Below are 228,307 nucleotides of genomic sequence, written 5' to 3' on the forward strand. Positions count from 1 at the left end.
GTAGGTAGGTACTAGATTAGGACCTAGGAGGTACAAGTTCTCTGCAGAGTCCTGTTAGCCCACAGCCACGCCTGTGGCTAGTTGTTTTACCTGTTTGCTTGTCTGTAAAGTGAAGATAACTTTACCCTCCTACGTAAGTCCTGGAGTGGGGAGGAAGTCAGGTGCTATAGTTAGGCCCTATACAATGAAAACACAGAATTAAAGGAATGCATACATCAGTATACAGACACACTGGTAAGTTGTGATATACTGTACAGGTTTTAAGGATTAGACATTATAGCTGAAGTCCCATGAAGTCATCTTGAAATCCACATCTTGCTGGCCAGACTAGGGGTTTTAATTATGCCATTTAGTGTCAGATCGTGATTTCAGAATTAGAAGCAGAGGGACTGAACTATGAACCAATGAACCCAGTTTCACAAGCCCTATGAAGGAAGAAAAAAACCTACCCGAACCCACAAACCTATCTAGAAGGATTGCATTGCCATGCATCAGTCAATCATCCCAGCACTTATCAATCACAGCCAAGTGGCATATAAGGCAGTGCCTGAAATTCTAGCTGTTGCTTGGCTATTAAAGGAATTATCACACATCCCATATGATTAAAATACAGTAAAGCAAAAAACCACCCTGATCTTAAGGTGGGGGGGAAGAAGAAGGGAGAGCAGGGTGCCACTGATGATGGCCACCTGAAAAGCCGTGAGCAGATGTCAGCACTCTCCCCTCCAGCACTGCCTCAGCTGCTTGCGCTTTCCTGGGCTGCCTTTGGGGTTGATGGATCACTGGTCACTTAAGGCAGACAAGCCAGAGCACAAGGAAGTGGGTTATATTAATTAACTTTCGCCAGCTGACCCTTCTGGCAAAAGCAGGCTTGAGAAATTAGTCTGGACACCAACTGTATGGCCCAGGTTTCTGCAGCTTTCCTGCAGAGCTGGGTGTCCTGGAGGGTTTATAACCTACATATCCAAGTCTCAGCAAAACAGAAAATGCTGCTGTCCTGCACTCCGGATAACCCAAAACTCCACTGGATACATAATTCTTAAAATTTTCACAGACATTGAACTCTAATGTTCTTTAGTCAAAGACAAGTATAATCAGGTTCTCTTAAGTGAACCAACTAAATTTACAGTCTTACTAAAGAAAATAGAGAAGAAGAAGGGGAGGCTTTCTTAGTTGTTCTGGGAGTTCTCATATCGTGCAGACATCTCAGTTCAAGCGTTACTTGCAGCACTGCAGAACTTTTCTTACTTTCCCTACTTTCCCACCATCTGTTTTCCCTTCTTCATGTCAAAACCTGAACTGAAGCCTTACAACAGTTCCGATGTTTTTTTTCCTTTGACAGTGTCCCAAATGCTGTAATGTTAGGAAAACTGAGAGCAGAAATCCATTGCCTTTCCCCCATTATTCCTGAAAAATGTACATGTAACGCATACCACCAAACACACAAAGCAATCTAGGTGGAATCACAGTGATGTTATTTTTATGAACATACATATTTTAGTCCAAGAGAAACTTAATTACAAGTACTGAATGGGAGTTAAGTGACGAATAATGTGTTTATAACTTTCTTGAAGTAAAACTGATTCTTGCTATAAATGATTAATAGGCATTTTATGATTTTTTTTTGGCAACTTCTCATGCAAGTGTTACATAAAGTAAATGGATGCTTCCCCAGACACTCGCTATGTAGCTGTTCTGTGACAATGACTCCAGAGACGCTTCTTCCAATTTAACCTGAAACAGATTACCAACAGAGCAAGATAGTCACTGCAGCTCCTGACCACCTTAACAAGACCAGTTTCACCTGAGCCTGGATTTTGGACATATGCATTCTTCTAGCGTTTTTGGAACTGCAAAGAAGGCTCTTGAGCAGGTCATTTGGTTCAGGCTCAATACTACAGTATTAATTTAACATCAACAGTTCAAGAGACATCTCACCATCAGGTAGCAATGCTGCTAAGTGACGTCGAAAAAGTAACTCACTGAGCAAAGACTCAAGCCCAACCAGTTCTCTGCCCTCATCAGCTACTTTACTGACTAGCATCTAGTCCATTGGCAAGTCAGACACTGACTCAAGTAGACTTCACCAAAAGAAGCAGAACCAAAATTGCCATTATATATTTAGCCTCTGCCTAAACCGGCCAGTATTTTCCAGAGACAGTTCTTCCGTTTGTAACCACATCCCATCTTAGAGTTAGCACGATGTCTCTGTCTGGTAGAGCTGAACCCAACCCAAGTCTCCAGATCAATCCCTGAGTAACTGCAAGCAGGTTTGTTAGATCAGACCCCTGTAACTAAACACCTGAACCCAAGCATATCTGGTGAAGGGAGGACAGCCAAATGGGAAAGAGTAGTATGTTAAAAAAAATCCCTCATCTTTGGTTTCTTCCCTCGTTGGTACCCAGGCCTTACTCATCCCTAAAGTACTCCCACATCATGGTAATGCAGTTCCAAGTTTAAAATTTATTACGGAATTCACAGCCAGCCCAGTTTTGAATCTTGATACCAGATGAGAGAGACACCTGGATTCCCAGCCTACAGGTCAGGCACAAAACCCCTCTCTGGGAAAGGGGAATAATCATGACTGTCTGGAGGCAAGTCCAAACCACAACTCTGAATCCTTGGCACAGAGAAGGATCAAACTTGGGCCCTTGTCAGGATAGTGGGACAAACCAACCCCTGCCCCAAACACTGAGCTAGTCATTGCCAAAGCACTCTGAATCCACACTGGAATCAATATAGGAGTCTTGAACCCAAAGCACGTCCAGCTCCACTTCCTCTCCTGTTTTTAGGACAAGCATGACTGGTTTTAATGAGGCACAGCCAATAGGCCTGGAAGAGAGAGTTTTGAATATATCATTTTGATTTTGGCCAGGACAAGGGGTGCCAGGAGGGCTAGAAATCACACCTGGAACATTTAACAGAGTGTTTTACTCTCTTTTCACCACGTCATTAGAAAGAGTGAGAGCAGCGCCCACTGTCACAACACTTCTCATATGCCACCTGCTTCAAGCACACCACTATTCTAAGACCGTCGGCGTCACTGGGTGCCAGCCGAGTTTTCTGACAGCACCTTCCTTCTCAGCAAACAAGGTATACCTGCAATTGCAGCTGAGCAGGATCCCGTTCTCCAACTTTTTGCTAAACTGGAAACCAGTTTCTCCAGTTCAAACCCACAAGGAACTGAAGCAGTTTAACTCTTTCACAGATATTTTCCTGTTTATACTGTAGTGAAAAATATATTTTACCAGCTTCCTTAAAGAGAGGTCAACTTAATTCCTTTTGAGCAGTCAGGGTCCCTCACATCCACAACCACCAGAGCTTGCAAGTGCAGGGACTCCCTACCAAAAGCTGTGTGCAGCGCAGCCATTCTGAATCTGGCCATAAGAGGGAGATAAACCATTGCTTCATTTCTCAGTCTTGATGCCTCCTTACAAAACCCGAGCAGATACAGGACTCCAAAGCCTTTGCTGACTCCTGAGTCAATCAACTCAGCAAGGTGTGGAGAAAGCTCTCACAAAGTGTTTCCATGAACTCTGACTACACTTGTCTAATGCAAATCACACACCAGATACTGTGATTTCTCAAGAGGTTTAATAGTGGGAAACAACTATCAGTTAGGATTAGGGAGAGTTTGGGGAGAAAAGTTAACAGCCCAAGCCATCAGGGACAAAAACACAGATTTAGGATGTGAAACTGTAAATTCTGACCTACCCAAAGCTGTAATTCACTGATCTGGTCTGGTGTGAACAAGGTTGAGGCTAAAACACTAGCACTAGTGTCTGGGGCCCCAGATGGTAGTGCCACAAGATTGTATCAGAACCATAGCTTCAGTTCTTGCATTTTTGTGATTCAAGTGCCGAGCCCACATCAGTGCCAAGTCAGCCTCGGAAACATGACTGGGCAGTAACCAGCCCAGCAATAACTGCCCTCGTCTAGACGCTGTCAGAAGCCACGGTGCAGAGAAATGCGCTACCTCAGCCATCAGACTGGGAGCTGGCTCCACCGAAAATTCCCTCCAGCACTGGGACAAGCCCAAGGAAAGGCACCGTAGCAGAACGTAACAAGTCCAACCCACCTGTTCAGGCTAAAGGAGTGTGAGGACCTCGCGTTTCACCGATTTCATCTTGCTGACTCTCATATGAGGAAATCGGTGCCTTTTGCACTAGTGTCTTTATAACAGATACCTGTTCATTTGGAAAAATAGAAAAGAAAATCCCCAAACCAGTTCAGGTCTCGGCCTTACAAAGAATTCACGTAAGGACAAATAGCTGCAGTTCGCTTTGCAGGGTTGGGGCCTTTTGGAAGTCCAAGCAACTTCATACAGTAAATGCATCCATTTTGGAAGGGATTTGTAGCAGAAATAGAAAACCATGACATCTGTGAGTTTCATATTTCATTGCAACTCTGCAAAAGGGAGATAAAACAATCCTGCTTCAGAGAACACTCATAAAAGTTCACGTTTTCTACAAGGGGGCAGCACAACTGTAGCAAAAAAAGAAAATCCAGCCATAACGCTTCCCCCACAGCACTCCCTGTGAGACACCAACGCATTAATCAACCCCTTCCATCTCCTCACATAACAGCATTCACCTCCAACAACTCCTCCTGCTAAGACTTAGTCCTCCAGGTAGTTACCTCCAACTTCTACCATCAAAACACAGCAAAACAAGGATTGCCTCAACTAAGACAACCAGCCTCAGAGGTCACCAACACCAGCTCCTAAGCTGGTGTCCTCCAACACCAGCCTGAGCTCCATACCTTCCACTTGCTGGCTTGCCAACCAGCAAAAACCATGCTACGAATGCAAGACCTTGCAAAAAGCACCCTGCCAACATAAGACCTCCTAAGGAAACCCAAATAAAGTCCAGTTCAACCTTACCTTGCTCTGGAGAGCCATCCACTCTACTCACTCCGGGCTCTAGCACACTCTCTGCTCCCCATCTGGCTCAGCCCCAGCTGCAGGGGCTCTGCCAAGCAATTGAGCTCACCTGCACCCAGGGCACACCTGAGCCATTGCCTTCCCTCCCCACCTCAACTTCCTCCCAAGGGAAAAGCTACACTGCTTCGCCTGCAAAATGTGGTAACTAGGTATCTCCAACCCTGCCTGAATTTCTGCTTCCTACAGGGGAGCCTGGATGTAGCCATAATCCAATGCAAAAGCCCACCTTTCCCTTAACAGCGTGGAAAAGTGGGATTTGGCAGCTGCTGACCCCACAGGTGATACCTGACAGTTCCAGCTCACCACCAGCTTGAGCACACAGAATTGGCAGGTCCTCAAGGCTGATACTGCTCTCCAAAATATCCCACCCTCTTCCTCCAGGGATGTCGTGAAGGTGCAAGGGGTGGGGGGTGTCTGGCAGCCACCCTCAGCAGATTATTATAGGGACAGATTTCTTTCCCCTTTTTAAACAAGACTAAGCTCAGCACCATTCCTCTGGGGTACCAGGAGGGTACCAGGGCAGCCAGGATGTCGCTCCATCTTGAACAGATTTACATCAGCCTCCCCGACCCCCATCGCTGTTGGGAGAGCTGCAGGGGTCCGACACCTGCCCCAGGTCCAAAGTGCACAGGGAGGGGGTTGCTGAGGCAACAGCACGCCTTATTTAACCATTATTTAACCCATCTCGCCCTCCCCCCCGCCCGCCACTGCCGACGTGCACGACCGAGGGTACAGCTTTTATTAGAGTGGGATTTTGTAGCCACTGGATTTATGGAACGTCCCCGACCGCCTGCCCTTGCCAGCAGCCCCGGGACAGCGGGTTTGCAAAGCTTGGCTCCGGGGCAGACAGCAGCTTCCCCAGCCCACAGGTTACCCTCTGCAAAGGGCAGGGCAAACAGGTGAAAAAGAGTTTTATGAAAAAGACAACCCTGAGGCATCAATCACGATGTGAGATTTTTTTTGTTTTTTTTTCAGAGGGCCATAAAATCACAGTTTTTCAGACGTAAACCAAACTCTGTCCCCAAGACCCTGCTATTTGCCATTTGGCACCACCCTCACTGCGGCGCTGCTGAGGACAACGAGGGGCTGAAACGCAGTCGGTCACCCCAGAACACAGCTCTCCCAAAAGCCGCAGTGCTTTTTGGGTGGAAAGTAAAACATTTATCTGACTCTCAAATCAAATTTTCTCACAAATCATGTGTTTTGGGAAGCCGGTCTCCTCCGCAGAAAACAGAAGAAAAAGTGGAGGCTTGGTGGGTAAACCGTGAGGTCCCTGTCAGTTAAGCCAGGTTTTTATAGGTTTTGTATCAACGCAGGTTTTGCTGTCAGGGTTTCATGGGCGGCACTGGGGCTGGCATGCAGACCCCGGGGGGGGTGTCACACGTCCCTACCAAAGCCTCACTGCCCTGCAGAGCTGCCTGAAGTAAGTTATAGTGGGAATTTGTGCGTGAAAACCAAGGAAGCATGTGAATGAGGTTCTGCCACATGTGGAAGAACCATCTTCATGCCATGGTATCCTTAGGGGCAAGAGCTAGCAAGTCGGCACCACCGCAGAGAGCACATCAAAGCCTATATGAAGCCCCTGAAGGCACCCGTATAAAGAGGCAATTGATTTCTTGGCCAATACTGCAGACACAGGAAATTCAGGGAAGCATGCATTTGGGTATGTTTTCAATGAAATATTAGGTCCCTCTGCAGTTTGTCAATCCCTAGTGAACAGCCATTTGAGAGAAGTGCTCACTATCCCAAAGTCAGGGAAATCTTCCAAGCTCGTAATAAAGAAACGTGGCTCTGTAGGATTTCCCGAACAGGATTATTCCAAGTCTAAGGACAAATCTTGGGTTTGCTTTGACTATCTGTCATCTCACCATTAGAAGCATTCATGAGATGATTAGCTGCCTTGAAATTTGGTCTTACCAGGACAGATAAAACCCCCCCAGTCTGCCCCTCTCAAGCTCAGCGCCTCATCTGTTATGCCCAGATGAAAAACGTCTCCCAGCCAGAAGGACAGCTTTACTCTGGAGGCTTCAGGATCTGGAAGAGAGCAGCTCTGAGAAGCAGTAGAAGGACAGATGACAGAACTGCCATTATGGGTTTGAATCTAGCTGTGATTAATAATTTGTAATTTTTGCAGATGTAATATGTATGTCATCCTTTACCTCTGTGAGAGCTTTCTACTTGACTGCAAAGAGTGAAATCAAAGGGATACTAATGAAACTGGACTGAAGCGAAGGCAGAGCTCAGATACCAGCCTGCAGGACACCGAGTCACTGGGAGTTATTGGAAGGTGATCAATGGAGAATATTCCCAGCCAAACCAGCAGTTCAAACTTCTGCAAGCGTTAACCCAGGGCAGTTGCAATGCGAGAGCCCATCCAAGAGAAATAAAGGCATGGAAATAATGTTCTTGGGGACTGGAAAAGGGTTCCAAAAGAAACAAGTTTACAAGATACTGGCTCATAATAGTAATTAAATCGCTCTCACTGAAAAGCAGCAAAGTGATATATAGCAAAGAATTGGTCAAAACCCCAGGACTTTAATCAGAAATAACTGGAGAGCCTTTTACCAGTTTCAGTGGAGGGAAGAGAGCCTGAATGGGCAACAGATAGTCCCAAACAGGGTTCTTCAGAAAAAAGTCTGAGGAACATGAGGAGGAGGAGACTCAAAAGGAGAAGGTTGGAACTGCTCACGCTGCAGCAGCACCTCGCCTGTGACCGGTCTGTTCACATCCAGCACATTCCACCAGCACTTGTCTCACTCTGCAAAATAACACATATTAATACTGCTGACACCATATCATCCTGAAGATCTGAATTTTATTTATACACAAATCAGAGGCGAGCCTAAGTGACAATAAAGTTTCAGAAGGTCTTAAAAGTTCTAGGAGTTCTGAGCATTTTATTAGGTGAATTAGCAATTCTGCAGTAAAAGTAGCTTTGGGTTTCGCCGTTCAATCTTACTTTTCCATACTGCTTTCAGTTTTCAAGATGTTAAAGAGTTCAGCCTGCAATGCGCTTTGGGCTGCAGGCAAGGAATAAGTTTGTAAAACATTATGTGCCACTTCTGCAGAATATGGGAGTCCTTCCCATCAGCACACTCTCTCATTTCTAGCAGAAGATGGTAATAAGCATAAAAGAAGAACAAAATCTTACTAATGGGACTTTAAACAATCAGAAAGCAAATTATGACAGCAATTATGACAGCTCAGTGCTTGGCAACACCTTCACCTTTCCCAGATGTCAGAGGATAAGCCACTTTTACTGAAAAAAAGATGATAGAAACTGGGGCTTATTTGGACATCTGCAGCAGAAATTGATTTAAAGGGATTTGAGCTTTGAAAATGGGGTTTGGAGGCAACTCATTGGGCTTTGTTTTTCTGGAAGAGGGGACAGGCCACTTCACATCCTTGGTGCAGGATCAGTCTCTTCACTGGAATGCCTGTCAGTCACATTTAAATACGTACAATGTTTACTTTTTACACTCTCTGGACCTAGACGTTTAATAGGCTTTAATTTTAGACTTTGGTATTGGACAAGATGAAAGTGGTACTTTCCCCTTTTGGGCACATCAGGGCTTCCATTTTTTTTTCAAGCTTTTTTTCTTGCTCCATATAGAGCAGAGAAAACTATTCCCCAAACCACAACATTATTTCCCTGTTCCCCTTCCATCCCAGCCAAGCCATAGTTTCATCTGCCACCGCCACTGTCCTTCTATTTGCAGTTGGTGACCACCAGTGCTAACCTAAATCCGGCTCAGGTTTATTCATCCATCGGCTCCATCATTCCCACTCGAGCCCCATGCTCAGCCATGGCCGAATCCTCCATTCTCCCTGAGCATCTGCTGAGCGCACCAAGTCCGTTAGGGCAGGAGCACGTCAGCTCCATGTGGCAGGAGCACTTGATCCATTGAAGTATTGAGTTTCATCATGCAGCCTTCAGTTATGCGACCCGGAATATTTGACCTGATGTCAGAGGGGGCCTCGGGCTATTGAGATATTTCCCCGGGGCACCCTGCCCTCTTTCTACCAAAGGAATCCGATCCAGCAGCAGGAAAGAGTGAGACTTTTCAGCTGTCCCCATCCCCTGTGAAACAGCCTGAGCTACATGTGCCTAATATAAGGTGTCCCTTATCTACTTGCTTTCTCCTCTTTTCCTCTCTAGGTACTAATCCTGTGCTAATTTCCACTAATAGCCACATAAGATACTGTGATAAATTAAGTTCTTGCAAACACAATGTATTTTTCCTTTTTCATAGGATCTTTTCATAGCCCCACGTGGGCTCCAGACTTGCAAGGTGCTAAACAGCTGATAACCTTGTTCTCCACCGAAATCAAGGCTGGCCAAAGGCGTGCAGTATTTTGCAGAATCAGACTGCATTTGTAGAATTTGTTTTATCCTTTACTGAAATCCAGGGAGAAAACCTCTGGAAGCAGAAAAGAGCAGGCATTTAACACAAATAAACCATAACGCTTTAGGAGGGAATGTAAACAAAAACTACTCAGCACGGATTTAAAAGGAAGAAGAAAAAAAAAAGAGCAATAGCCCAATGTATGCAAAATGTGGGATCTTCATTGTTTCATCAGGTTAGTACCTCAGTTGTAAATCCCATTAGAAAAGCAGGGTCTCCCACAGTAAACCATGGCCGGTGTTAGCTCACAGACATTACTAACTAGCCCTAAGACTTGCTAACTTCAGCAGCTGAAGGCTGGTAACCTCTCCTAAGCCACTCAGCCATTCACTGCCACAAGAGCCATCACTCAGTCACATCGCTTCCTAGAGCAGCAAGTTTTCCACAGGAGACTCCTGTGTAAGCATTGCTATGCCTGTGCCCCCTTCACATCCACTTCAGTGTCATGCAAAGAACTATATATGAAACAGGGAGATTATTCCTGATATCAAAACTCCCAGCAGTCGGGAGTTGATCCCCCCACTCCCCTCTCTGTTACCCTTGTGTTTTCTAACTCTGCTGACTACAAAAGGTGAAGTCCAGAACTCCACTGGCTTTAGGAGAGGCAACAAACCTCTTGCATAGGAAAAAGCCTTTCAAGTTTATTTTCTTGCCACCTACTGTTTTCAAGCAGGGGGGTATTATTAATGACCGAAGAGTCTTGAAAATAAAGAAAGGTATCTGGGTATAGAGTTTTTACTGCTATTATTTAAACATCAGCATAGAAAAAAAGACTAGTCTTTTCAGGCTTTAGCAACTCAGAGGTGAAAAACTCTCTCAAGAGTTTTTGCAGATGCCAAAATAGGCCTGGCTTCTGCAAGGAGCCATCCTTGAATGGGCTTTTGCCCTTAAATGACACACATTTCACGGATGCCTGGTCTCTCTCCCCAGAGTCCACTGTGAAGGAACACGTCTTGGTTGAAGTGGCTGCTGCTGGGCTGTAGATGATCCAAACACTCACATGTTGCTGCTGGAAAAGTAATTTTTTGGCCTTTGCAATAGTGTGGGTGAGAGTGTCAGCTAGTAATTGTTTGAACTGGCTCACTTGTCCACATAGCATCTAGAAACTGTGCTTCATTAGGCTAGAATATACAAAAGAGAAGCACAGCCTCAACACTGAGGATGGATGGAGTCAGGATCTCCTCTGTTCCGATTCCAGCTGGGACGCTACACTTGACTCGGGGTAACACTTTTAACCTCTCTGCATCTATTACCCCAACTTATAAAACAGGAAAACAGTAACAACCTTCCCCCCGAATTGGCTTTGTGAGAATTAAGGTTTGAAGAATGTTCTGAAGATTAAATCCCACCCCAACACACACCCAAAAACATCACAGTTGTTTAAAACTGAATGGCATAATGGAGATAAGTACAGCCGCAGAGTCATTTGGAAAGTCCAGACAATGAGCACATCAATCAAGGCTGCTTCCTAAGGCAGACATCTAAATAAATGCTAATGAAGTCATTTCTACAACACCCCCAACCAATGGGGGCTGCAGTACTTAAAAGTAATAACAGCAGCGAGAACAGACTGTCCGTTAAAAAACAAAATAGAACATTGAAAAACCAAAAAAGAAAGCAACAGTTTGTGCATTTCAGAGCTCTGAGAAACATTGTACCTTTGAGCCAGGCTTTTGTTCATGTGAAGGCTTTTTTTCTTTCAGCCCTCCCTTACTTTCACTGCCTGCTTTATCATTCGTGCTTTCGCTTGCCACGTACCCAGATGCTACAAGAATGGGCAGACTGTGGGCCTAACTGAAGTCTATTGACATCAAAAGGCTCCCATTGACTTTAACGGACATTTAACTAACCCTCTATAAATCACTGAAAGTCAGTGATTAAACAGACAGCCCCTTCTGAATAGTGGAGAGACTAACATAACGCCCCTGAAAGTTAGTTCCTATATTAGCTCCAACGCTGCATGCTTAGGGGCAAGCCTATGTCTGCTTTATCTCATAACCTCCATGCTGAGAGTATTTCAAAGAGAAGGAGAGATAGTTTCTCTCCAAGCCAGGGGAGAAGTTCCATAATAGTGCCCCTATTTGGGGAGCTGTATCAGCTTCGCTATATTTTCTGAGAGTCGAGAGCGTCCCACAGCAGTGCCAACCAGCTGATCCTCAGATCCTGACGTGGACCACGTTTTGCGCGAGAGGGGCTATCTGGAAGCTGTTGGATGACTTTGGGCAACGAATGGTGGAGGTTCATTTGAGGTCCATGACACACCCTCTGAATCCTGAACCTACTTCGTTAACAGAAGTAACTGACTGACCGGCTGGGTCTTTGCAGTTGCTCCAGGTGCACTGGTGCGCCAGCTCACAGAGCCTTTCCAGAACGCGGCTCGCTCATCTGCCTCAGTTAGTTACACGGAAATTTTTTGTGGCTGCATAAAGAACAGCACTGACGCACACCTCATCTCTGTGGGGTTGAAATGTGACTAAAGTCGTATTTTGCGGCGCACATTGCGTGCATATTTGACCATGTCATCTGCCTGAGAAGTCACCGCCCTCCTGAAGTCCCCCCTCTGCGCAGGCTGGGACAACCATCTTTCACTCATCTGTTAACACCTCCCAGCCAGTCACCAGTTCCTTCTGCACAAAGCAGCACTGGGCTGACAGGTTTGATGATCTGCAGATGATGTTCAGCCTTGACTCATAAGCCAGCTATCTCCAGGAAATTTTATATCACTGGAAAGGCGAAATGCTCAGCTGAGTAATGGGACACACAACTACTCCTGACCCCAGGCCATTCCTGAGTTATCTTTTTTTATACTTACAGCTAAATCATTTTTAAACAAAGTAAAAAAATTGTGAATGCTGAAAAATACATAATATCTCAAAGATCTTTTCTGAAGGAAAAAATCCCCCAAATGATTAAAAAAGGGGAAAAAAGCTACTGACCCATGTTACAGTGGCTCAGTGTACCTGCCCCTCAGCATTCCCCCACTGCCAGATCACTCCCCTGAGTCCCCTGGCACTTGGAAGAACTGGCAGCAACCCCAGTGTACTCTTGGGACTACACCAGTGCCAGGACAGTCCTGAGATTGAGGTGGCTCCACTCTACATGAGGTACTAGAAGACCCTTGGTCTGACTGGACTTGTCAGCCCTAATTTGGTCCTTCAGATGGATGACAATAATTCCTAGGGTTTGCACTACTCTTTTACACTTCCCAAACATCTTTGGTTTGCAAAGAGCAAAGGGGAAAAGCCAGGCTCTACCATCAGGGTCAGATTCTGGGATGAATCAGTGAAGTTCCTATCAAGGAAGAAGAGCCAAAGCCTGGTAGAGACTAGGTGAGGACCAGGACTCACCATCCAGAGTAAGTTTTCTTTTCTTGAAAGCATTTCTGCCAGCTTTAAATTTTGCAAAATGTCCCACATACGTTCTCCTACCTTTCTTCAAGACCTGAAATTTTGGCCTTAGCTTTTAAATGTATTATTAGCCCAGCCATAGTCTTCTGAGGTCTAACTCACCACACTTGGCATCTGCCTAAGGAAAAGACACATCCTAAAAGCAGCACCAGCTCTACCCAGGAACTACTTTTGTACCTCAGTCAGGCCAGTTCTTGGCCCTATAACTCTGAAGAGCCACAGTCTATGCCTCAGACCAGTTTTGGTCTTCCCTGTGTTGACACTTTTGTTAAGAATTTCACCACTGGCAGCGGATGCTCCTGTGCCACTAGCAGGTTCCTTGCTCAGTAATGTATCCTGATGCTCCCAAGGTCCCTTCCTGCCCTCACTCCGTCCTGCACCACATCTGAGCAACCCAAAACGCTTCCCCTTTCCCAGCACAGCCATACCTCTAGATGGCTGTCCAGCACGGCGCACGGCAGCAAGAGCCAGCCCAGACACTGTGACGGGGATGTAAGAGATTAGGCCAGTATTAGATTTCGGTCTTCCAGACATTCATATGAAGCAGCTTCTTCCGCTTTAACTACTTTCCTTTCAAATTTTTCAGCCAAGGGCTGTGTCCAGACTGTGACCAATACACTGCTGCATATATTGAATGCAGTGGCTTAGAAAGAAGCCGCATTCATAGCTGAGGTTCATGGACAGAGCTGCACAGCCATGTCTTTCATGTCATCCACAAGTGTAGCCCACAGCTAGTTTTCTTTTGTACAAGATTTCATGCCTGTGTCATCAGCCAAAAACTGTAGAGCAAGTTCACACTGTCACTCCTAGTCCTCTTCATGCTTTCTAAGTAGTTCTGACTACCAGAGCCATAAGTTTTGAAGTTAGGATGACTCTTTCCCTTCCCCCCCCCCCCCCCAGTATTTCCATTTTTTTAAAATTCACTTTACATTTCCTGCTCATGCAGTTTGATTTCGTTAAGTCTTATCCTACCATGTCTCTCTCCTCACCACCCTTCGCAGTGCCTCCCCTAGTTTAGTACTGGCTGGAAATTCAGTTATTGTGCTGTTTGCCCATCTCTTCCGCATCACTAATAGAGACGGCAAACAAAATTAGGTCCAATGTTTTAGAATCAAAACATGAAGAAAACTGACCTCCCCACTCAAATCCCATGATTTGCCTTGTTTCTGAAGCTGCTAAAACCAAAACCAACAAAACAACTTTTGTTATTCTCCATTAAAAGTTCTCAAAGAAACAAATATTTCCCAGTTGTATTTGTATCTTTCATCAAAATTGGGGAACTTTTATAAAAAGGAACAACATTTGGAAGGGTGACAAAAATTTCTTCAAAAATTTCCCTTTTTTTTTTTTTTTTTGTCAAAAAGCCGTTTTCCCAATTTAAAAAGAAAGCCAGTAAAACAGTCCTCCAGTGAGTGAGATGCCATCTTTATCAGTCAAAGAGGGACAGCAGCCTGGCAAAGATTACAAGCAGATTCATCTGTGAAGCGGGGGGGAGAAGATGAAAGGAGGTCTATCTCACCTGTGCTACACCATCCTACTCCTATGAACCATAAAACCCTGCTCCTGTTCCTAGCCCAGCCCAGCATGTGCCAGTGCTGCTGCCACCCCATTGCTGCTCACCAGTAATGGCAGAGTTTGGTGGGCTTCTGAGGGAAGAGGGGCAATGCAATCAAGACCCCAGGAGCATCATGCCTGGTGGAGGATCCCATCGTCCCCTTGAGCTGCCAACCAGCGGGGTGACCTCCTCCAAGGACGGTGAAACCCAGCAGCTCCCTGACAGAGATGTGCTGCCTGCAGGGACCCTGAGCTCCACTCTCCTCCACCAGCCTGAAAATCTTCTAGGTAAATCCTGACATCTTTCCCCCGGGTGCGGGGAATGGCCAGAGACCACACTCATGCCAGCAGGGCGGAGCACAAGTTTGTCAGCCACAGCCATCGATTTAATACCCATTTCGTCTGCCAACCTTTCTGTGCTGCAGAAAGGAAGCCACCTCACCAGAAAAGATTTTTGTACAACGAGGCTGAATTCCTCCCTCAGCTGTACCCAAGCAGCTTTATCGCTTTAGGATTCAGGTGGTAAAACTAGGAGGGAGAACTTGGTTCAGGTGTTGCCTATGTGATAGCCTCCAAACCTTTCCCTTGCTTGCCCAACCAATGCAATTTGTTCTGTGTAATCAAGGCAAAAAATATGCAAGTGTGAAGCAGTGAGCCCTCCCCGGAAGGCATCTTTAAAAGCTCAGCTATCTTTAACATCATTATGTCTAGGATTCGGGAATAGCAAATCTGATGACTCTCTGCAACAGCCCCTGTACTCTACACAGACACTGCTGCTGCTGCTCCCATCCAGCGCTCAGCTATTCTTGGTGAGCGCCCGCAGAGCACAGCTGGCTTCACTCCTTTCCTTCCAAGACTGCAGCTCTGTAGTGTTCAGGAAACACAATACAAGGGACTTCTCTTGCAACTTCTCTTGATATTTTTCACAGCGGGTGAAAAACAGGCCCAGCTGCTCTGAAGTCCATGCAAGCTCAGCCCAGTTCTGGATAATACAGTCTAGTCCCACAAAAGCATGGCACAACCCTCATTTCAGGAGCACTGCAGATCATCAGATGAAGAATACATGCTGTACTTTTCCAGTGCCAAGGGGAAGTGGTTACATCGTGATTATCTGATGATGAAAAAGAAATGCTTGGAAAAGTCCCCGAGCGAAGTCCTTCCATTTGAGCAGTGTCCCAGCTTCACCATCCCACCGTCTGTTTTGAACAAACACAGCTCGAGCAAGCGGCAGCGCAAGGTGCCGTGCCATGCCATCAGCCTCTATGTTTGTATACCTTTGGCAAATTTTAAATTGGGAGCAGCTGCTAGCAAACTAGTGGGGATGTTTTATAGCTTGCTGACAACACCAGATTCTGCAGATATTACAGTCCGTACTCAGTGGCATCTCTGGAGTATTCCGTTTTTACAAGCATTTCCCAACACACCACCAGGAATGCACAAGAACTGCTCACATCTACGCCATCGGGGATCAGGGCTGGTTCATCCCCTTCCACAGTTGGCCCAGACATGCTCCCCGCACTGCAACCAGCCCATCGGCATGAGCTCGTTGGGGAAGTGCTGGTGTCTGTCCTCACTGGGGGTTTTACAGAGATGAAGTGATGGTATCTGTTGGTTCAGGGCACCGGCAGTGCATCTGTTATCAGACCTGGTTCTCCCTCACTTGAGAAGTTATTTGTCTCACCAACGGACAGTTTGCTTGTTTAGAAAGGGAGATTATAATATTTATTTCCCAGCAGAGATGGGAAGCCTCATCAACCGTTACTTAAGCAACCGAAGGGTTTTATTTGGATGAAGCTAAATAAGTGTAAAATTATAGAGGGAATGAAGACAGATTAAGGGGTGCTGTTACTCAGAAATGACTCCTGGTGGGCTGGGAATTTTTCCAAGAGGATAAACATAACTTGACTTGCAACACCACAAAGCAAGTATCTTGTGCTACCATATCACCTTGTCCTTGGAGTCAGCAGCTCCAGCAGCAGCTTAGAAATATGCCGCCCGACCTGCTGTCTGCAGGTCCGCATCTGATGACAGCTTCAGCGACAACACTCAGCTGTCTCTGGAAGTGAGACCTCATCAGTCCTTGCACCTGGCTGAAGGGCTTCACCCAGAAGCAAGTGGAGACGTGCCTCAAACCCTGCTCACTATCAGGTCTGGTACTGCTGTGAACTATCACTTTCAGCAGCTTCACTGCCCACGGGTCCTTATCATGGATCCACCACCTCCGGGACAGCATTTTTTTTTTTTTTTTTTAAACAAAAGTTATCATCACTTTGAAAAAAGTATCGCATCCCTTCCCTGCGTGCTGTCACAATGGCATTGCTACATCCCTTTAAAGGAATGGTGCACAAGTGCGTAAGTACACTTTATCAATACACTTTGTCATTCTTTATCATTTGAACTCATCTTAGCAGGTTTGGACAGGTGTCTCAAGACTGTCCTTTCCTTAGGAATAAGATAACGCCACCTTTTACCCATCACAAAGCCCCGATTTCTTGGACCTCACGTCTCAAGGGTAGCAGCAAATCAGAAAGTGCAAAGACTAAGCACACTGCCAGGGAATAATATTTCTTTTAAAAAAATAATCTCAGCATTTTATTTCCTTTCCCTCAATTTGATTGAAAATTGTGCAACAGACAACTATGTAAGACCAGGTAACATATAACCTGCAGTTTCAACTTGCAAGACAGCACTGGATGACCTCTGGATTGGATGTTAAAAAGGAGACCTTGCTTATTTTTTGAAAGAATAGGGAAAAATATTATGCTTTAGAGTATTTTGGAGGTCCTGGGCTTCTGGTTGTGTAGCAACCAAAACATCTCTTGAGGCATTATACTCTCCTCTTGTTAAATTCTCATTTGTTTTCACACATACGACATACTAGCTTCCTACATCAGTGGATAGGAAGATCGTACCTGCTTTATAATCCTTTATAATGTTGCTTCTCCTTCCCTCAAATAATTTCTTCCAAAGAAAACTTTTCAGGTAATCAGAGTCTGCTCACGGAACTAAAGAGAATCGCTGTCTCCTGACAATGACATATTGCCTGTATTTTAGGAATGCTAAAAAAATCAGGGAGTATATTTACTGAACTGAACAGGTCTATACCTGGAATTCTCCTCTTGATAACGGCAAAGGCACATAGTGCCTGTGTTGAACAGAAACCTAATGATACAAAGCGAGATTCAGAATAAAGGGCAAATTTTTTCCGATTTTTAGGAGAAACCAAATTATGACACTCAAGGACTACTCCTCCCACCCAAAACCTCTTTATGTAGCTTTGCCCATGGAAAAGCTGTTTGCCTTCAGGATGGGATTCAGAACCTAGGATGGATGCAGCATGTTCCATGTGAAAGAAAGAGTCCACAGCACATGGGAACTGCTGACGAGAGAAGCAAACAGCAGGAGGAGATCCCAAAGGCACAAGAGCCTGAACAGCAGCAGCCATGAATATCTGCCCTCCTCCTCTCCTCACCTCTGCTGTTCTTGAATAAAAACATAAGGGGTTTTTTTTGGTCAGTCTCAGAAAGAAACAGGTTAGCACTTGGTTCTCAGGAGGCAGAGATGACTGCAGCTTAGCTGCTCTGAATGGCCACAAACCCATGCAAAGGCTTGTGACCTCCTCCTCCTCCCCTCAATTGCTTCACATTGCACAGTCATTGTCCTTGGTAGGGTGTATCACAGGCTGGCATTCAAGACATAGTTAGTTGTGTGTTTTTCAGTCTTAACACTTAAAATGTAATCCTTGAATCTCCTTAATGCAACAGCCATGTTTCTGTCCAGAATTAGGGAACTGGGACGGAAGTGATGGGATGGGCAAGAGGACGGGGCACAGTTGGCCGTGCTTTCTCATGGTCTCCGGGAGAGCTCTTCTTCCCAGGCCATCTCTCAGAAACACGCTGGCCTGAAATGGTTGGAGCAACCCGGGAGCTGGATGCTGCCCTATGGTTCTCCCTTTCTGAGCTATAAAACAGCCACAGGTTGACTGTCCACCCCATCCAAAAGCAGGGCAAAACCAAGCGCTTCCTTGCTCCGTTACACGATCTGCTGGCAGGGAGGGAAAACCCCATCTTGCAGGTGGGCACTCAACAGGCTCAGGAGCCCTTTCAGCTCCCAACGACTGTGTCCTGAGGCTTTGCTCGGTGCCAGCACAACTCATGACAAAGGTTTATCTGGGACAACCAAGAACTTGTGCCAACAGAAATCGGACCCAGCTCAGAAAGGAGGGGTCCCCCGTGTCTGTAACACAACCCCCAGCACAGCCAGGGATGTTTTCTCTGTAACGAGATCCTCTGACTGCAGCAAAAGGGGACTCTGTTAGCAGTAACCAGACTCGCCTCCCTCCAGCTTCCCCTTCTCCCTTTCCGATACAAGGAATCCCTTCTTGCCCTAAAGAAGCCCAGCAGTACACAGTCCTATTCTCAGTACCACAACCCCAGCCATTCCCACCCAGAAAGGGCTACTGCTTTCAAGATAAGGAATGCCAGCCCCTTCTTCTCTCACAGCTCCGTAGCTCGCTTTCAGCTCCCTAAGGACTCTCCTGAATTTATCCAGCAGAGAACATGAGTTTAAGTGAGAGCTCACAGCCAAAACCTGTATTTTTTGACATAGAAGAACAGGTACTAAAAGAAAACTCTCCTAGCTGTTGTATGGGTCAATACTCCTCAAGAAACCAGATAATCAGGCCATGTTCCTCATTAAATAACCCACAGTACAAGCACCAATATATTCTATTAGCTTGGTGCTGCTAGAGGATGCTCCCCACCCCTTTTCTTATCCTGGAAATAGCCTATGACTGCGATTGCAAATTTGAAGAGAAGTGTTAGAAGTGGTGATGTTGACACAGGGGCTGATAGGCCAGTACAGAAATTGATGGGAAAATAAAAGAAGAGCTTAAAACTACTGCTGTATCTCTCCCACAACTGGAAGTTTGCATACCTGCAAGATGAAGCAGTTGAGGTCAGAAACAGCCATCTGATGAGAGTTTCATTTGATCCTTTTTCTTACCTGTTTGGATGGATTCCCAGAATTTCTCTGTCTCATATACACTACTTTTTTCCTCTGATAATCCCCTCAGGCTAGTCCAGAAGCATCCATTTAGATGTCCCTTGAAATAAGCACAATTGACTGACCCCCACCTGTTACGTGCATCAGGGTCACACACAAAGATATATTTACAACATTAACCCTTTTTGCCAAGCACAGCACTCCTTTCAGGATAGGAGAGCACATTTACAGATGTTTGCCTTTCCTTCAGCTGTGTTAAAACCTGTTGTTTGTGCTTCCCAAGCAAACCAGACTACTCTGTGCTGCAGCCCTGGCCTCATGGTTGCCAATCCTCCTGCAAATTTTAGAGTCACCATATTACATCAGTAAGAATTAATGCTGGTGGCCCAAATCTTTGCAAGTCTTGGAGCAGACTCATCTTCCCCTCCCTGTTCTCCTTACCCCCAGATCAAAAGGTAGTTAGAAAAAAGGAAAGTGCAAGCCTCATGCTTAAGCTTTGATAAATTTGCTGTGCAAAACCTGTGGAGCAAGATCCCAGCATCCTCATAGGTCTCATCCTGACACCAAAAGCATTTAAGTGGCAGGAGGAGGAGCCCACAGAGCACTGGGGGTGTGTCTGGAGCACCACAGTCAGCTGCCGCTTCCTCTCTGCCTTGGCGAGACAGACCAGCACGTCCCATTGTCTGCTGGGACCATGAAAATATTCATCCTGCCAGGCAGCACATCCCAACTGGATTCCTGAGGCGCTTCTCCCACTCCATGCTGGCTTTGGAAGTTGCCAGTATAATAGAGAAAACCCATACTAAAAACCAAACTGATGCCACCCAGTAAGAGAAAATTAACAATTTCCCCAAGGAGATGGCTCAGAGGGGACCTGGCATTGTATAGATAATAGGGAGGAACAAATGGCAAACCATAGTTTAGCCCATAACATCCATTCCAAGATAGACCAAGCATTTACACTGGGTCACATCAACCCCTCTTTGGCACTTGGCAGAAAATAAGAAGCAATAGCAATAGCCCTGTGCCTGTTTGAATGTAGAGCTAGATCACTATGTACGAAGGAAACTGTGCCATCCATTGCTAGTTAATCCTGCTTTAAGGGCCCTACAAGGAAGAACCCCTACAAAGTAATGAGAAACTTATACTAAGCTGGAGGCTCTTTTCTAAAGGGGCAGTTATACTCTGAAGGGAAGCAGGAAAACACACATGGGACCGCTAGAAGCTTCATGCTGCCTGCTCAGTACGTTGAGTCCTATTTTCACATTTTTATAATTATCACATAATGCATAATGTCATACAAACCAGGAGACGTCAGCTCTGTGCAGAGCCAAACCGAACATGGGCAGGCACTGCACGCTCCCCGCGGGGCCAGCCCAGCCCCGGGCTGCCCTTCCTGGCCCCATCCCATAAACACCAGCCATGTTCCCCTGCCCCCCACGCCACCCCCCCGGAGGCAGCACAGCTCTGCCTAGTGCAAAGCTGTTCCTGCCCTCATGATTGTGCTCATCTGCAGAGGATAAACCCCTCACATTGCATCTAGTGGGTTTAAATGAGGTGTCGGAGCCTTAGGTGGGTCACAGCCTCTCTTGGACGCTCACCAGCCTGCAGAGTCAGGTTTCCAAGCCAGGCACGTGTGCTCTGAGCTTTCTGAATTGAGGGAGTCCAAACACAGCCACCCTCGAGGCGCCCCACAGGGTCTGGCCAGCACCCTGTCCTCAGGGCACACGCGCATCCTGGCAGGACACCCATACCCTGCTTTTATGCCCGTCTCCAGGGCCGACGCGTGCCCCTTCCCAGGACACCAGCCTTGTGAAATCCGCAAGATGACAATTCTCCTTCTCAGGGATATGGGATAACTGAAGCTTGTCACACAAACACTTTGCAAAAGGTTAATTAAAAAAAAAAATACCCTCTATTTTTTTCTCCCCTAGCTATCATAAGAATGCATTGCCATGCAGATCAGCTAGATGCTGCCTGTCATGCCTGCCTCGCTTTCCTCCCCACTCCCAATGGCTGTGTCCTTTTGAGGCTCCATGCTCCCTCTCCTGAGGGTCTCTCCCCAGGGCACCCCTCTGGCACTATGTTCCCCCATTCAGGGATCTTCTGTTCCCCGGTCCCTCTCCCCACTTCAGACACCTTCCTCGGCATCTCCTTTGCTCTGCCGCAGCACAGGCCAGCAGCTCCCTCAGTGATCAGTGGCTTCTTGGGATAGGGAAGATAACATGGGACTGGGACTTCATAAATCCTGGGAGATTTGCTCTGGGCTCACGGCAGAGGATGGAGGCTCCAACTCCATGGAATACCTGTGGTCTGGTCCTCCCCAGTCTGATGAGGCATCCCACACGCACTGCTTTGGCTCCAGCATCCTAACACAGGCACGTTCCTAGCATCAGGTTCATTCACACAACAGTCACAGCTACGTTTTTCCATATTAAAAGGGCATACATATGCTTTTCATCCTCACACTTGATCCCAACAAATCAACCTTTGCTCTGCTATCAGAACTTGTTGGCTGAAAGTCACTCTGTATAAGCAAAGCCTGCAGCAGCATGCAATCGTTTTAGCCATGACTGGCAAAAGGCAGTAACATTGAGAGATTTTTGCAGCAGATCCTGTTGAGAAGAATAGAAATTATCCTGAAGAGAGAGCTTTCTCCACAACTGCAGGAAAATATCTTTCTTCAGAACCAAAAGGTTTTGTTCTTTCCCCCCCTGCCCCGACCTGCAAGATACTTTGCCAAGCCAGACAAAATTACAGTTCCCTGGTGCTGTGGGGCAAGGATGAACAAGAGGGAGGAATAAAGCATCTTTCTTCCCTCCTGTAGGAAAGTATTATACAAGTAACCAGCTGCACTGGCAGGGGGGGCTCTTCCAGAAGTACTGGCATGCTCTGCTGTTACTAGACTAAATAGATTGTTGGGCTTCTCCATCCGAAGCTTCTTTACAGAAAAGCTGTACAAAGTAAATATATTTCTTCCAAGGCCAAAACCCTTTTAGTGCCAACTCTCAGCTCAGAGCAGATGTCCGCGGTTGGGCTGCAAAGCCTCCGAGGAGCAGGGGGTTTGCACTGACCAGGTGTCCCCGTCTGTGCGGCGCAGCCCCTGCAGCAGCGCGGGCTGGAGGCAGCTGGTGGAGGCTGGTGGTGTCAGACAGCAGCACACTAATGAACTGAGAAGCACCAGAGGAAATTCCGCGCCGCAGAGATGGGAATACAGCCACCACGCAATCAGGGGCATTTCAGTCACTTAGTGTGATGCCAAAGAGTTGCTGCGTAACCTTGGGTAAGTGGCTTAAATTTTTAAAAGGCAGGGTTGAGCAGCACAGCAGAAATCTGCTCTACTACTGGCTCCGGGAAGGAGTGTCCTTTGTCAGACAGACAAAGAAAATAGGATTTATTATTAGAAATATGTTAGAGAAAGAAATGGCATTCAGCACTGCTAAGGTTGCTTCTAAGTCTGAAGCAGGAAAAAGCTTGAGGCTGAGTTAGCACCCCTCCTTCTGCACCATGTGTGAACTGATGAAGATTGACTTAGGAACTTCTCTTCTTCCTGTTCCTCTGACACAGCGATCATCACTGCTCGCAAAGCGCTGTGCGCTATCCAGAGATGCAGTACAAACACCAAAGCACCCGTCCCTCACTTCAGGGAACCCAAGATTTCACGTGATCCCAAGTGGGGAGTGAATTCTAAGGAAATCCATCTTGATGCAGATAAAACAAGAGGCCAGTTCATTCACAGGACACATACAATGGGAAAAAGCCAGCAGTCTGTACACCAATCTCTTTTTCGCTGCTTTTAAGAAACTTGCAGCGTCAGGCAAAATTGGAGCTTTAACCCAACAGCAATGAAATCGCCTTTCACAAAAAACCTCTGCCTGCATCTGAACTCTGCCTGCATCTGGCGGCTGAGAACATTGCCAAGGCTTTAACCCTCTGATATTAACATAAAGAGATATTGATGAGTGTCCCTCCGGCGAAGGAAACCAAATGGTGTGTTTAACTTCAGTGGATTCTTTACAGATTTTCAATTCCTTAGCAAGGCTGTTGCTCCAGACTGGGGTGTAATTGAGATGCATTAGCCACTCACTCAAAAACTTTCCCAGGAACACATGTGCACCCACACAGACTATGCATTCAGTTATAAATACATACCGTACCTGCACATGTATTAATCTGCTGTTCATGGGCTGTCTGGACATTTCCGCTGCCAGCTCGGCTGCTCAGTCAATCGCAGCACTCAACGCTGCCAGCTCAACATGACAAATAAAGCAAACGTAGAAAAATGCTCATCACTGCTGGATATCTGGCCACAGCCACGAAAAGCAGAAGAGGGTCTCTTAATGACCAGTCCTCATGAAAGACAAGGACACTGGGTGTTTTCACCCCAAGAGGGACGTTGAACCTCTTAAAACCAGGCCACACTCTTCTACAAACGAGTGCAGCAACTTGCTGATGAACCGCCCACCCCGCCTCTTCTTCCTGTACTGTCTCCTCACTGGAACAAGCCACCATCTGTGCTCAGCACCGTGGAAAATCTCCCTCCAAAATATTCAGCCTCCTTTATTCTATTAATGTTGACAAAAGGCCAAATTCCATCAGTATAGACTGATCCTATTCATAGCGTAGCATCTATTGGGATGAAGAAAGTGTATCCTTGAAGGTTTTTCAGTTGCAGAAGGACCTGAAGCCACACCATTGATCTGAGCACACCTTAGCTCTGAAAGGCTGGGATGCTATCCAGATGCAGCTTCTGAAACACTGATTAATTGTGGGTTTCAAAGCATGTAGATCTCACTCAAAAAATGGCTGTTCCATGCAAGCAGTGTTTTTTTACGGACTAGAGGAGTCTAGGGTCAGCTATACTGGAAAACTTTTAACGTAATATTCAAGACCAACTCTAGTCTTTCTTTTAGCCTAGGTAGTGTAAATGGGTTACATTATAGGTCTCTAGTAGAGGCAGAGTGGGGTGTAAACCCACCTTTTTATAGTCCTATATCAAGGTAAGAAAAAGTATATCCTCCTCTTATGAAAAAGAGAATAACACAAGATGTGCCAAGGATTACTTCCATCTTGGAAGGAATGATCCATCAATGAATCCTAAAGCACGTTATGAGAGCTAAGCATCTACACCACGCAGCATCCACCTCTGTCCATCTGCAGCAGGGAGAACTAATACACAGAAAAGGAAACAGAGGCACAAAAATTTTATGATTAGTGTCTGAAAGCATAATCCTGTAACCAAACCAGTATGACAACCTAATCACTTATGTGCAAGGAAGGTCTCTTCAGCAGGAGAAATTACACCCTTTCCTGGAGAAAAGGCCAAAGACTTATTCTTAAAGGAACCAGAGCTTTTTGGACATGGTAATAAACACTTTACAACTTACCATTGACAAAACCTCACAAATCTAAACAGAAAAGTTGATTAAGAGATTGTAGAAACAGTAAAACTGATTAAAAGAGATAAAATTATCAGCTTTGTACAACAGTCAGTGGCCAAAATGTTAATTCAAACTTTTAAATGTTTATTTGAAACATCCTTTAGAGGTCCTCAAAATTTTGCTGTCTATCAGTTTGAGGTCCATTATTTTATTTCATTCACGTTGTCCTCCCCACACACACACCCCTTTTAATGAATTGCTAGAGTTGCTTTGACTTTGGCACATGATGAAGTCTTACACAGCCAAATGTCTTCAGAACTCTACGCCCAACTTAATTTGAAGGTGTTTTATCTGGACATTCAGCCACCAACCCACTTGCTCTTCAAAGAGGAGAGAAACTGAAGGTCAAACTGGCTTACTCAGCTTATTCTGAAGCAGCCAGTGAAGTGACCACTTTGATTACCTTGATGTAAAATAACAGGATTTGGCCCAGCCATTATTTTTCCACCAAGCAATTCACAGAAGCCAAGGAAAGCAGTAGTTATATCAGCTTGAGACAACTATCAGGTCACCAGGCATCTTTCCCTTCCAGGTCTCCAAAGCACTGCAGGCTTGGAAGAGCCCTGGTGCAGGCAGGGCAGCTGCAGGCATCTGATGCGCATGTGCTGTACTAGCCTCAGTTCAGGCATTTGCACAGGGGAAGGAAGAAACTTGTCTTTCATAGGAAATATCAGGGGAACCAAGAAAGAGGTTGAAAAACTGCAAAAGTCATCTCTCAGTGTTCAGGGGCTTTACTTCAGCTGCTAACTGCTGTTTCCCTGCACAATGCACCTGCTCCCTATGTGTCTTCAAGTCATAGATACAGAATTTTCTAACAAAATGCAAACCTGCAGTTTGTTAATTCCCCCCAGAGCCAATATAACTTCAGAGAGGTCTGGATGCTGTTTTCCTTCCTGCATTTCCAACAGGATCCCCACTCTTACCTGGGATCAGGACACAACAGCTACTCTGAATTTCACAGCAGTTGCTCACCAAGAACTCAGGTCTGCCTGCTCTGAAAACACACACCTGCCCCACTCACCACATGGCTGATTTCCCTCAGCCTCGAGCACGACTGAGCCTGCAGGACACAGCTGAGAAATTTGGACCATATCCCACAGAGAGCAATAATACTTCTACCCATTAATTAGGTGCATTTGTTACTGGAGATGATGGTAAAGTGATTAAAGTTGATGAAACAACAAAAGAAAACCTCTGAAATCAAGAGTCGCTTGCCCAACCCTGACTTCTGCAGTTTGAGCACTGCAGACGCCGTTCCCAGCGGTCTAGCAGAGGTCAGCTCTGCAGTGAAATGCCCCCTCCCATACAAAAGCCAAATCTCATCATCACACTCTGAAGGGAGGAGGAGTACGGACAGTCTGACTTTAACTAAGCTTTGGAAACCTGAGAAGATTGCACAGCATTAGTCAGTGGGTAACACAAAACCCAAAAGCCACAATTACCAGCCAAGCAGCAGCCACTCTGCCCAAATTGCTCTCAGCCATCCCAGATGCTGTATTTGTGGGAAAAAAGGAGCAGAGAACACCTGATGCCTCCAGCTACCCCAGAAGGCAGCTCCTGGCCGGCTCTGCCCAGGGAAAGGAATACACAGGGTTTCAGGACTGGCATCTCTTGAAATACATGAAACCCATGGGGCGGGCAGTGGAGCAAGGTGGGAGACGGGTCTGACATACACAGTTAAAAACCCTCAGCGAAGGGGAAGGGAAACCAGCCCACGTATGTGCCTATTCCTGGATATTAAAGAGCCTTTTAGGCATCTGAGATATTAGGGATCACACTTGCTTGATGCACAAGAGATGTTTGAAACAGCTACAGCCTTTTTATTCACATAAACTCCCTCTGAGTTGCCTTTTCTTCTCTTTGGGCAGAAGTTTGCACCAAGGTTTTATTTGGCTTCAGGGCAAACATGATGCTTTGCAGGAAAGCACTGTCAAACAGACCCCTCTCCTAGACAAGTAATTATGAGAACAAATAGCTCCTTCTTAACCCACAGGGGAGTCTGCCAACCCCTCTCTGCTATTCTCGGCTTCCCAGCTTATAAAGGGTTACGTGCAATCTAAATGAATGGCTTGTCCTTCCCCGGCTGGTTGGGAAGCTGAACAGATTTCAGCTGGTAGCAGGGCAGAGCTGTGCTGCGGATACTCACTGCAGATTACCCTGTAATGGTAACAAGAGACATCCTATGCCCTCCCAAACAGGACTCGGGCAAGTGCATAGTAGTGTTGCAGCATCTGCAGAGCAGGTTTAGATATGTCAGGTGCTCCACAAAACAACAAACAAGGCAGTTCCTGCCCTGAAGACCCTACAGACTAAATGCAAGATGATGCTACAGGCAAAGATAAATGTGCAGACATATTTTTAAGTAGTAGAATGAACATCTGGATAGGATGCTGTGAGCTAGAGGGTCATTACGATGCCAGACCTGGGTGCAGTGGTCAGAACACGGGGGAAGTCCTGGAAGCAGGAATGGCAGTGCCCCAGGGCTCTGTGGTAGTCTGTCTCTGAGTGCAGTTAAAGAAAGTAATTTCCAGCTGCAATCTCTAAGCCCAACTCTTAACTTTAGTTTTCACTAAGCAGTGCAATGTTTTAGATTTGCTGTGAAATCTCTGTATTTTCTGCTTGTTTTCATAAATCCATATGGAACGTCCCTAATACTTCAGTTTTAACTACAGTCCTACTATTGTCTTTGTCAAACAGGCCTCACCTTTATCTCACTTACCTGAGAACAGACGGTGTAGGTCAAAATCCACTGGATTTGTGAGGCCTCAGTGCCAGCTCCACAGATCCATAGAAGGACAGCCAAAACCAGCACACAAGATGTTGTATCCTTACACTTAAGACTGAATAGAACTTCACAAAGCAAGAGGATTTCAAAAAAGATCTATGACCTGCAGTGAGATTAGATAACCCACTTCAGTGAAATGAGCAGAACAGGGAGAACTGGTCCTTCATACTACAAGTTGCATCCAGTGTTGTGAGGCCCCTTCTATCAGGCATGAATTTAGGATGTACACTGCTTTATAGATGGGTGGCACCCTGAATCCAAAATCCCTACCCGCACTGAGCACTAGTTATGAGTGGTGTCAGTGAAGTGAAGGGCAGTTCTTAAGAAATAATGTGCAATCTAATGGCAGTAAAACTATCAAAAGCCTGGCCTTTTGCTTTTATTGGCCAGCAAGTACAAAAAAGAGGTGCTGATGTTCAAAGAGGGCATTCTAGATTCAGTAAGGAAAAGAATAAATCACACAGCAGCCATTCATTAAAGGAGTTAAAAGTCTTCCCCAGAGCTCTATGACTCCTCAGAGAGCAAAAGGGAATGATCACATGTTTTCAGAGGCATCTGACGAGTTCTCTATTTTTGTGCACTTTCTTTCTAACTGTGCTACCTGGAATGCCCTTTTTCCCCCACAAGCAAAACTACAGCCACAAGGCTGGACACTGAGAGGAAACTGATGAAGAGAGGGGTCATTTCAGGGAAGCATCTCACAGTTCAGCTGTTCCTCATAACGCACCTCAACTATCACGACTTCATCTAACCCTACCTCTATGCATGCCTGGAGCATTCCTCACAGGAGCACCAGGATACATGTTCCTGTTCCAGCAATGAGTCACAGTAGTTCATCCTCAAATAGCCATCAGCTTCGTATGTTTTAAACCTGATGCACGTGCAGGAGACTCTTCTGGGATTTCCAGCTGGTCTTATTTGCAAAACATCTCGAGATTCTCTCTTCCCATGACATCTGAGGCTTCTCACAGAGCATCCCTGTCTGCGGCCTCTGGTGCAGAACAGCACAAGTAGAAAAGATGTGAGCAGAGACAGGACCATCTTCAAATTAAAGGCATAACGGAGAGATAACAGGATGAATGGGAGCAAGGGAAGTGAGAGAGAGGAGTTGTGTCTTACGTTATACTCGATGGCTTGCCAAACAACATGAACGCTTAGCAAGACATGCCTTATGATCCTGCTCTGGATCAGAACAAAACTCATATCCAGCCTTAGAAACAGGACAGTATCCAAAAACATAAAACTAGGCTCTTGTCATTCACATTTGCTTACTGAACTTTACTCAGAAATTTACAGGCCCTATTCCTAGAAAAAAGGGGAGATCTCTCCTCTTTCTTTGCATAAAGGTAGCGTGAGAATGGGGGAAAAATCCTCCGACCTTTCAAGATGTAGTTTGCAAATCACCTCTCCATCTGAGAAGCTCTGGATGAGTAAATATTAGTAATAATCTCTCTGCCTTGGCCAGAAGAAAATGAAGAGATGGGAGGACAAAATGAACCCTTGTGTTGAAATCATGGAACAGTTTTGCCTCTGCCTTGCAGTCCAACACACACATCTTGGCATGCACACAGCACCCAGACAAGCACTCTTGCTCCCCATTTTCTTCCTGATGAGACCACCCATGGGCAGCGGAGCAGGACGGATTCAGGAGGAGGATGGAGGGGTACGCTGGCCATACACCCCATCGCCATCACTGGAAAGAGCTCATCACATGGAAAAAACAAGAACACATTCCACTGGTGCAATCAAAAAAACATTGACCTCATTGGGACCTAACATTGGTGTTATTATGATGTTGGGGCGAGAAGTGTCTATTTATCCTCCTTTCATTTCTTGTTAAAAAGCATAGCCCATGTCAGAGCTGAGGAGAGCTGCAACACAGAGGAGACATTATTCTCAGCTTTGGATTAAGATCAGTATTTTAATGAAAGCACTTATTAGCCCCAGCTGGGGCTCAATTTTCCAGTGAGTTGGGAAAAAAAAATATATTGCCCTGGCCATTCTTCCCTGGGGATTGTGCAGAGACATCTGAGAGTATCAATTACTGATCATAATACTCTATTGGAAACGAACAGCTGGGGAAAAGCCGCTGGCTAGAAATGACTAGATTATTTTACATTTTAAAGTATAGTTCTTGGCTATATAGTGTCCATTTTTTTCCCACTCTGGGATCCCAACTGTCTCAACAGGCTGCAGTAACCCTGCCCTTGCCACCCTCTTACGCCAGTGCCACCTCGCCAACCATCAGAGGAGGATCAGCTCTCTGCAGAGACCACAGTTGGCCTTGGGCTGCCTGACATATGGAGCTGAGCACAGCCTCAGGGGATGTCCTACAGGCTGTGCATATCGATCAGAGCCACCCAAACCCCCCGCCTTAGGGAGGGAGACGCTCCGTGTACTCTGTCTCCCAAAAGCCACAGCAACCCAAATGGCCTCTGGGCCATTCATGTGCCAACACAGGTTACTACCCATGGAAGTGGGAGATGTGCCAGCGTAATTCCTGACTTCAGACCCCTCCCAGAGCCTTAACTCTGAATTCGCATGCACCCTCTACTGCCCTGGGGGAGGAGGGAGGGTTGCCCAGGGATTAAAAGCAACCTCATGCTGCCCAGGTCTGCCGCAGCATCACAGCAATCCCAGCACTCTGATGAGAGGGTGTCCTGTCACCCAGGCAGGGCAAGGGTGACAAAGGGAACTCACTGCCACATCAATAACTTGGTTTTGACAAAATTACTGTGTGGGAAGAGAAACATTATTCAGCCAGCTGAGCATATGGGTTTCCTCCTTCCTCCTGCAGTTATGGGGTGGAGGAACGCCTACACGGACACAAGGTTATTCCTGGAGAACACAGGTGCTAATGTGCCCTCTTTGAATGTTTGTACCATCCGGTGACTTAGGCACCCAGGCCCCATCAAAACAGGCTTAGGAAGATTTGTAACATAACGCAGTGACAAAAGGAAGGTGAGTGAGCAATGATGCAGGGGGCAATTGTGCAGAGGTGTCCACATATCCTTGTGTGTATAGAGAGCTTTGCACTGGACGTATGGAGGAAGACAGACCCCAAGCTGGGAGCTTGCAGTGTGAACGAAAAGTTGATGCCATCTCAACACCTTATACAATAGCTGATCTAGAAATGGATGAAATCAGAGCAGAGCTGGGGGAAGCTGTTATTTCAAAGTTAAACATCATAGAGTGCACAAGAGGTGCATAATGAGGAGCAGATCTCTGCCTTGTTCAGCAAGTAGGGTATGGAGATGTGTGTGCGCAATGTTACATTTACAAAAGAACTGGCACAAGGGCGAAGTGGCCAACAGCAGCAGGCGTGTGGGTGGGATGTGTGCAGAGCCACCAGCTTTTCCCTTGTGGCCCCCAAGGGTGGAGGGGGTGGCAGCACTTCACTTGTGCCCCGAGGGATCGAGCAAGGGGGGGAGGGAAAGACATCCACAGATGTGTGCCAGCAATTTCTGGAAGAGTTTAAAGCTGTCTTCACGTGAACAGCTGCACTGAACCATAATGGATGGTCACTCTCAAAAGCAAACTGTAAATTCCCCAACAGAACAGGCTCTGTGTGTGTGTGTCTGTGTGTGTGTGAACCACATGTTTCCCTGGGGCTGGGGGCTGCAGGAGGGACGGGAGGGAAGCCCACTCCAGCAGTTGCCAGGTTGAAGGTTTCACATTCTTTCAGTTGTAGTGGCTGGAGTTATTTTTCTCCACTTGGAATTTCAGATCTGGGTGGATTTTATCCGAATATCAAATCAATAAAATGCTCTATCTGGGAACCTGTTCTCTAAATGCCTTGGAAAAAAAACCTCAGACTCCAGGAGCAGGTCCCCAGCTAGCCTGGGACCAGGTAGCTCAGGAGTTTCACAAGGAAACAAAGGAAATCACAGGCATGTTGGCTTTGAGAACTGTGCTACTGCTTGAGATTTGATTAACTTTTTTATTCCCCTCATCATCCCCACAACCAGTTCATTCTAGCTGAACTGGGAGCCTAATTCTTTGCAGGGAACCGAAGAGAATATGCATGAAAGCTAAACCTGGAAGGCCTTTTCCACCTTTTAAAAGAGCAAAAAATCCTCACTGCTGGCCCTACACTATTTTCACAGCCCTGTGATAACACAGGGACTGAAGAGGCCCCTCTTCAGACCCAAACCCCAGCCAGTCTAACATGACAAGTTATATCTCCCACAAGCATCCTCCAGCCAGGGACTCAGCACAGTGCCCACAGCTGCTCTAAGCCCAAAGGCAGATGCTAATCGTCATCTCGTGGAAACAAGCAATGAGCACCTGAAAAGAAACGGAGTCCGAGCATCACACAGACCAGCCATTCAGCTCAGGCCAGTCCCATTAGATTTGGTTGACAAAAGAATCCAACGTGCACATTTATAATTTGGGGTGGGGGTGGGGGGTGGGGGAGAGAAAGGAAAAGAAAATAGGAAGAAAAGCTTTCCCTTCTGAATGGAGAGTTTCTGTGGCCCAGCCTCCCTCCTCGTCAGCAGACAGGGTGGAATTCCCAGCCTACGGGGGAGATCTCCTGGGGCTGATCATGTTCTTAAAGGCATGTTCCTAATCAAGAAGGCTGGGATGAGGCATAATAATTGCATAGGCTTCCTGAGAACTGGCTTAATATCCCTCAAGACTGATTTAACCTAGTTTTTCATTCTGCTTTCACATCAAAAAATAAAGATCTGTCTATATCTTGATATACTGCAAATCAGGAAATGGAGGCGTATGGTATATCTCATCCTCCCCTGCCTGGAGTTCTCTGAGGCATGCTGCCAAGGCAGAGCCGCCTTTGCTTTTGCAGACACTTCCATTGTGTCAGCAAAGCTGTGCCGATTAACACTGGTGAGAAAGAGAAACTAGTGGCCTGTTAAAGGTCTGAGAGTCAGGAGCTATCTAATCCTGTGCTGGCACAGGCTTTTACGTCCTTGAAATTCATGGATAATAATTAGTATCATTACTAGCCTACATTACACACCTATTGGTCTGTGAAGACAAATGAGGATGCAAAGCTTTATAGGCTCTGGGCCATAGCTGACTATAATTATCATTAACACAAGGATACTGGAAAATGTGCCTATATTATTGGACAAGTGCCAATCTTGTACTTACCTTTGGAGTCTCTGGAGCACCTTGAGGCAGTCCCGAGATCCAGAGGCGCACGCTGGCATTTCCCTCCCCAGCTGAGCTCAGGCTGTCGAATTTCTGGCAGGCAATCCCAAGAGGCGCTGGGAAAGACCCCAGACCACTGCGTCTACCTGATGCTGTACATGTGCTGTCACTGCAAGTCCAGATGGGAGAGACAGAGGTTATCAGCTCCAAGTCAGCCAGAGAACCTGCCTGCAGCAGATATCCACACTGCTAAGGGCACTTAAAAGCAGAGGGCAGACCCACGGCTCCATCCCGGGAGACCAGCTGGGTAAATCCCAGGGAGCACCCAGAGATAAATAATGCAGTCTGGCCACAAAGCTGCACAGCAGCGTAGATGCAGACACGCTAGTCTGGCTTGCTTGCAGAAACACTGAGCTTTTCTGTTCCACAAGAATAGGGTAAGACTTTTCTGGAAGGACAGCCATCAGCCCCCGCTTTGACATTAGTACAGACCATGCTGGACTGGTGTCAGAAGATGTGAGCTGGTTGCTGTAAAGTTATCTTTAGACTGTGCTACACATGATTATAGGGAGACTGTAATCATAACTGGCCTTCTTCATTACAAGTGCTTTTAATCCTGTAATAAATTAATGTTCTACAGACCAAGACACAATTATTTTACACTGAATGCTGCCAGTTTGGACTCCCAATTCCAGCTTTAAAAATACAGATCTCTAACAGCGGAGTAAAAAGCTAGCTCTGAGGTCTGTAATAATACATACCTTATAACCAGACTGCAAACGTACCCCCAAACACTACACAACATCGTCACGGTACAATATATTTGGTAGGTTGCCTTCCATTGCTAAGCTGGCTCAGCATGGCAGACGGCTGTGTGACAATTGGGCAAGTCATGTTTGATGCCACATGTTTGTGACACAACAGGGCATTTGCAAAGCCAAAAGTGTAAATTTTGTCAAGAGAAAAAAAAAAAAAAAGAGGAGCAGATGAATTAAGTTACGGGACTTAGGGTCATGAATTGCGCCTCTGAGCCATCCTGCTGAATACTAATGCTCCTTAGTCAAGCACGATCCCATATAAAGCCGCACCTTGTCTGGCTCAAGCAGCTGTGCAAGCCCCGAACTCCCCTTGGCTCCCTTAGAGCCAAGGTGGGAGGAAACAGTAGTCCCTTAAAACACTTGGGACCAATTCCCAGGTTTCTTACTCATTCTGAGCTCAGTCCTTATTCCCGCTGCAGGCAGTGGCAGCTTTACCTGAGCTTATAGCACCAGCATCCAGACTTTGACTGCTCTAGAGGTCACTGTCTCCAGCAAGAAATCGGCTCCGAGTCCAACGGCTTCACTTAATTTTGCTGGAATCATTCTCCGCTCTTTGATGCAGGGCTGCATCCCACTGCCCACGACAGCTCACGCAAAGATAGGGCAATGTAAGATGAAACAGGCAGTTTCCATCAGTCTCTTAAGCAGATGTGGGTAAGCGCAGGCTTCACTACAGAAACTCTACAGGCCACATTTTTGGCAGATCCTGGGCTATATAAACAAACAGGCAACATGACCTGAGCTCCCATAAATTTCCTGAAAATCCTTAATGACTCTAAAGACTTAATAAAGTGTTTCACAGCAGAGGCAGCAGCCAGTAATTATGGTTTTGGAATCTGTGAAGTAGCAAGCCGAAGTCCAGCTCTGTGATTGGAAATGCAAGCAGTAATAATAGCTCTTTCAGAACACAACACACTTCTTTTGCCATCATATACCCTGCTCTGTGAGCTGGTGCGTCCCTAGCCAAGTGTGCTGTCAGCAAAAGTTTTAATCAAAGGGCAAAATACATTAAATATAGAGACAAATTCTTGCGGACAGAGTTGCAAAGCATTGTGAAAGTGTAAACTGTATGTTGGAAGACCATGATTTAGCAAAAATTATAAGGGGGCAGCTACAGGCTCTAAATGCCAGTCTTCTACTGGAAGCAGGACGTGCAGGAAAGGTTTGGGACTTGCCATCGTGTGAGAGGGTTGTCACTGCTGCACCCTGCTCCCAGGATCCATACACCAGGGCACCAACACCACGTCTGCATGCAGGTAGATGCACATCAGCTGAAGCAGGGTTAAAAGAGGGGACCAAGAGAGAGGGGTCGCAGCTCCTGCAGACACCCCTCCAGATTCAAGGGGAGCCATTCTCTCTCTCACTGGACATTCAGATCATGACGACTCTGGGAAAGGCACTCCCAATAATTGCCGTTAGCAAAGCCCCTCTTTAAAGCCTACTGAAGGATTTTGAAAGAAAGCAAGGCTGTTAGTTTTTCCTTTTGCCTGTCATTACACAAGTAGTGCTTGAGATCCAAGTTTCTATTAAAAAAGAGGACTGAGTTAAGCTCTTGCATGATGTCTCTAGAGATGCATCAGTCAGTGCTTTCTTACACATTCCTTGTACAGCAACAAGAAAGTTTGTATACCAACCCATCTACAGCTATTCAACTGTAAAATCCCTTAGAACGACACCTATCCACAAAACAGCAACCAAACTCCTTTGAAACTTTTAGGCGGTAGAGAAGAATTTTATGTTTAATGCCTTGATCACAGAGTTGGAGGCCTCCACTGATCAGTATTACTGATGGCAGCAGGAGAGCCCACACCACGTATGGGTGAAGAGTCAAGATAAAGGGAATTTCAAGGAAACAGAACTGAAATGCACAGTGAGCCCTATACTCCCAGCCATTGTGTTAGCCTACTTCTGGCAAGTGTCCTATTTCATAGATCATTGCAGAATTTGTTAGTTGTTTCTACAAATTTAGAAAAAAATTATCTCATACGCCTACTGCAATCAGTAATGCGCTAAAGCAAGTAAATACCACATTTGTTAATGTTTCCAGAGATCTTTCCATTCCATTGGTTCAATCTGTAGAACAAGAATGTAAATAGCTTAGATTACTTATCACATTTAAAAAAAAAGACCTCTCAAGTTTGCAGCTATGCAGCCCGCAATCCGTACAGACAGCCCTGGGATACTAGTGAATAATACAACCTTCAGTTCTTCTTTAGCAAAACAGATGAAGTTTTTACTTGTTCTTCTCTTACTGGTGTTTTTGGAAAATACAGAAAGGAAAAAATTGTCAGACAAAAATAGTCTACGTGTCACTTCAAACCAGTCACCTGGGACCTGGACTCAAAGACCATTGAAGTCAGTGGAAAGATTCCTCCCGACTTCCATGGGGTTTGGCTCAGACCCACACAAATGCACTTCTTGCAGGTGTAAGTTTACACGTTTCTTTTTAAACTGCCTGAACAAAGACTGCCCTCAAGAACCACCTTAACCACAGCTGCATTTGTCTGTAACAGGGAGCTTCCACCCTGCCTTCAGCAATGTTCCTGGTCCGGGGCCAAATCTCCAAGCCAGCACATCCCTCTGTCTTCTTCTCCAAACCTGTCATTTTTGTATGGCCCACATTTCTAAGTGTCCAGACACATAGGTCTGGCCTGTCTCTCCCCCACATTTTTTTGCCTACATGGCTAACACCACTGCCACCCAAGCGCCTGTGTAACCATCAGACGTTACCCAGGAACTGCAGAATTAACCTCCCACCCCCCCCGGGAGCTCCCCTTGGCAGATGGGTCTGCTCTCTGCTGCTGGCTGGCAGGACAGGGCAGGGCAGGGGAAGAGCAGTATGTGGCAAAAGTCTCATCATGGTTTTCATATACATTTCTATACATTAGAGATTATATATATTAATAACAGCACTCCTTTCATTCTATCCTTTTAGATAGTCCCAAGCAAATTGTCTTCTGAATTTGTCACTTCATATTCCAGAATATTGAATGAGGAACTGGGGAATTTTATCCTGGCTGGAGGTAAAAAAGCCAATTATTTTCACTTATTAGCTTATTGTAGCTGGAACCTAACTCCAAATGTATCAGGCTCAGTGCCTAGAAGGCTTCACCACATAACAAAGAGATCCCTAACAACCAAGAAGTAAGATAACCTCCTGCCGGCAGTTCTGGAGTTTGGTGCAGAAGGAAGAGGTGCCCATGTTAGCGGTAGTTATGCAAACCAAACAGAAAGCGAAATCAATGTGAACCTTGCCTAAATAGATCACTCATCTGCTTGGGCTTCCCCCTCTGCCCCCCTGATCCCCAAATGGTCTTTGAACATTCGGAGTTCAAGTCACTGAAGGGACAATTGCACACTCCACTAAGTTCAAAAACAAAACTTGCATAATATAGTGCTGAACTCAGAGGGTTAAAGGACGCCCCTGGGAGCAGCAGCAGCGACCAATGAGCATGTTGAATGTTCCTTCACCTTTCTGATCGCTCATTAAGCTTTGGCATGGTTCCATGTATGAACTCATTGCACCAAAACAGGCTTACTCCCCGCTATTGGGTTTAAACGTACAATACAAACAGGTCCTGGGATGGGCAAGCGCAGAGGATCCAAATGTGCAAAAGGTAAGCCAGACTCTGAAATTCACTGTACTGCAGAAGGCTATCTGTGGCTCTTCACAAGCTCAAAATGAGTATGAAATGTGCCAGGGACAACACATGCAAGGATTTATTAATTTTGCCAGAAATGAAATGGCATCCATCTCTAACGCTTGAGCACAGGTCGAGGAATCAGGAGAGATTGGCTTTCTGCCTGGTTCTGCTGCTCATTCCCACACTGACACCGTGCCACTTTCAGCACTGTACCTTTCCCCGTGCCTCAGTTTCCCCATCTGCATTCTGCAGGTCTGTGGTTCAAAGCTGCTGCATGTATTTTTTAAAGAAAGGAGCGCTGAAAAGAAAGCCAAAAGAGGGAAGGAGGGAATGGAAAGGCAAATCCTTCCAACACTAGTCAGCCCTCACTTTGCCTGAGTAAGAACCACAGGAGAGGTGGAAGGAAAAGGAACCATGAAGGCTGGAAGCACTAGGTTTCAGACAAGTCCACCGTGACAACTGTGCCCCTCTATTAGAGGGGTCGGTTCAAATCAGCAGCCATAAGCTTGGTCCTCCTGGGCTTTGCTCCCTGCCAACAGTATTCAATGTACTGCTTTGTCTGTCAGAAAGAACATGTAATTGCTGTCGTTCATTATTTACAGATGTGCAGATATCTGAATCTACTCAACAACCATACTGAGCTGCTGTCCAGAGCCAAGAAGTTAGGTTCACAAGAGGCTTAAGACGACTATCCTGAGAGATGAGAATTGGGTTTCTGGTGTTCAATTCAAGCCGTTTGCCCCTTGAAAACACCTGCTGGTTTCTTCCCTTGCACTCACAGGGAAGCAAAAGACAATTTCATGCTATTCCTTATCTGCCTCCTCTGTATCCTTTTGTCAGTTCCCACCAGTGGCTTCCCTATCAGGTGTCACATCTGGGAGGGATGTAAAGCTGACAGGCAGAGAGATGCCTGCCCAACCATCTCAAATTAACCACTTCCATGCTTTTCCCTGTGTAAACATGGGTTCACTCACTGGGTCAGCGGTAGGTAAATAACTGTTCTCCCCCAGCTTGGGACAGTATCAATTGATATGAACCTGGCCCTGCCAAAGCTAACATCAAACATGTGTTGACTTCAACACTCTTGCAAAATGATAACAACACAATGCTGTGATATTCCCCAGAATGGCTCCCTTCAAGACTGAGACAGTGGGAAGATGAAGAAACATCCATCTCTACAGAGGCTCACCAAGCATGCTTGGGAGGAAGGGAGCAGGAACCCAGCAGCCCACAAACAAGGGTGTAGCACAGTGAGAGGAGCTGATACAAGGTGAGCATCTCACTTTTACTTTGAAGGATTAAAGTCTTTAGAGGATGGGCTCACAATCGTGCAGCACTGCTCCATCAGCCCATTTTGGAGAAGAGGGTGGGGGATCACTATGCACAAGGACAAATAATTTCCTAGTGAAGACTGGACCATTCGATGGCAAAGAAACCCAGAGCAGGTCCTAGATGGCTGGCAGTGGACTGGCAAGGACCAGTCATAAGTGATGGATGGCATCTGCAAATCACTAAGGTTAAAAAACCCTGATAATAAAAACCACAAGCTAAGAAATTTGGGGCATCTCCAAATTTCTGTGCATTTATCTAACACTTGTCAGACAAGTTGAGACTCCTGTTTTACATGTGAGCACCTAAAGACACAGAAGTAAAGTGACTTTCAGGGGATCTCTAAAAACAATGGGGACTTGGAAATTAAAAAAAATTCCCAGCCCCTGGGCTAATGCCTCAACAACTAGCCATTTTCTTAAAGCACAAGGCAGCTAAAATACTGGCTAAGTTACAATAGTATGGGGTAGAAGGTAACAGGATTTACAGGGTTAGATTTAACAGGATTGAAGGTTAACAGGATTTTAAGGTTAGGGTTTAAAATAACACCGCAAAAATGGAAATCCACAGTTACGAAGAACGATCTGTATTATTCATTTCTTTCTCCCTCAATCTGCACAGGCTGTAAATCAACCCAGATCAGGAGACGTCACCAGCCAGTGCTGTCCTCTCCAGCACAGAGCACTGGACTGGCAGACAGGATACACAGGGATTTTATTTTCAGGGCTCTGACACTGAGCTGTTATGCGACACCTGGAAAGTCACATCACATTTCTGCTTCTTCTCCCGCCAGCTGTTGGTTTAGGTTATTATCATTGTTATTATTATTACTATTATTTCTACCACTGCTGCTATAGGCACTACCACAGGAACCCCCCTCAGATATCAGGATCTCATGTGCAAATCACTGTGTGCACAGAATTCTGTAAAAAACCCTCAAACCTCTTCTCCCAGGAGGAATTTATGCCCTAAACCAAAAGAAAACAGGTGGAAACAGGCAGATAGGAGAGTGCTGGCACCGGGGAGGCAGGGCTGCCCAGCACTGTGCACCAGAGCGAACACCCCTCGCTCTGGGTTCACAGAGCGTCCTGGCCGACAGGGCTGGTCTCTTTTGGGGTTACTAATCATCACCATGGTATCAGCAATACACAGTTTATATGTGCAAAGCTCCTGGGATGTACACAAGGGATTAAAGCACAGGGAAACAGATCCTGAACGACCAGAAGAAAATGTTCAATTCACGCCTTTAGTCTTTTCTAACAACTGCGCTTCTGCGTATTTGAGCCTCTCTCCAAATATCGCTGGTTACAAGTATTTGACACAAAGCAATGCCAGGAAGCACTTTTGCTCGGTTTTGTTTTTCTGTGGATGCAGAACCCTGCCTAAATAATCACAAGCTAGAAATACTGGACTGTCGTGGCTGCATGGCCTGGATTTTTCTTCCAGCACCATGAGATTTCAGACGGGTGTGCTTCTTGGTGTGCTATGCTTGGTATGTACTGGATTTGATTATAGGTTTTCTTGCACTTCTATCTTCATTAGTTCTACATCACAGAGAGCGTGGAATGCACGCATTGGCAGCCCAAGAAAATTAAGATGTGACATTGTTTTTCAAGGGCATATGCTTGGGGCATATGTTTCTCCCTACTTCTCCTCTATCAATGCATAAATCCCAAATGGAGCTATCAACAAAAATAAAAAGAACCATGCTGACCCAGTTTAAGGGTTGGTTTGGGTTGGGTTTTTTTTTTTCCTTTCATTCTTTTGCTTCTCAAGGCCAGAGACAGAACAGAGGCCACAAGCAGAGCTGCCAAAACACATGTGCATGTTGGACATTTTTGTCCAAAGACACTATGAAGTGCTAAAATATTAAATATGTCAAGCAAAAAGGTTTCCTCTGGCCTTCGGAGGAGTTCTGCAAATGGCAATAAAAATGTAAAAGAAGAATGCTGAATAATCAAATGTGGTTTCTTTTTTTAAATGTAAATAGTAAAGGCTGAGTGTTAGTGAGTTGAGGCTGAGTCCTGGAGACTCCACGCTTAAGAGCAGAGACAGCCCTGGGCAGAGGCAGGACAAGGCTCCTCAGACCCCCTCCCTCCCCTGCCCTGGAGGGATCATTTCTAGGGGTAAGAGACATATAGGGTCCCACTAGCAAACATCCTGAATTGTGAGCTTCAGGACCAGACATACGGGATCAGAGGGGGTTTTGCACCATCCAATCCAGGCTTGGAAATTCAGAATAAGCTTGGCTTTTCAGTCCCCCTGTCCCACTCCGAGTTGTTCAGAACCAGACTTTGGATTCGGGGCTGTTTTCCAGCCCTAACAATCTCCTCAGATCTTGACTTCTCCGGCAGGACTGCCAGTAAGGAGAGGATGCAGAGAAGAGGATATTTGAAAAAGCAAACGCTCGCCTTAGATGAACTCAGCAGTGACCCCTGAATTCAACCCCCAAAGGTCAGTAAACAGCCACTGAATGGCAGCGACAAACACTGCTGACAAGTTCGAGGACAAGCCAGGACATAAAGTCCACTCTCACTCCCCAAGCATGCCATACTACTTATGGTCACTGCTATTATTTAGCTGTTTGGACCATGCTTCCCCCCTCCATCGTGCGGTACCAGAGACGGGGTGCTCCGAGACAGCAAAGGTCTGGGATCGTAACAGAGTCCCTAAGCTGTGTTGGTGGCACTTTTTTTTATTATTATTATTATTTTTGTCTGCAAAACCCACTTAAGTAAATAGCAAGTAATTATGGTGTTCTGAAGTGACCTTATGGAGCATGTGCTCGAGTCCATGGACCTCGGCCAAAGCTACTATTGTGGATTTCATGCCAAGGCTTGGGAGAACCCTGGCTCCCTCCCATTGTTTTCTTTGGCCGGGCTCTATGGATTCTCAGCCTGGCAAGAAAGCCCCATTTTAAAAGTACTGGCAAACGTCGTGCAGTTTGTCACACCACGGCTTATGATTTAGGACCTTGATTTAGGCTCAACACTGGGCTCTTTTGTTTAGCTGTGTTGGTACATCATTTGCAACTTTGTATTAGTTAATAAACGTCAGTCGGCTAAGAGCGTGGCATGTCCAGTATTGCGGTGAGGATTTTCCCTTGAATATACAATCCGTAGTGGGAATGACTGAGGGAAATTGAAACAGCTCTATCCGTCAGCCGGGGGCTTAAGCTCGTGTAAACAAGGCTTTCTAATACAGTGGATGCCTCAGTGATAAAACGATATTGCTGCATACCTGGGTAAACCCAGAGCTGGAGGATAAGGATTTGCACTTCTCTTTTTTGTTTAATAGAAACTCTTTGTTTATGATTCGACCTCAGAAATACAGGTGAAATTTGAGGAGGTTAAAAAAAAAAAAAAAGAACAAAACCAAAACAACCCCACACACACAAAACCACCTATCTGGCTCCACAAATCCAACTTACAGTTCCCTCAGGCTTTGCTAGTACGTAGTTATAAGCAAAAAATGACTCTGCAAAAAGCAGCCTTTTGGTAAAAACCAGCTCTTGCGCACTTTGTGTATTTTGGAAGCCATATTCAATCATTTTACTGGCTAAGGATAGCAAAAACCAGATGCTGAGATTCAGACTCCTCCAAATCCTCTGTGTATGGGGAGGAGGGGGAAGAGGGCAGGCTTAATATTTAAAATCAAACTAGTGTGAAGGAGAAAAGTGGTCTTTTAGAAATAGAGTCAAATAGCTCTAAATCCCTGTACCTTTGTGACTGGCCCTGCTGAAACTCAAAAGAAAAAAACCAGCCCTCTCTGCTTCTTATTGATTAGAAATGAATAAGCCAGCCAGCTTCCCCCCAAAATAACTGTCACTTTTTTGCTGTCGAACTAATCAAGAATAATAGAACACAATTATTAAATCATGGATACAAATGCAAATGAGCTAGTAAACCAGCTAATTAATGACCGTACTGGATCAAATCACCAGTGACTGAGTTGGCCCATAACAAAGCAGAGATGAAGCTTATACTAGGGTCGGTTCCTACTAATACTGAGCCTAAAAAATCAAGGATGTGGTTGGTGCTACCTCCTGGCCCCTGTAGCCATTACAGATTCCTCTAGGGTCCAAATAGACAAGGAAAGGCTTTATTTCCTCCATCTTTAAGTCCAGTGTACCTACCTTTGATATATAACACTTGGCAATTCCTATTTTCTCACTAGAGAGCTTTTTTGGTAGTATTTTACAGTCTGTGTGATTCGAGGGAGGATTGCTCAGAATTTGGGTTAAGAAGTGACAAATGGTGCCATTCTAATACATAGATCTATACAAAAGGCTATCAATTCCAACTCCTACTGTCTCTTTAACACCTCAAAAGTATAAGTGAAAAACATCAGAAGGAACTGCCTACCAGTGTACTTTCTATATGGACAAAATAGGGAAAAAAGGGAGTAATATTATTTCATGACAAACAAAACAGACACGCATGACACGACACACTCTCCGGAGTCTTATGGCACCAAGGTTTGGTGATGTCACCTCTAGTCTGTATCTCACACCAACAGGTTTCTCTGAGCTCCTGGCTCATCAGGTTGACCCGGCACAGACATGTTTTTCTCCTTTTATACGCCTTGTCTTGGAAAGCACAGAAGTCATCCTCGCTTTGTGGTGTAACATTGGAATTACGGCAGTATGACCGTATTCTGCTCATACCTAACCGTGGTTGTAACTCCATCTTCCTCCAGTCTCTGGCACTTCTCCAGAGCATTTCTAACCAAACCAGGTTAGCAAAAGCCAACCCTGATCAACACAGAGCAAACTGAATCCCTGAACAGCTTGGAAAGTCCCTCTCTTTGCATTGGTCGGTCTTTCACAATATCTGTCAGAACAGCCACAAGCAATGAAAGGTCCAAAAAGCACGGGATAAACCAGAGCCAACTGCATGAAAGGCATCTCAGCACCCGTCTCTGGTGAGCTGTGGAGGGCTCCCACATGGCTCAGCCTCAACGTATTCATGGACATAACTTATGACCTGATGAGCTGCTGCAGTTTCTGACTCACAGTCTCAAAAATTCTCACGGCTTTTCTGAAAATACACCTTGAGGTTCCTCTGCAACCAACTGGAAGTTGATAAAACAACCACTCTTGGATTAACAGGGTAAAGGGTCAACCTCCAGTCACAGGACCCAATGTCAGACTTGTGCTACAGCTCATTGGTACAAATCCCATTTAAGCTAAAGAAAACTAAAATGTGTGTACACCCAAGCCCACTCTTATGTCTATGTACACTTCGCACCAGCCCCTGTGATTTCTGGTCCCAAGTTCACACCCATACAGGAAAGGGACTATTTTTTGCTTCAGGTGTGACTGAAATCTCACTCAACTCACCATGCTCATGAGAATTCAATGCTGGATCTCACTAAACAGCTGACCTGACTTAAGGCTTGCCATATGAGGCCAAATCCTAACAGAAACCACCTGTGGTATTTCAATAATATTAAATCCAAGCTGAATTCAGCCTTGTACCTGACTCACATCCAGCATCAATTTCCTTGGCCCACTTCTAGTCCCTTGCTGTCAGCACTCCAGGACTGAGAGTCATGGAAGAATAAGCTGCATTCTGTTAAACCTCATGGCCAACGCTGCCAGCTGAAGTGTTATCCCTGCTATCCATACTGGGGATGGTGATGGGGTATGAAACAGAACAGTTTGTTTTCCAGATCTGATGCAAGGTTTCAGTTATTCAGCTTGCAGTTTTGACTACAAGGGGGGTTAGCCAGCTCTGACAACATATGGATGTGGTTCATGGTACTAGCTGTTTCCTATAGGATCTGGAAAGGTCTGAGGCATGACTGTCTTACTGCAGCACTTGGAATTGGCTGCGATGCACAGGAGGCGAAGGAATTCCTGGGAAAGGCCGGGGCCTCTCCAGGGATGGTCCCCAGTCCTGGCACTCACTCCCTTTGTAGTACACCAGCTCAAGAGGTTGCAAGGTTTGTTCGTTTAGCCAGCATCTGGCTGGCTGCAAGACATATCGCTCTACTCGCTAGCGACCGAGTAGGAAAGCTCATTTATTGTTATCTCTTTTGGCCATATTTATATAACTATTTCTAATATCTCAGCTGCTCTGTACAGACAGCAACAGACCTTGTGCTACGTTAGCATGTCAAACATGCACCATGTATCTGTGCAGAGGGGAAACCGTATGAATGGAAGACATGTCAGGTCATTTCAACCACAGTATATAACTGAAGCCCTATCAGGCCATACTGATTATGGAATTTAAACAGTAAACAGCCCACCGATTTGCTCTTTTAAATACATCATTTTTCAGCCCCATCTTCCCCAGATCCTGCAGAAGCTTGCAGATTTATCCTTGAGGCAAAATGACATCTAAGATGCTTTTGCATCTCCAGTCTTCTCTTCTCCTTCCCATACTCTCTCTCCTATGAACCTGAATTGTTCCCAGAGGCCATGCCCACACAACAGGGCAGGCATAGCTCTTCCATGCACCCCACAGCTCAAAAGCCCAGGTGCCCACATGTCCTCCCCAAATATCAAGATAAAACCTCTCTCCGTGGCTTTGTTTCTTTTAGAAAGACACCCAAATGCACAGGGAGGGAAGGAGCTGGGATGAGTTCAAACAGCTTCTCCTGGTTGCAAGACCAGAGGATCAGGGATACAGGGTGCCTCCGCTCACAGCACAGGCCCAGGCAATAGCTCCAGATATTTCCCTTCCACTTGTCAACGCCACAGGGCAAGGGCAGAAGAAGGTCTCCACCGAGAGCCGATACTACTGTCTCCTCAACGGGAAGACAAACGTCCTAGCATGTAGCCCAGTGAGCAGCGCCAGATTCTGGTCCTATTGCTGCCAACACCATGAGGGAAAGGTGATGTCGGCGACCAGAAAATGTGAATTTGGATGTGTGGTGCAGGTTCATCTCACCAATTAAGGTATAAACAAGCAGAAATGCAAACAACATTAGCCAGAATTGTTTATGATATGAACAGTGACCTGGCATCTGCCACTTCATCACCCATTTCTGTTAGAAGAGGTATCCTTGTCTCTGTCTGCCATCAGCACAGAGGAAGTTGCTTCAACTACTTGTATATATGTGCCAAAAAAGATAACTGAAGTTATGCTCACATGTATCAAAACGAGGGAGTGCCACCAGAGGTTCTGAGGACGGGACAGCAACTTCATCCTTGTACAGAAAAGTTTCACTGAAATGAAAATAACAAGAGCAAGAAGGTGAATAGAAGATCAAAGGAGATCATACTGCCTTTTTCCCTCAAGGGCCTGATACCGCAACCAATAAATCAATGTCAAAACTCCCACTGCATTTAGAAAAGAATTTAAATATTTTTGGAAAAAAATATATTTTGTACAAAATGTCATTTGTGTGGAAAGAATGTTTGGACAAGAAAATAGTAACTATTATTATTGGCATTATCACAGAAATAAGGCCCCAGTTGTCCTTTCTTAGAAGAGTTAAATTTCTCCTGTTATGAAACAGGAAAACAATCTCTGTAAGGAAAAATTTTCCAGCCAATGCCCATCCAAAACTCCAGGTCACCAGCAAATATATCCAAATACACAATAAGGTCACACAAAGAAATACAGAGAACAGCCCTCTTTGTCTAGAATATTAAGTACTGGAACAAATAACAGCAACGTCCTTACGAGTTGTTCACATTTTTCCCAGCATGCTGAGGGTTGCTCCCCCCCCACTGCACTGTATGGATTTGTCTGTCTCATCATCCATCTCCCCTCCATTCCAAGTAAAGCAAGTAGTATGTCTTCTTCTGGAGTGACCTATTAGACTACAGATCTCCGGAGCTTGCAGATACAGCTAGTCCAACTAGAAGCCTTTGTTTTGGTTTGTTTTTTTTAAGTGAAAGAGAACACTTAACAAATAACCCTTCAACTCATTCCTGTCCTCCTCTGTTCTCTGTTTCCTACAACCCTCATGCTACCCAGTCCCATCTCCTTACTGCTTTCATCTTCTCTGCTGTTCCTTGGTCCTTTTTCCCTTGCATTTTTTTTTTTGTGCCAGAAGTGACTGTGCTTTCTTTAACTATAAGCCTTATCAAGGAAGCCAACAGTTGACATAGGTCTGACCACAAGTCTGTCATACCAGCCTTTAGAGGGGAAAATACAGGTTTGATCAGTTCAGAGACTAGAGCTCCTTCACCAACCATTCTAGTCAAAACCAGAAAATATGCATCTAGATTATAGTTCACTCAGTTCTTACAGGTACAGTATAAATGCATCTTAACGGTTACTTAGAATACCCCACTACCTTTCACATCCTTCTCAGCACATTTCTTACCCCAAGATTTTCAACAATGACTACTACAGTTTCTTACCCAACCCTAATCCCATACTTCTCCTTATACTATATAATTATTTCTCATCCTGCAGTACTACCTTGATGTTATTTTTTTAATAAATCACGTTTGGTGTTGGCACGTGTGGGCCCAGTTATGGAGAGTGAAGCTTCAGCCGCTAACACTCACAGGTTTGAGGTAAATTGGATCCTCCCCCAGGGATCAACTTTTTGGGAGATATGCACACATGGAAAAGACAGATTTAAAAATAAATAGTGTCTCCAGGTTAGGTGTTACAGATGGGTGTAGCTCTCAATACTGCAAGCCTTCTTTTTGCAATAGTAATTTTAGCCAGAGGGCTCCTAATAGCTTCATAGGCTTTTAGCAAATGTTTTATAGTTTAATGACTGTTGTGGCAAGATAAGCAAAAAAAAAAAAAGAGGAACTCAAAAAGTTTGCGTGCACAGAATTTCTTAGTTGTACTTCTCTAATCCTCCAATAAGTGGTATAAAGGAGAGTCAGAACCTATTGAACCAAGGTCTGTTTGCTCAGTCCAAACATTATTAATGATGTGAGCTCCAAATAATTTGTTCTTTTCTCTCTTCTCTTAGATTCTGCATTTTGGACAACTTTTCAACAAAAAGATCAAGCACTATCTCCTTTCAAAGTGCCTCTAATTGGGTTATTACTGGGAGCATAAAATACACACATTTATTGTTATTGGACCTACCATAGGCTGACGCTAGCCAATGCTCACTTCCACTGGCAGCAGATAGTTATTTTGCCCCATTCAAATCTTTTTTATGTAAAGGAGTAAGATGCCTCCAGTGTCCATCAGGATGGAGTTACACGACTGACCCCTTCTTGAACAAACTTTGCAAACCACGAGCATCCACATCTGAGCAGAAACCGAGATTAAATACAGTTGTTTGCAGAACTTTTTCCTGCAGAATTTCTCAAAGTTCTTGTCCAAAAAAATCTCCCTCCCATCCCACAGGCATCCTGTACTGGGTCAATAGCTCACCGCCCGGCCATATCTCAATCCACGCCAGGGACAGAAGGAACTTTGTTCCATTAGCAGCTCCTGTAAGCCAGAACTCCTATTGCTGCAGTGGCTCCCCGGCAGTGACCACAATCCGCCCCGTATAGCCCTGCCCAAACCAGCCATTTCTGGGGGTCATTCCTCTAAATCTGAGCGGCTCTCCAGGGTCTTCATTTATGTGTCTTAGTCAAGTGAGATTATCCAGCCCTTGGTACCAGGGTAACAAAGTGCTCTTCTCAGAGCTGCCCAGCATCAGCCCACGATGGTGAGGGTCTCTGCCACTGCCTGGGGGACAGGTTTGGAGATAGAACTGGGCAAAATCCCTCGGCTGAAGGAAAACAAAACAGGCAGTGGTAGCTTGGCTGGATGTATACTGATTCTAGCAAACTGTTTCCATTGAAAGACATACATCCTGGGGGGGGAGGGGGGGGGAGGAGGCGGCAGGGATAAAAAAATTTAGATTTTCTAAATCAGTCATATTGGTAATTTTCAAAAATTACGTCACTGTGTTTTTGAAACATTCTAAAGTTCGAACAAAGTACATCTGAGTTAAAAAACATCTTTTGTTTGACCTGAAGTGAAGTCATTTCAATTCTGCAGTTAGTTTGGGGTTTTTTTTATCCTGCCCGCTTAACTCAAAATCAAGACCTTTTTCTTCTGAATTTTCAGATCAGCTAAGCAAAATCTGAAAAATTTATTAGTAGCACAAGTCTAGTTGTGAATTATCTGAGATCCCTGCATGAAAGACTCTCTCAATTATTTGGACATTTTATTTTCACCTAGAGATTCTGTACGCAAAGGAAGGGAAAGCTGGGATTTACAGTTCATTCATGTCCCTAGAAAACAACCTAGAGCTGTGAAAGCAAGTGTTCTCAGGTTATTTCTTCCTATTATATAGTCACCATTAACTCAGATTGTATTGTCAACTTCTGCTTGGGCTTAGCTTCAAGACTAATATTAAACTGTGCTGCTGCATAATTCTGTGGCTGTTTCCTTAGCCATAATGCAGGCTAATAGGTCAACCTTGGCTTTTGGTAAGTCATAAAATGGAAAAAACTCAGTTATAGGAGCTTTAGAATTCTTACTAGACAGCACGCAGTAATTCTTGTTCCTGAGTCATACTGCAAAAGCTTTTTATAATATCTTGCGTTTGCTCTCAGAGCAAATGATTACACTTCTGTGCTCTTCCTCAGCCATCCAAAAAGATATTTGAGATTCTCTGTGCAGTGAGGGATGAATGTGCTGCAGGGAACACTCTCTCAGGCAGCATGCGCTGTGGCTGCATATCCTGAAGTGCAGGAGCACTATTTGCATCAACATGTGCTGTGTCCAGGGCAGGAATGCCATTACGTGCTTCATTCACTGTGGATGTAGGAATATATTTTGTTACCTTTTAGGGTACATATACGATTGACATCAGGGATATGTTTCAAAAAGCATCCGCAGAGCTTCCGTGTTCACAGCACAGGCTGCCAGGGCAAGCAGAAGCAACTGTTGTAGCTGACCATTGAAGAGGACCTGTCAAAGCAATCTCCTCACAGATACATCCAAAATGTACCATGCTGTTACTAGTAAAGATTCAGTTTAAATGTGACCCAGCTCATAACCGGAAGAACTTGCCTTCCTATGGCATCTGGCTGGTACTAAAGTGATCCAGGGATGTCAAGTCTGACATGACTGCAGAAAGAGCCCACCTAACAGTGTTTGCACTGTAGATTGTTGATACAGGAACTCAAAGCACACTGCACGTACTACATCTTTCTATAGTACGCAAGGCAAAAAAGCATCACAGACTTTTCCAGTCATTTTATGTTCAGAGACCTAAAATCGAAGCTAGATCTCACAACTCCTGGTCCTTTATGATAGCCGCAAGAACATCTGCCCCAGACATTTCACCTCACCGGACACTTCTACACCAGAAATCTGACACAGCAACTGAATAGCACCTTCCCATAGCTTTCCAAAAGCAACTAGGTGTAGACCTTAATTATTAGGAGCAGAGAACAGACCTTTTCTTGAGTCATTTTCTGTCCCCTTTCAATATGAATTGAGAAGATGAATTATTTTCAGAGAGAATATAAAAAAGACTTAGCAGAAAGCCAGACCCTTACATGCTAGCAAGACTGGTAAAACACATCCTGTTGCTTTGGAAGGCATCAGCACGATGCTGCTCATTCAGCCTTTTCCTGGTGACCGCTCTAGAAAAGAAGGAGTCACACAAAGGCAGGGAGATTCACTGCTCCCCATGGTGCACATCACACAACAAGTCTGGCAATCACCTGTCCTGAGGAGGAAGAATCAAAGCAATGTCTTGCAGAGAAGGATGATCCAATGTTGAACATATTGAGCACTATCCAAATTCCAGACATGTCCGTGCTCCCTGTTATCCTGCTGTTCATGAACATTCACTCTAACGGGTGTTTCACAGGGTAATTGCCATCCTTCTTACCAGTAACTTGATCTGCGGGTGAGGAAGGGAGCTGATAGTTGAACCAGATTCCCCATTATTCAGTATTTCCTATTCTCCCACTAAAAAAAAAAAAAAAAAAAAAAAGTCAGTCATCTTATCTTGGAGCAGAAACAATGACTAGCAAATTTTCAAGGGGACAACTCCTGAACAATTCCAGGGCTGAAATCTGTTCGTATTAACCATCTGTCTAATAACAGCTCCATGATACTCAAAGGGAAAACACGTAAAATCTGTGTTCCTATTTTGGCACCTCAGTAACACAGCTTGCTTTTCAGAAGCACTCAATATCCAAACAGCCCTCATGGAAGTCAGCATGGGCAGAAGATAGCAACACTGGTTTGGACAGATAATAAGCATGGGAAAGAGGTGACCTTTGCTACATCTGCCTTCATCAAGCTGAACATTGATTTGCTCCCTCACATACACACCATAGGAAAGGCAGAGCCAGCAGGAGGGAAACAGCCAGGACACAGCATCCTCAAAAAAATCCCTCAAGATTACTCTGACATATTCCTGGGGGCAAAGGTGGATGCAAAGACCTAAGGTGTGCATAAAACTTCCTCATTTCCCCACAGCTGGAGTTTATTATCAGCTTTGTATATCTGTATTGCTCTAAACCTTGCATTTAACAGACATATTTCTAGTAACCATTTCTAAATTAACAGCATTTAAATGCTGAATATGGGCAGCCTGCAGCTACGCGTGCTGTAGAAGCAGATCTTGCAAGCCTTACTCACAGCAATAATGGCTTCGGTATCAGCTTCTTAATTATGATGGAAATTACTGGAGCAAATTACCATAAAGGTTTAGGAACATTCAGTCCATTCTGACCCTTCCGGGTCTGTGGCAATATGTATTTGATTTTTCTTCATAAATGTTAAAATGCCTTCCTTTTTTACCAGCCTTCCCTTCCTCTTGGGAACATGGAAAGAAACTTCTTTTCACCATGGCAAGGTACCAAGAAGACAGGTGGCTTCATGCATAAACAATGATAATTGGGAAAGAGGTGACAGAAATTCCACCCTGCACACTTCCAAGTCTAGCACACAAGTTCTCCACAGTGTATGAGGTTGCTTGAGGCAGAAAGGGGTTACCCGCTCCACTAAATCCTAACTCAAAATCAGTAACAACCCACCTATGGACCTTCGTCAACTCCAATTTTAGAGCAATTACTCTACGAATCCAGGGTCACATACTCACACTTAGAGGAAAAAAGTGAGAACAACACTAGTTGAAGAAATGAATCTTTTGCACCAACGTCGCCTTTACAGCCTGACCAAGGGAGGCAAAACCTTATACTGATGTACTTGTTTGCAACTGACAACTTTTGGGAAAGATAACAGCCTGCATAATGCATAGCAATTCTCTGGGAAAGAACTAAAGCACTATCAGTTTAACTTGATGTCTTTGTTTCTGTAAATATAGTTTTTAAAGGAGTCTGAGTGTTGAAAATCATCATTTTGCCACTTTTAGAGAACTAATGTTGCACGGTAAGTCAGAACAAATTCAAGGCATTAGTCCATTTTCAGTAGGGAATTCCTTCAGGTTGGATTAACCAAGATTTACTCGGTTTGCTTATGTTCTGTCTGCTTGTGTTGTCTTTGTACAAGTTCCAGTGAGCTCCGCTGGAATTAGTGTACTGATAGGGTCGTGCCAGGGGAGCCTCATCTGAGATGAACCAGATTGCCACTGGCACTTACTGGATCTTAATAGCACATTTGAACTTGCATGTACTTACATATATAGGCTGAGAAAGGGGGGCTGTAGGACCAGCAAACCGGCCTTCAGCTTCTCACATGAACTTGTATGGCGTGATCAGTCACCATGGCTTTTTGTTGTCCCAGAAACAAGCACTTCCCCCTGTGTTCTCATACCTCCGTGGATTCAGAACAGAGTGTTCCCTCCCATGCTCCGACCAGGAGGACGACGAGGGGCTGGCCCCGAGGGGTGATAATGAAAATGCCTTGGTAATGAACCCATCTGGTGATGTCCTCATTGGCCTGGCTTTCAGTGCCAAGAAACTCAGCAGGGGGCACCCGCTCTTTAAGGCAAGCATATGTACAATATGTATGGATTTTACTTTCCCTGCAATTTCCACCCCACCCCCCACTGCTAATGTTTTAAATACTTTCCCTGAAAATACTTCTCTGCAGGAATGGCTGCTAAGCAGATCTCCAACTTCGTGCTATGCAATCTAGTGGCCTGACCTTTTCAAGGGAAGAGTATCCCAAATGAAGCCAAGCACTTGGCGTGACAGGGCCCACGCTTCCAAACCAACACAAGTTAATGGATATCAAGGCAACCCCCATATTGCTGATCCAAAAAGGCCCGGATCTGCTTTCTGGCACTGGGGCTGAGTGACATGGCACCACTCACGTCCACAGAGACAGATGTTCTTCCTTACCAAAAGAGTGCATCTTGGCAATACTGCCTATTGAAAACAGTCTTTGGCCATGCTATCTCTAGACATGCTTGGACATCATCTAGCAGAGCGGTAACTGGCCCAGGCCATAAGCTTGCCACCAGGGTGCTAACACTGAAATAGTCTATTGTGTGGCAGCCTTCAAGCTTGTGTCCTGTTTAGCTCACTAGCACAGAAGTATCCCAGGACATCAGGTAGCCCAGCCATCTCCTGCAGGAGAAGCTCGCAGCACCCAGAGCCTGGAAGTGAGGCACCAGCACCTTCATCCACACCCAAACTCTGCAGCAGATGTCCATCAGCTTCCATAGACAAAGACTGGCTCTTGTCACCTCCTAACAGACATAACCACAACTGGCAAGTCAACAGAATGAAAGGTCTGAAAGGGAAAGGAGCCCACCGTCGCCTGTGCCACGGTACAGACACTGAACCAAGCCTACTGCTGGAGGATTTTAAGGAAGTGTCCAGCAAATAAAACTAATGGGACAAGCAGCACCTTCAGCCCTACTGGCCAGGAGGTCTCCCATAGCTCAAAAGTGCCCTCCTCTGGCTGATTTTGACAGACTCATCTATAATTGCTGGGATAACACTTTCTGTGGGAAGGAAAAATCAGCTGCAAAGTGATCACTGAAGAGCAAATTATCCTGCAGGAGGAGGTTTTGCAAAATGGTATGAGATGGGCCAGCTGCACCATGGCTCCCGTCACAGTCAACGTGCAGGAAGCAGCTCAGACCTGCAGGGAACAGCTACCCTCTGACGAAGTCCTCAGCCAGGGATTTCAGTTCAGGTCAGCTCGTGGTTCAGTTCATGGTCAGCCTCATGTTTTACGGTTCTCAACGTAGGTACTGAAAAAACTTAGTTTTCAGAACTGAGTTCGGAATTACAGAACACAATTTTCTGGTTCACAAATTTCCATACTGCTAAGTCATCTTTGGACTTTTGTCTCCAAGCAGTTGCCTGACATATCCCAGATGACTATTTTAGGAGAAAGCAAATCATGCCCTAGAAATGCCTGTTTTCTCTTTGCTGACTATAATGGCAGTCTAGACACTGAGCACAGATGGAGATCTCTGTATTTGGTCAGGTGAATCACACCCCCACAGACTCCGAGTTTCAAAACTTCACCCTTCATCCAAGCTTAAAAGTTGCTTTACTGGCTAAAGTTGTTCATGATGGAAACTATCCGCGGATATCTTAGGAATCTCCAACTTACCTATCTGTCACTGCATGCGTATTCCATCTAGGTATGTCATAGCTTTTTTTTTTCATTTCATTTTAATATCATGGGGAAGTTCCCTACTTTCCTTAGAAGATAATTCCACAGACTAGCAAGTCTTGGATTTATTCTTTCTCATCCTCCCTTATGATATATCTTGCGTATTTCCTAGAGATGATGTGTTTGCATTTAAGGATATTTGATATATAATCAACATTTATGTTTATATACCTTATCCACTTTTTATTTAAATAAATGTATATGTTTAAATAAATCAATCTAGAATCTCATTACTCAGTTCAGTCTTCTTGTGCCGTATGTTTCAGCTGAGCCTCCTTGATTAGCTGATGTCAGTAAGGAGCTGACTAGAACTACAACTTATAAGCCATTCTCCATGTATTTAAGAATGTTCACAACAGTTTAAGGAAAGAAGAATAAAAACACAGTTTTGTAAATCAATGGGAGTATATGTGCAAGCAAACCTAAGGCAGCTCTCAACGGGCTTCTTTACATGCCATTCACCTGATCTGCATGATACTTAGACAAAGACATCACTAATTGCTTTTGTACTGAAACAGCAGTCAATGGAAAAGGACAAAGGACGTATTTTCAGAAATGAACCAATGAAAGACAATTAGCAGTAACATTGAGACTCCTACAGTAAGCGAGGTTCATGGGGCAGAGGTTCATTGTGGAAAGCCCTAGAATGCTCTTACGGTGTTTCTATAACACTATTATGATTTGAAAAGACACCCTATGTCACAACATATGAGTAGGGGTAACACCACCTTTTTCCAGGGTGTATTTTTGCCAGCATGCCCAAGGCTCCTCTGTATTTAGCCCTATGTCCCTCATCACACGTTTGGGATTTGCCTTCCTAAGGTCCCCTCCAGTTTGACAACAGCATCATTCTGGCTAAAAAGACCTTCCAAAATACCTGATTACAGATTTTTTTTCCCCTGATAATTTGCCTCTCCACGTGGCAGGGAGTAGTCCTGTTTTCAGTTGGTAGGTCTGTCTGGCATGACATGCAAACCACCTAAGATGTTTGCTTCAATTCCCAGCAGTCAGGACAGAGTGTATTTGAACTTCTTGGAACATGCCAGACTTTGGGGTTTCTTGCATGTAATGGTAAGTGAGCTTCCTTGCTTTGATTTCTGCACCGAGTCATGGGTGACAGAAATACTCTTCATTTTTCACTTACGTAGGTAGCTCCACTCTTAGATATAATTGCATAAGTCTATTTGGCCGACTCAGACAGCCACTTTGTTCTGTTAACATCTCTGCCCACACCCGTCCTCATAAGTTTGTGACTTGGCTTGGACTTTTCTAAACAGACCATTAAGGATTTATTAAATCTAGTCTCTCAATAAAAAGAATATATATGGTATTATAAAAATCAACTGCCTGGCTTTGTTTTTTTCCAGTTTGGTGATATTAGAGCTACATCACCCAGTCTACTGTCCCTTACAGTCTGAAGGCTGTCTGGGTATAACTGATGCTACAACTTGGCGCAGGGTCTCTGTTACCACTGGCTACTACAGAGGAGTATGCAAGCCAATTACAGTCTAGAAGCATCAAGTCTTCTTGCCTTACCATTAACACTGGAAGCTTTATTATTGTGAAACATTTTTAATACGGCACCACCAAAAAGCCAAGAATGGAGCTCTTTGGGCACTATACATCCACAGGGAGGTAGACAGTCACTGTCCAGCTTGTAATAAAAAATAAATAAATAAATAAAAAAGAGATAAACAGGGCAGGAGAAGGGGTGTTCTGGGTCTAATTCTGAGATTATGTGAACTATTTGTGAACTCCTCTTCCCCCTGAATGTCTCTTGAATACCTTCTATGGGAGATATCTAATGCTGTACTTCTGACAGTCTGTAGTGGGTAGTAATAATTAAAGCACATCTTAAATAGAAGATAAGAGTGTATTTCTCAGAATCCCTACCAGGAAATAGGGTGGTTTGGCTTGGCAGAGTGCAAAAAAGTCTGGGATATTGTGTCAATATCACAGGATCTGCCTTTCTTTAAATATATAAAATCTCTCATGGTTACAGTTTAACATACAACCATTCTCTTTCAAATTCTGCTTTCAATAGTTTCTCAACATTGAGATGCAGCTTCTTCTATTCCAGTCCTTTTCACAGCAGCCAAGTCTACAAAAAGATTTTAACACTTCACATGTTCATAATTACTTTAATCAGAGAACTTCAGAGAGCTCTGCAAACATATTATTAACACTTGCAACAGCTCCACAGGTCTGTAGTAGGGGGTTCTCATTTTATCCCCAATGTATAGACAGAGTAACTAAGGTAACAGCAGGCAAAAAGTATTTGACTTCCCACTTCCAAGCTGTAGTGTGTTAACTATTAGATAATTATTCTTCCACTGAGAACAGCTTAATGCTGTAATGTACAAACATTGACTGCTTGTGCTCAAGTGCTGCTCTCCATCTCCTTCAGAGGTAGCTGCATCAATCTAGTTTCATGTAGAAATTACGGTCTATTTGCAAAGTTCGTACAGGGATTTTGGCTGCCAGACTGTGGAAGTCCAAATTGAAAGCGTCAGTTCAGACCCTGTACAAAAGCAGTCCTTCGCTTTGAGGTCTGAGCAGTAGACCTCCCTCACTAAAAACCAGGGACCCTACAATCCACACTCCCTCTGAGATACTACTGTGAACCAGGGCATGGAGGGGTGTCACTTGGTCACTGTCCCCCTCTCCGCTGTCACCAAACACCTGTAGCTAAGGCCTTTCCTTGGCAGGAGGTGTCCGGAGGGGCAGCCCCAGCCTCACCCCAGTGCCTGCCCCTGCCCTCTCTGCTGCACTTGGAGACACATTTTTCCAGCAATGGAGAGAGCTGCAAAAACCAAAACTGTTCACCTTTTCCAGGCTGGGAAAACATCCTGAACTGTTGCCTCCCTTCTACCCCATTACTAATCACTGGAAACAGCTGTTCCCTCTTTTTCTTTTTTCTTCTTTTTTTTGTTACTGTTTAATACCATTCTGATCAACTGTTTCTGGCAAAGACAGAATAGGAGAAAGAAAATTCTATGTAACACTCCACACAGCTGAAAAAGGTAAAGGCAGCTAATTGATATGATTCTTCAGCTCCCTAGAAATTGAACTGAAACACCTTAAACTCATCTCTCATAATCTGCCGATATTCAGGCTGTCCTGTATTCAAATTCACACCAGTACCCAAGAAAGGAAAAAACTATTTTTCATTTCCAGTCTTCCAACCCATCCAGGTCTCATGAACAACAGCTAATGAAGTAATAGGTTCAGATTTTGCCAGTACCTACTAGGGTAGGTCAACCTAGAACAGCTTGAAGCTATTAAAATGGTTCTATATATTTGTGAACACATGTATCAAAGTCAAAATGATGAAGTGCCTGGTACAGATAGATTTTGAAAACAGTCAAGAACTGTTTGTTCCCAGCCCTGGAGGAGTTATGGATCCCCGAGATGGACCATAGCTGCCAAATGAATCTAGAGATGAGAGCCTTCATCCCCTTCAAGATTCAGGGGGGGATGAAAGTCCATTTTGGTGCATCAGTAAAACCTTCAAAGCTGAAGGTGATGCGACTCGTGGACTGTTTAAAAAAAAAATCACCACACAGATGGCAAAATAAATGCAGAAAGGAAGAGCCAACTGTGAATCTGCGTGTATACAGGCCAGCTCCTCAGCTGTTAGGAGCGAGCCCAGTTTATACTAGCTGACAGCCTGACTCCATGGTTGGGGTTGGGGTTTTTTGTCTGGTTGGGGATTTTGGAGTTGTTGTTTGGTTGGTTTTTTTAAAGATGGTGATAAAGCTATTTAGGGGTAATATTTTTTCCCTTACACCCATTCTCTTCCTCCCCAGATCCAGCGCCCATAAAGCTCAACAGACCCCCATAGCCTCAGTGGGAGTAGACGTGGGGCTTTATGCCTGATGGTGGCAGCTGAATTCTGTGGTGAGGAGCAGGGTAGGTTGGCAGTAACATATGTCTGCCCCTCCATAGTCTTCAGCAGCCTCATCACCATGGCAATGGAGAAGGAACATCGGTTGGAGGAAAGCCCGGGGCAATAACGTAGTTATTCAACCTGGGAACGCTGCCTGGTTAGCGCATATCCAACCCAAATCCTCCTTCGCAGGTAATCCTCAAGCTGTTTCTAATCAGCCTCCTGTACCCAGTTTCTGGGATGACACAGGAGATGTGCCTCTGCTATCGGCCACCGCCAGCCCCAGCGCTGTGTGCCCAAGACGACCAGTCAGGCTGCACCAAGCAGAGCACTGTACAGATGAGATACTTCCAACTGTTTGAGGCATCTTCAGGTTTTTTGAAGCATCTCCCCTATTGCTTTTTTCACTGCTAGGAGGACAGTGAAAGGGCTAAGGTCCCCTAGTAAGTGTTGCCACACCAAAATCAGAATGAGTTTGACTACATCAATCCATGCACCTGAGTGGACTCTTCGATCAGTTTTGTCCCCGTTAATACTAACAGTACCTGGGAATAGCTACTACAGCTGAACTCATCCTGAGAGCACTCTTCAGTCAGCCAATATTGGCTTATGGTGACTTGATATTTCAGCATAACTACAGAAACAAATGGAATGAAGCAAAATCACATGACAGGACCACACTGCTTTAAATCTATTTCTGAATTACTTGGTCGGGTCAGCGCATTGGCCCAGAAAAGGAAGAAATTTGTTCAAAGAAGGAACTGTGAGACCTGATAGAAAAAACATGACCTCCAGCCCTCCTGCATGAATACATCTACCAGCACAGCACCATTGGTGGCAGCAGTGATGAAAAACTTTGCAAAAAAAGCCTTCTACAAGCAAGTAACAAATATATTTAAGCAATAAATATAGCCCAGTTCTTAGTTTTGATTAGGCAGGACTCACGCGATTACAGGTCAGCATTAGAACATAAAAACCCTCATGTTACCACACCAAACAGCCTTCCAAATATCACTCCTCCTCCCACCGCCTTCTGGGTTTTGCAGGAATTGTTTCTTGATGGTCAACCCTCGATTCCATCTGTTGTTTCATGACAGCCCTTTGCACGCAAGAACAGAAGAGCAGGGTTTGTTTCTGAGCTGATAAAGGAATGTGGCGATTTTTGCAAGACTGGCATAAAAAAAAAAAGAAATCTCTGAGTTTCAACAGCAGGCCTTGCAGTCAGGGGGCACTCAGAAATTAAAAAGGGAGCAGAGCTCCTGAGGGTCTTTTTTTTTTTTTTTTTTTTTTTTTGCACTGAGCAAGGAACAGGTGTTCATCTATTTCATAGCCAGGAGCATCATTCCAGTCAGAGATGCCTCTCCAGCGTCAAGGGTTTTCCAGGAACACATTTGCACTCATTAGCAGTTATTGCCACAATGGTACAAGTCAGCACAAGCTTGGGGTGCTGGCACAAATATAAACTTGGTTGCTGTCCAGAAGAGCATATTGTTTGTTTGAATGAGGTGAAGGGAGCTATAGTGGAACAAAGCATCCCCTAGGTACCTTTAGCTAACCATAAAAAAATTAGAGGAAAAGGGAAACAAGTCATTGTGTGTTGACTTGCATGTTCAAATATCGTCATTAAAAATACTTTGCCACGCCTAATGCTCACACTGACACATCAGACTTGCCTATTCAAGCACTGGGACTATGGGTATATACCAGGTACCACTCAGGAAAATGCACCTAATTAACCTTTTGCACATATCTTCTTATTATGTATTCAGACTTATAGCCCTTGTGCTCGAAAATAATCCTCCCAGATGTGCACCCCAGACTATTTCACTATCTGGGCCTGTATTTTCACTGATTTTGACGTTTATTCAATAACCCAGTATCTTGTACTCAGCCAGCAGTTCACATTTTCATATCCTTCAGACAGAAATCAGTTTTCAATGCATATCTGAAGGCATCAGCTTATATCACTCCTCAGACACAGCGTGCTATTTTAACTAGGTTCTAACTAATTTTATTTAGGTATTAACTCATTACATCAGCAAATCTGATCCATGACAGTAATTGCTCTCTAATGGCTACTGTCTGGCCACCCTCAGCTCTGCATCTCCTCAGCAGCAGCCTCATGGGAGAGGCTCTGGTCCTGATGGACATCAGAACCAAATCTTCCTTTCCTGCCAAGAGGAAGCTTTTGTCCACATCTGCCAGCTAGAAGCTAGGCCAGGAACTACAGCGTAGAGTGAAACACCAGAAGCAACCAGATTTTCTGGAACAACTTTCAAAGAAGAGGTTGCAAAGCCTGTGTTTTGGATAAATGAATAAACCACTTCCACACAAGCCACTGGTCAAGAGCATTAACTCCACATTATCTGCAGCAAACACTCCCGTTTTCAGTCTACCTCCTGCCTCTGAGCTTTACCTCAGTGACGGAAACGACAGCCGCATCTTTCACCTTCCTCAACCTTTGGGGAGATAGCTTGCTTTTCCCGTTCCCTCTAGGAGCTCAGGAATCCCAAATCCTGACAGCAGGAAACAGGACAGATTTGTCCCAAAAGCTTGTGTCCAAACAAGCACCTTGTTTGCCAGTCTGCTTGCTGTTTCAATGGCACATCTAAAGGTCTTGTACAGTCTCTGTGAGAAGCCAAGCAGGGTGTAGCAAAGCGTCCATGCTCTTAATTATGTTTTTGATGACACAGGAGGCATGGAACAGCACTAACTTCAAACGGTGCTAAGGATACATGGGGACCATGAAGGTGGGAAGGAAATATCTCACTCAGGAGCTCAACAGCTTCCTGCAAAGAGCTGTGATGGGGGAAGAAGAGCGAGACCTCCATGCCATGGTTTGACAATATACTGAGTCCAGTTTGTATCCTGACCAAAAATGCTGCAGCCACACAGGGCAAAATAGGGCACAGGTAGAAACTCTGCTGGTTCAAATTTGTTCAAAACGTTTCAACATGTCAACTTTGTACCAGCAGGCTTTATGCCAGATCAAATATCACTTGCCTGCACCACTCTAACTTTATGCTGGATCAAGTATTCTCCATCCTCCTGCCACCAGCATAAAACTGAAATAAAACAGCAAAGCCAGTATGGATTCTGCATGTTGTGGTCAATGGAAAGGCAACTGTGTTCCCATCCCTGACCTACATCAATTTACTACCTCTGGATGCACAGATCTGGTAGTGTACAACCACAACCTGAAGATGGAATTACACAACCACTTTTCCAGGAAAAAATGGAGTCTGAGAAGTTCCCGCTCTCCTGCCTGACCCAGATCTCCTGTTCCCATCCCTACACCTCAAATTACCTCCTGTTTACTTGTGCTGATGCAACTGGTTGTGGGGCTACATGGTAAACTGGGTCAGGGAAACTTCCTTTGGATAGCAGTTGGGTTGTTTTTTTTAATTTTGGATTATTTCATGTCTCCACAAAGAGCTGCCTCAGCACAACTGAGGGGGCAATGAACTGTGTAGTACAGTGCCAAGAGCAAGTGGCCAAAGGTGGGGGCAAAACTTCTAAATTGTCTCTGCTGCTGGGGAAAACAGTCACGTAACTACACCCAGAGTAACGCTGGCTGCCAACCTCCTGAGCAAGCTATCAGCATAGCATTTGCATTTGAATTGAGAGAAAAATCCCCAAGGAGCATGTCTAGGCAGGTGGCTAGTCTAGAGTTGGTCAGAGGTGGGATAGAAGGAGGGCATTTTTCACGAAAATTGGGTAAACAGTTCCCCAGGCTGCTACACACTACAAGGATTTTAGGTTGTTTCCAAAACTTTTACCTATCTATCTGTACCTTTGCCTTAAGCTTTAATAAATAAATCTTCCCTTTGCTTTGCAACGAAACCTGTCTAGGGTCATGGGACCAGACTCTGCACAATGGAAAAGCTCATCTAGCTAATTAATTACTGCTCCTGCCTCCCTCAGCATCAGAGAACGAATCCAGGTCCTTTGGCTCCAGCTACATGAACTAATAGGAAGGCACTTTTAATTACAGCTAGGGACTGCATCCTCCGTAGTTTGCAGTCATCGAGCTTGGTCCACAGCGGGGAATTTTCCCTGTTGTAGCTCGTGGAAAATCGATCGGAGCCACAAGCATGGGCCAGGCTCCTGAATGGATTCTGAAACTTGCCCAGGGTGGTAAACGCACGTACCTGCTGCCAGCCAAGTCTGCCTAACACCGCCTTTGATACTGTCTGCTGCTGGATTTTTATTTGCTTGCCTATTTCAGGGGGAAAAGGGGTGAGAGAGGAAGGGGGAGGTGAGGGTGGTAGCAGGATTACCACATATAGTCATTATAGTCATTAACCACAGCGCGCTAAATGAATCATTAGGCATCACAACAGATCCACACATGCTTTACTTCTTAAAGCTTCCTGACTTGAATCTCTGTTTTCTGTACAAATGCCCAGTGATTGTTTCAGGCAACCAAGCACATTTCCAATGTTACTGCTGCAACTTCTTCCAAAAAAATAACTAAACAGATGAAGCTCTGCTGAAGGAACAGATCTGTTTATAGAACATACTTTTCTTTCACTAGACCAAATATATTCAGCCCTCTCAAATAAATATGTACATTAAAGACTTGATAACTGGCTAAATCAGAAAAAGAAAGAAATAGCAAGTGGGAAATTATGTAATGAAGAGCTACTTCAATAAGAACGTGCATTTTAAAATACTTTATGCATGCTCTTTCGAGGCTAGATACTGGAACAATTTTCTTAAAATTCAAATATCTGAGACTGAATAAATGGTTCCATTAGAGACAGAGAGGAACAAAAATGTGAAGGAAAGGGATTATTTTAAAAAAATAAATGTCTTCAATCTATAGTATTACAACCTACATGTTGTCTTAGTCTAGAATATAAAGCTCTGAAAGCAAATTTAACTAGGCAAATAAAGCAATACTGACTTGTTTAGTTTTATTATCCAAGCTAAAATTAAAAAAAGAGAAGTAATCTAAATCATATTTTTTTCAAATTCTATTGTTCTTATTACTCAAGCAGCTATTTCCACAGTCATATGCTTGCAACAGTACCTGGCAGCAGTTTCAATAAGTTATCTGAGTATTACAAAACAGCTTTACAACAGCAGACAAAACCGCTCCATTCAGCCCTCCTAAACTGATCCCCTTTTGGCTTCCATTCCAAAATAGCCCCTCTGGAACAGCCCTCCCCATATCACAAGGCTGCTGAGATCACGCCAACTGAATCAAAACCCCAGGAAATCACAATAGGATTAAAAAATCCTGAGGAAAGAAGCCAACCAGCAGTTTTTCCATGGACATTAATAAATGCAGGATCGGGCCATAAACACAACACTGTAGTCTCCCAACCTTTACGCAGGTGTAGAGGTCTGGACTGTGGCTTCACATGTGTTTGCACAGTACTTAGCAAGCTGAAAGACGCAAGTAATGATAATTATACAAGGAACAGTTGGCTTCCCTGATTCAGCTCCCTTGAATAAAGGTTGCAGGAGCAGACTCAAGATTATATATCATATCTTTCTAATCCTTCAGTTTATTCTGATTTAATAGAGAGGATGCGTGCAACATTCATCAGCAGAGCCCTGAGTGCACAGGTAAGCCAGCAATAATCACCACAGCTATATCGGTCCAGATAATATCATCTTATCTATCAGCTGTCTCTGCAGTTTATATGAGCTGCTTATCTCAAAGAGCTATTAGATCTGAACTTTAGTTCAGTCTCTTGTTTGATCTTCTTTTCTTCTGCATTCATTTGAAGCTCCACATATCGTGCTTTTAATTTCTCATCGAAACGCATCAGGGCCTTTAATTTTATTCCTGCTACTGATGCAATATGGTCTTAGCAACAATGAGAACAGTGAGCAAGTCATGAAAATAATAAACCATGCTAGGTCTGGAGGCTATGAAATCAGTTCAAACATACTGCGGGGAGCTGTACTGCCTGCACTGAGACACATGGCTTTCCATGGGCACCAGCCCATTTATGAGTCATGAAACATAATGGAGTATTGTTGAAAGCTTTGGGACCATGAGAAATTATCTACTGCCCGGCATGGGGAATGGTATAAACTGGCAAGGAACTGGAGTTACATTCTTTTACAGAAATGAAATCAGACAGCCTTGGCCTGCTTTCCAGTATACAAAACCACAAATCATGAGGACAACTCCTTAATTAGGACTAATTTTTTTTTTTTTTTTTTTTTTTTTTTTTTTTAAAAAACAGAGTTGCCACTGCACTAACCAACCAGGGAAGCCAACGTTTTCTCTGTCCCTAGCAGTTATAATAATGCAGGGGACATGGAGAAGACAAAAAGGAGGGGGGGGTAAATGAGACTAGTGTCCCAGCATGAGCTACAAAAGCAAATGCACCTTTCTCTCTCCCACACCAGGTGACATTCCCTCATGCCAAGGATTTGGTACACATGGGCAAGTAGAACAAAAGCTATTTGCTTAATATTATGGTGTGATAACAACACGGTGCCATAGGTATGCATATCTCTATGCAGAGGAGAGCTGTCAGTGTGGGAGGCAGCGTGTTCTGTAGGAGAGAGGACAGGGCTGGACGTCATTTCTAATCCAAACCCCACCTTCCTCCTGGTTCCTGTACCTTTAGAGTAAAAATGTTAAATGGCCCTCCGACTGGGAAAGCAAAAATCCTATTTTTAAATGAACAGTGAGGTGCTTAGGAAATTGCATAACTGCAGGGATACAGAGCTTAGTGGGTAAATACCTGATTGAGGGAGAAAAGACAAAGTCAGAATCTCCTCAGTGGTATCCAGTGAAAGCACAAGGGGCAATGGGCACATTTGAAATACAGGAAACTCCATTTAAACACAAGAAAAAGTCACTTTACTGTGAGGGTGATTTGAACAATGGAACAAGTTGCCCTGAGAGGTTGTGGAGTCTCCATCCTTGGAGACATTCAACGTGGCCCTGAGGAACCTGCTTTAGCCATCCTTGCTTGCGGGGGTAGAACTGGACTAGATGATCTTCAGAGGCCCCTGCCAACCTTAACAACATTGTGATTGCAGAAGACAGATCCAGTGTCCCCAGAAAAGCATGCTAGAACTGGAAATGCAGCACTACGTGGGATGACCCACTGTGTCAGTATGACTTGCCCAAGTCAGCTGTCTCCATGAAAGCGTGTAAGGGTAAAGCCAGACTATAATGGGCATCTAAACCAGAGGTTTTGCACAGACTAAATGCCTTACCAATCAAAAGAAATGCAGAAGTCCAGGAGAGCTAAATGAAGAGTTAACAATGTGAATGTTCATTTGAATATTATATAGATTTGCTCCTCCCATGCTCGCACATCTTTTGTGCTAGCTTGCCACGAGCTTTGGAAAGATCAGATTTTACTGGCAGAAATGCTCATGGAAAGCACATTTGCATTTACTTTGGAGATGCTTACACACTCATCCAGTCAAGGAGACAATAACAATATTATATTTGTTTGAACTGAATTTGTATGAAACAAATTTCAGTTAACTGATGCAATCTGGATATTGAGTTTTTATTAGGTATTCAGTGAGCCCAGAAAGGTGAATAAAATCCCAAAGATTAACAGCTTTTAACAAATCAGTTGCTGCTAGAATTAAAATATGCTAGAGGAAATTATGGTCTGTGTACCAGTGATGAATGAGCAGAAGAGGACAAAACTGAATGGATATTCAACTAGGAATCATTCAGTCTACAAACGCAGCCTCATCTTCCATTGTGTAGCAGTTGCATCATGTTACACGTTGCCAATAATAAATCAGGAGCTCACTTCCCTCCCTCTGCTATGGATTATCTGAGATGGGATGAGGAACGGATGGACTCCATTCTCTTCCCTTCCCCAAGGAAATCTCAAATTGATCAAAGCATAAATGCTGCCTGAAGCATGTGATTGCATTTGACATTGATGACATTTTTTCCAAGTTCAAGAAGGTATCAGTGGCCCTTAGGGACCGCAGTTTGGCTCCAAATTTACAAGTCCCCATGAGCTGTATAGGCACAGTATGTCTACTAGGCTTCAAAATAGAGCACAGGGCTTGCAGAGGGAGTGGGTAGGTGCAACCCTGGAAGCTGAGGACAGACATCACTTCTGAAAGCGGCACTTCTTAATATGACAAAATATAAATGGATGCATCTCACTTCTGGCACCCAGGTTTAAAAAGTTGGGTTTGAACTACAGTTTCAGCAGAATGTTGTTCTTCTGGAAGATCATGAAGTCCTTTACCTTCCTCTAGAAGTAGAGAGAGAACTTCATTGGTATTCAAGAGACATGGACTCAATTCCTAGTTCAACCCCAGCTGCCTGTGAGTTCCTGAGCAAGTTGTTTCAGCCAGCCTGTTTTTTTGGTTCACCCTGTAAAGCACAGACTGCAAGCCCTGTGTCAAAAAGTATCAGGACAATATGCCTAAAATAGAGAGTAAGGCATTCAGAGGTCATGGTCCCAGGCAAGTGGGCAGGAGGGGAGATACGATCTAGTGCAACACCTGAAAAGAGTCTAAAGAAAGATGGAATGGAAACCCCTATGAAAGGCTTCAGTTTAAAGCTGAGGCACTGGCATTTCATCTGAATCAAGAAAAAACACCTCTCTGGGAGGACATGTACAATCTTTGTGGAAGGGACCACACATTTTCCATACTTACCTATTACTCAAAGCAGTACAGCTTTGATCCTAGCTGCAGGAGCTTCTGAAGATGCATTTACAGTGCAATTGAAAGTACTAGCACTGCTCTTTTAGACATGCCCCAAGGTAGTGTTATCGATACCTGATCTAGTTAGCATAGAAGTATGGCTGACAGCAGTGGGAGTTTCAGCTCAGGCTCAGTACGCTTGCCCAAGACTTTGCGAATAGATTTGGCAACTAAGCATCTGCCAGTGCCGTTACACCGCTATTGGTATGGGTACGAGGTGGAGCAATCACACCTTCAGTTGGACGGCAGACATACTCTGCGAGACAGAATAAATGCTGGAGACCCAGCAATCAGGCAACTATGAAAGACAAAAAAGAAGAGTGCGAGTTTGGGGAGGCCTTAGGCAAACTCTTTGGACAGGTGAATGTCTGAGTTTCACACCAAGGGTGAGATATCTTTCCTTTTATTGGAAACCATCACTACATAGAATTTTATATTCTCCTCATACTTAATGAGAACTGAGAACTCTTGCACATTACTGTTGTCCTGGATAACCAAAATGTCACCTTCATACCTACTTGTGGGTTGCAGTTCCACCTCATACTCTCTAAAAGTGCAGCTGGTCCATTAAAAAAAAATTAAAAGCCTCAATGTTTGTGACAATCACATCTACCTTAATGTCTTCCAGGTTCTTGGCTGGGATGACGCATCCCAATAACGCAGCAAAAGAAAATGCCCTCTTTCATACAAACTAGACTTTTGTTTTCCACAAAGCTTTTCCAAGTCCTGGACACATGGTCATAGTAAATTCAACCTCTCTGACTTTACCTCTCTGATCCAGCAATAATTGGGAGGCTAGATTGAACCAGAGCTTAAAACCACATCACCACCAACCATCTTTGGAGAAAGACTGAGAGAGGATCCAGAAAGGATTTGATCTCTAACCTACAAGTAGGGTTGCAGAAGTAAAATCTGAAGTCCTAGAACTTTGTGAATTTGAATAAGTGGTGAGCCTTGGCCAAGGAAAGCAACGAAGGTGAAAGTAGGACTTCAAAACAAATATTTTCCTGCATTCCTAAAAGGCCTTTAGTTTAAAAAAAGCATTTGTAATAAAACCTAAAACAAGTTTTAAAAACTTCAGAAGCCAAGGGCACAAACAAGTTCCAAGACAGTCAGAAGAGCTGTATCATTGCATAAATTGTGGGGAGAGAAAAAAAAAAAAAACTTAATGACATTGGTCAAAAAGTAAAGTATGAAATCAGAGTGGGTTTTGTTTGTTTATTTTTTTAAAAGGGCACACACATTCTAAAGTGGGTTTTGGTTGTGGATTTTGGGGGGGGGGGGGGAGGGGAGGGGTCCTCTCTTTTTAATGGCTGCCTTCTTTTCCTCTAGCTATTTTATGCCACTGATTATTCTGGAACAAAATCTTACCTCACTGAATTATAGCATTTTTACAAGTTATGCAACATAGGAAGTAATAGCTCAGTAATTGTCAATATTCAGCCCATCTTGTGGGAAACCAAAGAAAATGATAAAAGTGAGAGGCAATTTATGAAAAGAATGTCCGTTGCATCAGCCAGTTTTGTTCATTATGTAGATTATACCACTGACATATGGAAGAGACATTTCACTGTTGTAGTCTAGATGGAAGAAGTTAGAAGTGTTTTATTTCTCAACTAGAAAATCATATGGAGAGCCTCACAAGTTTATAGGGACTCCTAATATGTTTTGCCTTTGTCCTTTTGTATACCTTTCTTTTTTTTTTCCCCTCAATATGTAGACTAATTAGAGTGATAAAACAACTCTCGTAAGATGTGACTCACACAGCCCTTAAGAGAACAATACAGTACTACCCTCAGACAGGGAAGCAACCCAGCTCACAACAGGCAGTAACTTCAGGCCTGGGGATCATTCCCATGGATGCTTAGATATCGAGCTTAATTGCAAGGTCAGGTTAGGCAAGTCTAAAATTAGACTTATTTCCTACCCACATGTCCAGGTCCAAGCCTTTTGTACTTGGAAACTGCAAATAAAAACGGCTAGCTTTGTGTTTTGCATTTGCATGTATAGCGTTGGAAAAAAACAGCCCCTGGTGTTTTTGACAAAATTCTGGCCCTGGGTGTGGCTGCCCGATGCCTTCTGCATGGAATTTGCCCAGAGATATCAACCAGACAAGATGCAACTCATTCAGTTCTTAGAAGAGGAACACGAACTATAGGTGCATTGCATATGATTAAGATATAGCAACTTGGTCTTGTTGAAATGAAGATCAACAGGCTAACAACTTAATGAGCGATAAAACCCAACTGCAAGCATTAACAGCAATACTAAGAAGGTCTCAAGTCTGCTTATCCAAGCCATGTTCCTGTCATGTCATGGCAGGATGACTGTTGCAGTGCATTGAGCCATCTCCCACTTCAGGACCATGCCGGGCCACCCAGTGACAAATCTTGTGATCATTCCCCATAACATCTGAGGAAGGGAGTGTACAACTACCTCAGACCTTGACATACTCCTTTTGTGTGCATCCAGCTTCCCACCTTTTGGCTGCTACTCCAGCACTAGTATTGCAGCCCACTCATTTGCGTGTGATGTGCCAAGTGCACTGCTGATTGCTTTTCTTGATGATAAATCCATAGGGAAGTCTCCGTCTGTGTATGATGGCGAAAGGACAAGCATGCAATTGTACTGGGGAATAGAAGATGAAGAAAAAGCAAGAGAGGTGGAGTTTATGTACACTTAATATACTACAAAGCAAATCACGCTAAGTTACAGACAGTATTCCAAAGCCTCTCATTCCCTTTGCTATAGCCATCAGATGACAGCTCACTGCCGTTCCCCCCCCATTCCCATCCCAGCTGTCCTTATGTTCTGTGACATGCAGAGCAGATGCCAACAGCCCCACATCACAAAAGACTTCAACCTATGCAGGGCCTGAGCCTTCCCTGCTCAGCTGTCACAGCCATAGTTCGTTGTGAGACGAACTATAGATTTCTTTTACAGAAATGCTGTATTTCACCCAGTTTCTGAAAGAGCATTCATCACTCTCTCAGGAAGGAGCAACTGGGTTAAGATGACAAACCCAACTTCTCTGCACATGTGTTTACCTAACTAATGAAAAATGAGGAATGTCTGACTGTATGCAAAGTCAAATTCCTCCAGAGATCAAGTATGCTTAGATCTGGCCATGAGAGTAACTAATAATATGCAAGTGTTATGAACTATTTACAGGCTTAACCCAACTGCAGTGAAGTCAATGGTTTAACTCTCTCTGCCTTCAAAGGGAAAGGGATCTGGGCCTCAGCACATACTTGCGGCACAGCTCACTGCTAGGCTGGCTCATCTCCCCGCGATGAGTTTAGTAGCTGTAGCCTGTATGGGATAAATCCCCAAATTATACCTACTTCCCACTACAGCAAATTCTGATGATTCTGTGCCTTTCCCCTCTATAAATGCCTTTATTTGAAATAGAGGTACTAAATTATATAATTAGATACACATATACACTTCAGGATGAACAGAAGGACTGAAAATCATTAATCCTTTCTGGACCAACAGATGGACGTTCTGTCTCAATCATATTGTTAACCAAGCAGAAGTCATACTAAAGCATCCTGCGAGCTCCTGCTCTCTCTAGACGTTGCCGTAAAGAACAGCAAGCAAGAAATACCACTGCAGCACTGTACTCTGAGAAGACGCAATTAAGATGCCTTTGCACCTCTACTGCGTGCTTACCAGCATGAGCTCTTTCTATACGAGAATGAATTTAATTCGGCAGTCAGAGCACAGGAATGGCATCCAGAGCTCCTGAGCCTTGCCAGCCATTTGTCCCATTTGTTCAACCATCTTGCACAAGCCACTTAATCCAATTTTATTTTTTTCAAGCTGGTTACCTGAAATAGGGACTGATCCAATCCCCAAAAAGGCAAATGGGAAATTTCCAGTCCACTTCAATGGTACCCATGGGCTCACAGGCCTCTACATCTATATTTAGACACTTAAATATAGTAGTCTGGGCTTCAGAGATTACTGAGTGCCCACAGCTGCCACTGATCTCAGAGAGGGAAAAGAAGAACAAATCTCTGGTTCAAAAAGTTTCTCAGTTGCAGACTACTGCAGGCTAGGAAGGTATAATCAAGGGAAGTATCATTGTATTCTTGCTGTGTTATAGATTTCTCCTTACACAGCTGCTATGATCCAAATCAGACCCAAGCTAGAGGACTACTTGCACTCCTGGCATGACAGAGTACAGCTCTTTCTCTGTTCCTTCCCACAGACTCAAGTACTAAAGATTGCAAGTCATTACAAAAACACTACTTAAATTCTCCAATATATGGTCACACTGTCATTGTGAAGGTTTAGAAAACTTCACACAGACAAACTGAGCAAATTCTCAGAGAAATAAAAGAAACCCCATTCTCCAAAGACCATCCAGCCCAGTTCTGTCCAGTTAGACTGGTATTCTGCACAATGTCCCCATTTTGACAAAGCTGCAGAAATCCATTGAACTGATACTCCACAGTAGTAAAAGCACACCCCCAGCACCAGGACCTTAGGTAGGCAGAGTTAGGGGGAAAAGCAATGGGCACATGGCTGGAATCACTCCATTGCCATGAGAACCAGCACAGCAGAAGAGAAATATGCAGAGGTAAGGAAAGAGACAGGGCTCAAGCTTGTTTAATTTGTCCTATTCTTCAAGGCAGAAATAATGTGACTTCTTTGCATATGTCCTTTCCTTTATGACATTGGGAATTTCACTATAAATGGTTTTAGTTATGGAGTTTTCATTTGGGTTCATCACAGTCTTCAAGTTCACATTCAGACTTGTTCCTCATTTCTGAGCCTACTGCCCAACTTCAGCAGCAAAAAAGAATCCTGAATGTCTGGTAGTCTTCAAGAGCTGCTTGTCAGACGGTTTAACTACCATGAATCTCTCCTTGAATCCTCATGCTTACATTTTCAGACATACATTTACAACAGTTTACAGGCATCATTCCTGGAGAAGACCGTGGAATTGTGATTATGGCAGGTAAAAATCACCAGTAAGGTATGTAAGTGTAACACAGAGCGTACAATCCCAAAACTTGACACAGAATCAGATGCACAAATAATGCCAGAATAAGTCTATAAACACAGGAGTAAATTGTAACCTGTTTTTGTTCTCCTTCACCTGCATGCCTCAAGTTCAGTCAAAGGACACTCCAGTTTCAGTACACTACAAATCAGACACCAACACAGAACACGTATCAACTGAAATCTATCTCAAATAGGAATAGGCTGCATTTTGCAAATAATGCATGAAATACAAATATGGTGTAGTAGTACTAATGATGCCAATTTTAAAACTATATTTGTCCTACGTACAGTGCAATTCTGTAGACATTTCTGTCTATGCATCTAGTTATGTCTTTCTTCAGGATGACACTGGACGCAGCAAATTCTCTTTCCAACTGCGTAACATAACACATTTTACTTCTGCCATTTTAGGGAAAAGAGGAAGACAACAAGAATCTTATTAGAAATAAAATAGTAACACATTCCCTCCTGAAAGGGAATTTGGAAGTTGATGGACCTGGAAAACCAAAGTTTAGCAGCTTTTTCTAAACTGTATCTGTTCTACCCCGTGTCATTTCCATGGCCATTGCATCCACAACAGCTAAACCACAGCAGTCCCTGGGATATGGCATGACTTCTGGAGAGAGCTCCAAGGGGCCAAGAAACCTAAAGCAGCTCCTGCCTGGGTCTAATGGAAACTGGCAGAGCATGACAGTAGTTATCTTCAACCAACCACATTAAAAAGGCAGGAGGCGAACTGCCTCCTGACCGGGTTCACAACATAACCGAGCCATCCCATTTTCTGCTAGTAGGGGCAGAGCCTGCAAATCTGCTCCCTGGCTCAAGAGAAGAGGATGCTGCCACAGGGAAAGGAGGGCAGGGAGGCAAATCAAACCACATGCCCATCTGGAACATGACCTCTGGGTGGTGGTGGATAGACTTCAGCAATTTCACCTTGTCTGATGTAACCCTGCCTCACAGCAGTGATGAAAGGAGTGGCCTTGTGATAGGATTGGCTTTGATGGGCAGATTAGATTTCATGCCAACACAGCTCTACTGGGGCAGGCGAAAAAAAAATAATCATGAATGAAACAGTGACTGATGTTCCCTCTCTATTGTACAAGAACTTTGATTGTCAGCTGGTCTGTCCTTTGGTTAAACATACCTTGGACATTAGGCCAAGGTGAGCACCTGATTTTTTCATTTACAAATAATAACAAATTATCATATGTATTAAGATCCTTTAAGCTCTTCTTGTGCATTTCTCCCTCCCCCAAAAGCCAGGCTAGGGAGAGACATATATAAACAAAACCCTGAGGAAAAAACCCTAGCAGCTCTCAAGGGCAGAGTGAAAGTCTGGACTTGTAAAAATACTTGGGCAACAGTCCAAGCGAAAGGCCCAATCTTTAGAACAACTAAACAAAGGAGAGCACATCAGTCTTTAGAGGACAGTGAGAATATGCAGAACTGTGGTCCCAAAGCATTCAACATCAGAGGGTGTGAAGAATGGCCTCCTCCAAGAAATTTGGGAGTGCTGCCCAAGAACCCACTGCCAACTTAAAGGAGATGGAAGGAGAAAGGCAACCCAGATACAGACCAGTGAACGTCAACTTATTTTTAAATCTGCTCTACAATAACTGAAAGCTGAAATGCACCAAGCAGGAATGGGTGGCGCTGGGGCTTGTGTCACTTGGCTGTGATTGCCTTAGTGCATTGTTTCATTCCCTCAGACAAGCTAGAAGATACTTTCTTAGCAAAAAGGTTGAGATCAAGTCAGGCATAATCAGTACAACCCACCAAATCCAACCTAAACTCAACCACTTTCTAGTGAAGGGACAAAGGCATACTGTTCCACTCCACAAAAACCCCATTGGCCATGACTGACAGATGTTCTAAACCCTGAGCTGCACAACAGAGAGGAGGGCCATACACAGCCAGGTCTGTTAAATTCTCATTTGCTGGTAACCTGTGTGCTCAAAATACTGACCCATTCACTTCCTTGGGAGTTTATTTTTCCCTTAGGAGAATTATCTGTTTCTGTGAATCCTATTCATTTTCCACTCAAGTTCCAGATTGTGCAACTTCCCCGATACACCTCCTTTTATAAACTAAAAAGGACCAAAATTACTAGCAAAAGTACAGACATTCGTTTCCTCATCTGCCCCTTGCAATCTCTTCAGTTGTTGCTGATGTTGAGCTCTTATGACTGATTTAATTGATGCTCTTTGCTAACTGTTTTTATACAACCAAATCAAGATAGATCTGTAAAATGTTCACAAGCAGGTGACAGGACTGTTAGTGCTGCAGGGCCAGCTGCAGCCAAGTGCTAGACAATACTAGACAATGTCTGAACTTCACCACCACCTGGAGTCTTTCTTCACCTCCCCGCTAATCCCTCTGGCACTACCAATGGGTGCAAAGGTCTCAGTGGCCATTCCAAATGGCACGTCAATGCAAAGACTCAGTTTGAAAGGATTTGGTGTTCTTGAAGCATGGCAACACTCAACTCCCCTGCACCATGAGCTCTCAAGATCCTGGCCAGTCTCAAGGTTTTACCCACCCACCCACTGCGTCAGGCAGTTTTCTCCACCAGGAGGAGTACGCAGAGCAACACTGTCCCTTGCAGTGGCTCTAACACAAGTTGGAAAAGACCTTGGGTGAGGGTCCTGGGAATGTCCTTTGCCCCTACTCTGACCTACACCCAGCCCACTGACACGTTGCCCTTCCTGACAAAAGGAGAAAAAAAAAAGAAAAAGTAAATGGCAGGGAATATCAATTGGGAGTGGAGAACTTCTTCAGGGAAGAGTGTTTTTTTGTGAGCAGAGGGTCTCCATGTGGACACAAGTGGAAAGTTACTGGGAGCCTTTTCAGCTCCAGCATTCTGCCATGGTGCAGGCCTGCAGTGTCCCAAGAAGATTTAGATCTGACTCTACCCTGGTGCCACTGATGTCAGAACTCGGCTGGCACGTACAAATAAATATGAAGTATTTTGTTGCTATGTCACAATGGCAGCAGCCTCTTTTCCATATTTATGCCTGAAAAATGTTGCTCCGCAGGATCAGAGAGAACTTCTGTGCAATCCAGGCACCGGTGACAAGCCTCCTTTAATTGCACTCAGAAATATATTTTTAGGAATAAGACCAAGAAGTCAACACAGCTTCCTCCTTGTTAAAAACTAAAATAAAAATGTAAAAATGTCTGATGGGCTGGGAGTGAAGAAAAATGAAAGTGTTGATCAGCTCAACAGCTGGAAAAATGACTACTGGTACAAATAAAATTTAAAAAACCCTGTTAAAGACTATGTGGCTGGAAAAAAGCAATTTTTTTTTTGTTACTGTTAGGTTTTTAGGGAAACCTGATTCTCCAGCGGCTGTAAATCCCTATCTACTGTTTAATGCCACTAAAAGCCTGGTAAATTAACTTCTTAAATATTTAACATTTATAGATACTTACTCATTGGAAACCCAAACCAAGCTACAAAGGAGATGTGATAGCTACCTCAGGGATTTTATTAATTTCAACATCAGATATGTTAAGGGGGCTTGGGAGGAACAACTTGTTTTCTTTTTAAAGAGAAAAGCACTTTTGTCCTTGACCCCAGATAGCCTTCTGTTCCAACCACCTACCAACAGGGAAGAGCAGGCTACAAGATAGGAGACCTGGGAAACTGGGTTATTGCTGCTGTTCCAGCTCTGACTGCCCTCATAACATGAGGGAGTAGGTCAGATAGGGCTCTTAAATGGGGCTCCTCATTCTGAATGTCCAGCCTAAGGGACAAAGCAGGCCTGGTTTTCCCAGATACCCACCTTCCTTTTCCAGCAAGAGCCAAGGGAAGCTGCAGATGCTCTGAATCTCAGCTCAAGTACTTCAGGTCAAGCATTTAAGAGGGGAGGTCCACCAAATCAGAGGCCACTTCTCAAAAGGACTTCTATTTCTGTGCAGGTTCTCAGAGCAGCATATAAGATTTCCAGAGCATTTGTTTTTAGAATTTTAAGTCACCTTAAGCAAAGCTAAATGTCAGCTTTAATAGATTACAAAACCTCCTCTCAATTCCAGTGCCAGCAGTCAGAAAAACTGTGAAGCAAAACTGCTATTGCCAGCACAACTCATCCCTCATTTCTTCAGATCAGTGCAGCAAAGTTCTAACTTTACTATCAAGTACAGTTTTGGCTGCTTTCTTTAGAAATGATGAACAGCTGATCCATTTGTCTCAAAGTCAATAATAGTAAAAAAAAAATCATAAACACAGCCTAGTGATTTTGAACTCCCACTTTCTTCATTTCTTAAAGAAATCAAAGATAATTACTACAAACAAATAACACATTCTCTCTCAAATACCTCAACCTGCAGTAGAGTGCTATCTACTACTTTTCCTGGCTAGCGTTTTACTCCAGTCAGAGAATCCAAGCAAAAGAGCCATCAGAAAATAACACAGGGGTTTTTTTCTGTGCCATTTGTGCACAATTTGTATTGATGATGATCATGCTAAAGCAATGAACAAGGCAGACTGACATTCAGAAACCACATTTGCATCACTTGCATTTATAAAAATTAATTTTCTTCACTTTTCAACTGAGCATATTTACTCTGCACTCCACATAGCAAAAATGAATGAAAAAAAGATGGAAGACTGATGCCAACTTCACATGGATCATTTCCAGATTCCAGCCTCCATTTAACATTGCTTTGTCTTTGATCCTCATGTAAGTTCAAAAGTACATGTTTACATCAAGGTCATTACAGCTGACTCAATAATTTGGCAAGACAAAATGTTTGAAAGAAAATAAGTGGTTAAAGTAACTATTGAGGGTTTTGTTATCAGTTTATGTCATGCCATAAAGCAGAAAATGACCTTAAATATTGAAGGAAAAGACACGCATGAGAGATAAACCATAGGCAGCCAAAAGCACTGGGATTCTCGATAACAATTTACAGCAGCAAATACTCTTGAACTGTTTAACTTTTACATGGTTTCAGAGCAGGAGAAAGTCTAACTCTGCAGCATGCAGACTTTAACCCTAGAAAAAAACCTGTTCAAAACCATGAGGCTCTTTCATCAACCCTCACTTGATCCCCCCCCCCCCCCCCCCCCCAGTTCTTTTCTATGTGAATTATGAAAAGTTTGAGGGTTGCTTTTTCCACTCCCCTTCATTTGAACTTTACAGGCTCTCTCATGGGCATAGATCTTCCAGTTTTGCTTGAAAATGACTTAACAGGTAAAAATGACAAACATCCTGTAACGGTGCTTCCTTTCCACAGGGTTATTACACTCCATGAGCTAGAATAGAAACACATAACTTGTCCCCCACTCCCACTGAGGTTTAAGTGACCTGCGCTCAAAGGCAGCATTAAACTCTGACAAGGAACAGTGACTGTCTCTAACTCATATTTGCTGACAGAGCTTCTGAGCATCCCTTGCACAAAAACAATGACAGGGATAGCAATAGCAAGAGTAATTAAGCGTACATTGTCCTGGAGGAGGGAAACAGGCTAACACTCTCTGCGTATCCACTGTGGGGCTGTGGGGTGTTGATAGCTTGATATGCCACAGCCACAACATAAGGCAACCCAGAGCTCAGACTGCCATAGCTCCATCATCCCTGAAGCTCAGACACCAAGGTCTTGGCAGGAAGGACCTTAGAGCCATCTCCTCTGCTTGGCATCAACCACGCAGTCTCCAGGCAAGAGCAAATGGATGCATGATGGTAGCAGTCCTTTTGGCAGGTAACTTCAAACACAAGAACATCACAGACAGTAGTGTAGGTATGCATTTATCCAGTTTCAAAGTATTTCACAGCTCTGGAGACTAAAGAGATGAGCTCTCTTCCATAACAGTGTACTCACCTTGTGGGACACTTGCTTCTGTGGCTATGTGGGGAGAATATGACTCTCATTTCAGTAAAATACAGTGCTTGCATTGCGCTGGCAATCTGTGTGTGGTGTCACCTGTGTGCACACGTGCCCCTCTGTCATGGGAAGAAAAGAATACAAAACCACTCTGTTTCAATCCTGATCAGATTTCCAAGAGATGGGGAAAGGGAAAATAGTGGGCAGGTTTGAGAGCTGGCAGAACAATTCAGTGATTCATCAGAAATTACACAGGTGTCACAAGACAGGAGTTTTCTCCAGTAAGAATGACCGTTTTGCCAAAAACCCAGCCACGTACTAAAAACTCCTCCAGCCCCAGGTTTAACCCAGGCTTTTCAACACACCATGGTACAGCCTAACCTTTTCCCCATCTCTCATCCTCCAAGGCATATCCCTTCCACAGTGCCCATCTCTCCACTGGTTTTAACATATCCCTAAAGCCAGACTTACCCCCATACTCCATACCTGAACCCAGTCCCAAATGTCTCCCCAGTACAGTGGGTGACTTGGCTCCCACTAATGCTCTGAGCTGAACCTCACTGCCTTGGATGAGATCCTTCCTCTTACTACAGCCCCTGATCAGCCCAGCTTTAACCTCTAGAGATCCACCATGCAGATGTCTTCCCTCTTTCACCGTGTAGTTGTCACTGAAAGAATGGCATTATCATGGTGAAGTTACTCTTCTGGCTTTGGAGCTTTCTAGAGTTGATGAAGAGCTTGACTGCATCAAGCTCCCAAAGACTTGCTGTTATCTATATCAGTACTTAAATACAACAGGGAACCAGCAACTACAATTACCAAAACACCTTTATATCAACTCTTGAAATGCTGCTGAGAAAAGTTACATTACAGCCTAATCCAGCGGGAATATTACCTTAGGTCACACTCACCTCCCGTCTCAAGTAGAGTCACATTTGGCCACCTGATTTACCATCAACTCCCCTGTGCTGATACCTATCCATCTTTTTGATAGACAGGCACCAACAATATAAGTTACCTCCACCTAATTCTATTAAACCTATTGGACAGGAGTTTATCTCCTCAAGTGACTTTGCAGGTCACATTCCTGCAGTCCACCCCTATCTCTGCATGCACACAAATGCCAATGCTCTGATGGAGAACAGCAATTACCAGAACATGTGGCAGGAGGCAGGGGAGCAGCTTGCAAAGAGCGTGGCCACCCTGGCAGCACCTACAGAGACTCCTATTAGGTGGAGATTTAAAGTCAGCCAGGTCTTGTGTCATCTTTCATCAGTCTTCTTGGCTTTCCCTCTCTGTGAGCGAATGATGAATATGACCTTCTTTGTTTGAGTTCTTGCGATGAAGCACTGTTTGCATAAGGCTCTTTTTTATTTATTTTTTTCCTGCGGCTTGTTGACTTTTATAAGACATTCATAAATTTGTTCTGAGTGCCAGTGAGATGCTTAATGGTGCTAAAGGGAAGGTATTAAGGATAGACTCATGTTAGAACAAGCCACTTGAAAGTAGCTATAAATATTTGTCTGGATTTCATTTTGCTAACAAACAGCTTCTTTTCTTTTTCTCCCCCCACCACCCCCCTTAAAGAGTTGATTTCATAAACAGAAGAATTTTTACATTAATATGAAAATGCTTGTGTGGGTTTGTTTTTTTTAATAGAAACTTTCCTATTGGGGACATTCGAGTCCTTGTATTCTGTCTGCATGAAATCAGCTCCCTTTTCAGGAAAACCTTGGCAGCTTAAGACCTCCATGGTGAGCTCATGTTCTTTTGCGCTCCCTTAAACTCATCTCTGCTCTTTCATTGCTCTGGCAATGAGTTTAGGCTAGACTTAGGGACTGCAGTGTCCTAGAACGAAGCCAGTAGGTACACATTCCTCCTCATTTTGTTCATAGGTACACTGGACGTTTTTGGATTCCTTCAGGACTGTAGCCACTGGCCACATAATTTGGAAACTCCACCCTCTGGTCCTATTGCTCTAAGGTCACATTGACACAGAGATGCAGAATATTCTGATCTTATTGTCTTTGGTACCAAAGTCCCTCTCATTGAGAACTATGACTGGTAATTGGGGGCTACCACTCACGTGTGGTCACCCTCCAGATCCCCATCGGCCCCAGGGCAGCAGAGACAGCTTTTTGCACAAGAATAGTCCAAAGCTACTTCTTGGAATCAGCAGGCATCAATGATGAGGACTTGTCTCTGCCTCTGGCTTTGGACAGACAGAGCCCTTTCCTTCCCAGAACAGTCTCTGCATGCATTTCAGCCCTGAAAGACCCAAAATTGTGTTGGGATGCAGCGGTCTGAGAACCTCCAAATAACTACTGCTGGGACAGATGAGCAGATAGCTCAGTGCTCAGCCAGCAGGAGAGGGAAGGACAAGGGGGTGCCCAGAGGAGCCAGGTGGGGAGGAGAGGAAGCCCCCCTCTTAGAACAGGAATTAGGGGACCAAAAGGAGTGGGAGAGCAGGGTTTGGTAGGGTCTTTTGTTTGTTTAACTGTGTGGCAAGAATGAGTTGTCAATGCAATTTTTTTTTTTTTTTAATTCATTTCCTTGGTGCTTTCACCAACCATAGCTCATTACAGCAGTCCAGAAAGTACCAGCAAGGAAATCTTGAACACTGTCATCTCAGAAAACTCTCGTAAGGGTCAGGGTGAGTTTTACCCCAAGAAGGACTGTCAGCTTTGGTCCAAGCTAGCAAACCAACTAACACTTTCAGCTTAAAGTCTCTTCTAAAAATATTCAAAACTAACATCCCCCCAGAGAACTTCCCCAGACAGCAGGAGAAACATAGGGGAAAATAAACTTTCTAATACAGATCTCTAAACTGCCTCCATTGTTTTTTCTGGATAGGTTTGGATTTTCTGGATACGTCCACAGCTACATCCCAGTACTCTCCATTATCACACATCATTATGTCACAAACAAACCCCATGCCTCCAGCACAGTAATGGCAAAGATCTGACAGATGGTCCAAATCAGCAGAGATAAGAGTAAACTACCACATAGCTAAGGTACCTGACCAAGGGAAGGATGCAGTTACCTGCCAACATGCAGCTCACTGCTTCTGTTGTTCTCCCTCCCTCCTTTTTTTTTTTGAAAATGCACGTATATCATTCAACCAGGTTTTCCAGTCAATGCAAATGCTAATTGCCATGGTTTGAAACATTCTGTACCCCAATAGAATTAAATGGCAAATCAGCAGTTCTGATGATATCATGGTGAATGATTTATCTGGTGATATACTACATTCCTGCAGCGTGCTTAAGCAATAAGTGAGTGATTAGTTTGCCTCTAGTGTGGGCTACAAAGGTTAATGAACTTGAGCTCCCAAGAAGTTCAATTAATGCCTTGAAATGGACTACCTAGAAGGCCTGAGGGCTATTACTGAATGGAACATAAACACAAGGAACACTATTTCATGCCTTTGCAAGGCTTTGTAAACATGGGTTGAGTACTTCTCACATCCGAAGCACTCTAGCTATGTTTCTAAATTAGCAAGCACCTGAAGAACTCATTGTTGAGAGATGGGCCTCAACTGCATTATGGATGCACACTTCCACCATCACCACAAATCTGGGCTGTTTAGAGAGCAGTGTTTGGGTCAAAAGACTTGGAAGCAGCTGTGGTTTCCAGTGCTATCAGGATGCAGGCAACGTGCAGTTCTATACCACCTCCTCTATTTCTTCAGCCTCCACTGCCACCAAAATGCCCAAAAGCCTGAAACAAGCAGAGTGAAGAAGAACATATCCTTCAGAGTCCTCCTGGGGAAGACAAAGGAGTGCTGGCACTCCTTGAAGTAACTTGCCAACTTCAGCATTACTAATGACTATGGGGACAGACCTGTCCCATCCACCACAAAGCTTCTGCCACATGGACTCATTGCTCTGCTGCATCCTTGTCACACTGTTTGTGAGGGGAAGAAATGTACACTGGCAAGAACCAAGAACTAGTTCAGCAGATGATTTATTAAAATGCTCTGTAGAAAGGCTCTCTTTAAATCTATCTAAGCAACCCATCAATACTTCCAACTGATGCCACCAACAGTCATATTCCTCCACTCCCTCAGAGGAGTGCAGGGAGAAGCAGCCAGCTCATTTAGGGGCCAGAAGAAGCCCTCTTAAGAGATGGCACTAGCAAGAGTGGAGCTAGGAAGAAACCTCCAAGGACAATGACTTGCACAGGAACCACCCACTCCCTCAGTGCCCTTGAAGTCATACACACATTGCTCTGCCTCTAATTGCCCAGTTCTAGCTTCTTCCTCTGCTGAAGACTGATGCAAGGCCCTTTCTCTACAGGCTATCCATCCACTTTTAGTTCATTTAAAGACCTTATCCTACAACACCTTCTCAGCCAGGACCAAGCCAGTTGCAATGCAACAAGGCAGGAGTGTGCTACAGTACAGCCAGTCCAGGTTTGCTCTTCTGAGGCTGCCCATCCCAGCTATAAAACTCCCTGCTAAAACAAAGTGGATTAAGCTCAGGTCAGATTATGTGAGAGCTGGGCTGCAGGGACTTTTCACTCTAGCCTTTCTTCAGTAAAAAGAACTCCACAGGCTCAGCATGGCAACAAGAAAAGAGAGAAAGGAGAGAGACTGAAGAGAGAACTGGACTCCTGGGGAGAGGAGAACAAAGAGAGGTAAGATGCAAGGTAAATAAAAAGGCACAAGGGCTTAGTTGTGACTTCAGAGAGAGAAAGTGGGGGGCAAGGGGTCAAACTTTACACTAATTAACCTCATGTCAGCAAACTCAAAGTCTGCAACCGCCCCAAAGTCTGCGGCATGGGTGGTCAAGTCTGGCCCATCTTCATCTTTTAAACTAAGGATGAAGAAAGTGACAGTTCCACCTTCAGATCCCAGGCAGTTTGGTATGCTACAGGTGTGACCTGAAAACAGGAGTTTGCTCTGGAATCTCCCCACAGCGTCATTTTCACTTTGTAAGAAACAGCATTGTGAAAATGTGCACCTGCTCCCTGATCCACCAACGCATAGACATATGAGCTAGCCTTTAAATAAAGGAGCCTCTGTTAACCAAGTGTGACTATTCACAATCTGAAATTATTAAGCATTTACTTAAATACTTTCCTGGATCAGGAAAAGTATTGTCATGCATGTCCTCTAGCTGCACAATTAATTGAGGCAGTACCTGATTCTGTCAGTGCTATTGACAGAATGTAAAAATCACGCAGCAAGTAACAAATGTAGAAACTATGAAGACTAATATATAAAATAAATTGAACGTCCATGTCTTGTATAGTGTGTGTATATATATAGCATACAGAAAGAGTGGTTTATATCTCTGTCCTCAATGGCTAATAGAAAATAGTAAGCCTGGTTTGGGTGTCCTGGCAAGTATGGCAACCTGATCGCCATTTAATGCATTTATTTGTTGGCTTGGAAAGAGAATTCAGATTCTTGGTGTATTAACATACATATGAAAAAGCATCATAGAAAAAGGTGCTTTCTTCAAACACTGAACAACGAGTTTTATTCTGATAAAGAAAACCGATCTCCACAGCACAAGTCCATCTTCCTTACTGCATCCCTCTGGAGCTGGGGATCCCCCAAAACACTGGGAGATCCACTCAGAGCTTCTGCATACAGCCTACAGAGATTTTTTTTTTTCATTATTGGTGTAGTACTGCATTACAGTCACATATACCTAGAGTTACTGCAATACAAATTAATTTTGTCATACAGTTACCAGGAAGATCTGCTGCCACTGAACAACCCCATGAACAAAACTGTGGGAGCCCCTCTTTTTCAAGCTTCTGTCTAGAAATTTTGCACACCTTTTTCCTCCTGCTACAGAATTTAAATACAAATTTTGCAGGATTTGGGGAAGGCAAGGTCAGCTCTGCCCAATCCCTAGCACACAACAAACTAATTAATAATCACAGCAGAAGACAGACCATAGCTGCGTTCCCGTTCTCTCAGTATGAGAGATCAGTGATTGAGAACTCCTGCCTCCTGAAAAGTCTCTTTTGCTTCCCAGTCCAGTTTGTATTTGTTTAAGCCTGAGGCAGGGAAACAGGACACAAGCCTCCAGGAATCCATAACCACCCTGATGCTTCTGGGTTGCAAAGCATCTCCACCACCATCTGTTTTCAGTCACTCCGAAATGAGTTCTGAAGAGTCAATTGTTTTCTTCTAGGAAAAACAAACATGCAAGCTGCTATTCTCCTGATTTCCAGCAATTTTCTGCTGTGGGTAAATGTAGCTTCAGATTTTAGAACTAAGTCTCATTCTCATCCAAAGAATTTTGCAATATAATTACCTCATTTTTACTGACTTGGATAACTGCTGCCCGTTAAAAAAAGTGTGTAAAGTCTGCAAGAGTAATTCCTCCTCCTGCCCCTTTATTACAAAATCTTGGAACAACTGATAGTGATTAACCTCACCTGATATTTCTTTGGTTCTCTATTTGTTGATTTAAAGGCATTTTATGACTGATTGTTTTCAGTTGCTTGGACAGCTGTTAGATCCGTACTGTGGTTTGATTTGGCTTCCAGGGAGTAAAATTATTTTTTATTATTTTCACAGCTCTAACACATAGTGGCTGATGGAGGCGGCCCTTCGAAAGCCATATATGTGAAACCAAAACTACCTCCAGATTGAAAGAAGATTGCCTAGAGATTCTGCAGGCAGATTACACAAGCAAGATGTGAAAGGCAATAATACAGGTGTTGGGTTTTTTTAGTTTTATTACTAGTTTTTAAGATGCCCAGCTTGCACATTGAATGCACATACTCTCAAACACAGTGGCAAAATCCATCCCTAGGTGTAACATCAGTGGCTTTACAGGAATGGCTCTGGCCTTTGGAGCAGTACTGGCAGAGCTGGTAGGGTCTGCATTTTTTGCTTGTTTGTGCTCCAGCCCAAGCAGTGTCCCCATCCCTGCGTGCCTGGGAAAGGCTGTGCTCAGTGGAAGGAACGTGAAACAGGGTCCAAAACTCTGGACCACAAAATGAGACATAAGAGTTAGCAGAACTCAAGAAAGAAGGGTGTTAATACTGAACTGCTCAATATCCATCAGCTTCACCTCCCATCTTCAACCTCCTGACTGTCTCTAACAGTGACCTACACCCTTTGAGTCTGAACCTTACCTACCCTCAACTTTAGCATATTTTCATCTCTGCTTCCTCCTTTTACCTGCATCTCACAGGTGTGTCCTCCATGTGTCCACCCTCTCTTTCCTGGCTCTTCACTTTTCTCATGGTCCATCTACAAACATGACCAACACCACTTGTATGTCAGCCCTGGCTCACCCTCATGTCTCTTTCCGATTCCAAGCTAAAACCTCACCAGCCACTATCTCAAATTATGGAGAAAGACCAATCATCTGTCAAAGTTCCTCCTCAAAAACACGCAGAATAAAGTTTCACTAAAGCAGAAGTCTTTGATATTAGACAGTGCTTTCATTGCTTTCACATACAATACTCACAAGTTTTCCTTGTTTACCGAAAGTATATGAAAATCAGGTTTTATTCTGGAACTTCAGGGCTCTGCATGATCACAATTGCCTTTTCTCTATGGCATGCTGTGCTCATTTATACACAATATCAGTGCTAATAACTTGACTTAAAGTAGAACCTACATGTGAGCTTAAGTGGATGGAGAGAGTAACTGACTGCTATTGACTACAGTTTGCTAAAATTTAAGCACTTTTGCACAAAAGAAAGAATGTGCTTACTGCCATGGTATCTTACTGGACAGATTATGTGATCTACTTAACATATCTTCATGTTTGTCCCTGTCCAGTTAATAAACACTAGGATGAAACTGCTTTAAGCCAAGCACTAGATGGTGGTGGCTTAGGGACACAGTCACAGCCCAGGGGCCACACTTACTTCCTCCTCCTTTTTTGTAATCTGTTGCTTCCACTGCCCAAAGTTAGCAGCACATAAAAACAGAACAAGTGCTCAGAAATACAGTGGAATGAGGTATGGGAATCATTATTTTGCATGCCCCCACTGCCTACAAAGGGAGGTGCCTCCAGTTCTCTCCACCACCCTGAGACACCCTCTCCCTTCCACTGCCCACGTTACTTCTTAGCCTGCCTCCACTGCCATTCCTAGTTGGCTGCATTGCTATCAGCTCTCAAAAAAAAAAACCAACCCACATAACTTTTTCAGTTGCCAGATCATTATTCACCCTTTCAGCCCATTCTGAAGCATCTTAAATTATTTAGATGAGATGCCTCTCTGGTTCTCTTCTTGAGCCTACAGGCCTGCTTTTCAAGCTTCACACTTAAATTTTTCTTGGATTTTTACTTTTCTTCTTCTAGTCCCCTCCTCCACAACACACTGCAAGCAGTGGAAGCAAACCCCATATTATGCCCTGAGAGACTGTTTATAACAGTAGACTTGAGCTTGGTTTTACTAAATCACTCATGCTGACATTTTCACTTCTTTGCTTTCTAAACCATGGCCATAAATTGTTGGGAAAACAGCACAACAGTTGTATCTTCACATCTGTGCCCTCATCAGCTTCTCTAATATACTGCAAATATGGCTCACCAAATCCACCAGGCCACATTCAACCATGCACAACACACAGATGTAGCACTACAGACTATGGGTGAAGTTTCCCCCACCCTTGCTCACATACAGATCTTTCCACCCCATTGAAAGATCTGGGAATTCCTCTCCCAGTTCCACAAATCCCAGTGTGGTCCTTTCCCCTCCATTCCTCGTCATCTTCTTAGGGTACCGTCTTCTGCAGATGTGTATCACTGCTGCAGCAGTGCTGTCTTCTTCCAAGCCACTTGGATGCAGGATGGATTGAGACCATCCTTGAACAAATCACCATAGTGTTCCCATCTCTTCAGCTTTCCACCACTCTGGTCTCATTTCTATCATCTGATTCCTCTTTATCCACATTGCCTGCTCTCATACCCATTCACGTCACACATTTAAGAAGGTGACAAAGAATGTCAAATGTTTTTATAATCCAACTAAACCACATTTGCTGCTTCAACCACCAGCTTAGTTCACTGTTCTGCTTTTAAACAAACACAAACAACTCCAGAAGATCTAGTAACAACAGAAACAGGCGGGTAGCAGAGCAGTACACGCTGAAACTCAGCATGGTCCCCCATTAGGGGGAAAATTTCGAGTGCTTTAGTCATGACAAACAGCACCACAATGAGTCAGTGGAGATGACGGGTCAGCCTCTTGGCTAATGCAGCGCCAACAGCTTCCACAGGGGTTCATCAGACATGAATTGGCCCCATATGTGAAAACCCACTACAGTTTGTCCAGTTTCTCCCATACCTGTGGAGCAAAGTCTCCATATGTGAGATCCCACAGAGCTGTTGGCCAATGTCACATTTCAATAACAGCAAAAACAACCAGGGCTGCATAAACCAGCAAAGCAATCCCATTGCTCATAAACTGGCAAGTGACCTAGGTTGGCAATGTTTTTGTTGATCACAACCCTTTCTATGGAACAAAACACAGGAACTATCATGCCAGAACAGACTCAGTGATCCATCTTCTTCTTGTCTCCTGTCTCCAGCAGAGGCCAACACTGATGCTTTAATGGAAGATTAAAAAAGGATATACGAAGCCTGCAAGGCACCCGGGTCAGTTGTGCAATATTTTGCCCTTGACCCAGGGCAAAACTCCACTACTGTTATATACAACTGTGCAATATTATACTATGTTATCCCAGATATGAAAGACTGTCAGGTGCTGTCATAAAGAAATATATGTCAAAGTCAGAGGATTGTTCTTTCTTCTTCTCTCTTCCTTTTTATTTTAGCTTGATTAATATAACTGCACATCCTCTTCCTAACATCAAGTCTTCGACTTCTCAATAGACTGGACTTTACAAATAAACTCAACTTTGTCTCAAAAAGTGATATTATTCTTACTTATGTTAATGTCTTCTCTTACAGAAGAAGTAGTTTCATAGGATTCTTTCTTGAACCTTTCCTTGTTTCACAGAGCTCTAATCCCTTTCCTTGCCTTATTCAACACCAAATCAATGTTGGTCTATTCGATCTCTTTTTAGAGAGATTCTCTCACCCAAAACTTTATAAAGTTTTATTCTTTTCTACCTTTATTCCACATTGTCTTGGACAAGCTTTATATAGTTCAGCTACAAAAATATCTAGCTCTACCCTAAACCAAGATTGCATTCTCAGTTCCTACAATGCAAACCAATAGATTAGGTGAAAAATAAAAAATAAAAAAACCTGAAACAGTATCTTCTGTCCTGTTGTATCTGAAGTAGAGTTTAGAGAAGTTGGCTCCGATGATACTGATGGCTATACAATGAATCATATTCTTTCTAAACCGCTGATATTTAAGTACAAATGGTGCTTTACTTCCCAAGTGGAGATTGTGACCAGGGGACTGTTTTATTTGTATGTCTTTTTGTCACAAAATGAATGATTTTGCAAATATTAAATCAAAAGAAAATACAATCTGATCTATTATTTCTTCTATTTTTCCTACCTCTGAAACAAGTACTTTTTAAATGCTGTGCCTGTGAGCCTGGTAGAGCATGCCAACATGAAGAACTTCTAGATCAATTAAATAAAAAGTATAGACAATTTTGTTTTAAGCTACTAAAAATAAAAAAATTTGCCTCACTCAATTTATATATTATTAATACTCATAGCATCTTCCAATTACGGAGCCTGAATTATAGAGGGAAAACGCATCCATCCCCAAGCTAAATATTTTCTTAAGTACCAACTGCCAATTCTGGCAGCCCCACCACCCTTGTTAGGTGAGAAATTAATGCTCGCACTCCCATTGCGCACCTTGCCAAGCCAGGCGGAGTTCAGCCAGCCAAAGCCTCGCTTTGTCCAAACTGCACCCACCCTCTAGTGGGATGAGGAAAAAGTGCTGCTCCGGGCTGCTTGTACAGCCCCGCTCTCACGGGCTGCGATTCTCTCCTATTCGTGCTTTATCCCGCAGCGCGGGACAATTTGCTCTAACATTGAACGAACATTCACATAGGATAAGCACGCTAAGGTTTTTCTTTCTTTGCTTCTCGCTACCCTCCACGCACCTGCTAGATACATGTTAATAAGGCACGTTAGCTCTAAAAAGATGATTACAGCCCTGATGAGTTTCACCGAGAACTTTAGGGGCAATCTTTTCTTTCCAGCCTTGCCTTGCACTCTTCAGAGTCGGTGCCATTTTAACTGCAGCTTCACAGGTGACTAAGCAGTGATTAGTCCAGTGAATTAGTAGCTGTAACTATCATTATACCTTTCTTTTGCTATAAAGAAAAAACAAACAAAAATACTTAGGAAAAAAAAATAAATCCAGCCCATTTGCCTCTAGGTATTAGATAGACCAAGACAATTGACTGTAAAAAGTAGAAAAGTGGAATATTGTTGCTAGACACCAAGCACTGCAGTTGCGGTACGATCTGTGAAAAAACAGCAGAGCTATAAACAAGTTTGAAACTACAACCTAGGTCAGCTATACAGAATATAACAAGTGAGCAGCCCTTAGGGCAAACCACTCTTGGAAGTGTTTACAGCAACTGAAGGCCAGATCCTGCTTCCCATAGCCAGGGAAGAGACAGCAGGATGCTTTGCAAGGGACAGGCAAGCCGGACCAAGGATGAGAGCAGGGCAGCAGCCCCAGCTAGAGATACAGCCCCCCCGTACCTGGGTAAGAGCTGAGTGGATCCAGTGGCCACAGCCAGGGTCCGCCACAATCCAGAGCCCCAGGCATACCCAAATCAAGGCACAAGACTAAGCACAACAGCCCCACAACACCAGGAGCTGAACCTAAATGCAGATCAGGACCAGCAGGCACAGGGGGTAGGAGCCCAGGTGGAGCTGCTCAGGGCACTCAGAACCTGCTGATACCCTCTGAGGTCTGGCAAACCTCTTTATAAACCCAGATTAACGATCCCCAGTGAATTTAGGTGAGTCAAATTAGGTCCAAGAGAAATAAATAAAGATTTACAGCAAAGATGCAAAGTGAAAAGAAATATATTCTGTTCTCAAATACAAAGATGGAGCTTGCAAATAAATCCACTGCCTTTAGCAGTAAACTTCAGTGAAAGCTGGAGATAAAGAATTGAGTCTACAAACAGCGATGCCTTTTACTAGCCTGACTATTTTGTCCACTGCATGCATGACAGCAAGGTGAAGGACAGAAATAAAGCAGCCAAGGCCATTAAAAGCAAGATGGGACCTGAAACAACTGAACAGGACTGAAGGGTGTATGATCTCTTCCTCGACGTGGTGCAATCAGCAGTCTCCAGCAGCCTGCAAGGCAGACTCAGGTCTAGAATGGAAAGAGCGTAAAGTGAAGCGGGGGGGGAATAAAAATAAAACTATCTTTCATAGATCACATGGTCCCACCAGGAAATACGGAAACCTCTGACTTTTCTGGCTCTCTGTCTCTCCCTCCCTATGTGTCTTCTACAGAAAGCATAGCCTGTGTGCCCAGGAGGTGATGAAATCCCTAATGCTGTATGGCACATGGGGAATTTGGGGGATTGCAAAACAGGATGTTTCTTGGAGGAAATACAGTCTCAGCAAGCAAACGGTTCACGTACGGTACATCTCACAATGATGTAAGAGCTTGATTATGCATCTCGCTTAAAGCCCAGCTTAGGGTTTTAGTTCTAGTAGAACTAATAGGCAACACCTGCTGCGATGAAAACAATTTCCGTCCCTGAACTCTAGCAGAAGTGTTTATCTTTTGAGTTAGAAAATGTTTCTCTAATGTCTGAACAAGACTCCAGGGACAGGAACATATGCCCAGAACTGACGTTTCTGTGCATTAGATAGCTTATAAAAATGAGAATTAGAAAAACCTGGTATCATCAGATGTCTCATCCAATAAAGTCATTAAATGGAAAGTACAGAAAGGTTCCTCTAACGTTTCCTCTCCCTGCCACTGTAGTCCTAGCTGCTCTTTGTAGAGCAGAAACAGAGGCTACTGAAAAAGCTTGCTGGGATAAATTCTGAGTTCAAAATTCAGGGCTTTTCCAGACCTGTCCCTGGCAAAACTACCATTGGCTTCAATGGAAACTTTACCCAAATATGGGCCTCAGGACTTGGGCCTCTTGGTTTTAGTTACTAATTTTATTATTAAAGGTTAAACAGAGCTGTTGACAGTACAAACGATTTTCTTATGTAAGCAGTGAAAGGGAGAGTGTCAGATATACAAGATAAAACAATACTGCCAAGTCAAGGCAATATAGGTTATGGGTGAACGTCCTTTCACAGAACATACTGCACCAAATCCCGAGTTTCACCCTTTTCCTCAAGCAAAACTCCCATTTAAATCAACTGGAGCTCAGTGTGATCAAGAGGCAGGGTCAAGCCTAAGAAAGGACCTTGAGGTTCAGCCATGGTCACTACAAGGGCTTTAAGAGACTGTAGCTGTTGAAAACAAAAAAGCTCTACCTTTACAGAACAAAACGAGTGAGCAGTGAAAGTTCATCAAAAACCACATGCTTTGCTTTGCACTGAGAAAGGAAAAGGCACAGGTCCCAGGCTCGATCAACAAAGCTGAAGGGTGAAGCATTGCTTCATTTTGAACTTACGGGGACTGTTTGTCCTAATAACGTCCTAGAATGATAAGACAGACCTGCCCTGCAGATGTAACTGCTGTACAGATTCATTATTTAATACCCATTAAATACTACAACTGCAAATTAAGTGCTTCAGCCGTTCAGTTATACACACACAACCCTTAACAATAAACCCCTTGATGATACGAGTGTCAGGGAGGGCACGTAGGGCCTTCCTCCCATACTTTCTGCTATGATATTCTTTATCTAAAGCTTGGACATAAACCAGAGACTTGTTTTTAATTCTGGACCAAAAATAATAACAGCAAATGATGTGATGCTTAAAAATAATAACCATCCAGTCAAAGGCAAACTGTTCTCCGTTCAGTCTAACAACACTTCATTGGTTTGGTGATTAAGTGGCAACCCAAAAGTTAACTTCCTGGAAAATCTACTGTCGTTATAATGAAATTGCATTGTCAGAGCCATATGATAGTTCTGTCTTTAATAACAATGCAACAGACATTGAGGGAAATGCCTGTGGTTGTCTGTCCTATTCAGATACAGTTATCATCCAATAGATCATCAGCTGTACAATAGTCAATGGTGTCGCAAAGTTTTTGACACAGTTAACGCATTAACACATTAGACAAATGTAGGATTTGAGCCAATTCTCACCAAAGCCAATGGAAAAACTCCAACAGAGTTGTACTGGGCACAGGGATGGTGTCACACATATTGTCAATCATGTAGGAAACAAGACAATCACAGCAGCTCTCTTCTGACATCAGCGTCTGCCTCTACTTGAGGCTTTGGCAGAGCCTCATAAAAGACTGGCTTTTTTTCTCCTGTTTCTTTTAAACACTCTGAGAATCACTGGGGTTTGTTTTTTGGCATAGGCCACTCAAAAGGACATTGTCAAGGTTCACAGAACTGAAAGCTAAATAATTTTTGTCTTTTCTTCTTCAGTTTCATATACTTTTTAAATTATGATTTGATTTTTATCCTTTTGCTTTACCCAATGCTTCTTAAAATAAAGAAGCAAGAAACCCTTGCTTTACAATCAACCCCGCTATCATAAAACACAGACCAGCTCCAATCGTGTACTATTGAAGCGTGGCCGTATCAGCAAACATGCCAGTATATCTAACCACAGAATGTATTTTCTGAGCAAATGTTTAGTAAAACTCACATCATTTGCTGAGTAAGAGTTCATTGAGATTGATCCGCTCAGGAAAGGAACATCACGGATGAAAACATACTGTTCCTTTACAGTCACAATACTAACACAGCAATAAATGCTATCTCAACTGACAAATCAAGCTTAAAACAACAAAATCCTTGTGCAAATGGTGGACAGAAATACCAGAACTCCTAGTTTAAACTAAAAAGCTAAAAAATAATGAAAGAGAGAGAAAGACTGTATATTAATCATTATGGCACTGATTCCTGCTGGGTTGAAGATCCAAATGAATGAGTGGGCAAGAGAACCTGATCCTGGAAATATGCTCACAGAGACATAAGTAGGAGCCTAAATCCAAGATAATTTTCCCTTTTTGTAAAATCAAGGCTTCAACAGCAGAAGGAAACTTTTTCCTATTAATACGGAAAAATATTAGCCCAAGGCTGAAGAGGCAGAGACAGAACAGATAATAGGTGTCAATGAGGTTTGAACGAAGCCTCTCTCTCTCCCCCTTCCTCGCTCTTCTTCCCCATCCCTACCTCCACCCAAATTTGCTGCTATCCATGAGTTTGTACTTTAGCACACCTGCACCAGCCCCTGCTGCAGGGACAAGGCTGCTACGTGGCACCCCAGCAGGGAGTTTCTTGCTCTCCATCCCCCTGCCCAAGAGCTTGGCAGAGGCAGGAGCTGTGTAGATGGAGCAGCAGGTCGGCAGCTGAGTTGTCTGTGTTTCCCGTTGCTGTGCTGCTCTCGCAGATGCTGCACCAGAGTCAGCCCCGCTCCCAGGGAGGCTGTGGCATGTCCTCTTCTGCACTGGCCGGATTTCAGGGGACTGTCCTAGCAGCGGGTGTAGGAAGCAGGAACATGCTTCCTCTCTCCAGTACGCTTTCCTCAGCAGATGCTTGCTGTGTTGCATCTGTTTCTGACAGAGATCTTAGCTTTTGGCCTAATGCAGTACTTCAACAGCACTTGATTAAGTTGTCCTGAGAATACAGCCTGTGCAAGCACTAACTAAAGGAGGTTTCCAGTCTCCTGTCTCAGAGCCTTCAAAGGAAAATGGTTGAAAAAGATGATAAGCAGGTAAATGGCTACTTAGTTGGTGATGATCCACCAGGATCAGCCACGTAACACCAGCACCCATTATCAAACTTTGCCCATCATAATACCATTATCCCCAAAATTTAAATCACTACAAAAATAATCTCTTTTAATAAGGTGGAAATGTGTTGTGAGGGACTTCTTTTTATTTCACTGCAAAGAACACAATCAACACTTTTTTTTTAGCTGAAATTCATAGAAGACTGACTGGTTTACATGAGGAAATGGGGAATGAACATTCACTGCAGTGTGCCTGCAGAGGGAAAGAAATTTCTTCTCAGAAAGGGCCAAGTTCAGGATTTCAGCCTGCACTTTAAGCAGGAGCTAAGAGTAAAGTCCTGCCTGCTGGAATTGTGAAATCTCTGTAAGCAAGTTTAGAAGCAAGTATTAGCACAGCTGGCAAAGGCTTTCAGCTAGGAAAAAGCTACTCTACTGGTGAAGACGTGCAGGACGGTGCAGATGAACCGGAGTCTGCAAAAGCACATCAGATGGGGGGCTGTGTGGACTGGAGGGCTGTTGAGAAGCCACTGCAGTATTCATGAAGGATTTTAGGTCCTTATACCAAAGCGCTTTACCCATAGCTATTAGTAAAATATCTTTTTCTCTGTTCTCTGCATGGACTCTAGTTTTGCAGACAGCTACAATGAAAACCTTTTGAAATGCCAGACAGAGGGAGGAGATGGACCTGACACATAACATGCCATGAGGAGACTGGTTTGGTAGGTCCTGATGGAGCACTTCAGCCCAGTGATGGATTTGGGAAGCAGCTTGTACTACGTTGAATGCAAAACTCATAATGGGAAAAGATGCCTGTTCTTACAAGGGCTCCATTAAAAAAGCTTTTGTGAAACATCAGCTCATAAATAACTGAACGAAGGAACTTCAAAATCTACATTGGTGAAGAAAAAGAAGGTACGGAATGAACCTAAATTAGACAGAATCCCCCAGGGAAGCAGAAATAGGGGTCTTGTGAAAGCACCAGCTGTTAATTCCCATCTGTATGTAATTTCCATTCCTATCGTCTGTGTAGAATAAAACCCTTCCAAAAAGGATCGTTAGTGAACTGGCTGAAAACTGGAGGAGGCCCAAGTGCAAGCTTGTGGTAGGTGTCCCACAGCTTGGAGGAGACCGTCTGTTTCCCATGTGGGTTTGAGGCCAGATGACATTTCTAGGCAGTATAGAGGCAAAGGTCGCCAGTGACAGGATTGCCCAAGTGTAGGGAAACCACATTGGGGAAAATTAGAAGTTGCTGAAGCAGCAGAGTCACCATTAGCAGCTCTTCCCAAGGCCCACGCAAAACACTGGCCACTCAGCTGCCATTGAAGGTATGACACTGACAGCTTGAAAGCCACATTGCTGATCAGAAATAACTCTGACCCATGGAAAACGTGCACAGCTGAAGTACATGGGAACTGCAAGAAGTAAATAAACTACAGTTATCAGCTATATCAGGAGAAATCCAGCTCTTAGTGAAGTTCATGTCTATATAAGGGGTGGACTTTTAATAAAATGATCACTATCTCTAGTGCTGTTTGGTTTTGAGTGACCTCCACTTCAGCTACCCATTGTTTTACCACTGTGAACTGTAGCTGAGTTAACTGAGTGTAAGGTGCTGGTTTGGAGTGAGGTCATCTGTCTGTTAACTGTGCTAATACATTTTCCCCTGGACATTTTTCAGACATCTCCAGTGGATGGGAATAAGAACAAGTGCTGACTCTGGGGGCAACTCATGGTTTCTCCACCGTTCCTCCAGGGTGACAGAGATGAACTGCTTCCCATGTGGACTCTGAGTAAAATTGTGGCAAAACTCGTTCATGACGCAAAGGATTCTCCATGCGCTGATGCCATTTCAACTGGCTGGTGGGAATCAGCTGTTCACTGCTGGACCGGTTCATGCTGGACCGAAGACCATATTCTGCAGGAGAATTACATGACCAAGTAGCAGGTGCGGCTGGTGGAAGGTCACGTCACAGGGACAGAGTTCAGTGTACCTGGTGTAACAAGAGAAGAGGTTGGCTCTGAAATAGCTCAGTGAGTTAAAGGCTGGCAGATGTGACAGCAGAAGGAAGAGAAGGATGTAACAAGAAGAGCAGCTCTCATGAAATGCTAGTCCCTTCTCCAGAAATGAAGTTAGGACCTAGCCCTCATCCAACATTAGGCTGCACTTAAACCAGACGGAGCTCTCCAGAAGCTCTGTCATCATCGCACTGGTTATATGGCAATGAAAGAAAAACAAAATCACATCCTGGAGCACAGCCAGAGGCAACTACCTAAATTGCCCCCAACAGACCCAATTGCAGCAGTAAGAAATGCCAAGAGATACTTAGGCATATGCATTGACTATTGAAACCTTCATTTACAAACAGATCTACTGTTACCCCCGTGCAGCAGACACCCAGGATAAAACACCAACAGTGAAATATGTTCGTAAATTAGATATGATGCCTGTAACACCATCAGACTAAAGCAATACCCAAATATCAAGGCAAAACGAGTGATGCCCTGGTCTACTGAATGTCATTCAAACCCATAAATGTTCAAGAGAGATGTCAGAGAATGATACATGATCTAACCCAAGATTTGAGAAGTGAAAACATCTTTACTTAGATTATGTCATTTGTGTCCTCAAAATACAGAGGCAACTTTTGGTAGGAGAGTAACAGACTCCAAATCATTTTAATGAGATAAAGTTTTAATTTGCAGGGACCAGACACCAATTTGAGAGAAATTATATCCTCCTGGTGGGATGTTTAATCATCTGGTTATTTCAGGAGACACGCTTTGGCACTCTAAGGTGATGGAGCTGTTTGTCGGCTCCAGGAAATTGTACAGGTTTGCTCAAAACTTCACTGAAGAGGCACAGAACTATGATGTCAGCTAATTAACTGAGATTTTTGACTGGAAAAAGGAATACTCAATCTATTTTAGACAGTTAAAATTGCTTAAAATCAATCCCTTCTCATTTATCTGAATTCAAAGGACTTCAAGCTGATCTCAAATCACCAATCCATCTCATCTCCCCCAAAATACCCTCAAGATGCTGTCAATCTGCATTTGAGGTGATTGGTAAGCAGTGATTGTGTCACCTAAGGAATCTATAAAGGTTTTGAGAGCAAAATCAGTATTCCACTGCTAAACTGGAGCCTATGGAGAGCAAAGATGTCATACATGAGGAGCAGGAGTAAGTTTGGCGTTCCCTGGGATGTGCTCTCTACTCCCCTTGTTTTTGCAGGGTGGATAACACGCACAAACTCAGCTGCGTTGAGCCACCCGAGTCTGGCTCTCTTCTGTTAGGTCTGTTGATGCACAAAATGTAACTCAGGCTCCCTGACTTGTTCTTGCGTAACACTGTCACAAGACCCGTTTGAATCTATTCTCACTGCTCTTTAGCCAGCTGAGGACATCTGCAGTGAATGCTGCTTTCCAGGCACATGCTGAGGAATGTATATGCACACAGTACACACAGACATGTGTACCCACACATCTGCAAGGGTGCCCTGGATTGTACTGTGCAAGGAGTGCTCTGATGGGGGTACACTGGGGTTTCTGTACCTAACAAATCTTACCCAGCAATGAAGGAACTGAAGAGCCTATTTTCTGCAAATGCAAAACCAACGATTTTGGCCTGCTTAGTACATCAAGACTGCCACACATGTTCATTGAAAGAAAGGCAAATGCTGAGGGAATTCCGTAGCCCCCCCAGACAGATGCAGAAAAGAATTTGGAAATACCCCAGTGTTCCAGCAGCCTATAATGGGAGACTGGCTGTGGAAGAAGAATTGCTGGTATGATATCAGGACTCAACCCACTGTAGTCAGACAGTCTGCCCACAATGATGGGCCCAGCCAAGACAATACGAGCTCTATATTCACTGATAATCTAGACCCAAATACAAACAACATCCCCATGCCTGACTATGCTACTCAAGCAGGCAGATGAACATGGAAACATAGGCTACCTGGTCTCCTAGTTTCAACACCAGTGAAATTTCTTTGCTGCTTTCCAAAACTCCTAATGGGGCCAGCTGAAATGATGGATGTAAACAGCTCCTCCAGCCACAGGCAGTGCTGGATATTCCTATGAGTACTAAGCTCCTGTGTGTATTACACGGCTGCCTCTATTCAGGAGGCTAAAAAGAAGTTCAGTCCTGCTTGTATATGCTGGAATCATTACATACAGTGTTCCCATAAATCATATAAATGAGTATTACTATGTCACTGGTTAGGATGGTTGCTGTTATTATTGAAAAACCTTCTGGCAATCCATCCTAGTGCCATCCAAGCTGAGGTTGGCCTCAGTGCAATTTATACCAGTTTCAAGTCTGTGCCCTGCAAAGAGTTTCCCAAAAAGACTCTGGCAGCTAGACAGTCGGTGTTAGGGCTGCTGTGCCCATTCTCCATCATATTCCCCAGCCCAAGGGTGAGACAGGTTGATACGGAGCCATGTCACCAGCCATGCACCACCGGGACCTGCATCCTCCTCCAGGCTGCTAGTGCTCTGCACCCCTGGAGCAGGGTCCGCTCCACGGCCACTACACATCTGAGCCAGAGACAGCCTGTTTTCCACTGGGGATGAAACACCTCATGTGTCACAGGAGACTGGGGAGAACCAACCCCAACCTTCCTGCTGGGGACATTACACACACAGATGAATCTCAGCAGACACCTTCAGGGCGCCCAGCAAAGCTGCTGGTGAAAGAAGACACAAAAGCATAGGCAGCATTTACCTCGTCCAATGTGCCATCAATTATCAGAATAGAAACTTGACTAAACGTGGAGATTTGGAAAGGCAGAGAGAAGAGGAGTCCCAGGAGGCAGCAGAAGACCATGGACACCCTGTCTGTGGTCTCGTTCTGCACATTCCATCCTCCAGTCAGCTCTGTCTGAACCGCTTACCCAGAGTCCAATTTATTCCTGTGGATTTTCAAGAAATATGAATCCTAAAACAAGATGTACTGAAAGTTCAGTACTTGCTATTAAAGCTAGTATCCGTCATGTCAGTTCTGTCTCTCCAATGTATTCATTCTGCTTGTTATTATCATCTGACTATAATCTACTCATAAACAATACCCTTATGATTTTTTCCATGCCTATTTATTTCCTCAGTCATTGACTTGGTTTCCTGAGGCTATCAATAAATAAATAAATAAATATTTATATAAACACATCTCTGTTTTGAAATGGTCCCTAACTACTTATAAATGCAATATGACATCAACCGAAAAGCAAAGCATATTTTGCACATGGGACCCACTACTGGCTATGAAAATGGGTGTAGCTGAAATAGCCCCAGGAAAGGATCCACCCAACCCATATACAGAGTCCATTTAAATAAATATAAGGTCCAGCCTTGGTCCATAGACAGGCAAAACTCTTAAGCAGGTGGGAGAAGAGCCACCTGAACACCAGCACAAGGGGACATCCGTGCACCAGCCAGACATGCAGATATAGTTGTACAGTACTGCAGCACCACAGCTTATTTATAGTTGGACGGGTGAAAGAGTGGAAGAATTGAATTCCATTCATGGACACATTTCCAGAACAAAATCTGATTATGCTAGAACAGAGAAGACAGAAAATATTATCTCTGAGGGCTTTTCTCACAGAAAACAGCATCCAGCAATTCTTCCATTTTGGGTTATAGATTCAAAGTAATTTAGAATAAGGAGAAAAAAAACCTTCTGAAATAATCCCTTTGCAGACATGAGAAACTACCATGTACGGTCCCATGCTGATGACTCCAGCTATAATCCAATCTTTGCTTTCTGCTGACTAGCTGAGCTCTCGTGGTTTATTATGTCAGTGGAACCCCTCAAAAGAATTATAGCCTTTTATTCAGCTCCGAACCATGTATTATTATGAATACTAAACTGGTTCAAATAGTCTATTGGTCCTGCTATAACATTAGACAAAGTCTTAAGTAATTACCTATCTCTTCAAAGAATGTGTTTTCATTGGCATCAGATCCCACTGAAAGCAGGCGTGCATGCTTGTGGATACACTGTGCACAATGTCCCCGGAGCAAGCACGTGGCAATGCATAAACAAAAGGACAGAGCTCCCACCGCCACAGCACTACAAAATAAAAGGCTTCCACAGCAAGCAAAAACCTAATCTTAATAAATCATAATAAAAACACATTAAATGATGCTCAGAATAAATACAGATACGGATGATGCAGGCAACATGCACGCCACAGTGGCAAACTGCAAGTTACTTTGTGATAAATAATAATTAAAGGTATTAATAAAGCTACTTTGAAAATAGATGTTAGCATCAGCCCTGCAAAAAGATGGGCTCAGACAGGTTCCTGCATCTAAGTGATCCCACTGGAATCAGTAGACCCCGTGACAGCAGCAGGACTTCAATTTGTATTTTAAAAGTTGCCTGTTCCATTATTGGTAACGGCTCATCTAACACCCACAAAGCGGCAAGACCGCGGCTCTACGACTCTGCTCACTACATTGTGCCCTGGTTTTTCTACACAGTCTACAAGTCCTGCTCATAACTGATAAGATTTGGGGAATCTTTTTAGCCTCAATGGCCTGGGCTTGACAATTAACTATTCACTGAAAAGTTTTTTTTTTCCCATGTGAATTTCAATTCACAGCAGTCGTTATTTCACAGGGAGAATACAAACCCATAAATTGTGTCATGTAGGTCACAAATGGATCAGCACATGCAAGTATCTCTAAGCCAACGTGGTTTACAGGCTGTGCTGTGTGTCAGAGCATCTGCCGAGATCCCATATAAGTGAAATGCGAGGTCGCACCAAGAAATTGTAGTTAGGCCATGGGAACAGTTAGAGCTATGGGTTCGTTCTTGTCTGATCTACACTGAGAAGTCCCAAAGCAGTGGGAAGACCGTCTACACGTACAAAGTGAGATGTGGTTATGAAAAGCCAATGAGAGCCCAAGATGGGACTCTAGAGGTGCTTTTCTGTCCCGTTGCTCTTACCCGCTCTGCAGAATTGCATTGAATTTGTTGGGTCCAACATGAAAACAAAAACTGACCCTTAATTTCAGCATCAGCTGTTGGCTGACGTGAATCAGTGGAGAAAAAGCATAGGAGAGGCAGGCAAGACATCCATTCAATTTGTGTTTGCTGGCATCTGCACGGCCATTCACAGGAGAGGCAGATTCACTTTCAATCTGAGGTCAATCCAACTGAGAGCCAGGACCGGCGGGTAGGAAAATTGAAGAGCATTACATTGTTTGGACTCTGATTCTGGAATCATTGTACTCTGCAGAGAGTCGTACTTTGTGGGCGGTGACTACGGTGCTATAATTACCACTATAATTACACTGGCATGTTTCCTTCTTGGCGAGCCCCATGGAATTACAGTCCCGTTACCTGAGCTGGGTTTCTGATAGTCCTAGCACGATGGGTGATAGCATTTTTTTTGGCCTGGCCACAAGGTGGTAGGGTTAGTATGAATTGGAAGGCCAGGAATGCCAAGACAGTTTCTTCCAGAGCAAAAAAAAAAAATGTCGTTAATGTCCACTTTGACTGCAACTATCACTTGTGACTCCTTCAGGAGGTGAGGTGGAGGAGGAACCAAGGAACCAAGGAACCAGAACATCCGAAGAATCTGGCACTGCAAAGGAGAAGGACACTCTGGGACTAGCAAATCTCACCCATCTTTAACTTCTGCCTCACGTAACTGCATCATAAACACACATAAGCTGGGTGTGTCCGATAAATATGTCAGCCGTGACACTTAAACTTAATTAAATTATTTGCATTGGGCTTTGGCATTAATAGCGTAATGGTAATTCTCATCTCTCCTACAGCTATTGCTTCAGGATTTGGTGGGTTCAAAAAGGCAAAAACATCTTGTGTTGCAGGTGGAACCTAGTTCATCTCTGGGTTTTGCTCCTGCCCATAATGAAGCATGTGTTAACCTTGAATTGTGTAAAACCAAGAGGACACCATATATACCAGGTGGTCTTCTGACAGGGGGACCCAGATAACACTTTTTTGCCTTATATGAAAGCATGTTTTTCCCCAAATCAAAGAGGATTTCTGCAGAAGAGCTGTGACGAGTTTCCATGCTCCTCTGAGCAGGATCTGACACGGCAGCCCTCGGTCGGGAGACGGAGCTCGCTGTGTCCCAGCAGGCTGTTGTCTGGATGAAACCAGAGGCTCCACTGCAAATCTTTTGCAGATTCTTCTTTTCTTTATAACACACAGGGGGATTCGGTTTTGGTGACTTCGCTGAACAATTCTCTGAACCAAAGCTTCTTCTCAAAACTCTTTTCTCTAGTTTCTGATGTATTTTTCTCCCTGCTGATTTGGAGTCCGACCTGGGACTATGAGTGTTACACGGTGTTCAGCACTTCCCTGCGTCAAGCCGCAGCTGACTGAGGTAGCCACTTCACTCAAGGAAATTATTTGAGGTTTTCTGAGAGCCTCTTGACAGTAGGTAAAGATTGTTTCAGCTTGTGGGAGTGCCAGCTAGAACCCTTTATAACCTGAATGACATGTAATGTCATAAAAACTCCTGCTAAAACTCACTCTGTCCTCTCAAGACGGCAATTTTGACGTCAATGTCTGTCTTTTCAACCATCACATAGCAGCTCATCTGGATAAGAACCGGCAAGTCAGAGATTGCCTACAAGTATCTCCTAGCAAGAGTCCCTTCCATGTATTGTTTTAGTTAAGAATGTAACTCAGCATGTCTTGCAGATCTCCTCCCCGTTCTCTCAGGGGGAAAAAAAATGCACTACTGTGAGAAAAGGGGCAAAATAGATGCTTTTGGCCAATGCTCTTATCTGGTGACTAAGCAGACTGCAGTCTGATACGTCTCAATCTGAACAGCCACATTTTGACGACCCTTTCACACATAATTACCAACAGAGCTTCCATTTTTCTTTAGCTAGTGCAGTAGTCACAGAAATCATGACTGTTCGGCATTATCTGCCTTATATTAGTTGTAATCACATCACATTTTTGTTTATATCCACAAGTAATAAAAACCATGCATATCTTTAGTTTGACTTAAAGAATAAAGTAAATACATAATTCTGGCAAATTGTTTGGAATTATAGTTTAACGGCATCTGGTTCAGATATTCTGTAGTAAATTGTTGGCACCGACATTGCCACTTTTTTTTTTTTATTTGAACCAAAATGTTCTCAGAAACATGTGTTTTTCGTCCAACTTCCATGTAATCCATTTTATGAAGGCCACAAAGCTTACGAAGTTTGAAACTTAAACTACCTGGGCAGAAGGGATTGTTTCTGGACACTCATTACACAGCTGATTAACTGAGGAATAAACAATTCTGGCATGCAACCTAGCGTGTCTGTTGTTTTGGCTTTTTGTCTCAAGGAGTTGTCTTTCTCGAAATACCTCCCCAGGTACAATGTGTACATTCCACCCTGTTTTGCTCACAAATTACATACCTCTCTTTTATGTCAAGTCCAATATAGCTGCACCAGGTTTTCTTATTCCACATAAAAAGTAACCAATTACTTGAGTAAATACCTGTTTTAAAAATATCACAGAGTGGTTTCCTGCTGCTCTAAATACTAAAACGTTCGGCAGGATTTCTGAGCCTTATAAATCTTTCAAATAGTTCATATTTTATCAAAGAAGCCAGACCGTCTTTAAATCTGGTGCATAACTCATTGAGACCATTTCTCAAACACTTGATTTTTACACAAGCAATCAGGAAAAAAATGGGTGTATAATTTTTAATATAATTAGCTCTGACTTTTCTTGCATTTCATTCTCTGTGGCTTTATTGTCAACTTCTGCTCGTTCATCATAAAAACTACAGTTACCAGAGATTCAAAAATACTAAATCGATGATAGATGGGGGAAAAGTGGCTTAAAATACAACCCTTTGAAGCTTCCCAACAGACCTACGTTTACTGAGCCTAACAGGTTCTCCAGTGTCAAATCCCATTTCAGTCACTGTCAGCAGCTTTATTCGCACCATCCGAGAACCAGCTTGTGGGAATTAAATCAACACGTTCCCAGAGCAGGTCCCACACCAGGAGGAACCAAGTCCAAGAGGCAGCTTCCCTCCGCTCTGCCCGACCACTTTCCCAGCAATGCTTTGCAGCTCTGGGCTGGCTTCGTAATGATGTGTCATTTGCAAGTCAGCACCTTGCACTAAGCCCCGAGGTGGGGAAATTACCTAGGAGAAGAGGCAACAATAAATTCCCCTGTCTTTCTTATTTTCTCAAGTCTGATGAAATCCCATTGCGCTGCTGGGGCTGCACAGCACAGCTTACTCTAACTCTACTGTGAAATGCGTTTAGTCACAGATAAAAAACCCAGAATCCAGACCTTGGCACACCTTCCCCACGGCATCCTCTCCCCTTTTGAAGTCATCGGCCTCTCCGTCCTTCGTAACTGGGTGTGCTCGCTCTCCCCCTGTGCACCGGACCCTCTTGCACAGCATTCCTCAGCCTTCGCCTGCCTGAAACGGCCTTGCAGGGACACAGCCCCGTTAATAATCATGAAAGTAGCACTTCTCCCTAAAAACCCCAAACAATTAAATGCTTCCTATTTAAAGATAGTTGCAAAATGCTCATGCTACTGCTTGATCGTATAAAGTTTTAATCAAATTATGAAACACTCCTAAAAAGTAAAACCTACGTTAGCTAAAGGGAACTCAGAAGTGTATTCCTAAAAGCCAACAGTCGTGCAAAACTGCTGGAAGTAGTTGTGATCCTCTCCAAAGTGTTACTCCTCAAACACGTCATCAAACACGTCGCAACCGGACACCATCCTGCAATCAGGCGCCTGCGTCCACGCAAGCTCCCTGCTGCTGGAGCAAAGCTGCAGGCTCGGTGCCTCAGTGCCTCGGGATTCAGGCATCCCAAGTCTCCTGGAAACCAGCCTCTAAATCACTGGAATTGGTAACTATTCTGTAAAATTACCTGGCGCTCAAACTGGCAGTCGATCGTGCTGCCAGGGAGCAAGTTACACCGCGCTCCAAAAGATGCCAAATTTGCTAGAGCATGACTTGTGTATCATGCGCATTTCTCCTGACAGCGCTCACCTTTAAAATGCAGGCGCAGCTTCTTGCCTGGCTAAGGAAGGGCTGAGTGGGACCAGATCCTCTAATCCCAGGGGCACCCTGACAAGTGACCTCGAGAGAGAAAAGCAGGGAAAAATCCTACAGCCCTGAGTGCCACCCGCCACCCAGCAATGTCTGCTGAGCAGGAAGAGATGGGAAATGCTCAACGTGCTGACAGCCGGCAGATTTCTTCACCAAATAGTGACACGAGGGGGTGCTATTTTAGGCACGGTTTTGGTAAGGAAAAGAGCCGCGAAAATAACCTTGGATGGAGCAATTAATGCAGTATGGGCTGAAGGGGAGGACGAGCCGCACTAGGGCAGCCAGGGCTGTGTGGTTCGAAGGACACGCTCTGAGAAATGATGAGACCTGACTGGAGAAGTCAACCAGAGGGAGGAACCCGGGGTCTGGCGCATGGAGGATGCGCGGAATTCCTTTAAGTCAAAAGGGCAAAACCCATCCGAAAAGTGTAACTTTAAAAAGAGGCAGAAAGATTGATGAGGAATGGCTGCCGGAGGGCATCAGACCTAAAGCAGCAGGGAAAAGGCATTAGGAGAAAGCACAACTTGTGAGGCACAAGAAAAAAATTAAAATATATATTATATGTATGATACGAACTTGCTGGTTAGGAACAGTACATTGGTTGTTACCTCCTCTGACAGAGAAAAACTGCTGTCCCTTAAATTCTCCTGCCCGGATTCCCTCTGTGCTGCTCCCGAGTTCATTCAGCCCCTGGTCTTTGAACACTGGAGATGAGAATTGTTAAAGTCGATCTAGTTAGACGTAGCAAAGGCAATTAAATAGCAAAACTCTTCAGCAGTATAAATAGTAAGAGAACAAGGACAAAAGAAGGGCCACCAGGCACTCAGGGTGAGGTAAAAATGAAGAAGAAAAACCTATTCCTTTAATAGCCCTGTTGTCAAAAAGGGCAGAGCCCATCCCAGGGGCACAGGGGCTTTGCAGACATCCACACTGGCACAGCGAGTTCCTTAGAGGAAAGCTGCAAGTTGCAGTTTACAAGGCAGCAGCGTATTGATAAAAGGGAATTTCCACAGGAGCTTGGCACCACCGTTAAGAATTTCAATCTTAAAAAGATGTTTCGAAGTCAAACCCTAAAGAACAATAAATAAACTTTGCACCGCTCAGACCCAGCAAACAAACCTGGCCTGGGACAAAACCAGGGAAGGGCCAGGCGAGCGGAGCCGGCCGGGATGTCTCGGGGGCTGCAAGGGGGGTGTCAAAACGTGCCTGCTGGTGCATAGCCGTGGAGCCATGGTCCTGCGGCGCGGTGTCACGTCCCGCCGAGGAGACCCTTGCTCGGGGAGGTGTGAGTGGATTTCCTCAAGTGCATTTTGACAGCTGTGAGGAAGCGGGCGGCGGCAGCAGCTGGAGACATTCCTGGCTGCGCCCCCCCCGGCGGGACCCCCGCCCCCGGCACGGCACAGCGCGCCCCGGCAGCGCCGGGGGCTCGGGGGCTGCTGGGGGAGGCAGGAGCCGCATGGGGCCTGCGGGATCTGATGAAACATCTGATGTGCATTACGGCAGGGCAAGGGGAGACACGCACGCCCCCTCCCCAGCGAGCGCGGCACTTCTCATCACCTGCTAGAGATTTTCCGACGTCCCCCCCCCCTCCACCCCGCTCCAGCTACCGGACAAAAGGGAGCAGCCAGAGCTGGCTGTGGGGTTGCTCCGGGGGGGCTTGCAAGGGTGATCCTCTCCCCCCGGTGGCAGCGGCGGGGGGGTGGCGGCGGCAAGGAAGGCAGCGCCCGGCCTCGCTCACCCGGCCGGGACCGCACTCAGGTACCACGTCCCCCCTCCCAGCCCCCCCCCCCAGGTGATGGATTTGACCCAAATCTCCTCGGAACTCGCAGGGTACAAAATCCCAGGGGGAAAAAAGAAGGGGGGGGGAGGAAGTGGAGGATTTCCAAGAAAGTCAGTGCAATAGCTGCTTCGGAGAGGGATTTTTTTTTTTCTTTTTCATCAAGTCTTGCAATGAGGCGTCAGTGCCGCAGGACGGCCGGCGCGGGCAGCCGGCTCCGGGCACGGGCACCCCCGCTGCCCCCGCGCTGCCCCGCTGCTCCCCGCGCTAGGGCAGCGGCGGCGCCTGGAGCGGCCCGAAGTTGCCTTCCCGGCCCCGCGGCTGCGGCGGGGACCAGCCGCTGGGTGCTGCCTCCCTCCCTCCAAAGCAGTGCGCCTGTCAAAATCCCGCTTTTTCACCTTTTTTTCTTTTTTTCACCCCCTCCGCCCATACCGCCGGGGGGAGGCACCTTCGCACCCCCCCTCCCCGCCGCCGGGGGTGCAGTCCCTGCCCGCTGCCCCCCGCACGCCCATCCCCCGCGGCGCGGGGGTGGGGGGGGTGGGGGGAGCGGCCGGGGGAGGCGGGAGGCTGCAACCTGCCGGCGGGGCAGGGCCGGCCCCCGGCGGGCGGTCGGAGCGGGGCGGCGGCTGCCATTGGCCGCGGCGCGGAGCGACACCTGCTCGGCTCCCTCATGCGAGTGACACCGGGGCTCGGCGGGGATATTTGAGGCACCCTCCGGCGCCGCCGCCGCCACTCCGCGCTCGCCGCCGCGCCGGGCACATGCGGTTCGCGGGGCCGCGGCGAGGAGCGCGCTGGGCCCGGGTGCGGCACCCCGCGGGGGAGGACGCGGCGGCGGCGGCGGCGGCGGGGGGAAGGCGCGACCATGTGCGCGGAGCTCCGCGGCAAGCTGCTGGCCCTGGCCCTGCTGCTCGCCAGCGCCCGGGCGGCGGCGGGCACTGAGGCCACCCACCCGCCGGAGGGGCCGCAGGACAGGACCCCGCAGCAGAAGGGGCGCCTGTCCCTGCAGAACACAGGTACAGCGGGGCGGGGGGGGGTGTGTGTGCAAAGGTGGTGTGTGTCGTGTCGTGTGTGTCCCCGTCCCGTCCCCCCCCCCGCTGCTTCTGGAGCGTCGGGGAAATAGCCGCGTTGAGTTATGACAGGCGTTTTATTTCGGTGTCCGACTGTCAGGCATAAATCATCAGAGGAAATAAGAGCTCGCTCCTAATTACCTTTAAAGCCCGGCTTTGCCAAGCACGTGTTGCCCTTGCAACAGCCGCGGCAGCACTCCGGGCGAAGCGCCTCTGCGGCCGCGCCGGACACAAAGTCGGTGCCGAACGACCCCGCGCCGGCGGGAGCGGGGCCGGGGTCGGCGGGGAGCCCAGCGGAGCGGCGCCCGGCCCGGCCCGGGGGATGCTGCCTGCCGCGGGGATGCTGGGCTGGAGCTGGGGAGGAGAAAGTTTCTTGGCGCAGCGTTTGAAACCGGGTCGACGGGGGGGGGGGGAGGGACGGGACGGGAGGGAAGGGGAAGCGGCTGGAAATGACTGGTGCTTTGCCTCCTCCATAGGGAGCCGTGCAATGATGCAACGGACCGGGGGTTTCTCTCCTCCTCTCCCGCCCCCTGCGCTCCCTCCCCCGGGTATTATCTGCCTAGAAAGAGAGAGCTGAGGCGTGCACTTTGCTGGATCGCTTCCCAGCCGTGCAAAGAGAGAGCGCGGGATCCAGACGCTTCCCTTCCCCCCCCTCCCCCCCCCTTTCTCCTTTTTTCCCTTTTTTTTTTTTTCTTTTAAACACTCTCAGTGCTGCGAGACGTGTTTAAACACACACGAGCAGGAATGCACGAATGCCCATTAGGGACTGCCACATGTGAATCACGGCACTGTGCAGTTCTCAGCACGCTGGAGCCAGGACATGTGATCCGGCAAAGGGTTTGCATCCGGATGCCAACACAAGCACTACAGCTGAGCTCCCGGCCCCAAAAAAGCCCAGCTCCGCGCTCTGCAGCGCTCCACAAAGAGCTCCATTCCCCCCGCCCCCCCCCCCCCCCCCCCCGCCCGGTGCCTGTGTATTTGCACAGCTTTTCGCGTGTGGCTGAGACAACCCCAGGAGCCGACCCCGGGGGCTCCCGTGTCCCACCCCCAGATGCACTTCGGGGCAGGTAGAAGGGGCGGCGGGGGGGGGGGGGGCGGCGCGGGAAGGCAGCGGCAGTGATTTGGTTTTGAGCTGGGGGGGGGGGGGGTGTTCATGTGAACTCCGTCAGGCTCCGCATTTACATCCGCGGCTCCTCTCTCTGCCTTGCAGCGGGTTGAAATTAGACCGAAAGTTGCTGTAAAGACTTGCAAATGGACCGCACGGCAAAGGGGGGGGCTGGGGATGTCTGAAACATGCTGCGGTTCGGAGGGGGATTAGGCTGGCTCCCAAGGGCGAGCTTTAATTAAAGGTACCAGTAGGGCACAGAGTACAGGAATTCTTAGCATCCTCAGTTCTGGTCTAAAAGCTGCCCCTGTTTAACTTTATCCCCAGGCTTTTTCAGCAACCACCTTCCCTCTGGCAGTACTACTACATCCTTTTTTTTTTTTTTTTTTTTTTTTTTTAAAGGACCAGAAGCTGTCTTGTTAAGAATTAGATTTTTGGGGTTTTTTTGGTAAGTGAGTATTAGACAGCATTTTTCTACAGTATTGCATAACACCTGAAAGGGCAGAACAAATACGTATGTAACGGCTAGCTCCAGTAGATCTATTTTATGTACTGCATATATAAATACATATATTTTCAATTGATTTCTGTATAGGTGAGGACATAGTTGCAGCTTTATGCAACACAGTGCAAAAGACTTTATTTATCAGTGGGAGTTTTGCCATTAACTTCGTAGACGTCATGAGGGGAAACCCAGTGGTCTGTAAAAAACCATTGTGCTAAATCACCAGAAACTAGCTCAAAGTACCAGAAATGAGAAATTTTAGCTGGCTGGGTCCTGGGCTTCTCGTTTTGGTACTTGAATTTGATGGGGGACTTTGTATAAGCCAGACAGCAAAAATCATGCCTGTCCTTTGCTCCTGAGGAATGCAAAAGTATTAGACAGTTCTCAAGTGAAATAGCTTGACGTAAGCATAGTGGATTTGGCATTTACTTCTTGGATATCACTTTCATAACATAATACACCCAAGTTTTGGCCTAATTTCTGCAAAAAGTGGGCATGCTGTGGGTACAATAACTGTTGTCACATGTGTTTTTTGTTTTGAACTGATGATGTTGGCAAAATAACTCTTTCCCTCTCCACCCTACCCACCACCAGCTTCTATGAACAGTTCTTCAAATTAACTGTAATCAATGCTCATTTTAGCTGAAATCCAGCACTGCCTGGTTAATGCTGGCGATGTGGGATGTGGAGTGTTTGAATGCTTTGAAAACAATTCTTGCGAGATCCGAGGCTTACACGAGATCTGCATGACATTCCTGCACAACGCTGGAAAATTTGATGCCCAGGTAACAGTGAAATGTCCTACATATCTGCTTGCTTCCAATATACACGTGGCATGTATTTTAGTTCTTTAACACATCTTTGGGAAAAAAAGTTACCATTATGGAGCAAATCTACTTTTGCACACGACCAGCTTCAATAAGAATTTTTCTGTTGAAGGGCCCAGAATCAAGACCCAAGAATAACAGAGCAGTGGTGTGCAACCTGTACCAGGAGACAGGCTGTCTCTAGCTACAGCTCTCTGTGATCGCTTCCTCCTCAGAAAGTCAGAACACTAAAGTAGCTGAACATGGTTTTCAGAAACACTAAGCGCCTTAAGCTTCTACACCATGTTTGTTCAAAGCTGATTCTGAAATGCAACTTGGGCACCCAGTTCGTTTAGACATATCAAAATATTTTCCACTGTGCAGTTATTTAAAGCTGGTTCTCAAGACTTGCACACAACCAGTACAGGCAGCCTCCTAAAGCTGCTGTATTCAAATAAGTCTTTGGTTCAAGCACTGCTGTTAAAATACATTACTTGCATGGTATGCGGTATTAAGTTTGTCTCCTTCATTTTCTCCCCAGACCATTTATGCATCATTGAGACATCCTGTTACTATGTCTTGTAAACCTATTCTCCCATTTCAGTGTGGAGGGAAGAGAACATTACGACGGGCCAGCAGCATTTGGCTTGACCGTGCAGTTTACAGTATAACTTGACTAAAAGCACCAGCCTCGTGGCACTGTTAAAAACATGGTATAAAGTAGAGCTGTTTTCAGGATCTGGCCCATTCCATGAGGGATGGTGGGACCACCCAGTAGGAAACACTTTAGAAGTGCTGGAGTTTTAGGCTCAAATTCTCAAGGACATACAAAGGGTCTGGCTAGCCATTAAAATGGGAATTGTTTCTTCTGTGGGTACCTGAAAACCTTCAACTTAATTTCTAAGTGGCTTCCAGAAAACACTCGTTTATTTTTGCACAATATTCTGTCAGTGAATAAAGTTGACCAAAGAAGTAAGCCCTGATGGAAGGGGAGGGAAATGTGCGCACGAAGGCTGAGCATAGCCATCGATGCCTACTCCCCAGATATTGCCAATCAAATACAGCCAATTTCACATCCAGGCTGTCTCCATTGCAGTGCAGGAGTATTAAGCCCCTGGAGCTTTATTTAATATAGAGGTGACTTTAGCCTCTGCTATGACATGGCTTTTCATGGCTCATCCCTGTATTATCTACAGTTATTTCAGGCTGCATTAAATGACAAGACTAACATTGGCCATTTTCTGTTCTCTGCTTTCTGCTCTCCTTCCCTCTCTCTGAAACCTAAGAATTGATGTCAGGTTTGGTTTGCATAAGAATTCTTTTTTTATCCTTACTTGCCTAATGTGCTGTGCATGTTTGTTACTGAAGGGAAGGGCAAGTAAGTGCCTTTGGTATAGGGAATAGAAGGGGATGATGACTGAAGCAATTCTTTGATCAGCAAGAAACACTTCTGGCTTGAAACAATTTGGGGACAAAATCTGCTTGCAGGTCTGGGTGGATCTTAGTTAATGTCAGTGGAGCTGTGCCAGTGTACTCTTTGGATAAAGGTTAACAAGAATTTGGTCTTCATGAAGCACTTGTGTAAAATAATCTGAAGCTAATGAAGAGATGGAGGCAGTGCAGGACGCTTCCACACACCTATTGCTCAGCAAAGTAAAGGGAGTCAGAGCAGAGCTGTCAGACTGCAACACACGCACTGTGTATGGCGGCTATAGTATCAGATAGCAAAGAGAAAAGGAAGGGATGGTTTTGATGCCCACTAAGCAATTGAATGAAGGAATCGCGAACAGTGGTTAAAGACATGCTGCTAAAGCAGCTTTCCTGCAACTTACTTTTTTAGTTTCTTGATTTGATTTTTTTTTTTTAATCTCACTTTGAATTTCTTGTTGCAAACAGACATTGAGACACTGTAGGATTATTATTAGCGCTGATTTGAGTCCCTCTCTGAGGAAGTGGTAGTAGAGGAAAATACTGACAGATGGGGAATGGGGCAGGTGCATATAGACAGTGCATGCATGTCTATGAGTTTGCAAACTAATTTCAAAATTTAAAAAACCTAATTTGCAGTTACTGAATGGGTATCTGGTTGTGGTCCTGGGGACCTCAGCCATGGCAGGATGCCCTCTCCTTTGTGTGAACCTGCTGTGCTGACACCCCAGAAGCGAACAAAGCCAGTAACTCAAGCATTGAATTATTTCAAGGTGCTTGCTTTTGCCCTTTCCCTTGTTGGGCATTCAGCTGTTGGGGTAGAGGAAACCTCAAAATACCAGTGAGGAAGCCCTGTGTGTTCAGCTCCACTGGAATAGCAAGGCCAGGTACCTTGGCATAATCTTTAAGGGCAGAGAAACAAAGAGAAGAGGGGGGGGAAAAGCCATTAAGTGGTACCCTTAGCAATCTAATAACCCTTGACGTTGTCCTACAGAGGAGCAGCTAGCTGGGCATAAATCAGCTGCTGTGCTTAATGGACAAAAATACAGACCTACTCCATTTCTTTTCTTCTCAGGGAAAATCCTTCATTAAAGACGCTCTGAAGTGTAAGGCTCATGCCTTGAGACATAAATTCAGCTGCATCAGCCGTAAGTGCCCTGCCATTAAAGAGATGGTGTTCCAGTTACAGCGGGAGTGCTACCTGAAGCATGACCTCTGCTCCGCTGCCAAGGAGAACGTTCAGGTCATTGTGGAGATGATTCACTTCAAAGACCTGCTGCAGCATGAGTAAGTGCCTCCATGCTAGTGCAGTCAGAGGCGTGGGAGCTCCTTCCAGGAGCACGATGGTGCCAATGGGCTGTGCATCTGCCCAAGAGCTGTTTCACCTCCTTCTGGCCTTATGCACGTCTTGTTTTCCCATGTACAAGACCAAGGTAATGCTTTCTTCGCAGGGGCCCTTGAAGACTGGTTTGTTTACAAAGGGCTACATGTGACTGTGGACAGGAATGAAATGGGTTGAAGTTGGATCTGGCTGCCTCTTTGGTCCTTTAGCAAATACAATGTCAGTGTCTGCTGTTTCCAGAGGCATCTCACAATGTCTGTGTGCTTTCTGAGCTCAAAGGCACCGTTCCTGACCCCAGTATCTTGTTAAAGATGACAGCTAGAGAAGAAGGGGGAAGAAAGTCTGTGCAAAGTTGTCAGTAAGATGATAATTTCTTCTTTAAATACATACTTTCAAATATCTTGTAGTTAATTGTCCCTGAAAGAGCTGCAGTCCCCCAGGTAATCTCCCATTCATCTTATTCCTTATTAATCTCAGATGCTTTTTAATAAAACATGGAGGAGTACAAAATGAAGGCACAAGTCAGATTTTGAGGAGTTCACCCCTCTGGCTGGGAACACAGCTGCCCTCTGAGGAATGGCAGGCACGAATCCTATTTGGAATTGATCAAAGCTGCTACATGACAGCAACAAACCAGGCACAAGCTGTTTGTACCAACTCTTTATGCACAGATGCAAAAATTGGAGCCTGTTTTTCTTGCAGGTGAACATCTCACTCCCAAACAAGCGGGCTGAGCCACAGCCTGGCAGCAGGCTTACCTTAGAGCATCTTCCTACCACCCGTCTATGCCTTCTTATCCCTAGCGGATATCAGCACAGAAACCCCGAATCACAGCGATCATGACAGATACTTTTTTTTTCTCCAGAATCATTTCTTCTGGACTTTTAGCCTTGCATTTTCATCAGTCTCTGTGCCTCGATTCCCTTACTTTCTGGTTGAAAACCACCCCCCTAATCCTTAAGCTGCAGTTGCAGAGGGATGCTTTGATGCCAGTTTACTCTCAAATGCAGAATCGTTTGCTGTGGTTTGTACGAGCTGAACGTGGTGGCCTGAAAGCAAGGCCCTTACCGTGGACGTTCCTGAGGCTGGGATCAAAGGCATGGCTGGTGGCAGATCTCGGCCTTGGCAGGGCTGCTGGCTGTGCCCAGGGCGAAGGGCAGCATCCCGCTGCCTGGGGGAGAGGGGAATCGGGGCTCTGTCCTGCACAGCAGCACCGCTCTGTGGGCACTGCTCAGGCTGTGTTAGTAGGCTATAAATTGGGTACTTGGTACCAGTTAACCCCCCATCATTTGGAGATGAGAAGAACTATGAAAGTCAAAGGCCTGTCCAAAGAGAAGTAAGTTATCTTGTTTTACAAACAGGCTAAAGCAGGAATGCCTAAAGGCAGCTGCTTATTTCTGGGGAGCTTGACTGGGGGGTTCTCTGAGAAGAGATGGATCATTCAGCTGAACACCCATAATTTGCACGATCTCATTTAAAGCTTCCTACACTTCATTTTCAGCATCTCGTGGAGCTGGAGCTTAGCTTTCCTATGCAGGACTCCCCAAATAGAAGCCAGCCAGCCTCCTCCCCTCCCCTAAATTTAGAGGCCATCCCTGAAGCTTTTGAACTACGGAACTTGTTCAAGATCAATAGGCAAGTGTGGCAGAGCTGGAAATAAAATCACGTCTGCTGACTTGCAGCCTTGTGCTCAGTTCAGGTACTATGGTCAGGCCAGCTGAAATGCAGAAAGTAAAACAGTGAAGGAGAAATGGGCCAGTATTAATCCGCAGGGCTCTGGCAGACTCTGAATACCTGAAATATTTGGAAGCTGAGCCACTTTTTAGTCATACCAGCAACGTTCTTCTTACAAAGACTTTTGTAAAGGTTATGCCCAATTTCAACAACTGATTTATCTTTTTCCCCCCTTCCCCCCCCTCCTTCTGCTGGATCACTTTGTATGTGATGTGCTCAGTTCTCTCTCATCTTCTATTTCACGTTTAAAACAAAAACTAAGAGCAGAGAAGCAAGTGGCTGTTCTCAGACTTGTTCTCTGACTATTTTATTCTGACTGTTTTCTCCCGATGAGTGTTGAGGAACGCGATCGGGGCGGTGAAGTCTCCCCCTGAGTCAGCTGCGGTGGGGTGGGGGGTCAGGCCGATTTGCTATGGTGGAGGTGGTGACAGGCCCTGGCAGATCGGTCACTGCTGCATTCCAAGTAATTTTTTTTTAAACGGCAGAAACAATCCAAACATGGGAAATATTTTGAGACAGGGGAATAGGTGGCTCTCCAAGATTAGTCATTCAAAATGAGTTAAAGCAGTTGGGCAAAGTAGAATCAGGGTAGTGTCAGACACTGATCATAATCTGTTGGTTTTCCTCGTCTCTTCTGAGTTAGTTCATGGGAAGAGATTTAGGCTTGTCCACAGCCACCAGAGCTGGTGGATGGTGTGCCCAGACGGTGCACCCCCACCACCCCATACAACCACAACTGCTGACCCCAGGCAGTTCTCCACTTGCACTGTGGATGGTTCCTACCGTGGAAGACTTTTAAGCACGTCCTTCTGGGCCTGCTAGCAGCTGAGCGGTTGTGTCAATAGACAACATCAATATTGACCCACAAAACTTGTGACCGCAACTATTTTAAAATCGCTGCACTCGGTGACCTGTGGCTGAGGAAGCCAAAGTGCCTGCGCTCGGGCTGTGTTGTGCTGTGGAGGCACAGAGGGATGGGTGGGAAGCAGAAATGGGGTTTGGCCATGGCTCATTTGGAGTCTTTGTTTGGCTGGGAAAAGGTATATACTGAAAGCTGTCCTCAACTCTGTAAAGAAATGAAGAAAAAAAAAAAACTCGGTGTGGAAAGAAACAGTGTCACCAAAGTGGATTTCCATGTGTCTGAGCTCTGTGCAGTTGGATCCTGAATCCAGATAAGATCTTGCTTGTGGTGGAGATCAACACCTGGTGCTTCAGGGAAAGCTAAAGATGATGAGAAGAGCCAGAGAACCTCTAGTTAAGTATCTGTTGCTCTTCGCAGAGGGGAGGAAATGCCTCCCTCTCGCAGACACTAGTCTGTGTATGCTCTGTACCAGCCGTTTACCTGGAGATAGCAAGCTGTTTGATGAAGTCGATGGCTCTGGACGTGAGCAGGTTTCCTTTGCCGCATATCCTGACTAATAAAGATGAAGGGGCATGGAAAGAGATAGAGGCAGAAGGTGTAAGATAGCAGTTCTTCCATTTGACAGCCCCATTTGCCAAGCGTGTAGACCTCATATATTCCTCTGGTGGACATTATAGTTCTCCCAGAGCATCTCCGGTGGGGGAACAATCAAGGCAGATCCAGCACCTGAGTGAAGCTTCGTTTGACAGGATGCCATCACGTGCATTTCTTACGGTGATACGGCCGATTAGAATATACTATATTGCATAATAAACATAAGGTGCAGAATGGCTCTACAAGGCTGCCGAGTCAGTGAGCAGCAGGGCGCTAACGCTACTGAACTGTGCTGTGCACAAGGGAGGGTAAGGTGGAGAGGCCATTACACTTGTTTACTGATAGATAACCCTTGTATATTTTTTGACTCTCCTCTCACTGTTTCCTTTACCTCTAGGCCGTATGTTGACCTCGTGAATATCCTGCTCACCTGTGGCGAGGAGGTGAAAAGGGCAATAACGAGAAGCGTCCAGGCCCAGTGCGAACAGAACTGGGGAAGTCTCTGCTCCATCCTAAGCTTCTGCACCTCGGCTGTGCATGGTGATGCCATCCTGGGTCCTGAGAAGAAGCCAGGTGAAGCCGGCAAAGCCGCTGCTGGCCGCGGGGACATACTGGCCCACTCCGACTCCGACCACAGGGAGAGCTCGCGAGCATCTAAGGGAGAGAGAGGTACTAAGGGCCACTTGAACGCCCATGCCCGGGTGAAAGCTGGGGGCCATGGTCCCAAAGGGGCACATGGGATCATGGACCGGGCAGATGAACTGTCCGACTTCTCTGACATCCGGAGGTGAAAAAAGGCACCAACTCCCCGTTCCCCCCCATCCTCCCCCTCCACTGGAAATCTCCTCCGTTGAGTCCCATCTTCCCGTCTATGGACATTCCAAAGCATTTCCCATTCAGAGGTCAAGCACAGGGCATTGCAAGATATATATGGACCTCAGCAACAGTGTATATAGTAGCAAAGGGAGAGCAGTGGCAATGGGTTATTGATCCAGCAAACTCGACACTTGAGCAGCCACCAAACGTGGCAAAATGTCTCTGACTAAATTCTTTTCCCCTTTTTTATGAAAAGGACATCAGCTGAAATTTAGGATCTTGTTTGGGGGTTGTTGGGTTGTTTTGGGGGGTTGTTTTTTTTCTTGGTCCCCTTGGCTGGGGAGAAGGTTCCAAGAGGGCTTTGCCAGATTGCATGTGGCTGCTTGTGGCTTAGCACCTCTGAAGGTTTAGGGCGCAGCCTTAGAGCAGATGGCTGAATTCCAGGGGGATTTGGTTTCTGCTTGTGGCTGAGAACGCAAGAGCTCAAGGCTGTCTATGTGACACTCTCTAATGAAATAGCTACCCTGCCTCTCACACGGGAACTGTGCGGTCTGGAGCTCCACCGCTTTCTCTTAACTAACTTCTGAGCCATTGTTCCCATCTGGGTGATGCTGCCTAGTTTAAGTGCCCCCTGTTTGTTTTTTAACCACTGCATAACTTGACACTTGTTAATCCAGTCACTTCAGCGTATCGAAGGCAAGCAGTCAGCTTCCAGACAAGGCAATGTGACTGTTAAGACTTGCACAGTATGGAGGACCCCCAGGAGTATACTCGTGGACCTCTAAAAACCCTGTGCATATTCTCTGCTTACACCTGCCCACTCAGTGATACAGGTCCTCCACCCTTATGGACAGCCCAAGCTTAAAAGGATGGGCGTAGGCTCAGACAGCGAAGGACCCCATATACTTAGTCCTTCCGTAGGGCCGCATTGAAGGCCCATCAGAAATCTGTCTCTCCTTAGCAGTAGCATGGTGTGGTTTGCTGGGATGTGGAGCCCCACTCTAACCTGCCTATCAGCTGTGGTTTATCCAAATGCCAAAGATAAGGAGAGAGGATTGACTTGGGTTTTTTTAATTGTCATGCAGATAATGACCACCAATCTCTGCAGAATGAGTTACTAAAGATGAAGAGTGTCAAGAGCTTATTGTCTCTAAGCAGTTTTAAGTGTGAATGAGGTGTTTGGACACATCTCTCCTACCCCCTATGCAATTGTAATTCTCAGGTTGCAGATCTGCAATCCTATATCCCCAGATATTGTACTGGAAATGGAGGTTACAGCATCTACGGGGACAGAAGGGTGAGCTCTTCAGCTTCCTCTGGAGAAAAAGCAAGTTTTCTTAGAAAGTGGGAATCACACCAGGAATTTGAGCCTTCTCATTTAGAAAGTTTGGGAGGAAAGCTGTGGGGGCAGGAAGGCAGTTCAGTAGAGACAGAACGTACCCAGTGAACTAACGTACGTCTTGTCGCATGGTGGGAAGGAGCTGTATAAACAGTAGAGGGTGTTGGAATTTGGCTACAATTTCCAACTCAGATTTTAGTTACTGCTAAGTGAACACAGCTCCTAATAGCTATATTCAGGGTTTAATGCATGTATCCACCCGCAGAAGTTATAGGCATTGCTTTTAATAGAAGCCACGTAGGAAGCAAGAGAGGACCATTAAGTTGAAAAGGTGTGTCTCTCTGATCACCAGGTCTTTGTTTAAAGACATGACCTTGATCCTGCCTGATTTTAGCTAAGTTCTGTGACAAAACTTTCATTCGACTTAATTGGAAAGAGGTGGGATCGGGCCAGGTACTGTAGCGGCAAAGACCATGCTGACCTGAGGAGCCGAGCTCCTGGCAGTGAGAGTTCCAGCTGCCCCGTTGGGTTGTAGCACAGCTCTCCCACGGATGGGGCACCCAGGCTGTCCCATGGAGGAGCTTCCCAAGGTTGGTTCGGGCCTGCCTCTGATGACCAACTCCTCTGCTCCAAAAACTAAGTGGCTGCTGGTGGTACCATAAGGAGGTTTCTAGCGTGCCTCCATGGGTTTCCTGTGAGCGTCCTCTCCCCCTTGGTGGCATATAGCCACCATGAAGAACAAGCTCAAACCAAAAAGACAATCCGAGCGTTTTAGCAAAAAAAAAAAAAGAAAACACATGCAGAACAGAAACAACAACTCGGTACCAACATAATGTTCTTGCATTGAACTAAATAAGATCCCTCTCTCATTAGAGGTCTGATTCATCAAAGGGAACCAAACATATAGATTTACATCCTTGAATGTCTCAGTCAACATATCACCTCAGCATGCATACAGTTTTATTTGTATTCATTCGTTCTGTGGGGATAACTGTATATGCCCCTTGTTTAGTCAATGAAAATTGGGGGGGGGGGGGGGGGGGGTAGAGCAAGCTGTGGGTGGGAGGGATTTTTGTATAAGGCATAACTTTTTTTCCTCTGTGTGTGAAGATTTTATGTGTTCATCTACTGATTCCACATATGCTATTATTGTAAATATTTAACATTTCTATTTATTATAGTGTCTCCATTTAAAAAAGAACACTGCTGGCTATGATAATTTAAATGTACGTTACGACCTGTGTTGTATATATTCATGCCACTAGTATGGTTTTTTTATGTTTAAAGCTGCGTAAATATAGTTTTATACAGTTCCATAATGTTATTGACAGCATAAATCATTTATTTATTGTTAAACCTTCTTTCATATCTAACAAATAGGGTGCGTTTTACCTGAGATTATTTTATTGTGACATCTACATAGCCTTAATTCTTTATAAAAAAGAAAAAAAAAGTCCATTTAGATACTGTATGATGCTTCAATTAACATTCCTTATGAACTTGCTGTTCATGAAGGAGGTTTAGCTTAAAAGCCAAGGTATGAATGTTTCCTTTACGCTTTGCATCTGGAATGAGCCTTGTTCTGGAATGAAAATACTGGGAGAAGCAAAATGCCTACTGGAAAAAGGTAGCAGTAAACCCTGGAAAATGCTGTCCTAACTTAAAGTGCTGAACTGAAAGGAAAAAAAGAAAAGGGAAAAAAAAAAAAAAAAAAGACAAACTGTCCTTAATTCCAAATCTCTGGGAGAAAAACATACTAGTTTTATCTCGTGTAGAATTTGCAGCCAAATAAGCTTGTAAAAAAGAAAATGCATATGGCTTTAGACAAAGCTCTGTACCTTTCACACTATTATTTTCCTTAAACACTAATAAATGTTTTGAGTAAGTCTGTGGCTGGGTTTGTCTAGCTGGAATTTCAGCTGCTGCAATAAGGGGTAAGAAAAGCCCTCTGAAGCAGGGCCAGCAGCTTCAGCCGAGGGGGGCAGAGGTAATCGGTCTGCTCGTCCCTTATGCCAGCGCGGCAGAGGTGCCCTGGCTGGGGTAGGACGTGGGGACAGAGCCAACCCTTCCTCTCTGTCTACCGGGGAGAGCCAGCGCAGGGGCAGAGACCTCGTCACTGGTGTGTCATTCCCCCCGGGGAGGGAGAATTGTTGGCTGCTTAGCTGTGACCTGGCAGCTTGGTTTGAGGGCAGAAAGGGAGACACAGAACAAACTAGAGGATGAACAACACAGGGAGCAGAAGCTCCTGTCCTTCCCAGGCTCAGACAAAGCCTCTTAATTTTGGGAGGTTTTTTCCTTAGCAGGATCTGGGGATTGGGTTCACTGCAGTGTGTCGGAGCTACCTCATCTGCTTTAAATTAGTCTGTATTCAGGTTAGGAAGGGAGTAAGGGGATGCAGGTGCTTACGGGTTTCCTCTTCTCGCTGCCCTGATGATCTCGGTTTAGAAAATTCCCTTAGGAGATGGCAGTGGCACCATGCTGTGCTCAACCAGGTTGGCTATAGGTGCAACTCGGCATCCCATAAGGGCTGGGACAGGGGATCTTGGCTGAGCTCAGCACCCGCCTGTGGGCAAGGCATCAGCAGCCCCCAGCATGGGGCCAAAGCCCTAAGCGCTGGATTTCAGCCAGACCCATTAACAAATACAACAGCAACACTTTCTGAAAGCTGTAATAGCTGACAAGATTTGTCCTGCATGTATAAAAAACCCAGTCAGGTCATGTAATATCAAGAGTTACCCCTTCAAAGTTTTACCTTAAAAACAGAGGACATCCATTTGGCTCTCCACTGTCCACTATTAAATAATCTATCAATAAGTACTAGCCGGTGGCTCTGTACAGGAATGTAACAGGCACGTACAGTAGCTGTAATTCTCTCTTGGATCACTCCATCACCATCCCAGCAATGATGAGGTATCAAAATCTTAAATGCTTACTGGAATTGCAGCAAAGGAGAAAAGCAAAATCCTAAGATTTACAAAAAGCAAGCTGCAGAAACAGCACTTTGTGTTGTCTCCGAAGTAATTTTCATACAGTGTCGGGGTGTAGGCAGCAAGGGGATGGGGAAATTATGAGAAAGCACCTCAGAACATAAAACACGGATTTTTTTTTTTAAGGCTGCTTGCATGAAAAAGCACATTTTTAACACTCCTTCTGTGGGGTTTAAAAATAACTAATCCAGTTGAAGCCTTTGGATGAGATGGGCTTCACAAGCCTAAATGTGATTTGCGGCAATCTAGGACCTGTAGCGTTTCTTTTCCGTTAGGTGCAACAGCTCTCTATAATCCTGCCATGGGCTGTCATCAAACACCAACAGGAAAGTCCATTTTGCCAGCAGAGATGTGACAGTTTGGTGGGATGTGATCTCAGACCAATCTGCAGTCAGGCTACAGCCAAGGAATAGCTTCTGCTGGTGTCAGACCACTCGTTGGCATTAAAGATCCCACTGCATTTTTTTGCAGGAGCTGGTCCACACAGTGGCTGTGACGCAGCTAAGGTAACTGCATTCTGCCCCCTACCATCCTCCTTGCAATTTCAACTAGAAAAGTTATTTTTCATCTCCTGATGCGTAAAGTGGTGAGACTGCATTCTGCTCCAAAAAGTGGCTAGACGTCAGTGATGGAGAAGTGAACCTTACCTTCCCTTAGGGCATCACATCTCACAAAATAGCACAGTAAGTAACAGAATGCTGACATTAAAAAGTACAGAAGCACAGAGAGAAAAAGAAGCCCTAAAACAGACTGCAGAGCAGGGATTCTGCTTTGCACAACTCTTGAGAAGTGTATAACTTAAAATATGTTTAATACAAGCATACAAGTCTGCTTCAAGTGATCTTGATTGGAGTGATCTTAGTTCAATTTGGTCTCAGTCACTTTACAAGTGAGATAAGGAAAACCAAATCAAGGCAATTCAAATTGCAAATGCACGTCCATACGCAGGTCTCATCCAATTGAACAAATCCCACCAAGATTCATACATGTGGTCCATTTGGATTTATTCTCCTATGGGCTCCCTGTCTAGCCTCCCAAAAGAACAAAATTAATTCCAGATATTGGCTTGCTCAGGCATACCAAAACATTTACAAATGTATGTGGCAATTTACATATGTCAGCCCACGTAGTGAGCTGAGTCAAACCTACTGCCAGTGCTTCTGTGTTCATCTTTACTGGTTCCTAGGTACTGCCCTTCACTCTCCTCCCTGAGCCCACGCCTGGAGATGCCAGGAGAGCCAAGGCAGCTCCAGAGCAGCTCTCTGCTGCGTCACGCCTGATGAATTCATCGCAGTGATCTTTCCAAGTGAGGGAATAGTTAAAGCTTGCTGGGAAGCCTCTCAGCAGTGCATTTTTAAAGCTATTTCCTGACACCTCACCAGAAACACAAATCCCACTCAGTTTTCACTGCTAGTTATGTTCATGTTTCCATGCTCTCCTTGCAGACTCTCGCAGGAAAGGCTTCTCTCACACCTGCTAAAGTCAGAAATCGCTGCATGCTTCCCCAGCGACAAATACAGCAGATCTCAAGCCTTGAGCAACGCCGAGCAGCCTGCACCTCCCAGACCCATCACAGTCACCTGCCCTGTGACCAACCAAAATTGAATCGTGGCGAGGGGATGCAAGGGGGTGCAGCTGGACCTCCCCGGAGGCAGGAGCTCCACTGATGCCTCGCAAGGTCCCTCCCAGTCTGTTCCTGCGGTCCCAGCACTAACAGGTCCTGGCACAGGGTCGGGGCTAAGCATAACCATATAATTAGTGAAATCCTAACAATTTTTGTTTCTGTACATTTTCTTTAGGGAAAAACATCCCAGCCAGTGGAGCATTTCATTTTGAAATCAAAACCTCATGTCTTTCTTGATCGGGAATGTAAAATGGGGACTTGAGGGTTTAAAGACATGACAAATTATGGGAAGCTGCAGGGGCTGAGAATTCCTATCTCCGAGGATGCCGACTGTTATAGCCTTGACCTTTTCTGCAAATACCATCCTCCCTTATAAAAATGTGGCTTGGAGTTTATTTAGAAATTCTTTTAAAATAAGAAGCCGCCTTTGGAGAGTCTGCTGTGAGGTTCTCCACATAGATGGGGATATAACTTTTTTTAAGGGTATTCCTCCGCTGCTGGAAAGTAGTGCCCTAGGGGCAGTGCCACTGCAGCGAGCATGCTGGACCACGCTGCCGTGCATCTCGGTGGCTCTGATGACACTGCAGAGATCAGGTCTGACACGTGGTTCCGAACAGGAACCTCAAATAGGGTTGAAATTGAGCCTAGTTCGGCTTACATGGCACAAGAACAAAATGCCGCCGTGGCACAGACAGCGCCAGCTTCCCTGGTGTCATTGGAAACACAAGCTAATGGGAAGGCTACAACCAGGCTGCATTTTAACACAGCACAGGATCAGCCCTCCGCTATCTAAGACATTATGGCACGTAATCCCCTCTATAAACCCCAGTTCCATTTCTCAAATTTTCTGCAGTTTGTATCTGCTTTTCTCTATCCCACAATCAACACCGGGCTACATTTGTCACCCATGAATAATCCCACTTACATTGCAGAGTCTCTTCCTACCCTGGAGAAAAATGCAGTGGGAGGTGTGGGGAAGCTCAGTGAAAGCTGACAGCCAGGAGAGACTGGGAAAGGCCTACAGAGCGCCTTATTTAGATGTCCTATTTTAAGATAAAATGAAGAGGAACTATGCACATTCAGCATTTTGTTAAACTGACGTGAAATCAAGCCACTACGAAATCAGTTTGCAGAGGGGTGTGGTGCACGTGCTTGAAGCCTTCTTGAAAATATTATTATTTATAATTGCGGTAGCTCCTGGCTGTCAGCAAGTCCCAACCTCAGGGCTACTGATCCATATATCTCAGGAGAGAGGCCTGGCCAAAAAGAGTTTCCATCTATAGAAGGGAACATTGTCCTTTGCCTCCACATGCAGAAAATGAAATAGTGTCTACCTGGGTGCTCAGTGTTAACTCACTGCACAAGATACTTCTGAACAGGATCACAGAAATTACGTGTTTTCCCCTCGGATCTACCACCTACACTTGCTGGTCCAAAAGTTAACACTAGCCGATGATGAGTCTGCAGAAGCCCAGCAAAAGCATTTTGGCCTGTACAGAAAGAGGGAGTTAAAGCAGCCAGGATGCCTTGGAGGGGGCAGAGGATGCCCAGGGAAGCTGAAACTGCTCTGCAGCAAGAAAGGGCTCCTGAGGGTCCGGGCAGCCCACGGCGGCAGCCAGCTGACTCCGCAGATTCCTGGAAGAGGAGATGTATGTTGTGGCTATCTGCATTACATGGACTAGTGAAAGCCGGCCACAGCCGACGATCTAGGACCGGGGAATGAGTCTTGGATAATAATTAAAGGCCCAATCTTGGGTTCACCAAAGCCTCTAGTAAAACATCTTCTTGATAATAGTAGGACATTAGGATTAGGCTCCTGCTGGAGCTGGGAATCACTGAAGCTTTCCTGACTGCATAAGCATATGGAATAATCATATCAGGAATAGTCTTCACAAAATCAGAAAATAGATGATGCTGAAAAGAATCTGTTCTCAAACATCCCACATTCAGAAATGCCTGGATCTGTGGCACGGGGTTTTTTTTCAGCACTCCCTAAGCACAGACCATTTGCAAACCGTGGAAGAGCAGGCAATCCATAGTGACTTTGAACAGCATCCAGAATTGTAGGAGACACTTTTAAATATGACAAAGATAAGACTTAAATGCTGCTTTTAAAAACCTGAAATAAAGTTTACTAGGCTTTATGACATTATATACCATACTGCTTGAATTCTGGCCATCCTAGACATAATGGCCTCTCCCTTTCCTTCTGTTGATCACGTAGCACAGCTTTAGTACAGCCTGGAAAAGTGGTCAGGCCCTCTCTTCAAAGGAGAAAAGACCACCTATACCCTCCCAATGAAGACAGTAGCAGGGGGATACCATTTATTTGAGAAAATACAGCAGTTATTCTAAGCAATGGCTTGGAAGTCAAAAACTTGAAGGGGTGGAGTAAAAAAAGAGGACCAGGAACAGTACTGAGAATATGCGACGATGCCATTTAAGCACATAAACTCATTTAGGAGCTTGCTTGGAACAAGCCGTTCTTACAGTATTGCCAGACTGACCAGAAACAAGAAGAGCATTAAGGTCCAATTGACCAATAAGTTGGTCAAACCCTCTCTCATGAGACTGCCAGCCAAATTTGTAAACATTGAAGGTCAGATAAACATACAAATGTCGCAACTTATTGGATTCACATTCCTCTGGCGATTCACCTATGTTTTCTTCTGTCGGTACTAAGGGTTCGAGGGGATGGTGGGCAGCTAACAGGAGGATCACATTCTCTACCAGCACAAGGCACAGACAGTACAGGGAGGGCAGAGGCTGCAATGGAAAACCTAAACTTCATAGGAAAAAGAAACCCCAGACCCCAGAGCAACACCCATCCTTATCTTTGAAAGAAAACCGCGAGTATTTTCCAAACTTTGCAATGATGAGAAAATGAGCGAACTTAAAATGCTTCAGGGGCCATAAAATCTGCCAAGCCATTATAAACCAGGTACTACCACTGAGGGATTGCTTTGGAGCAACATCATCAGGAAGGGAGGGAATAACCTGAGAGGTGGCTCATCTGCAACAGGCACGGCATGTGCCCAGCAGCCTGAATGCAGCAACCACAGAGCGAGGCTCAGCGTTGCTGGAAGAACGGCTACATAAAAGGCACACACTAGTTTAATTCAGCAGACTCCCCCCAGCCCTCGTCCCTGCGTGCAGACCGCATGAGGTACATTTGTTGCAGTGAGCACAGTCTGTCCTTAGGGCTGTAACCGGCAGAAGCCACACGCTCTCGCAGCAGCTGCAGGATCCAAGGTTGTCCCCTGGCTGTGACTGCAGTGCTGTGGGTGTAGCTGCACCGTGGTACACCCGTAGTAACACTTACGCAACCCTGGCTCTAATACGCTCTATGACACACACACCCACAAACGCAGCTTACTCCTCCAGCAGAAATACAGCGGGGCCAGTCTCAGGGATCCTCATATGGGACTGGCAACTCTGCAGCCACGTGACACGAGGGCTGGTGCCCCCAGTATGGTATCTGGTATTGGATAAATCAGAAATAATTCTGATTGCAATCTCACAACCCGCCAAAGTCACTGCAAAAGCATAAAGCTGGCTCCGAACGGTGTGCTCCCGCTGGCCAAAACATAAGCATGTTGATGTGGTGCGTCTCAACTGGATGTATGTTACTGAGCAATCTGGTAGCGGACAGAGCCAGTGGGGTCTGTGATATCCACGGCATCAGCTCACAGGTTACAGTAGCAGAATGTGCAATTAGCTAACATGCTGCTACTGGCAGTAATAGTACAACAGGCCCAAACAGAGACTGCAATACCCTTGTCCTGAGTTCATAAGAAAATGGCAAAAAAGGACCCTGCTCATTGTGGGGGGGGTTGGACTAGATGACCTTTAAAGGTCCCTTCCAACCCAAACCATTCTGTGATTCTATGACTTAGAGTCCAACCAGATCAGGAGGAAAAGGTGGAGAAGGAAAAATAAAGACATAGAAACATCAGTTCTTACCCATAGGACCATGCTGATTCCCACCCTATACTAGCTGCAAATGGTGCGGATCTGAAGCAAAACCAGACAGAGAGGGAAAAAGAGAGAGAAAATACATTAATAGTAATCCCCGCACCTGTCCCAAAGGCTGGCTTTATAAAACAGTCAGTGAGGCACCAATTCCCTGCAAGTCTAGGTTTTCTCTTCCAATTATGACCAAGTGCCGTTAGTTTAATTTCAGTATCTCTATACCTAGTATTCAACTGCAACCTGACAGATCTCTTAACAACTGCAACTGTGTCCCTAAGGTATTGAAAAGCAAAAGAAAAAGAAGACACGCAAGTAAGAAGGCCACCTCTGCTACGTGTGGCCCTGCTGCTAAGCTTGTCCTGCAGTTCAGAAGCTTTCAAGCCCCAGAAAGGTAAGGAATCAGGGTTTATTCCTGTTGCAGAGCTGTATTTATAGGGCCAATAGAAAGAAAGATATCAGAAGAAAGGAGGGATGCAAAGCAGGGACTGGATTAGCTGTCTTTAAGTGCTTTGGTCTCTATCAGGTAGGTGGACTTGCCACCAAACCAAAGGCTACAAAGGACAACCCCGCTGTCTCCAGACTCAAGAAACAGTTGCTAAAGCCCATCCATGGTGGAAAAAAGGCTGTTGGAGCATTTGCCAATATCTTCACATTGCTACTCGGGAACTGCGCAATCCGCCAGGAGAAGGGTGGGTGGATCAGCCCAACATTAACAAGCCCAGCTGGCTCTGCCTTGCACCCTTCTCAATAGTTTCCAAAGACAGGGCAACGATTTACCATAAAGAGGCCCTGGGGCACTGACGCGTTATTTTATTTCTGGCTTTGAACTTCAGAAACATCCAGGATTCATGGACGTGTGCCGTCGCTCACACCAGGTGAATTTATCCGGGGTCTCTGTTTCAGCCATACAACTGTTGGAAAGCTTTGGTGCCTGCTTTCCATCTGACAGCAGCACAGCTGAACAAGAGAGATGCAAAACTAATCGTACAGAGAAGGGAGCCAAAAAGGGATTCCAGTAACGTGAAAACCAGAGGGAAATGCCAGAGTCATGCTATCTGCGATCAGTATCTGTGACCCTTCATTTTCCAAGAAGTAGCAATGATAAGGCAGCTCTGTCCAGGTGAAAGATATCAGCAGGGCTAATTGTAGCTGCGCAGACTGATTCTCATGGCAATGCTGTTATCTCCCTGGATTCCAGCTCCCAGCGGCTGCTGTCACTGCTCATAATATCCGGCAGCAAGAGAGAGAGAGAAAGGAAGAGAAAGGGGGAGTAAGGAGAGAGAATAAATGAAGAAGAAAGGAACAGAGAGGGAAATAACAAACAGAAGGGAAAGTGTAACAATAGTCAAAAAAGAAAGGGAAGGAACAGAGAAGATATGGAAAGAAGCGAAGGCAAATGGGAGGGAACCCTTAGCTGCACCACAATTTCCTCTTAAAGGAGTTTCAAGAGAGTGGAGCTGATGGCAGAAATTGCTCACTGTGGGTGGACGGCAAGAGGCAAACTCAACTCGTCCCTTCCCTGAGGAGGTACATCTTCTGCAAGGAGAGACCGGGCAGACGTGGAAGGCACAGAGAGTAAAGAAATTACTCCAGAGACATTACCTCTCTGCTGACTCTGCCGGCTGTGTAGAAGGCTCAAGAAGTTTAAAAAAATGTAATTAAAAAGGGAAGAGTACTACTGATGAGCTGCTAATGAGGCTTAGCCTGTGCACACAGCGTAGCACAGAAGGGAGGCTGCTCTGGTCCCTGAAAACTCTGCCCCAAGAGCAAAGGGATGTGCTTGTCCAGCAGGAAGGGAAGGGAAAGCCAAAACACTGATAACTTTGTGTCCGCTACCGCCACATCCCCTGCTATTCCTGCACCCTGCTATTTCTGCACCCATCCACCAATTTTCTGGTCCCCTCTGCGCATCCCTTACATTGCCCTACTCAATTTCCAGATTTTGGACAGCCCCAGCTTCAAACGGGCATGAGTTCTGGGCAAGCTGCCCCCGCATGGTCCCCGACCTGTGCCCTGTGCACACCGGGAGCCTGCTGTGCACGTGCACGGCCAGCTGGACCTGTCAGACCTGCTGCAGTTCGGCCACATGATTATTACTCGTTACTCCTCCTCAGATCCAGGTAAACACATGGTACAAGAGTCCGTGGACCAAGGAGATGACGCTCAAAACAGCCACAGCAAAGGATGAAAGGAGCAGTGAGAAGTGACTTGCTCAAGAGCATGCAGCAGAACAACAGCAACGTCTAGTGTGAGATGGAAGGGGTCTGTTGCCAAAATACAGGTGTCAGGAGCCAGCTGATATGTGCTAGGTTATCCAAGACACCCACCCAGTGGCCTTCTGGAGCAGCAGCTGAAGGCCAAGTAGGACACCTAAGTTTGCAAAATTGACTACAGGCTTATTCTAAGAGCAGTGCCTGGTGCCCCAGGCCAGGCTGTCTCCCCACGCAAGGATTCAGCTCTCTGTGCTGGGGAAACACCTCCAGCTGGTATTTGGAAGCAGTCTCATGTAGCCTCTGAGGAAAAAAGTCCAAGCCCCTCACAACAACTCTTAGGGACATGTGCTTTAGGAATAAATGTCATGAGGATGAGAATAGAAAATAAGACATCGTACCCAGACAAAGCCAATGCCATCAAAAAAACCAGTGTCAGCCTAAAAGCAACCTGCAGGGTTATATATAGACAGCCAGTGGGTGCTCTCAGTGTAGATAAACATTAACTTTTTCTTATTAAATTTTATTTTTTCATTTCACCTACATACATTTTAAATTACATTAGAAATAGAATCAAACTTATACTGTAATTTGTTGAAATCCTTTGCACTATAGAGAAAAATTGCACAAATCATACACGATGACAGCATTTTAAAGGAAAGTCAAACTGCTGAAATGGTGGAAGCCACAGACCAGAACATGTCGAAAAGCTCAGCAAGCTTTTGATGAAAATAACTTTTACTGAAAGTATGGAAAAAACAATCAGAATTGTTCATTCTGATTTATTCAATCAGTTTGATTGAGGTACTTTATCATTGAAGTGTTAATTAATGACTTGAAAAGCAGGAAAGTTTATTTTCCTCTTCTAGCCATGAAAAAGTATTTCAGAATGCATTCTGCTAGTACTAAAACCTTGAAGACCCTGACCAGGAAAAATACCTCATTTAATTTAACTCACCACTTAAAAATAACCTTAATACATCAGCTTTACATGCAGAACAGGCCTCTATATACTTACTTTGTTTTTCATATGTATTTGATACATTACACAGTTTCATTTAGATAATAATTCCTTCTCATGATTTCTTTTCTGAATTCGCATTTCAATCCTGATAAATTTTAAGATAAATCACAAAAGAAAACCAAGTCTGGCCAGAAAAAAAAAGGGGGGAAAAAAAAACAAACCCCAAAAAAGGTGCTATGCATCATTTTCTTACGTAATAAAGTCTCCTCCTGAGAATCTGAATAAATGTATGGTAAGTTGTGTAACTGTGTAAGTAAATGTGTACAGGTATGGCAAAAACCAGAACACATGTAGTGCAAGGGTTGTATTTAGGGCTCTGACCTACATTCTCTGGTCAACCACAGCAGACCAGTTTAAGATGCCCAAAGGATTTTGCTGTGGCTTGCTGACAGTCACCACTCCTGGAGCAAAACCCACATCATGGGACACACACCTCCATTTTGGGAGTTCCAGAGAGGAGTTTGTTTCATCAGCTCAAGCCATTGACAAAGGTCAGTTTGCCCCCCAGAAAACAAGCTATCGGGCTGGAGAACTGGAAGTGTGGCTCGTCCTGTCCCACAAGAACACAAGACGGGGAACTGGGAGCAGTAATATCTTAAACTGCTGCCACTAGATTCACCGGAGCACGTTAGTCAGAAAGTCTGACTACAAACAGCCCCAACAGTGTGAAACAGGATTTCTGCAAGGAAGTAACTACAACCTACATCAGTCCAGGGCAGGACTGGGATTCATGTCATGAACATCTTGATTTAAAGCGTAATAATGTCAGTGGTCTTAATCACTCGGCTATATACCAGCCCACCATGCTCAAGCCAAAGCTGCCCTTCTCTTCCTGTGCATGACACAGAAAAAGGCACAGCAATATGGCATAGGCAGATAAGGAATTTCCACCCGTATTGCCCTGACACCCCCATATCTGCGGAGCAGGCAGGAGATGGAGGGATCGCCAGTTAGTCGGTTTTCCCTGGGCAGGAAGAATCGGTGCAGGTTAGATGCAACCCACAGCCCACCCCAGCATTGTCAGGGCTCGCCAGCCCTCCTTCACCCTGCCCCAGCAGGTCCCCCCATGCTGCCAGCAGCTCCTGCACCCGCTCACAGCCATAAGCACAGACTTTGCAGGGAAGGCCCTGTCCTCCAGCAGCAATGCCTACTGCACACACTGGCTCCGAGACCCAGCGGCTCTCGCAGAGACGCATTTCCCTATTCTGCAGCACCACCTTGCAGCAAGAGGGAGGAAAGCACCTTTCACAGACAGCAGCACTGAGAGGTGAACCTGAAGGACACGGCAGTCTGGACTGCAGTTGCAACCAGGAGCAAAACAGACAATAGATGAAAGATTTTGATTAGGGATGGAGAGTTATGGCCTCTAGCATCCCAGACAAACCCCAGCATCAGCGCTGGGGTTCAACTGAACTTGGGAATAGTTTGCAGGATTCAGTATTTTATTGTTAAACTCTTCTGCCCTAACAGCCCCTTTTCTGCCTACCTCTCTTGCTGGTAGCTGCTTTTGATCCAACTAAAACAAAGATATTTGCTAAATTCTCTGCTTGAACCTCTGTGTGAACATTGCTCCCAGCACAGCCCTCCAGCAGCCACCAACTTGCCCTGTACCGGCACAGCCACATCCATGACAGGAAGGAAACAAGCGTGACTTGTCCACACAAAGGCAGCAGCAGGAATCTAAAAAGTCTAATATGTCCCCACAACCTCTAAAATGTTGTTCCCCAGCCCCAGATTTTCCACGCTCTCTCCCACGCAGTTTTAGAGCATCGAGGAGAGCAAAGGATGTGACCGAAACCGTAGCAGCAACAGCAAAATGACCCTTTACACTCTTTTGCCTTCCACTGCTGAGGCAGTATCAGACGTGATGAGAATGGGGAGAGGACACAGAGCGCATGGAGGTGTTTGCTTCAGGTTTTCAATTTGTTTGATGACACTCCTAGTTCGGTCTCCTCACTTCTGGAGAGGAACACAGCTTTCTCCTGTCAGTATCTAGATTTCTCAGACAACTCTGAGAATAACAGCAGAGGAGGTGCAAGTACTTAAAATAGGAAGAATATTAATTTAGAACAACCAAAAAATGGCCAATGGGCTCTGAAACAGTGGAAACTTGATATTAACTTTAAGTAAGCTTTAAGTGATTATTTCAAGAGCCTTTTTAGTAAAAAATTAAAATTTAAGAAGGCTGTTTTCAGGAAAGTTACACTCAGACCATTTGTGTCATTAATTATGAAGCTAGTTGCATTTTCTAATGAGAAAAATAATCCAAATGGACCAAAATTACCTATCACCAAGACATCAGATTTTTTTAATTCTCCAGTAAAAGAAAAGCAGAGTGGCCTGCAGCTGGGAAACAGGGCAAAGCTCATCCTCCTGCACGCTGCAGGCTGCATTCTCCCCTTTGTGTCAGTCAGTATGAGTGCACGTAAAAACTTATTTCTACTAAAGAAAAACCCCGAGATCTTAACCAGAGGAGGGCTGAGAACAGCCACCACGTTGTGTGTTGACTCTCGAAGGCGAAGCTTTGCCTCCTTTTGGCAACACTAACTTTTCCCACAAAGCCACGGCTCGATTTTGTACACAGCAGTGGGAAAGGAGTATAAACTGTTTTCTAAACTCAGTGGGTTGTACAGGCCACAGATTATAGTTGGGATCACCAAAGTTATGTACATTTTCTCAAATTATTGGTGGGGGGTTTTTTTTGTTCCTGTGTCTTTTTTATTCACAGACTCTCTTCACGCTCTGAACTCTGCGTGTCCCAGCTCTAGCTGGGAGCGCAGCTCCCAAATCTGCTTCAGTCTCCCGATATCCGTAGCTCTCATCCTCCCCTCCCTGCAGTACCTTTCTGTTTTCACTTGAAGGCAACCTTGCGCCACACATGTCTATAAAAAGAACCGGGCTGGGAAAGCACCGCAGCTGCTTCACCCAACAGACAACCCACCTTGCAGGTGGAAAGAGGCTGAGCTCCAGGCGCAGAGGAGAAACAGCTTAATTGTTCTTATAAGGTTTGATTCATCAACATCTGCACACTGCTGACTTTTCATTTAGCTCCTCTAAATATGATTTCACCACTCGCCGATGAGAGTCTTGTAAAGTGCAGGAAAGAGACGATCTGCAGCTGCTCGGGGAGCACGCATGTTCCTGGGTGATGCCTCAGTGCTCACCACTTATTTTGGCTCTTCTCTTCCCCAAAAGCATCAACAGTGACCAACAATTAATAGCAGGGACAGAGCAGGAGCTCAGTTTCGAGCAGGGACAGAACAAGCTGGAAAGTATGTAGATAAGAGTGATATTTCCTAATCAGCTGTCCCTGAGAAATTTTATCCTTGGATACTCGGGAAGCCCGTTATCTTGGCCATTAGTGAACTTGTGAGGGACAGGTGAGATACCAGCAGACGGGCAAAGGGCAAAGGTAGCATCTCTCTTCAAAAGCAGGGGACAGGAGGAAGCAGGCAATTATAGACCTATCTGCTTAACTGTGATGCCAGGAAAAATACCGGGAGAAATAAGTACCTGAAAAACCCCAAGAAGAATAGCAGGACCCATGGACTGGTCAATAGCGAGTGGCACAACATGGTAATGTGTTTTATGCAGAGAAGAAGAATACAAGGAGATGCAATATAGAAAAATTTAAGAGTCCAGGGCTTTAAACATGTCTTTTCCATTCATTTCAGGGAACAGACACATTGATAAATGATATCCATCCACCTCTTGACACTACTTTGGAAAGAACAACCAATAACTTTACTGTGCCTTAAGCTGCATTTATGAAACCACTCTTCAAAGCAGAGCAGTATTTAACATTTTCTTCTTTCTGCTCAAAATGACCATCTGGCAACAGACCTTCTGGAATGAAGCCTTTTCTCTGGTTTCTGTTTGGGGACAAATCTGCGCCAACTTCCAGCAGTTCATGTGATTTAGGGATGCAGAACATAGTTCTCTTCTGAAACGTACGTGGGCTTGAAGTCAAATTCAGATACTGAAAAGATCTGGTGTGAAGCAAGCTGTGCATTACAATACAGTTTTCTCTATGTGCATGCAATCTGCCAAACTAGAAAGATTTTCATCCTTTTCCATGCAGTCTCAGGCTAAGTGGTAAATTCCATATATTATCCACAGTTACTTTACTTGCCCTAAACTAACCCCATCAAACCTGTCTGAAGTTTCATTTAAAACTTCTAGGAACTTTCATTTGAAACCGTAGGATGCAAGATCCTCCTCAGATATAGCGGGCACAATTATGGTCAATTAACTTTTCTTTAAAAAAAAAAAAAATCAAACTGCAAGAAGCTAAGAGGTCTCAGGGGCAAAACCTCCCATTTCAGGAGGATGTGGGAGTCTGGGAGAACAGTATAGACTATCCCTAAAAGAAGAACAATTCTCCCTGTGCATCAGCCTGTGTTGGTTTTAGAACCAACATCTGAAACTTTTAAGAACCAGAGTGTAGTGCATATGCTCAGCCATCACCGCATACACAGGGCCTTGGAGACACAGACAGAAAAAAAAAGTCTCATCTAATGACCTGCACTGCCTCTGTAACTATCTGGTCCCAATTCCGCCTGGTCTGTGGGCAGAAAATAGTAGAAAATGAAATCTAAGACCCTGCTTGGAAACTTCAGTCCAGGTTTCTGATCTTTCTTCCAAATATCCCAGCACACTGGCGACAGAGTTTTGAAACCTGGCCATGTCCATCTGGGGCACAGGAGCAGGCAAGGAGCTGCACCGCCAACGGCGGGAGAGAGCATCAGCACGAGGCGGGGAGCCAGGCTCGCCAGGCTGAGGGTCGTCAGAGGATTAAGCAGAGGACAGGCATGCGGCTCCCTGGGGAATGCCACCAGCCTCCCGTTATTTCTCAGGAAAGTCTCCAGGAAACTATCACTGAATAAACCTTTTTTTCTTAAAGGTCTCATCTTTCTGGGTCTAAAATTTGGGAGGACGCTCTTAGAGTATGTTATAAATGGATTAAAAATATCTTGACTTTTATTGCTTGGAGATAAAATGTAGCTAAACAGTATTTCCAAGGAAAGAGGTTAGTGTCTACGTAGAGGAAAAGACGGAGGCGGTCTTTTTGCCTTTGCAAACAGAATGAAATGCAAAAATAAACATCAAAACCCAGAAGAAATTCATTACTTTTTAAAATTCCTTTCAGCTATAACAGTCCCAGCTTTTATTTCCAGTTATTAGATCTACTAAAGTAGGAGGCCCGAGGAAAAATTTTAAAATCATCAAATCCTGTTGCTTCTTTTCCAACAGCCCAGAACCCAGTCCGCAATTTTCACTGACGTTTTTATGTAAGCTTCATCTTTCCTTTTAGGAAATGACCACCTTAGAAGCCAGCCTAAAATAAAAAATAAATGTCTGCCAATAAGCCTGAAAATAATGTTGCAATGTATTTGCATTGGTATTTTGTGGGGTTTTTTTAATAAAAGCTGTTACAACAGGTTACAGCCCAGCCTGGACTGTGCCGATGTGCAAGTGCTGCACAAACATACACTAAAAGACAGATCATGCTCCAAAGACCTTCCCAGCAACGGCAAGGAGATGGACAGGGTCTTATCATGGTTTTGCAGGTGAAGCAGAGTCAGATTTGGATCCCCCCAGCAAGGCACCCGCTTAGCTGGTACAATTAGGAAGGCTCTAAGTTCAGGAGAGGCACTGGGAGCACCACCCTGGAGATGCCAGGGCCGTGCTACGGAAAACCAGCCCTATTGCCTAAATCAGACCCCTCTATGGGGCTGTCTGTAGAGAGCCTGGGCCAAGCCTCCAGAAGACCGAGGAGCAGAACTAGATATTCTGAGAGCCATTCCAGGGTTTAAAATATAAGCCAAGCTTTCCTTGTAATGACAGAGAGGAAAACTTCATGTCATTTTTAGTAACCCTGTAGGATTTTTTGCAATGGCTCTTGATACGTGGTGAGCTGACACCTACACCTTGCATATCCTCCTGTTTGTAGCAGTTCTGTCAGGGCTTTGTATTTTTTAGCAGCCAACTGAGCAAGCTGCATCCAGCGGTTAGGTGTGTTTCCCAGCACAGGGGCGTTATGCTATGAGAATATAGTAGCTCTGTTGAGATAACAACAGCGTCAGAAGCACATGGCACTCAAATATGGGACAGCCACTCAATCTACTCTAACTAGCTAATGTCACTGGCAAAGTGGAACAAGTATACAGTCTCCTGACCAACTCACCTTCAAAGGTTTGTATATTTTCATGGTGAATCTTTCTTCCTGATTTCCATTTTTCCTTCTGGGAAAGTCGTTAAAGTTTCAAATATCTCCATTCACACAAGATCCACCTAAATTCCTGTACACCTATGTCCCTGCATACGTATGTGTGTGGCTCCTAGACCCAGCCCTGGAGGAAATAAGGCGCTGAGTTGGCTTTTTGACCACTTCTCAAATGCTTGCTGCTGCCTATGGTTGCAGACATGACTGCCTCCTGCCAAATACTAAATAAAGGCTGCTCCCCACTCTGAAATTAATAGCAGCTTGCTTTGCCTCCCTGCCAGACAGGCTGTAATCTAATCGCGTGCCCTGTGGCTTTACCCAGCAATCGCTCTTTCCCTTCTACTGTCACATCGCATCAGGGATTTCTCGGCACCCACCATAGGTACATCGGGCTGGGACTTGCTCTGCAGCACATCTTGAGGCAGCCTTCCTTATGCACATCTACAGAGGCCAAAATAAGAGGAGGATTTGTGCTAGGGGTGCTGGATCACAAATGTTAACACAGGGTTACCCAACTGTGAAGCCAAGGGATGTTATTTGTCAGGAAACCTTGATACACAGTTTTTGTTTCTCCCAAGCGAGCAGTACCTCTAGCCCAGCGGTGGCTGTTGAACAGGAGCACGTGGGTATTTGGCTGTTCACAGCCTACAGACCTCTCCACTGTGGGTGCACACTGCTTAAAGGGGACTCCTGCTGATAAAACTCACAGCTATTTTTAACATATACAAAAGCCAAACCAAGGTAGAGGTAAGGAACTACAGCAAGGCATTCATATCAAACAGATAGGGAAAGACTGACTGAATACGATGGTTCAAGCTGAAAAGAAAGGAAATAAAGAAGATAGAGGAGAGCAGCAGAGAAGGGACGGACCTGGAGCTTGTGGGAAGGTTAGCTAGCTGTGCTATTTTGGTTCAATTTGTTGGGGAGAAGACGACTAATACAATTAGCTTACCCAGCCAACAAGCTGGAAGGGAGTCCTGGACAAACATCCAGGAGGTGTAGGCCAGTGCATGTTTGTGGGTGTCCCTGATGTCACATGAACTGCATCACTTCTCCAGGAGATGCAGAAGCAGCCAAGTCAGATGGCAAGCAGCCAGCCTGGGGTTGCTAAGTATCCAGGGCAAGATCTGCTGCAGGCCTTGCTCTCAGATAAGCAGGCACACTCATATCTAGATGCATCCTAGACTTGGACATATGGGCACATGGGCATGAGGGACTTACCAGTGCCAAGGTCGGCTCCTCAAAGTGCTCTGACAGAGGAGCGGGGCAGGCACAGATAGAGGTTACTCCTCTCAGGACCTTCACAGTCCTATCATTTCCTAGACTGTTGTATACATGCTCAAAAAGAAAACAAAAAGCAGTACCTATTCCCCTGACTCCCCCTAAACCTGGCTGCAGGGAATATGCTCCAAGCACTGGTGCCCTCCATAGAAACCAGCTCACCAACCCTTCCTCTGACATCCTGACCACAAACACCCCCCTCTCTCTGTGGATCTTACCCAGCACTAACATTTTGCCCTTCTGCTCAGACCACCTCTCTAATTAGCTTTGTCGTGACATCACTGTTAACCTTTTGGATCCACTAAATCCAAAGCAGTGTGTTGGAGAAGCCAAATAAGAGAAACTAATGAACCTCCCTTCCTTAGAGAACCTGCCCAGGCTGTATTTCACCTGATTAAAACAGGGTAAGTCCCACTTCCATGTACGCAGTCACAGATAACAGAATGCATTACCTGCTGAAATCAGGCAGGAGCACGAGATGCTGCTCTGCATTAAAAGAGGAAAGAAGCTCTGAGTTTGCTCCATAAACAGCTGTCAGCTCCTTGGACCCACCAGCTGTGCTTTGGCCACAGCCAGACTACAATCTACCAGCCGTGTCAAATGTCCCGTTTCCCCAAGCCTGCAGAGCTCAGAGAAAAGAGGATCCAGACAGTGCTTTATCTTGGTGACAACTTTCTTTTCTGAAATCAGTTGGGAACAACATGTTTATCTATTGCCAAAAAAGATCACCAACAGCTATTGGCATCATCAGCCCTCGGTTACGTGGTTTCCCAAGTGGCACAAGGGATGACAGATTCGTATTAATTCCAGTCAGCAAATGGATTATAAATACTCCCCCAGCCAGTTGCCACCTGATAGGACTGTCCTTGAGTCTTCCAATTGTGGAAGGGAGTTGTCAACTCTAAATTTACCCACCAGCATGTATTGTATAAAACATACTACTCTGTGATCCTTGGTAGACACTTGTGCTGTAGCCTAGCATGGATTAGACCAGAAACTGCTAGTTCCATCAACCAGACAGACATCTCACTATTGCTTATCTCGAGACTTCGATGGCAGAAAGGAGAGAGGGATGGGTTTGACAGGATGCGTCAGTGTATTGGTCATGCAATTGCCACAGCAGTCCCATCAAGTCTGAGTTAATAAAGTGATCAAAAGCTAGGCACACTAAACACCTTTCTGATGAGGTAACAGCTTCTGTTCCTAAGGATAGCCTTTCCCATCAGAAAAATGTACCACCACGATTGATATAAGTAAACCCGCTCCAAGGATGGGGTGTCCAAAACCAGATAGGGCTGATACAAAGCAGACCGAGATAGTATTCCCTGTAAAAAGCAGTAGGCAGGATTTAACTTTTAAAAAACGGAAAGTAAACAAAAAGAAAGCAAGCGAGGAGCTCCACTTTCTTCTAGCTTTAGAACAGTCCCAGTGTCTGCAAATTGGGCAGATGCACATGCTAGCGGCACCTGTCTGCAGCAGATTTTCTCACCCAAAAAAAGGGTCTGCCTGAGTGGGAGGACAGTTTGTAAACAATCAGTTCAGGGCATTTACCTAAAGTAAGTCCTTTTTTTTGCCTGTTGCTTGTTCATGCACAAAAGCTTTCCAAGCTCATCAGCTGGAGATAGCATCTCATCCCTGTTGCTCGATGGCCACAGATAAAATCTGCCCTCGGTTAGACAAAGACACGGGAGTTACATGGCTGTTGGGGGCTGCGTAACATTTTGCTCTGCTTTGGGCTTTTTCTGATTGCATGCTGCAGGTTATTCTCTGGAGGTGCTCTTCAGCGCTCCTGAGGACACCCAGCCTCTCAGGCAGCAGCAAGAGCCTTCTGCTCACCATCTGCACCCACGGCCTGGGTACCCCCCTTCCTGCGAGCCCCGGGGGCTCCCAGGCAGGGCTGCAGGTCCCACAAGATGGCACTCGGCCACAGAGTGAGGGACAGCAGCCCAACAACCCAGTGGCTGCTTCTGGACAGAGCAGGCTCTCCAACCTAATGGAGACTTGCCCTATATTTCCATTATTTTCACCTGCTGAGCACATTTTAGCAGTTGAGCCAAAATGGTACCTGCCCGCTTTCTAGAAAACCTCAGGGGAGAGCAAGGCTGGAAAATTATGCATCACAAAAATCCCGGGGATCTTTGCTTTGAGAAACTGTAGCACACCTCTGCATTTAGGAAAAGATTTGACCCTGTGCTTTGTACCAGGAACAGGCATTTTTGTCACTTACATGAGAATCGCCCTAAATGTAGCCAAGTTATACACCCTGCTAAATAGCAGTTTCTCCATGCTTTCTACACACTTGGAAGACTGTAGCATCTTCTAACATCAAAAATACTTCTAACTCACACTGCAGCTATCTCACATGGGGTACCCCAAATCAATGGATGCTTTTAACCTCAAACTCTGCACCTTAAATTCTTTAGGCAGTAGGGGTAAAGCTCCTGGATTATTTCCTCCCCACATATGGGATAGGCAGAGGCGGAACCGCTCGTACCTTCAAAGCACTTGGACACCCCTAAAATGAAAGAGGAACTGAAAAGCTCTGTCTCTGTGGTTTAGCAGCTTGCTGTAGAACAAGGCCTGGAGCTCAACAGGAGGGATAAAACTAGATATTGAATAGCTGCTTGTTGCACAAGCACTGTGCATCCTGTGCATTTTGAGAGACAGAGGCTTTAGGAAAAAGGAAAGCTGAAATAAAACCAAAAGCCCGATAGGGAATGCACACAACAGAGTCACATCCTGAGTGCCGAGTGCCTGACTTTGCAGCTCGCACAATGTCCCTTTTGCCTTTTTTTTGCTCATGTGTGATACATATAAAAAGCAGTTCAGAGTGACTCCAGTCATACAACAGGCTTTTTCAAAATACAGATTTACTCCAGGGCTGCTGGAGCTTATCATAAAAAAGTACACGGAGCCAACATCATTTACTCACATCAAAATGTAGGGTAGAAATCTGTATTGTAGGAGATTTTATCCTACTGGAACTTTAATCCAGCTAATGCTACCAAGTCATTCAGAATAAATACGGTGGGAATGAGAACAGGAGAGTCAACTAAGCAAATGGATCTACTCTGTTTCCATTAGATCTCCACCATGGAGTTATACCAGCAGTGACAAGTCCATTGCCTCCTCCTGCACAACACCTGAAGTCTCAGCACTAACACAGCCAAGGATCAGTCTAGCAGAGGTTTCACATCCCTGATGAAATTTAAGTTCCCAAGACAGGAGATACATAGTCATTTTCCGCTCTGTTTTGCCACAACTTCCATCACCTTAAGCGCAGAGCGCTGCCTGAATGTGAACTACTGGATCAGGTTCATATTTTGTAAATATTATTGTTATTTTATGAACTTTGGCATCAATGAGAGCAAAGCTAGAGAGGCTGGAATATGACACAATGGTTTTGAGCTTGGCTGTTATTTGCCAATTTTTTAAAAAGTGGGGAGGGAGAAGGAAAAGGATAGTTTAGAATTGTGGTTAAACACATTTTTTTCTCTAGAGGCATTTAGGTTTTTGCCTTTGCTTTGTTTATTCTTCTTTGGGACTAAGTAAAGTCATATTTTTAAACATAGGACATCCCCCCTTTCCTTTTTAAATGCTGAAATTCTAAGAGTCACCCTAGACAGGGCTCAGGCTGCTCTGACTGCTGGGAGCCAAATGCATCTTTCAGAGTGTCTTCTTGTGGCCTAAGAAAGTATTTATTTTTTCAGTCATTCCACTTTGACGTACCTTTGTTCACTTTCCAGGAGCAGTTCAGTCTCATGACTTTTTTATTTTAAATCACAATATGTAATAGTGTTCCTAGTCTGGGCCTCAGTTCTATTATGATACTTCAAGCACATGAGCGATCCTTGTAATTCAGCTATTTAAAATTTGACCAGCACTTCAGGATCTTACTGAATCAGCGCTCACATATTTCCTTATTTCTCTTTTGGGGGTTTACTGTCTTTTTACTTTTCTTAAAAGTGGATGCATAATCCAGCTCCGATACACAGAAAACCAAGGGTACCTTTTTACCAAAGCATGTTTGGACAGTGTGAGTGGTGAAGATCAGGGCCCTGGCTGAAAGCATGGATGTACCCCTCCTCTCTGGGATGGACTCTGCCAAACAGGAGGGCTGGAAGCCATAGGGCAGCTAATCTTGAACTACACATATGGGGGTAGTGGGGGAAACAACCTCTGCTGGACACAGTGAAGGGAAAAAGCCTCAGAAAATACTTCGGGATAGAGATTTCCACCTCCCCAGGCGGGCTTGTGCCTAAAATGTGTTTCCAAACCCGAGGAGCCACGGTGAAGATCCTGGAGATTTCAGTCCCCCTGTGCAGACACAGTGTCGAGTATCTTTCAGCTGGAGCTGGAGGTCGGGAGTGCATCGCCCAAGCGAGTGCCCCGGGCACAGAGGGGCTGCGCTGGGGTGGCCAGAGGGTTGGAGTGGAGAAGGCATCTGGGAAGAAGCAATGCAGAGCCTGACAGCTCAGAGACGGCCAGATGTTTTCATCATTATGGAAAAAATCTGTTGGTGCCTCTTTGCCGAGAGAAACACTGGAGGAGGAAATATCCTCTTGAGCTCTGATCAGGGCTGCATATTAAAACTGCAATGGGCCAGGGTCAAAAAACAACAGAAATGGGAGGAAGGGATCTTTTCTGGGAGGAAGGGATCTTTTCTGACTCCGGTCCTAACATCCAATGTGAAGGTGCCCCGAAGGGCTGCACTGCCTCCCCAGGGATCTTTTCCCAAGCTCACTGCCTCAGAGAGCTGGAGAGACAGGGCCTGAAAGATGGGCCCAAGTGATGTTTCTCCAGCACCCCCCCATTGCTCCCTCATCCCTCCACCTGCAGCAGGTGCTGCACCAGGGATGTGCAGCCCCGGGGATATGTAACCCTGGAGCTGCATAGCTCTGGAGATGAGAAGCCCTGGGACTGCAAGAAGACCGAGCACAGCAATAATGTGACCAGGGGCTGAGTACCCCTGTCCTGGGTTACAAAATTGGTCCTGAAGGGTGCCCGCTGCCCTCCTGGCTCCAGACACGCCTGTCCACCCCAGACCTCTGGGTTAGTGCTATAACCAAGACCAGGAGGCACCTAAGAGCAAGACCTAGGGCCAGGTTTTTCAGCCATACGGGGTAACTGGTTCCAGGTTTTCCTTCCTCTCCCCGCATCCCCTCCAGGCTCTGGTGCCGCTCTCAGCCCAAGCATCCCGACGGGCTGCAGGACCCTAGGACACGGCCAGCCCCTTCCCTCGGGCCGCCCTGGGGCTCCCCCGGGCAGCTCCTCAGGATTCATCCCTCCCCACGGATCCCCCTTTCCCAAAAGCAGCGCGGCCCCGTCCCCCGCCGGCTCTTCTCACTAATTTTAGCTTTCAGGCACGAAAGATACAGTGCAATTAAAAACCAAAAGTAACCCCCGAGGACCACCCGGGAGAAAAGCGTGCAAAACCATAAGAAAACGCCAACAGCCAAACCCAAATCCCTCCAATTTCTATAAGAAATAAACCCTATCCGCGAAATAAAAGGGCGTTTAAAGTTTCATGCATTTCACTTGGACTTTTTTGTTCTTTAATTGACAAATAGAAGAGGCGGGCGGCGTCTGGGCTTGGGAACGGACAGCAAATCGTGCAGACCTGGTAGGGAGGAAGGCAGACACCGAGGCACCGCGGGAACTCTCCCTCCTTTCCTCCCTTTCTTCTTCGTACAGTATTGCTGGGGCTCCAAGAAAAAAAAAAGGTTGCCGTTTAAATGGTGCTTTTCCCTCTACCGCTGAAAAACGGGCTAATAATTAATGCAGGAATTGGGAAAAAAGTGCAGATCTCGTTTTATTTATGCGACCTTCCTTTGAAATTTAAAGAGGGACTTGTGAAGATATCCAAAAGTTGGAAATTCTACCCAGAAAAAAGAGTAAAAATCTAGAAGAACTCACAAGATTTTCGTTTCTTTCCACCCTTTTCTTCTTGACACACACTTGAAATATATCGTATTTTATGTTCGGCGAATTGCCTATTCGTCAGGCTGATGAAAACACTTTCCCGCGCGTATATTTGCCAGTTTCTGTCTCTCGTATATTTTAATTTTGCACGGATTTCTTCCCAACCGTTTTTCTCTCTGCAAAACAAGCCGCGGGAGCACTCGGAGTTCTAGTTTCATGGAGAGGATGCAGAAACGGGACCCTTCAGAGGAACCGACCCGTTCCCCGTCAGACCGCCACAAAAATGAACAACGGATCGTTTCCCCGCTTCGAGAAAAAAGAACGACTCCAAGGCCTGATCCTGCTCCCGGGGATGAAGCGCCCGGGAGCCCCGTGGGGGCGGGCAGCGCCCCGGCCGCCCCCCGGCTCCGGCCCCGCCGGCCGCCGCGGAGCCCGTTTTCCCGGCGCCTCCGTTTGCAGAATTCAAGGGTGGGAAAGGAGGAACCGGCTCCGCCAAACCCGCGCGTCTCGGGGCAAAAATGAAAGCGGGTCCGAGCGTCCCGGGGTAGCGGGGGTAGTTTCCCTTTTTTGTTGTTGTTGGTTGGGTTTTGTTGAGTTTGGGGTTGGTTGGGTTTTTTATTTGGGTTTTTTAAAAATTATTTGTTATTACCTGGAAGACGCCCGGCACTCCCGCCAGGAGCGGCAGCCACTCCGGGTGGGGGATTTGGCAGGGCAGGGGTGACACCCGTCCCGTCCCGCCCGTGCCTCCCACGGGGCAGCCCAGCTGCACCGCGGCATGTGCGGGCAAAGAAACGGGGCCGTCTCGGGAAGCCGCCGTCCCGGTGCAGAGGGACAAGGAGGGAAGGCAGAGCCACCCACCCCGCAAAGGCCCCCCGGCTCGGCGGGGACAGGGACATCACCCCCCCCGTCCCACGACTTGCCCTTGGGGCAGCCGATTTCATGCCTCTCCGGTTGTGGGTCACAGGCTGGGCCCTGGCCGGAGCAGGGGGGACATCGCCGGGAGACGCCAGAGCAGAGGTGGGGGTCAGGGCTCTGTAACTCTACTCGCCCGGATTCATTCTCCCACCCGTCTCGGCGGAGCTGATCCCCTCGGGAAGGGGCTCTCCCGGAGGGTCGGGGCTGGGTCCTGCCGCAGGGAGCACCGGGGCGAAACCTGCCGCAGCCCGGCGGGGCTGAGAGCCGGCACCCCCGGGCGGGGCGGTGGCTGGGAACGCTGCCGGTCCCTCATCTCCGCGGGGGGGAGGGGGGGGAAATCCCTTTTAAGACAAATAAAGCCCAAACACCGTCTCATGTTAAATATGGCTCCCCCCGACCTGCGCCTCCAGGCTGCGCTCCCCTTCTCCGCGCTACGCGGCCAAGGGCAGACCCGAATCCGGGGGGGGGGGGGGGGGGTCGGAGCAGGGCCCCGCTGCCCCGGCCCTGCCCGTTGCCCTGGCCCGGCGCCCCGGCGCGGCCCCCCCGGGCTCCCGGGGAGCGCAAAGCGCGCATGGTGACATCGCAAGACGGATCGGATTTGCACGGCCAGCAGGAAGTATCCGAGAAGTCAGACCTTTATCTCCTCTGGAAAACATCGTGCGGACAGACAAGCTGCAAACACCCTGAAATCCTTGCGGCGGTTTCAGGCTTCCCAGCCAAGCGCTGCTCCCATTCCCACTGGAGCCGGTGGGAACCTTTCCGCCCAGGGGAGGGAAATCGGGCCAAAGCTCCGAGGGAGAGGGCAGGGCAGCCCCGCCGCATGTAGAGCTTTGTCCTTCGAAACAGCCCACGCCTCGTAGTGCCTGGAAGGTATTTCGTTTTTAAAACAGATTTCTTGACCATCGCTAGTCACCGGTGCGTCCTGGCTACTGGACGCGTGTGTCAAACCGTTGTTGCATTTACTAAACGTGAAAGTCTCTTCGGTCGTTTAATTTTCCCGTCCCTAAAATAACCGTATTGCTTCTGCCCTGTGTGCGTTCCCCTTGGAACCGTAACGAACAAGCGCTTTTGTAATTAACTGCCCGCGTTAAAAAGCTTTTGCTCGAGCAAAACGGCGGGTCCCGGAGCCGGCGTTAATAAGGCGACGGCTGCAGCAACGCCCAGGTGCCGGGAGAGGGGCGGTGGGAAGGACGACGGAATCTCAGATCGCGCTCTCCTCACCAGAGAACCCAGCACAGTTACAGGCAGAAAAAGTTATAGGCAGGGTAAAATTAAAGCTTTTGATTTATCGGACCGGCTCCCAGCTTTCGCTTCAGCCGGGAAGAAAAAACCCACCTCCAGCGCCCGAGGTGCAAGAGCCAGCTTAATTGTCAGATTCCAGGCACGGAGCCCAGGGCAGGAGGGGAAAATCCACGGTGGCATTTGCTATCCGAGTCCCCCTGCCCAGGTCAGCCCGCCCGAGTCACCGACGGAGGCGGAAAGCGGCGACCGAGCCGCCTCCCGGGCGCGCCTCCCGGGCGGCCCGCGGCCTGCCTGCAAAGCGGGGCGTGGGGGTACCAAAACTGAATCAACACGGGACGGTTTTATTCCGGGCTTTGCAGAAATTGTCCCGAAATAAAGGGAAGACGCTCCGATGCTTTCTGGCTGCTGCATTCGCGTGCTGTGCCCCGGCATCAGCCTGCCCGGCTGCATCAGCGCTCTCCAGCCGGTTTGCACGGAGGGAAGGGGCCCGACGCCCTCCTAAGAGCACGGCAGGGATGAGCTGGGATCCGACAGCGGCGGGCGGGAGCCCCGAAGGCCGGAGGCCGAGCAGAGGCGGCGGGGATGGCAGCGCAGCGGCCGCCTCGCACCTGCCCCGCCGCCGGATAGCGGGGCTGTCCCGGAGGAGCCCCCCCCCGGCTCCCGGCGCGGCGGTCCCGACCACCGGGCAGAGGCGAGGCCCCGCGCCAAGGCCGCCCTCACGTCAAGGTCAAAACTCTCTTTTTCTTGCGCAACGCCCGAGGGCGGGGAGGCCAGGGCGGCGGAGCGGGGCCGCTCTCCCCGCCAGCAGCCCCGGCCCCGGGAGCAGAGCGGGGCGGCCGGGAAAGGCGGGTTGCGGTAGAGCTTGAAAGGACCGGGGAAAAAGAAAAGAATTTTAAAAAAAAGGGGGGGGAGGAAAAAAAAAAGGTAGCAAGAAAAGGAGGCGGCTTTACTGCAGCAGAGTGGAGCGCCTGGACAGCTCCAAAGCCGTTTTCCTCTGCAGAAATCCAGAGGGATGAAAGCAAACCCTTCCCCGGCCCCAGCCGCCTCCCGCAGCCGAGCAGTGCGGCCCCCCCTGCAGCCCCCAGCCCCCCTCCGGGACCCCGCCACGGCGGACACGCACAGCAGACCAGCTATCACGCCGGAATGATTTATTCAACCAGGGCTCGCCGTTTTGTGGCACCCCTTTCCAATCGTTTGAAAGAAATTACTGTCCAAAAGACCTTGGGGAGCCCTCGGGGACCCGCAGAGATCCCGAGGTCCCAGCGGCTCCCGCCGCCCTCGATGGGAACCGGGAGATTGGCACAAGTTCTCGCAAGGAAACCCTAATAGGCTATTTCTGGACTACTGGCTCTTAACAAATCTATAGCACCTGAAGTGTTAGCACTCAATTAGTGACAAGGTTTCAAACCCCGGCGTTTACTGGTGAGGTATAAACAGAGTCCTCGGGAGATAGCCGGGAATTAGAGCGGGAGGGGGCCCGGGACATCTTAACCGACTGGGATTAAGCGGAAAACTTTTTTAAAAGGCCCCATCTCTCTCTCTCTCTAAACAGTCCGAGGTGTCGAAAGCTCAGGGGGAGAGAGGATGTGCTCTCCGGAGCTAATTGCGGGGTTGGGGGGTTTTTGTTTGTTTTCAGCAATAAAAGTTTGGGTGGGGTTTTTTGTTTGTTTTTGTTTTAAAAAACGAATCGCATTTAGCAATCCCGGAGAGAAGCAACGAGCGGGCGTGGAATACAACCCTCGCCTGCGAGGGGCTTTTCTGGGCGTGGGGGCCAGGCTCAGTCCCGAGGGGGCAGCGAGAGCAACCTGCAAACCGCGTGAAGGCGGCGGGAGGGAGCAGGGCACCCCCCGCGTTCCCCGCGCAGCCAGGAAAACAGCAGCGGCCTTGCTCACCCCGTCTCCCCCACGTACACCCATGGGCCCTGGGTCCCGGCTGGCTGGGTGGGCTGCAGAAGGCGTTTCAGGGCGTTCCTCCGGGGTCCCGTTTCCCTTTTACTCCTTTTTGCGTGTTATTTAAACGCGATTCTAATTTCGCACCCACTGGCCTGCAATCAAAAGCCACCCCACAGAGGGCAAAAGCGGCGTGGGAGAGAGCTCGAGGTGCGGGTGACGCCCCCCCTCTACCCCTGCCCCGGGGGCTCAGCCGGGGCACCCGGGCAGGTCACCCCGGGCTGGGCAGGACGGGGACCGAGCCGCGGCGCCCGAGGGCTGCAAGCAGGGTCCGGAGCTGGGCGAACCGGTCGCCTTTGTCCCCTCTGCTCGGCTGCCCTCGGCCGAGACGCCGTTTGCAGTCGGAGCCTGCCTTCAGCGGGCTGCTGGAGAGCACCGGGAAAGGGAGAAAGCGGGGGCGGGAGGGGGAGGAATGGGTGCTGAGCCCCGACCCGGAAAGTCCGAGAGCTGCTGTATGTCAGTAACTTACTCATCAATCAGCCGGACACAGAGCAGACCTGGCCTCTCTTTGCGGAGTGTTTGCTTTTTCACCAATTATTGCGGCCCTGCAGCTCTTTTTGTTGATACAGTAGTTCTAAAAAGTGCTAATGCTCATTTATCAGGGGGCCGAGCCCGGGACTCCACTAGTTGTGATTCTTCCAAAAATATAAACATGAAGAGAAGGGCTAAGGCTAAAGCCCCCATTTGTTTCTAAACTGCAGTATTAAAAGTGATGCACTGTTGAAGATAAAGCGGAGATAACGCTGTCTGTCTCCAATGAATGTCTCCCCGACGCATTAATGACATTCCAAATGATAGCTCCGGCTTATCGTTCAATTAATCACTTCCACCCTCTGCAGCCGGGCCCACATCGATCGGGAGCCGCCGTGTGATCGGGGGTCTGGAGGAAGCCCGTCAATCCTCAATTAATAGCAGTTTGTCGGCCGGCAGCTCTCCTCCCCGGGGACGCAGAGCCCGCCGGCAGGGCCGCCCCGCCGGGGATGCGCTCCGGGCTCGGAGCGGCCGAGGTCGGACCCCACCGGGTCGGGGCCGCTTGCACCTCCGGGTTCACCGGGCAGAGGGGGACCTCCGGAGCGGGCGCTGCCTTGCGAGCTCCGGGTCTGACCTGGGAAGGGCGTTTTAGGCCCAGGATGGAGGAAGGGAGCGCTGGACCCCGAGGGAGGTGGATGCCACCAAGGCAGGCGAACCTACTGCCGCGGGTCTGGATTTGGGGGGACGGGGGGGGGAAGCGGGATCACTTCGTTATTTTAGTATTTATCTAACCTATCCCGATTAGCTTGTAATAAAAAGGAGGCAACGAGGTTGCCGGGCGGTGAAGGGAGCAAGGGGTGCCGCAGACACCCGGCAAAGTCCCGCCGTAGGCCCCTCTCCTGAGCCGGGCTGCCGAGGCTGCCTCCACCTTCCCCGGGCGCTTCAGCGCCCTTCTCCTGCAGCCGAGGAAAATCCCCTCCGAGCCGTTTCCCAGGGAAGTCCGCAGGAAGCGCAGCCGCGAAGAGCGAGATGGCCGCCTGGCCGGCCCCCTCCCCTCGTTAAATAGCAATATTTCAGGCCTCCCCGTACACACTAATCCCTCCAACTGTCATCGCAAGATCCGGATCTGGTTCGCGAACAAACCGCTCCCGGGACACCAGCAGACGGCTGCAGCAAGCGGCTGCGAGCGCCGGGGCCGCTGCTGCTGCTGCACCGGCCGGCGGTCCCCAGAGAGCGGGACGAAACTCACAGCATCGCCCGCAGAAATATCCTCAACTAAATTCCCCAGCAGGGAGCCCGAGGGCGCCGAGACACAGAACCTCGGGGGGGAGTGGGAGGGGGGACAGCAGCAGGTACGTTCAGGAAGGAGCAGCCCAGAGAGGGCAGCTGCGGGCAGGTGCCCACGTTTTCAGCCGCCTCGGAGGGTGCCCTCCGTCTGCAGGGGGAGAAGGATTTGCAAAACTCGCCCTGCGACCCCGCGGCCTCCCCGGGCAGGGCCCGGCCGAAGGAACCCCCAACTCACCGCATCCCCGCAGGGCTTCTCCGCGCGGCTCCCCGGCCCCTGCCTCGTCTCCCACCGCCCTCGGCCGCGCCGGGGCTCCGAGGGGACGAGCCGACCCCCGAGCCCCCCGGAGCCGGGCGGGCCGCACCGAAGAACGCGCTAGAAGAGATTTTTTTTAATTTTTTTTCCCCCCCCCTCGCCCCCCGAAGCCAGAAAGCGCCGTAATGCCCCTCCTCAACCTGCGACTTTGCCGCTAAGGTTTATTTTAGCGACTCCAAGCGCGTTAAATTAATGAGCTCCCACTCCTGCCCCGTGAATCCAGGGGCCTGCCGGGCAGCGGGGACCCGGCCGGCACCGGGGCTCGCCCCCGGCTCCTGGCCGCAGCCCAGCGGCCGGTTGCTTTGACTCGCTCCTCTCTTGCCCCCAGGACCCCTGTATATTTTGCAACTCCTTCAACCCGCGGTTGGGTTTTTTTGGGTTGGGTTTTTTGTTGTTTTTTTTGTTTTCAGCCAGCGCTGTTTTTTTGTTTGAAAGCTTTACAAACAGGCGCGGGGAAAACTCAGCCGGCATTTCCCCCTCCAAAGCCAGGCAGGGGCTGTTTAGGGGCTCTCTCCTATCAGCTGGATTTTGCGGGCGTTGCGCTGCTTCAGATGATCTGTATAAACCTTAAGCGCGGATTGCCCCTTGAGCGTGCTTCACACAACCGTGAACTCCCGTTTTCTAGTTCCTGCGATCGGATATTGCAGAATACTAAAAACGAAACCTCCGTTCACTCGCTTAAAAAGAAAATGAAATCAGCACATATTTGGTTGATGGTTTCCTCCCGGCCTGTTTATTTAATCTGACTGTATGATAGATGGCATCAGATAGTGGCTTTGTACACATTAGGCCGTTCTGGATTTTTTTTTAATGGATCAACAAACTCGGCGAGGAAAAGCTGGATAAATACAGTGCCGCCCCTTTAAACGAGTGGGGATGTTTTTGAGATGTATTACTATATTAGGTGACATGGAACTTTGCATCTCTCATACCATCACTGCAATGTTGGCCAATAGAAAGCTAAAGTCACCCAAAAACTGCCTAGTCCCTCCTTCCCTTCCCTTATGGTCTGGTCCTACCTGCCTCCAGTGCACAAGTCAAGGCTACTCGCGGGAATGCTATGTGCCCCCTCCATGAGCCCACGCTCCACCACTGCTCCAGGTTGGCTGCTCCTCACCTACTTTTCCATGACCCTGGGCTCCGGCCGCTGCCCCGCTCTCCTCCGCAATGTTTCCTAGCCCTGTGACCACGACACCCTTCTCGGTCAAGGATATTTTGAACCTGGAACAGCATCAGAGCGGCCTGGCCTCCATGGAGCTCTCCTCGCTGGCCTCCCCCTCCTGCATGCTGGCCACCTTCAAGCAGGAGACGTACAGCGCCGAGCCCCCGGCCCTGCCCGACCTGCGGGAGGAGCTGCCCGAGGCGCACCCGGCCAAAGCCGCCGCCGCCTTCCCCGGCTCCTACTACGTTAAAAGCTACGTGGAAATGGACTCGGCCAAGGACGCCAAGGCGGACAAGAAAGGTAAAGCCAGCGAGTAACGGCGGCGCTGGCCGGGGTTCGCCGGCGGCCTCCGAGCGGAGAAAAAGGAAAGGCAGGGAGAAGGCGACCCCCAGCCCGGGGCTGGGCGCTCGGCCGAGGGCGGCTCGGGCTCCCCGGGGGCGGCGGGGGAAGAGGGGACAGTGCGGGGCTGCGGGCGGGAGGCACCGCGCTCGGCCTCGGGGCCCGGGGGAGTAAAAGCATCTTCGTCCCCTCCCAGACCCCGCGGTGCAGGAGCGGGACAGACCCGCCGCGGGGAGCGTCCCACCGACTCCCGCCGCTCCCCCGAGCGGGGCTGGGGCCGCGGCCGCGCTGGCTGCCCAACGGGACTGGCAAAGCTGCAGGATGATACGCGAGGCCTCGAGCTCGTCCAGAAATTAGGCGACAAATCTAATTTCTAATTCGCTCGGCTGAGTGTACGCCCACGGGGTCGGGGTGGGATTCAGTACAAAGGCTACAAGCGATAAACGCACGATGTGGCACAGGCGGTCGCGACTCAAATCAGTGCACGGAGCATCCTTGTTTTCAAACAAACAAACAAAAAAAGACCGACGGAAAATGGCTAAAGAGGTAGTTAAAAAGCGGGGCAGGCCCGGTCCCGCTGCCGCAGGGGCGGGTCGCCGCGGCGGCCTGCGGGGCCGAGGCCGGGGAAGAGCCGGGGGCGCGGGGCTCGCTCACGGTGCACACGGTTTATTGAACATTGATTTCTACACACACACACTTCCCCCCCCCCCCCCCCCCCTTTTCCCTTTGTCCGTTTATTTTGCTGCAGAACTGTGTTCTCTGCACAAGAGCCTGGAGCAGGAGAAAAGAGACCTGGAAGATCCCGAGCGCCCCAGACAGAGGAAGAGGAGGAAACCTCGCGTCCTCTTTTCTCAAGCGCAAGTCTACGAACTGGAGAGAAGGTTCAAGCAGCAGAAATACCTCTCGGCTCCCGAGAGAGACCATCTAGCGAACGTCCTTAAGCTCACCTCCACCCAGGTGAAAATTTGGTTCCAGAATCGAAGGTATAAATGCAAAAGGCAGAGACAGGATCAGACCCTCGAAATGGTGGGCATCCCTCCCCCGCGGCGGATAGCGGTGCCGGTGCTGGTGCGCGATGGGAAGCCCTGCCTGGGGGAGTCTTCTCCCTACAGTTCGCCGTACAATGTCAGCATTAACCCCTATAGCTACAACGCCTACCCCGCGTACACTAACTACAACAGCCCCGCCTGCAACGCCAACTACAACTGCAACTACCCGTCCATGCAGACCATGCAGCCCTCGGCGGCCGGCAACAACTTCATGAACTTCAGCGTAGGGGACTTGAATTCAGTGCAGACGCCCATCCCGCAGGGGAACGCGGGGATCTCCACGTTGCACGGGATCCGAGCCTGGTAGAGCCGCTCCCGCACCCAGCCTGCTCCCCTCCGTGGACCACGGCCACCGGCGAGACCCCGGGGCCGGGGATGGAGGGGCTTCGGCCGCGCCTGCGAGCCGGTCTCGGGACATTTCCAGGCTGCGGGGGGGGGGACGAGGACAGTTCAATGTAGCGTCCCGGCGGCGTTCACTAGCCGCCACGACCATTTCCAGCGGGGAGGTCTTCAGTATTTCGTGCGATGGCCGCGCTCCGCGCGGGGCCAGGCGGGCATCGTGCAGGGAGGCTCGGCGCTGCCCGCAGCTCCCGACCCGTGCGTCCGGCCCCGGCCCCTCTCGCTCCCCCTTCCACCGGGGTCTTCGCCCCGCTAATTCCCCTCCTTCCTTCCTACAAAGCAGCCGGTCATTTTGCTGGACTTGTTCCCAACAAGAGCTAGCCAAGCCCTGCGACTTTTTTTTTTTTTTTTTTAATTTTTACTCTATACTAATTATTATTGAGATCCACATTTAATTTTTGCACTTCCCGTACGGTCCCCCGCTGCCCGGCCAGTTCAGCATCTCGCCAGCCCCCAGGTCTCTCCTTGCGGGGCTGCTAACGCCGGCCTCGGCTGCGCTCCGCAGGCGGCCGGGGCCGGGCCGGGAGCGGGGCCGGCGGCGGCTCTCGCCAGCGCACGGATGAGGACAGACCCCCCCCCCCCACCCCGGCCGAGGAATACAGACACTCCGACCTGCCAGGTCCCCGTAGGGTTATGCACTAAAACGTGAGTTAGTATTGAAATGCACTGTCCGCCCCTCGCCCCGCCGCCCGTTCGTACGTGTTTCCCTTTGCTGTACAAGCTGATGGAGGTCAGCGAGTTGTCATTAAAGTGAGTGGCTTAACCTTGCGCGTCCCTGGCGTTCCTTGTGCGGCCCGGGCCCCCCAGCACCCCCCGGCGACGGCAGCCCGCGCCGCGGGGGCGGTGGGGTGCGGAGCCGCCCGTCCCGGGGGCTCTCGCCGGCAGGACGCTGTCGCCCCCTCCGCTCCCGGCAGCCTTTCCCTGCCGGTCTTCCCTCCCCCCTCCCCTCCCGTAATTTCAGCAATTCCCGTTTTGGCGCGTGCAAACGGTGCTTGCATTTTAACGTCTTTCAAAAATAATTTAAAAGCCGGTTTTTGAGCCCCGGAGCCCACTGCCCGGGCAGGGCCGCTATGCAGCGCCCGTGTCCCGTCGCCCCCCGGGCTGGGGTCGGGGCCGGTCCCGTTCCCCCCGTCGGTGACGCCGTCGCTCCGACTCTCCGGGAGCAGGGGGCGAGCGGCTGGTTTCTTCCCTGCACAGAAAAGCAATGCAAGGCGGGTACAAACGCCCCAAGCCATAAACCAAGGGGATCGGGCTCTGCCGGAGGGGAACTGCCCCCCAGCGCATCCGCGGGAGGTTTCGGCAGTCCCTTCGCACCCTGTCCCCATGGGGGACGGGGGCAAAGGACCCCCCGCCTGCCCCCATACTGCCCAGGGGCAGTGAGCGGGGCTCCCCACCGCCCGGCTCCCCGCCTCTCCTCTGCCTCAGCCCCAGCCCCTCGGCCGTTTTTACAGTAGTCGCTATCAAATGTCAATTATTGGGAGTGAGAAACAACAAACATTGTAATTCAGCGCAGTCAAAACATCCTCTGAGTGTCTGAGATTGTCCGGCCCGGTGATAAGGCGATTAGGGGAACCTGCAACCTCTCCTGCCTTGGCCATATCGGCCCCATCAGTAAACAGGGATGGAGACAGGGTGGCTGTGGCCCTGGGACATAGGATGAAAGGCTGCCGGTGAATGGAAGCTGCCTGCAGCCTCTATCCCTCCTTCCCAAGGGGACCAACCTCACACACACCCCGAAGGTAGGATTGCACCGATAAGGAGCTCCGACCTCCTTCCTATCTCTGCAAATGGAAGAGGAGCCCTGGGTGCTGCTCACAAAGCCCCTAATACAGCGTGGAGCGTAGACACCTGTCTGGGGCCCAGGAGAGTCTGCCTCAGGGGCACTTACCCCAGAGAGGCAGGGGGACATCGGGTCTCTTACAACAAAGGGGACCAGAGCCTGCCAGCCTGAAGCAGGGACACAGGGCTGCCTGCCCCTAAGTGCACAGGAGCTGGGGCCAGCCCCACGGCTGTGCAGCCAGGGAAGAAGCAAAGGCTACTTCTCCTCCTCATTTGAAACCTCACCAATCCTGGGATCGCTGCCTGCATGATGACTTTTGCCTTTTTCCCACACAGGCTTTGCATTGGAAGGACACACAGACCTCAGCAGATGGTAGAGAGGCAGCAGGTTAGTCAGAAAATACTCTGCTCAAAGAGGGCCAAAGGTGCCTACCTTCCTGAGAGCCCCAGGCAAAGAGCATGGGAGGGGGCAGGAGAAAGCTGGGTTTAAACTCTGCCACTGTTGGATGCTGTGGGGGAGTTGCAATTTGGTGCCTCGGTTTGCCTGATCTGTAAAATGGGCACAATGCTGCCATCCCACTCTGTGACGCTGATGTCACTAGCAGTTGGATCCTGCCGCTGCAGAGCTTGGCCAGCATCAGAGCTCACAGTGAGCCCTCAGGAGACAGGACAAGTCCTGAGTTAACATGAGGGAAAACATTAAGATTAGCTAAAACTTGAACCGCTACTTTCAGAAGCTGGCCCTGAGTAGGGCCCTTTATTAAGTGGTCTACCAAGATGGACTGCACTGAGACTCCAGGAAAAGCCACAGGAAAAAGTAACTCCACAGATCAACACAGCACCCCTCTCCACATACTCCGAACATCCTTTCCCTTCCTTAGATCCCTTAATTTCTTCAAATCTGTTTATTTTCCTCCCGTAATATCTCAGAGCTACAGCTATCGGGGAATCCGACTGTCCAGTGGGATTTAGCCTGCTGTTGCTCTGCAGAGGCTGTTCTGGGCAGAGGCTTTGGGTCCAATTTCCAGGACTGCACTGTGCTCATTCTCAATAGGGATGGATGTACTACAGCCCCTGCTCACACGCTTCCCTCCTCCCCACACTTCCCCATTCCTGTGGGAATTGCATCACGAGCAGATGCAGGGCAGGATAAGACAGGGGCTTGGAACAGCAGCCGGAGCCTTGGAGCCAGTTCAGAAAGCAATTTAGGCAGAGGACACAGCCGCAGCTGGCTGAGGTCGAGTGCAGTGCGGCAGCCCAGCTCTGGCAGAGGCACCAGCAGCCGCAGAGCGAGGCACGGTTAAAGACCTTTCATTAGCTGGATTACAGGGAAGTGCAAGAGAGATATAAAGTAGGAATTAACCCCCAGCATACTGATTTTGACCAAGGGGGGCTCACTGGCTTCACCTTTCCTCTCAATGCAGGAACACCCCATTGCTGCCAGTCTGCTCTTCCAGGTCTGCCTCACCTCCGGCTGCAGCTCCACGGCAAGAACAGCCTCTGCAGCCAGTAGATGCAACAGGGTCAGGCAGCAGTAAAAGGTCTCCCCGGGACTTCCGAAGGCACCGAGGCTGTCGGCACCCCCCACAGCATGATGATGTGCTCTCCCAAGTCCAATCCTCTCAAATGCTTAGAAAAACTGAATGCACCAAACTTGGTATGTTTCTCTGCCTGAGCCTGAAGTGTTTCACATCTATAGAGCAATATGAAAAAATGGTACTTAGGAAACATTATTCCAGAGGAAAGCACAGGATACTGGCATTTCCCCAGGGAACCTGAAATCAGAGATCCTCTCAGTGTTTGGGGGCATGCTAAGCGGTGTAAGAAGGAGGTTTTAATAAGAATTGCACTTGGATTTGATCTCACTGTCCTTTCCTCAGCTTCTTTTGGATTGCACAGCCTGGCACCGGCATTCATTCCTCTGTTTTAGACCAGCTTTTTTAGAAGAACTCAGTGCCCCAACTCCACCTGAAGGTAACAGGAGCAAGTGCAGCTCAGCACCACTTGTCTTCCTCAGACAAACTGCATATGGTAGGTTTATACAAACTATTTGGAATTCATACAATTTGTACAGGAACAAGTTGTCAGCTGTAAGGGACTGATACCAAATCCCTCACCTTTAGCAGTTTTGTAGAAACTAAAGTAATTGTTTTTCCCAAATAACACCCCTGCAGTTCCTAAAGTGCATCTGTGGCCAGAATTTTATTTCTTAGGTTCAAGGAGTTTTCACATGGAAAGTTACTGTCTGGAGTCAGAAAACAAGGAGATACGGTCCTGGCAGGAATTAGCTAAATGTTTCAATCTTCCTGAGAAGCCCAGCAGGAAAACAACAGATCAACAACCCTCTCTCCCTAGCCCCCTGCTCCTAATTAATCTCACTGACAACAGTTTAGATCAATATCAGCAGTAAGTGATTTCTTGTTAATGGGGATTATTAAGAAGAATCAACACCTTTAAAATGCTACTCCACGTTGTCTCCAGAGTGAGAAAGGGATAGACTTTCAGCCTAAAGTCTGATTTTTCATTCCTGGGTGGTTATTTATTTACTACAGCACGAACTTAATGCTACATTTTGATCCAGAAAGAGAGGGAAGTGGAGATTTCTCCTAACAGAAGATCAAGCACTGACAATACATTTGTGAAAGTTAATCAATCAATCAAGGTTTAGCAAAGTGACATGGAATAAGTTACTTGAAAAATCACTACCCGTCTCCTGCAGTCATTTTAAACCCTGCCACTCCAGAGCATCATTCAGTAAGAAAGCCCCATTTCGCGACAAGATCATCCTCAGAGCAGTCCATCAGCCAAAGGCCTTTCCTAACCTCTCCCTCGTTCACTTCCACACCAAACGGAATTCCAGTGGGTTTTTTTCCCCCACCAGCTTTCTTCCCTCAGAACAGCTTCCTTTATTATTTTAGTACAAACTCCAATCCAGCCTCTACAGAGGTCTCATCCTGACTGCTCCCTCCACTTCATGGGCAGTGCACTGATCCACACAGATTTTTTCCTTCTGGGTGCCAACAAGGGATCTTTAAGGATCTCAAATTCCCCTCTTCTCACTTCCCACTGCAGTCCTCAGAAAACAGAAAGCAAAAGCACCAGCTGAACTGGTGCTTCTAGCACCAACATTGCTGCTGCTTCTAGCTACAGTGAAGGTTGTACTGCTGTGCCTTAGCTAATCGACCCGTTTTAAAGCATCTCTACCATTGCCATCATAGTACTGCACAGACTTGCTCCAGACCGTTCCTTGAAATGGCTACTAGAGCCGATGGGCTGGCTGAGATGAGTAAAAATAGGCGAGTTTCTTTGTCTTTGCGTAAAGGAGTTACTGGAACTGCAAATCACATACAAGCCATGTCAATGGTGTCTGGAGTCTGAATACGCTAAGAGGCAGAATAAGACAGAAATTATTCTGTCTTATAATAAGATAATAATAATGATAATAAAAATAATAATTTCTGTCTTATAATAATAAGACAGAAAATATTCCTGGAAACTGAGCAAGAAGAAAAGGTGACAGAAGTCCAGGAAAAGAGATGAAAATTCAGAAAAGCAAAGCAGGGCATTTTTAAACCAGCTCTGTGTGCTGAGCAACTGATGCACTGATTCCATCGAGACTGTAACACATCTGTTAAGTCATCTCTGCTTAAAATAACTTTTTTTTTTTTGGTGTCAACAAAGCAGCATGGACAAATGGCTAAACCAGAGGTCTCTAAGTCAGGCGATCTGGGCACTCCTCCCAGCTCCATTAGAGAGGGGCATCATGTTTACAATTGGATCAGCATAGGCAGACCCTCGCTCCTACACACCTGTAAGCAGGGGCCATGGAAGTGCAGGGGTTCACCAATATGATTTGCAGAGATTGCTCAATACTTGCTTAGTTTGATGTGCTGGAAAAATAAGTTGTACAAAATAAAAACTAACTTGCAAAGGGGCAGAATCTCTTAGTCACCAAAATAATTTTATTTCTTAAGGTTGGATAAAATTAATTGGTCTTGTGGAGACATCCTGGAGCTAAATTACTATTTGTGGAGATGGGAAGGCTGAAGGAGAAACAAGCATGAATGATACTACTGTACAGTGGGCAAGGTCAGGAATTAACAGGCTCAAATAGGAAAAGAAAAGCAAGTTTGTCAAGTATTTAAAATTCTGTGAACTGCTTTAACTACTACTTAGTGAGAAATATAACGAACATAACTTACAAAGGCATTTTAGAGTTTTGGTCCTAGAGCCAATAGATCTGGTTGTTTAGCATATGATTAACTTCCACAGTTAAACACACCTACTGTCAGAAACATTTTCTAGGTGTTCTGCGTATTTGGAATAGGATTTGGTGCACTCTCTTGCCGCAAGAATATACCATAGTTTATTTTAGCACAGCAGACATTTCCTAAACAGATTGCATTGTCCTCCAGCATAAGCTTTGAATAAGTCACAGTACTGGCTCCTAGAAATTGCCCCCAAATCCCATCTTCCTGGCCAGGATTTTTTTGTACTCCCTATTATCTGTGAAAAATAAAAGCTGCTTTCAGAGCAGTTGCTGCAGTCGGTGGAGGTGCAGCATACAGACATATGCACAGTGCTGGCTGGCTGTCATCAAGAGAAGCCGTTAAAAAACAGGTCACCAAAAAAAAAAAATTCCAAACCCATTTCAGTCAAATAAGAAAAAGTTTCTTACACTTCTAAGTACAAAAAAATTAGAACCGCCTGGCTTCAGCAAGTCAGTTCTAATGATATCAATGAGATGATTTATGCTATTTCAGGGAAGGGAAATATAAATCTTGGTTGGCTTGAGGTTTCATGTACTGCTTTATGCATTGTGCAGTGTCAGCTGCTGCTTCCCTCTCCGCCGCATACCCACAGAGACAGGTCCAGATCCACCCCGCAATTACACACACTTCACTTTACGGACATAGTTAATCCCACTGAAGATTCTCATACCGACACGGACAGCGTACGAGGGCTCAGAGTGGAAGTAGACGGACATGCTGACACCCAGCTACATTTCTGGCATCCTCCCATGCTGAGGCTCCATATCCTTCTGCTATTTATTTCTGGTTATGAGGGTTAGAGGAGTTTTTATACTTGCTCTGGGTTAAGGGGTATATCTGAGTTTTTCTTTCCAATTACATGCCCAGAAAGCAATCCATATCCTGTGCTTCGATGGGTATTGCAAGAGCCCCTGTCCTATAGCCACTAAACATACAGAGATGCCACACATACAGCCGCGCTCAGAATGCGGGTTCCTCACTGGCATCTTTATAGACAATCCTTTTCAAGCAATGCCAAAAAAATTGCTTTACTTAACCCTAGTTCTGAAGACATGAAAGTGGAATTGCTGCTATAAAAAGAGATGTTCTGCCATATCTCTCATCCAGCACTCACAGGCATCCAGCGTGCCCGTCTGGGACCTCGGGCTAATTTCTCCTTTTAGATGCACACACACACACACACACACACAAATCCATGAGAGCTGCTGGTCATCGGCACTTCCGAGAGCCAGGCCTGAGGTGACTACATTTGTCTGGTTAGACACCAATTTAGAGCCCACCAGTATTTCACCTTGAGAATTTAAACCTAAATGATTTCTTACACAATGAGGCATTAGAACTGGAAACCAAATTTCCCTATTCAGTCCTTGGCAGTAACACTATAGCATTTCATTTTTATACACACAAAGATTATTTCCCATGTAACAAAATGAAAGTAAACACTTGATATTTTTCCCCACCAAAAAAAAAGTAAGAGCACACGAGAGAGTCACCCCTAGTGCAGCACACTGGAACGACAGGGACAGTTGTAGGTTAATTTCCAAATATCCTCTTTGCTTTTCTTTCTTTCCTAACCACATTTCCAGTCCTATTGGTCTCAATATTCTGGTTGTGAAAACACTGTGCTCTGCCCCTTTGATCAGCTAGTGAAAAGCCCTTTCATGTCTTGCTGTCTTCATTACCTTACATTTTAATTGCTGGCCTTGCATGGGACAGACAGGTGGTACAAGGTCACAACAGGAGATGACGGATGGCTTTTGGCAGTGCGTGTCCAGATTACACATGCTGAAATCAACCTGTGCGGCAGTAACCCGTCCTGCGCTGGGGGATCAGCAGGGCATGCACAACACCTGATGGCTACAGCCACTGGATACCTATTTTAGGTCCTATTAGAAAATAATAATGAACTACACTTCTTCAGTTCTTTCAGATTAGCATTTCAAAGCACCACACACACAAGCGTTACTTACCTGAGCACCACCATCCCTACAAGCTGCTGGGATGACCATTTCACATGTTGATGAAATGGTACATCCAGAAACAGGGATTTAACTCAAGTTACTTAGAAGATCAGGGAGTGTTAGAGGTGAAACCCCAAAGTTTCACATCAAAGCTCCTGCACCGATGGCTGAGTCCTGGTGGAGTGAAGATTTCTGAATAAAAGAATCCATTTCAGATGCCAATCTTATTTTAAATCCCATAAAAATCACTGGGGAAGTGGAAATGGTTTTCCTTTTACACACCCAGAGCTTCCCTTATTTTTCCCCAGAAGATGACAATTCAGTGCTTTGGACCCCTGGTGTACAGGAACTTCAGTTTTACCATGACTCCATCTACTTACACTTAGCAAATGCATACACCCATCATTACCATGCTACAGAAGGTTTCTTCTCCAGTGCATTTGACTTGCTAACTTCTTGGTCATGGCAAGAGTTACACAAGGTTCGTTGCAAGGATAGCTATATTGGATAGGAGGTACCACACTGCTATTTTATCTACTCAAACAAAGGAGTAAGAAATCATAAGGAGGAAGGCACTTTGGAATATATCATAGAAGGTATCAGCCTAGACCATCTTACTTGTCCTTTTTGGCCTTAAAAACCTTTAGATGGAGCAAGTGGGCTCCCAAAGCAAAGGCTGGATACAAATATGCTTCTAAATGTCATGACCCAAACTTGAGTTCAAGGCCCTTTATAGCACAGAGAAGCCATGATCTCAGTTCTGGTGACACAGGATGCTCTTCTGGTGAAAGTCAATACTGCTATGCTCAACTTGTCTTGTGTAGACAGGTATTTTGGGGGTAGATCTATTCAAACCTCAGTGTATAACCAGAACAGAATATAGAGAGGGTATTTTGCCAAAGTCAGACACTTATTGCGTCTGTAAAATGCACCCTTGCTACAAGTGCAAAATTAATTGGTTTAAAGATTCTTCTCCAGGAAAGCCAAGTTGGCCCTCCAAGATCTGTCTTGAAAGACAGAGACCCTGATTAACTGCAGAGCAGAAGGAAATGTCTCCTGACTATTTTCTCCTCCTCCCCCTGTCTCCCAGATGGCCATTCCTTTCATTTTCCAGGCAGGTTCCTTCCCTTCATGCAGCTGTTCCCAACTGCAGCTGAAATCAAGACATTGGGACTCATTAGCTCTACTCGGTCCTTTCATCCAGAAGTCAACGTGACATGCTCAGGGAGCGTAAATGACAGGAGTCAAGTTTAGACTGAGGTACAGGTGCCTGGGACTGGAGAGGCCATTCAAACAATTAGTTCCCACTTATACCATCTTGTTCGGGTTTTTTGGGTTTTTGTTTGTTTGTTTTGGTTTTTTTACATGAAATAACATCACACAAATTTTTCAGATTTTGGTGTGTGCCAGTTGAAAAGCATCATCCTCTTCAAAATGCATCAGCCAGATGCTTTCAAATCAAAAGTCTCCTTTGAGACCATTCTTGTTTTATCAACCAAGATAGCAGCATCCCACCCATCTTCTGAGGGAAAATGAAAATATTTAGAGAGGTTCAAAATCAGTTGAGAAAAACAATGTGGGCCACAGGACTTAATTCTGTATTTTTATTTTTCCTTAAAAACAGAACTGATGACTTGGGAATTTTTGAGTCACTGACATTTTGTGGAAATTTTTTTTGGAAAAAGAATAATAAAAAAGTCACTGTGTGAAAACACAGCCTTGCTGTAATTACTATTCTGCAGAGTGCTCTTCACCTATGCTTGTTATTGCTGCAGCACACACTTGCTTGTTGCTTTGCTTTTTTCAGTAAACTCAGAGTTGGTGAGATCTTGAAATTGGGAAGACCCTATTTTAATTGTAACTCTGACATTCATTTGAAGCAGAATCTCGAGACAGTCATTTAACCTCACCTGTCGCATTACAGAGGCGGAGAGTTCAGGTGAGCAACAAGGGTCCTCCATCGCCTGCTGAACGCAGGCAGGCTGCAAAGACACAGACAGAAATCCCTGCTTCGGAGTGCTTGGATGGAAAAATGGATGGGGTGGGGGGTGAGCGCAGGAAAGCCTTTGCACAGAGAGGAACTGACTTTTCAAAAGAGAAAACGCTTTCTGATGACCTGAGCTAAAGATAGGATGAGCGCAACCAGCAGCTTTTTAAAGCAGCAGATCTCATCTTAACAGAAGTCCCCGAGGAGGGGAACAGCGCTTTCACCGAATACGGCGTTTTACAGAGCTCTTCCCCCCGACATCGGGATCACCCGCAGGGCCAGCATCTCGGTGAGTTGCTGGTCCTGCTGGGGACCTGGCTGTACCCCAAAAGCCTGGAGGGACCTTCCCCCGCACCGCTCCCCCATTATCCCAGCGCTCCGCCTGGGTACCGCAGGCGGGCGCTTCCTTTATCATTTTGACTTTTGACCTTGAGACGGACGGGGCTCTGCCCTGCCACCATCACCGCTTCTGTCCAGCCCAAACCCCCTCCGCTCCCCGCGATGGGGATCCTTTAAAAAAAGGGCATTGTGGTGATAGATTTGTCAAGACCAAGGGTCAAGTTTATGTTGATCTACAGGTGTCAGAAACGTATTGATCCAATGATTAAGGTCCCCGAGAGGTCACCATAAATCCTCAGGGGGATGAAAATACCACATAACTTGCTTGCAGATGTTGCAGAAGTAACCAGATAAGGTAAAGCAACCGCCCAGCAAGTGTTAACAGACACCGTTAGAGCAACAGGTGATGCCACAATGTTATTTTGCTGTAAGCCAGGGTGGCCAAACCTATAAAAAGGTGAAACCGTCAAGCAATTCAGGCCCTTGTCAGGGCAAAATAAGGACATTTTATTTCAGCTTAAACTGGGACATCTTTGGCTTGCACGAGATGAAAATAGCCTTTAGTATAAACACTTTGCCCTTTTTGGTCAGCACTTTCCATGCATTTCCCCGACAGTCATGGATTACCCCCAACTCAGAAAACGCTTTTGTGAACGTAATTATTTTGCAGATAGAAAACTCGTTACATTAGGTACAGCCATAGCAGACACAAAAAAGAATCTCCTTGTCCTCATTTCCAGCTCCTCAGCTAACGCTGATGCTGAAGGTCTCCAACGCGTTTGGCAATGACCAGCGTGCACACCATGACCCCTGAAGCCAGGGACTTTTCCGGCAGTGGTGGCGGCTCAGGGTTTCTGTAACTCGAGCATTTAAGCCCAGCAGTTATTGCAGAGCATGATGCTCAATCCCTTTATCACGTCTCCTCTCCCTGCAGCAGCCGGAGCGAGGTCTAATTTTAAAAAGCAGCGATATGGTGCTGATGCAGTCACACATGTTACAGTTAGCTGCTGGGTATTTAAATATAAATGTGCGTAAGCTGTTCTACAATTAGGCTATTATAGAGTTGACTGTACTGAGTCAAGTTGAACAAAATGCAGGAAGTTAACTTACTAACTTGTTGAAGCTCAAAAGTTAAAATAGATGACTTGCCAATTTTATTTTTAGAATAATTTGGGGATTAATAATCCAAAGTATTTCTCTGATATAACTAAAGTAATTTTAATAAAAACAAGTTAATAATCAAAATCCAATTTTTACCTGACCCCATTCCTTTGGAAGAAATAACCCTTAACATAATAAATCAAGACAACACATTTTCCTTTGTGGTATATTCCAATGAAAATTAGAAATATAGTGGATCTCACAGGAATTAATAAATCTCATCGAGACAGAAGAAACTCAGAGTTTAACTGAAAATAATTTTGAATATCAAACTGAAAATTAATATATTAGACTCCGTTCATAATTTATCTATAAAAATTAGGAAATTATATTCCAATAAAGAGACTTTTTATGAGAGCAAAATGCTTATTATGAGAATAATGTGCAATAAATCTGAGTACAGTACAACTCGGCTATAACATGCAGCTGTCGGCGTCAAAGCACAAAGATTAACCATTTTGGAAACGTTTGTAGCATCTGTGTTGTAGAGTTTCGGTGCTAACAGTCACTTATAAGCAGAATAAAGCATAACACATATTGCTGCTTCCAAACTGGGGCTTCCATCTGTGTGAGCCTCTGGTCTGCTTCATCAGCACAAGCAGGCAGCTCACACGCCTAAGGTAGGTACGTGCTGGAGTATTTTGCTGAATAGCACCCAAAACATTTAAGAGCGTATATAGTAATATTTGTATCATGGCTGGTTTCTCCCACACACAACTGTGGACACAACACTGGAGAAAGTTTTAAACCCGCCCTTGCTATCTTTACTCATATTGAACATCCTGGAATTCGCATTGTCTTTGCTCTGCTGAGGCCAGCTGGGTAGGGAAGTGGCGACATGGTGCGGGGCTCGACAGAACTTTATTTCACAGTGCTACCTAGTGGTTTCTGGAATAAACGATCAGTCAAAATGCATTCGCTGTACAGAACTTCGATGTGAAGTAAATACAAATGTGTATAAAATCTAAACCTCCACCACTGCCTGAGAAGGGTAGGAACTATATATTTACACTGCAGGAAAAAAAAAGAAGGAAAAAAACGCGTAAGAACACTTGCGAACTAATCCCAAGCATTTCTGACTGGATATTCATACACACATGCACATCAACAACCCCAGCCCAACCTCCTGCAGCTGTGTCGGATGCCAGGACAGGCAGCACCTTTATTTGACAACCAGGATGTTTCCTCCCTCACCACTGCCAGGGATTAGCACAGGAACATGGAGCTAGTGGCAGTCACAGCCCTGCAGAGACTGTCCCTCCCCTTTTCATCCTCTCTCACGGCATCAAGATGTTAATGCCAGACTCAGTGATCAGATTTTCCCAGATTTCCTGCCAGCATGAGGACACTCATCAGAAAGAGCCACAAAGCCTTCTCCCCTCCAAAAACCCTTCCTCACTCCTCTCAAATTTTCCTTTGCTCCGCAACAGTTCAGCAACCGCTGCCACTGTCTTCTGCACAGCCCAGTATCACCTCCTCCCTGCCTCGCATCTGTCAGTCGACATCGATCTATATAATCGATCTATCAATTTTCCAGCATCGCCGCTGCCCTGTGTTTGCCCACACAGAAGGCAGCACTGCCCGGGTGCTGGGGTGCAACGTTTAGGTGCTACAGCAGCACAAATAAATGAAGTCGTGTTAAAAACCGACAGGGTAGACTAAGAGCCAAGCCTGGCAGGATTCAGTGGAAGATGTTAAACCCAAGTATGAGACAGAGCCGCTGGATGTGACAGTTTTCCCATATTTAGAAAGGGGAGTACAGTACTCGCTTCTCTGGGCAATGCCTTATGATCGCCAGATGAAAGGAGTCATGTAAGTACTAAGTAGTGTTAATGGTCACAGGCGTAATATATATATATGAGAATAATATAGTCAAACAATACTTAACAGTTATTTCCAATAGCGACATTTGTATAATGCCATTGACACTCAACTGCTGATAAGTTGGACACACTTAAGGAATTTTAATAAGCCTTTGAAAAGGTTTAACTGATGTGAATTAAGCCCTGAGATAATTTAGACGCAGGGCTATCATTCTTCAGTTAAAAATAATTGATCTTGAATGTAAACGTCACATCTTATGCCCTAGTGTACAAAGGCAAAGAAAATGTCATTTGTCACCAGCAGCGTCTGGGGCTGATGAACACGTTTCTAGAGAAGCTGCAACGCCTCCGAGCCGTGCCTGGACCGTACGAGGGACCCCGCGGCTCTGTTCACCCGGGGGAACTTTTTCTCCCACGGGGTCACGGACAAGGTACCTCACAGGAATAAGATTCAGATATGTTAATTAACAATACATGTGTGGTTATTACTACGACAACACTAAATCCAGTGCCCTAGGCATTGTGGGTGAGTGCAGAAAGGACTGCTAATATCTTTTGGCTTTAATCCACAAAAATAGCTCTGCTGCCACTCACCTCTTGCAGAGGCAGAAGCAAAGTCTTCACCTAGAGTTTAGTACTGAACATAAAAGTTTTTTCTTTTGGAGAGGAGTATTCTGTATTTACTGCTTGTTGTTCCAGGCGCTGTGCTTTCTTAACTGGCAATTTCTCTCCCAAAGGTCGCTATCTTTTCTGGAATCCTCTAACAGACACATACTGTAATGTCTTTTTGACAAGGCGATAAGACCAGAAGCTCTTCTTGAAATCCACAAACCTAAACATCTACCTGCATCTGTATAGAAATTAACTGACTTGCAGTAATGAGAATGTAAATTCCCACTTGTTGTCTTTCAGCATGAATATTACCCTATTGTCTACAAAGTTATTTACCATTAAGTCTGTGAAAGATCAGGAAATAAGTTTGGGTCAAAATCTGCAATTACCAAAGATACTGGTGCAAAGACAAAACTATTTTAAACAAATCTGAAGATAAAGAGAATTGTGGTGGGTTCCCCCCCCCCCTCCTTTTTTTGGCTGGTTGGTTTTGAATAAGCAGACAGATTACTGGCACAAACCAGTCAGTGAAAGTCCAGAGTCGCTGGCATTAAGCTACTTGCATTTTTGCTTCAGCTATTTTCAAATATCATCTCTGACATTTAAATAAATGGGAATAACATTATGATCCTTAGCAGCATTTGCAATTTTATATCCAAATGAAAAGAAGCAAAAGCAGCATGCTTTTAAGAACAAGTCTCAGAAAGGAATTCTTCATTTTTTAATCCAAAATACACATCAATATACATATAATAGATCCTTTTTATATATACACACAATATATATAACAATACACAGGACAGGGGAAGACTCGCTTCTCTTGGAAACATCAAGTATTTGCTATTATCAGACACAGGACAGGAGGCCAACTGGATCAATAGACTTACTCAATATAGAAAAATCTTATCTTCATTTCGGACTAGCTAGCCATAATGTCAGCACCTAGATGCCACTGACAGAGTTATCTCCCATCAGCAGCGGCAATAACTGTGACACCTATGAAAAGCCAATAACCCAAACAGAAAAATTTTGTCCCACTGTCCGTTTTGAAGATAAAGGAAAACCAACCCACCCCTCCCCGTTCTTTATGCATTTATCCGGACTACGAAATAACACTTTGCAGCCTGCGTGGGTTTCGGTTTCGAATCTCCATTCCTGTTGGGACGATGCAAACCGAAGAACTTGCGGGTACAACGAGACCAGACCCCTGGAGGGGTCAGGTCCGAAAGCATCCCTGGATGTGATACTTAGCCATCATGTTGTTGAAAAGAAGAAAGCAAAAAGCTTTCATGTTGTTCTATATATATGTGGTTCTATCTATAGGGCCTGGTGTGCGCTGATCCCCGAGGAGACGTTCTCCCTGCCTGCCCTTTGGGCGCTTATCGCGGGACCAGAGGGACGCACGCAGCATTATCACCAGGCCAGGCTCAGAGCAGCCGAGTGGCATTTTCCTTTCATGCAGCCACCGACACCAACCGCAGGGCAAAGCGCTCCGCAGCGCAGCCCACGACCCCGCCTGGCAGCCTCTAAAAGCGGGAGATAAGTGGGATACGCGAGTCAGCTCTGATGTTGCAGTAGGAGACAAAGGTCAGGAGTGATAACATCTGATCAGTCTCACGTTGCGAGGTTAAAAATAAAAGGAAGCCCAAGTGGAAGTGAAAGACTGTGGTGGTCTAAGGTATGGCGAGATGTCACAGCACCCCAGGAAGAGACCTTCACCAGCTTTGCTTCTCACAACTCCTACCAAATTATTTTTAATGACTTTGCATGGCTGCATGAGCCTCATGATTCATCCAGTATTTTAGCACCCAAGATACCACTTTGAGGCAGACCCATGGCCATGATTACCACAGCTCTTGCTTTACATAATACCCAAGGTCCATGGTGGAACCGTGCTATTTTCCTCACCACCACGCAAGCCCAGGAGGGCCAGGCTGGGCCCCTCCTGCTCATGTGGAGTAAGTGGGAATAGCCAGTGGGTGAGGATGTAGCTAGACAAAGAGAAATTGGCAATTGCAAATGCTCCAAGGTTATGATTTAGGCACTCAACACTTACACGATAGGCTTAAAATCATGACATTAAAAGCAAACCCCAAACCAGAGGCAAATCAAAGCTGCTTTTTTTATGAAGCATTCTACAGGGTTCACATTTAACATGTTTGTTTGCTACTGTGAAGACCATATATCTGCTTGTGTAGAATTTGATACTTTTCATGATCATATGGTGCCAGAAGCTAGGAGTTTATTCCACATATTGCTCACGCTGGTGGGACCAGCAGCCCCAGCCCATAGCACAGAGGATGGACTTCAGCCTGGGAAATCAGTGCTGGCTTTGCTGCCCTTAACCAAGTGCATTTACATGGAGACACACAGACATAACTAGGTAACACTTTGCAGTGACTTTGCAGAAGTGTGAATAATTATAGACAGTAAAGGACTTTAATATTAACCACACGTGCTGTGTCTCTGCTAACTTGAGCGGAGATCTTGGTGTACGCCACACGAAGGGCCAGGCGCTAAACCAAATTAAGTCAATAAAGATTCACGGTCCCTTCCTCAGACTGTAGCGCGCTCTTTATGTGGAAGAGGATCAAATCTTCAAGGCACAGTTACAGTGCACCAGCACATCCAGAGCATCTCTCTCAATGCATCAACCAAAGAAATTGGCACAAACTCTTCCATCACATGTTCCTGTGAGAAAACTAAAGCCTCAGCTCAGTGAGACTGTCATTTGCCTTGTTGCACAGAGCAGCCCAGACCCTGTTTGTACCATTTTATATAAGCAAGCAGATAACAGTAAAGTTTAGTTTATTCAGTGTAACACTCTCAGCCTGAACAAGTCCAGAATCGTCTAACAGGGGCAGACACCTGCATTAAACCAGCCCACAAACAGCTTTAGACAGTGGTAAGATGATGCAAGAGCCCCTGGATGCATTTTATACAGCTGAAAACCCGACGGCACAATGGGACAGATGCAGAGATAGCAGATGGAGTAATAACTGGTTATGTGACCCCCAGGTGCAATTAGTCCATGAGTCAAAGACCCCAGCACAGCCTCCAACCAGGAGAACATCACTTTTCAGGAATGGGTCACCCCTGCTTGACCGGCAGCTTGGGAAGTGTTTATTCAGTGAGTATTTGGTGTGAGCATGGACATTCACAGTACGCTGGGGAACTGGAAAGACAAAGATGATACTGCTCCAGATACCACAGTAGCTAGTTATACTATTTAGACAACATGAATTTAAATGATGTGATTTAAGATTTGTTTTCAGGAAGCACTGGCATTTTAATTTATTTTTCCTACCAAGCTTTGAGCAATGCAGTACACAGCAGAGAGAGATGAGAAGTCTGACTTCTCCACCTGTGAACATTTTAGGTTCAATTAACTTCCTTATTTCTTTATAGATAAGTGACAAATCCTGCAGCCATCAGATCTTGGAAAGATTACATCATCATCAACTGATCCCATTATTCCCTAACAAGCATACCTTAAGATGTACATGATGGAGAAATATTCAATGATATCATCAACTGCTGCATTAGAAGAGAGAACCAAATGTTGTACTAAAATTTGAAGTATGAATACAAGCTCTTTCCACCTCTTTTAAGTTGAAATTATTTCTCAACTAATGTAAAAGTACAAATAAGGACTGAATGGGGGTCGAGAGAGCTGGGGCTGTTGAGCCCAGAGAAGAGAAGGCTTCTTATCAAGGGGAAGGGGATCTTATCCATCTATGTAAATACCTAAAGGGAGGGTGCATAGAGGAGGGAGCCAGGCTCTTCCCAGTGGTGCCCAGTGACAGGACCAGAGGCAATGGACACAAACTGAAACAGAGGAGGTTCCCTCTGAACATCAGGAAACATATTTTTACCATGGGGGTGACTGAGCACTGGAGCAGGCTGCCCAGGGAGGTTGTAGAGTCTCCATCCTTGGAGATATTCAAAAGCCATCTGGACGCAGTCCTGGACAACAGCTCTAGGTGGCCCTGCTTGAGCAGGGGCTTGGACCAGATGACCTCCAGAGGTCCCTGCCAACCTCAACTGGTCTGCGACTCAGAAACACGGATAACCAGGAAAACTGAACAGCAGCAGAGAAAACTTCCAGCCCTATTACAGGCCTACGTTTTGAAGCAAGTTCCTGTTCTCACCAACTACCCTCAGAGAAAGAACTGCATCAATCTTTCAGCAATTAGAAAAAAAATTCAATGTGGGATACTTGGCATTTATACCACAGAGCATCAGGACTGGCCCATACTGTGGCTGCCACTCTGCTCTGGCAGCACTGAGTGCGTTTGGTTGTGGTACACGGCACCTGCTGCCTATTTGGAGAACACTTATCTCACCTTTGAGGGACAGAAACCCAGCAAGCACTCAGGCACCAATTACACGAAGGGCTTGGTGCACTTTGCAGCAATATACAGTCACAAAGACACAAGGTCTTGCTAAAATATTTACTTAAGATTTCTCTTCTGGTGGCATTGCACCATTACAAATAGGGAGGCGAAGCAATGGTAAGCTGATTTCTGCACCACCACCCCCTTCCAAAGAAGAGCCCCACACATTTGCAGACAAGTATGCACATGCCCCCTGGATATTCTCAGCCCCCAGAGATTCCAGCCTGACTTGCCTGGCTTGCTCTGGACCACTTGGCATGTGATAGCAGCCGCGCACATTTGGCAGAGACATTTTTAGAAACTTCCAAGCTATGAATTCACCCTTCCATTTTGGTAAGCCAGTTATATGAAAAGCATTTCAAAAGCAGAACTTCAAATACAGACTTAATTTTCCCTCAATTCTTAGAGGGGGGAAAAAAAAATATTACACTCAATTTATTTTCCTATAATAATTTATAATTATCCTATAATATTTCTGTATTTGCTGACATAACCAATAACAAAATAATTATAAGTCAAATCAAATCAGTCTTTTCAGCACAGTTACACTGTATGTTAAAACGATTTCCAATTCTTCCTTCAGGTCCATGTTTTATTGCAATCACTAAAAGGTGACTTTCCTTGAAAACATATATCTAACTAAATGCTTAGGAAGTGACCTTCATGCTGCACAGTTCAGGGATGTACTGGGGAGATGCCCGTGACCCCAGCTATGGCAACACGGATACCCGGCAGGCGCCTGCTCCTGCCCACAGGCTTTCCACCGTGGCCACACAGGAATGGAGACCAGGATCACATCTGCATCCACAGCCCGCTAACCATGTGCTGGCAAGACAGCTAAATATCCGACAGCGCTGTCTGGCTCCTGACACACCGAGGATCAACTTCCAGGCATTTTCCCCTTTTCCACAGGTGTTCAGAAAAAGCAAACTGATCTCAATAGCTTGGACTCCATAGGCAGGACCTGACATGGACTTCCACAAACTAGCAAGCTCTAAACTTCTAAATCCGCTGAGGCATCAGAACTGTCCCATCCTCATCCCCAAGTGGCTCCAGCTGCACAGCAAAACACCCACAGCCCTTCAAATGGCTTCAGCCCCCTTTGCCGGGAGGACACAGGTAGTTAACCACCACGCAGCTGATGAGCAGGAGTTCATTAACCCACAGCTGCTTGATTGCTACCAGCTGCCTGTCTCAGCCCCTGATCTCCAGGGCAAGGAGATTTCAGGCCCTTTTTAAACTCATAGTAGTTCCTTGTTTTAAAGGAGTGTTATTCTTTGAAGGAAAAAAGATTTTCACTGCAACTGTTTTGTGACAGTGAATCCCACTATCAGCTTGCAGTGACCACATCTGATACCTGCTGCCTGGGAGGGGGGGGGAGCAGTCCAGGTAGCAACAGGAGCGCTCCTGTTAGCTTTCACTTGTGCATGAACCCTCTGGCACAGCCCTGAATGCTTCTCCAGAGCCCTTTTTTCTTCTTCCTCTAAAGCTCCCCAAACACCTTCTGCTTCTGCAGTCCTGGAGCTCCTGGTCTCAGGAGGGTTCCAACCCTTGGCCCCCAAGTCACACCTGAGCCCAAAAGTGCAGAGGGAGCAGAGGCCATCCTCTTCTCACCATCCCTGATGGGTCTGCTGCACTTGTCAGGGCAAACTTGAAGGGTGAAGCACTTAAGAAAACACTACTCCCTTTCAAATAAATTGGTGTGATGCCAGGTTTTACCCCTCACGACACAACCTCAGGCATGCAGCAAAAGCAAGATCCTGAGACACACCATCCTGCGTGATTCAAACCCCATCTTCATATTCAGAGGTGGCCACGGCGACCAGTGGGCTGCCCAAAAGGCAGAAGATTCAAATATAAATCCCCCCATAGACACAGAAGAACTGCACAGGCCCAACTTTCCACACTCCCTGGATAAACATTGCGAACATCAGACAACAGAAAGCCAGGCACAACCACCTCCTCTTCCCACGGTACTGCTCCCGCTCACTTATTCAAAAGATCAGATACAGAGACCTACCTTCAAGCCAGGAACAAGGTCTGTAGGTGAGGAGCAAGCCAGACACCATGCTGCAGCCTGGAGGGATGATGTTTGAGCACGCCCACTCAGCCATCCCAGCTGCGAGCCATATGGGCTGACTGAGGCATCCCACCGTGCCTAGGAGGGATCCACAGCACCTACCACCAGCTCTGGCTCTGCTCCAGCACCCGACCACCAAGCCAGGGTGTCTACTGAGGCACCACTTGGGGTGGCTGGCCCCACGTGTTGGAGATGGTGCTTCACCAAATCACCCTTCTTACCCCAAAGAGGAAATAAAATTTATCTTTTCAGGTCTGTGGCCCATCAGGAGCCTGGACGCTTTCTGGCTGCCTATGAAAGGAAACAGTTCAAGTATCAAATGCTGCAGGTCGACCCGTTGCATCCCGGGGAGGATTTCTACTCTTCCCCTCTCCCAAAAGGTCCAGTTGTCCTTGATCTTTTTTCACTTATTTCCCTTGTCTCTAAGGACTGTAAATTGACAGTTTATACAAAGCAGGTAGGTATGTTTACAACAGGACTAGATTTTTTTTTTTTTAATGAAATCCGGAAGCAACAGAAAGCAAATGTCCTAAGGAAGGTCCTTAAAAGTTATTTTTTGCCCGCTGAGTGTTCCAGCCGGTCAAGGTCTGAAAGCTAAAATTTCAGTAACAAGATGAGAACAGAGCAAAACCCAAAACATTCAGCAACAGACCTTTTATTTTCCCCCAAACTGCTACATTACAATCCCCATCCAAAAAGATCACCCTTTTAAAACAAACTTCACTGAAAATCTCAGCGCTGTGAGAAAGCTGCTGCTTTTTTTAAGGTTGATCTATGTTCTGATGGGAGCACGTCGCAAAGGTAAACCCAGTGAAACTTCCTGCAGACAGTCATGCTGCATCACTGCTTACAACAGAGCTCTCTCCTCTGCTTAGCGTCCCAGTATCTGAGAGATTAGCAACAACCTATTTTTATATTGCACCCACATGAGGGAGGAAACACTGAGGCAGCTAGTGTTTGACCACCTGCAGGTGCCGTGTTTCAGAAAGATGAGACTGTTTTCAAGCCAGCTGAAAAAAATAAAGCCGCACTGCTACATCTGGCCTAGGAGCAGTAAGTAGTCCATAAAAAGAGAATTTTACTGACTGCTCTGAAGTTGCATAAAACGGCACTGCACTGTTGATTTGGAAAATAGGAACTGCTGCACAGCAATTCATTTGAAATGTATTTATAATCTAAATGATCTTCATGTCTTAAATAGTATTTGTATTTAAAGCCATATTTTCCAAGACTGGGGGACAGGTGGACACACTTTTATCACTCTTTGTACGTTTGTACACATCTGTGCAGAGGGGCACAGGGACGAGCGGGCTCCAGAGAGGGCAGGAGCCTGATGCTAGAGATGATATGTATGAAATGCAACAGCCAGTATCGCTGAGCTGGATGAAACTCGCTCCATTGTGGCCCCAACTTGCAGAGCACACAACGGTCTCCTTGGTTAGCAGCCTGCTCATCAGAGGACTTCTTCCAAAGCAAGGCTTTTATTATTATTAAAAAGCATGCATGCGTTGACTTTGTGCCACGTTATCTTTTTTAAGCCAAGTAATTTCTCTCTCATTCAAAACCAGAACATGCACATTGTCAATTTATTTCAATCTTTGTGTAATTCTGTATCTCAGGAAAGGCTATTAGTAACGCTGCATTGAAATACAATGAAAAAACGGTACGGAAAAAGCCACATCCATTCTGTCTAGTCTGTGTATTACAGGACTTCCAGGGCAAGAAAAGGCTCTCGACTCCCATGCAGTAGTGCCCTCTGCGGGATGTACCAATCCTAGTGCAGAGGCTTCCAAATCCCTTGTTACTACCCCAGGAAGAAAGGCTCAGGTATCAACTCTTCAGGCAGAGCCCTTGATTTTGAACTCGATTACAAATTCCAACTTTTCTTGTTTATGCACATGGCCACGCAATCACCACTTCAGCTGTCCCGAACTCCGGTTTGGATTACTACAACCTACTGCCACTTCTGCATTTAACCAAGCTTGTAGCCGCTGCCAGCAAAAGGGTAAACTGCGACTACTGGCAAGATCTAGGAAATGGGTATCACGACAAGATAACTGACTGGCCACCTCTTCTCTCTAAACGTACTACTGAGAACTAACTACAAAGGTAACCTAGCCTCAAATTTAACGTAAACTTATATACTGCAATTTGCTTGATGTTGTATTTCTTAGGATACATGTAGCACCGCCTCTTAAAAAAGTTTACTTTTTACTAAATGTAAATGTACTACTAAATGAAGGCAGTATCTAACCATTCTGTGAGAATTTCCTAAACAGAATGTCAACTTCACCAGATGCTGAAGAAGCAACAAAACGATTGCCAGAGGGGAAGGCAACATCACTTTTAAGAACACTGCAGCGTAGTTTTCAGTACTTCAAGGTACTACATGGAGTGTGGCAGGACGGTATTCATGTTATTAAAGCAAATCAACTCCCATTACTAAAGCACGTGAGAGAGGGAGGGTAATCATTGTAAAAGATTTTACTAACTGAGAAAAGATCAACCGTATGAGCAAGAAAAACTTTAAAACGTACAACTTGGCAGTATTTTGCAAATATAAAGTGGAATTTTATGAACAAAAGGAGCAAAGGCTTTTGATTTCAACAGATTAGCAATGTAATTCTCAAATATATTGTGTGAATTAATAGTAACAAATGGGGCTCCCATTTTTGCTTTGGTCAGAGCCCTCCCAAGGCCAGAGGAACAGAGCCAGACTGCATGTGTGCTATGCTCCCAGAAAAAACAATCCACAAGGAACCACTGCTGTTAAGTATTAAGCAGAATTTTTACACTGGAAGTTATTCAGGCTCTTTCAATCCATCAGACTTTGTTTTTTTAAACAAAACTCAGTTTACATGGATACAATAAATAGTTTATTAACGGAATGTATCAGAGTTTCTCTCTCACATCCTTCCTCTTACTCTCAGCACCTTATACACAGATGTCAAAGCAGCTTCTAGTCCAAGACAACAACAAAAGTTAATTTCAAGGCAAAACGAAGAGAGGTTGAAAGTTAAGACTGGCACCTTTGAGTGCCTAGTTCCTCAAGTGTTTGACTGGTTCCCCAAACCTACAGGCAAATTGGTGTTTCTTCTTTCCACACCTTGATCTACCTGCTTCTTCCCGACTTGTGCTCATTTAAGCTCTTCTTAGGCAGGTCACGTGCTCCATGGGGACAGTATAAAGTCATGCCTGCTCTAATGCTCTTTCAGCTATTGCAATATCCCTTTATTATTTTATTTAAAAGCCCTACTGTTATTATGCCATCTCCTTCTGATCTTTCATAATAGTTCAGTTTACCTTTGGAATTTTATAAAAATGGAAAGAGCCTTTTTTTCAAAATATAGAGCACCGTGGCCAGGAATAAGGCAAGGGCGAGAAAGATTAGCAGCTTGTCCGTCAGTTCCCTGCGATTGTACTTTGTTATTAGCTTTCGCCCCAGCTGAATTGTCCCAGACATGGACTTAAATTCTTCATTTGCTTCCAGGATGGTTCGTGAAGAATTGGCTGAAATTAAGGGAAAAAAAAAAATTCAGCTGGTTGCGCTTCAAGAATACACGACAAAGGACGTAAGCATGCAATATTTGGCAATACACAGTGCCTGTGGGATCCTCCTGGGTCAGACTGACTTATGGGTAAGACAAATGCAGACTGTGTTCTTGCAGAAGCTTTCACAACTCCGTAGTTGTGATGTGCTAAGGAAAAACTCAAAGCAAAATAAGAGTACTGAATGGCTTAAAGGCCCTACGTCCTGTTCCTGAATTTTTAATTTTTAGATTACCAGATCAAATCTAGTTCACATTTTTTATGAACGAAGTCAGTGCTACCTGAGGGCTCGCTGGAAGCAGAGTGAAATAAGAATGGTGCTAGAACCACTAATTTAAGAGAGAGAAATCACCATCACTATCAGCATCAGTTCTAGCAGCAGCAGGACAGGTCAGTATTTGAATATATTAATTGCACAGCTAAACTGTTCCCCCAAGCCAGAGCAGTAAATCAGTGTGATTCAGATGGGGTTGCAGAAAGTGAAAAAGCAGCATGCAGCAGTAAGAGATCCTTAACTATGCAGTTCAAACAATTTAAGCAGTTTTTAATAGTTATTTTTGACAAACATAATTATTTTGGGTTTTTTTCGTAATAAAAAAGAGAAAGTCAACTAGAGGAAAATTGATCAGTCTCAACAAGCTGGAACATCGGTCCCTTTCAACTTCTCCTTCCCTGTGAGAAAACAAACAAGCAAACAAACAAACAAAGGCCCCAAACTCCTCAGCCTTCCTTCTTTCAAATTACTAAATGAAAGCAAAAGCCCAGGAGTCCCCTTTTTCTTATATTACAGAATGCATACCCTGTACGACAGTGAATGCTGGTATATCACTCTATACTGAACTGATTTGATTAAAGAAAGGTCAAGCTCCAAGCATGTTGTCTGGTTCACAAAAAGAAGCATAGTAGAAATAAGTCTGTAATATTTTGCAAACCATTACATCCCATCTTAAAGAGGCATTTTGAGCCAAGCGAAAATAGAAAATTTGTTTCCCATTGTTAATGACGAAGCAGAGCTTCCCCGCTTCACAGCCACATATATTCACTGCATACTAGGAAAGGCTTGCTCAGAAAAAAGGAAATTCTAACTACTGATTCAGAATTTGCAGCTGGGGTTTGTAAATGACCTTTGATAGTTTTTCCCTTGATGAACTCCAAGGGCTGTTCAGTCAGAAACAGGGTGAAAAAGTGTCTGTCAAACTGTCTTTTTAATGGGAGAAGAAACATGCTACTTTTGCATGAACGAACTATGCCCAGCTGCCATCCTCAGACGGGGGCAGAAAACAAGGAGGGCAAAAGTTGTGTTATTTATCCTCATCTTTAAACTGTTCTCCCTTCTGCTCAAAAGCACAGCTAGTAAGAGGCCCAGGCAACACAGATCCAACTTCTAAATGCTTCATGAATCACCAGTTCTGACAGGTCACTTGATTTATTGTCTTAGGAGTCTAAGCCAAAGAACTGGGTGAAATCTTGGTTTCACAGTCCCTGATGCACTGCTGACAGAGCAAGTGACCTTGGGTTCAAGTCACTTGATCTCCTCGTCTCTTAGTCATCCCAGCTGGAGACTGGGTGAAAACAGTCTTCCAGCCATACTAAGTTTCCTCTGTGTATGGACTTGTACCTACGCTTTTATTTTCTCTGCTATTATCAAATGCAAGCCAAGACAGCAGCACAGAGTAACACCAAACACGCTCTTACCACCGTGTGAACTCACATTGCTTTTACAATTGCTTTTCTATGAAGCTAAAACAAGAGCTCATTCATCCTGCCCTCTTTTCCTTGTTTAGTCACGATCATGAAACAGAAACTCTAGCAAACAGCTCCACACAATGTACATTATTATTTTCTATTTATATCCAACTGTTAGAGGAGTTCTGCTGGACGGTCCTTTAGTTATCATTGGAGTAAGTTCTCCTACAGCACAGCAGGTTTCCACTATGCTCCAAACCATGTCAGTTTGCCTCTCCACATCCTAATAGAACTGGTGAAAGGTGCTTTACTCATCCAGTCCATACCCAAACACTGAAATAACATCTGTACCTAGGGTTTGCACGGTCTCCTCACTCTGCTGGACTTGCTGTGACATCATCCTGCTAATGCCCATCAGACTCTCCGTGATGTTACCCGCACTCTCTGCCAGACTTTCCTTTGTAGTCTTCCTGAAAAAGAAAGGGAAAAAGTAAAGCAGGTAGGGATAAAATTATGTCTTTGGGTACTGTGGAGAAAATGCTGCTGCCAGGGAGCTTAGAACAGAGCTTGGCACCAAACATCTCTGCCAATGTACAAAAGACACAGTTTTTACTGCATGAGGAATTCAGTCCATCTTCACTAAAAAATAATAAAAAATAAATCACAAAATATTACTGAGCCAAAGCAACTGTTAGTGGCTCAGAATCTCACGGGGGCCCATATTTCACCATTTATTCATCCATGAGTGTACAACTTCATGAGCTGGTATGGAAGCACTGATACAAACTACCACTTTATTATCCTGGGTATCCCATTCATTGCTTCATGATACTAAATATGCCAACTTTTCAATACAGAAGTTATATAAGCTTACATCCAGTTTTGCACGTGAAAACAGCTTGCATAGTGATCCATCACTTGTTTATAACCCTGATTGGAATTAATGTAAAAGACAGTCAGAAAAACTATGAAAACTTATCCCCTTTTCTGCTTAGACATGCCAACGCCAAGAAAACCTGAAATTATCACAATCCTTAACAGGTTAAAACTCCACAAAAGGTAGATGCACTCATGAAAGAAAAGCTATGTTCCAGATACAATTAAGTAACCTAAAAACATTACATCACTTCCATTTAAAACTAGTGAATATAGCATACACTGTTTAAATCTCGGATCGTACAGTGGGATGGTCTAATACCTTTGTCTTAAGGAGTCTCTTCCCTGCAGCAGTTGATCTTTCTCAGAGTTGTCGATAGCAATTTTGCAAGCTAGATTTGCCTTTCTCCAAGCTGTCTGATTGCTGAAATCACAAGAGTACAATGTTGTAACATGATGGCAACACCTTGCAAGTAAAAACAATTTTCACAAAGCAATCACCACTGTAACTGAGCACCCCAGATACGTGCATGGACTTTCTCCATATTACGCCACAGAATAACAACATACTGTCCTGTCATTTATTCTCCTAAGCGTATCGTTTATGGAGCAAGGGAAGAAGAAAACTGTGCCAGCTGTCAAGTGACAGACTCTCACCAGCTGTCAAATGACAGAGTCTCAAGCCACCTTCTTACATGCTTAACTGCTCAAAGGGACAGACCACGGTTAGGGAGTCAGGACAGGAGAGAGGAAAGGAGAAGGGAGTCCTACCCTTTCCATCCCTGATTCTCTCTTGGCCTTGGGCAACACAGCATCATGTCAGCGACCGTATTTGCAAAACAGGATCCGAAAGATGCTGTACAGAAGTCAGATTATTTCTGGTTGCAGGGGACCTGTAAACAGCACCGGCTGCCCGACCCACCTGAGCATTTGTTTCTTATGGTTTTCCACTTCCCGCAGCAAGGCTTGTTTCTCCGACTCTTTATCTTGCTCCTTCGCCATCTGTTCGAGCTCCTTTGACGGAAAGCAGAAACACGAAAATCTGATCAACAACTGCTGCCACCTGCAACTCGCAGACCCCACCCCCGGCCAGGGAGTGAATTAACAGCAGATTGATCCGATAAACTAGCACCCCACAGCCGGGACTCCCAACCGCCCCACCTCACGCCAGCCGCCCCCAGGCAGCCCGGCGGCAGGCCGCACGGTACGGGCCTGGAGCAAAGGCCGGCCACCGGAGCGGCCCCCGGCCGGGAGCCTCACCTGGATGCGGCCGCGGAGGTGGCGGAACTTCTCCTTCACGGCGGCGTTGAGCTCCGTGAGGGCGCTGAGCGGCCCCGGGCAGTCCCGGATGTCCTGGAAGACAACAGCCCGGTCAGCGCGGCCCGCGGCGGGCACCGCCCGGCCCGGCCCGGCCGGGGCTCCCCGCGCAAGGCGGCGGCCGCCCCGCAGCCCTGGCAGGAGGGACCCGCCGCGGGGGCGGGCGGCGGTACCTGCACGGCCGCCTTGATCTCCAGGTCGAACTTGACGATCTCCTGGTGGCAGACCCGCACCGGCACGCAGGCGGCCGCCGCCATCTTGGGAGGGGAGGGGGCGACCGAGGCCCCGCCGCCCGGCCCGCGGGCGCCCCCTGCGGGTGCCGAGGAGCGGCCAGGCGGCAGCCGCGGCCAGGGCCTCGAGCGCCGCCCCGGGCCTCCTCCCGCCCGCTCCGGGGAGCCTCCGCGGGGGCTCAGCTGAGGGGGCCCGGCGGCGCTGAACCTCCGCGGCGTGGCGAAGGGCAAGCGGCTGTTCTGTTCAACAGTGGCGGTCCTGTGCGGAATAGTGCGTATTGTGTTCCCTTAGTGCTGCCAGTATTAGATTTTATAGTTCTTCGGGTAGTGAAACATTCCTCCTCGCAGTATGTGAAAGCATGAAAAGGCGGTTTATTAGCTGATGAGGGCTAAGGTGGGTCCCTTAGCCCTCATGAGCTACAAAAAGGTCTCTGTCCCAAAGCAGCACCGACTGTGACACCTGGGAGAAGCAATGATAACATCAGGGCTGCACCGGCCTCAGAAGCTGCACAGTTTTATACCCAACAGACCTCCCAAGGATTCTGGGTGGACAGGCCTAGGCCAACGAGGTCTTTGACCCTCAGCAGCAGGGAAGGCGGCCACTGTCAGCATGAGGAGGCTGAGGGAACAACATGAGGTACCTTCTGTACCCCTGAAAGGAGGAAAGGGGAGGCAACGCAATGGCCCTTTTGCTTTTTCCACAAACTCCTCCCCGGCGCCGTGTCTTCCCCCTCCTGCCCTCAGAGCATGCTGTGTGACAAACCAGGTTTGGACAAAGCTAGCAGGTGTTGGAAGATGGAGATGGTTTTCACGGCCACTGCAGAAAGCCAGTCAAAGGACCTGGTGGGCTGCAGTCCAGGTTCTCCTGATGGTCCCACCGTGCTGGCCCAGCAGCCTTGCGAGGCAGCTGTTAGTACGAGCACTGACCCGGGGGGGGGGGAACAAGTTATTTCCTTACCTAGCTATGATCCCTTCCGAAGGAAAGTTGCTGACCATAGCAGGAGACCAAGTGCATTTACTTCAAGGGAGCATACGCTATTCACTATCACTCCACACATAACATGATTCCAGACAATATTTCCTCCACAATTTTTATTTTAAATTACAAAGGATGTTGCATACATTGATGAATTTGTATCTGAATAGAAGTGCTAGGGATCAAGGGTGACAGAGTAAACAAAGTCAATAGTTTAATTGTGCCTCTTTTCAAAAAAATAAAAACTGCACAACTATTAACCAACATTAAACATTGCAACTCTTAACAGATCATGCTTTTAACAAGGTAAATTTATTTTCTAACAGAGACAAGACTTTCAGTAAGTTTTTCTGAGCTCCAGTTGGAAGTTGATTATAGAATATCAAGGACAGCATTACAATCATGACCCCAAGCATAGGCAGAACAGGATGCCAAGTTTTGTTTAAAATGCTTTTTTTTTTTTGCCTGTCAACCACCTACGTCCGCATGTGCCATCAGCCTTAAGAGTTCACCCAACCACAAATACTGAGCAATAAGTTTTACTTGGACATAATATTCTGGGAGGATAGATGATTCAAATCAGAATGTATGAATATCCATCATGATAAGAAAGATAAATAAAATTAAGTGCTACTACAAGGTTCTGTTTCTTAATCAGAAGATTTTGACAGGGCGGAGTGTGCTTTTGCCAATACCAAATCCAATCCAGAAGTTTTCCTTACAGTAGCTCGTTAACTCACCCAAATTTGACTTACACAGATACCCGACTACAAAATATTCTTAACTCACGAAAAACCCTGAACACTGACGTTATCTAAAAAGTTTGGAGTTCTATTTTTTTTTTTTTTTTTGGGGGGGGGGGGAAGTGTGGCTTAAAATAGCTCTGGCTCTACTTTTAGCTCCGCAGCTCATTAGAAAGACAATAAATGCATAGTCAGTATTTGCTCTTGTGGAAGTTCATGAATGTCTAAGAGGCTGAGGATTATAATTCAGTGCGCACACACACCTTCTTATCATGCTAGAAGCATTGGGGGAAAAAACATGGCATATTGTGAAATGTAAAGTGTAGAAAGATAGAGACATTTTTGTATGCTGCAAAGAAGATATAACCTACAAGTGCCACCTTTCATTAATGACATTTAAGAATCCCAATTTATATTGGGAGATATTAAAGAGTGGTGTTTTCTCAACATACTAATGCCCTTAATACAGTTACAAGAAGAATCAGTCACTGAAGCAGTAACTGCTTGAAATGTACTTCACACGATCCCTGGGGTAAACAAAATAAACCTCAGCTGTGTGCAAGGCTGTGTCAATAAGCCAAGACCACATCTAGCAGCACACTTAACTAGATGATTCCAACTGAAGCCTCCAACTTAAAGAGAAAATAAAATCATGATTAGACGCATTCTTGAAATTCAGGTCTCAAGGCCAAATACAGATCCTAACATTCACGGTACATAATTGGGTTATGCCTCAACAGAATTTCAGGAAGACTAGCAAGCACGTTTGAGGAACAGAATTGCATTTGCTATTTCTGCTGAAGGCAACTTGTATACAACCCTTTGAAATTCTCCTGATAAAGCCTTTTAGAGCTTTAAAAAAAATAGCTATGTTTAAATGATTTATGGAAAAGAAAAGCACATCCAGTCTTTATATTTGTGAATAAGCTAACTGTTTTATTAATGAAGGCAAATATCAGATAAATATTAGGGGGGGATCTTTTTAAAATAAAATCAAAACTGACACCACTGTATTTCAGAAGCGTCTGGTTGCTTCTTTTAGGTTAGTTAAACGACCCTTCATCCATTTTAGTTTTTTTTTTATTTGTTTGTTTTTTTTAAAAAAACTTTTTCCTGGCCCTCTTAGTATGGAAAAGAGTCTATCTATAAAGAATTAGGAACTGAACACAGCTGAGCCTGACTCTCACATCAGCTTTACAGCAATGCAACTTCATTAAATCACAATGATTTCAACTGGTATGATAATAAAATCCAGCCCATCCACACGTAAACATAGCTTTAGTAGTAAGTCTCTCCCATCCAAAAAAAGTACTCACCAAGTATCAGTAAATGTGTTCAATAAACCATAAAAGGAAGCGTTAGCAAAAGGGGTTTAGGGCTAAAAAACACCCTTCGTGAGCACCCCCACATTTTGCGAGGCTATTCAAAAACTGGTCTTCCATATAAATACAAAAGGACTACTACTGAGAGAAACTGAAATCAGATCGATCCAGACTTTCTTCAGGATGCTTTTATCAGTTCTGATTCAATTTCAGAAGGGTTAGGTTTGAAGAGTTCAGAGGGAATGAAAAACATTTAGTTCTAGATGTACAAGTAAGGCACAATATAAAGCCACATCATCATCTGTCATGAAGGAAGTAGGAAAGGACGCGACTCATACATGGTACAGTAGAACAAGCAGTCCATCAATTCAAAGTGTGGCACCTAAGTTCAGACTGACGAGATCTCAACAAGAGCAGTTATGACAGCATGCTTTTAATATGGAAACAAATTCTAGAGAATCCAGTGTATCAGAAAAAGGAAGAGCTTTTGTTTGTATTAAATCAAAAATGTATAATTGTTTTTGGATATAGGATTAAAAGTGAACATTCACAATGCCTACACTCAAAAACAAACAAAAAAATCCAGGACTTCATTAAGATCCACATACCATGTATGAACACTGAAAAATCTTTAGAAAATTGCCTTCTCTAAAGATCATCCAAAAATGCATGCCACAATTGCCAAAAAACAGAACATGTACATTTGTTGGTTTTTATACCCTTATAAGATTTTTGTTTGTGATAAGTATACACTAAATGTATATATTTTAATGACACTAGAGGAAGCAGATTGTTACTGGCATTAAAGTACAACCATTTCTAGACGGTTTAAATGCCACAGAGTCCCCTGGTTAAAATGTAAAGCTGCACAGCTTGCCTATGTCACCTTTATGATAAAGTTAAACCAGCAAAAGGTCTTATCTTTACTCTACATTTTACTGCCAGGTTTTATTTATATCAAGTATCGCTGCAGCATTCTGACCAGCCCAGAGTTAGCAGCAAGTGGCAGGAATCATATAAAACGCAGTTTCTTTTTTTTTTTTTTTTTTTAAACAAAGTGCTTTTCTAAGATATACATACATATAAATAGGTACAAAATAAAGTGTCAACATTAAAAAGCTCAACTATTTAAAAGCTTTAACTTAAAATAATACATAGAAAACACTGAAATGCAAGGGTATGGAATTCACTAAAGATTCAAAGTCTACTTTGAAATGCTAGACCAAAATCATATTCTGGTTTTCAGACAAAATTAAAAAGCTATAAAGTTATATTTGCCCAGTATTTCTGAGCAGTAAAAAAGGGGCTTTTTAATACCTTGTCAGTTTAATTTCTCACAGAAGTTTTTACCTGATTGCAAAACTGCTCGCTTAATGTTTAGAAACGCTGCCTTGTTTACACAGTTTGGATATAGCATAAGGACCTCTCGTATCTGAGCAGTGTGTGAACACCATTCATCAGAAAGGAACAAGAGCATTCAAATCTTGGTACAGCCATGGCCTTAACTTCACAAGAGACATTCTTTGTCGGGGTTTTATGGGCCGTATGCATCTCTGGAATAACTGCAACATCGGCAATAATTACAATAGGAATACATCTGACCCACTGTGTAAAGCAGCAGCCGACTCTCGCCTCACCCTAATAACAACAACAAAAACACCTGAAACAAAACCACCCACATTCCACTCAGATTTTGCAAGTCTTAAGTGGATTTACAAAGTTTCGCCTAAATTGCCCTGGGTATTTGTTCAGTCTCTTGTAGGAAAGACTTTCTGTACAGCTTGGTAGTGGTATTTTGGCCTCCTCCTCCCTTTTGAGTCTTCCAAAAATATTTAGATACAAAGTAAGCTGTGTGCACACTCACAAGTATGTGGCAGGACTGCCACCTTCATCGGCCACTCTTACTGCACTGTTACCGATTCAGACTTTTTTTTATAGTACAAGCTTGGATATAAAAATAATCTACTTACAAACAAAAAGGAATCACAGTACAAACAAACTTAGACAAACTAGAAATGAAGTGGAGAAATTCCCCAAAGGGAGTGGGGAGAAAGCCTTCATGGACTTTTGCATTTTTTTTCAGCAGCTACATTTGAAAATATTTGGTATTTCTATTTTCAGTAAACAGTGTTTTGTCATCTTTAAATAGGGAGAGAAAGAACAGGGAGGAAAAGGGGGGGTCCATGAAACCAGAGAATGATCTTGCTTTGAGATAAAGGACTTTCTCATCAAAGGCTAAAGCTTTTAATCTGTACGTTAACACTGACTACAAAGCCAACTCTTATTAGCAGAAGAGCAAATAAGAACTGTGTGTTAATATTCCTCAATCATAGAAACTACTGAATTAACAAGAATAAGTCACATATAAGTTTGAAGAAGCTAGTTTCGAAATACCTGTACAAAAATATAAAAGTCTATAAATTTTTTTTTGTTTTGTTTGAAGCCTGTGTTGATCCTTGGAAACATCACATGCATAATAATACATCAACTGGAAAAGTGGCAACTAAGGAATTAGATATTTGTAGCTCTTTTTTCTCTTTACATATATACACATTACAATAAAAATAATTTTATTTTGGTTGTTTGGTGGAAGTATACTACAACAAACTAAATATTTTTTTTTAAATTCTCAAAGTTGAAAACTATTTTACCAATAGCTTACTAAAATCCAAATATATTAAAATCTCCTACAGTAAGTGCAGAGAAAAAAGATTTAAAGACTCCGAGACGGCCACCAACTTATCTACCATGGAAGCGAACTACAAGAACAGCAAAATAATATTGTTATGTATGAATGCTCCTTCTGTAGATAATTGGACCCAAACAAAAAAATTCACAGTTCAGTAAGATCCCTAACCCTGACCTTTAATTTTTTTTCTTTTTTCATTTGTTTTTACATTCAGTACAGTATCATATAAGCTGTGCAAAACTTTACTTAGACTGGCAGTTCGCCATATCAGTTGCATTTGTCTTTGGTACAAAAATAAACAATCGCATTAATGTGCAAGTATTTGTTTTCTTCCGGCCAAAGTACCGAAATTGAGTTTTCTAGAGCCATCTTTTATACAATACATAGACTCTGTGGCATATATCTACATTTTCAACATATTCCTATATACATTCAAAAATTTTAAGAGCTGGAACAAATACATTAAAACCTATAATCTTACCATCTATACATCTTGGTTTTTCCCCTCAGGGTTTTCTTCATACAAGACTTTACCAGCTTATACTGATAGCTCTCCCCCCAAAATACAAGGCACAAAGAATATGCTTTTTTTCTCTTGCTTGCACAGACATTTACATACTATATTAAGCTCAGAAAATTAAAGTCTTATATGGCACACTAGCTCTAATGCCATGTGTGCTATGTACAAGTTAATGGTTGCAAAGAAAGCTTACTGTTTTTCAAGAAGAACAAAAGAAAATCCAATTATTTAAAAACAAAAACAAAAAACTCCCTAAATTGACAGTTTTACCAAAAAAACGCTTCCTCTTATTTTACTTGGAGCATAAACCTGTCACAATGTCTGGCATATGCTAAAAATTTTTACTAGCAAAACCATGTTTTTGCTTCTAAAATAAAAGTGATATATTCTGGTCCTAGAGAACTTAATTTTAAAAAGAATCCTCATCTCTCTATTTAAGCTTAAAGCAGCTTTGAAGCTATCTGGTTTATGCTCCAAAAATGCTGTTAAGCATTTTATATCATGCTTTGATTTGTTTTACTACAGTGTTATTTAAAAACAATGGAACCTAATTGTAAGTGCTTACATAATGCTAAACTGACATGCAGACCAGAATGCAATTTACAATGAAGTACTTGACAACACAGGTAGAATCTGACCAATGAGAACAGCTGAAGTCATGTCTTAAACTTTTGACATTGGTATTCGTAGCCCTACAAGGCCACCGGTGGGGTCTCCTTCTGCAGTCTTCTCTAAAACTTGATTCACAAATTCTGATGTCTGTCCAGCTACAGGTAGTCCTAAAAAGGGAGGGTAAGAAAACGTGCTGTAAGGTTACTATTCATTGCATGTATTTGTACATTCCTGTAAGTAATACAAAGCCAGTGAACACTTTGGTTAGTAACCAACCAAAAGGCATAGACAACTGAAATTAGGAAGCACTTCCTCCTTTGCTCTATTCCAGAAATTGCTTGCAACCTAACGTATCATAGATTATATGTCTCTTCACATACATGCAAATACATTAAGTTTACTGCTTACCAAGAGTGTCTTTAATAAGTACGTTCAACTTTTGTTCCATGTTGACTCCTCTATCATCTTTAGGCACCTGCACCCGATTAACTATTTCTTGTTTAATGGAGTTGATCACAAACAGTAAATTATCTGCAAAGAAAAAAAAAACGGATTACATTTACAGCACATTCCCCCCGGAGCAAGAGAGATCCACAGTTGTCCACACACTGTTATCTGTAAGTGTCAAAGGTGTCACATCACACTTACTGTAAAATTAAGATGTAATCATTTACATCTGTAACCATATTTTCAAAAATATTTACATTACGTGCATACATTTACATAATTTACATCTGTAAAGTAGCTCAACACTGCAGGTAACCCAACTTACGTACACTTTATGGAGTGGACTGTTTTTGTACCAACAAAACTGTTGGGTTTGTACCAACCCTGTTTTCTCTATAAACTACCAGGTATGACCCAGGTTACATGATGGTGCAAAACACAGACTTGTCTGAACAATAGAAAAATTAAGATGTGAAGAGTTGTATTTACCATATTCCGTGTTGAGACCCCAGAGTTTTACTTTATTGGCTTCATACTGGGCTTTCTTTTTTAGTCTACAAGCCCTATAGTAAGAAGAGGGGAAGAATTAGAACACTAACAAAAATTCCAGAATACTAAGAGCATCTGTTTGTTTGCCACATGAACTTATCAACCAGTACTCCCAGAGCTGTGACGTGCAAAATCATCTATCTACTCGCTCACCTTTGCTGAAAGCACTCTGCTACCTATATTTCCTTACATTTCACACTTACGGATTTTATCACTGTATCAATCATTTGCCCTGCAGCTAAGTAAGCCAGCTTCCAGTGGAAATACATCATTATCTAGGGAACAGGCAAACTACAACTCCAAAGTGCCAGTTGCCCTGCCTTTTGATAAACTGGTAATTAGCCCATTGCAGAAGCAGGATCTCGAGGCAAAAATTAGTTAGATCTTAATCGTACAGTGGTAGTAATCCAAATTTACTCATCCGTGTAGCGTTATCAAATATATACCTGGAAGCCAGCTTGTTCTTTTCTTTTCTTGACCTCGGTCTGGCAGTTAAGGGAAGTTCACTGACTGGCGTCAGGTCACTGATCACCTTATTCAGCTTCCTCAGTTCATTACCAATCTGCAGAAGTTTTCTGGGGTTGGGAGTCAGGTCTTCTACATCAGTCCTCCGTGACTTCTTTGCTGCATATTTTCCTGTTTTAAATATGCAGAAAATTGGGTTGCGAAGTGACACAATATGTACACAAACCTGCGAAAAAACATTCTTAAATATGTATTATTTTGGGTGCAGTTCCTTTGTTCATTACAAGAGAATGGACTGGAATAATGGGATCCCTATGGCCTTTCACAATAGAAAGAGCACTTCCAAACTGCTTTGTACAATTCATATTATACCCAGATCAGACAAGAGCAAATACTGCTGGACAGGCTACTGGATGTGACAGACTATACACACAACTGTGCTGAAAAATGTATGTCACAAGTTCAAACCCAGTTGTTTTGCCCCAACTCTAACTTGCTGACTCATGCGTTCAGCCAATATATCCTCTTGCACACTCAAGTTGATTAAATTCCTAAATAGCCTTATTGCTGAAGTTCTGTATTAAGAAACAGTGTTGAGTCCTGGTACTGAAATAATCTTCAGTGACACTAAGCTTAAATGATCCACAAAAAGGCTAGTCAACCCCTTTTATATGTATTTGACGCTACTTAAGGTCTGGTTTTCCTGAGGAAATACCTGCTCCAGAAATATTTATTAAAAAGCTGATAATTTAGCATGATTTATCTGAGGTAGTACATGATGTGGTACATGTCTATGTGAAAATAAAAAAATCCTGCATGTGTTATATTCTGTAGCTTCTGGATGTTAAGTAGTGTTTGATCTTACAAATCCCTTGCATATGCACCTGACTTAAAGGTCACTTGCTCCTCCAAGTGTCTCGTGGGACTGAGTCCTCAAGGCGTGTTTGGTTATTTGTTAATAACAAGTATAGATATAAGCCTTCATAAGAAGGAGCAGTGTTAGGGACTTTAGGTACTGATATTTCACTACAAGATAAATAAGCATATAAAAAATAAAGATATTAAAAAAAAAAGTTTTATTCCCTGAATAAATCTACAAGTAACAACAATAAAACAATCTTTTGGTTTAACAGAAGGTAAACTGCCATGTTAAAGATAGTAATTTTCAACTAAGGGAACGTTAACATTACAACCAGGGAAGCTGGTTTCATTTTCTCCTTCAAAGCCAAAATCAAATGGAGCAGCCTACCAAAGAGGTCCTGTAACAAAAGAACAAACATTACCCCTAAGAGTGGTTTGTTCTGGGTGATGTTAGTCATGCGTGTGGTACAGCAAATTGCTAATCAAAAAGTTACAGGAATAAAACACAGTTATTAGACCAATTGGTTTAAATTTCTAAGAGGGTATTTTAAAGAAAGAGTTTGTTCACAGAAGAGTAACTGCTTCACTGTGCTGCATTCACATAGGTGGGAGAAACAAGTAAGGAGGAGCAAAAAGAGACAGTTACGCCTTATTGCTTGTCCTTTAGTTCACACTGCAGTTAACGTGAACTTTGCATCTCAGATCACTTCCAGCTTACTTCTAACACAAGCAAGACTGAAACTAACAGCTACGAGGAGCAAGTATCAGCCAAGTGACCCATCCAATATGTTTACAGCATCACACTGAGAAAATGTCAAACTCTCGGGGTTTCCACTGAAAGCCCTTGGAAGCTACAATTCTCAGTTCATCCACCTTCCTCTGGAAGAAACCACACTGAAAGTTACTACTGTATGTTCACTGTGCCTTCCTTGGACACTGTGCAGAACTCTGCTAATTGAGCAACAGACTTGCAGTGTTTTAACCATTTATTTTCATGGCCAAACCACAACTTCTTAGCACTTGCTAGTATGGGAGTTTGGCTATTGAAGGTGTCAGAATGAAAGACATTCACTTGTAACTAGGAGTCTATTCTCACCATGATGGAGACCATTCTTCTGATACATGTTACTTGGTAACGTATCTCGATTCCACTCGGATGGCCTCAGCATTCTTTCTTGCTGTGATGGTGTTAGTTGCTCACTGTACTCCCAGAAGTATCTTCGCTTGCCTCTTTTCCGAGAGGATATTGCAGTCATTTCTTTTAAATCCTCCACAGAATCATTTTCATACCCTAAAAGGATGCATTGCATTGTTTATATAATGTTGACAAAACCGTTTCTAGCCCTTTAACGGTGGACTGAGTATTCAAGTCAAAAGCGAAACCACAGACGAGGCCTGTTTTACATTATCTAATAGACTTGGTTTTCAGCGTCAGCTACTACTGGGTACTTGCCTTAAATCCAGGGACAGACACTGCACCAGTGATGGTGCTTCATTAGTTGAAAAGAGACAAATTATTTATGCATTGAAAGCCCCTTTATGTTCTCTGACCCCTTAAGCTCTATTGCTCTTCTCCCCCACAATCCCACCACTGCAGAGTACAGACAACAGCTGTTGGAGAGTGTTCTGCCATCCTGACAATTTTCTCCATGAATTTGCAGGAACATAATCCTAACTCGCCTCCACATTTTAATTAATCTCTAATCAAAAAGCACGGAAAGAGAAGCAGATAATAAAGATGGATTAGTAAAACACTAATAAAGAAAGCAAAATTATTCAATCATAGAATATTCTGAGTTGGAAGGGACCCATTAGGATCACTGAGTCCAACTCCTGCTCTTCCTTGAGTTTGAATACCTTCAGGAAATAAATCAAACCACCCATCTCTATTAGACTAGAGGAAGGGGGCTCTGTTATCAGGACAATGACTTAAAGCCCCTGAGAAAAGAACATCTAAATTGAAGGGATCTGGACACAAGCTGTTCAATCTCTTCCTCACCTCTTTAGTGGGATGAAGAGAAATGATCCACAGTAAGGCTAACACAGTATTTTAGAGGTATATTACGATGCACTTGATATGATGAACTGTTCATGAAGTACATAGAAACTGTAATGCCACTATCCACATGGCATAAATATTTATACCATAATTACGTAAACACAAACCACAGTTTTTAAAATCCTACGTATGCTTTAGAAAATAAAGACAACCTATACTAAGGTTAAAAAACCCCAAACTACTGCATCGCCTTTTGTACGAAAATGCTATATAATAGTTTACATTTACTTAAAAAAGAATGCATTTCAAAACACCACATACACTGATGAAGCTTAAAGAAAAGCCTACCACTGAACAGACTGTAAGCTTAACAAGCTTTGACCCCATATGCTTGAGCTTTGCTTCATCTTTTAACAGTAGCACAAAGAACACTTTCTTCTTTTTAAAACAGTCCATTCAATTAGTCTGTTTGCACTTGAAAAACCAGTTGAAAGAGGAAAAACAAACTTTCTTGCTCTGGTCTGACTCTCACCTCATAACCCAAAGTATGAATAAAAGTTAGGTGCACAGAAGGATGAAATCAGTTCTGAAGTTCTGTTTCTAATCATTTCATCAACTCATTTACTTTGATTCTCTAGTTTATTAAGAAGACAGTATTTTAAAGGCAAATCAAACAATGAAACATGCTTTATAAAACATTTTTTCATGTATAGCCAAAATGATTATGACAATTTACATTAAATACAGTTTCAAATACCGTAAATATTTTTAACCGTACTTCCATTTTACCCAAATGCTGTTTGACATAAGTATCAAAATACTATTAAAACCCCCACTTATTTTCCACTTGAAAAAAACATGTCAAGCTATGTAACTCATTATATAGATATGTATAAATTTAGCCCATCTTCATAACACAGAATTAAGCCAACCGATGAAAACAAATCTCTTTAAGAGCCGATGTGTACAAATGTACAACAAGGTTAAAATCAAGACTTCCTGTTTGCTTATTTAAACTATAATTAAGTTAGCAACTTAAATTATATTGACTTAATGCATCCTGCCTTGCAACTCTAACATTGACCTGCTATCATTTTAAAGTTACATAGAATAATCTAGTGCACAATGTCCTAACCTAGTCCGTAACATACAGGAATGCAACAAATTTGTTTAGCTTTTCTGCACTGTATTCATCCTCCCTGAATTCTCCTCTTCTTAAAGATCATACAGCAGTCTCACTTTCTTTGGCGGGCTTCTAAGAAATCTGAAAGGGTTCTTGTATTTGCCTTTCAAGCCCTTCGCAAGTCCCTCCTAAAAATCTTTGTTCACATCCCTTAGTATGGTTTTAGGTTTAAATTCACCTGGGTTAAATTAAGTAAAACAGAGAACAGGATAGACATGACTTCTGCATCTTACCAGATTAAAAGCAAAAATAGCCCCACCAAAACAAAACCAGAAAAACCCTTCTCTCTACCATTTATGCATACTTCTGTCAAACCATTTATGAGTCTTTTTCCCCCAGCTGATGGTCCAGGTGCTCAAAATAGATGAAATGCAACTTCTTTAAACAATCTCCATGGCTCTACAAGCACTTTTCCCTTTCAGCTATTTCTTCTCCAGTGCTACTGCAAACTGAATCAGTTGTTGCATTTCTGGTATCTCTTGACTACTTGATGGGGGAAGCAGTCATTTACAAATATTTCTATTAAATGAGATAGGTACAATATACTAGTAATGGTAAAAAAAGTTTAAGTGCTAGAAAAGGCCTGGGCTGATAATTCCTTTAATAAATTACCTTTGCAGGTGACCAAAATCGCTAAATCTGTATCATGGTGATAATAAAATCATTGTTGCCGAAACTTGCCCGACAGCCCGTCACATTTTTAGTTATTTCTCCAAGTTCCTGAAGCTCGCTATATCTAAGTATTTCCTCAGACAACACAAACACTTTAAGAAAGCATTTCACGCACTCCAAAAACATACATGAAGAAGAATAAACAAAAGCAAACTGTGTATAAAATACATCAGAGGGGCAGCAATAATTAATAAGTTTTTGTCCTTTCAGTAAATTACATCTTCACTCTATCAACTGATTGTGGTTTCAGTACTATGGAAGGTTAAATCTTCCTGTCCCATGCCTATTTTTAGAAACTTTATCCATAGTATTTACCTTTACTCTAAAAGATAAAAAAGCAACAAAAAGTACAAGAGTGACATAATTAAAATACCTGGAGACATTACCTTCTAATATAATCAAAACATACAGTGAAACTTTTAATATCACCGTACTTGAGGTGAATGGCTTCATTCATTTAAAGTTCTAGCAAGCTTGTATAAGCCAAGTTCCTCAGTTACAGTACTGCACGACGTAGTTGTATTTAGAAGGCAAGAGTGATTGCTTGTCAGTAAAATTTGAACAAACAGCAAATAGTTAATGTAACTCCATGAACTGAAATCCCAGCATTTTAATACGACATCTCTTTTTCAGGGTTACCAGGCTTTCTACGCAACATGCCTCCGTGGGCTGCAAAGCACTGTGCAGTACAGCAATCGTTACAGAGCTGTAATAGCTACTCAAAGCCCCAGAAAGTAGAGGGAGTTCAATTCAGAAGGGAAGAAGAGGTTTTAAAATGCTAACAAAAATGTGTTATGTACATGTAAAGGTAACATAAAGGGCATAATGCTTAACAAGTTTAATGCCAACTCAGGAAATCTACTGAGAAAATAATTTAATCTGAGAGTTCATTATGACAAACACTGACAAGCTTTAGAGAAGCTGCTGTGTTTAAAAAGGCAAAATTTCAGCTGCTTTCCCACCCAAAGTTACATTTTGCCAAATGTCTGAATACCTTAATTCTTATACTCTACTACAAAGCATTTATAAAATGTGAATATTATAACACTTTCTACAATGAAACTAATACTTGGTTACAGTCCTGTCCCTTTCCCTTCAGATTTTATTTTTACACAACGTTACCACTTTGTTACCTTCTAGGTGAAGGTTAGCTCTTATTTCTGTTGTTAGGGCTCCATTTCTACATGCAGAAGAGAGGAATTCAGTATCCTTTGAAGACCCACTAAGTGTTACTGCTGAAAACCACCAAGAAATGGTTCTATTAGTTTCAGTGGTAGGTATTCTTTGGATTCTGTGGATAACTGTACCTACAGGAGGACTTAAGTAATTATGAAATTATTTCACTCGGGCTATGATTTCATACCAGCTATCAAGAGATACAACTCTGGATAAATTCAAAGTAGCAACCTACTGAAGCACTAGAAAGCTCTGCACATCCTATCATCAAGCCACGAAAAAAGAAGACAGCAATTGCAGGTAGTTGCTCTACAACCTCAGGCTACAAGCTAGGTTTCCTGTATTCTCTATTATTATTTTTGTTGCATGACCACAGTTTATGCAGTTTTTCTCGAAACAGGGCAATAGAGACCTTGTATAGTTTTCATTAATTACATTTTGCAAAGCACTTAGAAAATCTGGGATGAAAGTTCATAATTTAAGATCAGTGTTTCTCATCTGTAACTATAAAGCATTCAGAAGCATTCCTTCCCACTTGGCAGACAAATCCATTAACCTCCACGTTAACAAAGCCCAACATTGCTGGTACCTGGTTCTGAGAAAGTATCGCTGATGTCGTCATCTTTATCATCCTCGTAATCTTCTTCCTCATCATCGTTTTCAGACAGCTCGTGCTCACTGCCGAATCCTTCATCATGGTCCTCATCTTCAATATCGTCCTCGTCATCCTCATCTTCCTCAGGGTCTCCTTTGGCTGACTGTTCACCCAAACTGTCTGTTACAAAAAGAGAATAGTTGTGCTCTTCTTTCTTCTGTGAAGAATCTGACACTGACGTGCTGGCAGAAAGACTGCTCTCCCCCACAATAAGCCCTGGGGTTTCCTGGGGTGGACTGAGGAGCAGTTCTTGAGTCTCTTTAAAAGGCAAAATAGGAGGCGTACTGTGACTATGCGGGGACTCTATTCCTTTTCTTTCTTGTCTCTTTGCTACAGCACCACAATAGCAGGTGTTTTCCTTTGCTGCATCAGCATGTGCCTGGCTCAGCACTGGTCTGCTCTGTGGTAAAGGATTGATCTTTACTTTTGCCTTTTTAACATAGTCTTTACATTCAACATGAATGTTCACCTTTTCATTATTGTACACATTGGTCTTCACCATGATTTGTGTACTGGAAGCAGGCTGAGTTGCAGGTTTGCTTGCCTTCTGAACACAGTCCGACAAAGGTGCCTCAGCCTGAACGTTCTTGGAGGAACACACTGGGGCTGCTGCTCTGGTTGTAATTTTTTTGCCAGGTAACAAAGAATTTAAAGGGTTTTGTTTTACACTAAAGAGCAAATCGGGGTAATAGAGCGAATCAGAAACAGGTTGGGAGTCCTCACTGTTAAGCTGAGCCAGTGTTGGTGTTTTGCTTATCACCTCTTCATCTTGGTATGGGCTTGAAAAGTCATCAAGGCCCAGGTAATCCACCTCTTTTGTTCCCCAGATGTCACAGCTGGTTAATTTAGTGTACTTAGTTAAGTCTTCACAGTAGGTGTCCCACTGCTCCCACTTTGAGGTGAGAGCAGCTTCTTTGTCCAGGATGTCCGTAAAAGACTCCAAGTTCTCAAGGTCTTTGCAGTCCTCCATTGAAAGTAAGTTGTCTCTGGAGCTTTGCTGATAGTCCATTTCTCTGTCCTGTGCATAATAAGACAAGTTAAAAATTAATACCAAAAAAGTATTAATCATCTCTGTCCTCTACTTAATCTAGTATGGTGAGCTTAATTCCAGTGACATGTAAGAGAGTGATAACATACAAAGATACCTCAACTTCCAACTACAACCTTCTTTTGAGGGTCAGAATGAAGTCCAGCTTCCATGCTTCAGCAGCAGATCCTTCTGAAGAGATTGCTAAAGGTACAAGTCAAATGCTGCTGGATTCTTTTTCTGCTATTGCAAATTCATCTGGTCATCAGGAACTAGACTAGTACCAATATCCATGTATTTAAAATATGAAAGACATCACAGGCAAGCTGCTAGTCTCTGTTAACCTATGTCAATCTTTGCTGTGTGCTTAACAGAATATGCTCAAGTTTACCAGTCCCTTGAAAACCTCGTTCTAACATGATCAATTAATGACTATGAGCTACCTTTCTCCTTTGATGTGGGGTGGGGCGGGGGGGGAGGGGGGGAAGAATGCTAGTGTAAGTAGCTCATGAGTCAACTTTTATTTTGCTTCCCCTGCGTTCACAGCTTGGGTGATGTGGCATAAAGCTGCTCTTGCAGAAAAGATTGTAAGGAAGAGTCTCAAACACCATTACATAACGTCAACACAGCTCTATTTGAGACTTGTATATCAAGCCTCTCCTGATGGCCAGCTTTAACAAGCGTCTATTGAGGAAGCATCATATTTGCTGGACAAGCAGTTAGGCTCTTCCCCAATCAGTAGCTAGCAGTAACGAATAATCTTCTAGCATTCTTGAGGAAATACCCCTTTATTACTACACAAACTCAGGGTATTAGTCAAGGCGAGGAAGTTATGTACACACACAGAAATATGACCTACCAGTTCATACATGAAGTCTGGATCTGAACTGCTTGCCAAGAGATCCGTGCTCATCAGAGTCTGCTCTGAAAACACATGGCTCCGAAAGGCGTCCCCAAAAGGAGGGTCCATTCCACTCACACTGGGCTACAAAAAAATTGATACTGACATTTGAAGCATGCTATAAAAAGGCATATTCTTTTCTTCAACAAAACATGAAAAGAATTGCCATTTCATCCAACTCTGAACTTGTGCTATACCTGCATCTGAAAGGTTTTTACCTACACAGATAAGCATGTCATTTCTCAGAGCAAGAGAATGCTTTAAGAGCAGCTAACAAGATGCAGCTCTTTAATCAAAGGACACATTTGTATTCATCATATAGCTGCAAGAGCATTGCTCATTCATTCTTTTTTGTTGGTTTGAAATTCTCATGTGTTTGCCAAGTTTAGGGATATGTTAGCATTTGTAGAAGAGGGGAGCGAGTACTGGCAAGATCTTTGAGTATCAACAGGCACTACATGCTTGCAGGGTCTTCACCCTAATACAAACCGTTCTGTACTAAAGCAGTGTTGACTGTTTTTAGAACCATTAGAACTCATAAAACTTTCACCTGAGATTGTAACAAAAGCAAAATTTACTACAACTAAATCAAAAGCGTTCTCTCTCTTGAGAACGAAGTGTAACTTTCCAAAAAAACATTATGCAGGATGACTGGGCATGCGGGGAACAGGCAGCAAGGCTTTCTGCTACATTTAATTCCAGACCTCTATTTCTCTTCTAGACACACTCGCCCTGAGGGTTGGGAAAGGAGAAACACTGTACTGCTGAAAGTCATTCAGTGTGAATCACTGCAGTAATAAAAGGCTGCTCTCCAGGCATCCACCCTCATCAAGGCGACAACTTTGCTGAATCTTGCTGTGTGAACAAATACAGTACCAAGAGCGGCAACATAGCTTCCACCATAGACACTACTGGGACCCTAAAAAATATACACCATTTAATCTCTCATAACTTCTCCCTGCTAATGCCAGTCAAATTTGCTCATAGACTTTTCTTTTTTTAAGTAAGGAAGCAAAATTATTTACAGAAGCAAATAAAATCATAACAGACTTACCTGAGGCATTTCCAAGCCCAGATTCCCCAAATCCAATTCCAAACTTCTTGTTTTATTCACTTGTAGATTCCTTTCCAGCTTTACTTCAGTCTCAGTGAGTTTACACAAGCCATGCAATGAAATTTTTCTTTAGGATAAGATGGAGCTCTTCTATTTGCAGACTTCTGTGTAGAATAAACACAGCAAACCCCCCAGGAGGTAAGTAATCCTCCACCAAAAAGGTAGTGCTTAAAAAACAGCCAAAGTGAAATAAAGACAAAAATTTCCCCTGAAAAGTGATTATTCCTCATGCTGGAATGTATAGCAATTTTCTTCCCCTGCCATCTTTCATCGAATGAAAAGCCACAGATGCTACGGAACAGAGTTCCTGCAAAAACCTTTTTGGCTGAGTTACATTTTGTTGCCTTTTTTCCTCACTACTGAGACCACGAGCTCTATAAGAAAAGCCTGCCTAATTGGATGACTAGCATACTGCTGGGTATACAAGAGAGAAACAATCTTTATGACTAATGTAACATAGCCAATAAACTCTAAAAATGTCTCAGGCAAACGTCTCAAAATACTAACTTCAGAATAGGCAGTAATACTGTTTCAGTGATTATCTCCTCCTTTTCTTAAGAGATTAATCCATCCAGCATCAGATAAGATTATATCAATCATTCATATAGCAACATCTAGTGGTAGAGGGATTACAGCAAGCATGCTCACCATCCAGCAGTAGAGGAAGGGAAGAGACAGACTTCCCCAACAGAACAAATTAAAAATTGTGCCAAATTCAGAGCTGCCCAATAAAATACCTTCTCTATTAATTTCAAGGAAGGCACATGTTGAAATTGGTCAAATTTATCTATTAGTAATTTTACCAGTTTAGTAGTTTCTATAGTCCCGCTGCTACTTCAGATGTGTATCTAAAGACTGTTCCGAGCCTCATACCCTGCTTAATCCTGCATTTTTTAATAACGTAAGGAAGAACTGAACTGTAGAAAAGCAAGCACCTTAGCACAAACATCAGTAACTATATCTACACTAGAAGTATGACAAAAGACTAATGAAATAAATAACAGGAAGTAAAAAAGAACAATGTATCAAAAACAATAATAAAATCATCCATGGTATCAAAACTTAGTATCTAATGTAACTACATTGTCTTCAAGGATGCTCCTTTCTTACTGTCTTGCTTGCCTGCAAGATCCCTACCCTTTAAAGTCTCTTTAACAAAAAAGCAGCATTAGAGGAGCATAATCAAAAAACGGAACCATCATACTTGTACAGTTTTTCAGCATTATCAGTTAAAATATATTTGTTTCTCTGAGCAGAATTCTTCACTCAGCATTGCTCCTAAGTCAGACTTTAGTGCAATCTGCTCAGGCTATGTTTATTCTCTTGTTTTTGAAAAACAAATAGTAAAGTAGAAGTGTTCTCCTACAGCGGAGTTACGCTCAGAACCCTCCTCCTACGAGCACATGACAGCACCCCCGTGATTATTCCTACTTTCAGGTAGTATCTCAGCTATTTTGTTATATTCAGCATATATACCATCAGACTGTGGTAAAAACAGACACTATGCAAAAAAGTCTTTACTTATCAAAACATACTGCTTTTTATATAGCAGCTAGAATATAAAGAACAACAATTACAAGTCCAGTTACACGCAAGTTCTCAGTAAAACCATGCTACCACTGCCAAAGCAAGCCATTCCCTGTAGGGCCCTGTGTCGAATAAGAGCCGGTTCCTTCTGAGAAAATTTTCTTTCTGCTCTAAAACTTCCAGGAAACTCTTTTTACTTATCTTAAAGTGACATTTAAAGTTAAGTTTGTGTCCCAGGGCAACGTGCCTCAACAACCCCCGTCACCCTTCACCCAGCAAAGGCCACACCGCAGCAGAACTAGTCCTGCCTATGCTGTTAAAGTGGCACAAACGACTAATTCGCTTTTCAACCTGGCCTGATCTAGGAGAAAGGGCCTGTTCTTTAAAATGAATAAACGTTCTCATACACAAAGAGGCGAGAAGGATATCATCTTCAATACCAATCTATACCTGAGTAGTATCTTACTTCCTTTCCATACAGAGTGGCAGAGATTGATGTCTTTTTCAACAGAACATCAGATTAATACTTTGACGTCAACACCAGAACAGCACCACCACCATCTGCATTCACATGGGAGACTGTCAAAGTTCTGCCACTGCATGATACGAAGGGGAAAAAAAGGAGACATTTGCTGCTTATTTACCGGTTTTTCTTCGTTATGTTTTTGTTAGAACACGTACCTCAAGCCATTCCACTGTCTTTCACACATGACTATGAAAGGGGGGTGAAACTTAATCTGTACTGACACTGATTTCAGTAACAACTGACCAATGCTTCCAAGTGTCGGGACCAGGGAGCTTTTGGATCATTTACAAATCCTCAAGGCAGACATTAAACGTTCAAAATACTTGTACTATCTCAAAGACTGGAGTAATCTTTCAGCTATAAACTTATAGCACCATTTAAGAATGACAGTGTAGGTCCTCCCAAGTCAAAGCAGTATATCACCTAATCTGATTGTTCCCCTAATTCTCTTTATATTTCATTCTTGACATTTTATAATATTAATATTTAAATGTGATTTGAATCCCATTAGGATCTATTCAAGTATTCTACAACACAAGATTTTTCTTGGTAGCTCTATGGAGGGAGGAAACATGGTGAGGCCATAAAAAGAAAGACACTGCCTCAGGGAGCTGCACAATCTAGGCATGCTTCATGCTCCCAACAAAGCAGACCTACTTCCAACTGTTTTCTAAATTTCCCAGAATCATCAAGATCTTCATTAAAAGACTCCCAGTGTTCACACTTAACTACCAGTATTTTTTCATGAACTGGTAAATTAAGATGTATAGTAGAAGTCAACGACACATATGGAAGCACAGATGTAAAATCTGAACTCGCTGTGAAGGAAAGCAACTTTGTAGGCCACAGTTAAAGTCCCATTTTTACAGAATTTATCATTATGGGCACTCTCAGCTCAAGACTGAGTTAGAACAGAATAGTACAGTTGTTACGTTATCTATAATGAATACAGATTTGAATGAACTGAAAGATCTGTGGCAGAGCTCAAGAACAGCAGTATAAGAATTACTGAAGATAAATATAGCAGGAATTTCTACTTCAGGACAATTTTCATTAATGCCTTACATCAGTCCTTCCCAAATGCAGAGATACAGAGGTGAAATCCTGTAGTTGCTTCACAGCAACTGAACCCCAGGTGGAATACACAGCCCGAGGCACCGGGCAGGGTGCCGCCACTCCTTTTGGCAGCAGCCTGCAGTTAAATCAGATTAAGGTGATTAAGGAACCAGTCCCCGAGTTGGTTCTGTGTCTGCAGATTCTTGACTCACATCAGTGCAGAGCTGCGCCCCTGCTCCCGGGAGAAGGCTCGCTCGTTCACTTGGACATGAGGAAGGGCAAGACATCTCAGGAATTGCTATGTTCATCTAACATTTAAGAATTTGGGGTACTGATGGAGGCATGCATATATACATTGGTTAAAATCCCCATCAGTCATCAATAAGTAACCAAAAACTGTTCTATAGAGTTAATAATTCATTAATCTAATGACAAATCCTAATAAAAATCCTCTGCATTTATATTTACTTTTTGAAAACGCGCATTTAAAATAGTTTAATAGTGGTCCCAAGACACCCAGGAAGACTGAACTTCAAACAATGTAATGGCAGGCTTATTACATGCCGTTACTGATGCAGCAGTACACTGAAACTGGCAGACAGCAGGACCTAAACTCAAAATGTGCAGCATTAAGGAGATGCCTGGCAGTTACCATGCACGCACCGCTTCCCTAAACTAGTAAAACACCCTTCTGCGACAATACATTATCTCCAACGAAGTCCCTATATGCGAAAAACCTAAGCTGCCAGCTTTCAGCTTGACAACTCTGAAAGTCTTCCTCAGTCACCTGTATGAATCATTTGTACTGTAGCTATAACTAAAGTTGCTATTTCTGTCTCAGTTCAGATGTATATTTTGTACAATCTGAAAAGCACACAGAGCGTCGCTATACCATTTTTTTGATTGTACAGTGCTTATTATCACAGCAGGTAAATGCCTGTTATAAATACATTACATGAACAATTACACTTTTCATGATGGTGACTGTGCATCATACAGCACAGTCTGTCAAAGTTACATTTTCAATGCAGATAAAAAAATAGCACGTCACGAGAGCCTGTCAATACTAAACCTACAAACTCAGGCTAAAACATTCAAAATGCCAAGCTTTGAATTTCAGAGAATGCGCAAAAACTATGCCATGTATTTTAAAAGAACCATTATGTACTATGCAGTGTTTGCTGTATCTGGACGTTTTATGAAGTACTACAGTTAGAGATCCAACAAGTTTTCCTACGCTTCTCTTAAAACTTTTTTTCCTTCCACAGTTTGTTTCCTATTACAGAACATACTCTGCTCTGTGCAGTCTTCAAGTGCAGAACGTATTTTTCTTAGTTTTGTTTCTGAGTGTAATGTTCTTGTGGTTTTTTTCTTCTTTCTACATGATTCTTCAATTATTAGCCAGACTTAAAAAAAAAAATCTTTTACTTTTCTCCCCCACCACAAAGACGCTAAGTTTTCTTTTGTGGGTTTTTTTTTTCGTTTTTTTTTTGTAGCAGGCGAGCAAAGACACTCTTGTAAAAGGTCTTCCTCTGCTGCCACCCACCGCAGCCTCATTCACCTGCTCATCCAAAGAAGTCAAGTCCCTCTACCTTCTCAATGATGTATTGTATTAAAAAAACAGCATAAGCATCTAAGACATTATGCCCTTTGCTTTCTCTGTCCTGGAGAGCAAACCACAGCTGCTTAAGACACCCAGATACTAAGTTTGATGGAGCATTGCCATTTGAAAGAACTAAAGATACAAAGACTGTTTCACTTCTTTTAAGCCTCTTCCCTTCAGGAGAGGGAAACTGCTACTTCACTGTCTTTGTTCCTTTTCCTCTGCTGACCTCCCCCCCCCCATTATTTTTCTAATCCTACTCGCCTGCAGCAGACAGATTTCAAGATCTGGAAGCGATACCACTAAACAGAAGCTCTGGTCCCCAACCACACATGCAACACCTCGGGTAAAAGAGCTGATGAATTACCAAAAAGAATACAGCACTACGTTCTTTGTTTGAATTGATACCCCTACACATCAATGCCAGCTACCCAACATTGAAGGGGTATTCCACTTCAGCATGACTGTGTAAGCGAATAGGCAGATGCCAATAACTGATCATAATGCAAGAGGCAGAAAAGTGATTTTTTTTTTTAAACTATCAAAAAATGTATTGCATCTATGTATTTTATAACAACTATGCCCAGAATAATATATTCCTACTAGAAGTCCTAGCTTTTCTGTACATTCTGGAACAAAGACTGAGATTTTATTATTATTTCAGTGCCAAGAGTGGGACGCGCAGCATGTTGAATTTATTAGAACTATATTAACACACTTCAATTCGTTTAAAAAACTTTTTATAGTTAAAATACGAATTGCATAAACCTGTATTAAAATACACTGTAGAGTTAGGAGAGTTGTTTGCACAAGAGAATTAGCAGTAAGACTAACATTCAAATTTTTTTTTGAGCCAGAGATTTCCCCTGAAGCAGAGTGCGGCCAAAGCAAAGACAGAAAACAAAAGCAAAACTAGACAACAATTTAGCTTACAATCTCCAGCAATATTCTACATCCCTACATGATGGTTGTTTCTGTATTTTTTTCTGACAGTGCAAAGTCTTTCAGGGTAAGAAAAAAATTCTATAGTTTCCAGAAAAAAACTCTTATGATGAAGGGAATGGTACAATCTAGTCTACTCTTCATACAGTAAAATTATGGTTTTTTATACTTTTGTTAGAAATGGGTTATCAGTACGGCATACTTCAAAGCCAGCAACAAATCAGAAAAACACATCAGTCAAAACAGTCCAAAAAGTAAAAAAACAAAAGCATAAGAGTTCAAAAACAGAAGGCAGATTTTTTTTTACTATAATAATATAATCAGGGACATACTATAACAAGGTCTAAACCTTAAAATCAATGATTTTCAGAAAACTTTTGGCTTGACTTTCAAGCCAATGCCAACTTTCAAGCACTTCATAAGAAGTGCCAAATATCCTTATCAAACTTTTGTTTTAAAACATCATTTAATTAGGCTTCACAAACCACACAGCATGGACACGCAAGCCATGGGAATCTAAACCAGTGCGTTCCCTTATTTATACCACACTATCAGTCTATTAGTCGGACAGAAGCTTCTATTTATTCCCAATTAATTGCTGCTAACGCTGAAGAGACTTCAAACCTTTGTCCTGCAAAAAGCTCTTTTGCCACTCTCATTATTTAAAAAAAACATGGCAAGGATGTTCAATGGCTTGATGCCTGTGCTGCAGGTTTCTCTTACGCGTTAATACTCCCATCAAACACAGAACAATTCTTTCTTTGCTCAGTTAAGCTCTGGCTACAAAGCACTGTATGAGGTCTCTGAGTTATTATTCACGCCTCTAAAAAGTACTATCACTGAGCACTGATACTTCTACAAGAAACCTTTCCTGCTAAAAGGATCACCCAATGTATTTCCTATAGAAATTCTGACTTCTCATTTAAGTTGCCAACAATAAAAATTGACCAAGTTTCTAAAACACCTGTATCTGCCCCTCTGTAATTCTTACTATGAAAACATACGTGTAATAATAATTAACCCTCCCTACAAGGATGCTTAGAAGCCACTTGGTTAAGTGACCTTAGGCCAAAGGCTAACCAACCTTTTGTCACCATCTTTAAAGTGCTTGAAAGATAATATCAGAATCTGATTCTGTTTTGCAGGTTATGTGTTGCATGATTTCAACAAGTTACCCTCAAGTGGCAACAACATAAAGATTACGCTTACTTTAAAGGAGAAGTTAACATTTCAGCTGGCATAGCTGAACGACTGAAACTGTTCAGCCTGTTGCATAGAGAAGCCTGAAAAACAGCATGTGTTTTATACTGGAGTGTGACACAGTGAATACTGGTCATTAAATTATCTTTGATATCCGATCAGTTACATTAGCCGATGCCCTGAGAAACGCTGTGGGCTGGCCTCGCCATGCTGCGCGGTTGCGTGAAACCCCTGCCAACTCACAGGGACAAGATTAGGGCATACCAGTAATACCGTGGGCATCGTTACGTAAAATAACGTCCAAGCTGTGGACCTTCAGGACAGAGGGGAAATAAAGTTCAGGCTTCGGTCCTTGGTGACGTGAGGGGCTTTCGGCAAGCTGCCCCCGACTCAAAGCCTGCGTGAACTTAATCCAGACCCGGAGAGGTGTGCAAGGCCCGTGTGGGGAGACGCTGGAAGCAGAGACGCACCCGGAGGCAGCTCCTCAAGGGGGCCCGGGGAAGTTATCGGTATTTTAGAAGTCAAGTCTGTGGGAACTGGCTCACGGCAGGAGGCGGGAACGCGCCCCGTCCTCCCCTCGGAGCGGGGGAACCGGACCACCTGTGTACGGACACGGCATACCCGCCTCGGGCTGGGCACCGGCTGCCGGCCGGTTTCGGCCGCGCCTGCGGACCCCGGTGGCCCGACCCCCAGAAGCGAGAGGACGCCCTGAAGCAAAGCGCTCCGGAGGGACGGGGGCGCGGGCACCCCCCGCTGCCAGCGGCACCGCTCCAGCCCCCGTCCCTCCCGCGGGCAGCTGCCTCTCGGCAGGGCAGCTCTCGCCCGGCCCGGGAGGCCCCGGCCCACACCGCGCCCCCGCCCCTGACCCACTAACACACCTCCCAGCCAACATGGCCGCCCCGCCAGCCAGCGCGGAGCGCAGCCTAGCCCGGCCACCACCTCCCCGCCCCGCCCTCCCCGCCCGCTCAATGGCTCGCTCCTCAGCCACGCACGCTCCCATTCGCCGCGGCCCACGCCGCTCACCCGCCCAGCGGTCCTTTCAAGCTAGGGTGAGGCGACATGTAAACAAACCCCCTTCCGCCGCTCCGGAGGGGACCGGCCGCGGCCCCGGGCCCCCCAGGCCGCAGCCGAGCCGCGTCCGCCCGCCTGTGGGGCACTGGGGGCCCGCGCCGGCCTCCACCCCGGCCCCTGCGTGGCGGAAAGGGCGCGGAGGGCTCCCCTGCCCCGCGGGAGGCGGCCCCCGCCCTGCGGCCCCCGCGAGGGCAGGGGGCGGCCGGCGCGGCCTCCCCCGGAGCGCTCCCCCCGCTGCCCGGGGGAAGCCCCTTCCCAAGCGGCCGGGGCTGCCGCTCACCGTTCGCCGGTGAACCTCCATACCCCCCCCCCCGCCCCAGTCAGTTACATAAAACGCCGTGCCGGAGCGGGGAAAGTCCCTCCCGCCACCCTGCCCCGCCACTCGCGGACCGCCCGCCGGCCCGGGACCCCTCTCCGCCTCCTCTGGCCCCGCAGCCTTCCCTACGGACTGGAGCCGCCCCGCTGGACACCAGCGTGCCCCAGGCGGAGAAACCCTCCACACCCACGGGTCACCCCTGGCCGTCCCGAGCATTCGAACAGGTCGAAAGCGGAGGAGACGACTACGAGCCTGAAAAGCAACAGAGCGCAGGAACTGCCGAGCCCTTCCGCACCCGACCCCCGGCGCGGCAGCGCCGACCGCACCGGCGCCGCGCACCCGGGCAGCCCCTCCAGCCGCACGACCGGTCTCCCGCGGCAGGACGGCGCTTTCGTTTCCCTGGCGCTCGCTGCGAGACTCACTTTCCCCGTAAAGGCGCGGGCGCTCCTGACGGACGGAGGGTGGAAGGGACGCCGACAACTCGCAGCTAAGCCGGCGCTCCGTCCCCTGCGCAGCCTGCCGCGTCCCTCCGCGGCCCCTCTCGCCGCGCCCTCAAGCCACATCGGTGCTGCCCCCCCAGCCATCGGGCCCCAAAACCTCAGCTCTGGGAGCCGGACACCCCCCGCGCACAGCTGCTCTCCCGCAGTACCGGCAGCCACACCCCCCAGCGGAGCGAGGGGAGCGGAGGGGGCGGCGGGCTCCCGCCGCTCCGCTCGGCACCATCCCCGTCCTCTTCTCCCCAGCGCCCGGGAGCCGGGCAGACACACCCCTTCCCGCGCCCCGCAGCCCCCCGCCCGGCGCGCACACACTAACACCGCCTCCTCCCCGCCGGGATGCCCCCCGCCCGCCACCGCCCCTCCAGCGGGGCGGCGGGCCGGCAGCCGCCTCCCCGGGGCGCCCCGCGCCGCCCTCCCGCCTCCCCGGGGCGCAGCTGCCGGCCGGGGCCGCCGCCAGGTTCGGCCGGGGCCGCCGCCAGGCTCGGCCGCCGCCGCCCCCCGCGGCCCGCACTCACCGGGCGGCCGGGGCTCAGCAGGGGGCGCCGCCCCGCGCGCTCGGGCCCGGACCCTCCATGCGGCTTCGGGGTTTGTTTTGTTTATGTCCCTTCCTGACGGGTTCCCGGAAATCGCGTGACTCGCCCCCCTCACGTGGGGAGGGCGGGCGGGCGGGGGGGGAGGGGGGAAGAAAGGCCGCGCCAGCCAATCGCCGGCCGCCGCCCCGCCGGCCAATGGGGCGCCGCCCCGGCGGGGCCTCCCCCGTCACGTGACGGCGGACAGGCGTGCGGGGGGTATTTAAGGAAGGGAGGCGGGTGCGCCCGGTGGGGCGGCGGCGGCGGCTCCGGCCCGTCCGGGCCCGGCGGGGGGAGGCTCCCCCGCGGCGAGCTCCAGCTGCCGCTCCGCTGCCGTCCTCGTCCCGCACTTACCGCCTTCGTCCGTTCGTCTGCTACCTGCGGCTTTGTGTTGTTGCCGCCGTCTGCAGCCACACACACAGCCCCCTTTCACAGCGACAGACCTCGGCCTCCATCACTTAAGACAGAACTGGAGAAATTACTAATTAAAAAAGAAAAAAAAAGAGACCCAGCCATTTTTATCTTAGTATTTGTAAGGAGTATCTCTTTTATTGTTTAGACGACTTTTTGCATTTCAGCCCTCTGTGGTAACAAAACTTCTTTCCACTGTACCTAAAATCCATCACGCCTGACAATACAAAGGAAAAAAAAACCACCACATTTTTTTGCCCCAGAGACTTCGTAAAGCGAAGGCAGCCACCCACCTCTGACAACTAAATTAAAGCCCTCTGCATGGGTAAAACGCTTCCATGATTTCCAGCAGAGGAAAAGCAAACTTCCATAAGCTGTTCAGAACAATTCCTGCGAGGGGCACAGATGCGGGCATTTCCTAAACAACACGAACAGAAGAAGTTAAAAGCATTTGAAATGACCCTGACCTAAACACTCCCTCTACGTGCTGCCAGTGTTTATGACTTAAAGCCTTCAAGACTTGACTATGGAGTCCATTTCCTTAACCTTCCTCACTTCCTACCTCCCCCCAAAATACCAGTACACATAGGGAGATCAGGCCGTTTCCCTGCAGACCCAGGCTTTCTATCTATGTCAAGCACTAGCAAGCTTCCTTCACGTATACTTTAACATTTTGCATTCTCTTCTGTTGTCACGAAGCAAGAGGAAACTGTTAAAGGCTTTGACACCTGCATTGTTTGTGAAAAACCAGTGCCTGAATCTGTCTGCTCTAATTTCCTGCAGCCATGCAAAAAAAGAAGTTATCTGAAGCAGTGTTAATTCCTGGCACACATGGAGCAGACCATCCCATAATCACGATGCAGACAGTAGGCCACACAACACTCCGCAGAACAGAAACGTTATTTTTTCAACTTCTTCAGTCATGCTACTGCCTGGTATCTGTTTCGGAGAAAATATTAACCATTCGGATAAAGGGAAACTTATCTTTAAAACACCTACATAAAAATTGAACTATGACTTGTTTGTCCAGGCTTTGAATAGCTCTTTACATTAAATTCACCAACAGTGAAACACGCCATGTGAACGCTGTTTTACTTCTCCTGCATCTTCTACAATGAGTGATAGCTTAGAACCTAAAATAGAAAGCTTGTTAAAGAAAGCGGTAATACGAATATACTAATACCACTGTTTGTCACTGCATGTTTTCTCTTTTGATGTCTCACTTTAGGGTAAATATGACAGGCAGATCAATATAGTTTAAAAACTGTTACATACTCAAAATTGTCAGCGATGTCTTGAAGCATTACTCCTCCCCTCCTCATACGATGTCAACACATATTATCCTCCACACGCTTTAAAAAAAAACAACCACCAGACAACAACCTCAGCTTTTATAAGATCATTTGGTTTCCAATTTTCTTAGGAATTATTTGCCACAGACTATATAGCATTACGGTGTACAACTTCTCGCATGTTAAAATACAGCTCTCAGTAGTAAGTAACTTGGAAAAAAATCCACTATTCCAGTCCCAACAGTCGCTATGCTTATCTGTAATAATGGACACATTCTTATTTCTTTTGCAATTCATGCTGTCCAGTTTTCCATCACCGCAAGTTACAGCATTTTGTCAGAATCTCGGAATTTCCTGTATAGTAATGAGTACTATCCCATCGAACAAGTTAACAGTGCTATCCAAAAGGAAAAAGAAAAAAAAAAATGAACCGCTCCGTTACATCCTTGTGCGTAACAATAAAACACAGTAAGGAATAATTGCAATTTATCTGGACATGACGTAAGGAGGTAAGAAAGCATACATGAAGACTCCTGTGCACACAGCAGTATTTATAGCCTTTGAAGCTATTCCTTAGCAAGTGACTTACTAGATTCATTCCCAACCCCACGGACTCGGCTGACATTGAGGAGCCTCAGCAATCTTTCATCTCTGGCCCACATTGTCGTGTGCTTCATCAGGTCTGCAATTTCACATGCAAGTGTCAAGTCAGTATAAAACAACTGCTATGTTTTCTGTTCAATTCAAATTGCTTGTTGCTATATGTATCCTCCAAAAAGGCCAGGGAGTAGATCAATCTCCTATCAAAATTACTATTCACGCTTCATTCAAACGAGTCAGGTTACCTCTGCTACTGAGTCCCCCTAGTATCAGGCAATGGGAAGTTCAGGGAGAAGAGGCTCTCGAGCTAAGCATTCACTTCTTCCTGCAGACCTTTCAGCAATTTTAGATTCTAAACTTAGTCCTACTTTAGAACTGCCCAAGAGGTCTTGATACAGGCAGCAAGCGTGCTCATCGCATCACCCTGTATGACTTTATTACAGTTTACCCACATCATCTAAGTTTCCTCAGCTCAGCTCTGGCTAACTATTGTCTGATTAAAACCACAAAAAAGCACATCGTAACAGTTAAACATGGCACAAGGACATTTCGCATAAAGCAGAGGATTAGTTTTATTTCCAGGCATGAGAAATTTAAGACCAAATTTCCCAAGAATACAACTCATTTTAAAAAATAAATGCCATCAACATGTGGCGCCACTGTTTCTCCTCTCCTCGTACAGTTTCATTGCACACATTTTTTTCAAGTGCAGTCAAACAGAACAGGAGCGAACAGCACAGCAACAACCTAAGACCTGTAAGATATATAGTGTTCCTACAGAGCAAGTAAAATGAACAGGAAAGCTGACTCTATGACCCGTAAAAACTTTAGAAAATTTCACCACCTCTGAAGTTAACAGGCAAAAATTTACAGTACCGAAGAGAAGTATAAATTGCATTAGGCACACTGCTAAACAGTATAGTAGGAAAAAAATATAGGGCTTTGAACAAGCCATTTGAAGCACAATAGAAAGGTTAAGGCATTAACGCAGGCTTGGTATCCAACCAACTATGTTAAGGGCATCTTTGGGTCAGTGGAGTTTTTCATCTGGAGGAAATCTCTTCTTTACCTGCAAAGCAAGAGGCAACTTAATTATTCCTTTCCATGGAGACAATTTACTAATTGAAGACCTGGTTGTTAACCACAACTATTTCCATTCCACAAACGCACTGAGAAATGGTGAAGAACTGTAGATAATTCATCTATATGGAGCTTCAAGAATAGTCTCTACTTTCTTGCTTTTTTAGCAGTTTCCTTTCTGAAGTTACTGCAAGTAGTTTTAGTTACATTATAAGCTGGTAGAACAACTATTTTACTAGGAAGTTTTCAATGCTGTAACAGCATCCAGTCATCTGGACGATAGCCCTTCTTGCACTTGCATGAAGAAAGTTCCTGGTCTGAGAACACAGACTGTAAATTGACAAAGTTAAGGAGAAAAGGCGGCGTTAGATCACATTGCTTGAGAGGCTACAGCCCGTATTTACCACAGCTACAGAAGTTTGCATGTTCTTACATACTGCCATCCAAGCCATTAATTTGATTATATAGATAAGTCATCCGATACATCATCATCACTTGACTTGGAGGGATACTGACCAAAAAGAAAGACCAAACTTCTGTGATTTGGCATAGATCAATCAAGTCAGGACCTGTAGAAGCTCCTCACTAGAATGCAGTAGCCTTCTGCGTGTATTTTCAGCCTGCTCCGTTGGTCAAGTAAAGTGGGTTTGCTTAGACTATCCTCATTTTTAAATAAGAGCTCTCCACTCTGGGAATTAGTATTCCATTCTCTTCGTTTTAACTCTTTGCATTGTCCATACTAATCCATCCATACCTCAACTGAAAGAAATGGGAGGCAGAAAAAAGTATAGCACATGCACCCTAAGTGCTGGAAAAGCACATCTCAAAAGCCAAAAATAACGGGTCAGACAAGAAATGGTAGCTATATTTATGGGATTCCGTGCAGTGTCAGAGAGATATACCCCAACTCTTTCAGATGGAATCTAATTCACAGCTCCTGTCTAGTGAGAAACTCAACAGGAGGCTCCGAGCGCAGAGGCACACAACAGCAAAAGAAAGGGCACTGCAGCCTGATCAAGGTAGCCACCTCCTTGCCGCTCAGCCCACTCAACACTACAAGAGTAATTCAAACAAGATCGTGGAGAACAGTATGTCCTGTAATAGCACATTTCTAGGAAGAAAGAATGTAATATTTAACTATGATACTGGAGGATTATTATATGCTTTTACTTTTTTTAAAGCATTCTTTTTCACAAAGACAAGAACCTTCACTTTATTCCAAAATTAAGCCAATGAAATCAGATATTTCAAAGGTTAAAACAAACTGCTTTATATAACAACAGCGTGTGCTATATAGGTCTCAACTTCTCCATTAATAAGTTTAAAAACGACAACTCCTCACAAACTTTCTGGCCATCCTAGAACGCATTAGTCCCCTCTCTTCCTTGGTACAAATTTACCTCCAGTTCTCTGGAAAATCCTTCACTGAAAGGGAGGGAGAAAGCCCTGATTTTTTTAGCGGGCGCCTAGAGTCCAAGAGTTATGTCTCATCTCCAGTTTGTCCTTGCTGGTTGCAACATACAGACCATTTATCAGTCAGAAGGGAGCTCAATTTTTATATGCAAGGCATCCACTTGTCCAGATAACTACATTTCAATTTCAGATCCCAGGCAACTGAATTATCCTATGGGATTCAGGGATCTGTATGCCCATTACCAGAATATACTGGTCTCTGTTTTAGCTAACTAATTATGTGTTAACACATGAGCAGTGAAAACATGCCTAGGCAATTCAGCTTGACTGACTTAGCTAATTACAGGCCTCTAACTGAAGCAGGGCCAAATCTACCTTTAGCTTCTGCTTGCTGCTTAAAAGAGAAGATACAGACACATACACATGCCACAGTCTGACACCACCACAGTTCAGATGAACCCTACTTTGAAGCAGTGGAACTTTGCTTCAGGGTAAATGTTCAGGATGCTTTACAGACAGCATTTAACTGAGCTATAACATGATCTGCCATCGGTCTGCTGCTATTGGACTTCTGTAAACAGAAGTTAAAGTAATAACAGCGAGGGGGTAGACAGTTAAACCTAAAAGGACAAAAAAAACCCAGGTAAAAAACTAAGCATGTCTAATCATTCAGTTACCAGCATAAAAACTAAAATCACGGGTACTTCTTTCCACAGCTATCCTTCATTTGAACCTTCAAGTCCAAATGCTGCCATTCTAGAGAAACCTGAAGTCATCATGGTACTTTTAGTATAAGACTTTGTATTTTTGCTGGTCATGTCAGAAAGCATGCCCAAGAACTGCAACGACAGCATTCCAATAGCACTACCCAGATAGCAACCACCAGGCTCATCTATGATTAAAGTTGCACACAGGCTATAATTAAAAAAAAAATAAAACATTCATCTGGAAGCTGAGTGTTAGTGCTATACATTGACAGGAGATAAAGAACCATTCTAATTGCAGTTCTCACTCTGACTTCCCAGATGAATGAGGGCAACTGTACATTGCCTTGGAAATCAGGACAGGTCTTGAATTCAATGGTAGTAGGCTTGAAGAGAGGTTTAACAATTGTTAAATTGTTAAATTTCCTAAAGATTAGGAAATCCACTTATGCTAGCTATTAAAAGACACCCCAGCCCAATTTTTTTTTTTTGTAGGAAGAAGAAATGTACTGTTCTCCTTACAAACTCCTGCTTACTCAACACAGCACCACATGACGTGATAGCAGAGAAAAATAACTGTACAAGAATTTAGTCCAAGCTTTTCACAGTATCCAGTCAAGATTAACATCCAAAATATGTTTTGTTGCAGTCTATAAAAAGATAAGTTACTCCTGCAAAACACCTAGCAATTCTGAACACACTGCTTACACTACTGTTCAATTTCTCCTAAAGCTTTAACATACCAAATATATTAATAAATCTGATCATACTCACCTAGTCAATAAATTGCAGCAGAGGACAGACATCCTTAAGGCCAGTGAGATTTAAGATACCAGATTGTTTCATTGCTTAACTGTGGCCCAAAGAGAGGGTTGAGTTGAGCCAGAATCGCAATCAGCCAACTGCAAGACAACCCCCCCAACCCAAAAGAGAGAGCATCAGCCAGATTACAAAGCTTATGATAATGGAAAGGCTTGTCCAAAGCACAAATACTATCAGAGAAGAAAAGACGATTTTCAGGAAGGTCTAGCATCAAATCAAAATTTTACTCAAGCTCATACACAAAGACCAGATACCAGCAATGAAGATCTGGTACCGAATCATTCCACAACGGAAACAATAAATTGTCCTGTTCAATTTAAAGCAACGCAAAACCACCTGACAGCATTTCTCTCTTCCTTTGACAGGAAAGTGTTTTGAGACATAAGAAACTCAGGTATTTGTGGGCTCAGAAGACAGAAACATGAGAGACAGACCTTTTCTCAGTGCCTTTGAAGCATCCTTTAAACAAAAACCTCTGAGAAACATACTTTCTCTCATTTACTCTTATTTTCAGTGTATGACAACCTACCCTTGCAGACATGGTATATTTTTCATCTGAGATTGAACAAAAGTGAATTTAAACCTGGCACAGAGGTCAAGAAACAGGGACCTGAAGCAAAAGGGTACAATGCTACAGGAACACACATGCACAAAATTAAAAAACCCACAACAAAACCAGTATGACAACAAACCCCAGATCACCAGCAACAGCAGCCTTGTCATCAGAGCAGTTCACAAACTAACACTGCAGAAGCCATAGCCAGGACCAAGAACAAGAGGAATGTAGTTTGTGGAAAATATCCAGGAAAGCTAAACAGAAATAAATATTCCCCTGTTAAAAGATATATTTGCTTTGTAAATATTACAAGATTCAGAAAAAGCAATGGATGCTTCCATGGATTTAAATCTATCTTAAATACTAACTACACAAACACATTTAGTGAACACACTGGCTCATCTGTCTGCTATTTCTAGAATGCTTTGTAAGGAGGAGAAAAAGCAGAGCAGCTTTGTAATGGGAGCTGCCACAAATGTATCTGAGTGCTTAGGCAGTCATGGAAAATTCCACGCAAACCTTGATGCCTTGACCATCAAATGAAGTAAGTGCAGGTCTGCTGTGAAGTGGCTAGAACAGCCAGGGGCAAAAGATGTGGGCCAGACTTAAAGAAAACACATCAATCCTCTTAAAATTTACGAATATTTATTTTCAGTGCTGCTTTCAGTTTTGCACAAAGTAGGACTCCAGTTAAAACGACGTGCTGAGCCTGCAGCAGTCTATCAGTCATGCAAGCCCTGAAATATGTAGCGGGCTCTACAAAGCAATTAAAACATCAGCAAGACACCATCAAGAAGAGCCAATAACCTTTAGGTTGACATGTTTCTACTTTGCTATCCAAAGCGTTGACAACAATGTATTTTGAAACCCTGTTAATCGTTATGTTAAATTTACTTAAGGGAAAAGCAAATTAGCTCTTAAAATACCACGGAATTTATTTTGCAAGGGTTAATTTTCATATACAAAAGACAGATAGAAGGGGTGCCAGAGCACTGTACCATCTGCCTTTAGCATCCTGAACTAACAGAAGTGGGAGGAGGGTAGAACACTAAAAGCCTGTTAAAGCACATTATTATCTTTCTCACTGTACAGAAGGAAGGAACTCTGTGCACAAATCTCTCACCTCTCTATGCTTCCTGAGTTCTGACCCAGCATGGCTGGGAATTAAATGAGCTGGAAGCACATTCAAAATATTGACGTGTCCCAGCTGTATAACCATGCTTTAGGCAAGTGCTGTGCAGTTTTCAAAAGCTATTTGTTGGGACCACGCTGGATACCCAAATTCAGAGCCACAGTGGCATTACAGGTCAATAGTATATTCCTCCTCCCTGCTCTGCTAGGGCCTAATAATTTAAAGCAGTAGTTAGGCACTGAACTCTACGACTCCCCTGCATTCAAGATAAGTCATGAAAAAGCTTTTCCCACGTTTTGCTTAAGCGATGCTGCTTTATACAATAATCTATCATGACAACGCAAAACAAAACACAGCATTCAAAGCAAAACAAAGCAAGCCTCTGTATCCAACATGTAATGTTCTAGAGTTGCTAAAATCAGGTATAGCATTCGAGCCACCCACAGGTCCTTAAATTCTACCAGATACCACTTACAACAGTTAGCGTTAATTACCCAGCTCAGACAAGGAAATTAAAAGTCCCTTATGTTCTACCAGAAAGATTTTTTAAAAGGTCTTTCTACCATAACTGCCATCTGTCTATGCTACGTATTGCAAATTAAGGTCCTGCTATCTCTGTTTAAATGTCAGTTTGAGCAACCATATTTTATTCCTTTTAGAATCAGTAGCAAATAATACCATTTTTCAAGGACCCTGTCCTCTGTTAGTAGAGTATCATGGTACTGTTTCAGGAACTGCTTTGTAAACAGCAAAATAGATTTAGACTTTGACAGTGCCTTACAACATGGTGTAACCTGTAATTTCTGCAGCAGTAACTCCTTATACTTTGCCTTATATTTTATCATGTTCCTGAGGCTCGTGTATTCTCCCTCAAAAGACTGCTGGGTACAATTTCTGTACACAAATTATGCACTTACCCGTGCAAAAATTTTCCATAGAACAACCAAATTAACACCATGTGATCAATATGGTTATTCAAAATGATCACTGTTAAGTCTAAACACAGAAGAAACAGCTTTAAGTTGAAGTGCTATTGACTTTAAATTTAGTTACCACAAGTTCAGCTTGATGCAAATCAATTTGTCAATCAAGTGGTGTTTAATGAAGACAGGAAATTGTTTTTTCCCCTATTTTCAACTGGAGAGGTAACTCAAAGAGTATGAAAATAGGTCTAGCAGAGTTCTAAACAACTCTAAAAAGAAGTAGGTAACAGCACCAGCCACCTACTAAGGACAAACAAATACAGAAGGCCATACCTGGGACAACACAAGTTATTTTAACCCTAACATATCCAATGAAGAATCCTCAGAAACCATTCTTTTGGGCTTCCTTCAAGACTGGTATGAAAAATAAGTCTCTTTCTTTAGTCACTGAAATTAAGGTCTGAAATTTTTTCAATGCCTCCCCCAAAAAAGGAAAAGGATATAGCAAGAACAAACTTACATACGTTTGAATAAAACAGAGTAAAGAAAGGCTGGACCAGATGATCTTTCTAGGTCCTTTCCAACCAGAACTTTTCTATGATTCTATACAGAATTCATGAAAAAAAAGACTGTGTGATGAGGCAAGTTCTATCTTGGAACATGAGGAGAAAAATCTGCTTTTTGTTGTATTCTGGCAAGCAGACACTATATATGTAATTTATGTGGTTGGGTATAATTACTGATGGTTTAAAACATAGTAAGATTTTGCTGCTTCTCTTTTTTTCCAAGGTGTAATTGGAGAAAACCAAAGGCAATACAGAAAACAAGTCAGAGCCCACAAGATTATGAAGAACCTCCTCACGGGACATGCAAGAACAGATAAATCACGTTAATGACACTAGATTTATAATAGGTCTGTTTCAGTAAAAAAAAAAAAAAAAAAAAATCACTAAACTTACAAGTGAAATACCACTGTACATTTGAAGAGTTCACAGCATTCAAGTTAAGAAATTCTACAACAAATACATTCCACATCATAATCCAGAGGATTCTGCAGATGCCACGTAGCCTCAACTTCAAGGAAACCGTCCTTCTTCAAACAATAAAGAAAACAAACCCTAAGCTTCAAGGATTTTAGAAGAGTAGGACATTATTTCTGTTAAAATACAGAGTAGGGAGAACTTTAAACTTAAACAAAACCAAAACAAAACCCAGAACACCACCCCCCCCACCCCCAACTTACTGTAACCTAGTGAAAATGAGCATCCAGTTGCCCTTTCTTAGCCAAGCATTTGGGACCTACCACGAGATTGGGCTGCTACATGCTTTATGGGCAGGCAAGGAGGCCTTCATAGCACTAAAATTCCCAATTTCAATCCCAAATTCAAGTTGCTGGCACTGCAAAGCTCTTCTCAAGTTTCTACATCTGTTCAGCAAAACTTTAATTTAAAAAACTGTCATAGATACAAAACACAGAACCAAGTTTGCTATACTTTTACAATTATCCAGAAGAATGATTTCTTAAGACTTCACCTGTCAAATACTCTGAATAAAAAAAAAATAAATAGGCCTCACCTGTATAAAACCTGAATATCACATTATTAAACTAGATCAAACCTGCATAAGCCTGTGCCATAGGCCAACCCAACATGGAACCGAACAGGCCCCTCCTGGAACACGCCGACACTGATAACATGGCTTTTGGCTGCCAGTTCTTAAGAACGAGTCTTGAGATTAGAGATGCATTTCTCTAAATATTCATGTTAAGCTCCTTAGAGTAGCATAAATAATGCCTAAATACTTCAGGAAAGTTCAAATACTACTCAGGTTCAAGTGGAACTCTGAATAATAATTTTATTACAAGTTAACGCTAAAGATCTAACCAGCCTTTTACCAATTTACTCTCCATAACAAATTCTTCTCAAACACCTTTCAAAGTTTTTTCTGCATAGCACTTTCTTTGACAAGGTCAGTCTCTACACTCTTTAAAAAAAAAAAAAAGGGGGAAAAAAAAAAAAAGAGTGGGAAAACAATAAAACAATAACCACGCTTTCTCTTGCGGACTCCAGCTACAGCTGGCTTATCTCTTGACAAAAAACAAAAAAACAAACATGGTATGAGGAGTTCCTCAACAAGTCATGTTGTTATTTCTACTAATTCTCTTACAGAAAAAAGGCAGCCTCAAAATATACCATGCATTTAAAATGAAAGTCTTAATATATCAAAGCATCACAAGTTTGTCACAAAAATAATTTGTCATACATCAAAAACCCCCATGTATAAGGTTTTCCATCCACTGCTCTACCACATTTTGAGAATATATTCAACGAAACTAAGTAAAGCAAAACTCATCAGTAGGTTTAAATTAGTATCACCTTAGAAATAAATGTAAGGGTATAAAGAATGAAAAAGGCAAAAAGTCATCGCTCTACTGTGAATCAGAAAAATTCCAGAATTGACAAACTGCCATTGTATTTGTGAGCAACTAAGCCAGTGAATTGGAAAGAAGTAGTATCAAGTCAACGCAGAGCACTATTCAACAGTTATGTGTCAGAAGACAACAAGAGAAATTCAGGTTCGTTTTAATTCAGCAGCCACCACCAGGAAAATGTTTTCTTCAGCAGGTTGAAGGTCTTTAGAATTAAGAATTCTAAGAGCTGTCAAAGAATACCATGTGTCTAAATCTCTGTGACACATTTGAAAAGCTTCTTCCTAAATGTCTTGAAGATATAAAAAAGGAACTTTTGATTACATCAGAACTGTGCCTTGATTAAGGGGCAAGACATTATTTATACTTACAACAGGTAGCAGCAAACAGCACATGTCACCAGCATTGTGTTGATAACACTGCAAAAAGGAAGGAGAGAAACAGCTGATTAGGTGTCATGTTATGACTGACCACAAGATATATTGGAAAAAAAACCCAGCAAACAAGAACTAGTTCAACTTTGATCATACAGAAGGTGACTCAACATGAGTGTTCTAACTTCTTCCAGCTGAGTAAGTTGCAGAGGCACAGCTAAGACTCTGCAAAAGAACTGACACAGCTCTGGCAAACAGAAGCATACAGCTCCATTTAACAAAAATCACTCCGGAGAGGAGCAAAATCTTACGCAGTCAGTGTCCTCGCTCCATTTCACAGTCACTTCTACCAGCAAGTCAGTAAACTACTGAAGCTGGATGTTCTAAAGCTAACAGTAAACAATAAACATTTTCTCCATTTGCAAAATTGTGCTTACGGAAAATTTCAGTATCAAAACATATCTTTTAATTTTATATCATGAATGAGGGTTTTGCAAATTGAATACAAAATAAAATCTCAAAGCCACATGAAATTATCTGTAGGATACGATTTTCCTTTCTTGCTGAAAGAAAACTGTGTCAGAAACCATAGTTAAGCTGAAAAGAAGCAAGAACCAAGCAGCTCTTGAAACTGAAAATGGTAAAACTGCAGCTATACACACATATGATTTTGAAATGGGAGGAAAGGAGACAAGATTTTCTAACAGTGAGTGATCTATGCAGCTCATGGAACTTAGTAGCAAAGTGGAGGGTTTTTTTCTTTTTAAATTATAAAAAGGGATTTCCCTCTATGTTATTCATTCTGGGGGGGAAATACAAAAACTCATGCTAGGTCAGTAACTTCCAACCCTTTTGTGACATGGATAACATTCAACATTTTTCATCTGTCAATACACACCCACCTTGTCAACTTTCAAACGAATGCTACAAAGCTAACATAGCCTGGGTTAAGCTTCGAGAACCCCTCCTTTCCAGGGAGTCCCAGAGTCATTGTTTGGGAGTTCTAGCCTACGCAATGTGAACTCTTAGGTCAGTTACAAGTTTGCACTGACTTCTTTTGTTAGAAAAAGAACAATCCTATTCAGAAACAGGCTTTGGGTAGAGTTTTTTTTGTTGTTTTTTTTTTTAAGAAGATGAGAAGTTAACAGACTACACAGTGTTACTACAGACATGCTATAGAATCAGAACACAGCAGTGCTCTACTCATATTTGTTAAACAATCACATTTTGGAATAATGACAGAACATCTGTTGGTGACCCGCAACCTTCCCACATACTTTAAGGACATGCCTGGAAGACATATTTTCAAGGTATTTCTGAGGACAGGCAAGTTTTCAGGCACAAAACACACTTCAGGTTTGAAACTGAGGCAATAAATATCAGAGCTAAATAGAACTTGAAGAAAATTCCTCCAAGTTTAGATAAACAACTAAGAGAAAAAAGACAGTTGGTACCTGTGGAGTAGAGGGGATGTCAGAGAGAGGAAGAGAGATTAAGAAGTCATTATCTCCTAGGGAAAAGAGAAAGACAAAAACTCGTCTACTTTTTAATCTGAGCAGCTACAATCACTGCAGGAAAAACGTCTCCGCTTAGATGCCTCGCTTTTGTCCTCAGGCCACCACAGCTACAAGGCCCCTAGCATACATTTAAGCACAGAACGGAGATCTACTACAGCAACTTTCTCAGTCCCATCCAGTGTGAAACTAGAGGATGGTGGAAGAAGTTAGAAGAGATCAAGTAAGAAAAAAGAAAGGAAGTTACTTCTCAAACACCATCTAACTTAACAATAGACCTCCTTGCCACAGGACGCTGCGTTATGCAGACGTTTACAGGGCTCGAGGGGAAAACTCAAAGCCGTGACGGATTATCAAGGCAGGGAAACGCTGCTCCCGGCTCCGGTCCCACGCTCAGGAAGCCTCACAGGCGTTTGCTCCGGCCTTCCGCCGCTGGCTGGATCTCGGCTGGCACAGGCGCCTGGGCCCTGGGCCCGCCCGCCCTCCGCGCTGCACCAGCACGGCGACGAGGAGCCCGCAGGACTACTGCGGCAGGAGGCGGCGGCTCCGGGCCTGGCGGAGCGGCGAGCACGGCAGATACGGCGCCGCGACGGCCGCCGGGCCTCGACGGCGGGGGAAAGGGGAACTCGAGGGAGCCGGAGCCGCGAGGCCGCTGCTGCCCGGCAGGCCCGCAAGGGCACGGCGCGCCTCCCCCGGGCCGCCGCCGCCTGGGGGTACCGGGGCCGCCTCCGCCGGGGGCCTCCTCACACACTCCCCCCCCCCCCCCCCCCGCCGCCGCCAAATGCCTGAGGGGGAAGGGAAGGGGTCCGCCGCCACCCCCCTCTGAGCGGCCCCGGCCTCCCGCCGCCCCCCCGGTCACTCACCCGCGGTTAGGCCCCTTGGGTACGAACCACGGCAGGACGCCGCCGACCACCCCCCAGAAAACGCTCATGACAATGATGGGCACCGTCAGGCCACCGTACGCCATGGCCGGGCTGGCGGGGGCGGCAGCGGAGGGAAGCTGCTCGGTCCGACCCGGCGCGGCGCCTCCCCTCCCCTTCCTCACGGCCGGCCGCAGCGCCCCGCCCCGCCGCGTCCGCCAATCAGCGCCCGCGACGTCACCGGAGCCCGGCGGGCGGCGGTGTACCTGGCAGCGCGACGGGCGCCAGCCCTCGGCCCCGCCCCCCCGCGCTCGGCGCTGCCGCCGGCGGGAGCCCGCCCTGCCGCGCCGCCCTCGGGCCCCGCGCCGGCTTCCGCCTAACGGCCCGGCCCCGGCGCCGCCGAAGAAAGGAGGGGAGAAGAAACAAGCCCTCGGGGAACGGTGGGGGCTCCTTTCGGGGCAAGGGCCGGTCCTGAGCTCATCAAAAACCGGGGAAGGCGGAGAAGGCTCCCGCGGGAGAGCGTGCCGCGCTGGCGCATCAGCTCAGCAGCTGAGGGCGGCCCTGGAAAACAGGGGAAGCAAAGCCCAAGGCCTTTCTCAGTACCTCGGCTCAAGGCGAAGAAAGATCTTATTAAGCAGCACGCGTGCATGGCATGAACTGCGAGGGACAAAACCTCTCGACCTACATAAAAGCAGCGACGTTCAACGCCCGCCTTCTACGGCAGCCTTCGTACCGACGCCTATCAACGACTTCGAAAGCGCAAATGTGATTTTCCTCCATTCTCGGCATCCCATTTTTCAGACTGGTGGTGTTCAGGCAGGAGCTGCATTTCTTTCCCTCTGTATCGGCAATTAGAGGGCCATTCACCGAGCCAGTAAATTCACATAATTGCAGGGCTGTTTTCAACACGCTACAGCAGCTCTGTTATATACGTATAAAGCGCTAGACACCTGATTTCCTCTTACAGAACAATTCATGCAAAATAGTGTCAGCAACAGCACTGAGACTGCCTTCACTCCTACCCTTTTCAAACCCGACAGCTCTACCTCACGAGCACTGGTGAGGTAAACCCCCCGTCCCCAAGCTCTAGCATTAATGTAAGACCCCGAGACATCACACAGAAAATTCACTGCTGTGTTTGGCCACAATACGCCTGGTGAACCTCTAAAATGTCATCCTTTACTGTCAAATTCATAAGACAGTTGAAAAAACGTAATTTAAGAGGATTACAGAAAGAGATTCATGGCCAGAAATAGCTTACTTCAAATGTCTGATAAAATATTAAATACATACAGTGCACAGAATTAACACGTTCATTTAAAACCATGAACACATCTATGTAAGTGTTAAAGATAATTGGGAAGAGACAGAAGTACAATGGTCGTTAGACACATGTTTTCAGGATTGTGCTACTCTTTCTAACGTTGGTTCAAATATTCCTTTATGGGGAAAAAGTCTTTTGTTTTCTTAAAAGCAAAAAAAAGTATAAAAAGCTTTTTAATTTACTGTAAGTATTTTTTACATAGCCAACATCAAAACATGAGAATGAATATTTAAATGCTAACCAGACACGCCGTATCAGGACTTTGTAAAGGAGAAGACACAACAATAGGTTTAATTTTAGCAGTTCTTTAATGGTGTCAAATAGGAAACCATCTATTCTTGCATCTTTTCGATTGTTTCTTCCTTGTATTTGCCCTTCTCCTTGCCAACCTGGCGAGATTTTGCTTTACGCTCCAAGATCTTTTTGCGATCTTTGTCCAGTTTTAGCCTAGTGATCACCACCTAGAGAAAGGACAAAGAATTTAGTGTCTCTTCAGTGTTAAAGTACAGCAACCTGACAGAACTGTGGTAATACAGCGCGGCCCAGGAAGATCAGCTCTGGCACACAGGTGTTATTTCCATGGATTATCTCATTTGGTTTGAGTAGAACTGAGGTACTGAATTGCCTCCGTGTTCACACTTTCCCAGGTACACTCAGGGATCAGAGTGTACGGACAGTTGCTTTGACGCACCGCCAAAACATCTGCACAAATTGATGAGCAGCCAAATTTCTATTTATCTACGTAATAAAATAATTACTTTGAAGTGAACCTAATTCCCATTATGCTGCTCAAACATGATGGATACTACACCCATCTGAAACACGGCATATAGCTGATCCCACCACCACAAAGGCAAGTAATGGATCACTATTTTAATTTCTCCATGTTTTAAGCAATATTACCTAAATTTTGGAACACTGGAAAACCATGCTGCTGCCGCTGGCCACTATCGCATCATTGCTGTACCGTATGGAATAGCCAATGCATCTGGCTAAACTACAGGCAACAGTAAAAGTTCATGCACCACAGTGACTCACATAAAGACACTTCAAAGAACACATCTGCTATTGAACAGTTGCGAAGAGGCCAGGCAATTATCAAGTACTACTAACACGGACATAAAAGGTAAATTCTGCAGACCATTTGCTGCCACAGCCTTAATGGTATTTCTAACAAAGCAGCAGCAAACTGAAGCTCTGATTCTCAGCCCACAAGCAGCCTTCAGTGCTCTGTGTGCCCCCTCAAATTGGCAAAGAAATAAATGCGTTGATATTACTGAAGGGAGTACTTTAAAAATACAATTGACAATCAAATCCTAGAAAAACCGTACAGGCTGCAGCAGGGCTGCACACTCCCCAGTTCCGTTGTGCATTTAGGTCTCTCTTAGTTGTAATTAATTCCTACCTCTTCACCTAGGAGAGGTAGAAACTGTTCATCCTCCCCACTGCAAAGTTTGCAACTAACAAAACATTCTTCTGTTCCTTTTGCATTAATAACGAGAATCTTTACACAAAGCTTTATCAGCGTCCGATTCCCAATTAGAGAAAACTTTCACAGAATTAAAGGACCAGCACAAAATTCGATTTCTTTCACTGCTATTTACCACACAAGTAGTATGTACACTGGCTCCATCGCAATGTCACCTTGTCCATCAAATGTTACTACTGCACACAAGTCATGATGTTGTTTTGGAATAATTCTGCTCTCCCTCTGCTGAACATACCAACCATTTAGACCAGAAAACCTGTTACAACTGGATTTCTTCCACCAACACTTCAGTATGCGTGCCCACGTGGCAAGGCTGAAGCAGACTAATTTCATCTGCTTCAAACCAGGTTTTGGCTCGTTGTTCTGTTTAGCTTGAAATGTTTTCTTGTTATGATCTAAACAGGCTTTGCCTGGTTTTCACAAACTCTAAACATTGTAAATCACTTCAGGCTAAAACCAGATTCAGAAGAACTTAAGTCCACAAGAACAAATCGTAATTCTGAGCATCTATCTCAACATTTCTAACACCTCCTTAAACAGTGCAAATGCCACATAGCAAAGATGAAGGATTGTTCTAAACAATCTGTTTTGTGCTTTAAAAACACCAAGCTCTTCAAAAAAATATTTTAGCAAGACTAAAGTCTCTAGCAGCTTCTCCACCAAATAAGCCCTAGAAACATGGAGGAGTTCTTGCTTTCAACTGCCACTTCTCTACTGTCATGACACCGTAACACTTCTTTGTTTATTATCCCCCAGCGCTGTACCATCTCAATCCATTATTCCACGCCCCATAACAAGGTTCTACTCATGCCAGTAGCAGCGTCTTCATTTGCCAACAAGGTCTCCTCATGGATTTCAGATCTCACTTCGCGCACCGTACCTTGCTGGGATGGATCCCCACGTGGACAGTTGTGCCATTAGCCTTCTCACGCTGAACACGTTCAATGTAGATGACGTATTTTTTTCTGTACACCTGGACCACCTTGCCGATCTGCTGTCCTTTGTAGTGTCCCCGGACAACCTAAACAAGAACGTAAGAAGCGCACTGTCCCATACTTCAAAACCACCCCTTAAACAATTACCTGATCTTAAGAAACACTATCTAATTATCCCAACAGAAAACCAGAACTGCACAGGTTGAAGTCCCAACTCTGCTCTTTGTATACACATGCCACAAAGACATCAATTACTGGACAATTTCAGCAATCACTAAAAAGGAAAATACAATGGATCAGAACCGTACTTTTCCCTCATTTTCCCTGCAGTAAACCCTAATGAAGGAACCCCGTATCTTTTCAACCAGAAGGCTAATGGTCAACTTCAATAGTCTTTCATCTTAGTTTTTCCACCTGTCGTTGCATTTTATATAAAAAAAGCCACTTAACTTGGATTCATTTCTAAACTGATCTTTCAAATATCACAGGTAGCAAATAGTCTATAAAAAAAGAAAAGAAACAATTGTTTTGTGCTTTACTGTTAAAAGCCTTTACTCCAGTATGATAATCAATGCATGTAACTAAAGTGCAGTAAAGTTGCCAGCACACTTGTGTTCCTTGTATTTTCCTTGTCACCGATGTGATCTCAGGAAACACTCAACAGGCCAAGTCTACGACCACATTAACTTGTATTAGTTCTGCAAGACTCACGGCAAAGCTCCAGCATCAATCTCAATTTGTCTGGCTCTTCCCTTTTGCACGGGCTGTACACGAAAACCAAAACACAGACAGAAGTCCACGTGTGACGGCACAACTTAAAAGACAGACAGCGCAGCTACCTGGACTTCATCATCCTTCCGGATGGGCATAGAGCGGACATTGTATTTCTGCCGCAACTCCTTGGAGAGCGGGGAGGACATTATTTTTCTTCGAATGTGAGAAGGCGCATTGAAGTGTCGTTTGCGGTTCTTGCTGCGGTCTGAGGTCACAAATGGATTGAACTTCATTTTGGCTGCACGAAGAAAAACAATAGTTTGAGAGATGCTTGTAACTCATACACACTACGCTTTATCATCTACCCACACAAAGTATGCTAGGACATAAAAAAGCAATTTTAACTATTTTTAATCCCACCCCCAGTTCATATACTCTTACAAACGGGACTTCAAGTAAGGTTTAAGCCTCTTCCCCGATTGACAATGACCCTGTGATTGACAGATGTGCTACACACAAGCACATCAGACCATTCCTTCTAATCCAAAGCTCGCTGTTCTCAGAAGTCAGGACACCTGACTGACTAGTCTTAATTTTGCCCTGCAGCATACACCGCCTTCATTTATAAAGTGAACGTATACTTTGGACTCGCAGAGACAGGGAACTCAAACTGCTTAGGTATCTCCAATAAAGCACGCCACCAGACTGGCGCATGTAGCAGATCTGTGAATCCAAGACCCTTTTGGCCTTCCCTAAATCTTAACAACTGCAGTACAAGACCGTCCGTCATGGCACAATTCATCCTGACTGACAAAGGCATGTCCATTAAATGATGCTTTTGCTCAATCCGCAACTTTCAAGTACTACGCACTTGCAGCTCCTGTGCACACTAGCCTGGGCTGTATGGCAAGTCAGGGCATGCTGCGAATCAGAACACCATACGCTGCCTGAGCTCTACTAACCCAATAATCCATTATCAAACAACAGACCAAAGCAGGGTGAGCTCTACCTGGAGTCCGAGCTCCCAAGGGCACACCCGAGCACAGCTCCGGGGCAGGCCTGCCCCACCAGACACCCCTGCAGCCAGGCTCCAGGCCGGGGCTCCCACACCACTCTACCCGCCGCCTCTGCCCGACCCACGAACGCCAGCAGCGCCCTCACCCTCGGGGCTCACCCGCCTCGGGGGCCGGCGAGCCCGGCCCAACCCCGCTCCCCTCCCCAGGCAGCGAGCAGCCCCTTCCCGCGCGAAGAGGGCCCGGGCCGCGCCGCCCCAGAGCTCCGGGCCCGGCCGCGCCAGCAGGGCCCGAGACGACCGAGCCCCTTTCCGCCCCCTTCCCGCTTCCCCGAACAGGCCCCGCCGCGCCGCGGCCAGCGGGGGACAGAGCAGGGCCGCCCCGCGCAGGATGGCGGCGGATGGGGGCGGATGGGGGCAGGCCGGGCCGCGCCGCCCTTACCCCGCTGCTGCCGCCGCGACAGACGCCCGGAAAAAGGAGCGCGACGCGCTTCCGCTTCCCCAAGCGGCCGCCGGGATCTCGCGAGATCCTGCGCGCGGACCTGGGGCCACCTGCGCCCCCTGGCGGCCGGCGGCCACAGGCGCGCCGGGGCGGGCGCCCGCCTGGTACCCACCCGGGCATGACAACCCCCCCGCCCCCGGCACCCACCCGGGCATGACAACCCCCCCGGCACCCACCCGGGCATCACCCCCCTCACCCGGCCATCACCCTCCTCCCCCCCCCGGCACCCACCCGGGCGTCCCCGCGTCTGTTCCCCCATCCCCGCCTTTCACCGTGCCCAAAGTCAGAGCTATTTAGCAGCAGCAGCTACCTCTCTCCAAATCCAGCCCCTCCCCGAACGCGGATGAAGAGAGAAACCTCCAAGCAGCTCCCTCCCCTCCACCCAGCTCACAAAGCCCACCACGTCCCTCAGCCAAAAGGGAGACCGGCTTCCTGGGGCTTCTGCCGAGTTCAGCTTCCTCAGCCCAGACCCTGCTCCTGCGCCTGTGTGTACTGCCACCTGCATCCCCGCCTCCATAAACTCACTTACCTGCACAAACTGCTTGCATTTCAGGTAGATTTGGTGCTATTACATTTTTTCAGGACACAGATTAATTTATTCTCAAGGAAAATTATTTATGGCAGAACGTGTTGCTGGTAGAAATGAACCAATCAACCGGGTGAGAAGCAGTACCGACACTTGACTGGGTTTTGGTTTATAAAGTCAGGCTGGAAAAGTGTCTGCGCTGCTGAGTTGCGGCGGGCTGAGAGTTGGACAAACGCCTCTCCCAGTGCCTTTGCTCATCTTTTACGCAGAGTAAGGAACCTTCAGCACCATCCTGTCACTTCCAGAAATCTGAGTTCCAATCTGTACTTGAGATTAATTGGAAGTGGGTAGGATCTCTTCCTTCATGAAGATGATGTACAGCCTGTAAGTAAGCAATACCAGAACTTAAAAGGAATTGGTTTCTAAATATGGTGCAGGTATACAGTGCCCAAATTCACTGTGTTGTAACCCTTTG

General features: G+C 45.2%; 6 protein-coding genes across 12 annotated transcripts; 2 read left to right on the forward strand and 4 right to left on the reverse strand.

The window, feature by feature from the left end:
- Nucleotides 1-1,585: 1,585 nt before the first annotated feature.
- On the reverse strand, nt 1,586-180,044 carry BNIP1 (BCL2 interacting protein 1). Of its 4 annotated transcripts, none has more exons than XM_076350389.1 (7): nt 179,947-180,044; nt 179,717-179,809; nt 179,379-179,470; nt 178,779-178,880; nt 177,932-178,050; nt 45,546-45,622; nt 1,586-1,734 (listed from the first exon to the last, which is right to left on the reverse strand). In XM_076350389.1, the coding sequence occupies exons 1-7, from the start codon at nt 180,028-180,030 to the stop codon at nt 1,636-1,638; spliced, it is 666 nt and encodes a 221-aa protein (XP_076206504.1). In that variant the 5' UTR covers nt 180,031-180,044; the 3' UTR covers nt 1,586-1,635. The 4 variants fall into 4 exon arrangements, with proteins under 4 accessions (XP_076206504.1, XP_076206505.1, XP_076206503.1 ...); XM_076350390.1 differs by lacking the exon at nt 1,586-1,734 and adding an exon at nt 7,459-7,700; XM_076350388.1 differs by lacking the exon at nt 1,586-1,734 and having other exon boundaries at nt 45,388-45,622.
- On the forward strand, nt 106,828-118,570 carry STC2 (stanniocalcin 2). Its single transcript, XM_076350386.1, has 4 exons — nt 106,828-106,978; nt 109,285-109,427; nt 111,952-112,163; nt 115,806-118,570. Exons 1-4 carry the CDS (start codon nt 106,828-106,830, stop codon nt 116,197-116,199), a joined length of 900 nt encoding a protein of 299 aa, XP_076206501.1. The 3' UTR covers nt 116,200-118,570.
- Nucleotides 150,154-151,843, forward strand: NKX2-5 (NK2 homeobox 5). Its single transcript, XM_076350186.1, has 2 exons — nt 150,154-150,448; nt 151,236-151,843. The coding sequence occupies exons 1-2, from the start codon at nt 150,154-150,156 to the stop codon at nt 151,841-151,843; spliced, it is 903 nt and encodes a 300-aa protein (XP_076206301.1).
- Nucleotides 180,045-181,078: 1,034 nt separating the features above from the next.
- On the reverse strand, nt 181,079-207,262 carry CREBRF (CREB3 regulatory factor). 4 transcript variants are annotated; one of them, XM_076350392.1, is made up of 10 exons: nt 207,168-207,262; nt 197,855-198,018; nt 196,759-196,884; nt 194,807-195,890; nt 194,175-194,276; nt 190,284-190,478; nt 188,308-188,497; nt 187,802-187,875; nt 187,274-187,396; nt 181,079-187,032 (listed from the first exon to the last, which is right to left on the reverse strand). In XM_076350392.1, the coding sequence occupies exons 2-10, from the start codon at nt 197,861-197,863 to the stop codon at nt 186,917-186,919; spliced, it is 2,019 nt and encodes a 672-aa protein (XP_076206507.1). In that variant the 5' UTR covers nt 197,864-198,018; nt 207,168-207,262; the 3' UTR covers nt 181,079-186,916. The 4 variants fall into 4 exon arrangements, with proteins under 4 accessions (XP_076206507.1, XP_076206510.1, XP_076206508.1 ...); XM_076350395.1 differs by lacking the exon at nt 207,168-207,262 and adding an exon at nt 206,805-206,823; XM_076350393.1 differs by lacking the exon at nt 207,168-207,262 and adding an exon at nt 199,892-199,921.
- A 474-nt stretch (nt 207,263-207,736) lies between these two features.
- On the reverse strand, nt 207,737-221,509 carry ATP6V0E1 (ATPase H+ transporting V0 subunit e1). The gene is made up of 4 exons (XM_076350479.1): nt 221,334-221,509; nt 218,954-219,001; nt 213,496-213,623; nt 207,737-210,593 (listed from the first exon to the last, which is right to left on the reverse strand). Exons 1-3 carry the CDS (start codon nt 221,435-221,437, stop codon nt 213,530-213,532), a joined length of 246 nt encoding a protein of 81 aa, XP_076206594.1. The 5' UTR covers nt 221,438-221,509; the 3' UTR covers nt 207,737-210,593; nt 213,496-213,529.
- A 1,434-nt stretch (nt 221,510-222,943) lies between these two features.
- RPL26L1 (ribosomal protein L26 like 1) lies at nt 222,944-227,317 on the reverse strand. Its single transcript, XM_076349733.1, has 4 exons — nt 227,247-227,317; nt 225,918-226,090; nt 225,024-225,164; nt 222,944-223,115 (listed from the first exon to the last, which is right to left on the reverse strand). Exons 2-4 carry the CDS (start codon nt 226,083-226,085, stop codon nt 222,987-222,989), a joined length of 438 nt encoding a protein of 145 aa, XP_076205848.1. The 5' UTR covers nt 226,086-226,090; nt 227,247-227,317; the 3' UTR covers nt 222,944-222,986.
- Between the last annotated feature and the right edge of the window lie 990 nt (nt 227,318-228,307).

This window comes from Aptenodytes patagonicus, chromosome 12 (genome assembly GCF_965638725.1).
Source record: "Aptenodytes patagonicus chromosome 12, bAptPat1.pri.cur, whole genome shotgun sequence".
In the NCBI taxonomy this organism is placed as follows: domain Eukaryota; kingdom Metazoa; phylum Chordata; class Aves; order Sphenisciformes; family Spheniscidae; genus Aptenodytes; species Aptenodytes patagonicus.

Bases quoted from the DNA above. Each gene is read 5' to 3' on its own strand.
- ATP6V0E1 (XM_076350479.1), bottom strand. From the start codon at position 221,437: ATGGCGTACGGTGGCCTGACGGTGCCCATCATTGTCATGAGCGTTTTC. The intron at 219,002-221,333 runs GTGAGTGACCGG...TCCTTTTTGCAG, and splicing joins CCCAAGGGGCCTAACCGCGG to TGTTATCAACACAATGCTGG. The intron at 213,624-218,953 runs GTAAGTATAAAT...GTTGTCTTGCAG, and splicing joins GCTGTTTGCTGCTACCTGTT to TTGGCTGATTGCGATTCTGG.
- RPL26L1 (XM_076349733.1), bottom strand. From the start codon at position 226,085: ATGAAGTTCAATCCATTTGTGACCTCAGACCGCAGCAAGAACCGCAAA. The intron at 225,165-225,917 runs GTAGCTGCGCTG...GTTCTTGTTTAG, and splicing joins GGAAGGATGATGAAGTCCAG to GTTGTCCGGGGACACTACAA. The intron at 223,116-225,023 runs GTACGGTGCGCG...TCCTTTCTCTAG, and splicing joins TGGGGATCCATCCCAGCAAG to GTGGTGATCACTAGGCTAAA.
- BNIP1 (XM_076350387.1), bottom strand. From the start codon at position 180,030: ATGGCGGCGGCCGCCTGCGTGCCGGTGCGGGTCTGCCACCAGGAGATC. The intron at 179,471-179,716 runs GTGAGGCTCCCG...TTTCCGTCAAAG, and splicing joins ACCTCCGCGGCCGCATCCAG to GAGCTCGAACAGATGGCGAA. The intron at 178,051-178,778 runs GTATTAGACCAT...TTTCTTTTTCAG, and splicing joins AGAGACTCCTTAAGACAAAG to GAAGACTACAAAGGAAAGTC.
- CREBRF (XM_076350392.1), bottom strand. The intron at 188,498-190,283 runs GTGAGAATAGAC...TATTTAAAACAG, and splicing joins GAAGAATGGTCTCCATCATG to GAAAATATGCAGCAAAGAAG. The intron at 187,876-188,307 runs GTATATATTTGA...TTCTTACTATAG, and splicing joins AAGAACAAGCTGGCTTCCAG to GGCTTGTAGACTAAAAAAGA.
- STC2 (XM_076350386.1), top strand. From the start codon at position 106,828: ATGTGCGCGGAGCTCCGCGGCAAGCTGCTGGCCCTGGCCCTGCTGCTC. The intron at 109,428-111,951 runs GTAACAGTGAAA...TTTTCTTCTCAG, and splicing joins CTGGAAAATTTGATGCCCAG to GGAAAATCCTTCATTAAAGA. The intron at 112,164-115,805 runs GTAAGTGCCTCC...CTTTACCTCTAG, and splicing joins AAAGACCTGCTGCAGCATGA to GCCGTATGTTGACCTCGTGA.
- NKX2-5 (XM_076350186.1), top strand. From the start codon at position 150,154: ATGTTTCCTAGCCCTGTGACCACGACACCCTTCTCGGTCAAGGATATT. The intron at 150,449-151,235 runs GTAAAGCCAGCG...ATTTTGCTGCAG, and splicing joins CGCCAAGGCGGACAAGAAAG to AACTGTGTTCTCTGCACAAG.